General features: G+C 38.5%; 3 protein-coding genes across 3 annotated transcripts; 2 read left to right on the forward strand and 1 right to left on the reverse strand.

The window, feature by feature from the left end:
- Positions 1 to 33,330: 33,330 nt before the first annotated feature.
- Atg4b (Autophagy-related 4b) lies at positions 33,331 to 72,504 on the forward strand. Its single transcript, XM_083117721.1, has 7 exons — positions 33,331 to 33,847; positions 45,135 to 45,467; positions 48,908 to 49,112; positions 49,821 to 49,897; positions 63,280 to 63,630; positions 69,477 to 69,673; positions 72,173 to 72,504. Exons 1-7 carry the CDS (start codon positions 33,691 to 33,693, stop codon positions 72,365 to 72,367), a joined length of 1,515 nt encoding a protein of 504 aa, XP_082973847.1. The 5' UTR covers positions 33,331 to 33,690; the 3' UTR covers positions 72,368 to 72,504.
- Positions 72,505 to 81,598: 9,094 nt separating this feature from the next.
- Positions 81,599 to 112,199, reverse strand: Ak3 (Adenylate kinase 3). Its single transcript, XM_083117722.1, has 4 exons — positions 111,850 to 112,199; positions 97,924 to 98,043; positions 93,766 to 93,938; positions 81,599 to 88,288 (listed from the first exon to the last, which is right to left on the reverse strand). Exons 1-4 carry the CDS (start codon positions 111,989 to 111,991, stop codon positions 88,064 to 88,066), a joined length of 660 nt encoding a protein of 219 aa, XP_082973848.1. The 5' UTR covers positions 111,992 to 112,199; the 3' UTR covers positions 81,599 to 88,063.
- Positions 112,200 to 112,941: 742 nt separating this feature from the next.
- On the forward strand, positions 112,942 to 211,686 carry Rpn1 (regulatory particle non-ATPase 1). The gene is made up of 17 exons (XM_083117723.1): positions 112,942 to 113,107; positions 150,682 to 150,738; positions 155,073 to 155,359; positions 160,650 to 160,874; positions 161,522 to 161,680; positions 163,654 to 163,798; positions 167,666 to 167,873; positions 177,479 to 177,585; positions 179,687 to 179,813; positions 185,722 to 185,973; positions 187,266 to 187,438; positions 189,433 to 189,594; positions 197,256 to 197,440; positions 202,205 to 202,410; positions 205,573 to 205,691; positions 208,372 to 208,579; positions 210,863 to 211,686. Exons 1-16 carry the CDS (start codon positions 113,027 to 113,029, stop codon positions 208,549 to 208,551), a joined length of 2,673 nt encoding a protein of 890 aa, XP_082973849.1. The 5' UTR covers positions 112,942 to 113,026; the 3' UTR covers positions 208,552 to 208,579; positions 210,863 to 211,686.
- The last annotated feature ends 76,672 nt before the right edge of the window (positions 211,687 to 288,358 follow it).

Raw genomic sequence — 288,358 nt, forward strand, 5'->3', positions numbered from 1 at the left:
TTATTAACAGTAATTGATTTAACTAGAGACTAGTTATCACATCTGACTCAGCATGTTTAAAAGACACTTCCACTGAAATACTTACATTACACAAGCCTTAAAGAAGTCAAACTTTCAATTAAATTCCAGCTCTGCTATTTTCAACAGATTAGAAACAGGAAATAGTCACAATATTACTCGCAAAAAAACTTGACATAACACAACTTAGACTTAACATTAATATCATCATTCATTTTTTTGATAATCCAACCAAAATAACCTCTATCTTTTCACATCGTTACCAACCTGCTTATTTTTGCGGAGTTGCCAACCTCGCACAGAAAATTATCATACCTAAATGAGTGATAACACTAGAAATCTTCTATGACCATACAGGCCCGAGTTCATTGCCGTATCAATGTTTTGTGGCATCCACCCATTTTTTTATTATTTTTTACTATTAGCTTTATTAGCTCAATATGTTAGCCATCAGTTTTCAGCAGTTGAAATGGTAGACCTGATTTTTGAATCAGTGGTCAATTCACAATCGAACATATCGCAGATAGGTTTGCAGGGACAATAGCGCAGTAAAATAAAGTTACAGGACGAAAATTGTAGCACTATAGCAGCAGTAAAATTCTGCGTCTAAATGTCTACAGTATATTATGAAGAGTGAACACCGTAACTACAATATATAGTAAATACTAAGGGGGTTCAGACGGAAACAGAGAACTGAGCAGTAGACTGTACTTATGTACATAATTTATTATAAATGTTATTATTTACAATTAAGAGTAAATATGTCACTACATATGCATGGTCCATCTACTGGACAATTACAGACAGATTCATTGTGGAAATTATAGTAACTACACTTTCTTCAAGAAAATCCCCAAAGGCTTAACACTTATAGTAGACACACTTTTCTTGCCTTTTTCACTGAAAATTCATCTACTATATCATTGAAGTCCAATTCACGAAGAAGTTCATGTTCAATGCTTAATAAACAAAGATTGGATAAGCGATCCTGTTCCATGCCAGCACGAAGCCTGTTTTTCACTAATTTCATTTTTGAGAAAGATCTTTCTCCGCTGCAGTTTGTTACCATTAAGACCAAATATATTCTAAAGAGAGTTTTGACATTGGGAACTGCAGAATGGGTCCTTACATACAATTTTATACATAGCCAGTTCCATTGGGATGTCTTCCTGATGATTGACATTGCTACTGCTTACTAGGTGTGCAAACTGTATCAGCTCATTCTCTAGGGAGGGTTCCAGATCCTCCTCGTAGATACTCACAAGCTTGCGAACTGCAGATGTAATGTGTGATGGAGTTGCCACTGCAAGTTCATTTAGAATACTGAACCTCTTTGCGACAGTTTCATAGGGAAAAATCCTGTCTGCGAGTGATGAGGTGATTTGATCAATCACTGGTAGAAAACTTTCCACTCTGAAATGTTCACTAGGCGAGAGGTGGATTTGAGGTTCATTTTCATAGTCAAGAGGATTCAGTCGGACGTTTCTCACCCTCTGACACGAGTGTTCCTTATTGTACTCTTCTGTGCCACTTCTTCTTCTGGCTATCTCCTCATATTAGGAAAACGAGTTCCTTTTTTATTCTACGAACTTCTTTAAAGATCTCAAAATGATATTGGCAGACTGAAGAACTAACCTTGGATCCTGGAGTGTTTTGCTCGTAACATCAAATCTCTCTAAAATGTCATTCCAGAAGATGGCTAACAATGCGATTTCCAGGGACGACATCTGCCGTGAGAGCCCATTTGCTTCACTTCTTACAATACCCTTCTCTTCTTTGTCATTGCTTATTTCGACAAGATCTTCCTTAAATTTTTCGTAACCTTGGACTATGGCTTTTGTGGCATCTGCTCTACATGCCCACCTAGTCTCACTTAAACTCTTGGGAACATCTTCCTCTTGGTGGGGGCCCTGGGGCAATTGCCCCAGTTGCCCACAGGTTAATTCTGCCCTGCCCAAGTTATATAATGAATGAATAACATTGGCTCAAACAAAGATGAACATAAATTAAGCAAAGAAATAATAAATCTTTTGCTATGACATAATTTGGGGTCGTTGCAAATTAAGATTTTTTTTAAAACACAGAATTGTGTCATAAAATTTACGAGGGTTTTGTGGTTGTTTCTCACAAAAGGTTTTTTATTCTAGGGTTAATGAGCTCTGGCACCATAATATTATTGTTTTAACATAAATAAGAGTGCATATACAAATATAACTCCAGATCATTATGAAATTAGAAATTACTATATAATCAATAATTTTGTGGCCTTCTTCAAGTCACCCCTTGCCTCAATTCGAAATTCACAGTCTCCATGATGGTGCAGTGATAGCGTCATCGCCTTGTAATCAAGGGGTCCCTGGTTCAATACCTGGTGGAGGCACATAGTGGTTCAGATCCTACTTTAAACTGTAGGTCCAGTCCTGATTAGCCTTTCTGTGCATAAAGTGGACTTAAAGACAACAATTTAATCGCTCAATTGAAATTAACACAGTAGCCTGCTATGCTGATGATACTGGGGTTGTATACATACCTCTTTTGGTTCAGATGCCCAAAATATAACTATATATATATATATATATATATATATATATATAAGGCTGAGTCAGCTGAAAGTGAGCCAACCTTCCCTTATGTCTAGTCACGTGGCATTAGGTGGGGAGGTTGCAGCAGCCCCTGTGTTTTCATCCTGTGCATGGTCGCATGGCAAGGCTGGAGATGGTGCATGTTAAACACCAGTCCATTGCGCAATGGATGCGTCAAAAGTGGAACTGCATGATGTGGTGAGATTTTTAGGTGTGTCACAACACTAGATTTATCACTGCATGCATTATATGGTGATCATTACATGTCATTGGCCACTGTGAAATAATGATTACCAGTAAGGACATTCTCACCCAGCTACCAAGGGACTTTTATGAGTCTGGCATTACCTGGCTCATTCAACAATGGAACAAGTGTCTCAATGCTGGAGGTGTATTTGTCTTAACTACCGTATGTATGTTTCTGTGTGTGTATCATTCTCTTTCTCTACTGTAAGAATAAATATATTTGTTTTCCCATACAAAACATCAGCTTGGCTCACTTTCATTTGACTTGCCCTTATACAGGAGTTGGACAAAATAATATGAACACCCACCTAATATGGTGTGGGACCACTTTTGGCTTTGTGAACAGCCTCAATCCTCCTGGGAATGGATGCAAACACATCCTGGATGGTAGTCAGTGGGATGCTATACCATTCCTCAACAAGAAACTGGTCCAATTCCTTGAGATTGGCTATCGGAGGGAAACGGGGCCCGTACCCTGGTTTCCAATACTGACCACAATGGCTTGATAATATTCAAATCAGGCAATTGTGCAGGGCAGGGAAGAAGTGTAAGTGTATCTTTGTGCTCATCAAACCAATCTTGGACAGTGCCAGCGGTATGAATGGTGGCATTATCATCCTGGAAGATGGAATGCCCTGCTCGGAACAATGCCTGCGCCATTGGATGGACATGGTCACCTAAAATACCTTCATACACCTTGGCAGTTACCCTTCTTTCAGTGTGACAATAGGACTCAGTGAATGCCATGAAATGACCACCCACACCATTACATACACTATTGGCACCAGACAGTCTGGATTGTATGCTTCGGCCGGTGTTAGCCATACGTAAGCATGTCCACTGGTGGGGAATAGTGTGAAGGTTGATTTGTCGGACCACATGACATGTTTCTATTGGTCGGTAGCCGAGGCGAGGCATTCGGTCATCGGGAGATGCAGCGAGGACAAAGGAAAATTAACAAAATATTGCTTTTTAAATATTTTAAAGAAGATGTAAAAAATAAGCCAGAATAGCTAGAAATACGCAAGAGATTCACTAAGTTTAGCCCATTGAAAGTAGAGCCCAGTCCTACCCCCCCCCCCCCCCCCAGGCCCAACTGTCCTGCTACATTTCCTGTTGAGTGCAATGGTGTCAGGCAGGCCAAGTCATTGCAGCAGGTCTGCGAATCCAAGGTTCTTCGACCGCTTTTCCCCCGCTTTTTAAGCTTTGGTCATAAGATACCTTTTTCCAGCCCCCTTGTTTACAAACACGGCAGGGTCTATGTGACATCATCAAGATGAATCTTCTCAGAATGTCCAGCACTGTAAAGAATGCAATGCTCTTGTTTTTTTTTTTTTGTTTTCTTTTTTAGAGAAAAAAACCATATTGAAGAGCATTGCAACACAACTTATGCAGAATACATGAAAGTAATGGTGCACATTAAAATATAAGTAAGCAAAAGCATAAATTTCCACAATGTTAGTGCTAGAAAGAACTGAAAAAAAAGTAGTTCTGGATCCATCCATTGTATTTCCTTCAAAGTATTTCTCCTTTTAATTTTTTTTGGATCCTGTGGTTCAAATATTGATTTTGGAAAAAAAAATGTTCTTGCTTTACAAAACACGAAGTACCTACTTCCTGTTGTTTTGTGTTTACTATGCTTACAAATGACTGATCAAGATTTTTGTTCTCGAGGTGATAGACATACTCAGACAGAACTTTTTTCCTAGCAGATCTTACCTTCATACTAGGGATGGCAAAATATATCAGGATTTCCGAAAATTTAAAAATCTCGATTTGCAAATTTTACTATCCGGATTTCGGAGGCGATCCAAATTTCGAGAGAGAGGTTTAACAATTTTTCAATTTTTTCGGGTAGAATTTATTAAAGTTTCATCTTCCCTTATTTTACGATCATACACTCTGTAGAAAAAAAAATGATTTGGCCATCTCTACTTCACACGTCATGCACGAACACTGTTATCATTACCAATGTAGGAATGCAACTCCCCCCCCCCCTTCTCGGTTGAATGATTGACCCTGACGTTTGGCAAGTCTTGGGATGACTACATAAAAATGTCACACTTTACCACTGGTCGGTAGTCCAGGTTTTGTGCTCCTGACACCACTACTGTCTCCGTTTGGCATTGTCCTGCGTTACAAGAGATTTGGCAATAGAGGCTCTACCATGGATATTCTGTTTATGCAGTTCTCGGTGCACTGTTTTTGTTGACACTGCATTCTCAACACGCATATTCAGCTCAGCAGTCACTTTGGTTGCAGTGGTCTTCCTCTGAGAGCCAACAATCCTCCTTAATGCCCTCCTGTCTCTCTCTTGTCAGTTTCATCTTTCTGCCACTATTCTGTTTCACAGATGTCATTTTACCTTGCACTTTGTAGGCTGTCATGACAGTAGATACAGTAGCCTCGCGATACCTCTACTACCTTTTCAACCGTTGTTACAGATGCACCAACAATTTGCCCTCATTGGAAATCTGTAAGATCAGACATAATGGTAGCGCAACACAACACGAAGCCATTCATAGGCTTAATGGTGGATCATACCTCTAGCAGAGGGATCATAGGACACGGAGAAAACAAAAGATGTGTTCCGTGTGTACCAGTGCAGTCAGCACACAACTCCGAAAATGGGGCTCATGTAATCGGGTGTTCATATTATTTTGTCCATGTATATATAACACTTAACACTAGCAAAGAATATAAAGTTAAGTAATGTTTATGGCACTAGTAAGATAAATTGAGATAACTTAATGTTGCACAGATCTAATATTAGGTACTTTAACATGAAACATCTCTTAAACATATTTTCATAGATATTAATAGGTCCCACATTATTGATTATGGGTTCATGGCGATAGGCTGATTGCACAATCTGGATAGGTTGTACTAAACCCATGGCCATGCAATTAGGTGTGTGGCAGAAGTTCATGCTGGTGTTGCCATGTTGGAGCACAACCTCGTGTGCTCGGAGGTTTAAGAGAATGAGAGATCTCATTGTGGAGTTGGTCTTTGTAATCCATGTGATACAAACTGACAGTATTTGCTCGAAAAGTGAGGGGTGACACAAAAGTGTTCCAGAGAGAGGTTGGTCTGATGCTCAAACTAGGCAATGCATCCTGGTTGACGTTGCCACACAGTGTGTGGGAACCAGCAACTTTTGTCTCGCTCTTGCACTGCTTGTCCCACATATGGCACCAGCACAATTCTGCCCAGCCCCGTATTTTCACAGCCTTGTGTTTAGATTAAGCTATATTTAGAGAGTTGCTAATAATTTTAATTGTTAGACAATCTACTCCTGACTAGATCCCTGCTGGCAACTACATTCTTGATGTTGATCCTGTGTGTCCACAGCACAGTCTAGGAGGTACCTGAAAAGAAGTAGAAGAATAGTCTCTAAAGCCGTACTCAAAATGTAGGAGCTGGCCCCTGTGGTGGAGTGGTTAGCACATCGCGCTGCAATGCCAGGGGTCCTCGGTTCGAATGCTGGTCTGGGCATGGATGTTTGTGAGTGTCCATTCATCCATATCATCATTCATCCCCATCTTCGCAAATTAGCCAAAAGTGGCACAAAAGGCAAAGTAAAATAAAGCAAATCAATCAATCAATCAAAATGTAGGAGAAACAACACTCCCAGCAATACAACTGTGAAGGTAATATTCCTTCTTGAAAGTACAAAGAGGGAGGGGGAGTAAACTGTCTCCTGATCCCAGTGTCCCTAGCTCAGGAGTAGACTTCATCTAAATACAAAGAAAACCAAGCTTCATTGTTTGAGTTTGGCCATTTTTATGTGATACTTGGTTATATATTATATTCTTGTATTATGGTTCAAGTCCAAATGATACACAGATGCACACATGCTTAAATTTGAAATGTAATGAAATAATATTAAAACTTCAAAAATACAGAGTTTCCTTTCCTTCGTTTCAGTATCTTCTTCTTATGGTTCAAGGAATTCTGTCATTATCACCAGAATCAGTCGTTACCAAAAAAATGTCAAGGCCAGCCAAGATTGATTTTCATTGGATTTTGCAGGTGACATCACTGCTGTTAATTATGTGTGGAGGTGGAGCAATATATGTCAACAAAATTAACCTTAACAAAGAACATTTTACATCATGGCATGGAATTTTAGGACTGTCTTCAAATTGCTTAGTCATTTGTGTAAGTCTTGGTGGTGCATGTGCCAAATACTCACAAAGCTTTAAGAAACTTATAAAACCATTTCAGCTAAAGACGATGCATGCACTTTTTGCTGTACTTACATTCCTGTTAGCATACGTTACTTTTGTTTTAGGTATGTGTAGTAAGTGGGCTCAAGGAAATTTTCCTGAAGCAATAAGAGTGTTTTATATCATCGGTATTGTAGCTGTGGGCTTGTACACAATACAACATCCTATTAGATCTTTATTGTCTAGATTTAAAAAAACATGAAAAGTTGTCTCTATCAGAATCCCTTCTGTCATGTGCACTAGGTACCAGATAGTATGGTTCAGGTGTCCACTTTTTAAATACTTAAGGAGAAATGGTTGTGGTTGTAAATGATTTCTAGCATATGTGCAATTTGCACTAAATCACTTCGGAGTGCAAGACAATGGACGATAGGGTTTTATGCAATTTTATAATATTGAGTTGGTGATAATTTTTTCTATTTTTGTATATTTGATTCGAGAAATACGTGCAGTAACTTATACAACACTAACACTCCATAAAAGAATTAGATATGCACATAATAGAAGTTCTGTGTAGTGCAAAATTAAGTTCTGGCTCAGTGGTAGCATGTTGTAGTTACCACAGTATGTATGTCTATACTACTAGAAAGTAGTAGAAATTCATTATTTGTTGCGCTGATGGGTAAATATTTGTTTTGAATCTTATAAAGGAAAGTACCCTCAAGAGTTGTACAGTTAGCTTAAAAACGTGCACCAGTTCGGCAATATAAAAATTAAACCCTCAATTACTCTTTCTATCACTATTTTCACTGCTATAAATTATATCATTGGATGATATGGTATATTTGCATTAAAATTTTCGTTGCCTGTTAGGGTACAAGCCTCCCTGGTGACATCATCACCTTGTACAACCTTAGTGACAATGAAGTTCGACCAGTCACAAATATAGGAGTGTGTTGTGAAAGAAGGAGAACACATGCATATGCTGAACATATTTTATTCAGCAGGCTACATGGAACAAAGGAAAACATAAATTTCCGCTGCAACGCAGCAATGTATGGTGTCCACACAAAATAAAACATTTTCGTCCATCTACACATGACATTGAAGTTCGACCACTGTTAGAGGGGATCCTGTTTACCATGGTGTGACGCCGCCCCGTCGGCGAATAACTGTGGCAATGTGTCGGGGCATGCTGCGGACGAGTCGTTCAAGGTATTCCACATCGATGTGGTGCCATTCCTCCTGCAGGCAGGCGATAAGAGCAGCCACTGTCGTGGGTCCCCTCTGTTGCACACGTCGCTTAAGAACACGCCACACATTCTCAATGGGCGAGAGGTCGGGACGGGATGGTGGCCATGGCAGAGTTCGCAAGTCGCAAGTCAACCATTCTCTTGTCAGCCGTGCTGTATGAGGCCTGGCATTGTCGTGTTGAAAGATGAGACGCCGCCTGTGGAACAGGTGCCTTCGCACTGTGGGAAGATGCCGCTCCAGTATGCGTGTATAGGCGTGTACATTCACAATGCCATGTAGTGGGCCAACCCCAGATGCCGTCATGTATCCCCATACCATCACTACCCGACGTGCATAACATTTTGCTTCATTCTGTTCCTCCTTCCGACAAATGACTGTTTTCCATATTTTCCCGTACACAACATTGAAAATGGATTCGTCCGTCCACAAAACCCTGTTCCACTGCCGAAATGTCGATCCCCGGTACATTCGTGCCCACCGTAGTCGATTGCCTTTGTTCAACATGGAAAGGAAGGGTTTACGTTTCGCCTTGTACACTCGGTAACCGCATCGCTGTAGCTAACGGCGAATGGTTCTTGTTGACACTTCAATGCGAAAGCGTTCTCGAGTCCACAGTCGTAATTCAGCCACAGAAACATGATTGTTGGTCTGGATATAGCGCCTAAATATCCGTAGGTCACGCACGCTCAGCAGGCGTTTTCGACCGGGGGCCTTACCTGGCTCTGTAGTACCCGTATTTTGGTGGTGTTTGATGATGCAGTGGACGGTTGACTTGGGTAAGTTCAGTTGGTGCCCTATTTCCCGTTCACTGAGTCCATCCCGTTGCAACTCCACCACTCTTCTCCTCACGGTGTTGTCAATAGGTTTGCCCTTGGCCATGGTGATGATGCACTGCGGTTCCTCGGTGCACAGCACGTGCTTATATACGGCAGACTCCCTTATCGTGTCCCTGACGTCATGCTTCCGTCGAATGCGCCACTATCTGGAATTTTCCGTATGGGTCTGGTGCCTGGTCGAAGTTCAATGTCACGCGTATTGTTCCCCGTTTTCGTTCTTTACGTGGCCTTGGGTGCAACATGCTGGGATCACGATTCTTGCCTGCTCACACACCTCCTCTTACACACATGCGTCACTTCTGTGGGTCACCCATTCCACCGCCTATGCCTCTGTGCATTTAATCACGTATTCCTTTCTGGTCGAACTTCATTGTCACCAAGGTTGTAATTGAGGGGTCCTGGGCTCGATACCCAGTGGAGGTGCATTAGTGGTTCAGATCCCACTTTAAACTGTAGGTCCAGTCCAGGTTAACCTTTCTGTGCATAAAGGAGACTTAAAATAAGAACTCATCTCAATATCTACGAAGGTACAAATTCAGGGTGTACTTTTTCTTCCTTCTGTTGAACTCACTTTTAAAGTAAAGTATCTTCTTTCTTTTTTCTGCCTGCTGAAGCTTGATATCTTTATTTACTGCCCTTTTTTTTCATGTGGAAGTTACTCATCTTGATGATACAGAGCTAGAGTGAAGCACTAAAGGGACATAACCTTTGGTAAAAGTCTTTTCACAACTATAGCATTATCAGTTTCAATTTTATAAGTAGGAGCACACAGAAAATCTAAAGGTGGTTCTTCATTCTTCCAAATTAGAGAAACAAAATAAACTTAAATAGTACCTTTTGTATATAATTCTTTACAGTACAAATGTGATTAAATTACATTTAAATTGAGAAGTATTTTGAATGAAATAATAGTTCTCTGTACAGTATAGAGCTTTGGAGTATTCTTATAAGCAGTGCCTTTACCCCTAGGAAAAAGTGTTCTGCTACTGTTCATAAGTTGTTCTTTGCAATTAGCCAAAAGTGGTAGAAAAGCAAAGTGAAATAAAGCAAATCATTCATTCATTGTTCTTGAGTTGGCTTGCTATGGTTACAGCACCTTGAATAACGTAGTGTGGAAAACGACCCAAGAAACTGGTTCCCCAAGACGATGACAAGTAGATGGCAGTGCGATCAACCCAGGTGCTAATTTTGTTTTGAAAGTAATGCGGCTTAGTTAGTTTTTGGAATATATTGTGTAGATTTATTTCTCTAGAAAGGCGGTAAGTGAATTGATGGAAACAGTTATATTTGTGGAGTGATTTGCAGTCACGAAATGGCATTAATTTACACAGAAAACTAACATAAATACGTTTTATGTGCAACGCAACACGAGCATCAACATATCGCATGTGAGGCTGGACATCAAACGTTGGATTGTGTACACAAGTTTATTTTTGTATACTAATAAAATTGAAATAGTGTCATGAAGGAGAAAAAATGTTTCGTGGCATACATATTATGAAGTCATTTTCCCGAAATGCAGATATTCGAAAGAATTTAATTTCATATTCCATGGAGTTCAAATAACACGCGAGTGGATGTAAAACAATCTTTGAAAAACGAGTATTGTCTGTGTGAATTTCCATAAAAATAATATTTGTGACAATGACAATATTAATGAACCTTTCAGGATAATGCGTACACAATACTAATTCTTGCAGCAATTGTCATCTTACGTGTTACAATCCATACCTATGTTTTCTTCCGTATTGTTAATAAAAAACTCAAGGACAGGTCATGATCGACGGTTCATAATATTCTTTAATATTTTCGCAACTACTGTACCAAATATCATAACAATTTTCTGATACAAAGAAATGTTACAAGGAAAAGAATCAGACGTTGCAGCAAAAACCCCATTTACTTCCATTATAAGCAATCGAACACCAAGCACCGGGGTCTACACCAGCGTATCTAGCGGATCATTTTCGAGTGGAACCAGCCAGAGAGCGCAGAACCATGCCGTTTTCCACACTACGTTATTCTAGGCGCTGTACTATGGTGATACAAGTTGTAATCATGAAAAGTTGATCAATTGTTGCTAAAAATAATGTGGTATATTTATTTACGATTGTACATTTATCTAATATTCCTTTCATTACAAATGATTATTATGTTTCATTCTCCTCACATATAAAAAAAAGTGCCAGTGTGCCAGGAAAAGAGCAGTATTTACAAGTGTATCTTATAATATGCATAAGAAAACTTATTTCTGTAAACAGTACCCAGTGTCTATTGACTACAATAGTGTACATTTGAAATTGTCTGGCACAAAATTAAATGTAGATGTCATATTTGCATGAGGCATAGAAAGTGTCCCTCAAAGGAATGAAAATTTAACTTGATTTTGAGTGTAACTTGGTCTAGTAGTAACACCTCCCTACAATATATATCATGCCTAGGCTGTTTGTAATAACATTCCAATTTAAAGAATTTAAAGAATTTACACAAATGTTAACAGTGCAACATGTACGTAACTATCAAGTTTATCAAGTACCACACATCCTTCAAGAAAAAAGGAGATATTATTTTATGAGGTGGTATATTAATTCATGTTAAATAGCATGACATTTTAAATGTTCTTTTGTCATAGAATATAGCTCTGGAACAACACACTTGCCTAACTACACTCATGATAACTTGTAGGTTTTCAAAGGCAAAGGCAAGTTGTTAGTTTTAAAACAAGGATACAACAAACCCTTCATTTACCAAGATCTTACAGACCTCTTGATAAGATTAAGTGGATTTTTCATATGATAATGCAAATAAGATAATGTTATGCTAAGATAAAAGCTGAAAGGTTCTCACACTTTTCCGTGGCCATAGTCTTCCACATTTTTCTGACAGGAGGTAACATTTTACCCATACCAAATACTTCATTTAACACAATTTTAGAAAATGTCAGTAACACCTTAACTTGCTGAAGTAGTGACCATAGTGCCTCCAAGGTGGCAGTTGCCACTTCTTGCCCTATTTCTAACATTGGACTTGTGACAAAGTAATCACACTTCTACATGCTATTGTATCACTATAGTAACAATGAGATAACTTCTGGTTACTAGTCATTATTTTTTTTTCCAATTATATGACCTCTAGACATGATGGAATTGTTGTCTGTACCCAGTGTGTGAAATCCTTAGAAAATGATGGGAGAAGAAAATATCTCTCATATATATTATCTCACATACAGTGGCGGCAATTTGGGGGGGGGGGCAGTTGCCCGCCACTTTTGCCCCCACACTATACTAAACCTTAACTAAAAAGGGAAGTATACTGTCTTTGCCCCCCATTTTTGGAACTCAATCGCCACCACTGCTCACATATTGTTCAGAGTCTGTGGCAGAGCTCTTATAAATGGTCAATTTTTTATCTCTCATCCAAAATTCTGGGGTTGAAGGCTAACTTTCTGGTGCATGGGCATTTCTATGTTAGTGTCCCTTCCATCTAGTCATCATTTATGCCCATTATTGCAATTAGCCAAAGATGACTGAAAAAAGCAATGCAAAATAAGCAAAATCCAAGCATATATGTGTTCAAATGTGGGGGATTTGTGGCCATACACATAGAATGACCTTCCTCCACCAGAGAGATATATCAACAATATCCTTTGTGAAGTATATTGAAGGTTACAACTAGTCACTTGTCTATATTGTGTTGTAACAAAGAAACCCCCTCCCAAGAAAATGTCTTTTTAGTTTTCCAACCCGATTTAGCAGTGGGTACAGGATCATCTCCAAAAGAGATGAATACAAGTATTATGAAAAGTGATGTTCATAATGTAAAATGAAGCACTGTTCAAGCAACAGAAAATAGAATCCTTCAATAATATCCTTTTCCAGATTGCCAAAGAATAAAAGAAACGTTAAGCACAAATAGGCCAATCTCTTCTTCATTACTTGACGTTGAAACTTACCACCACTGAAATCAAGATGGGGATGTCTTGATTACAGATTCATAATGTAAACATACACCAGCAGGCACTGATGGTGAAACCAGTTTTGGGGTTCCTGCAAAACTGAATAAGGGGTTGAATAAGTTGATTTTCATAACTTTTCCCTGTAGTTTCCATTATATAAGCATTTTACATGTGAAAAATCTAATGAGAAATCAACAATCAGAAGGGCACTTTTAATATGCAAAAAAAGTGAATAAATATAAATACATATATGGTTGAATCTTGCCTACACTCTGCAATGAATAGTATAGAAATTTTTATTTTTTTTCTCAATTTGTGGTAAAATTTTCATGTGGAACTCTAATTTGAACCCAAATTGGTGTGAAAGGGAGAACCTTGCACGACTGTAGACATATTGTGTATATTATTAGAATTGTATTAACTTTTTTATTGTTCAAAAACATTTGTTTCATGCTCATCAACAAATAGGAACCCTTTCATTAATGAATGATTTCTTTTCATTAGAGTGCCCTTAATGTTTCAGATTAATATTAAGTTCATAGGGGAATTGTGGAACAAAGGTTATATAATGAATGTGGTATGAAACCAACCCTTTACTTCGCCACCCTCCCTCTCATCCTGTGGCCCTTATCCCTGCCACAGAGCAGGAAAACATATATTTACCAAACATTAGAGGTCGTCTGTTGACTCTACCAGTCACAGAATGGCTCAGGGTTAATGAATATAAATAGAAGTATCAATGTCACATGAAAAAGAGTTGCTAGAATTTTTTTGTCAAACATTTTAAAGGAGATATGATTTCAGTTGTTATATTTTACTTAGCTGTTCTGACACTTTGGCCAATTGTAAAGATGATTATACCTGAAGTACCTTCAACGTAGAACTTTCTCATTTTTCAAACTACACAGCGTAATATGAACATAAGAAAATAAGTAGTGCATAATTTAAAGTATTCTGTGGTTTTAGGCTGCAACTTCTTATGCATTTATTGGTATTAAACATAAATATATAGACACTGGGTATGGCTGTATGTTGTTTCTTATTGTATTTTATGCATTTTTGTCAGTGATGGCTCATGACTTTTCAAAGATGCATGCTACAGTTGATGTTATTCATACAATTTACCCCTCCCCCCACACACAAATTCACTGGGAACCGTTAGCATATGCAGGATTTTTTTTTTGGAGGGTGTTGGAATTGTAGAAGTGGGTATCACACAGCTTCTTTCTAGATAGGGGCAGGATAAATGACAAGATATTTTGCAATCACTGCTTTTAATCTTCATTTTATAAGCCATTCAAAGACAAAAATGGTAAAATCTGAGATCATTTTAAGGGGAGTTTGCATTTACCACTGTGTTTTTTTTCATATGTCTTTACTGGCTTTATTTGAAATTTTTGATTTTCTCAAAATTTCAAAAGGGGATGTAGACCCCCCCAATTCCCAGGTATGTCAGTGCTTAGAAGAACAAATTGCAGCTGATCCTTCATTATTGCTGCTTCACATGCCATGCGGCTGACACAGTGAACCATGCCAAATAAATTTGAGTCTGAATCTGAAGCCAGTTGGAACAACGCAGTTTGCAAAGCTCTCTGTGCTTATGCCAGAAACCAAGAAACATGTTTGAGAATTGTGTGGTAAGTGAGAAGTAAAACTCCACATTTTGTTTTGTCCTAACCACTGAAGTTCTGCAAAAACCCTTAAGGAATAGATTTCTAGCATTTAAAAAGGATGATTTCAATCAAATATCAAAATCTTCAAACACACATTTTTTTTCATGACAGAAAGCACTTTTGGAAGCCAGAAATGCATAGATTATACTTTAATAGTTACAATCTATACAACTTACCACCAAAATAGATTAAAGGCTAAGCGGTATTGTCAATTTGTGTTCCAACTCTTTATAGCTGGTGCTAATATATATTACACATTACAGACATTACACAAATGTACACTAATAACATATGGAAAGCATAGGAACGACATTATAAAATGTTATTCTGACAGAGACAAGACATATCCTGAGATGACAACACTTCCCATACTATGCATGGTTGCAGCATGCTAGCAGATTATTTTCTTAAGCTGAGACCCTATATCTCCCATACGGACTGAGAGTCATGGTGGGGTTGTATTCATGTATGAGGTGTCACAAATGTGCTGTAAAGCAAATAACATGGTATTCGTTAGCTTAAAAGCATGCAGAAAATACATAGCATGCTGCACGTTTTTGAGCATCTTAACATTAGAAGTTTCCTTTTACTTCAGGGTTTTATTGAACTTCTTAAATATATTAAATTTGTCCTTTTCTTTCTTTTTCATTTTAGAAAATTGTGTAACATTCACGATAGTGCATATTAAACAGCTGCCACTGGTTTTTGTTAAAGAAGGAATTTGTAAGAAATATTCACACTCCAGAGGATGGGATTTGCCCAGTGTCTCTGTATCATGCTACAAATTTTGTCACTTTCTGACAAGTAACAAATGTCAGTGGCAGCCGTGAATTTATATCACATGGTTGCATAAATGCAGCAGACAAAATGCCTTTTTTAGAGGATTCGTAGCATCAAACTGACCAAATTGTCACTCAGAAAATATCTTCCAACATGGCTGCACCTGCCTATAACAGGTTACAGTATTGAGCTGTTTTCCCATTTTTCAAATTGGGACAAAGCTCATGCATATGTGAAATATATGTATCAGAGAATCATTCCAGCTGTTAGAAGATATGAATGAAGAAAAATAATTGTAGTGAGAAATCTTTGATGTAATATTTTTTTAATAATTAGATTTTGGATCATGAGGTCTAATTGGTATTGGCATGGACAACATTCCAAACATATGTGTATGTGATAAGTTTCATGTGTGACCCATTCTATACATTTGTAAGTGTTCAAGATCAGACTAGAACCAGGGCATTTACATTTTGTATCACATTTATGGTATTTGTGAATGTTATCATGAGGTGCTTTGTTAGCATTATTTTGTAATCAGATAATATTACAGAATCAGAAATGAAACTAAATATTTTTATAGTATATACATTTTCTGATAAAATATTTAAATGTTGTGCTTCCAATTTCACATTGACAGACTATTTTATTATCATCAGTGAATGTAGAAAAATAAAAAGTTTGATACAATCAATTTTTTTTTTTTGTTCTTTGCCTTAGTTTTTGGCACACATAAAAGATGTACTACATAGACATTTAATAAAAGAAAAATAGAGGATCGGGCCTGTCTCAAGTTTGGTTTCTGGTGAAGGCTGCATTTTCCACTAAAATTTCAACATTGACATTTTTGTTGTACGATGCATCAACATTTGTTTGTCAAATGTTACTATTTTTTTCTACATACAAAGCATGCTTTTTGCACCTATGATGGTGTAGTGATAATGTTGTCACCTTGTAATCAATTAATTAATTTCATCCCTGGTGGAGACATAGTGCACTGTGGTTCAGATCTCACTTTAAGCTGAAGGCCCAGTCCTCATAAGCACAAGTAAACTTTAAAAAATGAGGAATTTATGATTTCAACAATTAGTAGTTTTAAATGTAGTATATATATATATATGTTGCATGTACAGGTGGTGGACATTGAAACTGAAACACCTGGAATGCAGACACTAATCTTTATTAGTATGAGGCAGCCAGTATAGCAGCAACATGTCTGGGGAAGGACCAATAGAGGTCCCAGGGGCGATTCCTCCATGTAGGAAGTGAGGAACTTCCTACAGTTCATTTTTACTTATTTCCAGTTCTCTACTTTTTAGGAGTTTAATGTGTGTTATAAAATTATGAGCACAATGTACGTACGTACAATTGCCTACATTAGCTACTGTCAAGAGTTGACTGCTCTCGGTCACTCCAGTCCAAAGACGATGGACACTGGCTTTTCTGACGCTCGCTGAGGAATCTCGGCGGTCATCCTACAAACAGATGGGTGGGGTGTGGAAGGGACAGTGCAAGGGATTGGGGAAAGGTTACGAAGATCGGCGAGGATCGAGGAACCAGCAAGACTTTCCTCAATCAGTGATGCCAACCACAACAAAATGTTACTAAACCAAGCACAATTTGATCTTCGTTGGCATTTAGCACCGTTTCTAGAATAATCTTCAAACGCCAATCCCTGGGAGAGGGAAATTGAATTCAAAGGAATATGTTTTCAGGAAATAAAAAATAAAATGATATCCAAATCTTATTTCTACTTCAGCAGCGGACATGTTTCAAATGAAAGGGAGTATGCCGATCCAGCGGAAAGCTTTTATACAACCATGTCACAATCCATCCTCTATCTTTTCTTCATCCTGTCCGATTTAGTTTGTCAGGAGATTTTATGGTAGGAAATTGGTAGAAAGTTGGGGGTAAACAATTTTCTCAAACCTTTTTATGTTCAATGTTGAACCCATGTCGTTTGTTGCACCATTTTAAACAATTTTGGGGGGAAATTTACACTATTACATAACTGTTAAAAATAAGTAACGCAAGTTCAAAACTCTAGAAAAGCAGATGCAGAATTACAATTATCCGAAAATAATAATAATAATAAATCCTACCACAATTTAGAAGCATTTAGCGTAATTTCGAAGTTTAAGCAACACTTTTTATAATCTTCAATCCACACAACAGGGAGGGGAAAGAAAATATAAAATCTTGCAAAATCATAAATATCGTCAATGTTATTTTTGTCGATTTTTATAGGTTCACATTTAAATATTTCATAGTTCAAAGTGAGGAGCAAGGCCCCCTTGCCACACCTTGAGCATGGGCCTGCAGCTAACATTCTAAATGCAATGGGTAGTACAAGCAAGATGTGTGAATGTAATTGAACCCATTTTTCAAACCTTCCTCGGTTTACTATAACTTCTTCCTAAACTCCGAAAAAGCCACGAGTCGCCACTGAGAGGTCCTGCATAGTGGTGAGAGGGATTTGCAGCCATTCCTCCTGAAGCACACTGATAAGTTCACAACATGTTTGTGATTGGAAATGTCACCACACGCGATCCTCCAAAAGACCCCATAAGGGCCCAATAATGTTCATGTCCAGTGACTGGGTGGGCCATGGTAGATGTTCAACCTCACTTTCTTGCTCATTGATGTGTGTCGATGCGTGATCTTCGTGGAATACTGCACCACCATCCAGGAACAATATTTGCACCATAGGGTGCAGATGTTCCTCCAGAATGGCCCTATAGTCCTTGGCAGTGACATGCCCCTATAGAACGATCAGTGGTCCCAAAGACAACCACAATATTGCACCCCACACCATCACAGATCCACCACCATGTTTCACTCTGGGCACTAAGCCGTCTGGCTGTTATGCTTTGGATGGACTTGTCCACACGTAAACTCTTTCAGATGTTGGAAAAACAGTGAAGGTGGACTCATCCGAAACGATGACATGTTTCAGGTCCTCTAACGTCCATGATTTGTGCTGTTGGCACCAGTCAACCTGCTTTTTGGAATCTCTGCTAGTGACCAAGGGTTTCGGTACAGCAACCCTGCCATGGATGTTGGTCCTATGAAGTTCCCGACGGATGGTTTTGTTAGAAACAGGTTCAATCAAGTGTGTGTTCAATTTGTGGTGACTTTTGCAGCAGTGGTTTTACGCTTTTTGGACGCAATCCTCTTCAATACCCTGACATCCCTGTCGGACAGCTTTATAAACGAGTATGTGGGTTCGTATCCAGTTTGGAATGGATGTTCGTTAATCTATAGTACTGCAAGACACTACACAATACAAATCCATGACATGTGTACAATGCCAAATACGTGTAGGGTATGTTTTGTTAACAGCCAGTAATTCGGCCAGCGGAGAAAGCCATTCAAGTCCTTATTTGCTGGTCTTTATTCACGAGCCAAGTTCATTAATCATAATTGTTGTTATTTACAAGAAATTAGGACACTTGAGACATGTTAAATGAAGTTATTTAATGGGCTGTCCAAATACTTACATCGTCTCACAGACTTCCCTTACTTGCCTTGTCGACAAGTGACAATCACTTACTCATAATGCACTTGGTCGAAACAGACAAATGACGCGGGCGGCTGATGGCCTGCGTTGTGCACGAAACACGATTTATAAATTATGTAAATATGATTCTTGTTTAGGCACCTTTCCTCTTCATGTTTTAACACTAACTATAGAGCACAGTACACAAAGTGAAATTTGAAGCACAAGGACCAAACTTTATCAAGTGAGAAGAAAAATGTTTTCTTCCTTGCGAGACCAAGCGCTGCACAGGAACTGTGTTAAAAGAACACTATTTACCACTAGTAGGTATGGATGTCACACGAGAACTGTCGCCGTAAAGTTTTTCCATTACCGGTGCATTGAAGAGTCATACGGGAACTGTTTCTGATGTATCTTGTAACTCTGAGCGATGTACACGAACTGTTGGAGCAAAGTTTTTCTCTCCCGGAGGGTTGGAGCGATGTATCGGAACTTTTTTTTTTTTTTTTTTTTTATGTAGCTTCGTTTCACCCTTCATTCTCCGGCTACGCTGCCACCGGGATGGAATTCCTTCTTCGTTATTGGTCAGTCTACTATAGCTGCACCCCCACGTGACTTAAAGTTTGCACTGAGGAGTGATAATTGCGTAGCATGGAAACACAATAACACCTTGTTTGCAGGGTTGATTTGGAGGGCGAAAAGTATCTTGCTCTAATTAATTTTAGCTGCTCATAACTTTGGTGCAAGTAACTCACTTCGGACATTTCATTAAAGTTATGCATTCTGTGACTGTCTAAACTTCACTGAGGCGAAGAGATATTTTCGGGCAGGGTTGTAGTTCAAATTTTCATATCCGTCACATTGACAGGGAAATATTCTAACCATAGACTGGCTGGCGTGCTCGCGGGAGTTATATGACAACTGCTCCATCTTTTATGTGCCGAGCCGTTGTTTTGGTTACGTCTGGGGCAACCACATACCCTCATGAAGGCAGAGGGAGTCATTGTTTTTACCAGTCTGTAAGGAGGGCTTTCAATGCCTGGGAGATGTTAGGCCTACAGGAAACAGAGGATTCGTTGTCCGCAAAGTCGTGTCCTAGCAGGGATTGTTTGGATAACTTTAAATTAAACTTCTGGAACTTGGTGGTTAATGGTCCTTCTTTGCTCTCCATCTGAATTCTTAACCTTCCACCCACTGCAGAGTATGAAGTTTTATGTTGACGGGTCCAAATAAATAATGAAGGGAGATTGGAGTTTATATTGGTAACACACTGGCATCCTTCTCTCAACGTAGTTTTCGTTGATTAAATGGATTGTTGGGTCTGTGGGGAGAATGGTGGCTTGTTAGAGACATTTGTGTCGTTCTTCAGGGAGCAGAAAAAAATCTCTGGGAAGACCGAGCTGGAAATGTAAGTCGGTCATAGCTTCTGCTTCCCCCGACAGACTCCTCCTGGATGTGGTTCATCCTTCATTCTGGTATGCTGCCATTACCCTTGATACTGTGGCTCTTGATACCCTACAAATATTTGCAGTCTCGGTTACTGATGCACCGGCAAGCCGAGCACCAACAATTTTCCCTCTTTGGAACTGATATGTCCCCCACTCTACTGCACAAAACCGATGTGCAGTCCAGCATCTTCTGTGCCAATGTGACTGGCATTTTTTTAGGAACCTGGCCTCCCCGATGGCACAGTGGTATCGCCGTCGCCTTGTAATCAAGGTGTCCCGGATTCGATACCTGGTGGAGCCACATAGTGGTTCAGATCCCAATCCTGATTAGCCTTTCTGTGCATAAAGTGGACTTAAAACAACAATTCATTCAATGAATTGAATCTTTAATAACCTGTTCCAAATAAGGCTCATACCTGCAACCTAACAAGTCCCACCTTTAGAATTAGATGAAAAAGGACAGTTTGTAAAGGATACGATGTATTAACACCTCTAAACAAAAAGTTTGCAGGGTGGTGCCAAAGTTTGCTAGAATCGTTATTTTACAAGTGAAAATAAATAAATATCATAAATGTTTATAAACTCAAAGATACATATATACTATGCAAGAACCACAACTTTTCATTGCAAGAGTGAAAATAAATAAATAAAAGTAAACATTTGTACATTCAAAGACACACATAAAGAATGTAAGAACATGTCTAAATGAAGGTATTTAATTATACAGTAGTTGCATTAATTCTGGACACTTTTAGTAAAACATTAATTTTTAAAAAATCTCGAATGTAAAAACTACATTCTGTCTAGAAATATTAAACAAGTTTAAATGACATCGTTCAGTAATTGCATCTGAGTGCAGCATTGTAGTCTGATTATTAGTGTTATTTTCAACAAACAGAACGCTTGTGTGCGATTGTTGTATAGGAGGTGAACTGTGAGCATCATTGTTGTACATCGTTCAGTAAATTCAAGAATTGCATCTTACTGCAGTATTGTTGTCTGATTATTGGTATTTTCTTTACTGTACTGTGGGTGAAGTGTGAGCTTCATTGTTTACAGTAGTTGGCAGCTGACTTTGTGAAGTGAACATCTTTGGGTGCTGTACGTACATACAGTATGTAGAGCGAGTTGAAAAGTGATACTGAAATTGCAAATAATGGCTCCTAACACAATAATAACACTCCTTTTTGATGATTTTTAAATGTTATTTTAGAAAATGATTTTTCAGAATACGTTTTTGAATTTCTCATCATTTACAAACATTTATATACAAATTATCCATGCGTTATATTTGACAAAATGTCAAATTGGCCCCCAAGGCCAATGATGCTTCCACCCAAATTCATGTCATGTGTCCCCCCAAAAAATCATATCATTCGTGCCATCAAACCACATTGTAATCCCCACAGAATATATAAATACAACAGCGTGTCTACCAAAAGTAACTATTCTCTCAGTTTTACTGAACACACTTGATTTTCCCCTCCTCCATAAACAGGAGTGCCCATCACTCATGACCGCCCCTAAAATCGTTCATCATAATCTCCACAAAATATTTTTGATGAATACATAATAAATTATGTTTATTTGAATGAAATACCATGTTAAATTGTCCATATTATTTTATTGTTCGATTTTCGAAAAGAATTTAAAGCTAGCACATTGATGGGTCAAATGTAGTAAATTAAATTATGTAAATATGCATATATATATATATAGTGTTAGTGAGTGGTTTTATAAAACTCACAATTTGAGTATTTAACACAAGTTGTTTCACAACTTAAGATAAAAATTGGAAATTCAACCTAGCCAAACAAAATAACGTGCTCCAGTCTAAAGACCTGGAGCAGACCCGTTCGCGAGACATCGCTCCTGAAATGCCATGCAACCTGCGCAACACCCTCGCTTGAGCAGCTTGTATGCCCACCTGCACAGATCGTTCCTGGCAGGCATTGTAGACCCGCCGGGTACCCGCAGTCTTACGATACCTAGTAGGTCTCAGTTCGTTCTTTCCATCAACTGCAGACCCCTCCCTCTGCATGACGTAGTTGCTTCGAGTAGAAACTGCACCTGGCCCACACCGTTCTGCAGTGTTGCCAACTGCAATAGATTTTTAATACTTAAAAAAGGGAACTCGAAGCTTCGTAAGCCACATCACCAATGAAATGAGATTTACGAATGTTGCTACCCCCCCCCCCCCCACACACACACATTGAAATAGGTTTTCCGTGGCACAGGATCCATAAGTATATGTCGTAAACAACCAATATACGTATATATAGTGATATAGGACAGGACTGAAACATGTCACGTTCGACGCTGAGGTCGCGAGTCGAACAACACACTGTTCTACTGCGAACACCAGGGCCGTAGCCAGCCAGGGCCATTGCCGTTACCTTCGTTTGGGGGGTAGGGCCAAGTACTTGGATAAACGTGCCAACAAGAACAATCACAATAATAGTAATAAAGTAGCATGAAAGGCATTATAATCCTCATAAATCACGCAAAAAGGGGGTAGAAGTCGGTTCTCACGCGCATTTGTGTTGAAACAGAGGATTAGAAATATTTTTTTTCAACACGTCAATTTCACATTAGCTAATAATGGAAAACAAGCACACAAACTGTTTTTGAAAGAAAGAAAGTGCATGATAAATGCATTCCGAATGTACAGACATATGGCATGTAAAATTTCCATCTACAATATTTTCTTTTCACATGGAGCGACGTATTACATAATCAATTCATCCAACTCGTAACAAACCAACATTAATAGCAAATAATATCACGGGCCGCCATAGCATTCTCTGTTTTAAAACTTTTCTCACTTAGATCGTTCGGCGCTCAGGGCCGACTCCCGCTACCCCTTTGCTACGGCATTGAACTTGATGAGACTGGATAATATTTTATAATATATTTCTACTTTCATAAAATTTGAAATCAAGGGGTTGCAATTACCCCTCCATTCCCCCTCTGCAGGTGCCCTTGGCCGTCTGGAAGGAAAATGCAAGAAAAATATGAAAATTAATTCCATCTTGAGTACCCTTTAGCCCTGCTACTCTTAAATTCTGCTAGTCTGTTTTTTCTTGTACTTTAATGTTTGACCCCCACCCTGACCCTTCCGCTAGACTTAATTTCCGTCCAAGCTTGTGAGCAATGCACCCTACCCCCTCTGGTTGCGCCACTGCGTGCCTGGTTAAGGCACCATGCAATGAAAAGCAATTAGTTTTCAGTGAGGAGATTTTTGTTTGCTCGATCATTCATTTAAATAAATGAAGCTGTAATACTGCGTGCATTTCCTGGCAATAAGATAAAAACTGCTTACGCTGAACTGAAATCGCTAAGTATATAAATTCTCCTTGGAGGAGAGAGCTCCTCCTAGGACCTCGTAGGATTTACGAGCTACGTAAGTAGGCAACACTGGCTGAAGCTGTCCACGTGGTGATGAAACACCTGGAGCGACACGCTGCCGGAGGGCTGTTTCCTTCCAGCAGGTTTTGCAGGCGCCCGGGTCTTGTTGAATGCCCAGTTACCTTGTAAGCGCAGAGCGCCTGGAAGACGAAGAACCCGGGTAAAGACGCAAGTCGACTCGTTGTCGTGGGCAGGCGAGCAGGTATACCTGTCCTCGCGGCAAGCGGGCAGTGGGTAGGTAAAATACAGACTATGCTGGCCTCTACTCCAGTCGCATGACCGATTCAGTTTCGCTAAACATTACAGAACCCTAGCTAGAAATTCCTAAGCTCAGGGAAAAAACGTAATACGGTTTTTCTTTCAAAGAACCCACGTTTTCTTGCTGTAAATATATTTTTGTAACTCATAACAATAATTAAGTGGATTTTATCATCAGTGCAAATGTAACTTGTTAAAGTAAAATTTTCCTATGACTGAAGTTAGAAATGTGGATTCAATATATTTTTCTTCCAAATGATGCACCTGCTTTAAATTAAGCAGTATACTATTTTAATGTAGGTTACATATAATACACATATATTTAAAAAATACTGTTTGGGGAAATTGTTTAAAGGATGGTAAACACTCCTTTTTGGACTTGGAGGTGGATGCACCTTCAGCCCAAAAATCCATCCTCTGGCTATGCCAGGGCAAGATTCAACGTCAGAGACGCTCACATTATGCTTCTAATACTAATAGTGAGTTATATACTCAACCAAACTTATCATTTCAGTTACGGGGGTTGAACTGGATCTCTACATTGTGAATGGTGATCTAATCTCAAAGGGTAAATTGCAATCTGCTGCTAAGAAATAGAGGCGGACTCAAGTCTTGAGAGATAGAAAATTAAGCAGCGACTGGACTTTATTCACTGAAAATTTGTCACTCAATGAAATGCCGATTGGAGCACTTTGACCACTGCATACGTTGTATACCCTGCATGGCGTAATTGGGGCTACTGTACCTAAGGGCAAAGGGAAAATTGCCCCTGGGCTCAACATCATGAGTTTTTGTGTCCCTTTGAAGTAAAACGTAATAGATGTGGATGGACAATGTGGGAAATTTTTCTCGGATCTTATTTCAATCTCATACTGAGGCTTGGGCCCCCCCCATAAAAATATTTGGTGGGAAGTAACATTTTAAATATCACGTAAAATTAATGGTAATAAAAAGGTCATAAATTATGTAGTTTGTTTGTGTAGGTATTGCGTAACAATAAGGCATCGACCGGTTGAACAACTGAATCTTTCTACTCGATTCACAACTGTACTACACTACACTACACTATACTACGTTTACGAAAACCACGTATGAGAGAACGATTGCCATCTATGAGCAAGTAACTTAATTCTGAATTTCGGAGGAGACCCATAATGTCAAGTTGCCCGGGCCCCTCTGGCTGAGACAACACACTCGTGCTCATTATCGCAGACGTCGTCATACGATATGTTACTGGGATCCAAATATCTGTTTCGTAAATCATTTTTTTTATATCAGCAGCAGTAACTACTGAATTTCTGGGAGTATATAAAATTTCAGGATCACAGAGAGAGAACATAGCGGGGCCCCTGTAGCTCGGGGCATTCCCGCATTGCGGGGGCGGCTGCTACGCCACTGTGTGTGACATGTGAAAAAATTCTAGTGATCACCACAATATGATTCAGTACGTGTGACCAAAGTTGGCATAAGTCGACAGGGTCAAGAAGAGAAGAAGAAGAAGTGATACCCATATCCAGTGTTGCCAAACGAAGGGAAATTTGGAGCTAATTTTAAGGGAAAGGGAAATTCGATGAAATATAGCAATTTTCAGGGAAATTTTAAGACAATTATTTATATATATCATATTAAACATTATAAGAGATCCCAGTTTTGAAAATGAGAATTGTTTTTTAAAAAAATTTCGTATACTTTGTTCTGAGACGAAGGGTGGAATTTGGCAGGCGCGGAGCGTCCATGTAAGCCGTGTAAGCCGGGCTTACACTTTATTAATTCTAGTAAAATGTATGTAATTATATGGCAAAATTCGTAAAAACTTCAAAGTTCATCTCGGCCTGATACCAGTCTTCGAGATCCTGTTTGTTAGATTGCAACACTTCACACCAGATGGCACATGAGAACTCCCGCCTTTTGCTTGGGGAAAGTTGTAAGCCGTCTGAATGTTGCCTTACAAATTTCTGACCGCGAAGGAGCAGTGCCTACCCTCGCCCACCGTATCTGGAAGGAGAAGAACAGGGAATATAGGGAGAAGAGCGCGTCGAAACCCTATGGTCCATTTTTTTCCACTACGAAGTGGATGTAAACAAAAGCACGTGTTCTGGAGAAAGCCAGTACAGCCCTATTGGTGGATTCTGGCAATAGTCCCTCCGCAGACCTTTTGCACCCTGATAGATAGTCCATTCAATGCCGTCTTGAAACTAGAGTAATACAGCATTGTATGCTGTTCAAAGCATTTACTAGCCTTATCCTTGTTTATGAATTCATAACCATTCTTTAGTAAAGCACCTATGGTGACATTCACTCATTTAAATTAACGAAATTCCCGCTACTTGTCCGTCTCTCCGTGTTGTGCAGTGTTGCAAATTCGCAATATTAAGTACAGTCTATAATCTTGAAACACAGGACTAGACAGAATCAGAAAACATGATTTACACTGACAGTAACTGACATGGGAATCTCTAGATTACACATGTGTTGATGTATATACCACAAACACGCACACACTACTTTCAACTTCATGCGTTTTATCTAGAATGGTAAAATCAACACACTGCAAAAGATTGTAGCGAAACCTTTGAGAAAGCCAAATTGCTTGGTGCAAATACAACCAGTGATGCTTAAAATCGTACGGAATATTAGTTTAGCATTTATTAAATGATCCACCTATGCTTCCTTTCCTTACTTCCCACATAAAACATGCTCAGATTTCAGGAACCTGAATTCCCCCAGCTTGTCAAAGAAAAATGCCAGATGCATACACTGGCAACTGCTTCCAGGAAGGAATTTGTAGAGGGCGGGGACACAAGCTTTTGGCGTTACAGATGGGCAAACTGTGCCATTCAGTGTTGCTACCCGACCTTTATAGAAACATCGTTACAATTCGGTAATATTCCAAAGCTGTTATCGTATCTAATTGCTACATAGCCAACTTCGCAACTACAAAGTTTTATTAATGTTCCAACACGCGTGTACGTAATAAGACATTCACATTTCTTGTATCTAATTCATAAGGGAAAAACTAACATAGTTGGAGACACTACTTCTGGTGGTCAAGAATCTTCCGAAACACTATTACCCTCAAGCACACGGCTATTTATAGCTTTCCTCCCCTCGACCCTGCAAAACCTGCCCTCCTCTCCCTTGCTGTGTGGTGGTTCTCGAGATTTTGCGTAGTGTTTATAGGTTGTAAGTATCATTGAATGTTGATGTGGCTTCAATAGCAAGTGTTACAAAACATCTACATTTGAAACCTTGAGCAAGTGGCGATACCAAAATTGCGGGGAATCCAGAATATTGTGTTCAATCGTTAACTTCTGAACAGGTGTCTTAAAAACAAGGATTTATGCGGTCCGCAAGGAAATTCAGCCGAACAAAAACGCGGATGGCACATTTTAGCCGATTTTGTACTTGCTGCCGTCAGCAGGAAAGTGGATGTTTGTTTTTCATGGATATGAGTTTGTCTACGCTGGTTAAATTATTGCATGATTCATTTGGTTTATTTTACTTCGCATTTCTGCCACACTTGATTAATCGCGAGGATGAGGATGAGTGATGATATGTTGAAATTGATGAAATAACACTCACAAAGAACATCCATGCCCAGGCCAAGATTCAAACTCGGGACTCCTGGCGTCGTAGCGCACAGTGATAACCACTCCGCCAGCTGTGTGAATTCTTCTTACATGGTATATTACCATTGACGAGAACTGACATCGTAAGTGTTTACCTCTATTTTATTATATTTTCTTCATCTCTCGTATTTACAACAGTGTTCATTTTAAAAACTAATATTTGCACATTTTTAAAAGCCACTTTAGTTTCGAAACGTTGTGAAAAATACTGACACTGAAGCTAACACGTGCGCTAGGAGGGAGGGGCAAGTGCTGGCGAATAGAAAGTGGGCACCGCGCGCATTAATACAAATTTCGGTAACTTATTGGCCACACCTACTTCGTTTTAAAGCTGGAAACAGTTTTTTTTTTTATGTTTGTAAACCTACGGGCAGAGGCTTACAGCAGCGTTGCAAACCTCATGTTTAGAAAAAGTGTTGTTCATGGACGTCCGCAGTATTTCTTTCCACCAGGGAGGATTAAGCAAAGTATTTTTTCAGGGGTTGGGGTAAACTAGGTATATTTCCCTTCTCAAAATATACTAATTCAATTTGAAGTTAACATTTTTCTGCAACGCCCTTACAATAATTAACAATTTGATGTGACTGAAATGAAATTATATGTGTGAAAATGGTTGACATTCATTTTTCAGGAAGTGCCTCCTCCCCTTTCCCCTTCTGGACATCCATGGTGTCGTTTAAACTCCGAAATTATGCTACATACTACTAAATTGTTCTGGGATTTTCATATTATAAATATTAATTTATAACAAAAACAAATATAAATTTGAATGGTTCAACCAACGACATGGGTTCCACGTTATGTGAAAAGTTTGAGAAAATTCAACCACAACGAAAAGCGGCCCTGTTGTTTTATTTATATCTCCAACTTACAAACGACTTTTTAAACTTGTGCGAGATTTAGCACCATTATGCTTGGGTTGGCTTCACTGAATACGCGGCAGCGAGACACAGGTCCTGCAAGAGGAGGGGCTCCAGCGTTGTCGGGTATGAATGGTTGACTGCAAAGGAAATTTGAGCCGGTGGTGCTTCAAGGAGGGTTTTTTTTTTTCCAGGAACAGGGAATTCTGAAGCAAAAAACTAACAGGAAGGGGAAAAAGGAGAAACCTAGAAATGAGCGGGATACGTAAAAACTAGATACACATTGATGTGCTAAATTCTTGTTGTTTCTGTTTTTCGCTTGTAGGAGAGCATAAACATTAGACATATTAAGACTCTGTTTTCCGTTTATGTATGAACTCAGCTGGTAATAATTGAGCTAAAAAGTGAAATAAATAAGTAAATAAATAAATAATTAAATGTTAATGAAAACTTAAGATTGAACCAATTTTACAAATTTCATGTCAAATGTGAACCAAATATTATTAATTACATAGTCCGTGATTCAAACACTTTTCGAACAACGTACGAAAAACCTGTTTCTGATCTTTTAGGTGCTAGATTTGCTTTTACACTATCCTAAGAAAACACTTACATGTCCTTTGATAGAAATTTCTGGATATATCCCTACAATTTGTGAGCATTTCTTTTATATTTTATATTGTATTTTTTTTTTTTAGTAAATATAGGAAATTTTAAGGCAAGAGAGGGAATTTATTTATATCCGAAAGGGATATTCCCCTCACAGTCCGAAAGATCACTGCTTTGAGCAGTGACCGATTTTGGATCTGGTTTCTTTTTGTTTTCCCCTTCTTGCTGTGTGTTTGTTAAAGTCTCGAGATATTGCTTTTGCGAATTCCATCTATTGAAAAGCGGACTGTCGTCCCTGTGCTGTGGTGTAATACAGTAGTGAAGTGCATTATGGAATAAAATGAGTGTGATTGTGCGGTGGGGTGGAGAACTTGTTGAAGACGCCGTTGTCCAGCAAGGATTTTGCTGCCAAGAAGAAACTTGTGGATATAGGTAGGCTCACCCCTTCCTTCTCTAGCAGGCATAGTAACAGAAACGAAAAATAAAGTCCGCCGATTTTGCGATTAATGATACGGAGCTGATACTTGGTTATGCGGTTGTAAAAAGTATTCAGCACTTTTCTGTTTCCTTCTGTTTTCGTTTGTTTATTATTATTATTATTAATTTTATCTAACTTTGCATATTTTTTATCGTTACGTTACTCATTGTGATAGGAATAACACTGACTTAATTATCAGATATCCAGAATTTTTAATTTGGTGAAAAATTCCAGGGAAGTGTTCTGAAAAATTTGGGGGGGGGCGGGGGTCGATGTGTGTGGATAAATCACTAACCATGTCAGCCTAAAAATAAGCACAACGGGAAATAGCCTTCGTCATGCTAGGCTTACACTGTTGGAAAGGTCACGCTCCGCCACTGGAATTTGGGTTGGTCCACATCTGGCTATCGTTTGGGACTGGAGGTTGATGAAATTTATGAATGGACACTCACAAACAGCCATCCCAGGCCGGTAGCGGCTGCGCCAGGATTAATCATCTAGGGGTGGTGCGGAAAGAAATTTAGGGGTGCGATGCTGAAAATAAAGAAAACATGAAACACACATGCAACCTTTCAAAACTGGGGAAGGGAGGCAAGGATATTTTACTTTCCCTTGGTAGATAAGGTTAAGCATAGTGCGGGGGCAAAAATAGCGAAAGGCGGGGAGCAACTACACACCTAATCGCCGCCTCTGATTAACATAAATTACTGACTGAAATGAAATAATATATAGATTGACATCCATTTTCCAGGGAGACTGTGCCCCCTTGCCCTCCCCCTGGATGTCCATGATAATATGTATTAAGTCTTATACTCCAAGATAGTGGTCATGCAGTGCAAACATTCAGATACAGGTTACAGTCAGGCGCGTATCCAGGAACTCCATTCGGGGGGGGGGGGGGAGTTTCCTTCGGAAACCTACGAAGTGATACTTGACTCAATAAATTTGTTCCCGATCGAACTGTGCAACCATATGCTACACAGCTGACACCCTATTTCCTTGTAAAAGAATCTCCACTTTGCCCTTTCATATTAACGTCCATAGCATCGTAAGCGTAACCGGATGTTCGAGGGGGACCAGACGAGTGCGCATGCTCCGCAGTAGCTCCGCTTTAACACCGTCTGTAGAACATTCTCCGTCTTGTCTCGATAATTATTTCTCCCAAATTATCATCACATTATTCAAGAAGCCAAAATCTTAATTTTATCTAGCGTAAACAGAAAAAAATTCCTGAAGGGGGCTCGAGCCTCCTGATTCCCACCTTGGATACGTGCTATTGACAATAATAGGGTTATAGAACACTCTCCGTCTTGTCTCGACAATTATTTCTCTCAGATTTATAAATTTATTATCTTCACATTATTCAAGACGCGAAAAAGAACGTGCACACTAGTGACCTCTTTACACGCCATTTGAAACCAGCCACATTTCACATTTACCACATTATAAACATGGCACATTTCACAGTTTAACGTGGAAAACGGTGTTTGAATTATTGTGGCACTTACAGCGTTTACCAATTTTAGTCTTCAACTCACATTAAGCTATAGGCAATTATCGAAAACCAAACAGACCACTTGAAGAAACAAACGAAGAAATATTCATAACAACAATGCTGACGAAATTAAGAACGGCCGTTGCTCTTTATAGAGGCTGCTGCCAGGACAGGAAAGTATGTGTATCGGCATCTCTTTCAGTGCTTGCCTGTTGCAAAAATAACGGTCTTACTTCAGTACTTAACATTCGGCGCTCAATATAACGACGTCGACACCATATAATATGACACTCTGGGTTAGTGTTTCTAAGGTGCGTTGCAAAATGATAAGAACGGTACCGCAGATAGCGAAATGGGGAAAACAAAAAGGAAACGGAAAAAAAAAACGATGGCCACGGACACAGATAGACGTGTGTATTATACGAAAGCAGTTACTGTTCGCGCAGACGGGTATATGTACGAGCAAGTACGAAAACATGGCACATGAGGTCGGCCGAGTGTTGCAAAATGATAAGAACGGAGCCAGGTAACGTCTTTCCCGTGACACCAGAGGCAGCGAATGAACACGTCTCAGCACGCACCAACGGCAGACAGTTGTTAACAGTGATTTGCCCAGGAAAGGTGGCGAGGAAGTCTTGCGGACAAGTGGAGTAGAATGGGCCGTGGAAAAGCGTTGTCGGAACGTGAAAAAGGCCAGATATTGGCTTATAAAGAAGAGGGAGTGGCTGCGAATGTGATCGCACGTCGGCTTGGGCGGAGTGCGTGTGTGGTGAACAATTATCTGCGATTAAGGGAACAATATGGTATAAAGAAAGCGCCGGGAAGGCCGCGAAAATTAACGCCGCGGCAGGAACGTTCTGTTGTGAGGAAGTTGGCAGCTGGGAACACGTCACTTGGACAGTTGTCTCGCGATCCGAATATGCGTGTACATAAATCCACGCTCTGCAGGACTGTCGAACGGTGCAATCGTCTTCTCTATCGCAAAGCCAAGGTACAGCCGCGACTCACTGCACAACATAAAGATCGGCGAGTCGACTGGGCCAGGACTTACGTGACGTGGAAGGAGGAATGGCGGCGTGTCATCTTTAGGACGAGAAAAAATTCAATTTAGACGGTCCAGATGGCTGGCGGTATTATTGGCACGATCTACGCAAAGAGGAACGGATCTTCTCCAAGCGACAGCAAGGAGGGCAGTCTCTAATGGTGTGGGGTGGCTTCGGATATCATGGCACCACCAACCTAGCATTTCCTACGGGTAGTCTGAATGCACCAGCATACCAAACCATACTGGAGGACAACCTATTGCCTTTTGCTGCACACATGGCTGACACCCCATGGGTGTTCCAACAAGACAGCGCCACAATACACACGGCCGAATCCACTGTAATGTGGTTTCTGGAGAAGAACGTCTTTGCAATGGCTTGGCCTGCTAATTCTCCAGACGTTAATCCTATGGAGAACCTTTGGGGTATTCTTTGCCGAGCTGTATACGCCAATGGCACCCAGTATGACAACATCCACGATCTACGACATGCTATTTTTGCTGCATGGAACGATCTCGATGTTACTCTGTTGCAAACACTCGTGGATAACATGTGTGATAGAGTTTTCTTTATTGTGCACCGACAAGGTTCCTTTATTGGCTAATAAGTGATAGTGTTCGTATCATTTTGCAACGGTCGGAGTGGCCTGTTTTGTCTTTTTTTCTAAACTGTACATATTGCCCTTGTTGTCACATGCCTGTTACTTTTCAGAACGATTTGTGTGCTCTTTCTGTAATAATATAACCATTGAGTATATGTTCGTACTCTTATTTTCGTTACTTTGTACACTTTCCCACAGCGTTCTTATCATTTTGCAACGCACCTTAGTTGAAGGGGGTGCTGAAGGGGTGCGCAAGGTACCCTCGCGCCGCCCCTGCAGGCCGGGATTCTAACCCGGGACGACTGGCGTCGTAGCATTTCAAAGTTAAATTGTTTAACATTCTATACATACATACGAACATGGATAAACGATGATATTTATTATTATTAATTCTTTAGATAAAGGTAAAAGATGGGCGAAAAAGGGAATTTTTTCCCCCTTGCAAAGAGAGAAATTGTGCTTACAGATTGTGGCAACACTGCCCATATCTGTGCCATAATCTGTGATTTGTGCACTTCTCGCTTAGATAAAATGTTTACAATTTTTTCTAAGTTTTAAAAGTGTTGGAATTCATTATGATAAAGAATAACATACAACATATATCGCTTATTCGTTTCAATGGTTGAATGTAGTTGTAATGGAGATATTTAGAAGCAACAACATTTAATTGCACAAACCTTTTTTTTTTTTTACTTAGTGTAACGTATTAATCTGCCCTGTAGGTAGATCCCATCGAAAATCATGGCTATGTGGCTTTACAATACCCTACGATACATTTGCAACATGGATTGTTCAAAAGCGAATTATAACTAATTCGGAAGCATGATGTAAGAGTATAAACCGAGAACCATGGAGTATAAACATATTCAAAAAGCAAGATTGGACCTGAATGGGAAGAGATTTTTCTCTGGAAAAAGTAATACAGCAACAGATGACAGTGAAACTCAAGATGGAGAAGGGAAGGTGAAGAATAAATTAATGTCGATGTGGAATAATATGAAATATGGTAAGAAATCAATTGTCTAGCGCGCCTAGATAAACCTCTTGTCATGCATGTTATTTTTCTACTGTTTCTATGTTTGTTTGCGAAATTGGCGAGAGCTAACATTTTACAATTCTGAGCGTTGTAAATTAGGGGCATGCATGTCATTCCCCTCCTAAAATTATTGAGGTACTTGTGTATGGAAGGATTGTTATTCTTCCTAGAATGCTTGTAACAATGGTGTACATAATGCAAATCTGTAAAAATCTACTTTACAATATTGAAGTGCAAGGAAGAAACGGTAAGAATTGACAATATAGAGAAAGTCTGTAATTTTGTTAATTTTCGGTATACTAACTAATTTCGGCCTCCTAATCACGAATCTGTTGTAAAAAACCGGGGGTCACGTCTGGAAATTGTACATTTTGATGAAACATTGTTCGTTAGCCCCAAAAACCATCCACGGGTAGCCCCACAAATGATTGACGTTAGCCGCAAAAACCATCCACAGGTAGCCCCAAAAACCATCTGCGGGTAGCCCCATGAATCATTCACATGAGGTTAGGTTAGGCCTGTTAGGTTAGGTCCCATTAGCATTCATTTCGAAAAAGTAGGGTTCGTACTAAAATTGAACATCATAAATAATTTTCTTGTATAACAAAGGCGTGGTTAGAAACCATAACAGGAGATTACATTTTCGTTCGTAAAACTAAGCATATACACCTATATATATAAAAAATTCAATTGGCTTTTTCTCAAATTTCCAGACGTGACCCCCGGTTTTTTACAACAGATTCAGGATCAGGAGGCCAAAATTAGTTAGTATATCGAAAATTAACAAAATTGGAGACTTTCTCAATATTGTCAATTTGCTCCGGAAGAAACAATAAGAACTCCACAAGGTGATCTTTTCTTCCATTTTTTTTTTTTTTTTTGAAGGGGTAGGGATTGAAGTTGAGATTAGCAACAGATTGACAGTTAATGACATGCTTTATGAATGTTACAATGTAATGCAAACATTCCCACACTAGTTTTAGAAAGATAATTATGGCTTGCATAAGGTTGATCATGTATCAAGATGTACATATTTTGAGAAGGGTCCTTCGTACAAACCATCTTTTTATGGAGTAAATCACTCCCATAATGTGTAACAATAAAAAAGATCCTGGTTTGATATCTGATAGAGGCATATATCACTTTAAACTGTAGATCCAGTCCCCATTAGCCTATCTGTGCAGAAAGTGGACTTTTAAAACAAAAACTCAAAAAATGAAGAAGGAAATTAGTGTGTAATGTTAAGAAAAAAACTTGTTTGTGCTTACTGATAAAGTGCAGTCCATCAATTTGAAATAGTTCTTCCTATTGTAATTGCCCCGTCTAGTTCGCTGCTGCACTTTTTGACTGTCTCTGCACTTGCGCATCTACAGAGCATTCATTCACTACGAGACTCAGCGGCAAGCGGCCCAACGTCAGCGCTTGTTTTTCCCGGTGAATGGGGTCCACGACAGTCGCTCGAGTCTGTTGTTAAAATTACAGTTTTCATATTGTGTACTAACCTTGACTACAGAAGGTGTTGAAAATGATGTCCCTCTGCTGCAACACATTCCTGGCATCTCCAAAGGAAATTGACATTTACACGTGCAAGTTCGTCTACTGTAATTCACCCGATTTCTCGCACAATACTCTCTTTTAACTCACGGATGGTGTGCGGATTGTCTTTGTATACTTTATTTTTTAGATTTCCCCATTTTTCTTTCCACTTTTATTCAGAACTGACCTTGTTACTCTAAACGCTTTTACGAGATTTAATATAGTGGTCCTATGTGGAACGGGGACACCAGGAAATTTAATTGCAAAACGTCGTCACACTTCTCCACAATTCCTCTTTCCGAAGTAACACTCGACAAGATAAATTCTTTGTTGTAATGTAAACTTTTGTGGTGCCATATTAAGCCACAATCTTCAACACACGGACATGACACAACACAACTTCTGAGTGAGGATTATACTGGCGTCAGTCTGCAACATCAACAGAAAGGGAAAGAAAGGGAAGGCAGAGCGAATAAAACAGACTGTCGCAGACCCTGTTCACTGTGAAAGACAAGCGCTGACGACGGGCCGCTTGCTGCCTTAGTCTCGTTGCGAATGTCAGGGAATGCTGTGTAGTTGGTTACATGGTGCAACACCAGCTTGTCTACTTCGTTGGTTTGGAGTCAAGTAGTGTATTTGGTGTCTGCACCATTTGTACTACGTTCTGGAGAAGTGTAGTGCATGGTCACGTGATGCGTGCTAATTAATCAAATGAATGTTTAGAGCAGGCTTTAGTTGAATGTCATTTCCTTGCACCAGCCTAACACCGGGATACACCTGCAATACACGAAGTGTCCTAAGAGTGCAGCAAACTAGACAGGGCTAATATTTTAAAAACAATGCAGAATACAGTGTGCACATCATGCTGCAATGCCAGAGGTCCTAAGTTCAAATTCTGGCCTAGGCATGTGTGTGTTTGTGAGTGTCCCACCATCAATTTTATCATATCATCACTCATCCTCATCACAACAATTAGACAAAGTGGCAAAAAAGCAATACATAACAAGAATAAAAATAAATCAAATGTTGTGCACTTAAGTTCACTAGGACATCCTGGAACCTAAAGCTTTATTACTCTAAATGCAAATATCCATTGGCAAACCCTTCTCTTTAGGTAATTCAAATCAACTTCCAGTTGCTGAATGCTAATATCTTCATTAAACATGTACCTGTTATACATTGGCCAGATACTTTTTTTGCAAAATGATTTTTTTTGTTTGTTTGTTCCATACACCTATACACATGGTTACACAGTTAGCAGCCATTTGTTGAGTGTTGCCTAGAATATAGACTAGTGCTAGCATCTGCTAAAAATTTTAGCATAGTTTTACTTGTACAATGTAGGCGTCCAATTGGCAGAATTTTGTTTTACATATTGCATTTTTTGTGTGAATAAATCCTTAACTTACCAACAAGCTTATGTGATAAAGTTAGATTGCCGTAGTATCTAGAATTAGCATCTAAAATTTTTGAGAGCAACAACTTTTGCAGTTGATTTTCAGTATTAAATTTTGCCATGTTCTTATTGTAACTTAAAAACTTGAGACTTGAATTAGTCATTCATTCTTAGTTTTGGACTTTTAACCACTGTTGGATTTTTAAAAAATACCAATGTTTCGGAGGCTGATTCTGCCTCCGTCTTCAGGGTAGCATGTAATATACTAAATGATGTGTTTGGACGGTGTCTATTATGGAGAGTGAGAGTAAATGGTTTCCCTGGAGGATTATTCTCGGTGGCCAAGGCTCCAGCTCATCTGTCTGTCACAAGGACCTCTTATACATCAAGGTGCCAGGGAGGATTTTCAGTGGCTCAGGCTCCACTTCGTCTGGTGGTCACGTCAAGACCTGTTTTTCTATGTAAGCTGCATTGGTATTTTTTAAATTCACACAGTGGTTAAAAGTCAAAAACTAAGAATGAATGAATTACCACTGATCAGCTACAAAGAAGAATTTAATTAGTCATGGTTACACCATTGTGTAATGATTTTTACAAGTTGTACAGAAGTGTGAGGAATGTGTTTAGAATACTGAAAATGATTGTGGAAGTAAGTTTAAAGTAACGAGAAACTAATTTGTGCATTTTAAAAATGCAGAAAGTATTAAGTTGTCCACGCGGTCTAAGGCATCATGCTTTGGGCTGCGGCTATGGGACATGCACAGGTTTGAGTCTCCTGAGGGAAGCTTAACAACATTTCTCCTGAGATTTTGGCATGTGTATGGGACCTGTGGCCATCCACCATCGTGAGGAAATTGGGGAGCTATGAATGAGTAGCTTAACCCGGTTATGAAAACCTACAAGGATGACTGGGGTTCATTCTGCTTACCACATGCCACCCCATAACTGGTTGGATGATCTACCCTCTCGGACGAGTGAATGAGTAGAATCAGGTGGGACTGAGTTCAGTAGATAGTGGATCAGATGTAATTAGTGCTAGAGAAGATGGAGAAAGTGACTTGTGTTGACGATGTGTTAGTGAGTGGTACATATTCGTGTTCAGAATGTGAAAGTGATTCTGTAAAACTTCAAAACTACCTGTCAGTGCTAGACTGTAACATAAGCATAATTTTTTCATTAATATCTACCTTAAAGTGTACTTATATAGAAAACTGATTTACTTTTGTAGAAGCAGTATACGTAGTAGGGTTCTAGAATAATTATTTTCAATTTTTTAAAATTCTGAAAAATCCTCAGAAAAAACTTCGCAGCGAAGGCCACATTCGTTTGAAAAAGTCTGCAGCGAAAGAGTTAAGAGATTTAGGGAGACCTGGTCGACCATAGACAACAAACAGTATGGTAGTGGGATAGAGCATGTCAGTATGCTGGAATGTCAACAATAACAGATATGTCAGAAACAGCATAGAAATGATTACCACAAATTATTAGAATTGATTATGATATTCTTCGGTGGTTGTCCCCCAAAAGGAGTCTCATTTTGCTTTTTTGGAGCTCTGAGCTATGCTTGCTGTATGGCAAAGACTATTTACGACTAAAAAAATATATTTATTCCAAGATCAATTGAGTATGCATTTTTCTTATCAGATTGTATTTACAATTTTAGTTCCTAGCACCGTTGACTGTGAACCCTTTGCATCTGGATTACATTTTTTTATTCAAATTAATCGAGTATTAAGGCAGTAGGTCCAGAAATTAGTAATGCTGCCATGAAACAAATTTGCAAACCATTTATGGCATCCTCGCCAGAAACTGTGGCATTCGCATTCTTTGATGACTAAGTTCTACTAGGCAATAAGCAACAAATGGCTACTGCTAAGATGACTACAGAAGACAGCAATGCAGAAAATCAAATTAAACGATACATTGTTGGTAGTGGAACCTCAACCAATTGAAAGATAAACACTCCTATGGTTTTATTTCTGCTGATTGAAGATGATGATCTCAAGATTTTCAATCTACACAAATTTTCTACGGAACTGTCCATCTACACTTGGAAAGATGAAGTCAAATTCTGACATGAGTTGGAAAACATTGAAGTAGTTTATGACATGGCAGAGAGAGGAGTGAGGCTAATTCAAGAATATCAGAACATTCTGGCCAAGAATGAAAAACAAAAGCTATGGCCAATTGAAGCAGTAAAATGTAGTATATTTTAATTGTTATTATTTCCATTTTATATTTTATTTTGTGAAGTACTTATTTCTCTTTTGGTTTCAATCTTTGCTCAATATATTGGATAAATTTTCTTGTACATGCAGAAAACAGTTGTATTCAAAATTGTCTTTCAATTACGCTTGACTATTATTTTGGAAAAATATTAAAACTTGAATGCCTTTAGGGGTCACATTTAAAAAGTGCAATTGAGCTGAAATTTTGCATGGCACACTTTTTTATATTTTGCAACAAGATTAGGGGTTGGGAGCAGAGAATTTCAAAAATTGAAATATAAGAGCTACCTTAGTGGGGCCATATTCCCACATCCCCTAAATGAGCCTTCATGGCATTGTGCTTTATACATGCGAAACTTTACCTTTCACCTAACCTTTACATTACTATGCAACCTTAAAAATTAATAAATATTATGGCATAATATTAAAAATTATGTTAAACGTTTTTTTGACTTACATAAAATTAGGTTTAAATTAGTTACCAAGCACTAGATCCAATGAACCTTTTGTGACCTGGTATAATTGATGCCACGGCTTGGTACTGGGCCATGGCCTTGCAGTTGACAAACACTCACCAAGTGCATAGTGGCCTTACAACTGAGGCAGAAACTTAAAAGGATTGACCCAAAATGGCAAAAGAGCCATTTATTTTTTAACAAATCTGGCTCTTATTCAGAAAAAAGAATATTGAATTCCACATTTTTGCTGAGGTAAAAAAAGTAAAGTGCTCCTCTGTGCTTATCACCACGCCATGAAGGCGTATGCTGAGATAGACTAATTGGGACTGGAAATATACTTTAACATGGGATCTGAATCACCATGCTGCCATTGGGGATTGAACCTGGGACCCCTTGATCACAAGGTGACAGCAGTACTTAACATTCGGCGCTCAATTCATTCAAGGCTCATTCTTACCATACATTTATATACATTATTCTTATTTATTTCTTGTAGCTGGGATACATTCAAAGTCATAATTTTGACATTTACATGTGTTCATAGTCTTATTGTCATGGGCTTGACACTTCACATTAAACATAAAAAAGTGGCAAATGAATTTTAATGGATTGCAAACCATTACTCAATAATGTAGGTTAAAATATGAAAATGCAGTTAACAAATAATATTTGTATGAAAATGCTTTGCACAAATAATCAAAATATAAATATCAAATAGGCAAACAATACAAAGGAAAGGGGGGGGGGGTTGAGGAAAAATAAGCAAAAAATAAATCCAATGGGAAAATGCAAGGAACAGGTTAACTGAACAACAGGATATGAACATGCATAAGGCAATAAAATTGGGACTTATTGGTGCATGTTTTAATATTGTCAGGAAGAACATTCCATGTCTTAGCCACCACATAACCAAGTGATCTTTGGCTGTACCAGTTGTAATTAGGCTTGGAAACTTCCAGATCATTAGATGTGCATGATCTTGTTGTTTGGATGTTTACGTTCTTTCTAAGTTTTAATTTACCATGAAGAGGTGAGGATTTATTGTGCCTCGTAATTAATTCTTGAATATATACGAGGTGCATCCACAAAGCATTGCGCCAATTGACATTCATCGTCAGCTCTGTGAGGTCTATGGGCCGAACATTATGAGTAAGCAGATGGTGCGTCGCTGGTGTCGGCAGTTTTCGGAAGGTCGTCAAAGTGTCCATGATGAAGAGCGCAGTGGGCGTCCGTCCCTCATCACTGATGATCTGGTTGAGCTGGTGCGGCAACGCATCGTAGAGAACCGTCGCTTCACGATTACGGAGTTGAGTAGCCTTTTTCCGCAGATATTGCGATCCGTGTTGCATGAGATTGTCACGCAGCGCCTGCTGTTCAAAAAATTGTGTGCCAGGTGGGTGCCGAAAAACCTGACACCCGAACACAAAATGAAACGTTCAGGAGCAGCACTGACATTCCTGCAACGGTACCATGATGACGGCGATGATTTCCTCGACAGGATCATCACGGGCGATGAGACGTGGATTTCGCACTTCACCCCGGAAACCAAGCAGCAGTCAATGCATTGGTGGCATAGTGGATCTCCGGTCAAGAAGAAATTCAAACAGACACTGACGGTACAGAAAGTGATGTGCACCGTGTTTTGGGACAGGAAGGGCATTTTGCTCATTGACTTCCTCCCCAGAGGTGAAACGGTGAACGCTGACCATTACTGTGAAACACTAAGGAAATTGCGATGTGCCATTCATAACAAGAGGCGTGGCATACTTACTGCAGGTGTTGTGCTCCTCCATGACAATGCTCGTCCACATATGGCTCTGTGTACAGCAGCTGTTTTGACGGAATTTGGCTGCGAGTTGTTTGATCATCCACCTTACAATCCTGATCTGGCTCCCAGCGATTTTCACGTTTTCTTGCACCTCAAGAAATTCCTGTCCTCCGGTGAGCGTTTTGGCAACGACGAAGAGCTGAAGACGTCTGTCACACGCTGGTTCCATTCACAGGCGGCAGAGTTCTACAACAGTGGGATCCAAAAGTTGATACCACGATACGACAAGTGTCTCAATTCTGGTGGTTGCTATGTTGAAAAATAGCTGAACCTTTGCTGTACCTGTTGCCAATAAATTGTTTCCTGAAACTGTGTTGGTTTTTTTTAAAGAAATAGGGAAACTTACTTTCTGGATGTGCCTCGTATTATGGTAATTTGTATATTTTATGGAGACTCTGAGAACTTGCATTATGTGAACATTTATGAATAATTCTTAAGGAAATGCTCTGAGTAGTTTCCAGCTTTTTTAAGTGTGTGATGTTTACACCCATGAGTAAACTACAGTGCATTCCCTGACATTCGATACGAGATTTGGCGGCAAGTGGCCAGGCGTCAGCACTTGTCTTTCCCGGTAAACGGGTCTGCGACAGTCACATGCTACAGTCTGTTTTTTTCTCTCTCCCTGCCTTCGCTCTCTTTCCCTTTCTGTTGACGTTGCAGGCTGACGCCAGTATAATCCTCCCTGGGAAGTTGTGTTGTGTCGTGTCCGTGTGTTGAAGATTGTGGCTTAATATGGCACCACAAAAGTTTACATTACAACAAAGGATTTATCTTGTCGAGTGTTACTTCGGAAAGGGGAATTGTGAAGAAGTGCGATGACGTTTTGCAATGAAATTTCCTGGTGTTCCCGTTCCACATAGGACCACTACATTAAACCTCGTAAAAACGTTTAGAGTAACAGGGTCAGTTCTGAATAAAAGTGGAAAGAAAAATGGGGAAATCTAAAAATAAAGTATACAAAGACAAGCCACACACCATCCGTGAGTTAAAAGAGAGTATTGTGCAAGAAATCGGGTGAATTACAGTAGACGAACTTGCATGTGCAAATGCCAATTTCCTTTGGAGATGCCAGGAATGTGTTGCAGGAGAGGGACATCATTTTCAACACCTTCTGTAGTCAATGTTAGTACACAATATGAAAACTGTAATTTTAATAGCTAACTCTAGTGATTGTCGTGGACCCGTTCACTGGGAAAGACAAGCACTGGTGCTGGGCAGCTTGCCGCTGAGTCTCGTAGCGAATGTCAGGGAATGCTCTGTAGAAGTGTATTTGAAATGGGGTAGTATGCAAATCCGAGAATAGAACCAACTAAATTCTTCATGAATAAATTTACATAATGAGCAAGATAAGTGTAGGGTAGGCTTAATTTTGTAAATGTATTCACCAATGTGCGCATTAAAATTCAGGTTTCAATCTATTACTACTAGGCATTTCAGCTCATGAACTAATGGAATGATTTTACTATTAAGATTAAGTTCGGGAATGTCAGTTTCAAGTTGATGTTTAATGTGTAGAACAATTGCCTTTGTTTTTGAAACATTGGGTTGAAGCTTATTGTTACAGTACCATGAATAGTTGGTGAGCAGTGTCGTTTCTTTTATTCAAGTTTTTTTTAAGTTAATTCCATGGTAAACAAGGATGCAGTCATCTACAAATAAATTAACTGGAACATCTTCATCATTTTCACCGATGATAGAACCTTGTGGAATTCCACTCATAGTTGGGAGAAGAGAGGAGAAGGTGCTTACCCACCTTTGAAGATGGTGAATTTTCTCCATGTAAAATTGCAGCAGATCTTCCAAGTGTTTCACCACTGCATTTATTATTGACTCTATTAGTGACAAATTAGTGTTAAAACTACTATCACCTCGTTTGAGCCTGTTGAAAGACTGCTTGCTGGAGAGGACTTCTTTCCTGGTGCCTTTGTTTACTTACAAGTTTTACCAGAATAAAAATAATTATTGTGCGCAGAATCCTTCTTCACACATATTGCACTTAGAACACACCTAACATAATCACTTCGTAATCACTGCTTTTCTACTCTTCCTCAAAGCTTGCTTCACCTGATTTTGTGCTTTCCACAGTATTATCTGTGGGGAATTGTCTCTTATTGGGATACTGCAATGTGATCTGTTGTCTTTGAAAAGCTGATGATTATAATATCTGTCGTAGGTTCCATCCACACCAACTGCCTGCCAAAATATATTATTCACCTGAAGACGAGAGAAGAGGTGTTCTCTTGAAACATAGTGTTGGAGTAGATATAAGAAGTAGAAACAATAGACATGGATAATGTTCAATTAACATTACATGGTAACCGATGTCTTTGGTGTTTTTTTTTAAATCACTCATCTTTGACATGTATAAGTACCATGTGGATTATGCGCAGGCATTTTTTTTTGTTTCGAATACTTGAACAATGGATGGTGATTATACATGATCTTTTCATTCTTTACCAACTGTAGCCCCTCAAGAATTACATTATTATTTTTAATCGACAGATTTTGATGTTTTATGTAACATAAAATTGGTTCCAGCATGCAGAAAAAACAAATAACGGAGATATTTGATCCCAAAATATAGCCTGCATAAGTAAAAACTTCCACCTCAGAGTACTTTCACTGCATTTTATTAGTAAAAACGGTTTGTCTGCACACTAAAATAGTGAAAGAACATGTTGGTAATTGCTATCAGCTCCAAACCTAACACTTCTAACCTAACGATGTAAAATCATTGCTACTGTTGTGGAATGCCATGTTTGGTGGTATATTCACTTGAGTGAAGTTTTCAGGCTGTTCTGCTTCATGCTGAGGTAACATACATACTTTACTTCACAATCACACATTTCTGTGAGCTAAAAAAAACTGAAAGTGTTTGTAAACAACATAATATGCATAAACCATGAAAAATAAACCATTAATTCTAATGGGTTCTATTGGGTTCCGCTGCAGGACTGGAACCTTTTTTCTCGCACAATTTAAATTCGGTCCAAGTCACATATTGTTTCATTGAAAAAAGGTTCCTGGACAATATTTAAATTCATCTGGGAAAAAGGGTTCCTGGACCATATTTAAATTGAGCTGGAAAAAAGGTTCCTGGATCGAATTGGAATACTTTATACATAAAATGGTTCTTTACGGCCTAGAACCCATTTACACTTGCTGATTTCCTCTTCTGGATGGAAATTGAATTTATTTACAATTCCTGGAAATAAACAACCCTAGGGTTATAAAGGATCCAGAAATTCATACATTCTAATGGGTTCTATTTGGTTCCATAACAGGACCAGAACATTTTTTCTCTCGCCCAATTTAAATTCAATCCAAGTTGCATTTTGTTTAATTGAAAAAAAAAACATTCCTGGATCGTATTTAAATTGATCTGGAAAAAATGTTCCTGGACCATATTTAAATTTAGCCAGAGAAAAGGTCCCTGGACCAAATTTAAATTCAGTCTATAAAATGGTTCCTGGATTGTATATAAAATTCAGTCTGAAAAATGGTTCCTGGACCGTATTTAAATTGATCTGGTAAAAAGGTTCCTGGACCGAATTGAAATACTTTACGGATAAAAAGGTTTTTATGGTCCAGAACCCATTTACGCTTCCTGATATTCTCTCCTGGACCGGAATTGAATTTATTTAAAATTCCTGGACCTTGAACAACCCTGGTTTTTACAGAAACCAGAAATTTGAATTTATTTACCATTAGAGTAGTTGGCATCTAGGTAGCCTGAATTAGTCACATATTTTATAACATGTTTTCAGAATTATAATATTGATCTTGACTTTATTTTTATTTATTTTTTTAGGATGGTCGGTGAAAATGAAAACAAATTTCTCCAAAGATTCTCCAGTGTGTTTATTGGGGCAGCTTTATCATCGTAGGTCGAATGTTTCTTTTGATAGTGGAGTTCCTGAAGCTCTGCCACTTGATAGTGGAGTTCGTGAAGCTCTGCCAGAAGATAATGTGGGATTTGAAGATTTTAAGTTGGACTTTTACAGCAGATTGTGGTTGACGTACAGAAGGGAGTTCCCAATTTTAAATGGCTCCAACTTCACTACAGATTGTGGCTGGGGCTGTATGCTGCGTAGTGGACAGATGCTTTTGGCACAGGCACTTGTTTGTCATTTTTTAGGGCGAGGTAAGTGTAGTTCTACAGTTCATATTTTCTTACTTCTCTTTGCTCAGCCAACCCCAAGTTTGTCTTGCCACAGAAAAGTTAATTCTGATACTTATATGAGAGTTTGGTAGTTAGTTACAGTTAAGAGGAATTGTATTTAAAGATTATCTAATATGTTTTCAATGATTTCAATATTGTTGCAGTAGGATTGGCTGAAATTTTGCATCTCTTTTCTAGAATTTGTTCTAAATGTGTTCTTTTACAGCTGACAGAGTTGTGCAATAATGTTGTTGTGCAAGTCAAAATGTTCTGCTGTGTGTGGGGGAGGGGGTCAAGGTGACTCACAATAGGCTGATTTTACACCATAAATCCACTATTTTCAATACATCAGACAAGAAGAGAGTCTGACAAGAGGGGGGGGGGGAGGAGTGTTACTGAATACTCAACTTCATATGCTTCCTTTTCCTCCCCTCTTCAACAAATTCATATAATTTTAGTTGTTATAAGTAGAATGCTCCTGGAGTTGTTTACATTGAATGTTATGTTAGTAGAAAAATGTGTTATTTTCAAACATCTATTTGCCATAGAATTTATACTATACTCAAATTCAATGCCAATATTAGAACGCTTTACTACCAAGTTTGGAAACTAATTATTAACATCATAAAAATGTTACAAACCAAAGTGAAAATTGGTTTTTACTTTTCCAAACAAAATATAGTCTTTACACACAGGTTATGCAAACCTTTCTGCTGCATTCCAAGCATATGGGCAGAGAATACTTTATACATTTGTAGGCAGTCTTTCTTTCTTTGGCATAGTGACACTTGCTGCACGATTTTCTTTTAATCAACTTATCTGAAGGAACGAGATAAGATAAAGACAGTGATTTTCTAGCTGACCCAAGTGATATTCTAAATAGATGGAAGAACTACTTTAATGACCTTTTAAATGTCCATTTAGGAGATAAATCAGAAGTGAATGAAGTACACACAGCAGAACCTTTAGTTCCAGAACCTAACTTGACTGAAGTTAAAGATGCTATTAAAAGGCTAAAGAATAACAAAGCACCTGGCATTGATTTAATACCAGCTGAGTTAATTAAATATGGTGGAAATTCATTAATATGTCAAATTCATAAATTAATTTGTTTAATATGGAATAAAGAAGAAATCCCTCAACAGTGGAAAGAATCCATAATTGTTCCTGTGTTTAAGAAAGGTGATAAAATGAACTGCAATAATTACCGTGGAATTTCTCTACTCTCAACAACATATAAAATATTATCTAACATTCTTTTAACAAGACTAACCCCATATGCTAATGAAATTATAGGTGATTATCAATGTGGATTTAAACGTAACAGATCAACTACTGATCAAATTTTTCACATCAGACAGACACTTGAAAAAAAGTGGGAATATAATCAAAATGTCCATCAGCTATTCATTGATTTTAAAAAAGCATATGATTCAGTCAAAAGAGATAAACTATATAATATATTAGTAGAGTTTGGAATACCTAAGAAGCTTGTTAGTATGATAAAAGTATGCACCAGTGAAACAGAAAGTAAAATTCGTGTGGGTATTAATATGTCTGACAAATTTACAATTCATGATGGGTTAAAACAAGGAGATGCATTATCTCCATTGCTCTTTAATTTTGCCTTAGAATATGCTGTTAGGAAGGTAAAAGAAACTAAAGAAGGACTAAAATTAAATGGTGTGACTCAGTTGTTAGCATATGCAGATGATGTAGACTTACTGGGGGATGATGTGAATACAATTAAGAATAATGCTAAAATATTTTTCAAAACTGCTAAAGAGATAGGTTTGGAAGTTAACAAAGAGAAAACTAAATATATGCTTACAGGCCGAAAGCAAGTGTTAGGTAATAATCAAAATCTAATTATTGATAACAACTCGTTTGAACCAGTTTCCAAATTCAAATACTTAGGAGTAATATTAACAAATGAAAATTATATTAAAGAGGAAATAAAAAGTAGGCTTAATTCAGGAAATGCATGTTACTTCTCTCTTCATAAAATTTTGTCTTCTCGTTTAATATCTAAGAAACTAAAAGTTAAAATATACAAAACAGTAATTTTGCCTGTAGTATTATATGGATGTGAAACTTGGTCCCTTACATTGAAAGAGGAACATAAATTGAGAGTATTTGAAAATAAGATCCTTAGGAAAATATTTGGACCTAAAAGGGATGAGGAGACAGGTGAGTGGAGAAGGTTACATAATTTAGAACTACATAATTTGTATTCATGTCCAGATATTATTAGAATAATTAAATCAAGAAGACTTAGGTGGGCAGGCCATGTGGCACGAATGGGAGAGGAAAGAGGAGTTTACAGGATTCTTGTTGGGAAACCTGATGGTAAAAGACCTGTAGGAAGGCCAAGACGAAGATGGAGGGACAACGTTGAGATGAACCTAAGGGAAATAGGTAGGGATGGAAAAGAGTATATACATCTTGCTCAAGATAGGGAAAGATGGAAGGCCTGTGTTGCTGCAGCCATGAACCTTCGGGTTTAAGAAGGCTAGAGAGTTAGTTAGTTATCTGAAGGAACTCCTTCGGGGCAAGCTTGTCGATTGTCTTCATTGAGAGTCTTCTTTATGACTTCTTTGACATCACGAGGTAAGTTCGGGATAGAAAGTTGGTTGTTTACAGGGGCTCAATCAGTTCTAAGGCAAGTCTCTTTAGAAATTCAAATCTTGTTATCATAAGTGAATCCCTGTAGCTGAGGTACAAGATAAATGCATTCATGCTGCATACATTTATCAATCTGTAGAAGACCGCTAACGACCATCGCCTTGTCCTTCTACCAAAGATATACTCTGGTAATCTAGGGGTATCTAAGTTTTCTTCAGAATGATTTGGCTCACCATCTAACAGGGAATCCTCATCTTCTGAAGACGACTGCTCACTAGCATCTTCTTCCTTGCTTATAACAAAGTCCTGGTCTGCATCTGAATCGTCAATCACATCGAAATCGCTGACACTATCACTGCTGTCACTGTCTTCCAGAATCACCGTTGAACACACCCAATAAAGTTTTTGTCTGTTGAACAAACTCTGTCGCTATTACCTCTTGAAGTAAAGGGTCGATCCATTGCACTTTACAAAGACGGCAATTGCAATATAAAACAATATTTAGAGTGATATTTACAGCAGTTACGCTGATATTTACTTATTTACACTAAACACGGTTATGTTTACAAAACTTGAATTTAAAAAAAAATTACAGAAATGTAATGCAAAAGACCTGGTATAAGAGACCAGGAAATTAATGTAAATCCTGCAGTAAAGCATGCATTGGTAATAAATGAATGAGTATCATTTGGTAATCTATTTTCCATTTATAATTATGACAGGAAAATTCATGCAATTATTGATTTATATGATTGATTCCGTAATTTCGAGCTTAATGGTATTTTGTATTATTTCAGACTGGAGGTGGTGTCCAGATCAACTGGCAGCTAGTAAGAAACTTCAGGAAGAAGATAGACGTCATAGAAATATAATAAAATGGTTTGGAGATAAGCCATCCCAGATCAGTCCGTTGTCTATTCATACGCTAGTTACTTTAGGAGAAAAGTGTGGCAAAAAACCTGGTGATTGGTACGGCCCAGCATCTGTGGCACATTTGTTAAGGTTTGTTTTTACTACTTCTAATTATACTTTTATTAGGGATGGGACAGATTAATCAGTACTCTATCGGTATCGGCCGATATAGGCATATCGGTATATCAGTAAAATTACTGATTATTTTACTGATCTGATATATCTATGAATATCTTATAATTTAGTGCAAAATTCTGTAATTTTGTTGTAATTTTTATGGATAATCTGCATGCCCTACTCTTTAAAAAAGTAAATGTCTAAAAATGCAACTTCTTTTGCACTGCAGTCACCTCAAAACACACATCTATTAAGGAGGTCAATGAACCATTAAAGTTCTTCAGGGCCTATTTGGAATTTTATATCAGATCAGTATTGGTAAATTTTATATCAAAAATTTCATATCGAGCCATCCCTAACTTTCATAGTGTATTTGCTTGCTTTATATAAGAATAAGAATGATATGTGAAGTATAAATATATCCAAGATTGAGAAAATTTTTGTATTAATGTAATTAGTGGCTCAGAAGTATTAGGATATACCACCTATAACTTCTTCACCAGATGACATAGTGATTAATGCTCCAAAACAGAATGAGTTGCATTGGAATTGAAGGGACATTGTTGCAATTTATGTATCACTCTTTCCTCTTGATATTTTCTCATTTATTTATATTCATATTTGCTATGTATACAGTTTTCTTTGTTGTTGAAAACTTATTTAACAATTTGTCTCTTCTAGACAAGCTGTTGAGCAAGCAGCAGTAGTGAATGAAGAGTTTAGAGATTTGACTGTGTATGTATCCCAGGACTGTGCAGGTATGTGTAATTCGCTGTTTTCCTGTAAATTCTGCTAAATCTCTTTATGTAAAATATTTTCAACTCTACAGAAGGTTGTTTCACGTTGATGGTAACGATTTCGATCACCAGGGAGGAGCACGTAGGCACAGCGCAGAGCAGCCAGAGCCAGTAGGATGAAAGTACTGTGTGTTAACTTTCAAAGACGATGGTTGGCGTGTGAGTGGGTGTTTATATGGAACCAAAAATTCCAGTCTTTTGGGAGGGGTACATCTGTGCCCTTTCCGACGTTGGTTATAGTTATAGCCAGATAATTAAACAGTGCCACATGAAAGCATTCCATGTGTCAAAGAAGGGCATCAATGCAGTGTTGAATTGCCATAAAGCTTGCACCGTACCTGTTGCTGGAACCAGTCAAAGTGGGCCTCGGACATATCGGAAGCCCAAGCGTTCCTCCGATGTTGTGCGGAAAGTGAGATCCTTGGTGCGATGTGAAAACCCTGCAACGCAAAGAGTGATTGCACAGGCAGTGCAATGTTTCCCTGCAACTGTGAATCGCATCATAGACCAAGATTTACAACTTGTGCGGAAGCACAAGACTCAAGTTCATAAGTTGCATGCCTCACATGTCCAGGAGAGGAAGACCAACAGTCGTAAGCTCTACCAACGCCATCTGGCAGGGGACCGCTGGAAGTATGTGGTGTCCCTGGATAAAGCATGGGTGTATCTGTCGGGATGTGGTAAAAAAAAGGGCCATCTACTATCGTCCACGTGATGCAAGAGGTCGATCTGAGTGGGTACGTGAATGTGCTGAAAGTTTTCCATGCTGGTTCATGGTTGTTGGTGGTTACTGCCATAACGGCAAACTTCCACTGCGCAGAGTGGAAAAAAGGCTAAAATAAATGCAGCCTATTACCAGACAAATATTTTGGAGCCACTTTACAGACATGATATTCCTTCTCTCTATGGCAGCGACACATCTCATGTTGTTATCCACCACGACAAGGCTTCCAGTCATACGGCAAAGTCCACGCAGGAATACATGGATCAGATGGTACGTGAAACGAGCATTCATGCAATCCCCTTTACAGACATCCCTGTGAAATCCCCTGATGCCTCTTCCATGGATTTTTGTGGGTTTCCGTTGTTGAAACGAGCCTTGGGAAGCAGACGGCCCCGCACAATTGAGGGTCTTTGGAAAGCTTGTCAGGAGGAATATGATTGTTTGGACCAATGTGTTCTTCAACGTAGTCTCCTCCAATGGAAACTCCGCTGCAGGGCCATTGCTGCAAGACAGGAGTATCACGTGGAGCACCACCGCTCGTGATGTCACGGTTTTTCTTAAGGTTAGGTGGGTTCTAACTTTGTTACCATGGACGTGAAACGACCTTCTGTATGTTGTAGTTGATTTTGATTATAGATTCATCAATTAGTTCCATCCAATATTAATGTGAATCAATGAAACATTAACCTTATGAAAGTCAATTTCATTCAATAGCTAGTGCATTTTTCTTTCTCAAGGTATAATTTGAGTTCATTTTGAGTTCATTTAGATGCAGGTGTCAGCTCCCATGGCAGAGTGGTTAGCACATTGAGCTACAACGCCAGGGGTCCTGGGTTCGAATCCCAGCCTGGGCATGGATGTTTGTGAGTGTCTATTCATCAATTTCATCATGTCATCACTTATCCCCATCTTTGCAAATTAGTCAAAAGTGGCACAAAAGACAAAGTAAAAGAAAGCAAATTAATCAATCAATCAATAGATGCAGGCTTTGAGTACTGACAGGTATTCACCAATGTCAAAAGTGCTATGTTGAAACTTTACACACAAAAAACTCAGCTGTTCACATATGCATGAATATTTGCCCTACTAATAGTTTGAATTTATTTTTAAAGAATTTAATTTTTGTAGATGCAAATTTCTTAATTCCTTTGTTACATACAATGAACATCTTCTATAAAGCAAATATTTATAATACAAGGGTCACTCTGAAATTAATGTCTCATATTTATTTCTACGGAAACTACAAGTGATAGAGGGAGCACAATAACACAGTTAGATAGGACAGGTCTTCAACTACAGAACATTGTTTTTTTGCATAGTCATCTCCATTGACTATGAATTTTCACCAGCAATGAACAGGAGCCTCGTCAAACTCCATACCATCAGAGACAGTCTACTTTTTCACAGTTGCAATGTTGGTGTTGTCAGAAAAATGTTGCCTGTATAGTGCAGGTGAAACAGGTTGAAGTCCAAATGTGCCATATCCAGACTATATATTTGGCATTGTCTGACAGTTCAGCTAAATCTTATAATGTGCTTTGTGGTCTTAAGAAGCAGAGATTGATAAAGAAAGTCGTTTGTTATGCCTGTAATAGTATGGGATAGATTTATAAAAGTGACTATAACTTCTAAACTACTGAATCTTTGTGAAAAATTTAAATTCTGCAAGCAAGAATCAGTAAAAAGCAACATTTTAAGCAAGGTCCGACAAGGAACTAGAGGGGGCCGATGATACAAAGGCCCGATTGTTAAAATTTGCCCAGAGCACGTGGTAGAACACGGCAGCAATTGCCATGCCATTTTTTGAAAACTGTACACTATATTTCAGATCTGTCTCTTTTGTTCATTAGTATACATCCAAAGGTATTATATACTAGAATTAAAAAACAATGTATGCATTGTTACTATTTTTAACAAGCCCCGTTTGAAAACACCCTTTATTACTATTATTATTTATTATTATTATTATTGAAGATAAAAGATTCTAACTGCTCAACCACTGCATATTTTTGAAAAAATTCTAAATGTAAGAATAAGTAAAGAGCAACATTTTAAACATCATCTAACAATTTAGGGTCCAGGAAGGAAGTGGGTGCAAAGGCCCCAATTTAGAAATTTTCCTAAATTATGCAAATTTTCCGAATGACATAATTTCAGTTTTTTTCTTCAAGTTGTAGCACGAGCATTACATATTCTTATAGAGTGGTCTTTCTTCGTGCTTCCCTCCAAATTTGGTACATCTAGCTTCCATAGGGTCAATGCTACGTAGAAGCGAAATTCTGGAAATTGTAAGCTGTCAACACTGCTGCTTCATAGAAAGTTATTATTTTTTTAGCCAAGAAGTATCAGTCTGATTTCAACGAGACTTCCCATTGTTGTAGGAATGTACCACCGCTACATACATTTTTTCTTTCACTTCAGTCTACTGGGGGGGGGGGGGGGCACAGGGGCTTGCCGTATGCCAATTTTCTTTTTAAATCTCAATTTTCATCTTTTTCTTCTTCCTTTAACAGTAATTGTTAAAAGACACAATGTATAAATTTTACCACCTCTAAAAGCCCTGTCATTAGGGATGTTTGAAAAGTGCATGCTTGAAACATTCCCCCCTGGAGAGGCTTACACGCGGGAGAGGCTCCTGTCTGCTAAAGGTTAAACTAGTCAGCATCACAATATAGTTATTGGTAGAGTCAGCGGTTTGTCTGGTTTTTCACAGCTGTGAGAAAAACATTCTTCTCTGGCTAACATTATACTCGCTAGACAGCTCCCGGACCTCTCCTATGATGAAGTTTATGTTGCCTGTTAATTAAGGTATCCCATATTCAATAATTGGTGGAGACACTTAGTGATTCAGATACCATTTTAAACTTTAAGTCCAGTCCCAATTAGTCTGTGCATAAAGTGGGCTGGAAATATATTATGAAGAGAAGTTCATGTTTCCTGGTCTTAATATGCCTTTTCATACAGATGAGGTGATCATGACCTTCTTCATTGCATGGGGTGACAACTATGCAAGGCCATAAGGTTTGTTTCAAAGATTGTCGTTCCCACTGTGGCAACAAACCCATTTGATCGCTAAAAAGGTTTTGCCAAGTCTCAGTGCCAATGGGTGCATTTTTTGTGCATTGAGAAATACAGTGATGCACCTTTACTTCCTACATGTCCATGTCAGATGCCATCTTGCCTGCCTGCTGCCTTCTGTTGCCCTGCACCGAAACTTGCTGGATATTGATTGGAAGGTTCAATCTGTACTACCATGCCATGTCTGAATATGATGTCACAGGTCAACATAATAAAATAGGAGACATTAATATTGGAACACTCCCTGTATATATAATAGGGATAATTCTTAAAAATTTTACAAGTACTGATACAGTACAGATAGAATAGCTGATGCTAATATTGGACCAATTCAATAGAAAAAGTCAAAAATTTTGTTCATAACCAGAATGATATATGCACCATTTAATAGTGACTGTGATGGGTTTTGGCATAAAAACTGTACTTAAATACTGAATGTAAGCTGAGGAAGTTAGTCTGACAATATTAATATTATTTTTGAACCTTGCGAATTCAAAGAATCTCCCTTAACCTGCTGACGCAGCATCTTTTGCATTCTCTGCCATGCCAGAACACTTTTATGGTATTTGATGAACCACAAAAGATTAAGGCCATATGCCAGGATGATAACAGTGAGGAGTTTTGAAATAATAAAATTAATATTAGACTCCGAGGCTAATTTTCCAGGTATTTGCAATAACGCCGAGCGTGTTTTCAGTGAGAAATTTGAAATTCTGCATGCTTCTAAATGAAATTTTATATTTCCGAAACTAAGAATGTTAGAGGTACAAATGATACCTCGTTTTGTTCAGTATACTTTGGGCTATAATCTTGATGGAAAAAAAAATCCATAATCAGTTAGAGGAAGAAGACGAAAAAGTGAAAGTAAAAATTTTTTACTGACAAACGTGGAAGTCGCGAAGAGGCTGTGGGTAAACCCCTCGACCAAGTAACGCATAATTATTGGAAACCTTGAACGCTGGGTAGAACGTTCGTTTCAACCCTATCATGAGGTCACGTTGTGTATTAAAGCAACACCACAAAATAAGCTATTATCTCGACTTTTAAGTACACAAAAAATTGCAAGCACACATATGTCGACTCAACAACCTGCAGTAAAGATCACAATAAATGCACGTCACTATGCTACCTTAATTCTACGTCGTGCAACACATGTTAGTGTCAAATTAGGTACTAACAAGTAAGTTACTTTCAAGAAAAAGAAGTACGTTAGAATTTTAAGTTTCAACAATGCAATTTATTTAGCTAAAGGTCTTCTTCGAGCACTCCGTACAGTAATGTACAATATGTGTATATTTGTACTCAAAAATATTATCTGAAGTAACAGTTATCAATTTTCAAAGTTCCATTCATCCATATCTACATTAGCATTCATGAACAAATTCTCAATTTGTTTAACGATCATTAACAACCACATATTTAAAGCATATTCATTAATGTGCAAATCTAGCCATAAAATGTGCGCCTGCGCACTTTGATACAAATATCTTTGGCAATAATTACAATAATAATATTAATAATACTTTCAACTACATTTATGATTTTTGGGTTGGATTGTACACTTTCAAGCTAATAACAATTCTTCTTACATTTGTCACAAAAATACACCTTTCGCCTAATGACACTCAAAAATAGGGCATGTAAATCTAAGTGGACTAAAGGTCAAGAAAATGAAGGGTTATAGTGCTCTTTTCGCAATCAAATAATTTTTGGTTTGTCCTCTTGGTCAAATGCACACAAAATTCTTATCCATGAGACAAAATATTCATTTTTGTAACTATATAATCATCCATCATAAGCTGGAGCGTAAGATAGGGCAACCTAACAGTTCAAAATTGGTAACTGTATTCAACAGGAATCATGCTCGCCAATTTGACTTCAACCACTTCATTGCATTTATGTATTTCAAATAAACTGATGAGCATACCTGATTACTAGTCCAGCATGCTTGTTCCTACTTCAGTTTGATGATAATCATGCTTTCGTTTCCATTGAACAATTAATCACAACTAGCAGTCAAAACCCAGATTTCTGTAGATCACCTAGCCTAGTGCAAGTAAATAATATTCTTGGCCTTAGTGACAGTTCAAAATTGGCAAACTTGCACTTTGCCTCGTTACACATAAGCAAGAAGTATGACGTAACATACCATCTTATTTGTAAATTTTATGCACCATATTCTCCCACTTGTTTGCCTGTAATTTCGGAGCACATAATTCTCTGGTTACTCATTTATCTTTCATGTGGACGTAACCGTCAAAAACATAAAGGCAACCAAAATACGAGCGCACTTGCTAAACTAATACGTGCATTCGAGTGAGTTTAATATGTCAGCAATTAACTGTCAAACACTGTTCAAGCACAACGTTGCCTCCGTTACATGAGACAAATATATTAAGCAAACCTGTTAATAATGTTCGCAGCACTAAACAGATAGTCGCACATGGGAGAAAACTATAACTTCAAGTCAAACTTTTACATGCTGCATTGCATCACAAGGAATGAGCCGCGGCCACTGCCGACTCAAGCGATTGCAAAAGACGTCTGGTCTGTACTCACTGCAATGCTTCCGCTCGAACGACTGCCAAAGCTAGGAGATAAGCTGAATCACGTAAAGGTATCGGTGGCACCATCTCTTGAGTAAATGCAAAAGCACATCAAAAGAATGCAAGATTACGCGATGTTTTCTCCGAGCACGGCGACGGAGTGTTGTGACGTAATTATCAAAACACGTAAGTTAGGAGAATTCGTCACACTTGACACCACCTGGCTGCTATGTACCTCCTACTGGGCATGATACTTTCAGAAGCATAAGGTGCAGAGGGGAACATTGCATTCCGGGCACTGGAAATTTGTTTTCTTCTCTTTACTCCGCTCTGCACAAAACCTGCACCTTTGCCTCCACAGGCATGTGGAAGGTCCATCTGGGTATTGTTGACAGACCTGGGCTACCTTGCGAGGGCCTGGCAGAGGTGTCCTTCTTCCCCTCCTCCAAGAGGAGGCTTAAAAGCTGCAGTCTGAAGTTCAGGTGTGTCACGTTCGTGTGGTAGAGTCGATACATTAGTTACGCATTCAGAACTGTCTTGTCAAGTAAATGCATAAAAAGTTTGGTCGTCCATTTCCGAGTTCGTCTACGCTGGGAGTATGCACACGTCATTTGGTCTGATTTGTCGACATACCCCATGGACTTGTTATAGTTGAAAACAATGGCAGCATTGCTATTGCCATCTTTGAAATTTCCATGTACTGGTGGTGCATGCATGTTTGCCGGAATGCAAACTTCTCGTTTGTCCTTCCAACAGGTCGCTTTGAGAGACATAAGTCCTTTTCTTTGAAGAGGGGGGCATACCTTGTTGACTTGGATTCACAGTACCACAGCACTGGATTCCAAGAGTCGCTTGTTCATCGTACAACGCAGGTGATGAGAAATCCATAAACAATTTATGGCTAACATTTGTCACTGATTTGGAATATCTTTATTCCAAACCGCTTGTTCTTCTTCGGGATATACTGTTTGAAGATCACCCCTCCTTTGAATAGAACCACGACCAGCAACAGATATACGTTCGGTAAGAGCATAATGTCTGCTGTATTGGTCATTGATTCCATCAAATATACATCTGATCTTCCACAACCTATTGTAGTCTCATGCATTTGGGTCTCGGTGCTGGGAATTGTCCTCGAAGTGAAGAAACCTGAGGATATGTAAAAAGCTGTCTCTGCAGATAGCCTATCTGAACCAGGGGCTTGAAAACAGTCCATCATGTGCCCAATAGTCTTTGATTCTGGCTACTCCATGATGTCCCATTGCCAGAAGAAGGGAAAAGAAGGTGAAGAAGTCGTGGATCGTAAACGGAGTTGCTTGTCTTGTTGTCCCATGTTTTGCAACATGCTGGTCATAGTATCTCTTGGATTCCACAACCAGTAGATGGAAAAGTGTGTCTGTGAACAGTAATCGGAAGAAGTCAAGGGGAGATGAATTTGCATCCATGAGGCAGTCACACCATGGTTACCTGCAAATGGTAGGGGAGTAAACAGTTGGTGCTGTCCAGTTGGTTTTTGCTAGGTCGAGTCATCAGGAGCAGAGTTACTTTCGTCATCTGAAGATCCACTCTGAGTCCCCTTGTTCTCACTGGAGTCACTCCCCAAACTCATCAGGTTGGTGATGTCTTCATCTTCACTCAGTGACAAACCAGGTCTTCTTGCCATCTTATATGCCCTTTACTCTTGTTGGAGGAGAAAAAAGCCTCAATGCCACAGCTTGCTGCTGGTCACACAACACAAGCTGGGGAACACACACACTGAACGAAAGTTCAAACTCAAATAATTTCAATTCATCCAACTTGCTTTGTTAGTCTGTCATACCCTCCATGGCAACTTACCTAAGTAAACACGTGATGCAAGGGACTTAAAATAGAATGACCGACAGAAACAAGGCAAATCATTCAACAATACTTCCTTTGTATTGTTTTGTGAAACAGCAAAGAGCAGTTGGCTGTTTTCCAACCCCTTGTTGGCACCTGGAGGCTTTTGACTTTCTTTCCCTGCAGTCTCCCCCTTCCCCCTTCCACCACCCACACCCTTGCTTTTGGCACCAGGAATGTCGGAAGGTCGTACTTCTATTGCCAAAAGTGTGTTTTGAAACACCAACATTGATAAAGAAGCAATGTTTTCGAAACCAATGAAAATAAATCTAAAAAAAAAAAATCACAATAGTAACAATGAAATTAAACTTTACTACAAATTGTTAATTACATACATCTAGACTCACGTACATTCCCACTTGTTGATTTGGTGACACGGTAGAAACCCCTTTGTTCAGCAGCCACTCCCTTTGTCCAGTGGTGCAGAACTGTTTTTTGTGCTGCCTGCACGTAAAATATGTAGGGCTCTTAGTGAAGGTATCAAGAATGCTATAATGTGTATATTATAGCATTTATGATATAGTGGAATCACAACGAAAGGAGCTTGCACAGAACCACATTGCACTCGCGAGCGTGGGGGAGGAGCCTTCAGCACGGTCCGAGCCAGTGTTGCCAGGCCTATTGATTTCTCAGGAGATTTCCTGAATAAACTGTTGCTATGGAACCACCAAGCGACTGCTCAAAAATGCATTTCCTGTTCATCTTACTTGCACATGGAGGGGAGAGGTAGAATGGAGCACGTGGAACTCCACTCAGCCATGAAAAGTGCTGCATGAACTGTGAAATTATGCCAAATGCTACTCAATTGTGCTGGATTAATATATTTTATTACTATCATTACATTACTATTTTTAGATGGTTGTATTTTATCCCACCCCAATATCTATTTCTATTTTGGTTATTTTACATCACTTTTGTGCCTCTACAGGTAAGTACGACTATGAGGATGAATGAGGAACTGATGAAATGGCATACGAAATGGCACAAACACAATGACACATCCATGCCTTACTAGGTAGAACATCTGACTTCGTAGCGTGGCCAATATATTTTTTCTAGCAGTTGGGGAGGGAAGGTGACACCCCAGCATAAGGGTTGTTACCTTCAATTATTGAGGAAGGCATGTTGTATAATTCACTAATATGTTTCATGTACATAATTCATTTTTTCAGTATGGTGCAGAATGCCCATCCCTAATGATACCTGTACATCAAACACAAGCAGAAAGCAAATTGGTTTGAAAGATTGTCAAAAATTTGCCAACAACGAAAGGCAGCACATTATCTTCATTTGTGAATGCAGCTTTCTACGATTTCCTGTCATAAATATTGTTCGCAAAAATACAGGCATATCAAATGACTGACCCCCTTGTGTTGGTGCTGAGAAAGGGCAAACTTGAGGGTGTTTCACCCCCACCCTCTTAGATTTTACAACAGGAAAATGCGGAAGAGATGAAAGATGTTGGTCGTGTTCTTCAGATGGTTTACTTTTTTTTTTGTTTCAAACATGTCCACTCCTGAAATAGATATGTTCGGTTTCCTTTCACCAAACATAACTGAAGAATAACACATAGTAGAGTGTTAATAACAAGAAATTGGCTGAGAACGAAGTGGGACAGTTCAATTACAAAGGAAATAATACACCCCTTTTCCCCATAGTTGCTTGGATCTTTCATCAGCTTGAAAATACTCCAATTTCTATAAAATTATATTGGGGCATCGATGCCCGTAAGGGGGTGCAAGGATAGCCATCACCCCCCTCGAAAATGAATGTCAACCTAAAAGAACATATTATTTCAGACATGAGTTGATTTGGCAGTACTATAATGAGGGCAATATGGCTCATTTACCACCCTGGAAAAAAAAATACCTTGCTTGCCCCTTCCTGGAAAAAATCTGTGGATGTCCAAGATTTCATGGAAATTGCCTCCTCCCCCCTTGCTCCCCAGTGGGCATGCTTATGTCTCCCCCCGAGAACATCATTCATCCGCTACTATTAGATCATCAGATTTTTAGCAGATCTTTTTGTCTCCCAAGGAACAATCTCCTGATTTTCCAAGTTTGACCTGGCAACATTGCCTCGAGCCCCGTAAATGATAGGGAAGATGCGCAAACGCTTTTTGCTGAAGGTTCTTTTCCTTGTGGTCGATCTATACAAGAGGATTGAAGGGCATCCAATAGTTATAGTCTCCTCTCTCCCCCTGACGCTATGGAAATGAGATTAACTTTTGCCTCCCAATTTACACATGTACAAGCAGTGGAACCATGATTTTACTTTACCAGAGTTTACATTTCCTATCATTTAATTTTTTTTACTCATTGTTCCCTTAAAAATGTGTTGAGGTATACATCAATAAAATTACTGACAATTTTACCACTCTGGTATATCTAGAAATAACTTGTAATTTAGTGCAAAAAAAACCCTGCCATTTTGTTGTTATTTTTATGGCTGTAAAGTGATGCTGGTTTTGTAAATTATTTCTAAAACAACATACATTGATTTAGGAGATGAACTTATCATTCAGGTTCTTCATGAAACATGTGTAATTTTATATCTGATTGGTAAATGTTGGTTTTCAGTGCTGGTAAATTTTATGTCTGTACTTTATTCGTATCCACAAAATTTCATGTTCGTCCATCTGCATTATCAATTACTATTCTACCAATCCAAGCATTGGTAGAATCGTTATGGAATTTTCTCTGAGTAATTATAAGTTGATTCATTTGTAATAATTTGAATTCCTGTACAAATAAGATAAAGTGATGTTCTGAATTTTTGAACATGTGTCTGTACTGAATATTTTAACATTTTCTTCCTTCCTCTCACTGTAGCTCCTGCCTTTCACCTGTATCCATTAGACCCTGCTTTAACCTGATGTTGCACAAATGTTATGTGAAACTTCATTTTAACATATGATGTGTTTGTGCAGTGTTCGTTTTTATCTTGTCAACTTTTAGACGTTTTGTAAGGTAAGAAATATTTTAACATTCAAACAGTTTTTCTTGTAGAGAATGGGAACCTTTCTCTCTAATGCTTGAAATAGAGCTGCTTTTATTGGGTGTGCAACATATGCCACCACAAAGGGCCTCATGCTTCCAATATATGCTATATTGCCAACAATGACCGGACACCCATAGAAATGTGCTTACCTCGATCTGGTCTGGTGTCAGCATGGGGTAGGTCTGATGTTTGCCACTATCACAGCCCCTAACCTTTGAGGAACACTTCTCATGAGGTTCGGAGTCAGCCGGTAGTCTCTTCCATCCCTCCTGCAAAATAGCAAACAACTCAGCAGTGGTGTTTGGGCAGTTTGGCCTGGATCACAACTGGTGCTCTAACTCATCCCACAGATATTCCTTGGGGTTGAGATCAAGGCTCTGAGGTGGCCATTCAAGTTCATTCACTCCCATGTTGTCAGATCCAATAATGGCCCTTGCTTTAATATGGGCATGTTGCCGTGCTGGAAATTAGAAGTGCCACTTCTGAATTGTTGATACAAAGTGAGGAGCACAGAGTTGTCTAATATTGCATGATAGACATCGGCATTCAGGGTTCCAAGCACCAGAACCAGGGCACCAACACCATACCATGATTCCACCCCTGCCGAATTTCACAGTCGGGACAATACACTCTGGTAAGAACTGCTCCCCAGACATTCGCCATGCCCACACATACATCCATCAGATTGCCACAACATGTAGCACGATTCGTCACTCCACATGATGTTTTCCATTGTTCTAGGGACCCTGGCAACATTCTTTGCACTACTGTAATCGATGTGCCATGTTTCAGATTTTATTGGTTTGTGTGTGGCAGCTCTCCCATGGGATCCCAGTGCCACCACCTCTCACTGGATGGAACAAGTACTGGCATCACTTCCCGATGCCATTCAACCGTCCGTGGCCAAAGTGTCCAATGAAGCCATCCAGTCTGACTTCACTACTTGTTGGAGTACCTGCAGATCACTATTGGTCAATTTTTTGGTGTTCGGTCTATATTGACAATATAGTGTGTCTAGGAACATAAATTTGAATCAGGATTCTAAAAGACAAAAAAAAAGGGGACAAAAAATTATGCATTTTTAAGAAGTCTGAAAGGTGCTATCGAATTATTTTTATTACATAAAAGAAGTAAAGGTAAAGTTTTCCCCTGTGCATAGCACCACGCCATGAAGGTGTATAGGGGGTGTGGGGGTAACGCCCCACACTTTCTTGATCCGGTCGTGAGTGGGGGTGATGTGATCAGCATCATGCCCCTGACCGCCTTTACCCCCCAGGGTTTCCCCCAGGTACCCATTTTATTCGACGCTGGGTAGGCGCCGGGGCCGCTTCCACCGTTAGAAAAGTTCCCGGATTTGAACCGGCCGGGGATCGAACCCGGGACATACCATTCAAAAATGCATAAATGGAGTGAGTTTTAATATCTGGGTCTCATTCTGTCAGCTTCTGTGCTATCATGATTCCATTTCCTTAGAGTACTAACATAATGTTATCTGACAGCAAAAATTAATGTCAGTGACAACAATCTGACATCTGTAACGCATTACTGCATACAAACGTCACACTATGTTGTTCTAGCCCTTGTAGAGCCAAACTCGGAAATAGAGTTATCAAGAAAAGTTGTTTATGTTGAATCTCTCTACACAGGGCTAAATTTTGTTGGTGGTTAACGGCAAAAGCCTGTGTTATGTATAATTACACAATAGTAATAACTACGTTGTTTAGTATAGATTTTTAACCAGAGATGGAAGTTATCTATAAGGACCTTATGGATAGTGTTAGCACAGGGTTCACATTTTCTACCTGAAACCCTGGTTGTACAAATGTTAAGCTCTTGCACTTGGTGTCAGTGGTTCGGGGTGTGATGTGCTACCCAGATTTCTAGTGCTGACAAGGCATTTTGTATGTAAGTAACTGAGTGTGGTGTAAGAAGCCAATATAAAGAAAGGATCAGAGTTAATTTGGCAATGACATGCCCCAGTCAATAAAAACCTACTTGACAGACACTTCGTATAAATATCTCTTGGCTTTTACACCACAGTGCAGGTGGTGACTGAAGGGTGAAAACATTAGATATGCTTTCTCCTTGTACTAATTTTACTTTGCATTTTCTTGCAGTGTACCTTCAAGACATACGTGATCAGTGCAGTGCTGATCAATCTAGTATTATGTACTCGACCAGTGATAGAAATTTACATGGAAATGGATTTCAGAATGTAACTAGAAATACATTTGGGGTATCCACATCAAGATCGGAGAACGTTCAGTGTTTCAGCTCAGAGGAAAACATGGGAAAAAGTGTCAAACGCATTTGGAAATCAGTAATTGTGCTAATCCCTGTAAGACTTGGTGTAGAAAAGTTTAATTCGATTTATGGGCAGTGTCTACAAGCAATGCTTAGCTTGGATTCCTGCATTGGGATAATCGGTGGACGACCAAAGCATTCGTTGTATTTTGTTGGATTCCAAGGTTGGTTCTGTTGCTAGCATATCAGATTAATGTTATATGTTTGCTTTAATTATATGATAGGTCAGACACACATTGGTAATGAGAGTACTGAAGTGAGCATTGTTGGTAACAATACCGATAGTGTTAATGATTCCCACCAGCACTGATATTTCAGGGTTTTCACAATAGTTACGAATGTTACTGTAGACATATTCCATTGCAACTGCATCATATTAAAATTAATCATAAATTCACTTGCAAGTAGGGTTGAGCAGATGATGATGCTAATGTATCAGTATTGTAAATTATGAGTTGAAATTTATTGACCAATACCTGCAGATGCTTTTCCCATATTTTGGTCTTTCATGGGGCCCGCAAAAGATCTGCTCAACAGTTTCACAGTCCAATTATCTTGGAAATTTTGCAAAATTCAAAGTTTCCACTTATTTTGCACCAGTATTTTGTGATTGATTGATTTGGTTTATTTTACTTCACTTTTCTGCCACTTTTGACTCATCATGAAAATGAGGATGAGTGATGATATGATGAAACTGATGAAAGGACACTTCCAAAAGTCGTATGAGGACCAGAGGAATGTAACTTCAAAAAATGAGGTTTTGGCTTCTATTTGGAGTCAGATTGATGTATCTTCACTTACAATCCTTAGAGGTAATGTGGAGTCACATATCTCCAATTTACTGACTCTTTTTAAGAGTCAGACATATTCCTAAGGCTAAATTATTTCCTCTCTCAGGAAATTTGATAAGTTGGAGATACAGTCAACTCTCGATACAATGACCTTTCACAGTTCCCGGGAAAAGGGTCGTTATTTCGAAGGGGTCATTATTGGAATTTGCACCAATTTTCAGCTTAAACAGAGCTTAAATGGAAGCAAAGATGCCTAGGAGACAGTAACACCATTTATCCTGATAGTTATACAACCTGTTATGCACATGATGCGTGTTGTGAGAAAAAAATAGAACATGAAAATGTCTTCACAAAAAAGGATTTAAAATAATGTTACTTTCTTTCAGTTGTCACAGTTGTTGCTCTTCCAGGAAATTCTTACAATTCTAGTTCATGAGAAACTCGTTTGCACTGACACCTATGGAAAGGAAAACAATCTCTCTCTTATTGCAAGCGAAACTCGAAGAACCTTGACACCAGTCACACTGGCTCCAGCAAAAGTCTGTAGATAATCGGGCAAAATGAATGTTGGATTTTATACGGGTCTACTGGAGCATTGTCTGTTACAAGATTAACTGGTAAGATAAGATCTCTTGGGAGAAACAACACAACCTTTCTAGGCACCAGACAAAAAAAAAGGCAGGGCTGTAAATTTCGTTCTGGTTCGGCTGTGTAAAATACATGGAAAAAAAAAGAAGTCATGTTTTCTTTGCTTCAACCAACTTCATAGTCACCCCCCTCCCCCATTCAAGGGAACAGTCCCAACTCCTTCCTCGACTTGCATTGTAATCCAGCGTGAAAAAGGAAACACACAACTTGCGATCTGTTTTCACCCAATGCATATTCTAGGACACGTCATTAAACAATGTCGCAGTCGATAATCATTCGGGTTTGGAATTGTATTTAACTTTAAACTGTATATTTAGTCCCGATTAGCCCATCAGCATAAAATAAACTCAAATCAAGCTTAATGAAACCTGTGCATTCTTAGATATCAAAATGGGAGATCTTTATTTACTCTCACATTAATCGATGATTTAATGTTGGATTTAGGAGTATTCTCGATGTCAAACATCTGCTCCTCCAAACGTTTTCCCCTTGAAACATGTTCCTTTAAATCAGTCCCAGCGTCAGTTCCTACATTGAGCACTTTTTTTTCTCCAAGATGAATGGTTCTGAAGAGAAGCGGCGATTATATTGTGTGCATTTCCTTCCAACATGCTCCGAGTGTTGAGGAAGTTTATTCTTGTCAGATGCAAAATAAAATTTACAGTTTTGCTTATCAGAAGGTGCAGAACATGAAGTTGTTTTAACTCTTGTTTTTCTTTCTGGAGATCGAATTTCGTTATCTTCAAATCAAAACAGCTTTGTGAGATTCAAAACAATGACATTTTGCTTCACGCTGGATGAGTCATTGCTGTTATCGGGAAGCGACAGCTTTGCAGACACTAGATATACACTGGCGCCAGCTGCAGCATAAAAACAAAGAGACTAGCTGGAAGTTTGAGCAACAGGTGGTCGAAGAGAAAATCCTCAGCATTTTAAGATAACGCAACTGTCGAAGACGAAACTTTTATCAGCAGTGTGAAGAAGAAAGAAATGACCCTTGCTTTACGTTTTACTATGCAACAGACAATAATACGGGCAATAATTCCTATGCAGTAAATAGCATTAAAAGAAAAAAATAGGACCTGAATTCTGCAATTATCACATTGCCCCTCTGACATTGCCAGCACACCAGTGGCGGAGATTGAGGTTTTGTAATTGTAATTTCCGTTTTTTTTTTGTTTTTTTTTTTACAAAGTTGTGGCACGTGCATCACATATCCTCATAGAGTGGTTGTTTGTCTTTGCTTCCCTCCAAATTTGGTCCATCCAGCATCCATAGAGCCGACACTAGAAGCAAAATTCCAGACGTTGTCCCGAAGCTGGTAACACTGCCGCTTTTTTATAATCTTATAATTTTTACTCAAGAAGTATCAGTGTGATTTCAACGAAATTTTGCGTGGTTATAGGAGTGTATCGCCCCTACATACTACTTTTTCATTTATGTCGGTCTATTGAGGGGGGGCACAAAAGAATTCAACTTTCTTCTTCTTTTAACACTAATTATTGGAAGGCACAATGTATAAATTTTACTTCCGTTACAAGCCGTATCTTGAAGAAAGAAAACCAAACCAATTTCATCTGTCTACGACAATTAGTTCCTGAGTTACGAATTTTCTTTGGTATTTTGTGGCAAGTTTGAAAAGTGCGTGAGTGAAGTGACGTCAGCTCTGTTCAAAAGTCAGGCACATGAGAGGTCTGATTGCCAAAGGTTAATGAATATTTTGAACAACTTATTATTATTCCAAATGTCAAGCATTGGTAGTTCATCAGGGGTGCACACAATGGGAGATTGGTGGCATAGACTACACCTTAAAAATTTTGCAGGTGGGATTTTCCCTTAAATAAAAATTCAACGTGTAGATATTTTTCTAAAATATATGTAATAGGTTACACCGTGGCACCATGATGCAATATGTGTAATGGGGAAGGGGGAATCAGATTATATGTGCTTAGTAATTCATTTTCTTTACCTGATTCCAAGTCACTTTTGCTACTATTTGCACTATATTTAATCCATTAGATGATGAAAAGGAAGGATTTAGGAAAGGGGGGGGGCAGATCATGTAAAGTGTTCAGTAAAGCTAAAAAAGTGACCTTCAGTAATAGGATAAAACTAAACACATTGTTGTAATTAAATACCTTGTGGAGATTATGACATTATGTGAAGAGATGGGCACCCCCTGCAGTAGAGTGGTATCTGCTGCCGTACTTATGAGATAATCAGGATGTCATATAATCACAAAATTGGTGCAGAATTAAAGCACATCATGCATTTTTGTTTAATTTCCAGGATAATTTTTATTTTACAAAAAGTGCCAGGTGGCATTTTTGTATACTGTGAGTCTGGAAAAGTATCAGCTGATGTCATTGACTAAATTTGAACAGATGCTTTCCAATACTGATTCTACGGATATTGCCTAATAGAAGTACATTGCATTGACCCGGTCTTTGGCCCATGTCCTTTTAAGATTGCATCATAAGGAAGAACTAACATTTGACATTTGAAATAGAAACATTCAAAATTCATTGTGGATGCATAATAGTGTGTAGTAAATTGATTTTATTTCCAGGTTGCGTCTACCATACAATAACAATGATGAAGTGCATGTTACTCCCTATCAAATATAAAAGAGTAAATACCTAAAAAGTATAAAAAATTCACAACTTACATCATGAGTGAGTATAAATTTATCCAAACTACGTTTCGGAGGTCAATACTTCCTCCTTCTTCAGGTCCACATGAATATCTAGACACCAGTCATGGTGTCACGTAAAAAGTGTTATATATGGATATAGGTTGAAGGCTAGGGTAAAAAACACTTATAAAAACCTTTGATTCTGACAAAGTAAAAGTTCCTGTCTTCCTAAAAAGTCTATATTAAAATACAAAAAGGTTTAAAAGCAGGTCCACTGTAGTGGCTCAGGAATCCCAACCAGCTGTAGGGCAAAGCGTGTGGGAAACGGTCTCCGTACACAGAGTTGAAGGTTACCTCCCCTCCATGGGACTGATTCCCGTCAACTCTGACTTCACCAATCCAAACCGGTGCATATATGTGCAGCCTCATTTTCTTAAAAAGTGGAATAAAGCTGGTAATGATTACGCTGAGTTGGGTTTTCATGTCACCGTCGAAGTTTCGAGAGCTGCGGAGGAGGAACGTGAAGTTTCATTGGATTGGTGACGTGAGAGTTGAGGGGAATCAGTCCCATGGAGGGAGGGGAGACAACCTTCAACTCTGTGTACCAAGACCGTTTCCCACATGCTTTGCCCTACAGCTGGTTGGGATTCCTGGGCCATTACAGTGGACCTGCTTTTAAACCTTTTTGTATTTTAATATGGGCTTTTTAGGAACACAGGAACTTTTAGTTTGTCAAAATCAAAGGTTTTTATAAGTGTTTTTTACCCTAACCTTCAAATATAAAACTTTTTATGTGACACCATGACTGGTGTCTAGATATTCATGTGGACCTGAAGAAGGAGGAAGTATTGACCTCCGAAACGTAGTTTGGATAAATTTATACTCACTCATGTAAGTTGTGAATTTTTGATACTTTTTAGGTATTTACTCTTTTATGTCTACCGTACACTGTTTTGATCTGTAACATGTAATCACATTTCATAATTGTTGCTCTCACTTCCATGCAGTACAGTCTAGGCCAACCACACTCGGACATCCCTGCCCACAGCTAGCATAATCCTCTGTGGGGCCGCTAGTTTTGTTATATCCTTATGTGTACTGAGAGCTCCTTTACAAGCTCAGCTTTTAGCATGGTTGTGGTATACAATACTTCTCAGATACTGTATTCTTTCAGTCTTGGTAAGGAGTCTGTCTCCACATAATGTGTTTTAATTGAGAAGGCTTGTTTTATTTAAGACCTGCCCTTCACATCATTATTGATAAGGGGCTTGTTCCCATATATCATGGCAGGTACCGAGTCATCCTGTATTTTAATTGCAATTAATTATCATTTCATAATCGCTAGGGAAGGAGTTTTGCATAAGTGTACATTTTTTAAATTCAATTTAAACATACATTCAATTTTGTGTATGTGCACCACTTTCGAAACAGACAGAAGAGGCTCATGTTCACTAAAGGTTAAAAAATGGAATTGTACTGATGCTGAAGCAAATGTCCTGAACTTATTGGCAATTTTATTTCAAGTCATTACTCTCCCACGGTGAATGAACATGGTGATGGACAATTAATTTAATATTACTTTTGCCGTCAGCTGTACGTATGCATTATAGTTTCTCCAATTACAATTTCCTACTCTAGATTCCATCAGGCAAAAGTGGAACTTTGTTCAGTCATGGTTACTTCTGGGTTGTAACAACCTCATTGGCTTTCAATGAGATCATTAAAATCCACAAGTGTCCGTGACTGTACAAGAATCAAAGAAGAAGAGAAAGCTGAAGTTTTATGCTGGTAAACATTTTGTGACTTTTGATAACATTAAGGTTTTGGACAAATTGATCCTTTGTCAGTTTAATATTCAAATGAAAGGAACTTGTGCTTCCACTTAGTAGCTCTGCGGGTGAATGGAGTTTTTATTTGAGTTTTCCTGTTATTTCAGAAGACAAATTGATCCATCTTGATCCACATTATTGTCAAGAGATGGTTGATGTTTGGCAGCCAAACTTCTCATTATCGAGCTTCCATTGTAGATCTCCACGAAAGATGAACATTCAGAAAATTGATCCATCATGTTGCATTGGTTTCTATTGCAAAACAAGGGAAGATTTTGATCATTTTGTAAAAAGTGTTAAGAAGGTGAGATTCTTGTGTATATTTATGAAAACAAAGTAATTGTAAAAATGAAATATAAGCAACATTCCTTGTAGTGGTGTGTCTTGTATGTACTCAATGTTTCAACATTGGTCTCTTTCAGGAAGTGGTAAAAACTACATTACATTAGTTATAAAAGGAAAAAAGTATGGCTGAGCCGATGTATTAGTTTCAACCGATACCAGTAGCATTAGTATCCAGGGGTGCCCATCCCCCCAAGGCCCATGACGCACTCCTCCCAAAAGGTAGAACATCCCCCCCCCATTTATGCCGAATTAATTACTCAAATTATTTTTCAGACCAAATTTGCAGAAAAATATAATACCAGAGGTGCAACCACAATTTTTTGTCTGGGGGGTCAAGTACCAAGATAAACGTACCAATAATAATAATAATAATAATAATAATAATAATAATAACACGATGACGTCAATTTCACATTAGCTGATAATGGAAATCAAGCACACAAACTGTATTTTTTCAATGGCAGAAAATGAATGATAAATGCATTCCAAAGATCAAAGATACATGTGTAACTTTCATGTACAACATATGTTTTACACATATGCGACATAATATAGAAAATAGATATGCAACAAGCTAAATTGTTGTACGTATTCAAAGCTTATTCAATACAAATGTACAACACATTATTTAAATACATTACATTACACAAAACATGTAGAATGCAAGCGAAGCAAGCAAAAAAATTTTTAGATCCATTTTTTGCAATTGAAAACAATGTTGATTTAATAGGGTGCAAATAATTTCACTGGAAGCCATGGCATTCCCTCTTTTACAACCTTTTTTTTTTAGATCATTCTGCGCCCATAGCAGACTCCCGGTGCCCCTAGCTACAGCTCTGAACTTGATGAAAATGAGAAAAGCAGATAATGCGAGCGAAGCAAGCAAGAAAATTTTACAAAATTGATTTTTATTTGCATAAAATTTGAAATCGAAGGGGTAATTGCTCCTGTTTCTCTCCCCCCCCTTGCAGGTGCCCTTGGTCGTCAATGTTTGCCCCCCCCACCATGATCCCCATAGAATTGACTTCCATCGAAGTTTGGGGGGGCAATGACCCCCTGCCCCCCCATGCGGTTGGATCATACAGACATATTTAAGCAATATATGTTTACTTTAGATACTTTAGGCTCACTGCCATTGTTAGTGTCAACCTTATTCTGCACAGTTGGTCTGCTCGACTAACCTTGTATTAATGTGAACAGCATGCCCCCCCCCCCTCATCCAAACCAATTCTAAAGGCATAAGAGGTGGTGTTTCCAACCCTATTGCCATGATCACCCATAGGTAGGTAGAAAAACTAAACATAATAACCAAAACTAAAAATCAATAACAATCAATCAAACAATACGATTTCCGCCATTTTTGTATGAAGGTATATAGAATTGGTATAAAATTTTGTCCCCCAAAAAAATTCCCATGATGCAGGCATGTCATGAAACCCCCCTGTGGGCACCCCTGTTAGTATCAGAAAGTATCAGTTGGATTTTATTTATCGATATTGGTCGATACTTTCCTGGCATTTTGATCTTTCACAGTGTGAAAAAAATGCCACATGACACTTTTGTGGAATCGAATTATCCTGGAAGTTGTGCAAAATTTGAAGTTTCCATTTATTTTGCACCAATGTTGTGTGAAAAACTGTATTTTGTGATTCGTAACAGGTATTTTACTAATGTAATTCTTGAATATTTTGAAGTAAAACTCTGGTAAATTGATGCTTAGAATTGTAGTGAATCTCACCCACTAATATTGTAAACAACATTTAATTCTTACAGTTTTCAAGCATCTGTATAAGTATCAGTGGGAATGAGTAATTGGTTCAGCCCTAGTAAAAAGGATGACAGTTGAATATGGTGTGTCAGCATCTTTTGGACTGACTATGAGACCGACACACCATGTTTCAAGTTTTATGTACTGTGAATACATTCAAGAATCTGCTTTATGCATTACTATGGCTGTGATTTAGATTTTACTGCACTGCCATTTGCTTATTGGCCGATTGGTATCAATATCAGAAAGTATCAGTTGAAATTCATCTAACAATACCAGCAAATACTTTTCAGGTATTTTGGTCTTTCATGGGGTTCTGCGACATTTTTGCAGTCAAATTATCCTTGAAATTATGCAAAATTCAAACTTTATTTTTATTTTGCACCAATTTTGCGAAAAACTATATTTTGTGATTACATAATATTTATTTTAATATTCTGATGAAATTGTTGAATATTCTAAAGCAAATTTCTTGGTAAATGAATGCATGTAATTGGCGGAGAATATTTACACACCAATATTGATTAATATTTTGAACAAATTGTTGCAATTTTCAAGTATCTGTATCGTTATCGGTGGGAGTCAATAAGAGTATCAGCATCGGTATCAGTTCAAAGTGGTATTGGCTCAGCCCTAGAAAAGGCTATTTTTATTTGAGAATAAACTGTATATTTTCCTCTGTAATTTCAGCTCCTGTGTCCACAAATGCAGAAGGCTGAGTATCCCATGTTTGTTTTTGTTGAAGGACGAAGTTCAGATGCTGTAACTGTGCAGAAATATATCATTCCAGATGAACCTTGTAGGGGTGGCCGTAATACTCGTGAGGAAAATAGTGATGATGATTTAGAGTCGGAAGAATTTGAAGTCCTTGGAGTATATGAATAATATGTAGAGTTGCGATGATTTTGTTAGTGCAGCTGTTACAGTGATATATATTTTAAAGATAGTGTTTGAAAGAATCGACATAAGTGCATGTAAGATCTGGAAAGATGAATCTTCAGAACTTTGTAATGTAAAAATAATTTTAAAAGAAAGAAAATTTCATAAGGTAAACTGTGGGTGATGTTTGACTGTGTTATAATGTGCAGTGTATTTAATTCACACATTTTTCTTCTTATAATAATTTGGCAGGCTAACAACATGTATAAATTTGTTAATAAAAGGACAATGCTACAAATAATATTGTTGTTATAGTCTCAAGAGTGTAACATGGCAAATTAGGTTATATTTACAGCTTAAATGAGAGTCCTACTGGAAAACTTGACAGTGTTATGTCATTGAGACTAATCAGCATCATCAGATGTCTTAAGTACTATGCTGATGACTTCTTCACTGCCGAGCTTCAATCGTTGATGTGCAAATGTGGACATCAGAGTACTGCATGGGACCACTTTTGCTTGCTCATACTTATTCGAGTCTCCCACCTTCGAGCAATAGAATATTTTAATGTGACAATAATCATCTACGCAGAAATGTAGCATATCCACCTTGGTAGTTTCAGCCCACATTCACCTATTTCATTTTCATATGTCCCTGTGTATTAGTAATATAGACTAACTACATTTTAACATGGAGATGATGACTGTTCACTTAAGTTTCAATTTCACTGCATTTATTACTTCATATCCATATTTGAGGGTCCACCACCACAGACAAGTAACGGTTATACATGTACTGCTGGGCTTCGAGTGTATACTGCTTATTTTACCTGCTTGAGCATTATTTGCTCAACAAATCCATATGTCAGTGGTTCCCAAACTTTTTTGTTTCACGGCACCCTTAGCATTTCAAGATTTTTTCCCATGGTGCCCAAGTCAGAATGTAGGCCTATATAACACTTGCAATGCTCAGTTAGTGTGGTTAAGTTGCTTGTCTTAAGTTAAACATTTTATATGTAAAAGGTATGAAGTAAGCACATATTTGGAACAATCATATCATACAGAACATTAGAACAGATGTAGTTGACTTTTTTGGCAGTTTCAATGTGATGCCGCTCTTAACAAAAGTGCTGCTTCAAGATTCAATGCAGTCACTAGAACACCACTACAGCCAGAGCATCATTCAAATATTCAAACATGAACATTGACCTTTGACTAAAGGGACAATTCTGTGAACAAACTGATTACCGACAAAGGGTTCCATTTTTCTCACTTGCCATAGCCAACTTATTTGTAGAAAACTGTGATCCATCATTGTTAGACTCGCTACTCCTCTGTGCATGGCACTGTATTGGTCATTTCATGTGAAACTGGGGAAAATGGGCAAATTTGCCACCACTCCCTCAGATTTTGATCAAATTTGCAGCATACGGTCCCTCAGATTCCCTGAGAATGAATGCATGTAATTTTTCACCGAAAACAAAAAAAAATAAAAAATAAAATGGCTTTCACATTTCATTGATTATCTCTGCTGCTAAATGACTTACAGAGGTTGGAAAACACTCATTTTGTAGGTATTAGACTTTTGCATATTTTCCCACATGACAGTAATAAGTGAGTAGTATACAGGAAGCATGCAAGTGAATAAGTGGCTTGGCAGGAGGTAGAAGTTGTTTCCACTTCTCATTTCTTCCTTCCTCTTCTTTCTCTTTCCTGCATGTCTCCTCATTCTTTTCCTCTCCATTTGCTTCCACTCTTTCTCTGCTTGAAAAGTCAACCACTATACGATTGATTGGCTTATTCTACTTCAATTTTCTGCCACTTTTGGCTAATCGCAAAGATGATGATGACTGATGATGTGATGAAGGGACACTCACAAAGAACACCCATGCCCAGGTGGGAATTTGAACCCAGAACTTCAGGCATTGTAGTGTGCTGTGCTAACCACTCTGCCACAGAGGCCAGCTCCATTCTACGAGTTGGTATATGTCCAATATGGCTGATTTTTCAATATGATTTTTGACCCTGGCATAATATGAGTGGATCAAAAGGCTAATACAAGAGTGTTTTTTGATGTTTTCATAAAACTTCAAATTTTCGAAATGTTCCAACTAATGTTAATTGAACTTGTCAATGTAATGAATACATACATTTGTTAACTATATCTTGAAATACACAAAAAATAATTTGTGAACTAAATGTGAGTAATAACTGCAAATGTCTGAGGTCAATAACACACTGACAAGATGGCAAACCACTTTCCATGTGTTGAAATATTGAATTCAAGAACATTGAAACTAAATGCGAGTAATACTGCAATCCAAGGTCCGTGGAATTGTGTTTGCTGCCTGCTTCGGAAGGTCGGTTCGTAACACCCCTTTTTGGCAAGCCGTGGTGGTTGTAAAACTGTAACATCATAGAGATGAAAGGTCACTGGGGAAAGCTGGGTATTCACTAGTTTTAGCAAGGGAAACTTATTTCTGTGTTCTTTCCTTGCTCTTGTATTCGTGCATTTCCAGTTATTTTTGTATGTGATTCATATTCTAGTGTCTCAGTGGTAATAATATCTCATGGTGCTGTAAGCACATCTCCACACTGTCTCAAGAAAACAAAAAAAAGGGTCAGGGTCAATCTTTCAACCGGAGGGGGCAATATTTCTCCACAGTAAATGCCAAGGTCATGAGTTATGTTATGTGAATCATATTCTAGTATCCGAGTGATAATATCTCACGGTGCTGCAAGTGCATGTCCACATTATCTCAAGAATATTCTGATTTTGTTTACCATACATTTCCATCTGATGAGAAGTTCCGGAAAATTGGGAGAGCAAATGCTTTCGAAAAGACAAAATTTCAGGTTGCTATCATTTTTTACAATAATGTTACGAACATGATTTAAAATTTAAAATCCAAAATACTAGGAATTACACCAAAGAAAAGGCTGAAGAAAAGTGCCATTCCTACATTGATAATTCGTTACACGTGAGCAGGTCATGATGATAACAGCATTCGTGCAAGATGTGTGAACTAGGGACGGCCAAATCTGGATTTTTTTTTTACTACGGAGTGTACATGATTCTGAAATGAGGAAGACGAAACTTAAAATACACCTTAAAAGCTTTGCTAAATCAGGGTAGCTACGAATTTTTGATTATGAAATTCCCTGACTTTTCCAGGTTTTCCAGACCAGAAATTAAATTTTTCCAGACATGTTTGTCGTCATGACTTTTGCTTTTGAACCTCATGTTTTTCAATTAAATATGCAGGCACGTTATTTATTATGAATATGAATATACACAGTTATTAGCTGAAAATTTACTAAGTGATTAATACAATGCTATTCAATGAAAAAATAAATAACTATTTTACTTCCCCACTTTCACTAAGTCATTACAATTAAGGTGGTGTAAACAAAATCAACAAAAAATGTGGCATATATCAAAGCTTTACAATATAACCTGTATACAACCTCAATTATATCAATACAAATGAGAAACAACATAAAATTAGGTCATGTACCTTTAGAAAATATGCAATAAGTTTAATGATTATATTTTTAATTTATTGAAAATAGTACATATTTCGGAAATTCAGAAAGTGAATGGGGCCGGTGACCAACCATACACCTAAAAAAATATATACGCTACGCAGACCATATTTGGAATCAAATATCTCCATTATTTGAGTTTTCCACGTGCTGGAACCAATTTTATATTATGGAAAACATCGAAATCTGTCTACTACAACCTTTGTCAGAGAAGTTCCAGGACTGAGCTCTTAAAAAATAATGTATTCAACTTAGGAACTAATGGTCCTAGGTTTTGTCAAAATAGTCCCCTTGGCTATCTATACACAGATGCCACCGTTTCTGGAGGTCATGGAAGCAAGCAGGGAAAGCTTCATCTAGGATACTTCTCAGCACATCTGTCACAAAACCGTTTGGATTGCTACCAATATCTTAATGACGTTTCCCTTTCAGCGGTGTTTGCACATTGGGAGACAACAAACAATCAAACGGTAACTGGTCGGGTAAATATGGGGGATGTGGTAGAGCAGAGATACGATGCTTGGCCAGATATTTCTCCTCTGATACAGGAGTATGTGGCCTTGCATTGTCGTGCAATAAGAACCACTGCCCAGATGCCCACAAATCTGGACGGCGCCGCAGAATTGCTTGACGCAAATGTTTCAGGACGTCAATATAAAGGTTTTTGTTTATCGTTTATCCTTCAGGCAGATATTAATGGTGCACCAAACCTTTAGCTCGAAAAAATGGGATTAACATTGTCTTTGAATCATCTTGCACTGAATCTCTGCCCTTCCGAAACCTTTTGTGACATTCAAAGATACGGCTTTTCGATCATGCCTTGTCACCAAATGCTGTATCATATTCCATGTTTCACTAGGGGTTTCCAAGCTTATCAAAAACTTAATGTTAACTCTCTGCTCGGAATGCACGTCCATCACGGCACTTGTGTAACTTCCAACTAAATGCGCCAACAAGGCAAACAGTGGACTACTAAGCACAGCCCTGCCACCTAGTGTGTTTACATGGAAACACTTTTAAGGCCATTTCTATTCAGAACACATATCAGGTGCATTTCTTGTGTTTGAATATTACATGCAAAGAATAAAAAAATCAGTCCTGGAACTTTTCTGACAAAGGATGTAAAAAGGTAATAGTTCCAAATGTTTTATGATTTTTTTCAAATTTTCCTAGCAGGAAGACTATCATAGAATTTTGGCAATCATTGTGACACGAAATTTGAACCTTGCTTAAAATAATGGGCACTGTTTGGATTTGAAAAAAGTTATGTTGAAAAAAAAACCTTCAAAATGACCTTACGCAAGCATACACGCTTCCCACGGACAAGGTATTCTCCGGTTGACAAGCTACAGTCGACAGTTTTTAAAAAATAAATTCGTTCTACATGCACAAAACACGTGCATATTCGAATAATGACATCACAGATATTGCATAAAATCACTAATTTCTCGGGTGTAACACATCTCTGCAATGTAAAAACTACGACAACGAGCAAATGAACTATACCCCGCGACAGGTTAAGTTTGCAGCAACTTTTCGCATATATGGACCAAAACGTGCGCGCAGAATATAGTTCCGCTGCAATACTGCTGATTTTCTCACTGTATGAGATATGAACAGCTCGACGGTTGAGGCAAGACTGGCACGGAAGATTCTCAGCGCCGTTCTCGCGCGGATTAATACATAAAACCTGCTGTAAACTTAACCTGTCGTGGAGCTTAGTTGATCAGGTTGCTTCTGAACGGGTCGCAAACGAAGGACTCAAATTCAAAGAACGGGTTCACGGGGGGAACGAAGTAGTTAATCCCTTTGTGTTTACTCCGCATCCGCACCCGTCCAGTGTGACGTCAACCACAGCCAGTTACGTGAAATTCGGCTCTTCAAGGCAGAAAGTATTACATTGTCTTTGGTTCAAGGAGTATACAGTTATTGCAGATCCAAAACTTATGAACTGTTCGAAAACCAACTTACTCCGCTTCACGTATCAAAAGAGAACGAGTTCCGAACGGGTGTGTTCTTGAAGAAAGGAAATTTCCTCACCTCACACAAAGCTAAAGCAACATTTTTTTCAGCAAGAAATTGTGAGGATGGCTGGTGCGCAGGTTTCGTCTTGAGTCGCTGGTTTTCTAAGGAAAAAATCTTACTCCTCTCCAAATTCCGGTCTTGAACAGGTTCACAAGAACAAGTCGCAAAATGAACGGACGGTCGTAACGAATCCAAGAACCTAGATCCGAGAATGAATAAACATAGAATCGAAATGCAAAGGAACCATAATTTTGTACGTAACAGACTAGAAGTCATAATGACAAGAAGAGCAAGTTTCTGAACTGAATCTGACTGGAATCACAAGAACCGTATTCGAAAGTGGAAATGAACCGTTCGTTCATTTTGTAACTGGTTCTCCTGCAACTCCAAAATGTGCGTAAATTCCAGAAAATATGCAAATTTCCCTGACTATTCCCTGACCAACCAAATTCCCTGACTTTTCCCTGTTTTCCAGGTTTTCCAGTCGCGTAGCAACCCTGTAAATTCTACCTGAAAAATTGTTGTGAACTGTCTCTCTGAAATTCGGATTACCTCCGAAATCCAGATAGTAAAATTTAGATATTTTAAATTTTCTGGAAACTGAATGATTTTGGCCATCCCTAGTGTGAAGATAATATGTGCAAGGAAAAAGTTTGAGTATGTATGTCTTGGTCACCTCGAGAACAAAAAAATGTTGATCAGTCTTTGTTTTTCATTAGCAAACTAAAAAATCATAAACACACAACAGGAAGTACTTCATGTTTTGTAAAGCAGGAACATTTTTTTTCCGAAATAGATATTAGAACTGCAGTAGGCCCATAGCGAGAATTGATCTCCATGGGGGACTCGTGGGTTATCAGGAGAGGCTTTGTAAACTAAGTCCATTTTCAAAAGTTTAACAGTATTACATGAAGGTAAATTATGTGTGTGTTAATATAATAGAGGACACAGAAAATCTAGAAATATCCTTCAAATAAATACAGTTTATTTTCAATATCTTGCACACATTCCTTCTTCCCACTCATAGCTGAAGCTGAGAGAAAATATTCTAATTACTTCCTGCTACTGAGACTTCAGCTCATGAATCAGATGAACGAATGTTATATATCTGTTCTTTGTATTCTGTGAATTTAACCTTTATCAAGTTTTGAGGAAAATAATATCTGCTGTATACATTATCACTGATAACAAATTTTAGAAATCAGTTTTACCAAACTTTACAGGGGAGCTGATGGCAATGCCAGAGGGCTCAGTCTCCCTGGGCCCCTGACTGGCTATGACCCTAAACAGCAGGATCCAAAAAAAATAAAAGGAGAAAAACTATGAAGCAAATACAGTGGATCGAGAACTGCTCTTTTTCCAGTTCTTTCCACCTAGGGGGAAAACTAGCGGTCAACAGACTTTGACTGCAATCTCAGAGGTCAATAACACACTGACATGATCGCAAACCACTTTTCATGCATTGTTTTTGCAGAGTTCCAGTTCACAGTAGATGCTGAAAATAGCTGCCATTTTCTTGTAAACACAAGTCCACATGCTTACACATGTTCCGCGCCACTTTTCTCAAGGTTTCTGCTGTGATGTATGCAATACAGTTAGACATTTCTTGTCGGAATCCATCCAATGAGTGAGGGTTGTGTTTATACACTATTTCTTTTAAATAACCCAACAGAAAGAAATCTGGAGAAGTTAGATGGGGGGGGGGGGTCATAACTTTTTATTCCCTCAACATCTCCATGCACTTGTTTGTAGTGTGGCATGTGGCTCCATCTTGTTGAAACCAACACTGATGCTCATCCACTTCCAACAGAGCCACAAATTGTTGCACAATATGTCTGTACACGTCACCATTGACTGTTGTCTCAAAGAACAGGGGTCCAACAATCTTTCTTCTCGAGATGGCACACCAGATGCTGATTTTTTTGGAATGTAGCAGTACTTCATGTAAGGTATGTGGGTTTTCAGTTGCCTGAATTCTAGTGTTCTGGGAGTTTATGTAGCCACTTAAGTGGAACCATGCTTCATCTGTGAAGAAAGTCTTATCCAGAATGGCTACATTGTTGTGTGTGAAAGCATGGAACCACAAACAGTATTTACAATGTTTCTCTGTATCTGGTGGTTTCAGCTCCTGGACGACTTTCATGCGATATGTGTGAAGCTTGCATAGCTTAAAGCTTTACGTGTGGATGCAACTGATGCTCCAACTTCTTGTGACAAACGTCCGATAGAATTTCGTGGAGGTGTAACCATTTTTTGCTGAATGTCACGAAGGATTCAGTGTGTGACTACCTTGGGTCTTCCACTTCATTGTCTATCATGCACAAAGCCTGAATCACAAAATCGGCATATAAGATCATACATCACACACTTTTACCTGGTGCCAGATCATCAGTAAATAAACTCCCCCATTTCTCCACACATCTTTAATATGATACTCAAAATATGCTTTCAACAAAGTGATTTGGTGTGTGTGCATAAAAGGCATTGTTCACAAACTCCTTCAAGGTCATACCAATCCCTACTAACTGACTTGCCAACTCATTTAGAACTGTGAGTGCAGAGACTTTTCGAATGCTCTGTAGTTTAGAGAAAGCACCCATGATAGGATTCCAGAAAAAATGCTTATGAGTAGGAATTATACAGCAAAAGACTTTAAAGTAATTCAAACACATTTATTAATACCATGCAATTTCAGCAAAACAAAATAATACTAACAAAACAGTTTCACCTGTTGTACACAGGATACAAAGGAACTATGTAACATGCTAAAAACAATTAGTTTGAATAGTTTATATAAAACTATGCAGTGCGCTATAAAAATGTCTTATTCTCCATAAGACAAGTTTTCTAAAGGTCTTTCATAAATGCCACTGAAATGATTTACAAGGTAATGTTCCAACTTTAAACAACACAAATAAAAACACAATACAAAATACACAAATATGATAATCATTACTACTTTAGTTTTAAAAGTATCTTGGTAACTGAAAAATGAGATTTTTGTTGATAACTCAATTTTATGCTTTTTATACCAAGAGTACTGCAAAATGAACAACAATCAAAGGTAATAAAACATTTCAAACTTATTTCTTTATTGTCTTCTAGCAATATATAGGAACGGAGAAACATGTAAGTCTCCAGGTTAAGATTGCCACAATGACTAAAAAATTACATAAACAAGGACAGAGCAATTAACTTTGCCCTGGAATTGTTTTTTTCCCTCTAAATCAATGTTGAGGTTGGATTGCTGCTGTAATATTATTGAGAAATACAGCATGGTCAGTACGGTAAATCAAGGCCATATGATGTAGGCCATGCAACAAATCAACAGGATGTTAAAAAAGTTTATGCATGCAATTCCTTAAAATGCCTGCTAGCAAAAACTCAATAGACACAAATTTGTTCAATCTACATGAAAATAAACAAATGGGTTTTGTATAGGGCTGAGCTGATACCGATACCCTGACTGATTCATTGGTATCGGTGAAGAAAATTCAACTGATACCGATGCATAGGTATCAGTATAGGGTCAGCCCTAGTCGTGCATGATCATTTTGTTCTTTAGTGAAAACTCATGTAAACGCCCTTTCACTTACAATCATGAACAAAGATTGGTGAATACAAATTGCCCAACACTTTTTTTCATTCTCTTTTCTTTTGTATCTTGCTGCCTCAGTAGCCAGGAATCATCTCAGTTCCAAAGGTTCTGGGTTTCATTCCTGACTTAGGCATGGGACTTTTGTTCTTTATTCTATTTCATCTACAGAGTGGTAAAGTTGGGATACCCTCCTTTATTTTCGACACTACAATCGTAACGGTTGAATGCTTGTTATGCACTTATACCTGATAGTTTAAGAGAACAGAACATCAGTACGGAGATCACCATTTTTGTAGCACAGCCAAATTCTGCACCATGTGCAACCATACTGAACCTTAAGCATAGCTACTTCACACAAACCAGCTTCAATCTGTTTGTCACCATGTAGAGATGACCAAAATTAAATTGTACCAGATAATATACAATACCATTAATCCAGAACTGGCGCATGAATTCACAACCCACTAATAAAAAATTTGCCCAACTATTGGCTTTCCAGAGACTGACGATAGTAAACAAGAATATGTAATCATGAAACTTGTAAAGTACGAATTCTGTCTTCCCATCTCTTCATCACCATAAGCTTATTTGCTCTATAAAGGCTAATTTAAAGCACTATTCACCATGGTAACATAATTTTTTCTGGTAATATGACACAAGATGTTTACTGACTTTTGTATCTACTAACATCTTTACTATGAACACCAAGAAAGATATCTGAAAGTACTAAATATGGAAACAGAATCACTACATAATACATTTGTTTAATTATATATTGTGTTATCTACTTCTAATATTATATGTATATAATCCTATAACTTCCTGAGCAAAATAAGTGAACCTTAACAATATTCAAATGCACAACAGTGATGATTAACAACAAATGTATTTGTATACCACCACAATCTCCTATCAATTACTTGCTTAAACTATCTAAATACTGCATTTATTTTGCATATTCTTCTATAATACTTGATCCGCTAACCATTGGTTCAGAAAGCAAGCAACCCTTATGCCATTCAGAGGTATATGTGCATTAACATTATAAATTGTTACTAGACAACAGTTTAATTTTTTCTCTTTCAAATTTTGTACTATAATAGCAGCAGTAAATACTTATTTAACAATTCATAATACTCTAGAATGTAAACATCTTGAGAATATTTGTATAACTAAATGACTCACATTAAAATGTGACAGATGGAATTTTCACATTATATACCACAATTAGTAGAAAGAATCGATGTGAACTGACATGCCCACCTCCGACAAAATCTACCTAGCATAGTTTAGCTCTCAAAGAGATGATCAACATATATTCCCACTCAGTGGAACACAATTCTACATTTTTCTGTCTAATACACTTTGTCTTCCAAATCCCACACAACAAAATGTTAGAATCCTTTCCCAGATTTTATATTTTGCATTTTAAGTGTTTTATCCACTTCACAACATATATGTGTGTATATACATACAGTGGAAACTTGATTATACATTTTTGAGGAGCCTCAGGATAAACTTAAAATGCAGGAAACTGTACAATATGGAAAATAATTTTAATATTTTGTTGTATTGGAACCAGAAAAGTTAATTGTACAATGAGGAGAAAATGTAAACTGAGGATATGTGTATACTACCACAAAGTACTATCACCCTGGAATCTTAAAAAATTTACAAAAATACAAGTAAAACATAACATGCTACTATTTGTAAAAAAAACAATAGAAATTATGTAACTTGGCAAGATTTGCAAGAACAAATGCTACTATTTGTAAAAAAATAATACAAATTAAGTAACTTGGCAAGATTTGCAAAAACAATCTTTAACTTCACATTTGGTTCATATATTTAAGTATATTAAAACTTATTTCTGACTAGTATATTGTTTCAAATTTTAAGTGCAATATTTGCACATTGATGGTATCACTAAAGCTGAAAATAATGTCAGTAAATGTCCCTTGCAGTAATGAAATTCCTTACTTGAGTGTTAACTTGACAATGAACTCTAATTGACAGTAACAGTTTTAGAGTACAAGATAATTCAGATCCTAGTAATATATGATTGGAAAAACTGTAGCATTGCTTAAGTAAACTCTGAAGATACTGCAGTATAATAGGAAGGAATGTGATATAGCTGAAAACAATAATGGTGAGCACTGGCCATGCAAGAAGAAATTGCATCTGCTCAACATACACTTATACTTAGCTTTCCTCAAGTGCTGATATATCAAAATATATTTAAAATTTCCTTTATTTTGGGATGTCACATTCATAGAACTTTTGGAATCAGAATAGAGACTGGCAATAGCATCTTTTCAAAACTAAGTAAATTATCAAAATGTGCTCACATGTGATGTGAGTTCATGCATGATTGTCTATTACCTTTGGGAGTCCATTTTTCAATGCAGAACATATTTTTATGAGACTGAATATTTAGAAATTTTATGTAAATCATTGACATTGTAAAAAAACAACTCACATTACATTCAAAATTAACACCATGAAAATAATTAAAATGTAAGCTAAGGAAAAGTTGCATAAATTTTGTTACATACAGTGGTATTATCATCTTCAGCATTATTAGTCATAATTTTGTCTTGTCTTAAACAGAAGCTAACCAATCCAATCATATATTTTTGATCACTCTCTATTGAAATTTATCTACGCACATACAATGGGACATACATCACATACTCTATTAAAGCTATAATTTTCACAGACACATCTTTCAATCTCCCCAAATAAAGGAGTATCCATACATAATACATTCCTAATATATTATAAATATATTTATCAAGAATCTTAGACTCTTCATTCATTTATATCATGTGCTGTTATTTCACAAAATTGGGATTTTACATGTTAGATCTAACAGGATGACCAAACTACTCTCCAATTACATATGAATAATGAACATACATCATGTAAGCAACTAGATTTAAAGTACATCAAACATACTTTTCAGTTTCTCTCATTGAACATTTAGTTCTCTGTTAACTACATTTTTATTTTGTGTACATAATACTGATATACAGTAACTACTACCCACTTCTTACAGTTGCAGCATTTTATAAAATACAACATAGGTTTACACATGAAGGTATATTGCAGAGAGACATGTCATTATGCTAACTGCACATGCAGTGAAACAAGGTGGTTAAATTGACTGTACCTTCCAACATAGACATCATTATGTTTCAATTATTATTCGAGGGTGAGAGAAGATATAGCGTATACAAACACCAATATCAAATCATCCCCATACATATACATATAACATATGTTGTGGATCATTGTGGATGACACATCGATCTTATTCCCTCAGTTTCAATACTCACAATGTAATTATGATACCAAAAGAGAAAATCAAATTTTGCCAAGTGCCAGTAACAAATTTGTTCATTACAGATATCTATAAAAGTGCATCTTGAGAGTGAAATAAAAAATGGAGTGGTCATTCCTGTTCATCTATGTTTGGTTTCTGTTTAATTTAATCAGACACATGATATTGCAATATTGAAGCAATTGTAATGTTTATTTGTGAACACAATATGACCAAAATTTAAATGGCAACAGCTTTTCCTCTTCTTTAATAACAATTCCAATTCTTTCCCTTCCATGCTTTGTCTTGTGATTCAAGCAAGTCACATGTAAGAATCTATTATGGGATGATAATCATAATAATCACCCTCAAAATATGTACCAGTACCTTTAAATACTTGCACTATTGTCTTCAAAACAACTTAGTAAATTGTATAATTTGTAAGATAGCAATATTGGACGGACCTTGTGCTGCAACAATGAATAATGTTTCCTTGGAAGCACATTGATATCACATCTAAGAGAATAATTCAGTGAAACCTCTATTTTACATTTTTCAGGAAACCAACGTCAAAAAATTTAAAATGTGGGAAAATGTAAAATCCGAAAAAAAATTATAACATTTTACTATGTTGGGTCTCCCAAGATTGAATGTGTAATCCAGGAACGTAAAATCGGGGTTCCGCTGTAATTCTATAGTGTATTCATATATGTGGCACTGCTACGTTAAAAAATATATGCATTGCAAGAGGCACTAATTTATTAAAAATTATCAACACACTCACGCACATACACACAAGAAAACCGGATAGATAGATAAATATTAACAATATCTAATTTTAAAAAAATGGTACATACACTTGACTTGTTGTGCTCTAACTGAGATATTTGTATATGATACAAAGAGGTATCATTCATTTGAAACTATGTTATACTATCTTATCTGTCTCATATTTTGACACTGTTCATATATGGAAAACACACTAATGTGTAAAACATAAGTGCATTCTTTGTGCATCACATAAGGCCAGTAACATAAAATAAACTAAACATTCATTTACTCACTGTATTATGTTCACTCCTTTGTGCATCCTGTCTATTGGTTTTTTGTTGGAAGGAGACTAAATGATAAAATGAGTAGACATCTTGCATGCAAAACATGTGTAACACACAAAAAGAGGTTTGCCAATGAAATACACATTCAAAGCTTTGTAAGAAAAATCTTGCAAAGTAATTTGGAACTTTGCATTCATTCACAAATTCTCACATCCAAAGCATGGTACTTTATTTTGGATTTTTAAATGGGAGCATGATGGAGGGAGTAAGAAGACAAACATTTAGAACTGCAATTTCCAAAAGTTAAAAACGTAAGCAAAAATGGGTCATCATAATAAGTATGTCCAAAGCACTAATTAAAATATAATACTCTTCTGGAAATAAATTATCAATACAATAAAGAAGCAATGCTTATATCCATTGTGCAAGACAATCATTTTCAGGTAGTAGGTTTCAATAGGAAATCTTGTGAATACCAATAACGAATACTGTATTAATTCAACAAAAAATGACAAACATTTTATGAAGAACCTGATTTAATGTACAACTGGTAGATTTTGTATTAGAAAAAGGAAATTTCATTTAAAATTATCAGCAATATTACTGATCACCTCATATCCTTTATCAGGTGATACCAATACTGTCCCATCCATATTAGGAATCAACTAAAATACTTGAGCAAGGAAATACTATTAAAAATACTGTGCTTTCTCTTCTTGTGGTATAATCGTTGTAATGAGAAAATTAAGTTACAACTTTGTTTTTGTTGTACGACTTGCTGTGAAAACTCTGTGGCACCACAGACCTATGAGAGCCAAGGCCTGATAAGTGACTTTCGTGGGGTAATGTGTGGTTTGTGCATCGAGTCCCATGGTCACTGTCTTCTAACTTTTGTGACCAGGCTCTGCATCCAAGTAGAGTGCAGATTGGCTCTTAGGAGGACCTTGAGTGTGGTCCAAATTCTTGATTTTCATGATGTGTGGGGTAGGGTTGTAGATGGAGAAGTATGTCAGTTGGCAGGAGGCCCAAAAATATTTCTACACACACACACAAATAAATACTGTGCTACAAAATGATAAATGCAGTTTTGTTACCACGTTAGAGCATAACAAGTCAGTAATGTAATGTATACTATGCAATCACATGTTATAACAATTTATTATAATTTACTATAGAAGTAAACAAAGGCAAACAAATTAAATTTAAGCAAAAAAAAAACAAAAAAAAACAGCAATACTATGCAGAAAACAAATTCAATGATACTTTATCAAGGTGGCTACAGCGAAGTTAGATCCTGGACCCTGGAGGTGGGGTAAAAAACAACGATTCAGAACACACTTTAAACCAGATCCAGTACCAATTAGCCTGCTCAACTCGGGCACACAATTTCTTCATTGTCTTCCTGTGCAAGTAAGATAAGCTGCAAAATAATTAAATCTGCATTTTCTTTAAAACTTGTTTTCAAATAGAAGAAAATAATTTACTAGTGTGAATTTACCAGGATTATGAAGAAAGATTGAGAATTCACTGAGCTGATACAAATTTCCTTGATATTTAACCAGTCCCAGAAATTCTCCAACTTTTCCAGGATTTCAGGTCTGTTGCCACCCCAACTTGCCTACCTTAAAATTTGTTTCCAAAAATCACATCATTTAACACACAAAATGCCAGTCTCACACAGTCCTTATGTATGTCTAACTTCCAGATTGACTTTTAGCTTCAAATGACCATATGCTTAATAGACACCCCCCCAGTCACTTTTAACGGAATGCAGGAATGTAGGGAAATCCACCAATCTGGTGAAGTTTCGACGAGTCAAAAATGCAGGTAGGCATCAAGGGATACTGCAGGCGGGACCCGCGAGTTTGACATGGCTGCATAAAGAAAATAAATTTCTATATTTTTTTCATGTTTTCAGTTGGCCACTTCACCCCTCAATTCTGATTAGAAGTTGAGTGGACATCGGGAAATTTTTAAAGATAGTTTCTAATTTTGTTGGGAACTGGGGACAAGGAAGTTCTCTCACATGATCCCATTGTAAGGAAATTGGAGGTTTATCTGTAAGTGAACACTGACATAAGCACTGTGTGAGACTTGCTTAACATGTAACTACAACATTTTCTCTCTCATCAAGCACAATAATTATACTGTTAGCACTTAAAGCTCATACTTTGGTTTTAAATGGCGTGAAAGACATTTGTAAACAAGTGGCCATATTTCATTTGATTCTCTTCCTTGAAAATTCTTCAAGATACCGGCTTTATTATAAAATTCCATTACTGGTCCAATCGTTTCAGAATATATCTCTAAACGATTACGAATGGCATCTGGTGTATCATCCTCTCTCTGTACTAAGTCTTCTCCAGTTTTATCATCTTTACCCTAGAAGGAGAAGGAATACATGTGCACCTTAGTCTTATTTAATTTAAATACAAGTACAATTCACTCCGATAAGTTTACTTTTCATTTTTTCATGCAGACTTTCTTCGCAATCAATTTTGCCACCCATCTTGTGGCTTCATCAGGCATGTAATGTCTTGGTTCCTTCTTCTTCCGCTTGTGTTCATGCTGATGCTAGTTGACATGGGATTTTCACTGTCTGCCATTCCGGTGTGGACATAGTGCTTCTTTCTTTTGACATGCATCGGGGTTTTGGCACTGTCGATGTCGGTTCTCGGTCTTGTCATCTGCATCCATGTAGAATTGTATTTTTGCACCCAACGTACTGCCCCTGCACAACAAGAAGCCAAGCACAGACCTTAAGCACTTGCAAAAAAAAAGCCCGCCTGTGCATGCAAATGAAAACAAACTCCTTTCCATGGATGCAGATGACGAGACTGAGAACCGACACCGACAGTGCCAAAACCCTGATGCATGTAAAAAGAAGAGAAGGAAGCACTATGCCCACGTAGGAATGGCAGAAAGTGAAAGGCCCACGCTAAACTAGCGCCACCACGAACAAAAGCGGAAGAAGGAACCACGCCACCTGCAGCAAGACAGTACATATCTGACAAAGCCACCAGATGGGTGGCGAAATCGATCATAAAGAAAATTTGCATGGAAAAATGGAAAAGTGAACTTATCAGAGTCAATTACCTATCTCTGGGTAACCGCCAAACAGATATCTTTAGATACAAGTACAATGTCAAATAATACAAATGCAATATGACATGGCTAATACAGACCGAACCTACAATTTAAAATGGGATTTGAACCACTGTGCAATGTGCCTCGTTAGATATGCCAGAATACCAGAATTCACTTGCAACAATGTCATACCAATATACTAGTTTTTTTGCTTCATATTATTTTTAGATTCACTTTTCCCAGCAATTGTATTTTTGCATTTTGTATGATTCTCAGGACACCTGGACTTTGTAAAGGTAATGATTTTTTAATTGAAATCCATGTTGATACTACTGATTGAAGAGAATGTTGGGTAGATGGTGTTACGAAAAAAAACATCTCACGGATATCTATTTTATGTACACTTTTATTTACACCCCTCCCATGTACATCTTTATTCATAATTGGGAAAAGAGACATGGTAGTATATAAATATGGAGAAACTAGTACTCACTTTATCCGCGAAACTGTTTTTTCTTCTTTGTTCTATTAATTTCAGTGGCCATTGACACCATCCTCGTTGGAACTTGCTGCAGGATGGTGGCAATGGCCACTGAAATTAATAGAACAAAGAAGAAAAAACAGTTTCACAGATGAAGTGAGTACTAGTTTCTCCATATTTATACATCTTTATGTTACAAATCCATTAACAACTGCTCCAGGTTGCCTTTTGCTCCATTACAAAGAAATGTACTTTACCAGACTTCACTCTACGAGTGCACTATTTAACATAGCGCTAACCTGCTCTTGCAGTTTATCATGCAGAGGTGATATATATACATATGGTGCTCGGGTCATTCTATGTCAGTTCAACCAGACCATGCTACCCATGATCTCAGATTTTGATGAAACTTGGCACATTTAATCCTTCCATGGAGGTGAGAAACCACATTTTTTTTGTCTCAAACTTGACTGGTTTCATTTTTATAGCCCCTCAAACTTTGAGTGATCACTTATTTCTTCCATTCCCAGAGCCTCCAAGTGGGAGCTGCACTGCCTTGGAAAAATAATTTTATCTCCTTTATAAATTATTCAATCTCTTTGAAACTTCACAACAATATTAACCAAACAATAAGGATACCAGAAAAAAATATGTCAACACATCACATTTATATTTTAGTACACTAATAAATTAATAACATAATATAATCTGATTTTTTTGGACCGAAAACATGGTTTACTAAAATTTGAATTATTGTTGAAAGGGAAAGGTGCAACAACAAAAAAGTATTTTCAAAATGAGCTTAGATATATGATCTAACTTACCCATAAATAAAATTGATGGCTTTTTCATTCCTTCTGAAAATATGACAACTTATTTCTGAAAATTTTCAAAAATGGCTACCGGATTTTAAAATTTTCAAATTAACTCAAAATCTAAGAATCTAACTTCAAAATATAATTGAAGCAAATTTTTAGAGCATAAAATTTTAAATAATGGTTACATAGATGTGTGGAAAGCAGGATAAGAGGGGCCGTGTCCCCTTCCCTGAAAAATGAATGTCAACCTGAAAATATAAATTTCACGCACACAATTTTCCTTCAGTCACAGTAGTTTGTGTTTATTATTAAAAGGATATTGCAGGAATGTGATAACTTCATATTGATGGCATGTTTCTTTCAGGAGGCAACACTATTATGGGGGAAATATGCCTATTTTAAACCCTGCCCCCACCAAAAAAAAATCTGCAAATGCCCGTGAATATTTTGTTCTTAATTATTTGATTGAAAACACACCCTTGTAACTTGTTATTTTAGTTTATTTACATTTATTAGGAAAGAGGCACATTTTAAAAAGTAGATGATACACTTTTTAGTACATGGAATGAAATTAAGGAGGAATATGCTTTGTATTATAAGTTGTAGATTTATTCACTTTGGTGACTTTGATGCCAAAAATACTTAGTTCCCTTTGCCATCCACATTCATTTGATTGCATAAGAATATTCCAAAAATCTATCCCGTGACAGTTTGTGAATATTGTTTGCTGCTGTATTCTCAGATGGGATAATAGGAATAATGTTAATACTAAGCCAATGGTGGAGGTTCGTGTGATTCTTTTTATTTTCTTGTGTTTGTATTCATATATTTGTTTAAATTGCAGCACATGTTGCTTATTATATGAATTATGCATATTGTTAATGTAATTTGTTCAATGGCACCAATCTTTAACTCATGCTAGTTGACAGCTGAGGGGGAAGAAGTATGTAGCTCCCCTACCACCCACCTGCTCACACAGATATAAAGAGAGAGGAGGCTGGTTAACAACATTGTGAGGGTTCCCTTATATACAATTTGAGTTACAACTCTTGAACCAGGTTGTTTCAGATAGTCATATGTTTTGAACACATTAAATTGTTTTTTCATTTTGTGACCAATTCCTTGCAGATGATATTCTGGCCTGTACAGCAAAAGTGCTCTGAGATAGGTTCTCTTTTAACTTACATGCACCATATTTTTGGGGTCAAATGTCACCGTTATTTGTGATTTCCACACATGGAAACACATTTTATATTACATCAAAGTCTAAATGTATCAATATAACAATTGACACAATTCTCAAGGAGTACTGTCGGCCAAGGGACGTAGATATGCGACTACAAAACCACCCACTCACATACTAATATAAAAATAATTTTTGATGATTTTTTTTATTTAAATTGTTTTTTGTAACGTACTTAAAATTGCTTGTATGGGTTTGATACCACACACATATATATGTATATATTTTTATAGTAAAAGTGCTTTTTTTGATAAATGGCCCTGAAATATATTTGAACAGTTTAATTAAAGCAAATAAAAAAATATAAGTAAATATAATTTTTTCTGTTTCTGATACTGTATATATGAACCTACTATGGAAATGTCCATTGAGTGCGTTAGTGAAACTATAAAAATTTCAGTAACTTTCATTGCAGTGAAAATAAAGCATTGTGGATGTACTATGTAATTGAAACTTAAATAATTTTTCATAGTCTTTGTAACCTTCCCCATCCTCATCTTACCACCATTTTGCACCCCCCACAACATCATACCCAGACTTTGACAAGACTTGTTAGAGAACAGTGTTTTTCAGCACTGTCTACAACTTCGTTTCTGGACTTGGCAACCCTGCAGGTTACACTATCGCTTCGTTCTTCTCACTTCATTTCTACACCTGAAAATTCAGCTCACGGCCACGAAAATCTGAATTTTTCCTGTGTCTAGTGAGTGTATCCTATTCCTGCCTTTACTTGGTACATCTACACTCTGTAAAGAACAAATAGCATCACGGTATTCTTATTATCAATGTTAAAATGTTATGGATGCACGTCTATTTATCTTTCCTGCACAACTTGAAATCGATTGATTGAAGCATTTGTCTGGTATTCGAGTGTCATGTAGTGTTATTCTTTTGTTTGTCTAGGTGATTTGAATTTCTGCTAGAGGGCCTTGTAATCAATCGATGCAGTGCTTTTGGCGGGAGTTTGAAATGCGGTTGTTACTTTTGGAGCTTGCGATGTTGGTTGGTTGATTTGTTGTTTTAAGTCCACTTTATGCACAGTAAGGCTAATTGGGACTGGACCTACAGTTTAAAGTGGGATCCAAACCACTTGTGCCTCCACTGGGTATCAAACCCGGGACCCCTTGATTACAAGGCGACGACGCTACCACTGCGCCATCGGGGAGGCCCGGAGCTTGTGATGTGTTGCATTTTGTAAACTGTGATTATTATTGACAGTTTGGTTACGTTTTCATTACTTGGGAGTCTTCTGGTGGTTAGAAGTGCAGTTAGCACAGATTTTCTAGAAAAATGTGGGAGGCAAGTGTGTCATTTCTTCACTTAAGGAATGTTCCTTGCTTTACATAGGGATGGTCATTCTCGGAGATAGGCTTTAAATTGGGAGACAACTTCATGTTCATAAATTTACAGTTAGACGATGCATGAAAAGCAAGAAGAACATGGAAAAATCATAACTGAGAAATCACTGTGACAGAAAGAATAAGAAATCTCCTCAAAGGTTGGAAGCACTTAGAAAAACCAGGAGGTGGCCACACTTGGTACTAGTCTGTGTATTTACATACTATAATTACAAATTGACAAATCGTGACACATGTAAGACCTTTGATTAGTCTATATACTGGCAAAATTGTTTTTTATGCGAATACATTCCATAAGAATTGTTTACTTTAATTGTTATTAGATCTGCAAAGTGCTCCACTTACTTTACCGTGGCTTAAATTATAAACATATATTGAAGGGATAAATCATTTTATTTAACAGTTTGGAAAATAAATCGTCAAGCTGAATGTAATCAATAAAACAACTGAAAACGCAAGAGTGAAATGCCGGAAACTAAAAATAATAAAGTGATGCTATCTTTTTTTTACAAAGTGTACATATATCTGAGATCACTCAGCTCGGGACAGGAATTGAACCCATTCTCTCACAATGAGGTACACAACACTCTGCCAACTAGACCACCCACCAATACATACACACTTTTTACTTTACTGTAATCAATTAAAATATACATTAAACCACAAAACATAGTACTCAAATAACCTTTAAAAATAGCATCTTTAATGATTATCAACTGGATATCAGAACTTAGGAAAATATTAACTTTCTTAAGTGTAATAAAGTTTTTACAGATGCACTGAAATTAAGAAATCTTCAAATTTATGTTTGCGTTGAAACTGTATTTCTTTTTCCAATGAATTTTTTCAGAAGAAGCAAAATCAAAACTTACAGGCACTTTGGGTGGATTAAATTCTGTATGATAAATTCGTCCACTTGGAACATGGGTCCATCTTCCCTTTATCCTGTCTATGATCACTTCAAAAGGCACTTGTAAGTTGATAGCCATATTAACTGGGTGTATTTTGTACAGTGCGTCAGCCTGGTTTTGAGTTCTTGGGTAGCCTATGAGCAAAATTAAAACATTACATTTCAAATTATTTATCTACTGTTATTTCAGTAACATGATTTTACTTCCATATTATAAAGGATCACCAAAATGACTGATACCCCCCAAAAATAACTCTAAACAGCCGCATAACAATGTTTACTAAATGCACAATTAGGCAGATGGCAGAAGTTCGCGCTGTTGCCACGTCGGAGCACAACCCCATGTGTTCGGAGGTTTAAGAGAATGAAGGATCTCGTTGTAGAGTTGGTCTTTGTAATCCATGTGATACAAACTAACAGTATTTGCTCGAAATGTCAGGGATGACAACTCTATATTGAATGGGACTTTAAAGTGCCCCAGATAGAGGTTTGTCTGATGCTCGAACTACGCAATGCAGCCCAGCTGACGTTGCTACACAGTGCACAGGAACCAGCAACTTTTGTCCTGATCTTGCTTTGCTTTTATCATATTTGGCACCAGCACAATTCAGCCCAGCTGCCTATTTTCATTGCCATGCATTTAACTTTTCATTAATTGGTACTAAATGATTTTTCAGCTACCACAAGCATATCAGTGTATCTGCACATTTAATGATTATTTTATCAATCTTATATTTCTATGTGTAACTTGAAAGTGAGGGCATCATAAACTTCAGTCACTGAACTCCAATGTGAACACTGTCAACAACTGGTATGTATATAATGGTCTTAAAAATAAATCCAGAAAAAATCACTTTCATTATCATTGGTTCTAATTATTCAAGGCTGTTAATTAAAAATGTTAAGATTGAGCTCAAAATAAACAATTTGTCTATTATTAGGAATAACACTGCTAAAAATCTTGGACTGATTTTTGACGAAATATTGGATTGGACAGAACATATAAAAATACAATGTAAGAAAGCTAAGACTCATCCAAGCATTAATCTACCCATTGTTCGACTACTGTGATAGTGTTTATGGCTCTCAATAGCTCAGTAACAAAATACAAAAGTTGCAAAATGATGTATTTTTCAACTAAAACGCTCTTATCATCTTCCATTTTTAAATGATAATCAAATTCTTTCTATGGCAAACAGAAGAAAGTTGCACTATCTCTGTTTCATCCACAGTATACTGGCAGAAGGTAAACTGCAGTACCTGTTCAAGGAAATGTATTCTTGTATGGATATCCATGACTATGTTACTCATAAGCGGAATAATTTTGAATTACCCCAACATTCAACCACTGTCTTTCTCCTTTTTGGCTCCCAAAGCATGGAATGCATTGCCTGCGAACATTGCATGCATAAACAATCTGTTATGTTTCAGAGGTAAAGTAAAAGATTTGTGTTAATGAAACAATGGCAAAGTCACGGCACACACTGAAGGTATGAAATCACTCACTATGTGGAATTGTATTATTATATGAGGGTCAGTCAGTGAAAAACAGGCCACCTCATTTATTTCGACATGCAGATGCAGTGGCTCCATGTAACTCCTGCCACTGGAAGGGGGTTCCGTTGTCGCCAAGTAGATAGCAGAGTCGTGTTACAGGTTTATGTGAAGCAGTGTGAGTGTGAGCTGTGTGAAGTGCAGGGACTTATCTGGCATATCATGGAGACCAGTAAGGAAGAGCAGCGAGCAGTCGTGTGTTTCCTGGTGGCAGAAGGTGCTAGTGTGCGAGACATTCACCGTCAAATGATGGCAGTGTATGTTTATCTCTGTAGCAGGTGAAGGAGTGAAGTCAGGTTTTGTGAAGGTAAAACGTCACTTCAGGATGATCCATGACCTGGAGCAACAATGTTCCCCATATACTGGCGTCATTCAACGGTGAATGTCTCGCATACTAGCACCTTCCGTCACCATGAAACGCACAACTGCTCGCAGTTCTTCCTTACTTGCCTCCATGATATGCCGGACGGCAAGTCTCTGCACTTCACATGGGCCACACTCGCACTGCTTCACACAAGCCTGTGACGTGACTGCCATCTACAAAGCAACAATGGAACCCCCTTGCAGTGGCAGGAGTTTCAGTCGTGGCATCTGTACGTCGATATATGCAAGGTGGATCCACTGACTGACCCTTATATTATTTTTACTATTGTCTTTTGTATTTGTAGTTACACATTTGTGTATCAATTTAATTTTTTGTGTATTTCTTACAGGTGTATATGTATTATTTTACATGTAGCTTACTGCTCCATGCACAGTATATCATATATATAGCATTATATTGACAAGGGTTAGGTGGCAGAGCAGCCCTTGTCTGAACCTTGCATGCTTAATAATAATAATAATATATTGTTTCTATGAATACGAGGTGACCATAATTAAATTTGCCCTATTCAGAGTACTCTGGAACCCTTTCGCAGCATCAGATTGGGGTGAAGCTTTGTATAGAGGTTATGGAGACCATGGGGAAGTGAATGTCGAAAAAAAAAAAAAAAAAAGGTTCAACTTTTCAAAACCAGGCAATTAAAATTCTCCTACTCAGAGCCTTCTGGAGCCCGTTTGAAGCAACAGATTACAGTGAAACTTGGTAGAGAGACTATGGAGACCATGGGGAAGCAAATGCTGATGAAAAAAAAAATCATTCAAATTTCCACCACCAGGTGCAAGTGTGGCACTGGAATAACAACCAGAAATCAGACATGCAGAACTTTATTTTTAGTTTACGACAGTTTAGTACAGAAGTGTTCAATATGCACGCCATCAATGTGAACGACCCTTTGGAAGTGTGAGAGAGTGCAATCCATGATTCATCAGCAGGATGTTGTTCGCTATGCACAAATTTGAATGCCACATTTGCACCTGGTGGTGAAAATATGAATTGTTTTTTTTTCATAAGCATTCTCTCTCCATCGTCTACATAGCCTCTATACCAAGTTTCACCACAATCCACTGCTTTGAATGGGCTCCTGAGGGCTCTAAATAGGACATCTTTAATCATGGCTACCTGGTACAAAGGTATAATTCAAGTACACTTTTTTGCAATGCAAATTTCTGAATGCATTAGATACAGTAATGAAAAAAGTGAATGAATTATTCAGGATCTTCACAGAATATTTACAATTTAATATTGGATCCATAGAATATTACTTATTGGTATTGATAATCTTTATTGGTATGAGTTAAAATTTAATATCTGTCCATCCCAATTTTTCATATTTAATGCTAAATGAATTCAATAAGTTTCCTAGACAAATATTTGAAAGGGGTTAATGAAAAATAATTTAATATTATTTAGGGTACATTTTTGAAGAACTTGCATAAGTTACGAGGGCCATTCTTTTTTCAACTTCCGATGGACCATAAAAAAAAAGACAAGTGTAAGTAACAAAATGAATTTATTACCAAAAGTTATGTACATACCTGTTTTTTTTTTTTTTCGAAATAATCGCCGTGAAGTTTCAGGCATTTGTCATATCGTGGGATGAGCTTTCCGATACTCTATGCGAAGAACGTTGCCGCCAGTGATGTGAGATGGGCCTGAACGGTGTTTTGAAGCTCCTCTGAGAATAAAAAGCTGCATTGATCGTAGTCCCCGGTTCCATAAACTCAACTCACCTTTGTGGTCCCAAAAAAACAGTAGCCATAACCTTCCAGTTGTTGAAGGTTTGTTTGGTGAGTTTGAGTGCATTGTTTTGACTGTTGTTTTGTTTCTGGGGTGACGTACTGACTCCAGATCTCATCTCCAGTAACATTTGTTTTCAAGAAACCTTCACCTTCAGCCTCATAACGGGTGAGGAGGCCAAAGCTTCCAGACCAATGAGGATATTCAAAACACCGTTCAGGCCCATCTCACATCACTGGCGGCAACGTTCTTCACAGAGGGTATCGGAAAGCTCGTCCCACGATATGACACATGCCTGAATCTTCACGGCGATTATTTCAAAAAGTAACCAGGTATGTACATAACTTTTGGTAATAAATTCATTTTGTTACTTACACTTGTCTTTTGTTTACGGTACATCGGAGGTTGAAAAAAAATGGCCCTCGTACAAGCAGAAATACATACCATCCAATAACCAATTTTCTTTCCCAAGATTTGTGAGTTCAGTTTCTATAAGTTTTTCCATAACTTCATCTGGTACAAGATTTCCATGATCCATAAATGTTTTTGCTTCCAAGCCAAGTCCTGGAAGAGGATAATAATATGATAATATAATGATGATAATAATGTCAGAATAAAATACACTGCTTACAATAATATTTACATTTTTCAATATAAAAATCCTTCTGAATATTTTGGTTAAATACACTGTGTGATGTCAGCATTTTTACTTAATCTGTAAAGTTGAGTTGAGTTGGTTGGTGTTGTAAGTCCACTTTATGCAGAGTAAGGCTAATCGGGACTGGACCTACAGTTTAAAGTGGGATCCGAACCACTTGTGCCTCCACCGGGTATTGAACCCGGGACACCTTGATTACAAGGCGGCGATGCTACCACTGCCCCAAACTTAATCTGTAAAGACTCACATCTTAAGTTCTAATACTTTACTACATTGTCACTAAATCTAAGATACAAGAAATGCTTATGAGTGATCTAATTTTGTGATGCTTTTGCTTTTAGAGTTGTTTTTTGCAACCAAGGCCTGCCTGACTGAAAAAGTGATTATACAAGAGTACAAGGTAGTTCGGGATTCCTTCAGCTGAAAGGTTACAGCTCACACCTTTGGTACAAAACATTTTGGGTTTGATTCCTGGCGTGAACCACCCCAAAATTTTGGCGTTCCAGAAATACTTGAACAAAAAGTGCAAACTCGGGTCCAGAAAGGCATATGGTCTGGGTTTGATTTTAATTCCACTTCATGCACAGAATGACTAATTGGGGCTGGACCCAGTGGCATAGCAAGGGGTGGGCAAAGTGGGCGACTGCCCTGGGCCTCATGCTTGAAGGAGCCTCGCATCCATCGGGTTGATACGAAAAGTGTAATAAAAAGTGAGGAAAACAGTTAGAAAAGGCTGATTTTACTTAAAATATTCTGTTTTTATCTGGCCTTAATTTCTAGCATTTTATAGGTTTGTCGCGTGTTACTCACAAATCCAGAATATAAAAAAGGAAAGTTAAAAATGTCTATTCCTTTTTCTAACAGCCACCTTAGTAAACAATCTCCCGCCCGCCCCCTCGGTACACTTGGGTATAAGTTAACAACACCAAAACTACTTATTGTATCCTCGTCATCAATTTCCAGATATTCTATACATTCTTTAACTTCTATGGCATTCCTAACGCTATATTGGGTGTTCTCATTTACCTTCCTTATTCTTTTTACCAGCATTTTTGCTAGCCCATATCCCGGATGTTCGTATGTTGGTATAATAGGCCTAAGTGGTATGCCTTGTTTGTGTGTCTTAGGTATTCCAAAAGCAATTGGTATGTTGCCAACTTTAATTTCCTTAATAAGGATTTTCTTTTCGCTTGTGCCCAATGTAATGCTTGTCTCTACCCCTTTTTTGATCTCTCTTCTAATCTTATTAATAGGGTCTTTCTCTATTTTCTCAAAATCGTTACCTTTAAAGCTATCTTCTAATTTTTGGTGATATTCCTCTCTGTCCATGATAACCATCTTGTTTTCTTTATCAGACCTAATTAGAAATACGTTATTCGCCTTCACCCATTTTCTTACATTTTTTAAATCGCGTCTTAGGTTTTCGTTTACTTTCTCTTTCCGTGTTCTATCTCCCCCTTTCATTTTCGTTTCCTTTTTAATTTCTTTTTGCAAGTGTTGTTCTACAATATTACGTATCCTTTGTCTAACCTCAGTTTACCTGTGAATAGGTCTACTGTACAAGTTTTATTAGGGAACGGCTTGGTTTTTACGTACTTCTAATAGCAAAAACTTAATATTTTAAATGTACCCTAACCAACCCTTAACCACAATCCTCATTTTACATTTTTGACGCAGTACTATGCCAAGTACTTAGTTTTTATACGAACCTGAGGAAAGAGATAGTCAATCTCTGAAACGTCGTTCTACAATAAGAGCACTATACTCACATACGTAAGTACAAATTTTTAACTTTCCTTTTTTATATCCTTAATTTCTAATTTAACATTACAATTTGAATGAATACACAACACACAGGTGGGTGGACCCTAAGCCTAAGGGGGCAAGAAAAGTAGTACAAATTATTGTAGTCTTTCTCATGTGACGATCACTTGCTTGGACATTTTTATCCATTTATCCTTTTCTTGAATGATAAGCACTTTGTCTGGTTTCTTCTTCTTTTGACATCTTTAAATACATAACATACTATTACTACTACTTTCGGAAACAGAAAATTCCATAAGTGTATTACCTGAATATACTTCTGCCAAGTGTAAATTTCTCGTTGCATATTATTAAATATAATTTTCGTCAGTAATTTATTATTATTTTTTAAATATGATAATCTGCTGATGTATCCCTGAAGATTTTGTATCGATTCACATTATGTGCCTCCAGTGGGACCCCTTGATTACAAGGTGACGGCCCTCGTAAAGGCAGATGACATTGGTGATGGGATTTGATATGGTGGCTATGAGCACTCAATGAGAATTTGCTGGGAAGAAAAGGGTCTTCAAGGAGTTTAGTTCACTGGCAAGTTCTAATCATGTACACAGGTAACACATCTAAATCTACAGTGTAAATACTTCTCTGGGTGTCACCATATGAAACAACGGGCATAGGACTTGGTGCAGTCATAGTGGAGTGCTTCCTCTTCCCCCTCATACTCGGGTAACATAAAGTTACTTGGTTTGATTTCTGTAATCTGTGTTTCAAGATTTTGTAGACAACCCTAACCTAACAATAGTGGATTAATTTATTTTAAAAACCTCATAAAGAAATGTGACTACATACTTTAAAAACCACTGTTTGGTTGCAGGGACAGACATATACTGAGTATGTTTCAACAAATATTCACTGATGGAATAAAAATGTCTTCTGGCACAGTCACATAGCAGGAAAGCAAGATAAATGCACCACCTTCTCTTCATGCTCACCATATGACTTGCATTTAGAACAACAGATTTTATGTTATATTAAAAATAACAGTGCTTATGAAAGAAAATTTTATGTGTATCATACCTGTAAAGATTAGATTCAGAAGGATGTGCAGACACATTACGAAATCCTTGCAAGTTTACAGAAGAAATAGACTTAATGTATTACAAGTGTCTGATGTGCAATTTAATGTACTACCATTTATTTTTGGACTTTTCTCATGTTTTTTTTTGTAGAAACTGGTGATGACATGTGCATACTTTCTTTACTTCCTTACTAGATTTAGTGAATCAATCTGTAGCCTGATCACTTAGGGTAAGAGGAGTGTGGTATATCTCTCCATTAACTCAGATGTCTTTTCAAAATAAAAAAAATGTGTACTACCCCGCACTACATTGGCTAACTGGCTGAACTCCACCCTGGTCCGAATTATCCTAAATTCGCCGGTTCATGCAGGGTGTCTGGTTTAGAAACAGATGCACAAAGACGTTATACATATACTATATACAAATACACAAAGGACTACACGATATACACGAAGGACTGTCAATTTGACTGTAGAATCTGCATCTACAGCCCACACGCGCATATCACGGTTACTCTCATGAAGACTTTCTTACGATAACCCTTGGTGACAACTGTTTCTTGACGACTCGTTGCAACGCCCAAGCAAAGAGCCTGGCTCAGCTCTCGGGACATTCCCGAATTCACTTGTGGGTGTAAGTTCCCGTTCTCAAAGTCTGTGGGAGGTTCCGCAATGTTTTAGTCCTACACACATCACACAAGTCTAACTTACACGTAATATAAAATATTCACACTTGATTTATACATAAAAAAGAAAATGAGATAAAAACACTAATTATGTACATTGTTCACTGGACACACTCCCCCTGTTGAAATATTAATCTCAATCACAATCAATAATTTCAATGTAGTATACTTATGTCTCCTTACAATAGGGGAGAGGCGCAAGTTTCACAATTGGACGTCTGTATTGTCCATCAGCTGTTCGCACTGTCACAGATCGTACTAACTTGTCTTGTCCTGGATGAACTTTCACTACTCTTTCTAGCTTCCATTGTTGTGGAGGGGTAGGTTCCTTCAACAATACCAGATCTCCTATCTGTAGATTTTCCTACTTCTCCATCCATTTGGGTCGCTGCTGGAGTCTGGACAAGTACTCTGTCGCCCACCGTTTCGAAAAATGTTGAGTCATTTTTTGGATCAACTGCCACTTAAACAAACAATTCGACATGGATGACGTAAAGTCTGCTTGTGGTACAGCCAGTAACGAATCACCGGTTAAGAAGTGTCCTGGCGTGAGTGCCGTTAGGTCATTTGGATCAGTACTTAACGCCATTAATGGCCTCGAGTTAAGACACGCCTCTGTTTGTGTCAATAACATGATGAACTGCTCATAAGTGAGTAATGTTGAGCCCATAAATCTTTTCAAGTGATATTTCACTGCCTTCACTGAAATTTCCCATACTCCACCCCAGTGTGCTGCTCCCGGTGGATTGAAATTCCATTGTATTCTTTGTGAAGCCGTAACGTCTGACACCGATTGGTAGGGGTGTGTGGGATCCTGAAAAGTCAGGACCGGGATCGGAAAAAAAAATTCCCATGCTGATCCCGAGCAGTTGGGAAATACCAAATGGTCATTTTAAAAAGTCGTTAATTCTCGACATTTTCTGAAATGTAAGTTTCTGGAACTTATCGGAAATTGTTAGTTTTTATCCCAGAAATGCAAAAACAATCACTTAAAGTGAAAATGACGTGTAGATTTCAAGATTTCCAGAGCTTCAAGAAATTTCGAACATTTCCGGTCCCGAAAATTTCCCGAATTGATAATTCTTCCCATACCGAATGTCGGGTTTTAAAAAAATTTCCGTCCCGACCCAAAAAAATCTGTCCCGCACACCCCTACCGATTGGACGTGCTCTTTTTGTTGCATGAATTGAAGTAGCCTTTTCAATTATCTGTTTGCCCCTACAAAGTTCGTTCTGCAATCGCTGAAGATCTTGTTAGGTTTGCCACATCTGGATACAAACCTATGTAAAGCAGCAATCAATGTAGGCGTTAATGCATCATTTACCACTTCCAAGTGATTTGCTTTTGTTGCAAGACACACGAAAAGAGCGACGTATCCCTTGGTGATTTTTGAAGACCTGAGTTGGCAACTCTTAATTGAAAATGGGCCGCAGTAATCTATGCCTGTATTTGCAGATACTCAGTCTGGGTTGACGCGAGGGTCTGGCAAAGTACCCATGAGTTGAGTTGCTGCCAACTGTTTTTCCTTAAACATTCTTTGCACTTAAATAGAATTTTTCTGATAAATACAATTTTTCTGATTAAGTCCCGCCCTCGTACAATCCAGAAACATTGCTGTAGGACAGCAAGAAGCAATTGTGGTCCCACATGTAAATGTTTCACAATGAGCTCTGTAAGTTTATGTTCATGAGATAACATAATGGGATGTTTTTTGTCAATTGTCATTTGTGCATTGTGTAAATGTCCACCTACTCTCAGAATTCCCTCCTGGTCCAGTAATGGAGTCAAACTAAGTAATGGGTTGTTCCAAGGCAAAGGATTCCCTTCTTTCAAATTCTTCATTTCTGTAGGAAATGCTGTAATTTGTGCTTGTTTCACTAACACAAGCAACAATTGATTAAGTTCTCGTGCGGAGAGGGGTCCAAATTGACATTCATTAACACTGTGCTTGGTATTGTGCATAAATCTGAAGCACCAAGCCACTACTCGTTGGAGCTTTGATAAGGTTGAAGACTTGTTTACTAATAACTCCTCCACCGAAGACTGTAATACTAGAAGACCCTTTTTTCTCTCTCTCTCCACCTCAGCTGTTTCTGCTGCGTCGACCGTGGGGGTAGGACGGAAAGACTAAAGAACCAAATATCACGTTCGAGAAGGGTTGAGGGAGAAATTCCTCTTGTCGCCAAATCAGCTGGATTCTCTTCGCTGCACACGTGGAACCAATTCTCTGCAGGGAGAATGTATTGTATCTTAGCGACCTGTTCACTATAAATGTACGCCAGTTAGAAGGAGAAGAGTTTATCCAACACAACACTATTGTAGAGTCAATGAATGCAAACATGTTCGTAATGTTCAACTGAAGAGCTTCCTTTATTGTCTGCAGCAAACGTGTGAGTAACACTGCAGCACAGAGTTCGAGTCTCGGTAGCGTCACTTTTTTCAGTGACGTGACTCTCGTTTTGTTTGCTACGAGGTGCACTTCAACATTGCCGTCGCTGTATGTAGAACGTAAATAGGCTGTGGCCTCATTGGCCCGCTCGGAACTGTCACAATAGCCTATGAGTTTGCACGTTAGGGGTTTGGTTTGGAGACACGATGTGCCTAGGCACCATAATATCCTGCAACTTATGCAACTTCGTCCGAAAACTTCGCCATGCATTTTCTAGTTCTGGTGGTGGCCGGACCCTGTGGCCGAGTGGTTAGCACATCGTGCTGTGATGCCAAGGGTGCCAGGTTCGAATCCCGCTCGGGCTTGGTTGTTTGTGAATGTCCATTCATCAATTTCATCATTTCATCACTCATCCCCATCTTCGCAAATTAGCCAAGAGGCACAAAACGCGAAGTAAAATAAACTAAATCAATCAATCTAGTTCTGGTGGAAGTTCATCGTCCCAGTCAAGTTTAGCTTGCCAAAGTGTTTGCATGAAGATCTTTGCTTTGACAATTACTGGAGATATCCATCCGAGGGGGTGAAATATTTTCGCGATGTCTGATAACAATATGTGCTTGGTCAATTGTGCATGAGTTGCAGGTTGCGTCACTGATACTGTGAATTCATCACTCGCTGGATGCCATTCGATCCCGAGTGCTTTTATATGTTCATGTATGCTCACATCCAATGGAAAGTTGGTTTCTCGCAAATGTACAGGGATTTCATTCAATATTTCTGAATGGTTTGAGCACCATTTCTGCAATTCAAAACCACCTCTTTGTAGAAGTTGACTTATTTGCTTTTCTAACGTGATAGCTTGTGTTACTGTATCACTACCAGTCACTAGATTGTCCACAAAAAAGTCTCTCAATGTAATCGCCGCTGCTTTAGGGAAGTCTGCCTCTTCATCGCGGGCCAGCTGTTGTAAACACCTGGTGACTAAGAAAGGAGCACTAGCCGTACCAAACGTCAAGTCTCTCTAATCTGAAGTCTTTTATCTCTTCACTCGGCGACTTTCTCCACACAATGCGATGATATTGTGCATCATCTGGGTGTATTTTCACCTGTCGGAATATTTTAGCCACGTCTGAGGAAAGAGCAATTTGATACATATGAAAATGTAGCAAGAAAGGCATTATGTCGTCTTGTATCTTGGGACCTACAAGCAAGTTATCATTGAGGGACACTCCTGTCATCATCTTGGCACTGGCGTCATACACGATCCATAAATCCGTTGTGGAACTGTCCCCTTTTGACGACACTATGGTGTGGGAGGTAGCAACTGCTTTTGTGGGAAATAGGTAATTCTGAATTCGGAATCACACTCATGTGACCCAAGTCTAAGTATTCCTGCATACACTCTGCGTACTTTTGTTGACGTTGAGGATTCTTGATGAGTTGTTTCTCCACTTGTTTGAGACGCTGCACCAGTAGGGGGCGTGAGGCTCCAAGAACACCGCTGTGTTCTCAGAAGGTCAATCTCACAACATAACGACCATTGATGTCACATACGTGCGTGTTTCGAAAATGCTGTTCACAAAAGTTTTCTTCTTCATTGTACAGTTTTACCGATGTCATAGTTTCTATGTCCCCGAAGCGCTGTAGGATAGCATCCAGTTCACTACATGACACGTGATGTGATGACACTGCACGTTTGGGTCTCCCCCATGGCACAGTGGTAGCGTCATTGCCTTGTAATCAAGGGGTCCCGGGTTCGATACCCGGTGGAGGCACAAGTGGTTCATATCCCACTTTAAACTGTAGGGCCAGTCCCGATTAGCCTTACTGTGCATCGTATCATATTGTAGATTGGTGCGTATTACTCACTATTAAATGAAATAAAACAACATTAAATTGTAAGATCGGGTCGGCAAGATCAAGGTTATGTAGGTGTGTCTATTGGTAGTGTTCGAAAGTGAATTGCTGTTTGGGCAAATAATTTGTGATCTTCTTCACAACTATGGCTTTGGTGGTGTATGTTTCTTCTCCCGTTTTTGACCTAAACTGTAGGTCCACCTTGGAACGAGAAGTACTGATACCGGATATGGCAACACTGATGTGTTTCTTTCGAAGGCCTAATTGTTGCCAAATGTACACTTCGAGCCCGTATCTAGGAGGACACAAAAATGCTGTATGTTGTTGTGTCTATCCCTGATGCTCACGATGGCTGTACACAAGAGAACTTCCTGCAATGGAATGGCTTTCCTCTTGTTAGCAATGTGGGATGCCACTTGCTGCGTAAAACTGGGATTTTCACTAGGAGAGAAGTGAAGGGATGTCTGGTGTTTTCTAAAGCACACCATACACGTGCGGGAAGTACACTTTCCGATGTTACAATTAGATTTCAAACAGTTGTAGCACAGACCATTGTTTATCACGAAATAGTACCGATCTTTCACAGCCATTTGTTGATACTCCTGACATGTATGCAAACTGTGGTGTCCACTGCACTTAACACACACAGTTTCAGCACCTGTGTGATACTAATTTACATTCTTCTTCACTGGATGATCACTGTCCTTGGGAGGGGGTTTGCTGGACCTTGGGAGGCTAGAGGTCACCGTAGATGCTGCGAGAGCTCTGGCACGCACATCCAGGAATGAAGTCAGGTCCTCAAACTTAGTCACTTCTGAATCCTTCAGTGAAAGTTCCCACTGTTGCCGAGATTCTGCATCCAACTTGTCGGTGGTGTGAAAGACCAATATTGCATCCCATGCCTCTACAGGAATGTCTAGAACTTTCAAAACATGTACACACTCAGAAGTGATGTCAATGAGCTTGCGTAAACCTGTGGCCGAGACTGATGGCACACAAGGTTGATTCACCAAGCGTTTAATAGTGCTGTTCACAATCTCTTGTTTTGGTACCGCGACTCTAGTAGATTCCACGCCTCCTCGTAGTTTGCATCAGTTATTGAGATGGACTGGATTAATAATGCCGATTTCAGGTACTGCAGCTTCTGTGTGCTACTGAGCTGTTTGTTGTTTTGCACCAACACCACGAATAAGTCCAGAAATGATAACCATTGATGTATGTCTCCACTGAATTCTGGCAATGTTAATTTCGGTAACCGAACGTCACTTTTTGCATCACTGTTCACCGTGACCCTGACAACGGGAGAAACTGCTTCCTTCTGCTTTTGGTACAGACAGCCTAACAAGAACTCTAGTCTGTCCTGCACTGCACTTAGTTCATCATATTACTAGGAGAACAATGTTTCCTAGCACTGTTTAGCGAGATTCACAAGTAATGCACTGCAGTCTGCACTTAGTTGAAGGACCTTGTCTATGTAGACTTGAAGTGTCGCACTATTCAGTGTGGGTGAAGCTGACTTGTTTTCTATGCGTGTCACTTTCCGCTTAAGAACTGTCTTTGACACCTGTAACTGCTCCATGTTGACTCGCCATACAAGAGACGCAGAACGAATATGGCGGACCGAGGGTATGGCATATTGACTCTTCTTCTTGCTCGTTGGTTTCCTGACGACGAACTACCAGAATATGGCACGAAAACTACAATTTCTATGCATCCGGCCCAGAGGACCATTTGTTGAGTGTCAGTTTCCAGAAAGCCCCACACTACATTGGCTAACTGGCTGAACTCCACCATGGTCCGAATTATCTGAAATTCGCCGGTTCATGCAGGGTGTCTGGTTTAGAAACAGGCGCACAAAGACGTTATACACACAAGTATATTTAAATACTATATACAAATACATGAAGGACTGTCAATTCGGCTGTAGAATCTGCATCTACAGTGCACTTGTAACCGTGCGCGTGAGTCACGGTTACTCTCACAAAGACTTCATACCGTGGTTTGTAAAAGTCGACTCGTCAGAGAACAAAACTCGAGTAAAGAAATTGGGGTCTCCTTGTATTTGCTGAAGCACCCATTGACAGAATGTGACTCGGTTCTGAAAAACATCGCCATGAAGTTCTTGATGCAACGAAACATGAAACGGATGATATTTTCTACGCTTCAGTATTTGGCACTCAGTAGTCTGCAAAATTCCAGATTCACGACGTATATGTCGAGTACTAACATGGGGGTTATGAGCCACTGCAGCTAATACCGCAATTTCATTATTTTCTCCAGCAATTGTTCTTCGGTGATTCCTTTTTTTTTTTTTTGGTTGTACAGTTCCCTCGGTGGAGAACTGTTGAACAACTCCGCGAAAAGAAGCATGCGATCGCACCCAGTCTGGAAAACGTTGAGCATAAAGAATCACAGCATCATTGATATTCCTGCCACTTTCTCCATAAATGTACACCATTTCAATTTTCTCTTGCACTGTTATAGCCTGCATCATAACCACTAATGGAGTCAAGGAAGAAAAACACTACTTCCGTCCTCTTCTTCAGACTTCGTGGCAGTGCGATCTCCACCAAACACCTGTCACTCGTTTATTTCGTCGTTTCTAACATTTGTACTTACCTATTCTGCATTGGGAAAGATTCTTTAAGGTGGCATTTTGCTTTTTCACAAAAATAATTTCAATTTTCCACATTAACCGTAATTATTGTTCCCAGTTTTTTTTCGCTTCCGTAACACACAATATGGTCGCGTCGTGCATCATGTGGGTATGCAGTGTTTCCAACCTTTGTAACTGAAATATACCTGAATAACCCCACAAACCATTGATACATACCCCGAAAACCATTCACGGATAACACCAAAAACCATTTAAGGATAGCCCCACGAACCATTTCCGCAAGGTTAGGTTAGGCAAGCATAGTTAAAATTTTGTTCGTAAAACAATTCTATTACAGTTTTAAAAAAATCACCTTCACTTCTTGCAAAACAACGGCGTGGTTGGAAACACTGACAGGTGGTTACATCATGAAACGTAAGGAACATCCAGCTTACGTAGAGAAAGCAACGGTCATTTTGCATTGGAGAGATATTTTTCTTCAAAAATACATGAATTCCCGGTCAAATAGATTTTACGATGGAAGAAAATACCTCCACGAACTTTCAGAATGCTACAGAAACTCATTTCCGTAGTTCTTCTGTAAAAATGAAGAAATCCGTTCGGCGGAGATTGCACTCTTACCCGATTTGGTAACAGTTCGTTATATCGGAGACACAATTACAATCGTATATTTTGTGTTTCTCATGGTTCGTACTTACTAATTGTGTATTGCGGAACATAATTGAAGGTGCCATTATGCTTCTTACACAAAAATAACATCGATTTTTCACATTACGAGTAATTATTTTGATTCCTTTCTTCTGTTGCGGAACATACAATATGGCGCGCACAGTTGTGGATCATCACGCGTCGTGTTTGTGTTTTGTCGATTTGGAGTGGGTATGCAGTGTTTCAACCTTCTTAACCAAAAAATACCTACTTTCGTGTTCATTATGTCATCGCAAACCATTGACGGATAGCCCCAAAAAACCATTCACGATAGCCCCACAGACCATTTCCAGCAAGGTTAGGTAAGCATAGTTAAAAAAAAGGTAACAGTTTCATACATCGGAGACACATTTATTCAATTTTACACAAGAAGCTACTTACGGAAATGAGTTTCTCCAAGGTTTACAACCTTCGTCGATGTATATTCTTCCTAAAACTTCATCGTACAATGCAGCAGAACAATAAATAATCACTTTTCATGTAATAATATTGCGCATTTTGTGAAATTCGACAACATCATGCCGTTGTTTCCAAGATGTACCTGCAGATGGCTCTAGCGTCGGAAGTCACGCGATCTCGCTAGTGGAATCAGGGTTTCCAAACGCGTGATTTTTTTTCGAGAAACGCACGTTTTTTTTCTTTGAGAAACGCGCGGTTTTTTGTCGAGAAAGGAAAATGGTTTTTCGATGAATTTAGGGGTGCTAATGGAACCTAACCTAACCTCATGTGAATAGTTTGTGGGGCTACCCGTGGATGGTTTTTGGGGCTAACGTCAATGGTTTGTGGGGCTACCCGTAGATGGTTTTTGGGGCTAACGTCAATGGTTTGTGGGGCTACCCGTGGATGGTTTTTGGGGCTAACGTCAATGGTTTGTGGGGCTACCCGTGGATGGTTTTTGGGGCTAACGAACAATGTGTCATCAAAATGTACAATTTCCAGACGTGATCCCCGGTTTTTTACAACTTTCATGCACAATAGAGTTGGAAACATTGATATTCGAAAACAAAAGAAGCGTTACCATTCGCAAAGCAAGCGATATCGCACTGTGACGTGCTTTCCCTAGCATTAAGGAAAATGGTTTATTTTAGCAGAAAAAGTGTTTGTTTTCATGCAAAAGGCATAATGGCACCTTCCACTATGTTCCGCAATACATAATTGGTAAGTACTAACCACGGTAAATGTTTACTATCCTTCGGACACCTATAACTTCTGAGTTTTGTCAATTTTTGACATTTCTACTTACCTATCTGCTTCACGGATAATTTTTTAACGTGTATTCATGTTTTTTTTTATCATTTTCTTTTTAAAAAAGTGTTTTTGTAACTGAAGAACGTACGCTTCCCCAAATAGTTTGTGGGGCTATGTGTCAATGGTTCATGGGGCTATGCGAGAATGGTGTGTGGGGCTATGCATATTTTTTCAAAACCAATTTTTAACTATTGTAACCTATTGTGACCCTACCTAACCTAACCTTACTGGAAATGGTTTGTGGGGCTATGAGTCAATGGTTGAATTTCCGCTATGAAACATTCCCACATCACACAAAACACCTTCCAGATGTTAGACAATACTACAGGAATTTATTACGGTAAGTAGTTTCTTCTGTAGAAATGAAGAAATCTGTCCGAAGGATAGTAAACTAGTACCCTAACCACGAGAAAGACAAAATATCCGTCTTAAATGTGTCTCCGATGTATGAAACTGTTAATAAAAAAATTCTCATAAAAAAAGGCACATTTGGAAACACTGGTGAGACTGCGTGACTTTCGACACTCATGCCATCTGCAGGTACATAATGGAAACAATGGCATAATGTTGTCGCTTTGCACAAAATGCAAGTTTATTATATCAAAAGTGCTTATTTCTTGTTGTGCAGCATTGTACGGTGAGAAAATACCCCCACGATCTTTCAAAATGCTACAGAAACTCATTTCCGTAAGTAGTTTTTTTCTGTAAAAATGAAGAAATGTTTCTCCGATATAACAACCTGTTACCCCCGATTTACTTCTGTTAAAACATATTGCGGAGTCTTACCGATTACTGAAGATTTTGTTCAATATAATATATTTTGAAGTTAGGTTAGGTGGGTCACAGTTGTTTCTCTTAGCATTAAAATAAAATCCCTAAATGCATTCTACTAATGCCGATTTAATTCACACTAGTCTACGATACTTACAGTCGCTTGTCAAATGAAAATACATTATCTACGGGATGCATGTTTGCGGAAGGTAATTTTTAAGTTGTCTTCTTTTAACATAAATAACTTATTTCGAAATCCGAATAGTGCTCATTACGTTAAGGAAGGTTGAAATTTCGTGTGACAATGATTGCCAAAATTCTACGATAATTAGTTTTCCTGGTAGGAGAATTTTAAACAATCATAAAACATTCGGAACAGTTACCCAGACAAACATCGATTTTAAAAAAAAGAAGTAATTTTCAAAAGAGTACACTCGGTCACCGTACCTTTATCACAATCTATGCTAGACACCCCTGTTGTAAATAAAGTTAAAAAAGAAAAATATACTACTTTCCCTTGAAGAGACATTTTTAGAGCAACTCTTCTACCGTTTATAATATTATGCAATGTTTACACCTGGCGAATATACTTACCCGTTTTTTGTAATATGCTGGTTCGCAAAATGTCACCGCTCGATACGTGCTTCATTTCAAAATATTTGATGATCCTTGAGGATATCGTGCCTTTTCCGGATGCAGGTGGACCCAGTATCACAGCTCGAAACAAACCAGACATACTTGCAGAGAGAGAGATTCGTTATTAAGCTGAAACGGATTTTATCTCATATACAATCATGGACAATGACTAGCATTTTTCTTGAAAACAAGTAACACCTTACAGCACGAACGTCCTTCATTTTGTTGGATGATAAAGCATTTTTTTTTGGTTCTGTAATCCTATTGTTTATTACTTTAATCTCCGAGATAAAGCCGCCATTACTTGTTTATTTTTTCCGCTGTCTTCTGTTTACAACTTTTGCCAGGCAAGGCTCCACAATAGCTCTAGTCGCTGTAGCGATGTCACTATCCTATCCTTTGAGGAAACTTAAACTACCGGGAAAGAGTCCCGTTCCGACACCGAGTTTGGGAAATGACATTCCGGGTTTTCTGGATCAAGAAATATCAGAATATCCCGACATTTATGGAAAATTCTGACTTTTTTGGAAATTTAAATTTCAGACATTTCGCTCGAACCTCCGGGAAGACTTATTTTAAGGAAAAACTGTGTTTATCAAACTAGTTGTGCGCGGGACGATAATTTTTTAAAATTCTGACTTTCTGGATTATTGAATTGGATTGATATTTTTCAAATAAACTGTATAAAGAAAATATTTGCAATTACCATACACATGTAACTCAGGTCACATTGTATAAAAGATATACATATTTTTGATGATTGGAGAAGGATCTCACTTATTGCACAAACTGCTGAGCTCTACCGTCTACTGACGTCGAAAGATATATGTCATCCTTGTTAGGTTAGGCATGTTATGTTTAGGACTGCTAGCATAAATAATACCTTTTTAGCCAAGTTCCGAAAAATCTAAGTGCATATTTATCATGTATATATGCTGAGAGCCCTAAACCTAACATAACAACGAGAGCGATAAGCTATGACGTCAGTGGACGAATATGCTCAATACGGTGTGCGATACGTGAGACCCTTTGGAGAAGAAGAAAAAGAAATAAAGAGGACACTGTGCTAGCGTACAGTGAATCGTTGTTTTCGTATGAAAGTTACAGGATTGTCATAAATTAAACAAATTACACGATGAAGGATGTTAAAGAAGGGAATTCAAAAGCGAGTTCCACAGCTGAGAAGAATGGAACTGATCATACTACCGAAGACACAGTAAGTTTGTTTCTATGAATGTTATATCGGTGTCAATTATTCATGTCGCCGAATAACGTGATCATTTGGTTAGGATAACGAATTTATTCTTAAGTTGTATATGTACGGCATAGATGCATGTGTTAAGATTGTAATGGAAATGCTTATGTTATATTCAGAGTTCGAACTGCTTTACTAATTGTTTTGTGATTGCACGAAGTGCATTTTTAATTGGTATTGCTGTGACTACGGTCACCATATCTGATCCGAACTATGGTTTCTGTCAATTTTCCGACACAGCACGGTAGTTCTAGTAACATAGTGATAAAAACACATGCAACATTTAGATTAACTTATGCGCTGTGGCTAAGGTCACGGTGCATTAGCCCTTGAAGTCCTGTAATGATGGCACTTCCTGGAAGGCTAATGTGTCAAAATATCAGCTACCCTGTATCATAGCGGGGCCCAACTTCAAATTGTGTAATATTGATTTCTTGATGTCACAGAAGCTCTTTTTTTCATGGTTCAATTTCAATGTATATATGTGGTACCGGTTCCGATTGTTTTATAATTTTCGAGCGAATGTACAATATACAGAAAGTCTCAAATTTCGATTAATATTTGGTATACTAACTAAATGTAGCCTTCTAATCACGAATCTGTTGTTAAAATGCGGGGGTCAGGTCTGGAAATCGTGAAAGAAGCTGATGTAAGTTGAGATTTTTTTTTTAAAGCTGTATCACATTGTTTTACGAACAAAATTTTAACCAAGCTTGCCAAACCTAACTTAACCGGAAATGGTTCATGGGGCTATCCGTTCATAATGTACTAATCAGAAGGCCAAAATTAGTTAATGTGGTAAATGTCTGTTATATTGGAGACGCATTAAAATCAGATATTTTGTGTTTCGGATGGTTCGTACTTACTAATTGTGTATTGCAGAACATAGTTGAAGGTGCCATTATGCTTTTTACATGAAAATCACTTTGATTTTTCACATTACGGGTAATTCTTTTGGTTCCTTTCTTCCGTTACGGAACATACAATATGGCGTGCACAGCTGTGGATGATCGCACGTCGTGCTTGTGTTTTGTCGATTTGGAGTGGGTATGCAGTGTTTCAACCTTCTTAACCAAAAAATACCTACTTTCGTGTTCATTATGTCATCACAAACCATTGACGGATAGCCCCGAGAAACCATTCACGATAGCCACACAAACCATTGACGGATAGCCCCAAAAACAATTCACGATAGCCCCACAAACCATTGACGGATAGCCCCAAAAACTATTCACGACAGCCCCAAAAACCATTCATGATATTCCCATGAACCATTGACGGATAGCCCCAAAAACCATTCACGATAGCCCCACGGACCATTTCCGGCAAGGTTAGGTTGGGTAAGCATAGTTAAAAAAAAATTCTCTTAAAAAAGAGGAACGTTTGGAAACACTGGCGAGACCACGTGACTTTCGACGCTCGCACCATCTGCAGGTACATAATTGAAACAATGGCATAATGTTGTCGCTTTGCACAAAATGCAAGTTTATTATATCCACAGTGCTTATTTCTTGTTGTGCAGCATTCTACGGTGAGAAAATACCTCCACAAACTTTCAAAATGCTACAGAAACTCATTTCCGAAAGTAGTTTCTTCTGGAAAAATGAAGAAATGTGTCTCCGATATAACAGACATTTACTGTTAATGTACCAAATATTAACGAAATTCAAGATACTTTCTTACCCATACCTTACCGGAAGTTTTGTTGGGATATCAGTTAAATCGTTGGTAGTAATTTACTATACATCGGACAGATTTCTTCATTTTTACACAAGAAACTACTTACGGTAATAACTTCCTGTAGCATTGTCTAACATCTGGAATGTGTTTTGTGTGATGTGGGAATGTTTCATAGCCGAAATTCATGTTCTTTGTTGAAAATTAATTCTCCGATGGACAATAGCATTTGGCGCGTACACCTTTGTACATCATTACGCGTCGTTATTGTGTTTTGTTCATGTTCATTGGGTATCCAGTGTTTCGAACTGTCTGTGTTTGCAACGAAAGTTAGAAACATGACGTGTCGTGGATGCGTAGTGAAATTCGTACCGGGTGTGGAAGATCCAATGGATTTTTTAATTTAGTTGAACACAGGATCGTGAAGAAAGGAAAGGAATGTCGAAAATGTGGCAGTGTATGTAAGCTACTCGTTAAAAGGAATGGGCTGTGGGTATATGCCTAATATGATGTGGTGAAATTCAGGTAAGTTTTCCGTATCCTGGAAATGGATTTCTTCAAATTTAAAAGTTTGGGGCTCATTTGGGGGCAGGTGACTCTGGCCCATTTCTAACATGTCTTTAACAGGGACTCTATAGAGAAAGCCAGAGTGGAGTGGAGGCAGGGCCGCAGTAGTGGTAGGTCACTTACCCCAGGGGCGAAGCCTGGAATCTGTGGGAAATTTGGACTAAAAAATTTCAAACGATAGCGCCACGAAACATTACAATTTTCTTCGTAAAACAATGTGAAAAACTTTTTTTAAAAAATAGATCAGATGAGCTTTGTTCATGGGTATTTCTTGGGTTCCGAAGATTGAAACACTGCATAATGAATGAAAATCGACAAAACACAAGCACGACGCGCGATTATGTAGGAAGGTGTACGCGCCATATTGTGTCACAGACAAGCGAAAAGACTACGAGAAAGAAGTACTCGTAATGTGAAAAATTGCAATTACTTTGATCAGATAAACCTCAATACACCTTAAGGAATGTTCCGTGAAGCAGATAGGTAAGTACGAATGTCAAAAATTGACGAAACGAAGAAGTTATAGGTGTCCGAAGGATAGTAAATTTTTACCAAAATGGCATTATACAAAAGGAACTTGGGGCCCCCCACACTCTTACATGTTTCTTCTCTTCCAACTAGCCATTCGTGTACTGTCGCCTTGGTTATGGACTGCTGCTGTCATCTTGATCACATGTGTGGTGCAAAGGGGTTTTGTAGTTATGATTGGCAAGTCAGGTTTAGGGCTCTTATTATTCAAATAACATTCAGTAATATCTCCTTTTGTGTATGATAATTTTATGTGACTTTTTAGGAGATATCATATTCTTACCAATCATGTATTTTGAATTATTTGTAGACTAAACTCTCAATAGTACACATGTTATCCTTGACATTTTCCATGCCTATGTATCGCAGGTTTATGGAAATATGTATTATTATAGTGCAGGAGGCCTTAGAAAGAGCGTTTCGCGGGCTAACAACAGACGTCATTCGCACACTATATCGTCTGCTCCTCAGCCGGACAAACATGCCGAGGTTTCAAGATGCAGAGGTCACTCACCCTTTCAGAAGGGTGCAGCGAGCTAGCTGTGGCAACCGGGTTCGCTCATTCGCGGACCTGATTGCTTCTTGCAGACACACTCCCATATTGTCGTCTGCTGTAAGCCCGCGAAGCGATCTTTCTAAGGCCTCCTGCACTATATCTCTAAATAGTTTTGTGGTTAGGTTAGGCAGGCAACGTTTAGGGTCTTTAGCATTTGTGAAAGTACTTACTGTAGAGTGGACTAAGGGGAATCTCCGCAACACTACATAAATATAATTTTATAAATGCATGTCAGAGGCAGTTTCATAGTTTAAAAATATGTTCCGGTCTTAGCAGAGAAATCCAACTTACATTTGGAATCTCCAGCTCCCAGCTGAAAAATGCAAATCGGAACACTGCCCAATATCATTGTGGTTCACAAGTACTTACCACATTCCAGATGCACGCCCACCTTCCTAACAAGAACCAAGTACCATGTGACAATCTGGTCTCTCGTATCACACCGAACTCAAGTACCTTATTGGTGAAGCTCAGTATTCTTTCCTCTTCTGATGCCTGGTTAAATGCCTTCATTGTTTAGTGACCTAATCATGAAAGCATTCCGCAATTGTGTCACAAGATGAAATTTGATAGGAAGGTGTTTGTGTTTGATGCAATGAGTCATATTCGTGGCATGCACTGAATACCCCCTGGCATCATACCAGAATTGCCAACCTTCAATTTACGATATTTCCAGGATCTTCAATCTCCAATACTTCCAGTACCACTCGATGTTACAAACCACAAACATAATGTAACAACATGTCAAATTTAGTTCACATCCATTTGCCATGCTTCCATCAAGTCATGACATTCAAAACCGATACCTTTCTATAAAAACACTACAAAAGCAGAAAATGACATAATAAATAGTAACACCAAAAAACTCTCATTACTCCACTATAATGCGTCTCCATGAGCTAAAAACAACATAAATTATTTGTATAGAACATAATCTTCATATATCACGCAAACATTTTTACTTTCTCATGGGGGTACAAAGGGCTAAGGGTACCCTTTTTGTAACTGCAAACAGTGCTTATTACTTTCAGAAAGATTCAAATTTGCTTTCACAAACATTTCCACTATTCTGCAATACTTTCTCTTTCTTCTATGAATGAAAAATGTCTTGTTGATTGGAAGCACGGATGCTTGCATAAGGTACATTTTACACCTTTTTTCACCAATAAATTGCACTTTTTGGAACTCCAAACAGTTGTAATTACTGCCACAAAGCTTTAAATTTACTGTAACAACCATTTCCACAATTCTGTGATACTTCATCTTTCTTCTTTGAAACTTTGAAAAATCATAAAACATTCGGAACTATTACCCCAGTAGTTCCCATTGTCCTGAATATTGACTTGAACTGTCTTTATATTTTTAATTCAGCTGTGGCTAAATATTGCCTCTTTTTACAATTGTGATGCACAGAATTTGCTACAGTTTTTGAAAGCCAATGTGAGGAGTGGGAATGAGTTCTGGGTCCAAGTTCTGATTGTGTAATTCCAAACTAATCCTGGTGGTACATATGCATTTTTTTTTACATGGTTCAATTTCTATATATGTCTATCAACACGTACTTCAGAGTCGTAATGATGACTTAATGTTTGTTTTCTGGAAAACATTTTTTTTCCAAAAGTGTAGTCCTGTGTGATTCTTTATTTGTGAGCAGTCATTCTTTGACTGTCGTCTTGCATGTGGACTACTGCTACCATCTAATTTATATGTGTAGGGTATTATGTTAGGTTAGGCCAAAAAGTTTAAGGGTTCACATAGAGTTGCAAAAAAGCAGGCTTTTTTAATGGACTGTTTTTTTGTTGTTTTTTTTTCGATAAAAAGCCGGCGTTTTTAGAAAGACCCTGGAAATTTTGGCTTTTTACCAATTACGGCTAACCTATTTCACTTGGAGTTACTGTTATGAGTTTACAGGTTTGTAGTGACATATTTTACAACTAGCTAAAAAAATGTACATCATGTAACAGCCTAGAGACAGATATTGGCCAATCTCAGTGGACACATATTGCATAGTGGTCCAGATACAATTTTAATCCTAGCTAACAAGCGATTTGGAGGGGGGGGTGCTTTGCAGACCCAACACCTCTATTTTTTAGATTTTTCAACTGGTGTTTCATTCGAGAAACTCATGCCAGTGACATTGTATAATTGGTTGTTAATGATAGTAATTATTATATTTAATAAACAAATACACTTCTGCAAACTAAAAAGCATTAATAAAAATTATTATGGATTTTGTGAGTTTTAGTGAATGATAAAATATAGCCTATGTGAGACACATGCAATAATTGGTTATTATTTTTTATTAATGATAATAGTTACAAAAATTACTAACTAACTGCTTACATAATCAGCAAAGGAAGCAGTGATTCAATAATAACATGGTTTTTGAAGAATTTTAGTGATAAAGAAAAGTGTGGTGGGCCTGAGAGTCGCTCCCAGTATGTAAGTTTCTTGTACGGCATAGGTAAGCTAGGGTTAAAACTGAACTTGTAGTCCTGATGAGCACATCTGACCATGAAATGGACTTAAAACAAGCTTTTACATGTTTGTGTCTCAATTTAAATGTTGTCATAAAATATGAAACAAATGTTAATATCAAAATATTTGATGTTTCGGGACAATTAAAAATCTTTACTGTTTGCAACACATAGATGCAGAAGTATACCTATTACGTGAATGTGTGTATATATCCTGTTTAATGGAACTTTCAGATATAAACGACACGTGGCTCTTGGAAACCAACCGTTAGAAGTAAATGCATTCTTTCGAACTGAAGCAACATGAGTTGCAAGTGACCCATGTCACTTGGAAGCAGACCCTCAGTAATCTATTCAACCCTTTGAACCGAAGTGTGATGACGAGCTGAACATGTCACTTGCATGTTGCTTGAACTATACTGTCTTCTCACCGGTGTGCATCGTGCCGCTTCAGTCTGTTGTTCTTGCATACATGGTGAATGTTTTGCTTTATACTGAAGGAGACTGTGTATCTTGTCATCTGTGACAGGTCAGTCTGAAAGCTCCTTCAGTGACACGCTAAACTGTTACAAAGTTCTCTCTAAATTAATATTGGTAACTGTCCTGAATGTTTAATGATTTTTCACAAGTTTTAAAGGAGTAGAATATAGGGAACAATCGTGGAAGGGACTTCAAAGCTTGGAGAAATTAACCAGCACAGTTAAGAGCTCCACTAAGTGTTGTTAACTGGAGGAATTATGATTCGAAAAGTAGCTTACATGGGGAACCATGCTGCAGGGAGCAGCCATTTTTGGTTTCCAGTCATCTCAGACATGCAGTTCTGGCAGATTTTCGTGTGATGCTCTGAGGAGGTTTTATGCTTGAGACGAGATCAAGAGTTACACACTTTTGAATTATTTTATTTTTACACTTATTTTTTAATGCTGCAAGCCCTAATCCCAACCCACTTAACCTATCAATGAAAACATGCATGTCATGTAGACAGGAACAACAGTCCATATCCAAGACGATAGTAAACAAATGGCTGCTCACAAACAAAGGAGGATTTTATCAACAGCCCCCTGTTTGCGGGGACAAAGCTAATACCACCGCACAAAATGACAGGAAGTGCCAATTATGCAATAGCAAATTATCCAGGTTGAGTTCGGGTTCTGAACGGTAACGCTACTTTTTCAATGTGGGAATGGGGATAAAATACCTAGAAATATATCACCATGCATTTACGTGGCATCAATCAGCACTAAGATAAAACAGCAAATAGCATTGTACCTGATAAACCTGGTACCTGTAAACATCAATGATAACTCGTACGAACAGTAAAATATGTATGTATATATTGAAATGAAAATATTTACATAACAAACACCTTACAGGCCCCCCTGACTCATTCTCTCACTCATTCATTCACAGTAAAATATGTATGTATATATTGAAATGAAAATATTTACATAAGAAACACCTTACAGGCCCCCCTGACTCATTCTCTCACTCATTCATTCATGTGGGGAATTTCAACATGAAAGTACACATACAAAGCTCGTATTTAATCAACATACTCTTCCTTTTTGTTTAACATGAACTTGAATTAGGTCGTTAATCTTTCTGCTCCCATGCTCACTACTATCAATATGCGCCAGCCCTCGGAAAAACAATTATCAGAAAAATATGTCGGCTTGTTTGAATCTTTTGTTCAAATGAACATATGCATTTATACCGCAAGCATGACATTTACCAAATTTCTCGAATGGGGGTATTACAACAAGCCTCTCTCGTCCTTCGAAAACAATTACACCTCTACAGAGTGATGCAAAACTTAATTAGGCTCCAGCTGCCGGAATACTTCAATTAACCATCGGCGCGAGCAAAAATTACAATATCACTATACAGTAGAGAATACCTCACTTGCACAACCTGAGCAATTTAACATAAGTATTCACAGGGTGGCGACAGACCTGGAAAACCGGGAAAAGTCAGGGAATTTGAGGTGTCAAAAATAGTCAGGGAAATGTCAGGGAATTTCGTCTTCATTGACTTTTTTTTTATTTAATTTAAAGATATCGTTATGGAACTCTGCACGGGAACAGAAAATTGTTATACCTCGGGCACTATGGGAGCAATCTACTTCGGATAAGTTTTGTTTTGCAGATAAAACATCAGCGCATGCAACCGTGTACAATTCAGAACGCCGGACCGAGGAAGGGGGTTTGGGAGGCGCGACTCCCGAATTTTAATAGAAAAAACAAAAATCTGCCCCCTCTTCTCCCACTATTTTGTGGAGAAGGCGCGAAATTTAGTATTCTTTTCAAAGAATGGACATTTCTCAAGAGAATGAAACATGTTTCATGTTCTTGGGTGGCATACAAGTAGAATAATAAGTCAAAATGTGATTTTTTATTTTTACGAAAAATATGTAACTTGCATTTTTGGAGGAAAATTGTTATAACTCGGGGCACTACGGGAGCAATCTACTTCAGATAAGTTTTGTTTTTCAGATAAAACATCATAGCATGCAACCGTGTACAATTCAGAACGCCGGACCGAGGAAGGCCGTTTGGGGGGCGCAACCCCCAAATTTCAATAGAAAAAAACAAAAATCTGAAGTTTGCCCCTTCTTCTCCCACTATTTTTGGAAGAAGGCACGAACTTTAGTATTCTTTTCAAAGAATGGACATTTCTCAAGAGAATGAAACATGTTTCATGTTCTTGGGTGCCATACAAGTAGGATAATAAGTCAAAATCTGATTTTTTATTTTTACGAAAAATATGTAACTTGCATTTTTGGAGGAAAATTGTTATAACTCGGGCACTATGGGATCAATCTACTTCAGATAAGTTTTGTTTTTCAGATAAAACATCATAGCATGCAACCGTGTACAATTCAGAATGCCGGACCGAGGAAGGGGGGCTGGGGCACGACCCCCGAATTTCAATGGAAAAAACAAAAATTTAGAGTTTGCCCCTACTTCCCCTGCTATTTTGGGGAGATGGCGCGAAATTTAGTATTCTTTTCAAAGAATGGACATTTCTCGAGAGCACGTAACATGTTTCATGTTCTTGGGTGCCATACAAGTAGGATAATAAGTCAAAATCTGATTTTTTATTTTTACGAAAAATATGTAATTTGAATTTTTAGAGGTAAATTGTTATAACTCGGGCACTATGGGAGCAATCTACTTCAGATAAGTTTTGTTTTTCAGATAGAACATCACAGCATACAACCGTGTACAATTCAGAACGCCTGACCGAGGAAGGGGGTTTGCGGGAGCACGACCCCCGAATTTCAATGAAAAAAAACAACATAAAAATCTGAAGTTTGCCCCCTCTTCTCCCACTATTTTGGGGATAAGGCCCGAAACCTTAGTATTCTTTTCAAAGAATGGACATTTCTCGAGAGCACGTAACATGTTTCATGTTCTTGGGTGCCATACAAGTAGGATAATAAGTCAAAATCTGATTTTTTATTTTTACGAAAAATATGTAATTTGAATTTTTAGAGGTAAATTGTTATAACTCGGGCACTATGGGAGCAATCTACTTCAGATAAGTTTTGTTTTTCAGATAGAACATCACAGCATACAACCGTGTACAATTCAGAATGCCTGACCGAGGAAGGGGGTTTGCAGGAGCACGACCCCCGAATTTCAATGAAAAAAAACAACATAAAAATCTGAAGTTTGCCCCCTCTTCTCCCACTATTTTGGGGATAAGGCCCGAAACCTTAGTATTCTCTTCAAAGAATGGACGTTTCCAAAGAGAATGAAACATGTTTCATGTTCTTGGGTGCTTTAAGCCAAAATGTGAAACACTGTTTTTTACTAAAAATAGGTAATTTGTCTATTGCTCAGAAAATTGTTATAACTCGGGCACTATGCGAGTAATCTACTTAAGATAAGTTTTAATTTGCAGCTAAAACATCAGAGCATGCAACCGTGTACAATTTAGAACGCTGAACCGAGGAAAGGTGGTTTGGAAGCGCAGCCCCCGAATTTCAATGAAGAAACCATAAGAATTTGGAGTTTGCCCCTCTTCCCCGCTATTTGGGAAGTAGGCGCGAACTTTAGTGTTCTTTTCAAAGAATGGACATTTCTGAAGAGAACGTAACATGTTTCATGTTCTTGGGTGCCATACAAGTTGAATAATAAGCCAAAATGTGATTTTTATTATTATTTTTTTTACAAAAATAGGTAATTTGCATTTTTGGAGGAAAATTGTTATAACTCGGGCACTATAGGAGCAATCTACTTCGGATAGGTTTTGTTTTGCAGCTAAATCATCATAGCATCCAACCATGTATAATTCAGAATGCCGAACCGAGGAAGGGGGATTTGGGGGCGCGACCACCGAATTTCCATGATAAAAACAAAAATCTCGAGTTTGCCCCCTCTTCTGCCGCTATTTTGGGGAGAATGCGCAAACCTTAGTATTCTCTTCAAAGAATTGACGTTTCCAAAGAGATTGAAACATATTTCATGTTCCTGGGTGCCATACAAGTTTAATAATGAGCCAAAATGTGAAACTCTGTTCGGAAATGTGGCATGGATATGTTGCGGAGAGGGGGGAGGTTGGTCTTCAATATGAATTTCCCAGGCTTGCTCCAGACCTGTGTCAGAGTTCCACCCAAACATAAGTGTATGAAGGTCCAAAAAGCACATTCATTTCGTAATCAGCACCTTGATACCATATGGTATCATCGGGGGAGTAAATGTTAAGCCTCTAAATATTACGTGGAAAATGCATTGAATTATCATTTTTTTTTCTTGTCCGTATGGGAGTAGTAAGGGGACTTGTCAACAGATGGAGGGGATAAGAGCGGGTGGCGCCGTCCGATAGTTGTCGGACGTCGTAGTAAGGCATTTTGTTGGGCAAACTGAAGGAACATGGAAACAAATAGGTTCCATTGATACATACGATTTTTGTTGCGACAGAAATTGCATGGACTGCAACATCCAACAAAAATCGAATGCATAAACAAGAAGAGCTTTAGACTGCAAATATGCTGCTGGAATTTCATTACTCTTCTGGCTCACTTCACCTTATTTAATGTAGCAGTGCTTACGAAGGTTTTCTTTCATCATCCTGACGTATTACTGGTTTTGCACAAGTCAACATACGTTTACAATGACATTGCACTATTCTTAGATATCAAGAAGAATCCAACCAAATGGAATATATATTGAGTACTATCACGAAAAAGTGAAACATAAATCTGCATTAGTGAACGTTATAAAAATTGGCAAGTGCATGCTCCCACCTCAAATTTACTGCAACACTGTAAATTCCTGTCTGTTTAAACTCATGAGAGATGGTCATTAATCTCTCACTGAGTAAGGTTAATGTCCAATATTATGAAGTAAAATACTAATAATAGATACGTAAATATTTGAATATCATATTTACTTGAATCATTCAATCATAAAAGCAAATCACTTTCTTCAAGAATTGACTTTTCTTCCAGCCCTGCTAAATTTCCACTTTCCATCTACTGATTTATACGAGGGGTGGCCAGAAAGTAATTTCCAATTAGTAGGGACATTGATTTTTCGCAAACGCGAAAACTGTGAAAAATGGTAATTGCTGCGAAGTTATGTTTAGGAATGTGCAGTGATGATGTCTGGACACATTTTTCGCCCGTTCGAAATAATGTGAATTTGGCATAAAATGCGAATTGTTGGCGTTTTTAGCGATTTTTTTAAAAGAAATGTCCTAAAACAACGAAAAATTCCATGAAATCCAACATTCTTGTCTTTTGTAGGCCATGTTTGTGTACATAGAACATGCAAGGTTTCCAACATTTTACTCAAGAGTAAACTATAGAGTTATACGTACATGGAATAATTCCGACAGCCACATTAAATCATGTATTTCCCACGATTTTTTCAACTTAACAAGTGAAAAAAAGATAATGCCAATTTTTGGTGCCATAATATATCGGTATCTGTCACGTGAGATTGATTGATTTTAATTTTTTGGTTGCGTCGCCACTTATGGTCATTATGCACCCTTCAGTATATACGGGAAAAATTTCATTATTATCTAAAATCCTTACCTTAGAACTAAAAAAGGGGTATGGAAAATAACTTTCCCGAAATAACTTTCAATATATCAAACTCTCACGAAGAGGCGTAAGCCATTTGACTTACTTTGAAACAGTAGTTTAAAAACACCATGACTGTATAATTTCAGATATTTGCCAGAAAATGCGCTAAAATGAAAAGGTGAATTTTGGGGAAAATAACACCGTGTAGTAAAAAATAAAAATAAGAAAATACACCAAATTTAAAAAAAATAACAAAATATCAAGGTCCCTACCGATTAGGCATAAATAAAACAAGAATATCAGTTGTACTTTATTACATTAGTAACAGTGAGTCCTAACCTAATTTTCGGCATAATCACCACCATTGTTCTGGCATTTGTCGTAGCATGGCACTAAATTTTGTATGCCCATGTTATATGTGTCTGACACCAAAGACTGGAACTATCTCTACCGCAGTGTAGCTGTCAAATCCTTACCCTGCCAGAAACCTCTTCAGTTAAACAAAGAGATGAAAGTCGGTGCATTCAAGGCCAGGGCTGTACAGGGAGTTGCCCAAGATCTCTCGCCCGAAGTGATGCAAAGTACCCGTGTGTACTCAGCTGTATGGGGTTGTGCACATTCGACTGGCCTTCCGTGAATTGTCTGCACCATCGTCTGACCTTACTATCACTCACGACGTCCGGTTTGCACACCTGACACGAATGCTGGTGGCTCTGTGCCAGATTCTGAGCGTGCAATGTAGGCTACATCGCAGTCGGTGGGAAACTGTATGAGAGCTGCAATCTTTAACCTAGAACTGTCCTAAAACGGCTGCATTGCAACTGTACCAGATTACAGCTACATGCCACTTCTTCCTGCCTGCATGTGGGTGTGTAGCTCTCCGACCACTAGTGCTGCGTATAGGCACCTTTGGAGAAGCTTTTTTCAGGATACCCCTCGTATATGAACTTTCAGAAGCTTTTATTATTAGAGTGTTCCTGTTTTAATGTGTGGTTAGCTAAATCAGGTATCTATACAATGCAATTCTATAAATTCCTTGTGTTAAATTTCTAATACCTACATACCCTTTTCGTCAGTATTAATGGTATAACTGCATATTGTCAGTTTCACAGTACTTCACTTGGATATATTGTACTGAAGCAGAAATCCCATTGATAATGTAAGGAAATATGACACTTTATTTTGTTCGATTCAATTGTTTCACTTATATGCAAGAGTTAAGTTGTTTGCTTTACAGAGAAGAGAGAAGTAGCTTTATGCATTGAAAAATGAGTCCGCACTCAGAGGGTTCCAAACCTCAGTGGAAATATCAACATATAATATGGAGAATGTATAGCTAAGGAGACTGATAAATTACAAATTGTATTTCTTAATCAATCACTCTTCTCTCTTATCTCATTTAGTCGTAACTTTAAAAATAATCAAGTATTTTATTTTAAACTTACTGCGTATGAAAAATTCCGTAATCGTTCCGTAGCTTGTGAATTGTAATAATTTTCCAAATTCACTATTTTGCAGTTTGAATTCAAATCATAGAGAATAGAGAAATTAAGTCAATTTCATAGAAGATAATATTGGTACTTAACAAAACCATACGTGGATCTGTGTGAGTTTATTATTTCTATTTGCAAAAAAGATCGATTTAGTTTAGTTTGTAATTGTCAGGGAAAAATGTAACTTTTGTCCTGGAAAACCTGGAAAAGTCATGGAATTTCATTTCTGCTTGTTTGTAGCCACCCTGATTCAACAAATAAAAACTAAACAGTCGACTTTCGACAAGTTAGGACTGGGCAGCTGATTACATTACAATGAAGCACACAATCACAAGTTACAATGGAATTTAACGCAATAAAGGAGCTTTATCATAGAATACTGACATTTACAAGATTAAAAAAATATAAACATGAAATGACCTATTATATAACAATTACTCAAAATACAAGACGCAAAAGTTAGGTTTGGAATTCCTGAGTCACGTTGAGAATCGCGAATCAATATGATTTCGGCCTTTGTGGTAGGGCGTTGACAGAAAACTATACATTCGTACATGGATGTGAATCGACAGAAGGATACTCTACCAGACTCTGCTACATCGTCGGGTGGTCCATCTTTCCTAGGCATGGGAATTCACACTAGGTTCCATTGTGACAAAAAATGTTCCTTCGGATGTCAACCGTGACGAAGGGCAGTGGTGATGATAGTTGGCTCTTTCACTTCTCGACGTCTCGTATCTCTTCTTCTCTCAAATGTCAGCTGGGCATTCTCATCTCAGCGTTGACTTCACATTCTCATCTTGTGCGTCAACCGGACATTCTCATCTCGCGCATGAGCTGGACGTTCTCATCTTGGGTGTCGACTGCTCATTCGCTTCTCGGGCATCGGCTGGACATTTGCTGGTTAAGCGATTGCAACGGATGGTGTTGGCGGCATCGCTGGCCAGTCAACAGCATGGTACGTCGATGATGATTATGTCGGCTGGCTCGGCTGTAGCTTTGCGCCAGATGGTAGTGGCTGCGTCGTTGGGAACTCGGGAACCCAACGCCCCTCTCTCCTCTTATCCTTTCAGCCTGCCATAGCTCTTGAGAGCTTGCTAAGATGTTTCATTTTATATTTAAATTGTGTTTCAGTTCTTGTAAGCCGCGCGTCAGGCTAAGTTTGCAGCAGGTTTTATGTATCAATCCATGCGGGAACTGAGCACAGAATCTTCCGTGCCAGTCTTGCCTCAACCGCCGAGCTGCTTATATCGCAGACACTGAGAAAATCCACAGTATTGCCAACCGCACAACACATCAAAACCCGCATGCATGTCAAGCGGAATATATTTGTGTTTCTTTTCGTCTCCTGAAACATAACATTTTAGAAGTACTTTCGGTGCATAAATTATTTTAAAAAATGTGTCATTACTTAATATAAATGCGAAATATCTTTGAAACATGAGAGTATTTTTTCCAGGGGGGCAAGTCACATTTCCCCCAAAAGAGTGTAGTTCCCTAATAACATTGCTTAAATTTGAATTTATTGTGTTAATGCAATAATTAACACATATTATTGTGGCTAAAATGAAATTATATGTGTGAAATACATAATTTTTGGTTGACTTTCACGCCCCCCTTGCCCCCCCTTCCGGACGCCCATGAGCATGTGTGTATATTTCGAGCACGCAAAAATAAAAATAAACAAAGCGATAAGTAAACAACGACAGGCCCTCTTGAATTTAATGACAAATTATTGTTTTTGGTTTATAAAAAAATACGTTTATGAAAACCTTTGTTACTGTAAGACACACACACTTCAAGTTATACCAGCAAAAAAAAAAAAAAAAAGCATGATTTGTTATTGTGGATATATACAATCAGGTGCATTGTCTGCTGCTATTACTCTGGTTTCAATTTATGAATCACTTCACTAAACCAGGATTCAAATTTTGGTCTGTCCATTTCTTGCTAATCATCCATCCCTTTCCTTGCACGGAACAGTAAATATATGCACCTTCAACAAAGACGTCATTGCCGTCAGTGGGTGAAACAATAAGCCTCCCCCTTCCCCTCTCCCTTTCTCGTCAGTTTCTTCAGCCCTGGCGGTGGTTTTGCATGGTGATATATATATAAAAAATCAATATAACGCCCACGCCCCTCCCAGAGTTAAAGCAGTCTGATCCAAATAATAAACATGTTTCCTCTCACGGGGATATCTTTTAATACCGGGGACATTCTTTTGTCGTCAAACAACAAACAATCTTTTCCTCTTCCTAAACTCAAACCGCAAATCATTCAACACCCGGGATACAGTTCGTGCATCCATTGACGGCAAATCACCTCAAGCCCTGTTTTACTTTGATCTTGTTTCCGTAAGGAGGATTATGCATTTTAAACAACTTGCTTGATTTGAAGAGCTTTTCCCTTCGGATGAAGCCCACAATAACACTCGCTGAACAGGAAACCTTGCTTGATTCAGCCATTCTCGCCGCTGTATAGCACGATTATTAATCACAATAAACATAGGGTTAAAATAGTGGGATGTGCAACACTGGTATCACGGATTCCACGCGCTCTGCAACGTATTCAGTCTTGCTCGACTCGCACTTGGGCTTCAGGGATTCCTCAGTGCAATACAAACTCCAGTTGGCGAATCTGCGGATCCAAGTTCGTCTGCACAGTGATTGCAACCGATCAAGTCCACACCTGCTAATGGATGTATTATTTTGTCTGTATTTTACAAATTAAATAACTGTTTTCTTGCAAGTATGCAGTTGTGTCTGAATAGAACCCGTCTCAGTGGAACTATATTCTGCGCGCACCTTTGGATCTACATATGCGAAAACCTGCTGCAAGGTTAACCTGACGCCTGGCTTAGTGTTAAACATATGGAAATAAAATGTTTTTTTTTTTTTTTAAATCCTAGAATCTAGTCATTAGTGAGCTCTACATCACAGGTGTAGATGCAATGGTGGTTGGGTGCGATGTAAACAATTCATGATTTTTCAAAGCCAATAACTACTCAACCGAGAGGAAAAAGCTCCTACAAAATGGTTTTAAGTAGAAATCAATTGCTTAATGACAGCGCTTAAATACATACTTTGCACAGACAGTATGTGCATGGAAGAAACTGTTTTAACTTATTGTGACTTTTGTGCTGTACATATTATTAGAGGCAAATATTTTTGGCAAAAAAAAAAAAAAATTCGGTACAAAACTGAGTCAATTTCGGGTTCAAAAGCGGTAAATAAAATAAAATTTCGGTGTTATAGCGGTAAAAAAAAAAACAGATCAAAAGCAGTGTATCAAATGACATTTTGGTTTTAAAATTGTGAACATAATCCAACCTTCTTAAACCCGAAGGTTCATGGCTGCAGCAACACAGGCCTTCCATCTGTCCCTATCTTGAGCAAGATCTATCTATATACTCTTTTCCATCCCTACCGATTTCCCTTAGGTCCATCTCGACGTTGTCCCTCCATCTTCGTCTTGGCCTTCCGACAGGTCTTCTACCATCAAGTTTTCCAACAAGAATCCTGTAAACTCTTCTTTCCTCTCCCATTCGTGATGCATGGCCTACCCACCTAAGTCTTCTTGATTTAATCATTCTAATATCTGGACATGAATACAAATGATGTAGTTCTAAACTATGTAACCTTCTCCACTCACCTGTCTCCTCATCCCTTTTAGGTCCAAATATTTTCCTAAGGATCTTATTTTCGAATACTCTCAATTTATGTTCCTCTTTCAATGTATGGGACCAAGTTTTGGATCCATATAATACTACAGGCAAAATTACTGTTTTGTATATTTTAACATTTAGTTTCTTAGATATTAAACAAGAAGACAAAAGTTTATGAAGAGAAAAGTAACATGCATTTCCTGAATCAAGCCTACTTTTTATTTCCTCTTTAATATAATTTTCACTTGTTAATATTACTCCTATGTACTTGAATTTGGAAACTGGTTCAAACGAGTTGTTATCAATAATTAGATTTTTATTATTACCTAACACTTGGTTTTGGCCTGTAAGCATATATTTATTTTTTTCTTTGCTAACTTCCAAACCTATCTCTTTAGCTGCTTTGAAAAATATTTTAGCATTATTTTTAATTGTATTTATATCATCCCCTAATAAGTCTACATCATCTGCATATGCTAACAACTGGGTCACACCGTTTAATTTTAGTCCTTCGTTAGTTTCTTTTACCTTCCTAACAGCATATTCTAAGGCAAAATTAAAGAGCAATGGAGATAATGCATCGCCTTGTTTTAATCCATCATGAATTGTAAATTTGTCAGACACATTAATACCCACATAAATTTTACTTTGTTTCACTGGTGCATACCTTTATCATATTAACAAGCTTCTTAGGTATTCCAAACTCGACTAATATATTATATAATTTATCTCTTTTGACACCTTTCAGAAACATTAAAAATTAACATTAGAATGTGTTATTTCACATTTCGTGTTTTCATCAAAAATTAAATATGCATGCCCTTACATATTATCTAATATTTTCTGCAAGCTTCGCATCGTAATTGCAAATGCTAACTGGAGTGTTATATGAAATCCTTCTATGTAAAGTACTGTCTGCTACAAAAAATGCTATATGATTTTTATAAGCATTTACATAGTATTTATGCTAGCTAATATGTTCAAGAAATGCTTCCATCTAAGGCGAACCAAAGTTTTGTTTGCAAATATTGTTGCTGCAGCACTATGGTCATGATGTTGTGCATGTATTCCAAGCTTTTTGATGGTTTGGCAAGGCATGGAAGCCAGTTGCTAACATTGAAAAAGAGTTTACACATCCTGCTGTGCGTTTATAATATTTAGGAAAATTAGGAAGTCTGTTGCATGCAATATGCAATCTGTAATCCCATCACTTGAATGTAAGAAACATGAAACCAACAGAAATTTATCAACACTTTGTAGGGTGTATGCAGAACATGCCATGACAGGGATGTGGGTGTGACTCTTCAATGATTCACCATTATGCCACTTCCCCTACATTTCTGCAAATTTCAGCCATTTCATGAATATTTGCCTTAATAAACCTCACTTTTAAAGATTTTGTACATGCTGGTTGTGGAAGATGTTTGCTGAAGAACACAAAGTGAAATGGCAGGCCAGTACGTTGTCCTGTATGTTATCATAAAGTGAGCAAGGCAATGACTTATTTGAACTGCCTAATCAGAGGGAAAGAGACATGAGCAATGAAGATGTGTGAATATATGGCTGTGTCTGAGAGGTACACAGTGCATAAACTTGTCGTCTGACACCATTTACTTTCTGAAAGATATTCTGCTTACAACCATCCTCTGTGATAAAGAATCAAACTTACAAGTAGCTCACATTAGCATAAACAACCATAGGTACACGCTATGTCATGCCAAAAATTTCCAGAAAAGTAGTCCGTAAAAAGCTAACAATGTTGAAATAGTTTGTAGAATTCAAAATTCTCATAGTGACAGAATATCCTGAACATTACCCAACTCGAACATCAGGATTTTCTGCATTTTCCCAACCAAAATTTTTCCATCCTCCCCATGATACATATAATGGTTTCAACAGATGTTAAAAACGTTTTTTTCCATCCTGCCAACCATCCTAATGGTTTACAATTTTGAGAGGTGGTAAAATCTGTGATAAGAATTCATGTTTTTAGTATGTAAAAAGAGGAGTTCCGGCATATATAACTAGTTACAGTGTGTCACGAATGATGAACATTTTTGGACTTTGCTGTCAAATTTGTGATATATTTTCATGTACTGTAGGTGGTAAACAAACTCCTGCTATATTATTCCTTGCTCCAGAAAAATTCAACTTGTGTTAAATTTGATGTCTTAGTTAGTTTCATTTCCACTTTTGTGCACTGCAAAATTTACATGAGGAAAATAATGTATCCCATATAATCATACAACAAAATGGGCAAGTTAATTTTTTTGTGTGAATAATTGGATACACCATTATATTCGATTGTTTTTAATGGCAGTTAGAGAAAGTTTAAGGATAACCTCATTCATATTCAATGTATCCCACTTCATACTACAAACAGTGATATCAAATTTTAAAATATGAACTTTGCCAAAAATGAATGACAGTAATTTGTATTTTGTTTAGTTTTTTGTGAACATGGGAGTTGTCATTGACTGCTCAAAATCGAGTAAGCAGGTGCTGTTGGTTGCTTCTCAATTTTGAAATTAGAGTTGTCTTTAATTTTAAATTTTCAAATATACATTAATTTTTCTTGTCTTTAATGTGGTGGAAATTAGTGCAGTAAGTATTATACTCGAGCACTGCACTTAGCCTCTAAACATGTTGTACAAGTTTTCAGAAGTAAGATATGAGACTGAGAACTTGTCTTAATCAGAACTTGTTTTGCAGGAAAATAATATGTGATTTCATTCTTGTGCATTGTAACATTAGGATATATACATATACATGTTTCATTTAAGATCCCGCACTGTGGCAGTGCCTGGTCTAAGGGGCTCTGGCTATGGGACGTGTGCGGTTTAGAGTCTCCTGGGGGAAGCGCAACAACTTTTCTCCTGAAATTTTGCTTGTGTATGGGACCAGCGGCAACTCACCATCGTGGGGAAATTGGGAAGCTATGAATAATGAGTACTGTACTCTGGTCATGAAAACCTACAACAATGACGGGTTTCATTGTGCTGACAACACATCACCCTGTAACTGGTTCAATGATCTCCCACCTCAGGTGAGTGAGTACAGGGTGGCTACTCACCGGGAATTCTGCGTGAATTATTGACTCCAGGAATTCTGCGTGAATTTTTCTCCATAGACCTGACAAATTTCAACTTTTATTAATCCAAATCCCATTGAATTTATATACATATTTATAAATGCCCTGAGTTAAGTTTTTTTCACTATTTAGCTTTAATTTTTATCGAGGAGGAAAAGAAAGATGCAATTTTTCAGAGATTAGTAGCTTATATCTCGTAACACTTGTGGCTTGTGTTTGTAGATGTATTTTGAGTCTGAGTATATGTGAAATGCCAAATGTAAATTAAATATTTTAAATATATATATCATTTAATTGAATTTTTGGATATGTTGGCATCACACAAACCCTTTATAGTGTTAATATATTTTGTGTGTATGTGGTGAGAGGTGGTAATACATTAAGTTGATGTAGAGAAAACATCTGGTTGTATCCTTGAATTTTGGAAAGTTTGCCTTGAAAATCGGGAATTATACTTGAATTTTGTCATAATCATAGATTAGAATCAGGTGGGAGTAAGGCCGGCAGTCAGTAGGTAGACCTGGGCCCTCAATGGGCTGTTGCACAACAGGTTATTATTTATATTATTAGTTATCTTTCATTTAAGAATTCGAAGGAAGTTTTTAAACATCTGTTGAAACTAATTTTATGCATCATACACATATGTTTATACTTACAGTATGGCCAGGAATAAAGTGTACCGAAATGCAGAACATGTACTGTTTAATACATATATAATCAAGTATAATGAAAAATGTTACCAGTATCAACACATGAAAACCAGACTTTGGCAAGGAAGTGTTCATCTTCATACGCATTGGTCAATATGTGAGCATGGAGCCAACACCTTTTGTTCTTATCCATTTCTGATAAGTGATGAGATACCTGCATACTACATGAAAAATTCCCAATTTGTGGACAACTGTCTGCACAGACATTCTCTTCATACCAAGTTCTTTATCAACACCCCATGGACTTTTCCTCAGTGTTTACAAAATCATCTTCAGTATTATCATTGTTCATGGCTGACCATTTTCTTTCAGAGCGAGTTTGGCATTGATGGAATTTTGCCACCTGCGACATCACAGTGCACCATTGGAGAGATTTTCTGGAAGTCTTGCTTGTACCAGTTTTGTACATGTTTCACACTAGTTCTGCCTTAACGGCCACTTTCATATGAGCAAAAATAATGCTCCAATGTCACAATGCAACTGCGCTTTCTTGCTTCCCACACAATACCAATGCAGTATGGTGTTGCCAACTTTTGGTGTATTTTATTCCCGACTGACTTTGCTTGCAAAATTTGAAAGCTGGTCTCAATGTGGCTGAGTTGGCTGACTGGTGTGACTGCAGACGAAAACTGGCAGAAAACTCGATCCAGCAGCAATAATTTATTTTATGCCTTCGTAAGTCAGAAGAAGAAAAAGATGTAGTTAAGATTATTTTATAATTCTTTTGTGGGATTTATGGTTTTAAAAATATGTGTAAAAACTGGTATCCAAAGATTGGAAGAAAGCATAAAACAATGGGAAAAAGTAGTTTTGATCTCAACTGCAATGGTGGGGTCACTGAATTTTTTTAAAGCTACTTCATTTACCTTAATTCAATGTTATTATACGATGCACGGTTTTAGAAGCGATATCGGGCAGAGCTGTGGAGAGCGACCAGCCAATGGCAGGAGTGCAACATTGTACAGTTAAGGAAATGCAGTGTTCTGTATTTTTCTTGCACGCAAGAAGTTTTAATTAAACTCGCCACTTTAAGGTTCATCATAAGATGGGGCACGGCATTTTGAACCTGACTAAGTCCCATGAATTTCCGTCGCCTACAGCCAGAGTTATCATTTCTTCAAGAAACATGGGAAACAACACACGTCTACACATACAGACACACAATGATCCTTTCGTTTTCCTTCGGTGTTTCGTCTGTTTTTTGTTGCCACCATGTTGACCATGCTAAGTTGTTGTGTCTTGGTAAAGCTATGGGTGTTAAATTTTACTGAATATGCACAATAACCCTTCATTGTCGTGGGTGTCCACGAACATTGTGAGTCAGTTAAGTCAGTTTGAGTTCAACGTTTTCATAACAAGGGCGGTGTAAGATAATTTTACTCGTACGCTACGAAGAACAGTTGTGAGGGAATTCAATACAGCCCTTATTGATTGATTGATTTGATTTATTTTAATTCACTTTTCTGCAACTTATGGCTAATCGAGAAGATGAGGATGGGTGATATGATGATATTGATGAAGGGACACTTACAAACATCTATGGCCGGGCTTGGATTCCAACCCACGACCCTTGGCGTTGTAGCGTGCTGTGCAATACAGCCCTTATGTTTGATAGTTGTGCAATAGTGTGTGCTTCATTGTTATTTATCAATGTTCCGCCGGCCCCCATGGTGGAGTGGTTAGCATATCATGCTACGATGCCAGGTTTCCCGGGTTCGAATCCCGGCCTGCACATGGATGCTTATGAATGTCCATTCATCAATTTAATTATATCGTCACTCATTTTTATCTTCACAATTAGCCAAAAGTGACAGAAAAGCGAAGTAAAATAAAGCAAATCAAATCAAATTAATAATGTCGCTCTCGAAACCTAGTACCAGTAGTTCAGGCACCAAGGGTAAAATATTACGTTCACAAGACAAATCTTATTTTTAAAGTGTATTCTTAGTTCAAGGAATTGGCATCGTTAGAAGTGCATGCTGAAACAGTGTTTTCTCATAGTCGAGAACTTATGGGAAAAGCATGTGGTGTATGTGTGCATACTGTGTTGCCTATTATAAAACAGGGTAAAGTATCTACCACAGAAATCGGTGAACTGAACTCCTATTCAAATGTCCTGAGAAACATGCCAGAAAACAGAAACGAGGGAGATGATGTTGGCCTTGCAGTTCCTCTATAATAAATACCTTGAAACTTCTCTCAGGTACTAGTTTCTCTTATATGCTGCAGTGATATGATATAATCCTGTGGAGAATTCTTCACTATATATTTCATTGTACTCAAATATCACGTGCATGCAATATATATAAAAAGTTGAATATTGGATACAACGAATTCTCTGTTCTTTCCTTCTTCTAGCACTGGCTGCATATTGGCTGAACTCGTGTTCCTTCTAAAAGCATATAGTTGGTGTTAATACACAGTACTAAACTAATTTCACCAAACAATAAAATACTACAAGAATATTTAGTTTCAATATGTATTATTGCATAAAGTTATTTGGTGATTGTTTTGGTTATTTTCTGTGCTAATTTCTAAAAGTTATCAACATTTTCTATTAATTTATACTTTGTGACTGTTTTCAAATTGTAAAATGTATAATCACATCTTGTGTAAAAGAAAAAGCAAGAAATGTTATAGCATACTGTTTTGTTGCGTAGCAACCAGTTGTAAGAAACAAGTGAAAAAAAGAACGTTTTGCATAGGGTGGGTGCAGGTAAATATAAGACACATTTTAAATCTTTTATTGGAACTTTGTCTAGAACTGGTTTATTGTGATGAAACCAAAGCTATACCAAGACAATTCAGGTTATACTTCCATTTTTGTTGGCTTGTTATGATTATGTTCACCCAAAAGTCCAAAAAAAGATTAAAAACACTGTCTGATTTGTAACCTCAAAAAAGGTAAAATATGAGACAGCATGAAGGTAAGAATGAGACATGCTTATATCTCAATGGCCATGCACTGTGGAACAGTAGGAATGAAATAATGAGACAGAGCATGAAAATATGAGTCACTTGGTATATATATATTTTTTTTGTAACGTGAAAACTAACAGAGTTATGGCTTCTAGAGTTAAAGCTCCAACAAATCCTTAGAAAGCCTTAGAAAAGAGAAGGCCTGTAGGAACATAAGGAGACACAATGAATACTGTATAGGCCTATATGCTACACATTAAATAGAAAATGAATGAAATAGGCAAAGTAACATAGCCTAGCCTACATTTTACAGTGTACAGCAGTTATGTTTCGCCATAAACATAGAAATAAAGCAAACTTAAATTGTGTAGCTACTACTGATAGGCCTAGTTCAGTACATAAACATATTAGGCTATGGCCAATGCTACTATTATTAAGAAAACATGAAATGTTAGGCCTCCTCAGTAAGCGATCTTATTCATTAACACAAAAGTTGAAAAAATGAAAACATCAATTGTACAAAAATTTAGGCCTACAGGTCTCTGCCATAAACTCAAAAACGAACATTCTATACTAGTATTAACGTTTCAATACAACTCATGAATACCTAAATAAAAAAGGAAAATAGGTAATTGAAACAGGGTACTACTAAGAAACAATATGGTAACTCAAGAAACTGAAATACACGCTGCAAATTAACAAACACATAATTGGCTGTGAGAATCGATATTTCACTCTGTCCCCAAAAAGCACAGTTTTTGGAACCTCCAAGTTGCGAATGATATTGGAAAGGCTTGCAACTGATATGTCATTCTCGTCTACAAGAAACGTGTCTGTTGTTCCTGAATGTCTCATTCCCATTATCTGGATATCGTTTTTATCAAGAACTTCTTGCACGATACACACGTACCGAAATTCAGTACATTTTCTTTTACCACCTCTGAAGCGAACGAATATGTAGTCACCACGTTCAACGGTTTTCTGTGCTTTCCACTGGACTTGATTCTAAAAATTCCAAATCTTCAAAGCCAAGATCAACATCATCTGCACTATCACTCTCTGCCTGTTTCCAATTATCAGGGTTGTCTACTTCACTATCCGAGCTTTCCAACACTACAGGTCTCTTCAGTTGTTTCGTTTGCTTGTCTTTTGTTTTGGTAGTTTTTACAGTCTTAGTTTTTTCTGCAATCTGTTCCAAATACTCTTCTGATGCGATTACACGTGCTCGTTGATCAATTTTTCTTCTAGCTTTTGGAGGTGCATTTGTCCTCTGTATTTTATTCAGGAGTAATGTTTCAAAGGTAGCAGTTCCGCCGGGAAACACATTTTGAATAATTAGAGATCGTCCTGGTTCACTAGCTTCTGTTGAGATGCCTGATGGTCCTGGTTCAGGAGCTTCTTTTGAGATGCCTGAGGGTCCTGGTTCAGCAGCTTCTCTTGGAATAGCTGTTGCTGGTTCCTGCACATAATTTGTTCCATGTTCTTTGTTGTATCTTTCTAGAGCTGTGGGATCAAGTCGAGCAATAGGGTACTTGTTTGAGTGAACAGGATAAATCCCAATTGTGCGGAATCCAGCTTGTACATTTTCTTGGCTGAGACCATCATTTCACAAGGAGCATAATAAATTGGCAAAATCACTTTTTGTTAGTCTTCTTAAATTCTCCCTTTGCCAAGAAAGCAGTGGCTCATTCCAAATGTCCTTCAAAGGTTTGAAACAACACTTGTCTAAGGGCTGTAGTTGATCTGTTGTATGAGGTGGGAATTTGATTATTGTTACATGATTTCGTTTTGCTAACTGTAGTGTGTCACAGTCAACATGTGACATGTGGCCATCAAACACCATCAAAAGTGGTCGCTCTGTAACAACTTCAAGAAAACGATGCATGTACGAGTTGAAAACATCTGATGTCATGTATCCTTTTTCCGTGTTTGAGTAAAATGTACCGGGAAGGTCATTTTGTCCTTTCCAGGTTGTCCAAAGTTTCGCAGCTTCATAAATAATTAAAGGTGGTAAAACTCGGTCAGCTGCTGAGCAACACACAAGTACTGAAATATTTTCGCATCCTGTACCCTGAATAATGTGTTGAGTTTTTTTGTCAGATTCGTGATACACATGGAATTTGATGTGAGTCGGTACAAAGTGATGTGTCGTCTAGATTCCAAATCTGCTCGGGTTTATCTTCCAAATGAAGGCCCTTTACAGTTGAATCTAGAATATCATAAAACTGATAAACGATAAATGGGCCGCTTGTTGCTTTTCTTCGATTTGCATCAAGGGCTTCTAATTTTTTCAGATTTAATCTTTGACACCTGCAAAAACCCGAAAACCAATATCGCCCAGGTATTCCGTTGTGGAAAGGTGTTTGGATGCTATTTGATTCTACAAAATCATTCACAACACATAACACCTCCTTTTTGGTCAAGGCAAATCCCCATTTTGCCATCTGGCGAAGGTTGGAACCAAGTGCTTCTTCTTGATCTTTAGAAAGAACTGTTTGTCTTCTTTGCACAGTTGTATGTTTACCACGCAGCTTTCTAGAGAGCAATGATTTGTCTATGTTTTATTGCCTAGTGGCAGCACGGAGTGTTAGTTTTTTCCCGTAATAGCACTTAAGGCAGTTGCCAAATCTTCCTCACTATCGGCAAAATCACTTTTGGTTAGTCTTCTTAAATTCTCCCTTTGCCAAGAAAGCAGAAAGGAAAATAGGTAATTGAAACATAGTACTACTAAGAAACAATATGGTAACTCAAGAAACTGAAATACACGCTGGAAATTAACAAAACTAGGCTATGTTCCAAACACATAATTGGCTGTGAGAATCGATATTTCATTGTCCCCAAAAAGCAAAGTTTTTGGAAACTCCTCAAGTTTCCAATGATATTGGAAAGGCTTGCAACTGATATGTCATTCTCGTCTACAAGAAACGTGTCTGTTGTTCCTGAATGTCTCATTCCCATTATCTGGATATCGTTTTTATCAAGAACTTCTTGCACGATACACACGTACCGAAATTCAGTACATTTTCTTTTACCACCTCTGAAGCGAACAAATATGTAGCCACTACGTTCAACGGTTTTCTGTGCTTTCCACTGGACTTGATTCTAAAAATTCCAAATCTTCAAAGCCAAGATCAACATCATCTGCACTATCACTCTCTGCCTGTTTCCAATTATCAGGGTTGTCTACTTCACTATCCGAGCTTTCCAACACTACAGGTCTCTTCAGTTGTTTCGTTTGCTTGTATTTTGTTTTGGTAGTTTTTACAGTCTTAGTTTTTTCTGCAATCTGTTCCAAATACTCTTCTGATGCGATTACACGTGCTCGTTGATCAATTTTTCTTCTAGCTTTTGGAGGTGCATTTGTCCTCTGTATTTTATTCAGGAGTAATGTTTCAAAGGTAGCAGTTCCGCCGGGAAACACATTTTGAATAATTAGAGATCGTCCTGGTTCACTAGCTTCTGTTGAGATGCGTGATGGTCCTGGTTCAGGAGCTTCTCTTGAGATGCCTGAGGGTCCTGGTTCAGCAGCTTCTCTTGGAATAGCTGTTGCTGGTTCCTGCACATAATTTGTTCCATGTTCTTTGTTGTATCTTTCTAGAGCTGTGGGATCAAGTCGAGCAATAGGGTACTTGTTTGAGTGAACAGGATAAATCCCAATTGTGCGGAATCCAGCTTGTACATTTTCTTGGCTGAGACCATCATTCCACAAGGAGCATAATAAATTGGCAAAATCACTTTTTGTTAGTCTTCTTAAATTCTCCCTTTGCCAAGAAAGCAGTGTCTCATTCCAAATGTCCTTCAAAGGTTTGAAACAACACTTGTCTAAGGGCTGTAGTTGATCTGTTGTATGAGGTGGGAATTTGATTATTGTTACATGATTTCGTTTTGCTAACTGTAGTGTGTCACAGTCAACATGTGACATGTGGCCATCAAACACCATCAAAAGTGGTCGCTCTGTAACAACTTCAAGAAAACGATGCATGTACGAGTTGAAAACATCTGATGTCATGTATCCTTTTTCCGTGTTTGAGTAAAATGTACCGGGAAGGTCATTTTGTCCTTTCCAGGTTGTCCAAAGTTTCGCAGCTTCATAAATAATTAAAGGTGGTAAAACTCGGTCAGCTGCTGAGCAACACACAAGTACTGAAATATTTTCGCATCCTGTACCCTGAATAATGTGGTGAGTTTTTTGTCAGATTCGTGATACACATGGAATTTGATGTGAGTCGGTACAAAGTGATGTGTCGTCTAGATTCCAAATCTGCTCGGGTTTATCTTCCAAATGAAGGCCCTTTACAGTTGAATCTAGAATATCATAAAACTGATAAACGATAAATGGGCCGCTTGTTGCTTTTCTTCGATTTGCATCAAGGGCTTCTAATTTTTTCAGATTTAGTCTTTGACACCTGTAAAAACCCGAAAACCAATATCGCGCCGGTATTCCATTGTGGAAAGGTGTTTGGATGCTATTTGATTCTACAAAATCACTCACAACACATAACACCTCCTTTTTGGTCAAGGCAAATCCCCATTTTGCCATCTGGCGAAGGTTGGAACCAAGTGCTTCTTCTTGATCTTTAGAAAGAACTGTTTGTCTTCTTTGCACAGTTGTATGTTTACCACGCAGCTTTCTAGAGAGCAATGATTTGTCTATGTTTTATTGCCTAGTGGCAGCACGGAGTGTTAGTTTTTTCCCGTAATAGCACTTAAGGCAGTTGCCAAATCTTCCTCACTATCGGCAAAATCACTTTTGGTTAGTCTTCTTAAATTCTCCCTTTGCCAAGAAAGCAGAAAGGAAAATAGGTAATTGAAACATAGTACTACTAAGAAACAATATGGTAACTCAAGAAACTGAAATACACGCTGGAAATTAACAAAACTAGGCTATGTTCCAAACACGTAATTGGCTGTGAGAATCGATATTTCATTGTCCCCAAAAAGCAAAGTTTTTGGAAACTCCTCAAGTTTCCAATGATATTGGAAAGGCTTGCAACTGATATGTCATTCTCGTCTACAAGAAACGTGTCTGTTGTTCCTGAATGTCTCATTCCCATTATCTGGATATCGTTTTTATCAAGAACTTCTTGCACGATACACACGTACCGAAATTCAGTACATTTTCTTTTACCACCTCTGAAGCGAACAAATATGTAGCCACTACGTTCAACGGTTTTCTGTGCTTTCCACTGGACTTGATTCTAAAAATTCCAAATCTTCAAAGCCAAGATCAACATCATCTGCACTATCACTCTCTGCCTGTTTCCAATTATCAGGGTTGTCTACTTCACTATCCGAGCTTTCCAACACTACAGGTCTCTTCAGTTGTTTCGTTTGCTTGTCTTTTGTTTTGGTAGTTTTTACAGTCTTAGTTTTTTCTGCAATCTGTTCCAAATACTCTTCTGATGCGATTACACGTGCTCGTTGATCAATTTTTCTTCTAGCTTTTGGAGGTGCATTTGTCCTCTGTATTTTATTCAGGAGTAATGTTTCAAAGGTAGCAGTTCCGCCGGGAAACACATTTTGAATAATTAGAGATCGTCCTGGTTCACTAGCTTCTGTTGAGATGCGTGATGGTCCTGGTTCAGGAGCTTCTCTTGAGATGCCTGAGGGTCCTGGTTCAGCAGCTTCTCTTGGAATAGCTGTTGCTGGTTCCTGCACATAATTTGTTCCATGTTCTTTGTTGTATCTTTCTAGAGCTGTGGGATCAAGTCGAGCAATAGGGTACTTGTTTGAGTGAACAGGATAAATCCCAATTGTGCGGAATCCAGCTTGTACATTTTCTTGGCTGAGACCATCATTCCACAAGGAGCATAATAAATTGGCAAAATCACTTTTTGTTAGTCTTCTTAAATTCTCCCTTTGCCAAGAAAGCAGTGTCTCATTCCAAATGTCCTTCAAAGGTTTGAAACAACACTTGTCTAAGGGCTGTAGTTGATCTGTTGTATGAGGTGGGAATTTGATTATTGTTACATGATTTCGTTTTGCTAACTGTAGTGTGTCACAGTCAACATGTGACATGTGGCCATCAAACACCATCAAAAGTGGTCGCTCTGTAACAACTTCAAGAAAACGATGCATGTACGAGTTGAAAACATCTGATGTCATGTATCCTTTTTCCGTGTTTGAGTAAAATGTACCGGGAAGGTCATTTTGTCCTTTCCAGGTTGTCCAAAGTTTCGCAGCTTCATAAATAATTAAAGGTGGTAAAACTCGGTCAGCTGCTGAGCAACACACAAGTACTGAAATATTTTCGCATCCTGTACCCTGAATAATGTGTTGAGTTTTTTTGTCAGATTCGTGATACACATGGAATTTGATGTGAGTCGGTACAAAGTGATGTGTCGTCTAGATTCCAAATCTGCTCGGGTTTATCTTCCAAATGAAGGCCCTTTACAGTTGAATCTAGAATATCATAAAACTGATAAACGATAAATGGGCCGCTTGTTGCTTTTCTTCGATTTGCATCAAGGGCTTCTAATTTTTTCAGATTTAATCTTTGACACCTGCAAAAACCCGAAAACCAATATCGCCCAGGTATTCCGTTGTGGAAAGGTGTTTGGATGCTATTTGATTCTACAAAATCACTCACAACACATAACACCTCCTTTTTGGTCAAGGCAAATCCCCATTTTGCCATCTGGCGAAGGTTGGAACCAAGTGCTTCTTCTTGATCTTTAGAAAGAACTGTTTGTCTTCTTTGCACAGTTGTATGTTTACCACGCAGCTTTCTAGAGAGCAATGATTTGTCTATGTTTTATTGCCTAGTGGCAGCACGGAGTGTTAGTTTTTTCCCGTAATAGCACTTAAGGCAGTTGCCAAATCTTCCTCACTATCGGCAAAATCACTTTTGGTTAGTCTTCTTAAATTCTCCCTTTGCCAAGAAAGCAGAAAGGAAAATAGGTAATTGAAACATAGTACTACTAAGAAACAATATGGTAACTCAAGAAACTGAAATACACGCTGGAAATTAACAAAACTAGGCTATGTTCCAAACACATAATTGGCTGTGAGAATCGATATTTCATTGTCCCCAAAAAGCAAAGTTTTTGGAAACTCCTCAAGTTTCCAATGATATTGGAAAGGCTTGCAACTGATATGTCATTCTCGTCTACAAGAAACGTGTCTGTTGTTCCTGAATGTCTCATTCCCATTATCTGGATATCGTTTTTATCAAGAACTTCTTGCACGATACACACGTACCGAAATTCAGTACATTTTCTTTTACCACCTCTGAAGCGAACAAATATGTAGCCACTACGTTCAACGGTTTTCTGTGCTTTCCACTGGACTTGATTCTAAAAATTCCAAATCTTCAAAGCCAAGATCAACATCATCTGCACTATCACTCTCTGCCTGTTTCCAATTATCAGGGTTGTCTACTTCACTATCCGAGCTTTCCAACACTACAGGTCTCTTCAGTTGTTTCGTTTGCTTGTATTTTGTTTTGGTAGTTTTTACAGTCTTAGTTTTTTCTGCAATCTGTTCCAAATACTCTTCTGATGCGATTACACGTGCTCGTTGATCAATTTTTCTTCTAGCTTTTGGAGGTGCATTTGTCCTCTGTATTTTATTCAGGAGTAATGTTTCAAAGGTAGCAGTTCCGCCGGGAAACACATTTTGAATAATTAGAGATCGTCCTGGTTCACTAGCTTCTGTTGAGATGCGTGATGGTCCTGGTTCAGGAGCTTCTCTTGAGATGCCTGAGGGTCCTGGTTCAGCAGCTTCTCTTGGAATAGCTGTTGCTGGTTCCTGCACATAATTTGTTCCATGTTCTTTGTTGTATCTTTCTAGAGCTGTGGGATCAAGTCGAGCAATAGGGTACTTGTTTGAGTGAACAGGATAAATCCCAATTGTGCGGAATCCAGCTTGTACATTTTCTTGGCTGAGACCATCATTCCACAAGGAGCATAATAAATTGGCAAAATCACTTTTTGTTAGTCTTCTTAAATTCTCCCTTTGCCAAGAAAGCAGTGTCTCATTCCAAATGTCCTTCAAAGGTTTGAAACAACACTTGTCTAAGGGCTGTAGTTGATCTGTTGTATGAGGTGGGAATTTGATTATTGTTACATGATTTCGTTTTGCTAACTGTAGTGTGTCACAGTCAACATGTGACATGTGGCCATCAAACACCATCAAAAGTGGTCGCTCTGTAACAACTTCAAGAAAACGATGCATGTACGAGTTGAAAACATCTGATGTCATGTATCCTTTTTCCGTGTTTGAGTAAAATGTCCTTTCCAGGTTGTCCAAAGTTTCGAAGCTTCATAAATAATTAAAGGTGGTAAAACTCGGTCAGCTGCTGAGCAACACACAAGTACTGAAATATTTTCGCATCCTGTACCCTGAATAATGTGGTGAGTTTTTTTGTCAGATTCGTGATACACATGGAATTTGATGTGAGTCGGTACAAAGTGATGTGTCGTCTAGATTCCAAATCTGCTCGGGTTTATCTTCCAAATGAAAGCCCTTTACAGTTGAATCTAGAATATCATAAAACTCATAAACGATAAATGGGCCGCTTGTTGCTTTTCTTCGATTTGCATCAAGGGCTTCTAATTTTTTCAGATTTAGTCTTTGACACCTGCAAAAACCCGAAAACCAATATCGCCCAGGTATTCCGTTGTGGAAAGGTGTTTGGATGCTATTTGATTCTACAAAATCACTCACAACACATAACACCTCCTTTTTGGTCAAGGCAAATCCCCATTTTGCCATCTGGCGAAGGTTGGAACCAAGTGCTTCTTCTTGATCTTTAGAAAGAACTGTTTTTCTTCTTTGCACAGTTGTATATTTACCACGCAGCTTTCTAGAGAGCAATGATTTGTCTATGTTATATTGCCTAGTGGCAGCACGGAGTGTTAGTTTTTTCCCGTAATAGCACTTAAGGCAGTTGCCAAATCTTCCTCACTATCAGCAAAATCACTTTTGGTTAGTCTTCTTAAATTCTCCCTTTGCCAAGAAAGCAGAAAGGAAAATAGGTAATTGAAACATAGTACTACTAAGAAACAATATGGTAACTCAAGAAACTGAAATACACGCTGGAAATTAACAAAACTAGGCTATGTTCCAAACACATAATTGGCTGTGAGAATCGATATTTCATTGTCCCCAAAAAGCAAAGTTTTTGGAAACTCCTCAAGTTTCCAATGATATTGGAAAGGCTTGCAACTGATATGTCATTCTCGTCTACAAGAAACGTGTCTGTTGTTCCTGAATGTCTCATTCCCATTATCTGGATATCGTTTTTATCAAGAACTTCTTGCACGATACACACGTACCGAAATTCAGTACATTTTCTTTTACCATCTCTGAAGCGAACGGATATGTAGTCACCACGTTCAACGGTTTTCTGTGCTTTCCACTGGACTTGATTCTAAAAATTCCAAATCTTCAAAGCCAAGATCAACATCATCTGCACTATCACTCTCTGCCTGTTTCCAATTATCAGGGTTGTCTACTTCACTATCCGAGCTTTCCAACACTACAGGTCTCTTCAGTTGTTTCGTTTGCTTGTCTTTTGTTTTGGTAGTTTTTACAGTCTTAGTTTTTTCTGCAATCTGTTCCAAATACTCTTCTGATGCGATTACACGTGCTCGTTGATCAATTTTTCTTCTAGCTTTTGGAGGTGCATTTGTCCTCTGTATTTTATTCAGGAGTAATGTTTCAAAGGTAGCAGTTCCGCCGGGAAACACATTTTGAATAATTAGAGATCGTCCTGGTTCACTAGCTTCTGTTGAGATGCCTGATGGTCCTTGTTGAGGAGCTTCTCTTGGAATAGCTGTTGCTGGTTCCTGCACATAATTTGTTCCATGTTCTTTGTTGTATCTTTCCAGAGCTGTGGGATCAAGTCGAGCAATAGGGTACTTGTTTGAGTGAACAGGATAAATCCCAATTGTGCGGAATCCAGCTTGTACATTTTCTTGGCTGAGACCATCATTCCACACGGAGCATAATAAATTGGCAAAATCACTTTTTGTCCAACGTTTTGCAGCTTCATAAATAATTAAGGGTGGTAAAACTCTTTCAGCTGCTGAGCAACATGCAAGTACTGAAATATTTTCACGTCCTGTACCCTGGCTAGGTATCAATTTGCAATCGGGAAGGAAGCCGGTGTTTGCAGAGCCAACGTGGCAAGCAATGAGACCCCCCCCTTTCCTACAGGAACTTTTAGGCCACCCGTACCATCGTTCATTTGCCAACATGTTTTAGGTGTGTGGTTCTGGTTAACCCACATTTCATCGAGGTAGAAAACAGGTGATTTTCCTTCTTGTTTGATGCAATGCATCTTTCGCAACAATGCATCTCTCGCAGCTACAATGTCCATCCTTTCCATATCTTCCGTCCATCATTGCATTTTCTATATTTAAACCCCATGCTCTTTAGAATACGCAGCATTGACCATCGGCTTCCAACAAATTTACATTGCTTGTTCATTTTCTTTGCAAGTTTCAATGATGTAGGAAATTCACCATTTCGGTACATGTTCAAAACTTCCCTGCATAATACGCTCTTATCGAAATCATCAATATCAGTAACAGGCTTTTCGCGGCAAGAATTTTTGCTTGGTGATCGAAATACAGCACTCCCACTTGCACGAACAAATTTTTTCCCCTCACTCACAATTCTCTGCACTGAACGCAAACATACCTTACACGCACCAAAACAGTAAATCACAGCATTCAAAATTCCGTACGTGGAAAGACAGTTGCAGATTCGACCATACTGGCTCCACGGCAGTGTTGCCAACCTCGCACGGGAAACAAACTCTGCTCACTGAATTTATTCTGTAGGCTACTGGAAAGGGTAGTAGAATTTCATGCTTATCAGACATTTTATTATTTGCGTTTGGAATAATAATAATAATAATAATAAGGAATAATAACACCAAACACTTATTTCGCTGTTATGGTTCTGTTTACCAGAAAATATTTAGATCGAAATGAATTCTTGGACTGTTACATGTATATTATTTTCTAATAAGTGCTGTAACTTTCCAGTTCTTCATTGTACTTTCCATTTTTAATTCAATTCATTACAGAATTACTGGGAATGATTTGTTTGGTTAGCGTTCTTATTACGCGTATGGATGACTATGGCAATAGGTATGGCAGTAACGCTAATATAATACTGATACATTGTTATTGTTACCCGTATTGATATAGTAATTTTACATATATAATAATACGTACAACAAGAACTCTAACATAACTGTATGAGATGATGGTTGCCATTTTAAAACATTGCATAAGATCATGGTGGCTTGAACCCAATCTATTCAGTATCAACTTTAAATATTTTGTTTTTTGATTTTATGTTTTCAGTCCACTTTATGCACAGTAATGCTAATTAGGACTGGACCTACAGTTTAAAGTGAGTTCTGAACCACTGTGTCATGTACCTCCACCGGGTATCGAACCCAGGACCACTTGATTGCAAGGCAACGATGCTACCACTCCACCACGGGGGAGGCCCTTTAGATATCGTGTTTGCCTCACGGACCAGATAAATGGCAAAACGTTCTCTGTAATTATCTCTGCAGGTTTTCACGCGTTTTACTTTCCGTCCCAATTACCCACACCTTTTCCTATTTCGATACAAACAGCTGTCCCTTGCCTCACAGAGAATGTAGATTTTGAATTTGCACTAATTATTTGTTTGGAATGAATTGCAAAGGAATATGTACTTAATGCTTGGAATGCTGTCCCTAGTTGTGGTGGTTACATTGTACGGATGGTTTCAGTACTTATAGCTAGGGTTGGCAATGCTGCCTTTCCTTGCTACTGCACACCCACTTTCCACCCGCCTTCCCAGATGCTCTCAAGTCTAGCAACTTGTAATAATGTAACCGAGCTTTATAAAGAGGCGATATTTAGTGCCATTTACACCTAATACTACTTCAAAAAGCAAGTCAACTGCTGTTAAACATGGACCAGCTCAAGAGTCAAGCAGACGATTCCACCATGCTGTTCACAAACTGCAGCTTGGGACAGCTTCGATTGTGACATCAACATGTTTTCTGTGACTCGTGTGTATGCCACTTGTAAGGCCTGGGCTGACTTGGCTGCATTTAAGAACACATCTTTTGCTAGGAGTAGCTTCAATACAAATGGTGCAGTCATGTGACTCTCCATTGTGTATTGCACACACAAGTTCATTGGCCATTTTATGTGGCAAACTGTAGAGTAGAAGTCAAAGATCACTGACAAAACCATGAAACTAACAGAAAATTATGCCAACCTCATTGTTTAAATTATTCCTCATGAGAGAGTCAAGAATTTTTTTTGGAGATAGACAAAAATACAACAGAGAAAATGCTCCTGTTCATTTTCTAGCACTACCTGAATACCCAATGCTTCCATAACAATGTGACATATTAGTAAAAGTAATATTTTCAGTTGAGCAACAAGTAGGATTTTTGTGCTGCTTGCCGATCTCAGCAGGTAGTGTCATTGCTTTCTTCATCTGCAACTTATATCTAAAAATCTGTTCATTAAATTTGTATGACAACTCATGTCAAATGTCTTACATATGTCTAATGATGTAACTTGAGATGGAAGAGGCAGACTCCAAACATCCTGCTTTTCTGAAAATTCCAGTCAATACCCATGAAATAATCATTGAGGACAATGACACACTTTACAAATAGTAGAACTTAGAATTTTTTTAAAGTATGTAATAATAAGGGCCCAGATTTTGATGACCTAGAAAGGACTTTAAAAAATTTTGTCTTCATTTCAGTGTATGACAGTCAGTATGGCATAGTTCTTATTTCTGTAATGTTAGAACTAAAATTTGAATGTGTGTGTGAATATGTGAATGTTAAGTATAAAGATCTGTAAAAATTATTGCAGTAGGTAATGTCGAACGATATGTTGCTTTGTTCCTACCATCACATGGTGATAGAATTTTTTTCATTGTTACAGACATCCTGGCTAAAAATGAGTGAGTGAAACATAATGCAATTACATTCCTTTTTTCTTTTTTGCAATTATGCCAAAAAGGACCAGAAAAAGAAGTAAAATGTGAAAAAAATGACCTAAAACTTAAAAAATAGAAAATATGATGAAAAATGCACAATGAAATTCACATTTTTATAATCAGAGGTTCATATTCAGGATTTTTATACTTAAGAGCATTAAATACTACATAAGGAAAAAATAAAGATGACATGTCATCAAAATGTGGGCCCTGGTAGTAATGAACAATTATGATAATTTTTTTTTCAATAAAAATATGTTAATGATAAGCATTTACCATCTCTGAGATGGTGTTTACAAGTATATGTAGACAAATAGTGCTCTCTGCTAGCAGTACCATCATCTGTGTTTGGTTGAGCTCTGCTGTTGTTGGACATGTGAAGGCTGTAGGGAGTTCATCTTTTAGGTCATGTTTGCACACAGATTTCAACCTTTACTAGCATAGGTTTCCCCTATAGCAGCTGAGGTGCTGAAGGAGTTGGCAACTCTAATTTTTTCCAAGATCAGAGCAATGGAAATTTTAAAAGGCAAAAGCAGCATTTCTTGTATTAGATCTTCGCCACTGTGTTTGATATCTTCTTGTGTACATCTATAGTGTTAATATTTCTAATATTCGAAGCTTATGAAGTTATATAATTTTTCAATGTATGAATGCTAGATTGGTCCTTCAGACATTGTGGATAAATTTGTGGTGGTTCTATTTTTATGTAATGCCAGAAATAAACTGGTTCTGGCAGTTGTAAACATACTTTTCAAAATTTTATTGCAGTGCATACATTTATATGAAACCAATACAAATGGTGTAGAAAATTTTGATTTGTTTCTTGTAATATTTTCAGACTGAAGAAGACAAGGCACTCCAAGATGAACTTAACCTTCTTGTTAAGAGATTGACTGTAAGTTGGAACACTTTATTTGCCATTTATTTGTTAAAGTAATCATTGTATGTGGTTAAATGTGATAATAGTGATGCTTAGTATTATCTCATTTTTGGGACCAATATGGTAAAAAAAATACTTTCATTCTTATTCCTATTATTTACTTTTATCAGTAACGGAGTATTGTACCATTAAATTTGGAAGTATAACCTCACCTCTTTTTTATGAAATAAGACATTGAATTAGAAACACTGCACTGTTAATGCTGAAACTTCATGCAAGATTGTGGAGAGAGCTGCACTGCTGTCGAGGTCATCGACACTCACGGGAGAACAATATTAACCTCGAGTCTTCAAAGAACTAACATAGTGTTTCATTCTGCTGCCATTTGGCCTCATAAAAATAATTTGTTGTCATTTTGAGCTTGCATGGAACCAGTTTCTAAATGTACGATTTCTTCCAAAAATATATATTTCCTGCATTAGTGCATATTGGTTGTTTGTTTATTCGATTTTTGTTGTTTTTGTAAGCTCCAAAACAAATATAAAAAGCAAATGAGCAAAGAAGATCATTGTTTTCAGCAAGTGATAGCGATGCAGTATCTTTGTTACTTTTACAACCATTTTCTACCTCTCTAGGTTAACTTCAACAATGAGGATGAATGATGGAGTGACGAAATAATCAAATGATCAAACACAATAAGCACTTCAAATATTACCCAAGGTTCAAACATAGGGTCCCTGGATTCATAGTCATATGCAAACCACTCCATCATGGAGGTTGGCAATAGTGAAATAATGTTTGCAAGAGAAAACTTGAGATTAGAACATTTTAAGTGCTGAGGGATACTAACAATCCACATCAACCAACAACAATTCTCTCTGTATTGTATGAATGTGAAATATGGTTCTACCCTAACAATTGAATGTGCATAATATCTCTTTGTTATAAGAGTTATACATGTCTGTATTGCAACACACAACCCCGACTCAGCATGATATGCCTGTGTCCCTTCTTTCTTTCAATTTCACTTATATTACATTGCCTTTTTGCCTCTTGGGTTAATTGCGGTAATGAGGATGAATGAGCATCTGGTGACATGGATGGGATGGACCAAACACAGAGATACATCCAAGCTTTAATCATGGTTCGAACTTACAAAATCTGGCTTTGTAGCACATTATGCTCTGCCATATGTGTCTTTTCATCTGCACAGTCAGTTTCACAGTTACGTTTAAGTTGTATGAAAAAGAGGAAAAGTCAGTTTCTTTTGTTCATTGAAACTTTCACAGAAAGATATTACTCTGCATGTGTGCATCACATAGAAATGCTTTGTGTGAACAAAGCAATGTTGTGATCATGGATAACAATAAAAAAATAGAAGGCATTCTAAAAGAAAATAGGTTAGCATAGAATAGAGAATAGAATAGGAAAAGCTAAATTTTGATGTAACTCGTATCGGTCTGCTGGTTAATTTTTAATTGTAGTCCAAACTCGAGGATCTATAATTTTTAATCCAACAGTAGTATCGGCGTATGCACTTGCTTCCACATGCACACACACGAAGAAAGGTAGACATAAATTCTTCCATAAACTACCTAGCAGAGGCGTGGCGTGCATGTAGCCGCTGTTACCGCAGGTAACACTAAAATATAAAGAATTGAAGAACCTGTCTTAAAATATTATTACGTACATAAACTGGTAATATTGTCGTAAAGTAAACATTGCAGACTGACATTTTTTCTGACACCGGCAAAAGCGAAGAGGAGGACTGATCCGGTACGCTCCACAGGCAACATGAGGGAAGGGCCCTGAGCCCACCAAAGGAAGACTTGGCGTAGCGGTAAAGACTGTTATGGCGGGAGGAGGAGGTGGGCTGTTTAACCGGCGCAGTTGCCGGTGATCCTTACAGGAAACATACCAGTGTTGCCATATTCAATTGACAGAAAAGAGCTAAGTCGCCTAATCGGGTCTATCTTACTCTGAAGGTGTCCAGTCACACTGGGGAACGATGGCACAGTGTTAGTAGCGTCGCCGCCTTATAATCAAGGGATTCCGGGTTCGATACCCGGTGGAGGCACAAGTGGTTCGGATCCAACTTTAAACTGTCCCGATTAGCATTACTGTTCATGAAGTGGACTTAAATCGCCAAATCAAAATTTTAAAAAATCAAATCACACTGGGGCAAAAGCAAACTACCAAGTGATATTTTGTATTTACACTAAATATCAGCGATTATGAAAGTCCTCTTTGTCCTTCTTCGACATCATGGGCGAGAAGGAGAGGAGAGGGATGGGTATGGTCAAGGTGTCCGCTGTCCTTCTAAAAATGTCAACCTAAAATTCTATATTTCACACATATAATATTATTTCGGTTACAGGAATTTGTGATAATTGTTGATAATACAGATTGACATTGACATACGTTGTCGCAGGAATGCAATAATTTCGGATTGAAGCAATGTTTTTGAGGTGGTAGAACTGTTTTTGGGTGAAAACAATACTTACAAGCATAATTTCCCGATTGTTATCTTAGCACGCTCTGAAGTGTCAGGTGTCGCAGGTTCGAATCCTCAGCAAGAAATGGTTATTTCAATGTTCGTTGTTATTATTTTACTTACATAATTATAAAAATTAATAATTACATACACAAAGAAATAATAATTTTATTTCAATAATTCACCACGCATCGTCATCGTCACGATTATCCTATAAAGCGAAAGCCTTAAAGGTAGCAAAGGACGTAAAATATACGAAATAGTAGTGGTGTCAGAAATGAGATTTCAGTGGATTTAGCGAAACATGGGAGTGGGAGTAGTTAGGACACAGATGAAGACTACATCTACTCTACATACGTCTTATTTGAAACGAAAATGTTTCGCGATTTGGGCAAATCTGGTTTCAAAAGAACTAAGATGGCAACATTAGTAGAACTGGACTTCTTGCAGGTTCCGAAGGAAATATTGGGGAAGGGCCGATGCTGAGAGGGGAGGGGGCAAGGAGGGTGCTTCACGTGTTACAAAAGTAAACAACGGTTTGTGGGAGGGACTGTGCAGTGGGAATTTTGTGACTGGTGTCTTTCGTCTTTATGTTGTTTTCGGGCATTGTCAATTAATTTATGAAGCTTGCTCCGAGTTCCGAGGTGGCGGGTTCATCCTATCTGGACAGTGTGTGTAATCGTGCGATAGAAGATATTTTGAAGCAATCTTTCGGTTTGTTATTTTGCAGAAAACATCGAAATTGTAGCGAAAGTGAGGCGAAAGCCTATTTTGAACGATTTAAAAACCAAGTCATCTGCTGGATATGACCGACATTTCAATGTTTCGTGGTATAACGACTATCCGTGGTTATGTGGATGTGTGCAGTTTTCTAAACTCTTTTGTTGGCCATGTACTCTATTTTCGGGTGAAAAAAAAAGTGTCGAATTCAGATGTGGATAACATGGACCATGACCATGACGCACCCAAAAATTCAAATTCAAATGAAAAACTTCTCTTTATGACAGCATCATAGAAGTTTTTTGATTTGATTGATTTTGCTTCACTTGTTCCACTTTTGGTTAATTTGCGAAGATGGGGATGAGTGATGAAATTGATGAATAGACATCACAAACGCCCATGCCCAAGCTAGGTTTCGAACCCGGGATCCCAGTATCATATAACTATTTTCAAAGTCGGATTGATCTGCTCTATAAGTAGCCTTCAATGTTTCTGTAAGTATCAAATTACGTATTATTGTGTCAACAACCAATGTTTGCGATTTCACTTTAGTCCTTATGTCAACATTTTTTTTTTTCTGATTAATAACTTTACCAAAATCTAGTATTGAATTGCATACGTACCAGATTAATATTATATGAACTACTTGGAAGACATTGGGGGAGGGGGCATTAGGTGGGGAGGCGCCCAAGTCTCCCTTAAATGTCCTACTGATAACCGGTAACACTTTTAAAAATCCACGCCACGCCACTGCTACCTAGTTAATGTTTGACAGACTGAAACAAAAACTGGCAGGAAACAAGTTTGTGTGCATAGCTCAGGCTCTGTGCCTCAGTGTACTGATGGTCTTTTCTGCAATGACTCTTCACTCTCTGATCAAAATACATGAGTATTTAAGTATTTTCAACTCCCTTCTGTAAGAGGAGGGAAATGTCTTTTGTTTTAGTGTATGCATAGTTTTCATTATGGTATTTTATTGTATTTTATTTGCCACCACATGAATCTTAATGAAGTATGTGTGCATTAATATTTGTCCTGTATAAAAGCAGTTTCATGTAATTACAATGCAATGTTTTAGATTTAATAGTTGTTGCATACACTTTTTATAAATTATGTTTATTTTTTGTTTTGACAGGAGGCAGATGGTAATGTTTATATGTCAGCCCTGGACAGCCTAAGGAATCACATCAAAGCTTCAACTTCATCTATGACAAGCGTGCCTAAACCGTTGAAGTTTATGCGCTGTCATTATGACACATTGAAGGATGTCTACAAGAAACTCGTTGATGACAAAGAGAAGAAGTACTGTGGTGACATTTTATCTGTATTGGCTATGACAACTGGCACAAACAGAGACTGCCTGAGATACAGACTTCGTGGAACACAGACAAAAGTAGGAGAATGGGGCCATGAATATGTTCGGTAATTGTTATTGTTTTATAAGTTTTTATTGATTGGTGATTTTAATTGTGTTTCATAGTGTACTTACTATCTGGGATATGCACAGTTACTTATTTTAATAACATTTTTTTTATTAGTAAGCACAGTAAGTGTCTGTATATAGTAAATTTTCCCATTTAGCCTGTCAGAGAATCAAATGGACTTGATTGATTGGGTTCATTTTACTTTACTTTTGTCACTTTAGCTAATCAGGAAGATAAGGATGAGTGATGATATGATGAAATTGATGAAGGGACACTCAACAAAGAACATCGGCCATCTTTGAAGTGCTTTCACCATTCAAATGTGTTACTGTGGCAGAGTGTTTTATTACCATACTGTGCTTGCAGTCTTCTGTAAATTTCAGCTGGTTTTATACCCTCCTTCACTAAAAACTTTATCACCACATGCTGTTCCGTGTACACGTTCACACTGTTGTCCACCATCTGGAATACTGGTCTCTGGACTGGCATGTGCAATGAGCACCGCCAACCAGTAACAGGACACAGTTGCCAGTTCCTACTGCATGCACTACCTCCACCCTGGGATTTGTTTTTACACCTGTAAAAAAAGTCCCGGATTGACTTGAATGCCCCTCGTAGTTTGTACAGTCATGGACACTGCTGGGTTTAACAAACCCATTGACTTTCAATGGAATCATTACAACCCAGAAGCGTCCATGACTGTACCATCACTTCTGAATCACTCTGTGTATTCTGAAAGGCTGTTAACTAATTACAAACAAAATTAGATGTGAAGTTGAAGAATAACTAGAAACTTACGAAGCAAACTAAACATGCAACAAGGTGAATAGAATATTATGTATATGTAATTTTGTAAATTCTAAATCTTTTCCATTATCTGCTAGTTTGTTCTCTTTGATTGATTTTCTTTAAATATCTTAAATTGGGGATGATAATTTTGTGGACATTTAGAAGAAAACATCATAGACGCAAATGATTCAAATGAGATAATGGCTTGTATTGTATGGGATGCAAGCATTATCAACATGAATAATAAAATACACAAATGATGAATGTTACAATGTGAATGAGGTGGGAAAAAAATGATATTTTAAACTTTAGTGGTGCTTCATTGAAAGATGTAAATGGAAAAGGGGGTTGACTGACACCTCATAGGATATATCTCTTAATTTTGTACATAACATTTTTGATAAGATCTGCTATTTTGAACAAAATTCCCCATTTTTTTGATCCAGAATCGAAGTTAACTATGAATTTATGTATGGAAACAAATTTGAAGTAACTTTTTCTTGTTCTTCTCAAAGGTTTGCATAACCATAACTTTTTGCATGGACATTTGGAAACTGTTGTCCATATCAAAAAATAATAATACTAACGACAACCGGTGCCACAACAGCCCTTGAGTGTCAGGGCCTACCTACTGACTGCCTGCCTCACTCCTGCATGCTCCACCAGAGGTGGGTGATCATCAAAACAGTTACGGGGTGAAGTGTGGTCAGAAGAACCAACCCCAAGTTGTTGATGTTTTTCCATGACCTGGTTACGATACTCATAATTTCAATTTTCAGGTTACAATACTCATTCTCAGCTCCCCAATTTGGTGGCCACCACCAATCCCTTACACTGCACAGTGATTCAGAATTCCAAAAAAATTGGCAAAAATCAGGAGCTTGCTATTATTTGACCCCTAAATCAATACAAATATGAAAGATTTGCATTTTTAAGGAATAATTGACACTTTGAGTCAAACAGAATTGACATGAGATTGATTATTTAGATTTTATACAAATAGTATAATTTTGACTTATTTCAATACACACTTATGACCACTGTAATACTAAACAATACACTTGGAAGATTGAAATACATTCCCAGAAATAAATTAAATAATATTAAAAATAATGATTATGATGATAATATTATTATTAATACTAATAATAATAATCATAATAATAATTGTGAACAGCATCATTAAAATGAATTTATAAACAATAAATGTTTAACGTGTAGAAAACAGACATCCTGTTAAATCACTTTTTTCAAAAAGTAATGTATTTTAAGCCATTAAATAATATTTATTCACTAGTTCTGATTCTTTACCTTCTCCTTTCTCCTTTAAATGTACTTTTGTTGCAAATGTTAGTTTCTTGGATGTATATTCCCTGTGAAGTTCAGTTTATCATTTTTTATTTCTGTCGCTACTTCAAAACTGAGAATGTTTTTTTGAGAGTGCATAGAGTAGAAAAAGCAACTACAAACACAAACAAAACATTTTTAAAAGCCAACTGAAATTATTTTTAAGAAATATATCTTCTATTCGACGACAATTTTCACATCCTTAAAATACTTTGTTGCAGAACCATGACACATCAACACTAATCTAATGAACACAATCTTCAGCGGTATTGTCAAAATTTATAGAATCTAACAGGGATTAAACAAATGCTTAATTTGATTATTCCTATTTTCATCAAATTTTTCATGAATAATGTTTTCAGGGATATCTCGTCATTTTCGTACAGAAATTGATTAAACATGACTGTCAGTGTTCCGAGCTATTTGAAACTATAACCTTTAGTGTAGGCTGCCACGGTGCAAGAAGACAAAATCTATTCTACACACAGAGATCAAGAGTCAATGTGCTTAGGTTTTCACCTGCAGTGTGAATGCAAGACACAGTGAACGAACTATTAAAAACTGTAGAATTTGATATATTCACTGATTCATATAGTGCACTGAAGAATAAAAATATTCACATCAACAAGTGCATAAATTAGTGTAAATATTGTGTATATAGATTGTAATTTTCATTGTTTTTTTTCTATGCATAGTATATTATGTTCAACATAATTGGAAGCTGTGAGTCTTCGTTAGTTCCCCCTAACAGGGCAGTAGAAACATTGCCTGTGTAAATTTCACCCAAACGTGCGCTCCTGCATTTCAGTTTGGTATTTGAATATGTTCATTTTTTCTCTCATTTTTTATAAATTGTGAAATACAATAAAGATGTTCAAAATTAATACAATTAGTTTAACCAATGTAGGTATTGTTAATCAAATGCTTTAATGTAATTATAATTTGAACTTGCGAAGTAATTTTGCTTCTGGGTAATATTTACATCATCATGACCCTTTAGCAAAATTTTAGGGAGAATGTTGATGAAAGTTTTGGGGGTGGGGTGTTGGGGGCATTTGAGGGTGTTTGAATAAATCACTGTTACACTGCACTGCTACTATGTGTATTAAGCATCAGCTGATAGCGAAATCGTATACCTCCCATTCCACAGCATGCACACATTTGATCACCTTTGATTCAGGGTTGCCAGCTGACCCATTAACAGGAGCACACATTCATACACATACAAGCTGATTTTTTAAAAAGTAGCAAATCTTTTCTACTGCACCATTTTCACAACACTTTAAAGTGTCTTTTGCTTTAGAAATCGTCGCGGGAAATATGTTAGCTCAAGATAACTTGTATTTTCAAGTCAAAAATAAAACACTATATTTTACTTTAATTCAAATATGTGTAATTTTTATGTGTATTATTGAGAAGTTGTGAATCTATACCCTGTCCCAGCTAACTGTAGAGCAGGGCTGCGCATATCAGCAGAGGAGGAGGAAAATTGAGTGGTGAAAGTGCAGCGTTGCCAACCGCATGGTCCTGACCGTACTTGTACGGACGTACGGTCCAGATCTTAGTCCGTATGCTAAATGCACGACTTGTCAAAATTTGCTCTTGCAGTTTTATCATATTTCCCTAAGAAATTCTTAAACCAATCGTACGGACCTGGAGACAAAAATACGGTCCGTTTGCCATGTGTGTTTGGTATTATCCTTTTCAAAAGTTTGCAATGCTGCATAGCGAAGGAGGAAATCGGGCAACTCCCGTCGCCCATTACACAATCCAGTTTCTCTCACTGTTCATTGGTGGAGCCGTCTCTCGTCACTACTTGTGCAGAAACTTGTTTGCCTGGTCTACAGTTAGCTGGTATGGAGTTTACCTAGCACAATGTTATTGTCCAGTGAATAAAATATTGCTACAACAAGTCTAATATGTACAAAATATAGTCCAAAAATTCCATTTTCACGAACCGCCATTTTGAGGCCCAAAAACAAGAACAAATAATCAATTTAGAGAAAAATATCTCTTGCAGTTTAATGCCCAATTTAGTTTTTTTAGAAAAATGTTCATGTTTTGTCCCCTTACCAAAAAGTCAAAATTTCTATTTTTGCCAAACTTTTTGGCATTCTGATCACTGTGCAATGGTTGAAATCTCAAGAGAAAGTTGTTATGCTTCCCCCCAGGAGACTCAAACCAGCGTGCTTCTCATAACCCAAGCCCAAAGCCTTGGACCACACAGCCACCGTGCGGTTTGGAGACATAGGCATTGAGGTGACTTTTGACTCTCATTTAAAATTTTTAAGTCACACCTTGGAAACCCCTCTCAGGGAATATCTTGGTTTCACATGGCTATGTTACTAGTTTGAGAAATTTATTATCCATTTTGAAAAAGAATAGTCTATGACAAATTTAGTAAAAAAAAAGTAAAGTGCTCCCCTGTGCATAGCACCACGCCATGAAGGCGTATAGGGGGTGTGGGGGTAACGCCCCACACTTTGTTGATCCGGTCGTAGTTGGGGGTGATGTGATCAGCATCACGCCCCTGACCACCTTTACCCCCCAGGATTTCTCCCAGGTACCCATGTTATTCGACGCTGGGTGGGCACCGGGGCCACTTTCAACATTAGAAAAGTTCCCGGATTTGAACCGGCCGGGGATCGAACCCAGGATCTTTAGCATGGTAGTCAGACGCGTTACCGACTGAGCCACCACGGCCACTTATTTAGACTTATTGAAACCCTATAATAAATTTTGGGTACCCATTCACGAATTGTGTGTCCATCAAGAAGATAAAAAGTTTGTGGTTAATCAAAGTATGCATGACTAGATGTCCTAAAGTTCAAAATACATTTTTTTCATGAAGTTGTAATTTATGAAGCATCATGTGGGGTTTCTGCATCTGATATATAGTAGAACTCTTACATTTTCCCTCATTTTACATTCAACCTTCATGGTCCCAATAAAGAGACATGCTATCAAATTTGTGCAGACTTCAAATATTATTCATCTTGGTCCCATGAAAAATATGAAATTGTCATTTCATTGTGTGTTTTGAAAATATTAGCCTGTTATGAAGTACCATCATAACGTGCAGTGTGATGGTGACATGTATATTGTCTCAGTGCACCCTTCTTTTTCTTGCCTTATTGAAATTTGTATTTCAGGCATTTGTCAGGTGAAATTGCTGGAGAATGGTCAGAGCTCAGGGACGAGGATGATCATCTAAAGGAGAAATTAGTTGAGTTAGCTAAGGAGATTATTCCATATAATATGGCTCACAATGCAGAAGCAGAGGCATGTGACTTGCTAATGGAAATAGAAAGGTTGGATTTGCTTGAAGATTTTGTTGATGAGAGTGCTTATCCAAGAGTCTGTTTGTATCTCACCAGGTAAGAAGAATGTGTTGAACTACAGTACTTTGATCATATTTTGGGATACATCAATAATGTATTTTGTATTTTTCTAATTTTAAGCTAATCACAAAGATGACGAATAGGTGGAATTGATGAAAGAGGCTGTCAGTAATGTTTTTATTAAACTTTGAGATTGGTTCCTCTAAATGTGACATGTGAAAATAATTTTCAGTCATTCTTTTCTTGCTTACAGCTGCACAAATTTCACTCATTATTGTTATTGTGTTTTATCATTTCCTTCATGATTCTCCATGAGGTCCACATTACCATAATTTGGTATTATAGAAATATTAATAACTTTGAGAAGGTCCACATTACCATTGTTAAATAATATAAAAATGTTAGTAAAATTCAAAGTACAGTGGAACCGCATTTTCATGTTCCTTGATACTACATTTTCCTGCATTATACCTTCAATCTTGATGGTCTGAATGTCGCAAAATGTTATATAATTTTCCTTGATATTTCATTTTCACGCATTTTAAGTTTTTTCAGCTTGTTCCCCTGAAAAACATAGAATCGAGGTTCCACTGTACTTAGAGTATTTTCTTCTCCATGTTTGACGTTTCAGTCATCAGCACAATTACCTTCTTCAAAAACTTAATTAATCATTATATTTTCAGCTGTGTGCCCTATGTGCCTGATCCAGAGAACACAAACTTGTTGAAGCATTCTCTTCGTCTGTTCCAAAAATTCAACCAATATCCTCAAGCATTACGTCTTGCTATGCAGCTGAATGAGAGGCCTCTTATTGAAGAAATCTTCATGTCATGTAAAGATGTGTAAGTTGAATGTATGGCATTTTCATGTGTTTGTACTTGTGATTGTAACATTTTAACAGTAAATGCTCATTGAACCCAACAGGTGGCAACTTAGTGCAGTCGTCTATTGATCCTATCCACAATGTCGTTAATCTGCTGCTGATTTTCACTGGATGTCTTTCTTTTTTTCTTTAGGAATTAATATATTATATGCTCAAAAATGTCTAGTGTCTCGTTGTTTTTTTACTTGCATTTGTGTTTGATTCCTTCCTTTGTTTTCCTGTTTTTTTTTGTGTTTTTGCATTTTATTATTTTTATATATACGGGGTCTAAAAATGTAAAATCAACATTCCAGTGTATTTCCAGACCTATGTTAACAAGACTCTTACCTTGTCTCTGGTTATAAAACATTTCTAAAATTTTGACCTAACCTTTTTGTGTGTGTCACGAGCCGGCATTAAATGTTAAATCAGCAACCACCAGCCAACTCCCCATCGCCTCCACCATGTTATGTTTATGCCGTTTGCTGGCTTAAACTGCTTGGCTGCGAGAGGTTGTATTTATATGTGAGGTGCAATAATTAATGCTCTTGCCTCTTACAAATATTTAATTAGGATTCACATAACGAGGGAGTTCACGCCAGAGCCAGATCAAAAGGTAATTAAACAGTGATGATAATAAAAGGACCAGTCGTCATCACTGTACCTGCTAACGGTCCCATGGTACTGGCCTGTGGAGGGCATCTACGTTGGGCATTGCCCAAACCTCCGTACAGGCTTACTCTAAGGTGTACACACTGAGGCTCCTAGCTTCCTACTCTCTTGACCACAAACTTCTCACTGTCCCGGCGACCTCTCATCACAGGGGAGTTGGGTGGTGGTTGTTGATTTAGCATTTAATGCTGGCTCATGACATATGCATTTGTACATCCTCCCCCCATATCTCTTTTTCAGTAGCAAATCCAAATATTTTTCTTCTTTTTTGCATTACAAGATAAGTCAAATCATATTATATGGTGTGATCTCAATTCTATTAAGCTAAACTAGAAAATATATGTCTACAACAGTATTCAACTTTGTCTGAGATATAAATGTACATGTTCACATAGATATATGGTGTACCAGTGACTATCCACACATTATCCATGTCTTCCCTTTCCATCTCCTTCAGCATTGATTGATGAAGCCAATGAACTGCCATGCTTTTTTAAATCTTTACCTCATGCTGTAGGGCATTATGTATTTGGTTTTGCAATGGATTTAAAGTAAGAATGTATGTGTAGATAATACAGATAGAGTGGAATATCTGATTTTACATTCCTGTATTTTGCATTTTCTCACATTATGCATTCAATCTTCATGATCCTAATAAAGTCTTAATTTGAAATTTTACTTTATAAGGATCATGTACCGTAAAATATTACTGGATTTTAAATTTTCTTGTCTTTTCATCTTGGGACCCCTGACAAATGTAAAATTGAGGTTCCACTGTAATTAAATATGTAACTCAACTATGGTGGTGCATGCTGCATTACAACAAATTTTGTAGTGTGTGTGTGTGTGTTTTGTGTATGCCCTGTGCAGGTCCTTGTACAACCTTTCACTTTTAACTATTCCCAAGTAGCTTTGATGATATTGTAACTATTAGGTAAGGAATTTAGATGAGGGAATTTTTCCTTGTATAGTTTGAAGGGTGTAAAATGGCCATATATGCCAATACACCTAAAAGTGTTGTCCCATTCATTCATGCAGATTTTTTTGGTGAGCAATGATATTGTTTGTGCTTTCTCTTTTATTTTCTAATGCTAATTAAAGTAACAATTAGGACAATATTAGGGACATGTGATTCCTTAGGAGATTCAGTGACATTGTTTTGACTATAGATTTGTTCTCAGTACACTTTCATGTTTATGCAGAAACTTAGTCACTTAGTTTGATTGTAGATTAATGTTCCATATTCTGTATTAACTTGGATGTATATTTATATTGATCCAGGGCGACACAGAAACAGTTGGCATTTATGTTGGGACGCCAACAAATATTTTTGGAGCTACCTGAGGAAATGGAAGAATATGATGATTTGGTGGAGATAATGTCAAATGCACATCTGAACAATCATTTCTTGAATCTTGCACGTGAGGTATGTGAATAATTTTTGTTCTGTTGTATATATTTATGGAATAGTAAGTTGCTCTGTTCTATGTATTTTTATTATTTTTCAATAAAATAAGTGCACTGGAAAAATATGAGGAAAGATTTGATTTTGATTTGATTTATTTTACTTTGCCTTTTGGGCCACTTTATGCTAATTTGCGAAGATAGGGATGAGTGATGATATCATGAAATTGATGAATGGACACTCGCAAACATCCATGCCCAGGCCAGGATTCAAACTCTGGATCCCTGGCATCATAGCACGATGTGCTAACCACTCCGCCACAGGGGCTGGCTTATGTATGGGGAAAGATACAGATAATCCATCATTTTTTATGATGATAGTCTTGGAGTTATAAATATTATTTTTTAAGGTACAATTTCAAGGCTGCTTGTAATTTTGTCTCATAATGGGATGTACTTCGTTTTGTTCAATAAAGATCCAGCTATAAAGTCATGGCCATAAAGAATCCATATGTATCAGTAAGTAGAAGAGAAAGTACAAAAAGTTTGTGATCATGAGAAAAATAATCCCCCCTCCCATTCCCCTTGTTGAGAATGCTGGGACTTGAGGGTCGCAAATAGTATCTAAATATTGGCTGCTATATGCTTCAGAGAATTTGTACACTTAACATGATGTCTTTCCACTTGCAAAACTTCTGATATAGGTAAGAACTTGGGCTGAGCCAATGCCGATGTATCGGTATCGGCCGATACCAGTGGTATATGTATTGGAAGTATTGGTTGGAAGTGATCTAACAATACCAGCCAATACTTTTCGGGCATATTGGTCTTTCACGGGGTCCACAAAAATGCCAAGTGACACTTTTGCCGAGTTTAATTATTAGAGGCAAGCATATTTCGTTTTTGATGAAAATATGAAATGTGAAATAACTCATTGTAATGTTAATTTTTCATGTTTGTGAAAGGTGTGAGGTGCATTTTCCTACCCTGTTTTATCATGAAATAATTCGGAATGAACTGCAAAATATGAAATACACTCTTCAACACGAAATTTAGAGTTTATTTACCAACAACACTTTCTGAAATCACAATTATCCTGTGAGCTATGCAATTCACGGAAAATTGATTAATTCTGTTGTAAATATTTGAGAAGCAAAAATGGACCCCTTTATACAGGAGTAAACTTAATATTCTGGTAATGACATAAATGTGCTATTAGAAGGAATATGTTTATTTTGTGTAGTAAGTGCAGTTTTTAAATCAAATTGTTATTCACATTTTTTTAAACCAAAATGGAATTTTATATACGGATTTTTCACCACTATAACAGTGAAATTTTAATTTATTTAAGGCTTTGAACCTGAACTTGACTTGGTTTTAGTACCGAAATTTTGCTTTTTTATTTACCAAAAATATGTGTGTCTACTAAATCCTGCAAATTATGCAAAATTCAAATTTCTTTTTATTTTGCACCAATTTTGCATGAAAAACTGTATTTTGATTACATTACATATATTATAATATTCTAATGTATTTCTTGAATATTTTAAGCAAATTTCTTGGTAACTTGATGCAAATAATTGTTTGGAGAAGAATATTTACACACCAATATTGAGCAATAATTGAAGAAATTTTAATTATTGCTATTTTCAAATATTCGATATCAGTGGGAATTGGTAAGCGTATTGGCATTGTTATGAGTTCAGCTCTAGTAAGAACAGTTGCATAGTTAAAAGCCATGTAGAGAACTGCACATTTAATAGTTGGGGCTTCCCTCCTATTGCATAAGGTAGCCATGACAGCATTCCGTTAATAACGACGCAATGTAACATACGATAATATAATGTAATAACTAGGGAACAGATTTTTAGGTGCTAAAAATGAGATTTAGGACTTTATAAACTCCATTTTAGGTCTTTCAGGTGCTTATAATAAATTAATAGGCATAATTATTAATTAATAATAATTTTATGAAATAACTGGTTTTAGAAGCAATTTATATTCAAAAGTTACTACTTTCAGTGTAATGAATACTATTATTTGATGATAAAAATATACAGTTTTTCCAATGTAAAAACTTTATTATATTTTGAAGTACTGCACCACCATATGATTTTCAATGTTCTCGGGGGTGAAATTCTTCCAGTCGTCCATGAGTGAATGCTTGTACAGTCACGGACACTTCTGGGTTGTAACAATCCCATTAACTTTCAATGTGATCGTTACAACCCAGGTGTGTTCATGGAGAACCTTCTCTCTACACGGCAAGAAGTTATTGGTGCAAACTTCATAAATCCAACTGCTGCCGATTCCCAAGGCAGGTCTGGTTCTCTCAGAGGCATAGTAGTCACGTCGTTGACTTTTAATGAAGAAGAAGTCGTGGGTTCGATATCCGTTGTAGGCACATAGTGGTTCGGATCCTACTTTAAACTGTAGGTCAAGTCCAGATTAGTCTTGTGTGCTTAATGTGTGCTCAAGAGACTAAAACTCAAAAGTCAGGTAGGTTCGCCTTGTTCTCCTTGATGAACAGCCTCTATACTAGGACAGTTTAGTTTCTGTGCAAAACCTCCCCTTTCACTTAACTGTCGTGTCAGTAGGGGAAATAGGCAACATGATTGGTCACTTGCAGGTCTTCCTTTCCTACTCCTTACAGCAAGCACATCAAACAGCCAATCAGATGGAGGTATTCTTGGAATCTTCCCACTCTCTTACACTGTTTGAGGCCAGGAATAATGCTGATCCTGATTTAACAACCGATTGATTTTGTAGCTAGAATTCCGTTCCAAAAGAGCGCGCATTTTTGTTTGGTATGCTACACCTCCGGTCCCTTTAATTGCCTCGGAAGTACAGTGTTTAACAATGGAGACTGCTTCATCCAGTCAGTTCTCTCCACATTATTCCAATTTCCTGATGCATGCTGGAATATGGTGGAAATTTGCACAAATGTTGACACCCCTTGCTGTTGCATTGCTTCTTTTGCCACTCTGATTTGTTCAAGGTCTCAAATCTTTGTGGTGGAAATTAAGGGTCGTTCTTATTAAAAGTTATTTTTAAAGTTAAGCAAACGATGTAAAAGGTGTTTTTCAAGTCAAAATAGGCATTTTTAGGTTCTACCGAATTTCAGTAGAGGGGTACTGTGTACATGAAATGCAAGGATCTCAAAATAGCATACGTCTAGGACGTTGCAAAAAAAAAAAAATGGTATGGACCTAGAAATACATTCCCTAGTAATAACGATGTAATGATCCAGGCATGAAACTCCAGATCATTAATTGAGGTACTGAGGTACAGAATGTTCCCAAAGTCACCTCCCAGGATAGTATGTCTCTGCTTGGAGTTAATGCATATATCTCATTGTTACAGGTGTTCTCCTGGTTCATCATATATTTGTTGAATCACAGAATGGACCAAAATTTTGACTTACTGTACAAATCATAAGATATCCTTTTTAAATTGTATACCTGTAAACTTTAAGAGGAGCATGGAAAAAGAACTCGTGTAAAAAATATGTTAGCCTTAAAGTGCAATTTTAAGTGTTTTTAAATTTATTTCCCCATGATGTTTTGCCATGGTTTCCCAGAACTTTCTCAACCTTACTCCAAGATAACACACACAGTAATTGTAAAGTGAATAACCATTAAGGTTGTGTGTGGAAAAATTTTAAAAAAAACTTAAAATAACAGTATTATATTACATATTTTGCATCTACAATAAGTGGTTATGCTGTGTGAGAGTTGTATTTAGCATTAATTTAGTAAACACTTGTCTTGCATTTGCGTTAATTGATTTGAAATATGTTTGTTCGACAAATTGGTGATTTAATGATTGTCATGCTGCACTGCTTCCCTTAGTATTGTTTTGTTACTAATATTTACTGCTTGTATTTCAGTTGGATATCATGGAACCAAAAGTCCCAGAAGATGTATACAAGTCACACCTTGAAAATATTAGACCATCATTTGGGGCAGGACAGGTTGACTCAGCACGCCAGAATCTTGCAGCAAGTTTTGTAAATGGATTTGTGAATGCTGCTTTTGGCCATGATAAATTGTTAATGGAAGATGGTAATAAGTGGCTGTACAAGAACAAAGAACATGGTAAGCTGTGATGTTAATTAGTTTTTGCATTAACATAGTGCGACACATCTCTCAGGTGTTTGTGTGTTTGATTTTTCTTTATTTTTTTCTTGGCAATACTGATCTGACGAAGTAGAAAATTTCCAGAAACTTACTCGCTGATTATTTTCTGAACTGATTTCACTGTCAATATTTAACTGATTCCGATATGTGTAATTGTTTATTAGTAATTAGGGATGGGACAGATGAATTGGTATCAGCGGATACAGGTATATCGTTCTAAAATTGGTAAAATTGCCTGATACACAGTGCGGTCCATAAGTTCCCGGATTGATTTTTTTTGCAGACTTCCCATTAACCCCATCTAGCGGTCAACTTTTGAAGTATGTAGTTTGAACCCTTTCGAACAGACATGCTGAGAGGCATCAGTCTAGCCATTGTTGTTGAAGGGTGCAGACATCCGATATAACCTGGTGTTGTGTGTCAGACTCGGGAGATGGATGAGAAGGAGGTAGCAATTAAATTTTGATGCAAAGCTGATATTTCAGCGACAAAAATATTTGAACTGATTCAGAAGACGTATGGTGAGTCAGTACTGAGTCGGACAACCATTTTTGAGTGGCACAAACGTTTTCGTGAGGGCCGGGAGACAGTGAAGGACGACGAACACAGTGGTCTGCCGACAACAACTTGGACCAACGAGAACATCACAGCTGTCACTAAATTGATGAAAGAGGATTGGAAAGTGACGTCTCGGATGATAGAAGAAACACTAAATATCCCCAAAACAATGGTTTTTAGGATCTTGCCCGGACATCTTCACCTCTCGTGATTTTTTCCTGCTGCACGACAATGCCCCGGCTGATTCGGCAGCAATAAATCGCCAGTTCCTTGCTGAAAAGCAAGTCTCAATGTTGCACCATCCACCTTATTCACAAGATTTGTCACCTCCGGACTATTTCCTCTTCCCAAAACTGAAAATGCACCTGAAGGGTTCAAGATTAGACTCGATTGAGGAGATCCAGAAGGCTGTGACCGACAAACTCAAGACAATTCCGAAATAAGACTTTTCTGAAGCCACGAAGACATTGAAAAATTGTGCTGAGCAATGTATCGTATCGAATGGATCTTGTTTTGAGTAAATAAACAGTCAAAACTCATTCGCCTTTGTGTTTGAATTTGTTATTGCCTTAGTCCGGGAACTTACGGATCGCACTGTGTATTAGTAGCTTGTAATTTAACACCAAATTCTGCCATTTTGTTATTATTTTCATGAATATATCATTCATATGCCTTAGTTTTGTAAAGTAAGTGTCTAAATGTGGAGGTTCTCTTCCAAAGGTAACACTAACTTCAGTCACCTGTTACATACAGTTATTAAGGAGGCTAATGTACCATTAATTTTCTCAAAGAACATCTGCAATTTTGTATCGAATCAGTAGAATATTGGTTTTCACAATTGGTAAATTTTATATCCATACTTTTTTCTGTATTGGAAAAAAAATCATATCAATTCCTTTTTTTGCATTATACATATATGGGTCATTCCATGTGAAATCAACAAGGACCACCCGAGTAAGGAAAATATACAAAGTTGCAGATCCATATCTTTTATTTCCAAAATAACATTGTATTTTGCGATTTTGACCATTTTTTCTTCCAACGTCTTGTTAACTTTAAATTGCAATATTTTGGCAATCAGGGCACCTATAGAAGTGATTCAGACTGCACTAGAAAGGTCTTGAAGGGCTCTTTCACTGAAGATGTAGCATTCCTATGTCAGAGTAAAAATCAATTGAAGGATGTGTAAAGGAAGGTTGGGTAGCCATTTTATCAAAAATGTTTTTTTTAAATTTTTGTCAAAAATTGTCATACAGACACTATTACTCAATAACTGCACAACATTTAAAAATGGGATGCCAATGGAATCCAGAGTTATGTTAGATTTAAGTTAGGTTAGGGTAGGATGGAGTAGGTTGGGTAATGCATGATAACATATTTTGATAGACAAATTCCTAATATTGAAAAGTAAAAGTCTTACAGAAATGAAATACAGTATTGTTTGAATTAACGTACATGAGCCTGATGTTTAAATTCCCAGTTATTAGAAATACAGGGTGATTCAAAAGTCTGGTCTCATAGGCAACTCCTTTATTAGTGCACATAGCAAAAAATGGAAAGAGGGGAAACTTGTTGGAAAGGGGCAAGTTTTAATCTAAAGTGCTTGAATTTTCAACGTATCATACACCGTTCAGTCTATGCACTGGTACGAGCCTCATTGGTAGCTGAAAATGCCATATGCTTGCCTTGAAAATGTATGTCTGACATGTGCAGTGGCACAGTGTGAAGTACTCATGTATTGCAGCCTGATTCTCATTTGTTCATTTCTAGCCTTTTCTAGTGGTCTGGGGAAAGGACATGTTCACATTTTTAATACTTGTTTATTTTGCCTGTAATTATCATCCTCAATTCTTAATTTACCCTGTACTGTATGGTATTGCGATGCCATGCAGTATTTAGGACCAAGCATGTGGCATTTTTGGCTACCAATGAGGCTCATACCAGTGTACAGCCTGAACAGTGTATAATACGTTCAAAATTCAAGCACATTAGATTGAAACTCACCTTTTCCAACAAGTTTCCATTTTTACCTATTTCCAACAAATTTCCATTTTTTGCTATGTGCACTAATAATGGAGTTGCCTATGAGACTGGACTTTTGATTCACCCTGTATTTCTAATAACTGGGAATTTAAACATCACTCGTGTACGTTAATTCAAACAATATTTTATTTCATTTCTGTTTGACTTTTACTTTTCAATACAGTATTAGGAATTTGTCTATCAAAATATGTTATCATGCATTACCTAACGTAGTCTACCCTACCCTAACCGAACCTAAATGTAACATAACTCTGGAAGCCATTGGCATCCCATTTTAAAATTTGGTGCAGTTATTGAGTAATAGTGTATGTATGACATTCAATTTTTTAACAAAAATTAAGAGACCCATTTTTGAGAGAATGGCTACCAAATTTCTCTTTACACTACCTTCAATTTTTTTTTTTCGCCCTGACATAGACATGTTATATCTTGTGTGAAAGAACCCTTTAATATCTTGTATCTAAAGATATATGTTTGGCGCTTATGCAGATATAGGTAATTTACTCTGATAAGCTTACTTTTCATTTTTCTGCGCAAATTTTCTTTGTGATCGATTTCGCCTGAAATATATATTCCTGATAGCGGGAAGCCAGGTCTTATTGAGGGCCCGGGGTTAGTGTTGAGGTCGGCAGGAGTTGTCACTATTGACTATTGCATAGGTTTCTTTTGAGAACCTTTTCAAGGTGGATTTCGCTTGCATGACTATTTTGGCAGAGTCTGTGTTACGGATTTTGTCTATAAGATGGCTGGAAAGGCCTGCTATTCTCCTCCCAAGTCAGTGGTCAGCATCATGTTCCTTAAGCCTTATCATCAAGTTGGCACTTTGTCATACCCACATACTTGCTTCCACAGGTGCAAGTGATCATGTAGATGCCACTTCTTGCATTGGGGTTGGTGTAATATCATTTGAAATGGGTTAGGTGGGAAGCTATGGAAGGAGGGGGTTGGTCTGCTATCTTGAAACCGTGCCTGGTTAAAACTTTTTGAATTTTCTTGGTTAGGTCAGGATGTCGGGGGAGGCTGATCCATTTTTCTTTTATCCTTTCTTTCTGGGGGCATGGCTGGTTAATTTTTCTTTTGGTAGTGTCCAGGAGGTGGAGGAGTTTCTGTCGGCTGTACCCATTGTTGATGCCAAGGGAGATGATATAAATGTTGTTTTTTGCTGTGCAGAGTGACCAACTAGAAAGTTTGTGGATGTATTGCGTTCCAGAGTTGGGTTTCCTGTATACATTGGTCTTGAATTTGTCATTCTTCCTGCTTATGGCAAGATCCAGTTAGTTTAGTATGTTGTCCTTTTCTTCTTCTGGTATGAAATAAATGCTCGGGTAGGCCGAGTTAAACAATCGTACAGCTTCTTGTGGCTTCCCATGGCCAGGCCTTTCTCTTGATAGAAGTATTGGCCTTCAGACTGTAGGGCAGAGGTTTCTAGGCAAACTTTCAGGAGGGATGTGACTAGTTCAGTCTCATGTGGGCTTTTTGTGTTGGTTAGTACTCCTGAAAGTTTGCCCCAACAAATGTTGGGCTCTGTGGTGTAGTGGTCACCGTAATGTGCTATGAAGCCAGATTCCAGGTTTTGACCCTGGGCAAGGCATCGGTGTATAATTTTGTTTGTCCCATCATTCATTTCATTAGTTCATCATTCATCCTCATTTATATGATTAGTCCAAGAGGTTGACAAGTGTCATAAAGTAACCAAAATAGAAAGAAAGAATGAAGGAGTGTCACAAATGCTAGAGAGCTATTCTGCTCTGCTTGAAATCTCTTGAGTGGTAATCACTTAAATTGCTGCTAATTTTAAGGGTCTTGTATACTATAAATAGTTTGCTTTTTGTTCTTGTTTTTCTAAACCAAAAAGTTTAATTTATGCACTCTCACTTGGTAATATGTGTTTTTAATATACACATTCTTTTTCTGTGAGCAAAACTGATCAGTGCCACATTGATTAAGGAGGTGATTGAATCAGTGAAGTTCTTAACATAGCAATACCCCTCCCCCATTCTGATTTTGTTAGTTGGGAATTAAAGAAAGAATTAAAGTAATCATGATTATGCACAGTAAATGCAGTTAAAGTATTGTTGTTTTTTGACTAATTTGGAAGGACTACTGCCTTCATTAACATGGGTTGTGCATCTACGATGGAGATGGTAGCACACTGGTGCTTTTGTTTACTCCTGGTTGTTGGCAGTAGTACTGATTTCCACCATTGAAGCACTGGTGGGTGCAGGTGACTCAACTTAGTAGTCAGCACTCCAGAAAAGTGTCACATGACATTGTTGCACACTCCATGAGACACCTGGACTCAAGAGAGCTCTCAGCTAGTATCAGTTATAAGATTCCAATGAATCCTTCGGTACCCATGCCACTGGTACCTGCTGGTACATTGGTACCCACTCTGCCTAGTTCTTAATGACATTTGCTGTTTTAAGTCCACTTTATGCACAGTAAGGCTAATCGGAACTGGACCTACAGTTTAAAGTGGGATCCGAACCACTTGTGCCTCCACCGGGTATCGAACCTGGGACGTCTTGAATACAAGGCAATGACGCTACCACTGCGCCATGGGGGAGGCCCCTTAATGACATTTGCCATTTCGTATCACCTCAGTACAACAGTATTTGTTCTCTGTTGGCATATATTTCATTTATGACAATTTTTGATATCATTACATTTTTACACCACAAAGTGTATTTTCATGTTTGAGGAATAAAAGATGCGGTTGATAATAATTAGACGTGAGTGAGTTACTAACTTTTTCCACGAAATTTACTTGTAGAGAGTCTATTAATTTAGATGGCCTCTGCCACTATCCCCTTGGGAACTTGTTGCTTTTGCAGTGTAGCAACTAGCTTCAAAGCGGATGGTTGCAGAGCCCACAGAAATAAATAGAACCTTTACAAGTAAGTGTCATGGAAAAAGTTAGTAACCCGCTTACATCTAATTAAAGTGTATCTTTTTGTTACTTTAATCTTTCCATCACTTTTGGCTAATCATGACAATGAGGATGAATGATGATTACATTTAATTGATGAAGGAACACTTAGAGTCGACGAGCGATATGAAAGTGGCTGACCTTAACAAGTCCATGCAGAGAGAGAGGGAGATACATTTCCGCTGTTGCCACCTACTCACCGTTCAGGGTTCTCACCGTAACATTCTTTCGCTGATTACGATGTTTGCCAGGCGAGCGAAAAAGAACCGACCCTGTATCACCGATCGAGGACCTGGCTTCCTTCGCAATCGTCTCAACTGTTCGCAGACCTATCCCACATGCAGCCGTACCCCTGGCATTTGGCAACACTGCTCCCTGGCGAACACGAGGCACTGTCTGCATTGTGAGATTCACTTTGGAAGAACTGATCCACTTTGCACACCATATCTCGCGCTTGTTTGTGTAGCACATGACACTTAGGTGTTTCTGTAGCCATCTTGCACAACCCTCCCGTTGCCAAGCTTTTCGACACCTTTATTTTACCAAGCGGGGTATTTTGACTACTCCAATACAATTTTGTGATTTAGTGTAATATTTGTTTTTAGATTGTTATTTTCAATGAATAGCTTCATTTAGTATTGAAATACAGTTTTTCAAATTATTAAAAGTATTTAAACTGAACATAAACATCGTATGGTGACACTAGTGCAGCATTGCCATGTATGCATGCTCTAATTCAACTCAACAATAGTAACCTGAAACAATAGAGAACAATATATGTTATTTGAGCTAAACAATGGAAAAATTAAATAACGAAGATGGATGAGAAACATATTTCGTAAAACCTTCATTTTTGACAAATAAGAAGATAAGACATTTCATACTGAGCGGGGTAGTCTCACGTCAATAATAACTATAAAAACAAAAAAAATTGAGTCAGTCACGAGTGTGAATACAATTTCAATCATTTTAGGACAAAGTCATGAAACCACAAGTATGCAGCTCTTCAGATAAAATTATTATAGGGAAAAATCAACCTGGGGTAGTCAGAATACCCCGCTTGGTAATGCGAGGGTTTTAACAAATTTTTGTGATATCACCGAAGAAACATGATCAGTCACAACGAAAACCGAACCGATTCTTACCACTCGAAAAACAAAAGAACGACATCGCGCATTTTCTACGGCAGTCTGTGCCTCCTCCTTTTGCTACTGTGCATCGAGGCTTGTTCAAGGTCAGCCGCTTTCATATAGCTCTTCGACTCTAACAAAGAACACCCATGCTTGGGCCTGGAGTTGAAACCCAGGATCTTCAGAGATAGGATCGAAATTTGACCACTTAATATCCTCAGTCATCTCACAAGTTTGCGTGTTTGTTTGTACGCACAGTATTGAGTGATGGCGGTTCTGTGAAGTGATATTTTTGTTGCATGAAAATGGCAAGACAGTAATATCATAGTCTTGCAAAAGAAATGATAATCAGTGATGAGAGATTTCGATCAGGAGAAATGAATGGGTTCAACTCACGACATAAACCAAAGTGTCAAGTGCACGGTGGAGTGTTTTGGGGTTACGTCAGCATAGTGAAAAAGGCATGTAAAGAAAAAGGGAACAACATAAAGTTGTTTCAACTAGAAAGGAAGAAAACTGACGACCCAATATTTTATTGGGCATGTTTTGGCAAGGTGTGGTGGGAAGAAAGATACATGGCTTTTATTTTAATTATCCAGTTCAACAAAATCCATTATGAACAGCATTTCATACTTTTACCTTTCACTCATTATATTCATTGAAAATTGATTAATGTTTTCAGTCCTTCTATCTCTCTTAATGAACCCACAATGCCTTGCTTATTACAAGAGTTTCAGCTGTGAACCGATCAAAATATAAAAGCAATATTTCAGGTGGGGTGTATAGCAACACATTAAATGTTGAAGCCACCACCACTACTCGACATGATGATTAAGTGAATTTGACGAGATATACACAATTTACATCCGACTTTGCTCGAAACATATTTTAAAATGTTAGTTGGCATGAAGGTTTCAAATGCGCAATTTTTTAAATATAATTTTTATGCTTTGCTATCGCTGGTATGCACCTCTCTCTGTTTCTATTTGTTATGAAATCCCTGTACACAGCAGGTGCGTTATTATTGTATACAGGGAAGACTGGATCTCTCATCCACTTCATTCAAAGCATCCTCATTGGACATCGTTGCATTCAATATATCTGTTTAAATGTGCAACATAAAATAATACTGGAAAACAACATTCATATAAAGCTGAGTTGAGTTGTTTTCTCTCTCTATAAGTCCACTTTATGCACAAGTAGGCTAATCTGGACTGGACTTGCAGTTTAAAGTGGGATCCGAACCACTATGTACCTCCAACCGGGTATCGAAGGAGACTACATTCATATGAAGATAAAAGCTAGAAAAAATTTAAAAAGAAACTCAATACAGCAGTACTCCATTTGCAATATGAAAAATATTTTATTCATTATTTTATGCTGCGATGATACTTTGGATCGGCTCAACGGAATGCACTTCCGCGATTCTCGTAGTGAAGCGGCAGCGCTGTGCAAGTCGCCTGCAGCCCGTGGAGTCTGAGGTTTGCCGCACTCCGCCATACGTCATACACCCATTTACCATATTAGGAGTGCAAAAGTATAATTAATATCTTGGACTATATTTGTGGTGCACATGCCAAACTTCTGGAATTCGATTAAATGCATTATATCAACAGTTTCTTGCAATTTAATTGAATTTGCAATTATGCATTCCAAGTTTGCACGTTTCCCTAAAATGTCAATTTTTGAAGTACTATCTAGTAAAGATATGCATTTGATTTTTTCCACAGAGGTTCAAAAATAATCAAACTTCAACTACAAAAAATCTCAATATTATATGTACAGTTGATTATGAACTGTATGGTGTTAAGTTTCCTATCATGAAAATTGGAAGAAAAAACTACACTTTTCAGTGAATTTTTCATTGTAATGAGAAAATAAAGTTAAGATTAATTTTCATATAATGCTTATTAAATAGTAGATACTTGAAGCTTTCCAATGAGGTGTATTTGACTTTTTTTCTCCCATGGAGTACAATTTTACAAGCACGTAAACAAGATGGCTCAATATTTTTTCACTGATAGTAATCACCTTGCCACTGATATGAAACATAACTTCATTGCTGAAGATGAGTCATTCTCCAAAACCATCTTTCTCTATCTTTAACTGCATTTCAATGCAAAAGTCACTTCTTTTCACCTTGTCTGCTGGCATAAGGGCCTGCATGAACTGAAACTTGTACACATAGTTGCTTATGCTATAGCTTCTACACTATTGTTTGCAGCATGTCAGAGACTTCACTGAAATGCATCACACACTCTATTAATTGTGTCATTGGACACATTTGCCTGATCAGGGCTCTTGCCTTTACACAGGCATCTGGTTCTCAAAAAACTTCCTGTACCACCTGCAAATGTTATTCTTATGTGGTACTTCTTTTTGATACTGGTTACAAAACTCCTTCTTCAGTGTGAAAATAGATTTGGACACCTTGAATTTGAGCACACAGAATGTCTTTCATGATGAAAGTTGTGCGAATTATTGACAAGTTTAATATAATATATATATATATATATATATTAAACAGAATGCCTTCTTCTGCTGAGTTGCCATTTTGATAATTTACCCACCATGGCCCTGCAGTGAGTATAAATGCATCTTAACTTGGACAGCTGCTCTTCCTAATGATGCAGGTTACACCCATGTAAGGTATCAGCTGTTCTTTTCACTTACGAAACCCCACCCTTTATTTCATATTTTAGGCAAATCACATACTTCGTAATGTAATTTAATGTAATGCAATTTCTATCACTAGAACAGAGATGTTAGAAAGTTAGTTGTATTTGTTGTAATAAAAAGGTAAAGGACTTTTTTTTTGCCATTACACCTTCGCACATTTAAAACTGGAAATTTTGTGAGCTAGAACCACTTTTCTCTTATACCAATGTTTTGTTTCTTCCCAGGGATGTTAAGTGCAACAGCTTCACTTGGTTTAGTGTTGCTCTGGGATGTAGATGGTGGTCTGACACCTATAGATAAGTATTTATATTCTGCTGAAGATTATATAAAGGTAAGTTTTAATTATGATTGTGTGTTTTGTAACTAACACCACAGATACTACTTAACACTTAACCACACAGTACATATTTAATGCAATTAGTATCTCTCAGAATTAAATGTATTGTAATACATATAAATAAAGGTAAATAAAGTAATTCATTCTCTCTCTCTCTCTCTCTCTCTGATGGTGCAGTGTTAGCATTGTAACCTTGTAATCAAGGGGTCTCGAGTTCGACACCTGCCAGAGGTACATAGTGGTTCGGATCCCACTTTAAACTGTAGGTCCAGTCCCGATTAGCCTTACTGTGCATGAAGTGGACTTAAAACACCAAATCAGTCACAATCATTCTTCATTGTCATTGTCATAATTATGCAAGCAATGTGAAGTAAGATATTCAAATAGTAATTGTTGATTTAATTTCTTGCACCTATAGTCGCTCATTCTGTTCATATGCCTTGGTCAGGGAATTGTGCCTAAGAAACTAATATGTGGGAATATATTGTAATGTGTTGTTAGAAACAGAGAAAATTAAATATATTATGCAGGAATGTGTACAATTAGGATTCATCTGTATTACTTTCAGAAAGCTATTTATATTATTAGGGACATACTGATTCTAATAACATGATAGTGCATGGATCCAATGTAAAAATGACAAATGTTTAATGAAGAACCTGGAAGACCCACTTACCTCGCTAATTAATAAATGCAACCATGCCTCTCTTGGATTTTGCCACAGTAAAGGAATCTACATGTTTGGATATGTATCTTTATTAGTAAAGAGTAGATGTGCTTTTAAAATTATTTTTGTAAAAACTATAACAACATGGCAGAATTGTATATTTAATCTACAAAATACAGGGTGATTCAAAAGTCCCTTAACACTCCCCATAAAATGTAATGGAGTTAGGCTGGGTGCAAATGGTCATTCCAAGCTGCTGTCTGCCATATTGGTGGCTACCATATTGAATTCAACTCAAAATTTTTAAATGGAAAGGGTGTGATGTGATATATGAAATTAGGCTAGAATTTCATGAGAAATGGAATGGTGACTTGAATTCAATATGGTGCATGTCTCCTTGGAACACACAAATATGATTCCTCCTAGGCCTAACCTGTTTCTATCATGACCATTTGTACTCAGCCTAACTCCTTTACATTTTGTAGCGGGTGTTAAGGGACTTTTGAATCACCCTGTACATAAAAAGATATCAAAATTTTACCCTTAATGTGATGGGCAAATTTGCTCATAAACCACAATATATTGACATGCCATTATTATGAGTCCATTAGAATAATGATTAATTACCGTATTTACTCATGTATAATGCACACTTTTTTCCAAAATTTTTGCCCCCAAAAATTGTGGTGCGTATTATGCACGGAATAATTAGGACAGCCAACATGAAACCGTAGTGTGTCATTCCATGATTTTTGTGATACTTGCTTTGATTTTTCATGTTTATGGAACCCTATCATGTTATACATCGTTGTAAAGCTTAAATTCTGTAGTTTCTGAATATGGCAACAGTATTCCATTCAAAATGGCAACACTAATGAGCAATGCAGTTGAAATAAGCTCATCACAAAATGAAGAACGCTGTGATTTTTGTAGCACTTTGGATGAAAGAAAAGATAAGGAAAAAGAAAATAATAATTAAAATGTATTACTGGTCAAATAATATTACATATATGGAGTGTGTAAATTCCTTAATGAAAGAAATCTTGTGCTGCTAACTGCTAGTTTGAGAGTCCTGAATGTGCCTATTATAAATGTTACGTTAGTCATGGAAACCTTATATATTTTCAAGTTTTTCTTTCAGAAAAAGTAAAGAGAAAATTAGCAGAACCATGTATAAAAGTTGAACTCCTCTTGGTCCACATAGCAACAGCTTTACAACCTACAACTAAGAAAGCCATTTCTTTAACCTGGATTATACTGCACATTATACACGAGATATATTTTTTTGTAACTTTTCCCCCTCAAAATCCAGGGTGCGCATTATACACGCATAAATATGGTACTTCTCTGCATTATGGTATGTGATTTTGCATATGCTATCTGGTTTTCTTTAAGCAATTGATTATTGATTTTTCTTTGTTATTATAGTCTGGTGCTCTCCTTGCTTGTGGCATTGTCAACTGTGGTGTGAGAAATGAATGTGATCCAGCACTAGCATTGCTATCTGATTATGTGCTTCACAACACAAATATAATGAGGATTGGTGCCATTGTAGGTAAGTTTTGACCTGTGATACTATGAAACTTTGAAAATGGTAAGTTATTCATATATTTGAACCAAGAGCTGAATCTATATCAGTTATATTTGTATCTGAAAGTAGTATTGGTTTGATCACTGTTATTGGCCAGTACTTGACTGAGGTCTAGGTATCCTGCTAGGAATGCCAAATTCTTTCCATCATTATCATGTAATCCTGGGAATTAGGTAACACCTTACCTGATGATGTCCTGGATAAAAACTAAATATAACAGAAAATAACACACTAAAAGTCTCATGTTTCAGATTGGTCACCTGCATTGTCAATGTAGAAATGGAGGAAGAGTACAAACAAGGTAATGTTAAAATATTGTGTGCTTCTTTTGCAGGTGAGAAACCCTTGAAACATCAGACTTTTAGTGTACAGGTTGAATCGGACAGAAGCCTCTTAACGTCCCCCATAAAATGTAAAGGGAGTTATGATGAGTATTGGTCATGATAAAAACAGGTTAGGTCCAGGAGGAGCCACATTTGTGTGGGTCAAGTGGATGCCTGCCATATTGATTTCAACTCAAAAGTTTTAAATGAGAAGGTGATGTGATGGATCAGGTCAGAATTTCATGAGAAATATAGTGGTGGAGGTTGTTTCAATGCATTTGTCATTCTAGCTTGATTTCATGTATCACATCATCCCTTTCCCATTCAGAATTTTTGAGATGAATCAGAAGTGACGTAAGAAACATATTATGAAAACTTTTATTGTATCTGTAACTTTAATGTGTGTAGTGATAAATACAGTCAACTCTCGATACAACGACCTTTCACAATTCCTGGGAAAAGGGTCGTTGTTTCGAAGGGGTCGTTATTGGAATTTGCACCAATTTTCAGCTTAAACGGAGCTCAAACGAACATAAAGATGCCTAGGAGATGGTAACACCATGTATCCTGGTAGTTATACAACCTGTTATGCACATGACGCATGTTATGAAAAGGAAAATAGAACATGAAAACGTTTTCATAAAAAAGGATTTAAAATAATGTTACTTTCTTTCAATTGCGTACAGTCGTTGCTCTTCCAGGAAATTCTTACCATTCTAGTTCATGAGAAACCCGTTTGCAGTGAGACCTATGGAAAGGAAAACAATCTCTCGCTTATTGCAAGCGAAACTCAAAGAATCTTGACACCAGTCAGACTGGCGCCAGCAAAAGTCGGAAGATATCTGGCAGAATGAAGGTTGGATTTTATACGGGTCTACTGGAGTATTGTCTGTTACAAGATTAACTGGTAAGATTAGATCTCTCGGGAGAAACAACACAACCTTTCTAGGCGGAAAAAAAAAGGCGGGGCTGAAAATTTCGTTCTGGTTCTGCAGTGTAAAATACATCGTAAAAAAAGGTCACGTTTTCTTTGCTTCAACCAACTTCATTCACCCCCCCCCCCCCCATTCAAGGGAGCAGTCCAAACTCCTTCCTTGACTTGCATTGTAATCCAGTGTGAAAAAGGAAATGCGCAACTTGCGATCTGTTTTCACTCAGTGCGTATTCTAGGACACGTCATTAAACAGCGGCGCAGTTGATAATCATTCGGGTTTGGAATTGGATTTCACTTTAAACTGTATATTTAAGCCCGATTAGCCCATCAGCATAAAATGAACATAAAACAAGCTTTATGAAACTGCGCATTTTCATGTATCAAAATGGTAGATCGTTATTTACTCTCACGTTAATCGACGATTTAATGTTGGATTTTGGAATATTCTCGATGTCAAACACCCACTCCTTCAAAAGTTTTCCCCTTGAATAATGTCTTTTTAATCTGTCTCAGCGAACATTCCTACATTTAACATTTTTTTTTCCTGAATGGTTCTGAAGAAAAGGCTGATGCGAATTAAATTTACAGTTTGCTTATCAGAACAGAAGGCACAGAACATTAAGTTGTTTTAACTCTTGTTATCCTTTCTGGAGATCGAATTTCGTTATCGTCAAATCAAAACAGCTTTGCAAGATTCAAAACAATAACCTTTTCCTCTGCGCTGCATGAGTCATTGCTGTTATCAGCAAGCAAGAGCTTTGCAGACGCTAGACAAAACACTGGCGCCAGGTGCAGCGTAAAAACAAGGAGACTGGCTGGACGTTCGAGCAACAGGTGGCGGAAGAGAAAAATAAGACGGAACTTTTAACAGCAGTGTAAAGAAAAAAGAAAAGACCCTTGCTTTACGTTTTACCATGCAACAGACAATAATACAGGCAATATTTCCTATGCAGACAACAGCATTAAAAAAATAGGACCTGAATTCTGCAATTATCAACATTGCCGTGCACACCAGTGGCGGAGAATGAGCTGGGGAAAGGGGGGCACTTTTTTTTTTTTTTACTTGTTCTATGGTTTTTGTCCGTTTTCAAGAATATATCCAGAACTGGTTGCCCCATTTCAGACGTCAAAGGAAAGGAATAGGGGTGGGTCCTCTTTCACCCTCGCCTGTAATCCACCCGTGTGCTCACACGAGCAAGAAAATCGTGGCTGAAACAATCGGCATCGCCCCCCCCCCTCCCCCCCCCACGTTTGCTGACAGGAAAAGAGGGAGAAATCAGTCAGCCAACGGAACATTTTTTTGGCAGATATTACGACATCGACACAATTAGGAAAACGTATGAAGTGGGATTATGATGCACGTAAGAACGAAGTAAACTTTTATGGAAACCTGGATGACAACGCATTAAGCGGGTTGACGATCTTTAGTTGGCCTATGTGGTTTTGATTATCTCTAACGGTTTCGCTTTTTTATGACGTGTTACAGGGAAAAAAGAACACGTTCTGAATGAAAGCAGTTACCGGAAGTTGTCGGAACCTTCTGAACTCTAGGTCAGAGCTGGACAGACTTCCAGGTGCCACGCGTCTGTATTTTGGAACCTTCCTGCGACCTTATCTCTCAAGCTGGTGTATTTATCGATGAGATCTGCCATACACATGGCAAAGACTGCAAATCCAGCGGTCATTTCGGTCTGCTCACCCCCCCCCCTCCCCCAAGTTTTCAGCAGCTCTTAGGACTAGGAAACAAGTCAAGGTCGATTTAAAATAACATCGAAGCACATTCGATCTTCTCTTCTCGCGTATCCAAGAGCAAGAGTGGCAAAACAAGCCTGGCTTGGGTAGCGGCCGTCGGGTGCAGAGTAAAATTGGTGCACTTGAGGGAGGGAAGGGCAGAAGTCAAGTGCTATTGGATATCACTCAAAATGGTGTAGTGGTGTCTATTTTTAGTTCAGACCCAATTGTGAGCGGTAGACCGCTCGTGAAGGGAATGAGTGAAAAAAACAATGCATCTTTCGACCGATTTCCTTCAATTTTTTAAAACTTTTTTCCCAAATTTTTCAACTTTTTTTCTAAATTTTTCACGGTTCCCGGGAAAAGGGTCGTTACTTCGAGAGGGTCGTTATACCCGGGGTCGTAGAATCGAGAGTTGACTGTATAGTGAATTTGCAACCTTTATCTGCTCAGCAACACTCAACATCTATTTTTGCCTTTATGTTACTAATAGAAACTATTTCCCCTCCCCTGAAGTGAACTCGTCTGCTCTAGGGCATCTCCCCTGCCACCCTCTCCATGATGACAACATAAAGGGTTGCTACCTGGGTCTCAGAATAGCAAACATTAATGTCAGGTCACTTTTCCGCAAACATCAGGATATATGTATTAAGAGATTGACATTCTTGTGATAATAGAAACATGGCTAACTAGCAACGTAACAGCATTGAAACTTCCAGGCTATGATTTCATATGTTCCGATTGCCATTACAGCATGGGTGGGTGTGTCTGCATATATGTATGGAAGCGACTAAAACTGCATTTGTTATATTTTGAAAGAAAGAAATATTTGATATTGAGTACCTTGCAGCTACGGTCGAAATAAAAATAAAAGTGTCTCAGAATTTGTGCTGTGTACAGGCCTAACCATATCCCACACAAACAGTTGTCAATTTTAGAAGATATATTGGCCAAAATGTATCCTTCAGTGAATGAACTTGTAACAGCTGGAGACCAATATTTATTTCTCACATCCAGACTGGGCTGACGTGATTTACATTCAAAACTTGTTAGACCAATTTCAGTTGAGGCAAATAATCAACAAACCGACCAGAATAACCACCACTACTAAGTCATTATTTGTTCTGATTTTTGTCAGCAAAATGCAGAAAGTAATCTAGCATCATGATGATGAACCAGTCACCAACAGCGATCATAGAATGACACATGTTGTACTTGCATATAGCAAACCAGAGAGCATTAACACAATCATGCACCACAAGAAATACTGTGATATTGATTATGATAAATTTGTAAACGATGCAGAAAAAATTACGTGGGAAACAATATACAGTGCACTGCATGGTCGAGTTGTCTGCAGAGCGGCAGCCAGCCTACCGGGCAGTGGGATCATGTCTGCTGGCATTTAGATCCAAAGCTTTATGCTGACTTTAGCACTGGATGCGTCAGTGCCTCAGTATCCAGATAGCTGGTTTCCAGTTTGCACGTCTTTGTGAAGTGTTAAGGTGTTAACAAGTGTTTTAGATTGTTTTTTTTTTAGTTTACATATTCCTAGTGCTTTTCTGCAGTCTAATAATGCCACACTATACGTACAATTTAAAACAATGAATTTGTGGGGAAAAATGTCCTGACTTTCTATGTTCATTCTCGAGCAAGTTATTCAAAATGTTTACTTCATGCCCAGTGGCATTTCAGTCTTTTTCGTTAATTTTGCCCGAAAAAACTTAGCTCTCCTGCAATGTTTCTCTCTCATTTTGGTCACACCATGTGTCTTTATCTTTCCTTTTTCACCAAGAATGGGACCTTTTCTGCCATTCTTGAACTCGCTTTCATTAGGATTTAGATCCTTTTTTAAATTTAATTTTCATTAAAAATCCCACCCTTTCTGGAATGCTTTTCTCACATTTTGATCACACTGCCATTCTTGAACTCACTTTCATTAGGATTGAGAGCCTTTTTCATATTTTAATTTTCATTAAAAAATCTCACCCTTTGCATTTTCTTTGCACCAATGTAATGGATGTGCTGCATTCCGGGTAGTAATCATTGGCTTCTGTGCTGCATCTCTCCCATGGAATTCCAGTGCCACCACTTCTCACCAGATGGTATGAGTACTGGCATCACTTCCCAATGCCATTTGAAAGTCTGTGCCCACAGTGTTCAATGATGCTTGCTGGTTTGACTTCACCACACGTCAGAGCACTCAACGATCCCTATCAGTCAATTTTTTGGCTTCCCATGTGGTTGTGTCACACCCTCAAGTTTCCATTTCACCACTGCATCACTGAGTGTTGAGCGTGGTACCTGGAACCTGTCTGATATCTCGTGGACGGAAGCTCAAATTGGTGGGTGCCAATATATAATAACCATACCCCATTCAGCCTCACTCAGCTTGTGTCGTCCACTCATCTTGACTGCTGGCAGCGGTATACACTTCTACTTGTCCTTCATGAGTCATTCTAGTGGCTCACGATGTGTATTGATCATGTATAGTAGGCAATCCTCCTTACAGTTCAGAGGGTGTCCAGTCATTGTTGGCAATATGGTGTATCTTGACCTAGGCATTTCCACTTAATGAGTTTGTGGTTTTGTTAGGAGTAAAATAGTTCATAAATGAAGATAAAAATGTTCAAATATTAAGGTAAAAAAGCTACATCATGTGATCATTCCCACATTCTTGATCCTTGTTTATACCGGTATTTGTTTTATAACTGTATCACTTCTATGATTTTGAACTATCAAGGTGGGAGAAAAAGAAAGAAAACATAGAAGAACCATGTTCACTATAATTTATTATTTTATTTGACTCCGCATTAAGGATTACAATTTATTTCTTATCAGAGAGCATCTTTCCTAAGGATTGTGTTTTTTGTTTTATTTTTAGGTCTTGGACTTGCATATGCTGGCTCAAATAGAGAGGATGTTTTGCAGCTCTTAATTCCAGTACTCAGTGATTCCAAGTCCAACATGGAAGTGGTAGGGATGGCTGGATTAGCTTGCGGTATGGTAGCTGTTGGCACATGCAATCATGAAGTAACCGAAAGCATAATACAGACCCTAATGGAAAAATCTGAATCAGATCTCAAAGACACATATGCACGATTTTTGGCTTTGGGCTTGGGTCTTTGTTTGTTAGGTAAGTATTTTACTTCACCGCATTTTACAATTCATATGGTAGAACTGTTCATTTCTGCTGCAATGTTTTATGTCATTGTTCACTACAGCCTCCAGGTTTTCCGATCTTACACCTTATACTTCATAGCAACGTAGGATCCTCCAAATTTAGTGTCATCGATTGGCTAAGCCTAGTTTGGTCTAACGTGTAGCATTTTCTATGCTAGCAAATGCTCAACAGTTTCTGTGTCAATTGGACATGAGGAAAACGTCAGCTAGGCAGCGAGGATTGCATGGTTGGTGTTTTAAGTCCACTTCGTGCAGTGCTTATGCATGTAGTGTTGCCACTTCCTAGTTTATTCCTCACCTTTTTATCACTCAAGAATTTCATTTTGCACAATTTTCTTGGTAGTGGTTAGTGTGTTGTACGTACATTTGTGCATTCTCATGTAGCTTATTTCAGCCTGGCTTCTCCCAACAGAGGAAGTTGCCAGTAGACAACAACAATGCCATGTGATTTGTACTAGAAAGGTCAATGTTCGGCGAGCAACAGCTTAGGCCAAACATGGTTTAATATCTTCTTTTTCCAAAGTCTCTTTCCCTGTTAACCATTCTTCTAGTTTGTGTAGTTCCTTCTTAGCCAGTGTACCAGCCAATTACTTCTTTTCTCGATCACTTTCAGTATTCATCTTATGTCACCAACTCTTTCCAGATCTGTTTCATTTCTTCCTGTGCAAGTCCGTTTCACACACTGTTCTTTAATTCATATTGTGATGGGACTCCCAGCACACTTTACATTAATTTGTCCGAAAAGAAGAATGGAAAAATAACTCTCAAAACTAATTTTTAGGACTGAGTCAATGACACTTTGAACTGGTAACAATACCAGTGCTCTTACTAATTCCCATTCTTAACAACTCAGAAGTAGTTGTGAAAGTTTTTCATTTAGCAGAATTTCAGTTTAAAATAATCTTAATTTCACATGAGGTAATAATTTAATCACTAAATCCTTGTCTACACACAATGTTGTTTCAAAAGTACAGAAAATTATGCATTTTTCATAATTTTTAGAATATTTAACTCCTCAAAAATGTGGCATGACATTTTTGCAGATATCTGGACTCTGGAAAATTATTGGCAGGTATCAGTGATTATATTTCAATCCATTCCACTGGTATCAGTAATGGTTGTCTTACTAATTTTACTTGCCTCTTGTTTTATGCATACTTTAGAATTTTCTAGTGAAAATATTCTTGGAAATATTGATTTTTTTTATTATGTATGTAGTTCCTTCATTATTATACTTCCTTGTAGGCCGACAAGATGCAACGGATGCAATAGTTGCAGCCTTAGAAGTCATACATGAGCCATTTAGATCAATGGCAACTACCATGGTGGAGGTGTGTGCCTATGCTGGAACAGGAAATGTACTAAAAATTCAGCACCTTTTGCATATTTGTAGTGAACACTATGAACCTTCTGAAAAGGTTAGTTCTGTTATCTTTGACATATTAGAAGTTATGTAGTACTGTACTGGCTTAATGCAAATTTAATTAACCCACGATCGGTCGCTTTAAAATTTAATGAAGTGCCATTTTAACAGTTTTTAAAATATTGGCCTGTGGTGCTCTCTAGCTGACTTTTAGAGTTTGACGAGCGACCTGTTCACATTTTTATGAGATGACGTAAACTGCATTATTAGAGAGACCATTGTTGTGGAAATAGTGTTGTCAGAGTGAGCGCAGACTTCGCACACAACCGTAAGTTATATACAGGGTGTCCACAAAGTCCTGCTGCCATTACGATGAAACTTAACTCCTAAACTATATGAGATAAATACATGCAGTTTTTTGCAACATGTTTTACAGCTCTCAAAGTTTTATTTACATTTACAAAAATTCCACATGCACCCCGTTAGTTGTCCTCAGGACGTCGAGACGGCATTCGATCTCCATCCATACATGCTGCAGCATAGCAGCATCAACCTGTTCGAGAACTTCTGCAATCCGTGTACAAAGTGTGACAATATCTGGAACAGGGGTTTCGTAGACATGATCCTTGACATACCCCAAAAGGAAAAAAAAATCCAAGGGGGTGATATCAGGGGAGCGCGGTTGCCAGGAAATGTTTATCCAAAAGGTCCCTCACAACACAATCTGCAAAATCAAAAATAATAAAATAATAACCAAAAAATACCACTACTTGTTAAAACTTTGAGAGCTGTAGAACACGTTGCAAAAAACCGCTTGTCTTTATCTCATATAGTTTAGGAGCTACAGTATATTTCATTGTAATGGTATCAGGACTTTTGTGGACACCTTGTATATTATTTACATTTCTACATTATTTAGTCAATAGGTCTATCCTGTTTCTAGTGAGTTTTCGTATCTATATGTTCTTGTCATGTTAATAGAAAATTCGAAAAGTGTTGCAGCGATTTCTGGAGATCAGATGGAACTACCTCAGAGGAACATACGCTTTTTGTTAATGCTGAGACTTGTTGGCTACGGCGATGTATACTATGCTGTTTGAAAACAAACATTTTGAAACAAAAATGTAATGAATAAGAAGGATTATAATAAACAGATCATTACAAGTACAAAACATAAATTTAAAAAAATTAAAATATGGTGAAATATGCCTGAAAAGCAAGGGTGAGCACCGTGCTCACCCACGGCCGGCGACGTGACTACAGCGAGCGCGACCGATCCCGGGTTAAGGAATCTTACAATGTAGTGATTGTATTGGTTTCACAAGGTGAACTTTTCGTAGTATGTCTGTGCACATTTTAGAACTGTATTGGTGCATTTTTTGGCTAATGCTGAATTTACAATTTTGTGCTAATGTGGTTTAAAATTAAAATGAATGTGGATGTAAACTATAAATGTAAAATGTAATGTTAAGTACAAGACTAATGCAGTGGAACCAAGAGTTTACATTTTTTAGGGGACCAAGCAGAAAAACTTAACATGTGGGGAAAATCTAAAATCGAGGAAAATTTTACAACCAATTGCTATACAGGGGCCATTAAGGCTGAATGTATAATGCAGGAAAATGTAAAATCCAGGCATGAAATCATGCTTCCACTGCATTTAGATCAAACGTAGGTGACACTGACAGTACTTCGATAATCATCACATGTCCTTACAGTAGCATTCTAAATCACTGTTGTTTATGCTTTATTGTATTGAACACAGCAATTCTCTCATAAGCTTTGAGAGGAAACCCATGACAGCAACCATGTATTGAAAATTGTGGTTTTTTTTTTTTTGGGAAGCCAGTTTATGAATAATATTTAAAGTACTGCCACTTTTCTGCATCTGATGGAAGAGTATTTGCAATATCTTTTTTGTCATCCACATGTACTTGATGTGTAAGATAAATATTTTCTTCTGTCAGACTAGAAATATGCAATTAATAAACTGTTTTATTGAACTTTGTGATCATTGTTTGAGTTTCAACTTGTTTTTTTTGATTGCAGGAAGATAAGAAGGATGACAGAAAGGACAAAAAAGATGACAAGAAAGACGATAAAGAAAAGGATCTCTCATCTCGCCAAGCAGTAGCTGTCATAGGAATTGCTCTTATTGCAATGGGAGAAGAAATTGGATCAGAAATGGCATACAGAACCTTTGGTCATTTGGTAAATATTAATTTAAATTGCTATTGTAGAAGATAATGAATGATGAATTGCATTAATTGTTTATCATCATCCTTCACAGTTTCCATCCTTCAGCTGGATCAGTAAAGTCAAGTCTCTGTAGCTTCCACCACTCCTTGTGCAGTGTATCAGGGTGGCGACAGACCTGGAAAGCCGGGAAAAGTCAGGGAATTTGAGGTGTCAAAAAAAGTCAGGGAATTTTGTCTTGATTGACCTTTTTTTTTTTAAAAAAAAAAAAAGATATATCGTTATGGAACTCTTCACAGGAACAGGAAATCATGTTGCTAAGTTTCGGCCTCAACTTTTAGGCCCCTTTTATGCACAACACAACCATGGCGCCAGAAACCAGTGATGGCAGGAGAGAGAGAGAGGGAGAGAAATTTCTGGAGGGGCAGAAAAATGTATGAAGCCTCTAAATATTACATGGAAAATGCATGGAATTATCATTTTTTCTTGTCCGTATGGTAGTAGTAACAACAGATGGAAGGGTGGGTGCGGGTGGCATGGTCCGATAGTTGTCGGACGTCGTAATAAGGCATTTTGTTGAACAAACTGAAGGAACATGGAAACTATTTTTGTTGAATATCGCCACCCGACAACTTATCTCACTACAACATGCAACAGAAATTGCATGCATGGCACTCATATGGAATTGATTTTTGTTGGATGTCTTCGGACTGCTACACTTAACAAAAAACGCATGCATAAACAAGAAGAGCTTTAGGCTGCAAATATGCTGCTGGAATTTTATTACTCTTCTGGTTCACTTCACGTTATTTAATGTAGCAGTGCTTACGAAGGTTTTCTTTCATCATCCTGACTTATTTCTGGTTTCGCGCAAGTTAACATACGTTTACAATGCCATTGCACTATTCTTAGATATCAAGAAGAATCCAACAAAACGGGATGTATATTGAATACTATCATGAACAAGTGAAACATAAATCTACATTGGTAAACATTATAAAAATTGGCAAGTGAATGCTCCCAACCTCAAATTTTCTGCAATACTAGTATTGCAATGAAATTAATGCCATTTTCTGTCCTGTCTGTTTAAACTCATGAGAGATGGTCATTAATGTCTCACTGAGTGAAGTTAATGTCCTATATTATGAAATAAAATACTAATAATAAATACATACGTAAATATTTTAATATCATATTTACTTGAATCATTCACTCATAAAAGCAGATCACTTTCTTCGAGAATTGACTTTTCTCTGCTAGACCTGCTAAATTTTCACTTTCCATCTACTGATTTATACGAGGGGTGGCCAGAAAGTAATTTCCAATTAGTATGGACATTGATTTTTCGCAAACTCGGAAACCGTGAAAAATTATAATTGCTGCGAAGTTGTGTTTATGAATGTGCAGTGATGTCTGGACACATTTTTCACCCATTCGAAATATCGAAATAATGCGAATTGTTGGCGTTTTTAGCAATTTTATTTAAAAATGTCCTAAAAGAATGAAAAATTCCATGAAATCCAACATTCTTGTCTTTTCTAGGCCATGTTTGTGTACTTAGAATGTGCAAGTTTTCCAACATTTTATTCAAGAGTAAACTATAATGCTTGTTATACATGGAATAATTCCAACAGCCACATTAAATTATGTATTTCCAACGATTTTTTCAACTTCTATCAAAACCATTTTGCATCACAGAGCAAAGTGTTAGGGTTCTAACAGGAGATCGAGTGCATATCTACCGTCACACGGGAGCCACATCTTCAGTATTTGTTGCGCAAGATGTGTTTTTAATTACCAAGCTAAGTGCGCACCATCGGCATTTGTCGAGTGAGAAATAATGGAGCTCAGTTGTTAGGGCATCTGACTATCATGCGAGAGACCCAGGGTCGATTCCCTCCGGGGGAAAACTGGGATCTTTTCCACCTATTCAAACTGCTCCGGTGCCCACCCAGCATCATATCAAACTGGTACCTGGAGGAAACTTTGAGGGATAAAGGTAGCCAGGAGCATGGTGCTGATCACATCACCCCCACCTTCAGCCATGATTAAGAAAGTCTGGAGCCCTAACTCCACACCCCTATACACCTTCATGGCAAAGTGCAGGGTAGCACTTTACTTTTACTTCCTCAAAAATCTGTTCCAACTGTCAAACTGTCACGAAAATACATAGACCATGTGACCTACAATTTAAAATAATAGTTTAAAAGCACAATGGAGTATTAAGTTTCAGTATATTAGGCAGAAAAATGTTCTAAAACAAAAACGTGAATTTTGGAAAACATAACATTAACAAGTAAAAAAAAAAAACATAATCCCAATTTCTGGTGCCATAATATATCTATATCTGTCACATGAGATTGATTGATTTAAACTTTTTTGGTGCGTCGCCACTTACGGTCATTATGCACCCTTCAGTATTTACGGGGAAAATTCCATTATCTAAAACCCTTACCTTAAAATTAAAAAGGGGGGTATGGAAAATAACTTTCCCAAAATAACTTTCAAAATATCAAACTCTCACGAAGAGGCATAAGCCATGTGACTTACAATTTGAAACAGTAGTTTAAAAACACCATGAAAGTATAATTTCAGATATTTGCCAGAAAATGCGCTAAAATGAAAATGTGAATTTTGGGAAAAATAACACCGAATAGTAAAAAATAAAATATAAAAAAATACACCAGTTTGAAAAAAATAACAATATATCAAGGTCCCTACCGAATAGGCATACATAAAACAAGAATATCAGTTGTAATTTATTGCATTAGTAACAGTGAGTCCTAATCTAATTTTCAGCATAATGACCACCGTTGTTCTGGCATTTGTCATAGCATGGCACTAAATTTTGTATGCCCATGGCATATGTGTCTGACAGCAAAGACTGGAACTATCTTTACAGCAGTGTAGCTGTCAAATCCTTGTCCTGCCAAAAACCTCTTCAGTTAAACAAGGAGACATGCAAGGCCAGGGTTGTACAGGGAGTGGTGATCCCAAGATCTCTCACCTGAAGTGATGCAAAGGGCCCGCGTGTACTCAGCTGTATGGGGTTGTGCACATTCGATTGGCTTTCCATGGATTGTCTGCACCATTGTCTGACTATACTATCACTCACGATGTCTGGTCTGCACACCTCACATGATTGCCGGTGGCTCTGTGCCAAATTCTGAGCGTCCAAAAATGTGATTACTACACGTAGGCTACATCGCAGTCGGGAGACTGTATGAGAGCTGCAATCTTTAACCTAGAACTGTCTTAAAATGGCTGCATTGCAACTGTACCAGATTACAGCTACATGCCACTTCTTCCTGCCTCCGACCACTAGTGCTGCGTATAGGCACCATTGGAGCTTTCTTCAGGATGCCCCTCGTATATGAACTTTCAGAAGCTTATATTATTAGTGTTCCTGTTTTAATGTGTGGTTAGCTAAATCAGGTACCTATACAATGCTATTCTATAAATTCCCTGTGCTAAATTTCTAATAGCTAGTTACATACCCTTTTCGTCAGCAATAATGGTATAACTGCATGTTGTCAGTTTCACAGTACTTCACTTGGATATACTGTACTGAAGCAGAAATCGCATCGATAATGTAAGGAAATATGACACTTTCTTTTGTACAATTCAATTGTTTCACTTATATGCAAGAGGTAAGTTGTTTGATTTACAGAGAAAAGAGAAGTAGCTTTATGCATCGAAAAATGAGTCCGAACTCGTGGTTTTTGCAAGTAGAGGGTTCCAAACCTCAGTGGAAATATCAACATATTATACCGAGAATGTATAAGGAGACTGATAAATTACAAATTGTATTTCTTAATCAATCACTCTTCACTCTTTACTTCATTTAGTCGTAACTTTAAAAATAATCAAGTATTTTATTTTAAACTTACTGCGTATGATAAAATTCCATAATAATTCCCTAGCTTGTGAATTGTAATAATTTTCCAAATTCACTATTTTGCTGTTTGAATTCAAATCATAGAGAATAGAGAAATTAAGTTAATTTCATAGAAGATAATATTGGTACTTAACAAATCCATACCTGGAACTGTATGAGTTTATTATTTCCATTTATTTATTTATTTATTTGAGAAAATTTCAGATACAGCACAGGTGGCCCATAAAAATAAAATAAAATAAATAAATAAAAATAAATAAGAAATAATTAAGAGTAACAAAACAACATAAAAGTCAATAGCAAATGAACAAAAAAATAAGTAAGAGATGGTACTATGTGATATTAATTACAAGTATTTCTTCTGATAGAAGACCGAAAGGCAAACTCGGAGGAAAATATATCAATACTTGAGGGGAGATCATTGTATTGTGCTGCAAGTCTATAAAAGAGAGATCTTTTTTGAATTTCTAGTCTAGGTTTTTTAGTATAAAATAACCTTGTATTGCGAGTTGTGCGCATAGGTACTCTAAAGTGGAATTCCTCAAGGAGTGTGTTGCAGCGGATTTTGCCATTCACAATTTTGTATAAGTAACTGAAATCATTCTGCAAACGTCGCTGATAAGCAGTTTGTAAGTTCAGAAAAGACAAGAGATGCGGAGATGAAAAATTGCGTAATGAGGGAACCCTGTGACGGACTATAGCTAGGAAGAAGTGAAAGACTGAATCGAATCTGGAGAGGTGAGTGGGACATGCCATGGACCAGACGGGAGAGCAGTATTCTATTATTGGGGAGATGAATGATTTGAAGTACAAAGTGAGGGCTGAGATGTCACTAATTTCAGTGAAACGGTAGAGTAAACCTAAGAGACGCATGGCCTTTTTTGTGGTGCATAAAATATGTTCCTCAAATGTGAGCTTTTGGTCGAAAACAATGCCTAGGTCCTTGTGAGAGGATACTGGTTTGATGTTATTGCCAGAGATGGAGTAAGATGACTTTAACAGATTCTTCTTGAGAGAGATAGTGAGAGTAGTACACTTGTCAGGATGTAATGTAAGGCCCCATGTCAGGCACCAGGAAGTAAATGTTGCTATGTCATTCTGAAGAAGATGAGTATCGTCGGAAGTGGAGATTTCCCTGAAAATTTTACAGTCATCTGCGAAAAGAAGGTAATTGCTAGAGGGAGCTGTGAGATGGTCGGCAAGGTCATCGACGAATAATATAAACAAGAGAGGTCCTAGAACACTACCCTGTGGAACTCCAGAGAGGACAGGAAGAAAGTTAGAAACAGTTCCAGGAAGAACAACACGTTGTTGGCGATCGCTAAGGTAGTCTGTGAGAAGGGTGAGAAATTTGCCATGAATGTTGAATCTATTGCATAATTTGTGAATCAGAAGACGATGACTAACAGTATCAAAGGCTTTGGCCAGATCAAAGTATATTACATCTAATTGTGAATTATTTGAAATGCATTCCATAGCATGTGAGAGTAAAACAGACAGGTTTGTAAGACAGGAGCTACCAGGAAGAAAACCATGTTGCTTAGAGCTTAAGTACGGAGAAACAAATTTGTACAGTCTGTCTTTGATTACTTTTTCACAGATGATGGACAGAGGAGAGAGTAAGGAGATTGGTCTGTAAGATGAAACAAAATTTTTGTTACCACTTTTGTGAATCGGTGTGATGTTAGCTTGTTTCCAAGCGTGAGGAAAGATGCCTTCCGAAAAACATCTGTTCAAGAGAATGGATAGGGGATAGCACAGGGATTGCACAGTTTTCCTGAGGAACATGGTGTTGATATCGTCCGGTCCTAGGGCACGGTGAACTGAAAGAGACGACAATAGATCCTTCACCTCATCGGGTGTAGTGACAAGCGTTGTTAGGGAGGAGGAACAGACTGATCTTATGTTTGGCAACGCTGCAAGGGAAGATGGGGGGCAGAAGTTACCATGAAAATAAGCGTTGAAGAGTTCTGCCCTTCGGTCCCCTATCGCACTTTCACTATCATGTGTAATTTTGTTTTGTTTTGCAAAAACATCGATTAATTTAGTTTGTAATTGTCAGGGAAAAATGTAACTTTTGTCCTGGAAAACCTGGAAAAGTCAGGGAATTTCATTTCTGCTTGTTTGTAGCCACCCTGTGTATGCTTTCACTGGCAGGCAGTCTTTGAAAAAGAAAGGAGTTGAGGAAGAATAGTGGAATTGCAAGTGATGTTTATTGTTTTCTGTCCTCCCTGATGGTGTAGTGGTAATGTTGCATTGTAATCAAGGGGTCCTGGTCGGTGTAGGTATATAGTGATTCAGATCCCACTTTAAACTAGGTCCAGTCCCGATTAGCCTTTCTGTGCAAAACTGGACCTAAAAACAAACTTAATCAATCATAGTTTTCTGTGTTAAAACATGTTACACATTTATAAATAAGCACACCTGTATTTGGAACTGCAGTGGTTTATTTGGTAGGGCATTGAACTGCCATGGGAAACCTGGGTATGATTCCTGGATGGGTGTTCTGAGGTCAGAACTTTCCCAGCCGTTTCCCGGCATAAATCAGCTCTGGGGTTCACCCAGAATCAGGTAAATAAGTACCTTGGGCAACCCTAAAAAGGATGGGACAGGATGAAGGTTGCTAGAGTGTGATAGTGATCACCTCCAAAAATAGCCGAGATCAAGAATGTGTGGGGTCATACCTCTACATCCCCCAATGTTGCTTCATGGCACAGGGAACTTTACCTCTTTACAACATTATTTCTGTATTTGGTTCTCTGATACATGTGTTTGTGTCTATTGTGTGACTGGTTAGGCATTTGATTGAATTCTAATGTTTATAGGGCAAAACTCTACAAGTTTCCCTCCAAAAAAGCAGGCAACAATAGGGGTCTGTCAGAGAAAGCCAACCACATTGACAAACCAGCCACTGCTGTTGCCAAAGCTTCCTGCAGTCCTGTTAAAAGGGTCAATAGTATCTGCATGTTATTGCTTTCTTCCCTCATTGGCATTGTGTGGCTCAAAATAGCATGGAAGGTTTACTTGAGCTGGGTTTGTTGTGTTAGTGTTTTTAGGAACTCGACATGGAGTGGCGGGAAGCTTGTAGAGTTACCTTCTGTCCTTAATATTAAACTTTCATGATTTTTTATTTATATTTACATAAGCAAGTTTTTTCCATTTTTTCTTTTCACTACACACTGGTTATTCTAACAGGAAAATGTTAAAATGCCCATTGATCTTTTTAGTTATGTATCATTTTCAGTGATTCGCAATCCCATGTGTCTTGTACTTAGAGTATTACAAATCAAAATCAAATTTCTGATGTAATAATATTCTGGAAGTAACTTTTGTTTTGTTAGCCATGTCAGTCGCTAGTAAAAATTATATTAAGACATCTTATTAAGTAAACCATGGTAGTCTAGTCGGTTGGGCATCTGACTGTCATGTGGGAGACTCAGGTTCGATCCCCAGGGTGGGTGATCTATGGTTGGAATTTTTCTGCCATGTCCCCACATGAAGTGGCTCTGGGGCCAACCCTGGGGGTTAAAGGCCGCTAGTGTGTGGTGCTGATCAAATCTCCTCCAAAATGGCTGAGATCGAGAATGTGTGGGGCCCTACCCCCCATCCCCTAAATGTGCATTCATGGCACAGTGCTAAATGCATGGGGAATTTTACCTTACCATCTTATTAAAAGAAAATAATGATAATTTTGATATATGAAATATTGTATGGTATATTCTTTGAAGACATAACCTGTAACTAAGTCCCTCATTTACATTGCCTTCTCTTTTTATAGTTGCGATACTGTGAACCTGTGATAAGGAGAGCTGTTCCTCTTGCCTTAGGATTGATATCAGTTTCCAATCCAAAATTGCAGATATTAGACACATTGAGTAAATTTTCACATGACAATGATCCTGAAGTAGCTCATAATGCAATATTTGCAATGGGTTTAGTTGGAGCTGGAACAAACAATGCCAGGTAATTTGCATATCTATTTAAATTTAGAAAGTGAAATATTGATGGCTGCAAAATATTAATATTGCTCAGAATATTAGTATTGAATATGGGTGGAACAGGTTAGTTGGTAATCTGTAGGTATCCGCCATGGGAGTATCATTTCATTGGTAAACTTGTTGATTATTTTACAGATTTTATGTTTGTTCTCCTTTTCTGATGTGAAGCCCATTGAACCACCTGCTTACACATAAAATGCATGAAGTAAGGAAGTGAGTGAAGCATTGAGGTCTTTGCAGAACATTTATCATTATGATTTAGATCATAGGTGGTCAGTTCAGTATTCTTAAATTTTATGTTGCTGCTTGTAAGTCAAAATCAATATCTGTTAAATTTTGTATTGATGTGTCCCTACTATTTAGAAAGTTTGTGTGTGGGGATTGGGGATTACAATACAATGGAATTCGCTGATGCACTTCATGATATGTGGGGCGAAAATGCCACTCTTGTTGACAAAACACTCCTCTTTCATCTTTTGGTAATAAGATACATGGTAATATAATCAATACACATAATCGAATTACTAACTTTATCTGCAGCACTTGGCTTTTAATTGTTCTATAAATTTAAATTATTTACAAGTTTCCAAGTGGATGGTGGCAGGACCGACTGAAATTAATAGAATCATTAAAAGTCTCTTGTGTAAAGTTAGTAATTTGTAGGGACATAAATTTATGGTAAATAAAAACTGAGGAGAGCGGTAAAAAAATGTTAGATCGGCGGTATATACCAGCGGTGAAAATAATTTTCAGTACTCTTTTGAATGGTGAGAGAATACAAAAAAAAATGAAAATTAAGTTTTGTGATCAGCATCTACTTGTGCCTTATTGAATTTTTGAAGACAATATTATTGCAAATATGTTATATATTCTCAAGTCTAACAATGAATCTATTCAGAAAATGGTGAACACTCATATAGTTGCATTTGAGACTCAAGCGACAGGTGACACATGTCTCTTAGAAACAAACCTTCATAAATAAATGCAACATTTCAAACCGAAGTGACATGACAAGTTGCATTTCTCGGACTGAACAATTTTCTCAATACAGTGCATGGTGTCTCCTTGGTCTGTTTTACTTTAGACTGAAGGGACCCTCGTCACATAAGGATATGGCCTGTGCAGGTTATCATTCTACTATAGTGTGAAACATTGTTGTTGATTGGATCAATCTCAAGTGGCATGTGTCTCATGTCACTTGCCACCTAAGTCTGTTGTTCGTGCATACTTATGGATAGGGACCTTGAATTTTTGCAAATGCGACAACACTAAAAAATGTTAATTGCTGCAAAAAATAAAAGAAAGTGTTGATGGATGTGCAGTTGCATGTTGTGAATGCATTTTCATCCATTTCAAATCACGAAATACACATTTATTTGGCATAAAATGCAAATTTTATCTTTTGTGATTATCAACACATTTTGTGCTTCAAAACCTAAAAATATCATGAAAATACACCACATGTGTTTTATGTGCATGCCTACCACATTTACAGATGTGTAATTTTCATGCCATCCAAAATTTTGTGCAAAAGTAAAGTATGGTGCATGTGATATGAAATAATACAAAAAGCTACATGAAACCACATGTAAATACGTCTCACATGACTTTTCACCTTATTTGGGAACATTTTGCACCATCGAGGAAAATTGCGAAGACCTGAGGGGAAATCGAATGTGCACTTACAGCCATAACATCGGTAGTTACTAGGGGTGAATGATATCGGAAATTTGATATCGCTACATATCAATAAAATATCGCCACAAACGAAATTATATTTTTCCGTATCGTGATATCACCGATATATCGTCTCCACAATATATATCGCCAAAATATTGTGATGATATATTGTCTAGTTGATATCGCCTGGTCGATATTTTTTTCAATATCGCTATATATCACCCAACACTAGTAGTTCAGTTACCCATGCAAGAAACATTTTACGCCACCGAGTAAAGTGAGGCAGTTCTGACGGACATCGAGTGTGCATCTGCTGTCACTTGGAAGCTATAACCAGCATTTGTTGCGCGGGAAATGTTTTGTTACCAAACGAAGTGGCGCGATTTTGGCAAGGATCAACATGCACCTACTGTCACTGAAGTTCCCTTTTTAGGAATACGGAGCCAAAGGTGGGTGTTAAGAAATCCTTCCCTTGCTCGTGCAACTGTTTGTTGTGCGTGAAACATTTTGCACCTACTGTCACTGAAGTTCCCTTTTTAGGAATACGGAGCCAAAGGTGGGTGTTAAGAAATCCTACCCTTGCTCGTGCAACTGTTTGTTGTGCATGAAACATTTTGCAAGTGGCGCAATTATGTGAGGAACGACACTCACCTACAGTCGCACGGAAGTCGTAAGATAGGTATATGTCACGCCGAAGATTTTCGAAAGCAGGGGTTCCGTATACTTTTTTTTTTTAGTAATTCGCCCTCATTTTGCCATCTTATCCTGCTTTCGACATTCTTTTTGTTTTCTTTAATATTGGGCCAAACTGGGGGTTACAAAATCCTTCCTTTGACATGCCAATGTTTGTCGTGCGGGAAGTGTTTTGCTTTACCCAATGGACTGACGCGAAGTGCATGTACGGGAGTCTAAGATCGGCATTTGTCATGCAAGAAACTTATTTTTTCTTTGTTACTGAGTAATGTGGCACAGTTCTAGCGTAGATAAAGTGTGCACCTATTGTCACACGGGAGCAGCAACGTCAGTATTGCTTGCATGAAAATACCAATCGAATATATCCGGAGGTAGCCGACATCCATGACTGAGTTGTTAGCACAGTGAACTACGTCACTAGGGGTCCCGGGTTTGAATCCCGGTGTTGGCATGGTTGTTTTTTCTGAGTGTGTCTTCATTAATTTCACCATACCATTACTCATTCTTGTCGTCATGGTTAGCCAAAAATGACAAATGCAACACTAAAATAATTTTAAAAAATTCAAGTTACGTGTAGGTAAGAGTGGCCACCCACTGTCATGAGAGCGATAACATCGGTATTTGTTGTGTGAAAAATGTTTAACTGAAAGTAGCGCGATTTTGCCAGAAATCCAGTATGTGCCTAGTCACACGGGAGTAGTAACATCGTTACTTGTTGCATGAGAAATGATTTGCATTACCGAGCAAGGTGGCGCGATTTTTTCAGAGTTTGAGTGGTCCTGGTACCAGGTTTGATTCCCAGTTGGATATCTAAAATCTCAACGATTTTATCTGACTCCTATCGCAAAAACCATAAACTGAGACGATGGGACTTGGTCTGACTATGCATCAGACAACGAAAAAGTCGAAAAGTGTCTGTACTCCATGGGCTATTTTTGATGGGGTAAGGGTGTATTCAGATTACAACTGCAATTATCCTTTTCTTAATCAATTAATTTTACTTCCTGCACAGCGAGACTTAAAACTGTGGTTTATATTTGTTTTCGCCCCTTTTACACATTCACCTGAAAGTCGCAACAATTGTGATTCCTAAGAAAGTTGTTCGCATTGACTTCCAATGGATTTGCATGTACTTGTCAGTTGTCACACCGGCGCCATGTTGCCAGTTGTTTACATCTGTTCAGTTGCTATGCAGCTGGCTGAAAAGGCGTGGAACTGAGAGGGTACGTTTGTTTACGTTTTGGCTTTGTGGGAGGGTGATTCATTCTCCATGCCTTTCTTATCTTATCTTACTCGTAGCAGACAGACTAATCCTGAAATCATTGCTACAACTAGAAAGCTGAATGTAACTGGCAGCTGTGAAGAGGTTAAGAGAAAGAAAGAAATGCAGCTTGCCAAGCATGCCAATTAGCAAAGTTTTTCGAGCGAAGACTATGTGCATGAGAAATCACTATGTGCATCTTTTTCCGATGTGATCGAAGATATTTTTTTTTACAACTGCTAGTAGTAGGTTATTTTAAACACCTGTTTCATCTCAAATCAGCAGTGTAAACACACGGCCTTGATTGCCGGTTTTTGCATGTTTCCTACTTAATTCAATGATATTTTGCAGCTATTTCGCGAAAAGGCATTCATTTTGTGGAAAGCACACATTTCGTGTTACTTCACGAATAAAACTCGCACATATTTCATCATTGGTGATGTAGTTATTTGCAGCATGTTAGAAATTGCAATGTTTCTTCACATTTCGCATTTTCGCGCATCATGAGAATTCAATGCCTCTAATAATTCGATTATGTGTATTGACAACATTCTTCATTCATGAAAACTCACAGGTTGATGAATAATTACATTTACAGTAAAGTAAAGTAGGGATGGACTTATATTATTTTTTTCCAGAAGCATCTAAACATTCACAGAATGTACATGTTTAGATGATTTCAAATCAGTATTTTGAATAGATAATTTATTTGTGATGTGTGGAAAAAAACAGTTGAAAATCACACGGAAATCTCTGTACCCATATTGCTTAGTCTGTCTTAATTTGAAAGGCCTCCTGCGTCATTGTTCAAGATGTGTAGGATCAGGTTGTGATTTTGATGATCGTAAATCATTGACAAGATACAACTTGCATCACAGACATACCTCAGAAATGAAGGCAGTGAACCTTCAGAATTCAGATGTTCCAAGTAAGTCAAACTAATCAACATGGGTACACATGTTTTTGTGTGAATTATTTATAGTTTTAAGACTGATATATTAAGAAGTAATTTTGGCTTATATGGATGAAAGTGTTACCATTTGTGTAGCATTGAGTTAATTTTTGAGTTACTGAGTGTGGCATAATTATTTTTAGGTTAGCAGCCATGTTACGTCAGCTGGCACAATACCATGCAAAAGATCCAAATAACCTGTTTATGGTCCGTATTGCTCAAGGATTAACTCATCTTGGGAAAGGAACTCTTACCCTCTCACCTTACCACAGTGATCGGCAACTGTTGAGTCCTGTTGCATTGTCAGGTTTGCTTGCTGTTTTGGTGGGATTCCTGGATGTCAAAAATAGTAAGTTGACATACATATTCACATCTAAAGTACTCATTTGAAGTAATAGTAATTCATTTTGCTTTATATAACTTGTTCTTAGAGTAATCTTCTGCAGTAAAAATAACATTCAGCTAGAAAACTGATATGATCATATATTTTACCATGACAATATATTTAAATTGCTTCTAAATAAAATTGTGTTTGATATTCTGGTCATAGGTGGAGAATTTTCCAATATGTTGAAGTTGCTTTCTTACATTATCTGCAGAGCAAGTTGTACAACAAAAGTTGTATTTCAATTATGAATGAACCTAGGTCATTTTTTGCTTTTTACTAATGTGTTACATTGCAAAAATATCAGACATTCATATAATTTAGGAAGAAAACCGAACCTCTTCACATGTTCCACATGTGGAGAGAATTAGTTTTTAAGAGCCCAGGAAAATCCACATTTACCTCCAAAAGTAAACTAATCACAGAGTTGAAGCTACACATTTTCTGTTTCTTTGTCTTTTTGGTTTGTATCTTTGTTCATCAGAAATAATATTTGCATATCTGATCTTAGTCAAAAGTTAAAATGTTAAAAAATCTATGTAATTATTGGGGATTCTGTAATAAATGGTATCCCAGTGATGAAATGTACATTAATTTTATTCATGAAGTTTCCCCACAAATTGAATGTTACTGAATTTGATGAAAACATGGCAGTAGAGGCTGCATCTGTGCATTGCAGATATGAGATGGAAAATATGAATATCAAGTTACATTTCTCCCCCTCCCCGTTCAATATCTGTCTCTGTTGTCAGTTACATCAAACTTTCAAGAGCTGCTGCATGATTTCACTCCTGCTTTGTATGTGCACGTATGCACAAATGTAACCAAACCTTTTCACTCTTCCTTCCACACTTTCAGGACAGTGGAACCTTGATATTATGTTTTTCAGGGGACCAAGCTGAAAAAAACTTAAAATGCAGGAAAATAGGAAACTTTTACAACATTTTGCTCTTTTGGGATCATCAAGACTGAATGTGTAATGTGAATAAAATGTAAAATCAGGGAATAGAAAATTGGGGTTCCACTGTATTGCTACTTTTAGGTGAAGTTGGGAGAAGGGAGAGAGGGTTAAAAAATTAAGAGAGAGAGGCTTACAACTGGGACCTAAATGAACTGAAATCCAACTGAAAGTAAACCAACTACAGTTGAGAGCTAACTTCAGACTCCTGCACTTCAATCCCTGAAGATGAAACTGAAGTGAGCTCTCAAGAACTCTGAAACCTATCCAAAACTGACCCTGCTAATATCCCAAGGGAATCTTTTCATCATTTGCCACCAGGAGTCAAGAATTATTTAATACAGTTGAAGTTAGGTTCCCCATCCTTTTTTAAATCAGGTGTAAAGGACTGTTGCTGGATGCAAGATGAAAGAGAATGAGGGACTTACCTCAAATATGTGTAGATAAACTTTGCACCACATTTATTGACTTACCACAGATGTAAACATTCTGTTTTATCTCATCATATGTTTGTTGGCCCGAGCATGACTGATACCAAGATGCAATGAGTATCCCTTGTAAAAATCTAGGGAGATCATTTTTCTTTCTGTAGGTGTCGAATACAAAGAGGTTCTCAGGAATTAGATTTGTCATAATTCCTTGAAGACAGGGGAGAATGAAGAAATAATCATCATGCATAGAGACAACTGTGGTGTTATTAAATTTGCACATTTCGCTTGCAGATTTGTAATAATTCATCGCACCACAGCTCATGAGGGCCAGTGCCTACCTACCGACTGCTGGCCTCACTCCCACCAGAAGGGGTGACACGTGTTCAACACGACAGACCCCCAGTCGTCGTTTGTTTTCTATGACCTGGTTACACTACTCATTTGTAGCTCCCCAATTACCTCACAATGGTGGGTGGCCACCAGTCCCATATCAGAAGAAAAGTTGTTACTCTCCCCCAGGAGACACTAACCTACGTGCATTCTGTATCCCAAGCCCAAAGCTTACACCTTCGACTGTGGCACCCTTGTAGATTATAGTATAGGTAAAAACTTCATTCTGCTTTATTTTCTTTTCAACAACATGCTCTATGCTCCCTCCCCTGCTCTCATGAAAGTTTGAATGAGCAAAACGGGTTTCATACCTATACAGGATCAATGACGTTTCTGTCTGGTTGTATAAATTGCATATCCTCATTTACAAACATATTTTTAGTGGAAAAAATGTGTGCTGTGTATTCCATTAAATTCAGTATACAATGAATCTTACTGCAATAACAGTCTGACAACTTTCCAAACTGACAAAAATGTCGCAAACTATCAATATTACTTCACAGAAACTCACGGCATGAGTTGAGGATGATGTCATTTGATAGGTCTCTAAATTCCAAACAGCTGTGTAGGAAATATTTGGTTTTCGAATGAGCACCCAACAACTGTTCATTGATTTAATTGAGTCTTCATATCGGCCTATTTTGAAAGTGAAGATTAAATGGTACAAAAACTTATAAGTAATCCCATGAAATGTGTAGTGCAAGTTGAATTGTGCATTTGGAAATTTATTCCTCCCCCTCTTCACCTGCCTGGAGGGAACTGAAGGGTACCTCGAAAATTTAAATGAGAAAAGTAGTTATTGCTGACTAGGTTCTCTTAATTTCAAGCACATTTTATACAAAATATTTTTGATGCAGGACACTACTTGTGAATGGGCACCCAAGACAGATTCTTTTAATTTCATCCAAACTATCCACACACATGCACACAAAACTGAAGTAGCTTATCAAATTACATGCAGAGAATTAAATCAAAAAAATAATGCCATCACCAATATATACCATTGATCCCATCATTTTTTCCCCATTTTGGTCAATTTTTATTTATCATGAATTTGTTTGTTTGAATTTTGATTGATGTCCACTTTTATGTGCAGACAGGCTAATTGGGACTGGACCTACAGTTTAAAGTGGGATCTGAACCACTATGTGCCTCCACCAGGTATCAATCCCAGGACCCCTTGATTACAAGGCAACAATTTTATCAATATGCCATTGTGAGGCCTTATAAATGTGTCTCATTCAATGGTAATTTTATCACTGGGTATATTTCTATTTTAGCTTTTAAAGATGAACATTTATTTTTTATTCCATTGCATTTCTGTATACAAATTTTATTTTCTTGCAGTTATACTTGGAAAATCTCATTACTTGCTGTATGCCCTTGCAGCAGCCATGCAACCCAGAATGCTGGTTACGTTTGATGAAGAACTGAATCCAGTTTCAGTACCTGTTCGAGTAGGCTTGGTAAGTAGCATGGTGTAGCATGCCCCCACATAAAACTGGTACTGTTTTATGTACTATTTTAATCACTGGATATTAAAAAAAAAACATGAAAAAACAATAAATGAAGCTTGCATACTCGAATGTAAACATGTAAACTTTATTATTGTTGTAGTGAAAACAGTGGTAGCACAGATTATTGTGAAGAACTTTAAGGAACTTGTAACATGGAAAATGTAATATCTGGAAAAATGTTGTAACACTTTACTTTAATGGGTCTGTTATGCTGTAATAATATAGGAAAATGTAAGATTTGGCATTGACTCAGTCCTACAATAGTAGCAAAATGTAGATTCTTATAATAATTTAGTTGAAATTATTTTATTAAAATATGAAGAAATTCAGAATTGAACTGTGGCACCACATTTTTCGTGACAAGGCAATATTCTTATGGCTGAGCAACTTAGCAACATTTGTTGCTAAACACAACATAGCATTAACATGTGTCTAGCTGCACTGATGCCCAGGGTCATCTTCTTGGATCATGCGATGCAGCACTTGTATCAATTGTGGGGAACCCAATATTATTGCTAAATCTTAACTACATATGCATAAAACTGATTTCTACCTGTTATTCATTAATAAATTAAATACATTAAAATTAGTGTTCAACTTTATAAGTACCAGGATATGCAGAAAATCAAACTGTCCTCACTACCCTTTCCAATATTAAACACATGGACTGCTAACAGTCATACTGCAGATATGGTGATTATATGCAAATGCCATGTGCCTGGCAGTAATAGAAAGACACAAAAGATCATGTACATTTGTCAAAGTTGTGAAAGTTTGTTTTAAGCACACTTTATGCTTAATGGGTATCCACCACCATAACTAAGAGATCCATCTACAGACAAGCACAGCTAAAAGGACTGACTCAAAAGGCACAGTATGCATACCATACTTCCCTGCGTTATCGGAAAAGATAAGTACAATTGGTTCAAAATTCCAACTTACGACACCATTCAGCAATATGAAGACACTAATAAATTCATGTTTTATGCATGTGCGAATTACTCATTATGTAAAACAATAAGTATTTAATAAAATACCAAATGCAGTTTACTTACGTTACGTGAGTATGTTCCATTTACAAAATGACGTTTTGGGAGTCGACTGCTCCCTTCTTCAGGTTACTTCCTTGGCTTGAGTTATCGCTTCTTGCCACGTCAAATTAGTGTAGAACAAGGAATAAGTTCATAGGTTTCACTTTGATAAAAAAGGTGATACCCATGTCTTGATAAAACTTCCCTGCCCCTTTCATTCTTCGTAAAAACCACCAAAAGTATATAAAAGTCAAAACATAAAAATTTTTAAAACTTAAAACACACACTCCTCATTTGCCCATGTAGTTTCCGGTTACTAATTTGCGCCCTTTTATTCTTAAGTTGTTTGTCTACTGTAAGAGAGTACCAATTTAAATTATTATTCTACAAGGGCAAGAAGAAAAACAATGCAGCTCATGAACTTAAAGAAATTAAATCTCATCTTGCAAAGATGAACTCTCTATCAAAGCTAAAACCCAAGAAAATCTCCAGACCAGTGATAAAAGCCAGTAGTGTATGTTGACATTGGATCAGCACCCACACAATGAAAATAGAGGCATGGAAACATTCTAAGGGAATTGGAATCATGGTAACAGACTTTCAGAACACTTTATCCTTTCATAGTGTGCACAGAACAAATAGGTAAAAATATTGTATGAGAACTTTGGAAATCCCTTCTTTAGTGATAAAAATAAATTGTCCCTGATAAACGAGAGAGTGTACAAGGTGGCACAAAAGTCATCACCTCACTTTTTAGTCTATAGCTTGGGTTTTAAATTAAACAAAGTAGTTTTTTTGTATTAAACTTTTATTGATACTTGTAAGTTTTATATCCTCAATTTTTAAAGATAACATCCAATAAATGACCACCATTCGAATTGATGCAAATTTGGGCTCTTTTTATTGCATTTGCCATGGTGTTGGAAATCTGCAGGGAAATGTTTTAAATTTCAAGCTGAATATTGTCCTTTAGTTGCTGTAACGTCTCTGGCTTATTCACATAAACCAATGACTTCAAATATCTCCAAAGGAAAAAAATCTGTAGCTGTCAAATCGGGGGACCTGGCCGGCCATGGCAATTTACCAAAACGTGGATATTACTCTACCCGGAAAAGTGTCATGGAAAATAGTCAACTTATTCATTTTTGCACACAATAAATTTCATGAGTATCTTCTATTTAACTGACAAAACACTACTGATATAAACAACAAGATGTCAAAATAAAGGTCAGTTCAAATAGGATGATGACTTTTGCGCCACCCTTTATCTAAATATATCTGTTTGGCGGTTACGAGGGGATAAGTAATTCACTCTAAGTTCACTTTTCATTTTTCTGTGCAGTTTTTTTCCTCGATCGATTTCACCACCTATCTCGTGGCTTCATCAGGCACGTACTGTCTTGCTGTGGGTGGCGTGGCTCCTTTTTCTGCCACTCGCATTCGTGAAGGCACTAGTGAAAGGCCCGGATCAGCTAGAGTGATTTAAATGAGAGATGATTTATAAAATTAGGCTTGATCTTACATTAATTTTTTCTACTTGTTTGTTGTTAAGCATTTTGATAATACATTTTAAAATCATTGTTTCTTTTTCTCTATAGGCTGTTGATGTTGTAGGCCAAGCTGGTAAGCCAAAGACTATAACTGGGTTCCAGACCCATACAACTCCAGTTTTGTTGGCCTTCGGAGAGAGAGCAGAACTTGCTACCGAGGAGTATTTACCTCTTACTCCTATTATGGAGGGCTTCGTTATACTCCGAAAAAATCCAGACTACCACTGATTGTGATGAGTTCAGACAAGTTGGAATGGTAAGTTAGTGTTATACCCTTCTTCCTCTTCAGTGCAAAGCTTCCTTTTAAGATACTTTCAGACTGAAGTGCCAAGTGACAGGCACCATGACTGCAAACTGGAATAGACACTTCCCCCTTTAGTCTGTAGAAAAAACATTCACTGTGCATGTGGGGTCGACTGACTGAAAAAATTTGAGAAAATGAACCAGCCAGAGTGACATGCAAGCAATAAGCAACGTGTGTAGCCTGTTGTGTCTCACTGGTAGGAAAGGTTACATTTTTTTCTGAAGGTTTGTTTCCAAGTTACATGTGCCACTTGTCACCTCGGTCTGAAAACTCCCTTGGGGCCAAGTTATGACAAGTGACTATTTTCCTGGGTTGTGCAAAGTTAATGTATACAGTACCATCACCAGATTTATTGACCTTTCTAGACCAGGTTGCAGTGCAATGCAGGTTTCAATTTCCACCTAAATAACAATGACAAAAAATTAACTTTTAGAGTAAAATATGCTACTTATGCAGCTTGTTTTCAACATGGCCTTTCTTCTTGTCTGTTTGCTGTAGCTATCATTTTGTGCTAATTTTTAACTTGGTATAAGAAATATATAAGAAACTTTCAATTAATAATATCAAGATGCCACTAGGCTTGCTCCAAACATTCTGGTTTGAATCATGGCCTGTGCATGTGTGTTCCTTTGGGTTTGTATTTTATCAGCTTCATCTAATTTTCATTCATCCGTATTGTTGCAGTTATCCTAAAGAGGCTGAAAAGCAATGTGAATTGATTGATTGATTGAGTTGTTGTTTTGAGTCCACTTTGGGACTGGACCTGCAGTTTAAAGTGGAATACAAACCACTGTGCAATGTGCTTCCACCAGGTATCAAACCCGAGACCCCTTGATTACAAGGTGACAATGTTACCACTACATCAGGGATGCCCCAAAAGCAGTGTGAAATACATGCGAAAGTACTAACATTAGTATTATTAGTATTGAGATAGTTATAAAAGCAATATTTGAATTAAAATAGATTATTCAAGTACTAGGTACAAAAAGAATGCCTGCACATGAACAAAATTGGAGAACAAAATTTATATTGACAATTTCCAAAGTGGACTAAGTTTTTATTTTATTTATTTTTTCAATCTTTTTCATGGAATCAACTCAGTAGCGTGCGGTGACCATTTAGATAGCCGAAGCACCAAATATATAATTTTTAAATAAACAATAGTACAAGGGGCAGGCTTGCCTTGATAAAAACACCGCACGCCACTGCTTTGCGGCATTTTAGTCTTTCACGAGCTCCACAATAATGCCTCGACACTTTTGGGGAGTCAAAGTATCCTAGGAATTATGCAAAATTCGAATTACATACGAAAGCAGTGCTTCGGTACCTTACCTATAATGCACGCCACTGAAGGAACTTCATTGTAGTGTAAGATTTCAGTGTCAATTGGTTATCTCATTCACCGGTACTGGCAGATAATTTTTCCAGTGTTTTGATTATTCGTGGGGACCACTAAAATGCCATGGGACACTTTCACAGGGTTTAAATTTCCTGGAAGTTATGCAAATTTTGAAGTTTCCTTTGATTTTCCAATATCATGTGGAAAAACTGTATTTTGTGTTTATGTAATAGATATTTTTATGAATTGTAGCTTTCCGGGCTACATGATTCTTGGGTTACCAGCCAGGTTAATTTGATGATAGTGTTCAATATTTTGAGTGCATACATTGCTCTCATCATGCTAACATTAATTTTGTGGCAAGTCTTTTTTCGATGACATGAATTTGCAGTTGCCTCTATATATAGATGATTTTTTTTCATACTTCCCTTCAACTTCACCGCAGGAAGGGATTAATATTAGTGTCCCAATATTATATATCAATATATGAAGAGTTTTGAGTTAAAATATTCAAGAAGTACACCAGACGTAATCATAAAGTCAGTTTTTCCCACACAACTTTGAATTTTGCACACTTTCCAGGATAATTTCACACTATTTTTGCAGACCTGTGATACACCTAAATACTAGACAAATAGTGGCCAGTATTGGTAAATAATTTCCAAGTGATAGTTTCAAATACTGATACCATGTGTATCGGCTGATACATTGGCATTGGCTCAGCCCTAATTTTAAAATTAATTTTACCATTTGCTTGTTCCCCAAATATTACATACCACTTTTTGTTTAATAATTATTTTTTTTTGAAGAACTTAAGTATTTAAAAATAGTTACCTGCACTTTTCCATGAAAGTGTGTATGTTTATATATGTAATGTGTGTGTTCTTTCTTTTCAGGTGATGGATGTAATGTGAAAGATGATTTCGACTCTTCTTTTCTTCATTAGGTATTATGTGAAGTGAACCAAACAAATTTTTTGAAATTTTGTGAGATTGTTTTTTACAATATTTTTTCAAGCGATGTAAGAATATTTTATATAGTGTTCACAGTAACATTGAGAGGTATATGTCGTGTCTAATTTGATCATGATAATATTTATTCAGTTTGTTGAAAGAGCAGATTTTCAGAGTAAATATGTAACCCAAGTGTTGTCAGTAATGCACAATCTGTTTCATTTTTATTGATAGGAAATGTTTACATATAAACTAAGTTTTAGCATAATGTGGCATCCTTGGAACTGCTTGTTGCAGAAATAAATGAATTACAATAATAATTAAATATAACAAAAATACAAGAAATATCGCAAATTGTGAATTGTAACAAGCAAACAGGCTTTTTGGTAGCATTCGTTGAACTTAATGAACTATTTACAATTATCACACTATCCCTGTCATCAAAAAAGAGGAAATTATTTATTTAATGACCATTTATTACATGTGGTTGAAAGCAGAACAACATCTATCAAATACTAATTACTTTGCCAGAAATACATGTCCTCAGAGTTGTCTGATTTTTGGACAGTATTACAGTATATGTGTGATTTGCATTTCAATTCAGTTGTTTTGTTAGAGTAAAGTAATTATTTCCAAAGTTCTTCATTTTGTTTGCTATAACAAATTTGTTTCCATGAGAGAATTGACAAATCTGTCTTTTGCTAATATTGTTGGAACTTGCTTTAATGTATGTTGTACAAAATAAAAGTTTACTTCCAAATCACAAACCTGATTTTTTATTAATTAATGTTTCAGAATTTGCACCCAGTATCTTGAGTATTGGCTAAAATTCTCACTTTCAACGAGACATTAAAAATACGTGTACAAATCAAATGGAGATTGATTTTAATCATTTGATTTCATGGTTCATTTCTGAGATATAACAACATTAACCTTTAGTCCCCCGCCGTTCCATATGTGGAACAAAAATAGTATGTCCCTGTCAGCTGCGGTTGCATATATGGAACAAACAGCTTTAGATACAATTATCGAGGGTTTGCCACACTTATATTTGTATATTGAGGTTGAAACACTGACAGTTCGGTTCGGGAACATGTGTTTACAAAAATTCCAAATCCCCCCTCCCCTCCTTTCTCGGAATATGTCACGTGTTTGGGCTCACACTTGACAGACACAATGAATGCTTGGTATTTACGATGTTGTTTTCCTCCAAGCTTCCAATGCTGTGATTTAGTACTGATAAGGCACACATTCTTCTTTGTGTTTAGACCTGGTGATCCAGCCGAAAGTAGTAGCAGGGAGGGGGGGGGGGTCAAGGAGAGGCTGGATTGGAAGAGGTTTAGCGGTGTCAGCTTTCTTTCGCCTCTATGTTAGAAATGCAATGAAGCCTGACGACAGTCCAAGACCAGAAGCCAGAATCATGAGTCTATCCAGAAGTATAGACAAAACAAAGGATTGCAAAGGCTCCCTCCCCTCCTCTGTTTAGGAAAGGCCTCGCCATAGACATTCAGAGCAGTGGCTGTGAAAGACAGTGTTTTGTGCTTTCCGATTGTATGCCCCCTGAGCTGTGTTGAACTTGTGTTGGGTAATTTTTTTGTGATATGTGCTTCTGATTTTTTCGTTCGCACTTGCATCTTGTGTAGCTACTGTGAATTCATTTGTTCCCTGTTGACTCTGCTCTTTGTGGAAATATGTCCAGACGGAAACGATTATGCGTTAGGGAGATCGATGAGCTTTTATATGATACGGACAATGAATGTGAGAGCATGGGATCAGATGTTGATCAAGATGATGACTTTGATGATGATGTTGATGTGGGGGGGATATCTGATTCTTCTTCGGATGAAAATGACTCTCCTCTGCCAACAGCATCATCATCGACGTCATCAAGTTAGTCAACCTGGGGCCCACGCACCTCTCATGTTCAGGGTCCAACTCCTTTACCTTTTACTGGCCGGCCCGGACCCAAGACCTCAGATTTGACTCCTGATTCTTTCCGTCTATTCTGGACGGATACTCTTCTCGACATTATTCTGGTAGAATCTAACAGATACTACCAGCAATTTGTCGATTAGAATAATCCGTCCAGGGTAGAACCCCCCATCACCCTTGGAGAATTATTCCTTTTCTTTGCCCTCTGGATCTATTTTGGACATAACAAGCACGACTACATGGACTCTTACTGGCAGACAAATTCCTTCCACACACATTGGGTCCAGCATGTTATGTCACGCAACCGTTTCCGACACATCCTAGCTTTCCTGCACTTTGCCGACAACTCTTCCCCTCCTCAAGACAACACCGATCGACTTTGGAAACTATGACAGGTTCTAGAACATCTGAGACAACGTTAGTTCGACTTGTATCACCCGACGGAACACGTAGCCATTGACGAGGCTATTGTTCTTTACAAGGGAAAGGTGCTTTTCAAGTAATATATCCCAAAGAAGCACAAGCGATTTGGCATAAAGCTGTACTTGCTTTGTGATGCTTTGGGATATGCTGTTGATATGTTAGTTTACCTTGGAAAGGACAGTGCCAGACAGACTCCAACTGTGACAGCCACCCATGCCCTGGTCATTGAACTAAGTAAGAGAGTACAAGGAATTGGTCATACACTTTTTATGGACAATTTCTTTACCTCTCCCGAACTTTTTGATGATCTCGCAACAAAGGGCACCCAATGTTGCGGAGCTGTCAATAAGAATCTGAGTTCCATGACCACTGACTTGAAAACGGGAAGACCAAACATGGTGACCTGGATGTGTATACAAAGGGGGACCTGACAGCTATACGTTGGAAGGACAAACGTGACGTCCGTGTGTTGACAAATTTTCACAAACCCCCCCGCACAAGGAAACTTCACTGACGACCACGGCAACCCTTTGAAGCCCCAGATCATACTAGACTACAATAGGAATATGGGTTACGTGGATAAGGCAGACAGAATGACATGTACATACCTGACTGACAGAAGGACGATAAAGTGGACCAATAAACTGTTTTTCTACCTTCTAAACCATAGCATCCTCAATGCATACATCCTCCTCAGCCAGGTCTCCCGGACTCGCAGACATCGAGACTTCCGGATAGCTTGTATGAAGAGTTGGTTCGGCGGGGATCTATGGAGCAGGCTGGTCCTTCTAGACCTTTGATTGTTGATCATCCACCTCCCCCTGAGATGGTTAGATTGGAAGTTTCTGCTAGCAAGCATTGGCTTAGAAAGACCAGCAAGCTCATGAGATGCAAAGTGTGCAACAAGAAAAAAAGTTTTCCACCGCACGTTTATTCAGTGCAAGAAGTGTCTTGTTTTTCTGTGCCTTGATCCCTGTTTTGAGAAGTATCACACAGTACAATAGATGGTGAGTACCTATTTATATAACCCTAATTATTTTGCTGTGTTATATATAACTAACTAGCCCTCAATCATGTCTCTTTTTCGAACGGTTTGCCAAATATTGTAACCCAACATAATATTTTAGTCATTGCATTGTTCCACATAATGAGACTTATTTCACTTTGTATGGCAGCTAGGAACATGAAACAAGTTTCATTATGTTGCGAAAGGTCCATTCTTTGAAAAAAGCAAAAGTTCGGGTTTTCTCCCCAAAATAGCTGGAGAAGAGGGTGCAAACTCCACATTTTATGTTTTTTCATTGAAATTCTGGCGATGCAGCCCCCGCCTGTAACCCCCCCGCAGGTGGGGCATCCAAATTTTACATGGTTGCATGCACTGATGTTCTACCTGCAAAACAAAAGTTATCCGAAGTAGATTGGTCCCATAGTGTCAGAGTTATAACAATTTTATGAATAATATGCAAATTGGCTAAAATTCGCTGTTTTGAGGAAAAAAACAGAGTTTTACGTTTTGCCTTATTATTCAAATTGTATTGCACCCACGAACATGAATCAAGTTTCATTCTGTTGCGGAAGGTCCATTCTTTGAAAAAAAAAGCAAAAGTTCCGGTTTTCTCCCCGAAGTAGTTGGAGAAGAGGGGGCAAACTCCTAATTTTTATGTTTTTTTCATTGAAATTCGGGGGATGCAGCCCCCGCCCGTAAACCCCCCCCCCGTGGTTGGGGCATCCAAATTTTACATGGTTGCATGCACCGATGTATTACCTGCAAAACAAAAGTTATCCGAAGTAGATTGGTCCCATAGTGCCAGAGTTATTACGATTTTTCTCCATTATGTATACGAATTCAAATTTCGCGCTCAAAGCCTCGGCGACACTGGGCTTACTTTCGTCAGACCGTGCGGTGTACTAAAGGTTAAGGCTGACCTAATACCAATACTAAAGTATCAGTGTTGGAAAGTATTGGTTGGTATTTAATCACTGATGCTGGCCGATACTTTTCTAAAATCTGCAGGAACACTTTTGCAGCATCGAAATATTCTCAAAATTAGGAAAAATGAATAGTTTTCATTATTTTTGCAACAATATTGTAGTGAGATATGAATCTGGTGATAAAATATCTCGTATGGAATTATGAATATTTTAAATAGGAAGGTAAAGTAAGTAAAAGGTAAAGTTTTCCCCTGTGCTTAGCACCATGCCATGAAGGCGTATAGGAGGTGTGGGGGTAATGCCCCACACTTTCTTGATCCGGTCATGAGTGGGGGTGATGTGATCATCATCACGCCCCTGACAGCCTTTACCCCCCAGGGTTTCCCCCAGGTACCCATGTCATTCGACGCTGGGTGGGTGCCGGGGCCGCTTCCAACATTAGAAAAGTTCCCGGATTTGAACCGGCCGGGGATCGAACCCGGGACCTTTAGCATGGTAGTCAGACGCGTTACCGACTGAGCCAATACCACTTTGAACTGATACCTAGAGCCACATATTTATGGTGAATAAGAAATCAAGAATTCGGTACAAAAAAATGACATATTTCATGATCAAAAACAGTATGTGAAATGACAGTTCAGTGTTAAAATCGTGAATAGAAACCTAAGTTTGATTTAAAAACTATACTTATTGCACAAAATTAACATTTCGCTTCTAATAACTCATTTATTGATTTATTGATTTAGTTTATTTTACTTCGCGTTTTGTGCCTCTAGGCTAATTTGCGAAGATGGGGATGAGTGATGAAATGATGAAATTGATGAATGGACATTCACAAACAACCAAGCCCGACCGGGATTCGAACCCGGGACCCTTGGCATCGCAGCGCGATGTGCTTACCACTCGGCCACAGGGTCGGGCAATAACTCATTTATATACGTAGTTATCATAGCATGAAGTTTATTCCTGTGTAAAGGAGTCCATTTTTCTTCTCATATTTACGTCAGAATTAACAATTTTTCTCAATTTGCATAACTCCCAGGATAATTCAGATCTCTGCAAGGTGTTGCATGTGTACATAAACCCTAAATTTCATGTTTTGAGAGTTTATTTCTCATTTTGCAGTTCATTTCATGACAAAACATTGGAGCAAAATGCACCTCATCTCTTTCAAATCATCTTTCAAATAACACTACAATGTGTTATTTCATATTTCATGTTTACCTACTGATACCCAATCTGATACCAATTCTCACCGACATCATTCCAAATGGCTGAAATTAAAAGTTAAACAATTAAGTTCAAAGCATAGATTAATATTCGTGGGCGAATGTTCCATTCCAATTATAAGCATCAATTTACCAGAGTTTTGCTTTAAAATATTCAAGAATTACATATGGACATAAAAAATACCTTACGTGAAATTTTGTTTTTCTGCATTGCACAATTTAATGGCTATTTCTGATTAATTTTGAAGGCTCACTGCCTTCCTTCACTAAGGGTACGGCATCTGGAGCAGTATGCGATACAGTCTCCTCTCCAGATGCCGTACCCTTAGTAAATGAAGGCAGTGAGCCTTTGAAATTAATCAGAAATTTATTTATTTTCACCTATAACAGAGCTTTGGCTCCAATTATAATAGGCTTACATATATTATAAACAATTAAAAAATTAGTTTCAACAATACAAAACAAAAGAAGAAGAAAGAGAGCAAAACTTCACTAATCATTGCATAAAGAATACTAGCACATATTTTATAGAAAACATAAATCTAAAAGTGATATTTACAGAAGTATAAGAAGATACATATCTATATGCAGACATTCATAACTATACACATGTATATGCATATAACCATTAAATTGTGCAACGCAGAAATACGAAATTTCACATAATTCTTAAACCGCGTTTACTGCATCCATTATGAATAAATATACCTGTTATGTAATCACAAAATACAGTTTGTTCATATAATGTTCGTACAAAATAAATGTAAACTTCAAATTTTGCATAACTTCCAGGATAATCAAGAAGTGTCATGTGGTATTTCTGTGGCTCAAAATGCAGAAAATTTTCAGTTGATATTGGTAAATATAATCCACCTGATACCAATACATTGCCATGTGTATCAGCTCAGCCCTAATTTGAAAGCAATACCATTGTTCCATTGGAATACTTGTGTATTAATAAATTAAAAATTAATAAATATTCCAAACTACTTTGAACTGTTTCAATTTTCATGTATAGCCATCGGTATCAGTGAGAATCGGTAAGAGTATCAACATTGATATCTGTTCAAAGTGGTGTATGCTCAGCTCTAAACAACATCCATACATGCACAAAATGTTCATATGTATTTTTTTTACTAAACTGTATGAAAATGATGTAGTAGTTTATACTTGCATGTACTTTGTCATGATGTTTATTAAATTATGATTTCACCCTATTGAATTTGCAATAACTGTCTGTATACAGAGGAATTGACTACCATTTGACAAGTTTATTGACTCAAGCATTCTTAATCAAGTCAGATACAAAGTTGACCTCTGGCTACATAACCATGATTCCTCTTGGTTCACCTGCAGAGTGTAATTATTGGTCCCTGGTGAGTGCATGAATGTTTGGGTTTTAACCTGTAGTTTCAGCCCATGTTAGCCATATGCACATTAAGTGGGATTTAAACTTTTCCAATCAAATCACTGTTGATTCTCTTAGATTCTCTGTGTTTGTTGTGTGTACCTCGGGTCAGGGCTAGATTAAGATGAAATTGGGCCTGATGCACTTACATACTATGATTAACATTAAAATAGAAGAGCAAAATATATATGTTTTTTTTTTATTATTATTTTTGTGATTATGATAATGTACCATGAAATGATTATGAGAGGTGCGCTAGTGCTGCTTACTTATATTGCTGTTTTTCGAGCCTTAGCAAGTGCAAATTCTTTGATCGTGTCAGTGAAGTCAAGGTTGCGCAACAGCTCATGCTCAATGCTCATAATCACCAGCATGCTTAGCCTTTCCTGCCCCATTGAAGACCGCAGCTCTCCTTTGACTATTCCCAACTTTGAGAAGCTCCGTTCGCTGGAGGAATTGGACACCATCATGCACAGATAGATGCACAATGCAATCTTGACGTTTGGAAATGTCTGAGAAAGATTCAAAGATGACAGAAGCCTGTACATGGTAAGCTCTGCTGATTCGTTCAGTCGCCAGTTTCTGAGTGCGCACAAATGCAGCAAACTGTAACAGCTCAGCCGCCAGTGTGTCTTCCAAGTCATCTGGATACGAGGAAACGAGATTCTTTGCTTTGTCCTCTATCTGCTCAATGCTCAATGACGTTAGCTCTGAGAGAAATCCGAATGTTTTACAAATATCGGCATATGCCTTCATCCGCTTTTCCAGTTCAGCTAACAGACTGTTGATCATGACAGATACGTCTGAGTTTTGAAGGTTTCCCTTTGACTGAGATCTGCTACGTTTGCAGCTCCTTCATCAGGCATTCGCTTTCGCTTATGGCCTTGATGCTGCTCATCTTTGTATTCGCTGTGTTGAACCTTTTCGGTCGCCATCTGCTCATACACGTCAAATATATCCCATGCAAACTGAACCGTGTCGACCAGTGATGCCATCAAGCCAGTTGCCGTATTCAGGCTGACTGTAGGATATTGGAGGCTAATGCTCATACTGTTGAGACAGCCAAGGATATCGTTGCAGGCAGTCGCCATAACTGCTGTCTCAAGTTCGTTCATCCTGCATAAAAATCCCACGCTCTGGTTTCTCTTATCTGCCTTCTGCTCCTTATCTGCCGAAAGCTCATCCAGGACTTTCTGAATGCTCTTCCACCCTTCTATCAGCACTTTGACAGCATCTGCACGTTCACACCATCGTATTCCAGGCAAACCCTTGAGCGCAGTAGCGTGCCCAGGATTTGTGAAAGGGAGGGGTTATGTGTAGTTTTTTTTATGTAGTCAGTCCTCATTCTGCCATATTTTCCTGCCTTTGAAGTTCTTTTTTTTTTTTAGAAATGCTGGTCCAAAGGGGGGGGCTATAACTCCCACCAACCCCCCCTTGGGTACGCCACTGCTTGAGCGTCAGCCTGCAGCAATTCTTTACTTGCTGCCAGCGATATGTTGAGTCAGACAGGAAAACATACAGTCCATTGACAAAATAAAAAAAACTGGGTAGAGCCACTGCAGCTTTCAACAGCCTGATGTCCTACCAGGTTTAGGCTGTGGTTGAAGCATGGAATAAAAGCAGCGTATTTACATTCTCGCTTCACAATTGACTGTACACCATTGTACCATCCTGACGTGTTTGACGCATTGTCATACGACTGGCCTCTGCAGTTAGTAATATCAAAGCCTTTTTCTTCAGAAAATTCAGAAGTATGCTAGCCATCTGCTCCGTCATGTGTCTTCATCATAGGCATGAATGCCAGGAACCATTCAACTGGACCATGGGACAGAACGTACCGGATAACAATCGTTAGCTGATCGAGGTGTGATAAGTCAGGTGTAGAGTCAATGGAGACAGAAATACTTTGCCTCCTTGGATTCTTTCAGGATGGTGTCCTGCACCTTTCGTCCCATGAGCTTCACCAGTTCATCACATATTGTGGATGAGAAATAGGAAACGTGACCTTTCCCGTGGTTGGCATAGTCTTTGTGCATCGACGTTGGAACGGCTCGCCTGGGTATCGTCTGACACTTTCTTCAAACTTCGATTCAGTGTGTTGGCAGTCTTTTGGACCTTTCTTGGCCCAATATTCGAGTGTCATCATTCATTTCACCCCACTGTCCCAAACCATTTGTGAAATCCTTCAGCGTCGGTGCTAGTGCTTCAGCGATAGCGTCTCCTTTCACCTTTTCTCTCTCCCATGAACTTTACCAAACTTTATTCTCTCTTGTCTCGACAGGTCCATCTTGCTTCGCCTGGCCTTCAGGAACACTCGAACTCGCAATCGCATCTGACGCAGAAGATTGAGACGAAGATGTTCGTACTCCGAAGTATAAACTCAATTTTGGAATTTTCGCCAAAAGCTGTTCTTGTTCTGCTGCTTGTTTCCTTTTATTTTTCACTTTATCCACCCACTGAGTTGAGATGCCATAGTGAGTGTGCACGAAACAGTACGAACAATATCACAATGTGAGGTCACGTCAAAACCTAACAATGAAATACCGTCGATTTTTTCTGTACAACTAACTTTCAAGGTGAAAAATGTACTACGTCGCACTTACCAAACAATAATAAAGTGGCAACAATCTACAAGATATTGCAAAAAATGCAGCTAAATTACTAAGTAAACTGTTTAACGTAAAATTGGTAGCATTAACTTGGAATCTTCGGTGAACAATAAACACAATGACGTTATAGTTACGTCACAGTGCAAAGAATAATAGTAACTGTATAATAAGTAATGCTGTGTGTAGGCATTCGAAATTGGGGCTCCAAATTTCATTCTAAGATTTATTTTCAGGTTAATGTAGCAAAAGAAAACTGTTCAGTTTTCGGAAAATTCTTGTCTGTTTTCAACTGGGCCTATTTCAGGAATGGGCCTAATGCTGCACCATCAATAGCACCCACCTTAATGCGGCCCTGCCTCGGGTATATCATATCTACTTCACTAACTACTAGTTGGGATGGTCATACAACCTTAGTGACAATGAAGTTCGACCAGTCACAAATATAGGAGTGCGTTGTGAAAGAAGGAGAACACATGCATATGCTGAACATATTTTATTCAGCAGGCTACATGGAACAAAGGAAAACATAAATTTCCGCTGCAATGCAGCAATGTATGGTGTCCACACAAAATAAAACATTTTCGTCCATCTACACGTGACATTGAAGTTCGACCACTGTTAGAGGGGATCCTGTTTACCATGGTGTGACGCCGCCCCGTCGGCGAATAACTGTGGCAATGCGTCGGGGCATGCTGCGGACGAGTCGTTCAAGGTATTCCACATCGATGCGGTGCCATTCCTCCTGCAGGCAGGCGATAAGAGCAGCCACTGTCGTGGGTCCCCTCTGTTGCACACGTCGCTTAAGAACACGCCACACATTCTCAATGGGCGAGAGGTCGGGACTCGATGGTGGCCATGGCAGAGTTCGCACGTGACGGCGAGTCAACCATTCTCTTGTCAGCCACGCTGTATGAGGCCTGGCATTGTCGTGTTGAAAGATGAGACGCCGCCTGTGGATCAGGTGCCTTCGCACTGTGGGAAGATGCCGCTCCAGTATGCGTGTATAGGTGTGTGCATTCACAATGCCCTCACAGACGTGTAGTGGGCCAACCCCAGATGCCGTCATGCATCCCCATACCATCACTGACGCAGGTTTCTGTACCCGACGTGCATAACATTTTGCTTCATTCTGTTCCTCCTTCCGACAAATGACTGTTTTCTGTATTTTCCCGTACACAACATTGAAAATGGATTCGTCCGTCCACAAAACCCAGTTCCACTGCCGAAATGTCCATCCCCGGTACATTCGTGCCCACCGTAGTCGATTGCCTTTGTTCAACATGGAAAGGAAGGGTTTACGTTTTGCCTTGTACACTCGGTAACCGCATCGCTGTAGGTAACGGCGAATGGTTCTGGTTGACACTTCAATGTGAAAGCGTTCTCGAGTCCACAGTCGTAATTCGGCCACAGAAACATGATTGTTGGTCTAGATATAGCGCCTAAATATCCATAGGTCACGCACGCTCAACAGGCGTTTTCGACCAGGGGCCTTACCTGGCTCTGTAGTACCCGTATTTTGGTGGTGTTTGATGATGCAGTGGACGGTTGACTTGGGTAAGTTCAGTTGGCGCCCTATTTCCCGTTCACTGAGTCCATCCCGTTGCAACTCCACCACTCTTATCCTCACTGTGTTGTCAATAGGTTTTCCCCTGGCCATGGTGATGATGCACTGCGGTTCCTCGGTGCACAACATGCGCTTATATACGGCGGACTCCCTTATCGTGTCTGTGACGTCATGCTTCCGTCGAATGCGCCACTATCTGGAATTTTCCGTATGGATCTGGTGCCTGGTCGAAGTTCAATGTCACGCGTATAGTTCCCCGTTTTCGTTCTTTACGTGACCTTGGGTGCAACATGCTGGGATCACGATTCTTGCCTGCTCACACGCCTCCTCTTACACACATGCGTCACTTCTGCAGGTCATCCATTCCACCGCCTATGCCTCTGTGCATTTCATCACGTATTCCTTTCTGGTCGAACTTCATTGTCACCAAGGTTGTATATAGGGTGACCAGACACACACATTTAGAAAAGAGGACAGAGCATGGCGAAAAAGGAGGACAAAGTCATAAAAAAGAGGACATCACAAAAAATGGCTATACACTTTCCAATACTCATAATTTAATCAATATACAAAAAATCTTACCAACATTTTGCTCACAGATACTTTTCAGAAGATTTCTTTCAATAACTTCTTCTTACCTTTAAGCAAAGAAAGCCATCTCCTAATCTGTTATTTAACAAATGACAAAGAATATCTATAATTTGAAGCACAGAATTTTACTCCTTTTCTAATTCTTTGATATTAGACTGAAATATCCCCACAAGTAAATGCAAATGTAACAATTTGCTTAACTTATTAAGAAAAGCCAAATTAAAATTTCAGGTAGTTTAGATTGGGTAGAGAAGTATGATTTTAATGCCACGAACATTTCTAGCACTCTTTCAACAGCAGGGGAAAGTGGCAGCCACCTTACACTTTAGCCCATATTCGTTTCTTCCATCCTTTAAAGCTGGATATTTTCTTGCAGGATCATTGTTGAATTTACGCTTTCGCTTCGTTATTTCATGGAAGTAAATATTACTTAATGATCATAATTCTCACTATGCATTTCTGTATCGCGTATGTATAACTCGAAAAGGAACTGGCCGACCTCTGTGGTGGAGTAGTTAGCAAACCTCGCCACAACACCAGAGGCCTTGGTTTCGAATCCCGGCCTGGGCATGGGTGTTCTTTGTGAGTGTCCTTCATCAAAATCTCATATCATCGCTCATACCCATCTTCGCAATTAGCCAAAAGTGGCAGAAAAGCGAAGTAAAATAAACCAAATCAATCAAACGAAAAGGAATTGCACAGACTACGTGCGTTCCAGTAGTCTCAGCGCTTAATACTAATGACTGGGGTGTGGAAATTTGCCTATGTGCCTTTTATTCATTTGTAGTAAAACATAGGCTTTCATGTTTAAACTTTAAAGTTCGTTTCATGAAGTTTCTATTCTGAAAACACGTTTTTATAGTGCCTATAAATTCCTATTTTGATGGTTAGTGCCTATTTTGCTTAATCGTGGCAAAAAATGGATATTTGCAATTTTTGAATACTTCAGCTTTTTACGTGTCTTTGACTTTCCCTATATTGAAGGATGTAGGGCTTTGTTGATGTTGTACTGACAGAAATCTCGAATTCGCCAGATTTGATGGACTGAATTGGAACATTGTTTTAAATATTTTATTTGTTACAATGGTGCAAATTGTTTTAAATATCTTTTTTTGTTACAATGGTGCAAATTGTTTTTTCATAATTTGTTCAAATTCGCACAGTCGTTAGCAGCACAAGCTCTTTTTGTGAAAATTACTTTAACTGACGATTCCCCGCAAATGTGAATTTCAATCAAAAGGGTACTATAGTATGTTAATCGTTAGCGCACTTTTATGTATAAACTGAAGTGTTAATACAGAATAACCGTGCATTGTAAGAAGAAAATGTAAATATGTTCACATCCACTGTCTATTTTAATGTCTTTCTTTAATTTTGGGGTGTGTTTCTTAGTTTATGGTGCCTTTTTAAGTGCCTATTTTCATCATTTTGATGCCTATTTCAGAGGTTTTTAGTGACTTAAATACATGCCCTACTATGGAAAGGCGATCGTGTTGAGCTCCCAGATGCTAGGTGAGCATTGCTCGAATATTTAACGTGCCCCAAGTGAAGCATTCTGTATGCAGTGCATTTGCTATGGTCATTGCTATACTCTTTCCAAAAGAGGAGGACATTTACCGATTTCTAAAAAATCTGCCCGGACGCCGGACAGACACCTAAAAAGGAGGACATGTCCAGATAGAAGAGGATGTCGGGTCACCCTAGTCATATATAAACTTTGAACATGTTCTGTAATGCCAGTTGGTCAGCATGGGTTTCATTTTTCATACACAATTGCATCACAATCCATTCCCTCCAATTTTATGACATCCAAAAACAAAACAAGAAATGTGTGGATACTAAGGAACCAAACCTAATTAGCAGAACCTATTCAGAATGTAGATGATAGGTATGATAACTGGGCAGATTTACATACCTTTATGTGGTGTCCAAGTAAGTTTGGTATCCTTAGTATTTCTGTATTTTCATTAATTCACTTTTTATGGTGATATTAGGGTCACATAGTTATGATTATGGTGAATGAAATATCAAGATTTCTGTACAAGAAATATTTAGATCAAAAGCAGTATCTTAAATGGCATTTCAGTTTTACAATGGTGAATATAATCTTAAATTTGATTTAAAAACGTATCACATTTATGCATGTATGATGTGCACTTTTTCAAAATGTTTTCCCCACAAAAAAACTGTGATGCGTATTATGCATGGAATAATTTGGACAGCCAACATGAAACCATGCTTATTTTTACTATGTCACTGCATACAGCATGTATATATCAATAGGTGCAAATACAAATTACCAGGTTGGCTTTCTTTAGCAATAACAAGTAAAAAAAAACAAAAAAAAAACAAAAACATGAAAGTACAATGGCCATTTACTTCAAAATGGAAAATTTTCTTCACGATCGATTTTGCCACCCATCTGGTGACTTCGTCAGGCAGGTGGTGAAATGATCGCGAAGAAAATTTTAATGGAAAAATTAAAAGTAAGCTTATTGGAGTAAATTACCTTATCTGCGCATAACTGCCAAACAGATATCTCTAGCAGCTGTGGCTATTGGGGGGGGGGGGGGTGGATGGCAGTTGCCCTCCACTTTTTGCAGTTTCTGCATATTGCCTAATATGTATTTCATTCTCGTAGCAAGAATTGTGCACTTACTCATGACACTTTCGTAGAAAAATATTTTCTAATATAAAAGCCATGCTTTTTAACGGGAAATTCAAAATTCCAAAAATTGGTGTCTCAGAAACAATGAATCCTAGAGTTAAAACTTATATCTCGTTTTCTTTTGTACACACTAGACAATATGCCCATGGCCGTATAAACTTAATTTTCATTTATGAAGTAGAAGAAGAAGACAAAAGTTAAATGAAACTATATTTTTACGAAATTTAAATTTCATGAGGCCCCCCACATAGGCAACGCCGGAGCGAGATGGTTTAAAATGGAACCTCCATATTGCTGGATATGTGTTCCATTCTCGTGACAAGAATTGCGGACTTGCTTCTGATACTTTCGGAGATAAAAAATAATTTTTAATGTAAAAGCAGTAAATTCCACTCCCCTCCCAAATATATTCAGAATCAAATTGAACTTTGGGTGGGTGGATGGATGGGTGGATGGATGGATGAGGTGGATGCCCCCCACTTTTTGCCGCTGCACTATGGACCATGGGATAGTAAACTGTTCTTGCCCCCCCCCCCCCCCCACTTTTTGCAATTGGCCCCCCTGTTTTTGGAACCCGCCACTGATCTTTAGATACAATGTGAGTAAAATAGCCATGAGTTTTCACTTGTTTTCAATTTTTTTTTGCATGACATAGCATGTGAAGAACCCTACAAGTCCTTTCCAACTCCATCTGAATTACTTCTATAGGTGCCCTGATTGCAATTTAAAGTTAAGAAGATGGTGAAAATCACAGTTTGCAACACTGTAATGTCAGAAATGCAAGAAATGTGGATTTGAAACTTTGCATAGTTTCCTACCTCAGATGACCTTTCTTCTTCTTCTTATGGTGCTACAGTCCACTGATGAACCTTGGCGTCCTCTGTGATTTGTCTCCAACTGTCTCTACCTTTTGCCACAACTTTCCAATTTCTATACTGGAGCTTCCGAACATCCTCATCCACTCCATCCACCCATCTTAGTTTAGGCCTTCCTCGCTTCCTTTGTCCACCTGGGCTATCCAACATCACTCTCTTTGCAGGGTCACTATCACTCATGCGCATCACATGACCTGCCCATCTTAATCTTGCCACCTTTACTACACCAATAACTGTTGGTTCTTGATATAAGTCGTAGAGCTCCTTATTAAATCCCTTTCTCCATTTTCCATTCTCACATACTGGTCCCAATATTCTTTGTAATATCTTTCTTTCAAAGGTCTCTACCAGCTGTTCATCTTTCCTTGAACTGGTCCAAGTTTCAGCAGCATAGGTCAATACAGGTCTTATCAGTGTCTTGTAAAGTATTAACTTAGTTGTTCTGGACAATATGGTGCTCTTAAAATGTCTCTGTAGTCCATAATAGGCCCTATTCGCTGCTATAAGTCGTGCCTTTACTTCCTCCTGTGAATCATTTTCATGTGTCACAACAGAACCCAGGTAGATAAAGGCATCCACTCTATCAAAGGTATAATTAGCCATTGTTATGGTCGGTGATGGATTATATCCGTGTGCTTTGCCTGCTGCCATGTACTTAGTCTTCCCTTCATTCACCACCAATCCCATCTTCTTTCTTCAATCCCTTCTATGGCCAGAAATGCTTCTTCTACTGCATGTAGAGATCTTCCTACTATGTCCACATCATCTGCATATGCAAGTATCTGGATTGACTTATAATATATGGTACCCCTAATTTGCACTCGAGCTTCCCGTATAACCTTCTCTAAGGCAATGTTAAACAACAAACAGGACAGCACATCGCCTTGTCTTAATCCATTTTCTATTTCAACAGGTTCTGAGAGTTGTCCTCCTACCCTTATCTTACTATTAGAGCTCTCCATAGTTATCCTCACCATTCTTAGTAATCCTATTGGAACTCCAAGATCTTCCATTGCCAGATATGGTTGGTCCCTGTTATACTATCGTTTGCAGATTTAAAATCAATAAATAGATGGTGCATTCCTATCCCAAACTTTCGAGTTTTCTCTAGTATTTGCCTTAAGGTGAATATCTGGTCAATTGTAGATTTTCCTGGCCTGAACCAACATTGATATGGTCCAAATGCATTTTCTACATATGGTAGTAGTCTTTTATATATAATTCTTGCAAATACTTTATAGGCAACGTTCAACAATATAATTCCACGATAGTTTGCACACTCCATCATGTCCCCTTTCTTGTGGATAGGTACTATGATACCCGTCCTCCATTCACTTGGCATCTGTCCCTTTTTCCAGATTATGTTTATTATATCCTTCAAGCCTCTAATGACACTCTCGCCTCCATGCTTAAGCAGCTCTGCTTGCAAGTTATCTATACCAGGTGCTTTACTATTTTTCAATATCTTGACTGCCTCCCATACTTCATCTAACTTTGGACTTTCTATGCCCTCTTCTCCTTCCTCTTCTTCATTTAATCCTTCTTCCAGCATACCTGCTACATCTGCACTGCCATTCAATACATCATTAAAATGCCTTCTCCACCTTTCTAAAATTTCATTACTATCACTAATTATATCGCCTGTTTCATTTCTACAGACTGTTGTCCTTGGTTTAAAAACATCTTTTGTATTATTTACCAACTTATACATCTGTCTTGCATTCTTCTGCTCATGCAGGCTTTACAACTGCTTCATCTCTTGCTTCATCCATTCCCTTTTTCTTTTCCTATGGACTCTCTTCTCAATCCTTCTTTTCTCTTGATATTCATCCCTAGCTCTCCTTGTTGCACTTCTTTGCTGCATCATCTTATATACATCATTTTTTTCTTTGGTTACATTTTGACATTCCTCATCGAACCACGTTTCATTCTTTACTGGCTTTTGTGTTTCAAGTAATTCCTTTGCTACATTACTGATCCTCAGCTTATATCTATCCCACCTCTCATCTACATTTTCCACTTCTGCCGGTTCCCCGACGAATCCCTCTTGTAGTTTACTTCTGTACCTCTCAACCACCATTGGATTTCTTAACTGCGTGACATTAAATTTAATCAGGCTAGTCGCCTTCATTTTTTGACTATTAGATATTCTTGCTCTAATCCTTCCCATAATCAAATAATGGTCGGAATCGATATTAGCCCCTCTAAAAGATCTAACATCAATGATATCTGATCTATGTCTACAATCTATCAGCATGTGGTCAATTTCATTGTAAGTTTTTCCATCTGGGGCTCTCCATGTTATTTTATGAATATCCTTGTGCTGGAACAGAGTTGTTGTTATTACTTGATTCCGAGATGCTGCAAACATTATTAGCCTCATACCATTGTTATTTGTTACTTTATGCATACTTTGTTTACCAATTGTTGGTTGATACACGTCTTCAATGCCTATCTGGGCATTAAAATCTCCAATTACTATTTTTATGTCATTTTTTTGGCAATCATCAAATGCTTTCTCTAACGCATCATAGAAATCTTCTTTTACATCATCTGTTGATACTTCCGTGGGTGCATGTGCATTGATTATACTGTAATTAAAGAACTCTCCTTTAACTCTTAATGTCGATAATCTTGAACTTATAGCTTTAAATCCTATCACTAGATGTTTTAGTTGTTTATGTATTATAAACCCAGTTCCTAGCATATGCAGCCTTTCATCACAGCTATAGAAAACAGTTGCTTCTCTCTTTTCCAAAACTCCTTTTCCGATCCAACGTACTTCTTGCAATGCCACTATTGCAGGCTTATAATTATTTAGTTGATCCAGCTACATCCTCAATGCACGTGCCCTATACAAAGATAGCACATTCCAGCTCCCTACATATAGATCCCTTCCCTTTCCATAATTCGCTTGTCCATTGTTCACGCCAGTCCGTCGTCGGTAGATCTGTCAGGCTACATTTCTTTGAGGTCTCGTAACGTGGTTCCTTTTGTGGGATGGGGTTGTCGGCCCCACGCCCAACCCCCATTCTTGGAGGACCAGGATTTGTTTAGGGTTTACTCCCGTAGGGCAGCTGGCTTCACTATGCCTTACAAGTCGGCCTCACCCTTGGTTTTCTGTCAGGGTATCCTTCCCTTAGCCTTTGGGGATCTCTCCCCTCCCTGCAATGCACCAGGGGCTGAGCTTAGTTAGTGGCGGCTCTCCTCGCCACATCGCAGGATTTTCATCGGAGTCTTGCAGTATTTACCGAGATGAAGTTGCCACTCCTCATCTCACTGCCTCCTCCAATCCTGCTGCTGCTTGTCCGCGACTGTTTCCAGCTAGCCAACATATCTGCTGGCCATTCCCCTATCCGCAACCTGGGGACGCGCCTGGTGGCATACAGCTCTGCCTCTGGGAAGATAACCCAGCCCAGGCAGATGACCTTTCAGTATGCCAAATTTCAAATGAATCAAATTATGTGAGGTTGAAAAGTGCCTCTTCATTGGTTGATTTCACATGCATTGGCCCATGTGTTTTTTCAATTTCACAGGAAATCACCGTAAACAGTTTCGTGAAACCATTTGTTGAACCAACACTGTTTTTGTTCTCGCAATGATAAAAGATGAAAGATATACATGAAAAAAAAATGGTTACTACAGATTAATGGAGAATTGAATAAGCTAAATTTTGATGGAACTCGTTCTGATGTAGGTCCACTGGTTAATTTTAAATTTGAGTCCAAACTCTGGTATTCATAATTTTTAGTCCGATATTTGCTGTCCTCCACTACAATGTTGCCAAATGTAAAGCTGGTCTGTTCATCCTCTCTAACAATGCTTTCCACTACATCCAATGAAGTGATCAATCTATTGTCATTTTTCCAGCTCACTCTGCTCTAGGAGCAGACAATATCAATACCATATTCCTCACGGAAACAGTGGAATCTCTGTCTTATCCCCTCTGCTGGCCCCCATGGCAGAGTGGTTAGCACATCGCGCCAGGGGTCCTGGATTGGAATCCTGGCCTGGGCATGGATGTTTGAGAGTGTCCATTCATCAATTTCATCACATCATGACTCATCCCCATCATCGCAAATTAGTCAAAAGTGGCATAAAAAGCGAAGTAAAATAAAACAAATCAAATAATAAAAAAAAAATATTCTCTCTGTGTTCTCCTGAACAGATGCTGATGAAATGAGTCGTCACTAACTTTTGCTTGAGATTTTATACATTTTAAATTTTCAACTACTATTAAAGCTTCAGAAAAGGCTCATGTGGGCTGTTTTTTTACTTCATCCCTGATCTTGTCTTCACTTTCTCCATCATCACCATACTTCAACATTGTGATTGACTGATTGAATTAGGTTATTTTACGGTGCTCTTCTGCCTCTTTGTCTGATTGTGATGATGATGATGAGTGATATGCTGAAATTGATGAAAGGACACTCAGAAAGAACACCCATGCCCAGGAGGGGATTCAAAATTGGGACCCCTGGCATCAAAGTGCACTGTGCTAACCACTCCACCATGAAGGTCAGCTCAACATTGCAAACAGCATACCCTGACATACCACAAGGAAGATAAGATGACTTTCACAAATCACTGGCTAGTGGAGGTTCAAGGATGAATATCTGCACACAAAAGGGGTGGACAATCCCATATTATTGAGGACTGCATACAAACAAACAAACATTCTCTTCCCTAGGGCTGTCTGTAGATATTTGCCTTCAAATTATTACATGCACAGTACCATGACCTGTTTTCCAAGCTCTGTATATCATTTAGAAGGAGACATAATTGATGAAATATATAATAGCTCATGACACAACAGCCCTTTATGGCCAGTGCCTACCTACTGACTAGCAGCCTCTCTCCCACATGCCTCAGCAGAGGTGAGTGATCATCCAACCTGTTACGGGGTTACATGTGGTTAGCATGACGAACCCCCAGTATCTTGTTGAAGGTTTCAATAACCATGTTACACTACTCATTCATAACTCCCCAATTTCCCCATGATAGTTGGAAATCTCAGGAAAAGAGTTGTTAGCTTCCCCCCAGGAAACTGAAACCATTGCACATCCTGTGGCCCAAGCCCAAATCCTGATGCCTTGGACCACATGGCCACAGTGTAACTTTTTTCAAAATCCTAAAATTTTTAATGTACTGCAGTTTGGAAATAGTTGTATTTTCCTCACATATAATGTAGAGTCATGAACACTTCTGGCTTGTAACTACGCTATTGATTTTCAATGGTAGGATCATTACAGCACAGAAGTGTCCATGACTGTACATGGCAGGGGAAGGGCTGTTCTTCATTGACATTTTGGGATTGTTGCCCATTTTTATTAACCAGTTTTTCTCTTTGTATTGAAAATGGAAACCAGCAATCATGTTATTATTATTATTATTATTTATTTAAGTATTTAACATCATTATCACCCTTTGGCATTTCCTGCCTCTGGCTGGGTCGGCATAGAAGTCAAGCCTCTCCATTTTTTCGTGGTCTTCTACCACTCCTCTCTCTCCACGGTGTTCCAATCTTGTCCTCTTCTCCTAACACTCTCCTCCACTATCTGCTCTTTCCACCGACATCTTGGTCTCCCCCTTGGCCTTATTCCCACTCATTGTGCATGGTAAGCTCTTACTGGTAGTCTGGTAGTCTTTCTGCATCCATCCTCTTCACGTGTCCGAACCACCTCATCTGTGCCTGATCTATCCTGTCCTGAAGCTTCACCACACCCACTGTGTGTCGGATCTCCTCATTCCTTATTCTATCCCTTCTAGTCTTCCCCAATATACTCCTTAAAAATTTCATCTCCACTGCCTCCGTCTTTCTTTTGTCTCTCTCTGTCATTGTCCAAGTCTCTGCTCCATACATAATTATTGACACATAGTATGTGTTGTATATTACTTTCTTGCGTCATTCCATGCCAAATCGACAAATTTCAGAAAAGTTTCCAGGTCATGGTTTATTGATTTGCATGAAATTTGGTATGAAGGTTCAATCATGTCTGCATGGCTTGTATTCCAAATATTAGGTTCCAGCAAGGAATAGTTCTGGAGTTATAGTCTGTGGAAAAAGGTGGTGTGCAACAGAAAATGTGATCCAAATATGAGAAATTAGCCTCAGAGCTAACGTCAGGACTCAATAATTTTGGAACTATTGATCACAGCCTAGTGATATTTACACACCAAACAAACATCTCACCAAGAAACACTGGTATTGCATCAAAATACCCTTAGCTTGTTTACGTTAGCAAATAATATACCCCAAAATATGCCTTAAAAATCTTACGTGTCAAAATTCATATTTTGTGTGCCTGCTGTTGCAACTGTAATCCAACCAGGAAGGTGGCATTAATTTTTCTAGTAACCCTGATGTGAGCTCAGTATGCACACATTATGTCGTCTCCATATATATCACCCAATCCATATTATATAAGGTTGAATATGCAAGAAATGGAAAAATCACCGGAAAATGGTGGATATTTGAAATGGGTAGCACAAAAGGGACAAGAGATATTCAAGACAAGTTGCATACACTACATAATTAGACCTTCCATTGATGTGTGCCAAAATTTCAACTTGTTATTGCAAGTCCCTAGTGCACAGTAAGGGTTGCACTAGTGCGGACTTGCTTCTGATACTTTCGGAGAAAAAAAATATTTTTTAATGTAAAAGCAGTAAATTCCACTCCCCCAAATATATTCAGAATCAAATTGAACTTTACTAAATACTAATAGGATGTTTAAGGCTCTTTGTGTAGCACTCAAGACATGTATCTCTTAACATTGCCTGAATCGCAGTATCTCCAAAAGTCGAAAAAAAAAAATTACTTATTTCACGTCTTAGTGTTTATTGTTTAAAAACATTTATTGGAACAGATTACCAATTTTCTGTAACAACCACAAAATTGGGCTTTAACCTGGAAAAAAATCACTAGAAGGGAAGTAGACGATTATTTACAGTTCTTTAGACATACATTAACAGGGTGAATTGAAAATCATGATTGAACCTTCATACCAAATTTCATCCAAATCAAATAGGTAACCTCGGCGACATAGTTATTATCTCAGCCAGGGTTGGCAAAATTTGTGTTTTTTTTTAGAAAAGAACAAAACAAACTGTTTTTTTTTGTGTTTAAAACATGTTTTTTGTTTTAAACACAATTTTAAACATGTTAAAAACATATTTTAAACATGTTTTAAACAAAAGAAAGTCAACCTTTTCCCAGTAAATTATAGTTAAAGTCGTTAAAGAAAAAATACTCATTGTTATGAGTACAGTGGTGGCAATGACAGTTTATTTCCCTTTGGAGATAAGGTTTACCATACTGCAGGGTAGGGGTATGCGGGACAGAATTTTTTGGGTAGGGACAGGAAATTCTCTTGAAATTTTCGGGACGGGATATGTTCGTAATTTCTCTAATCTCTTGAAATCTCGAATTCTACACGTAATTTCCATCTTAAGTGCTTGTTTTTGCACTTCTGGTATAAATACTAACAATTTCCGATAAGTTCCAGACATTTACAATGCAGAGAACATCGAGAATTGACAACTTCTAAAAAAACATGTTCAAAACACATTGCTTTAAACGTTTAAAACATTTGTAAAAACAAAGCCGTGTGTTTTAAACGTTTAAAACAAAGCACACTACTACGCCAGGGGTTCTGATTTTGAATCCCGGCACGAGCATTCTTTTTTCCTGTCCTTTCAGCAATTTCATCATATCATCCCCTCCTCACCTTCGATCCACCATCCAGCCACCCACCCATCCACCCATCCATTCATCCACCCTTCCACCCACACATCCACCCATCTAACCTCCCTTCCAGCCACCCATCCTTACATCCATCCACCTACCCATTTTCCCAACCACCCATCTACCCACTCTTCCACCCACCCATCCTTACATCCTTCAACCCATTCACCGACCCATCTATCCATTCATCCAGCCACCCAAGCACCCATCTACTATCTACCCATCCTTCCACCCACCCATCGTTATATCCATTCACCCATCAACTGACCGATCCAACTATCCACCCACCCATCCATCCACCCACCCATCCATAAATCCATCCACCCATCCTCAGACCAATTCACCCACACATGCATCCACCCATCCATCCACCCATCCACCCACCCATCCACCCACCCGCCCAAACAAACATTCAACCATCCATCCCCATCAATCCATCCACTTATCCAATCACCAATCCAAACATTCATCCACCCATTCACCCACCCATCCACCTACACATCCTTCCATCCATCCACCCACACATCCATCCACCCACACATCCATCCACCCACCCACCCACCCAATCATTTACCCACCCATTTTCCATCCATCCATCCATCCACCCACCCACCCACCCATTCATTTACCCTCCCATCCATACACGCACCCACCCATCTATCCAAACATCCACCAACCCATCCATCCAATCACCACCCATCCATCCATCTATCCATCAATTCACCCATCCACCCATCCACCCACACACTCAAACATCCATCCACCCACCCACCCATCCATCTATCTATCTACCCACCTTCCTATCCATCCATCCATCCATCCATCCTTCCATCCAGCCACCCATCCATTTACCCACCCATCCTTCCATCCATCCAACCCCCTCTCACCCACCCACCCACGCACCCATCCATTCATCCATTCATCCACCCATCCAACCATACACCCATCAATCCATCCATCCATCCATCCACTCATCCATCCATACACCCACCCACCCACCCGACCATCAATCCATCCATATACCCGTCCATCCATCCACATTTCCATCCACCCACCGACCACCCTTCCATCCACCCACCCATCCATCCAACTGCTCACTACCCACCCATCCACCCACCCATCCATCCAACTGCTCACAACCGACCCATCCATATACCCATCCACCCATCCATCCAACTGCTCACTACCCACCCATCCACCCACCCATCCATCCAACTACCCATGTACCCATCCATCCACCCATCCACCCATTCACCCATCCACTGACCCACCCATCCATCCACCCACTTACCAACTCATCCATCCATCCATCCACCCAGCCTTTTACCCATCCATTCTTCCATCCATCCATCCATTCACCCAATCTTTTATCAATCTACCCACCCATCCATCCACCCACCCCTCCATCCACCCATTTAACCAAATTTTCACCCACCCATCCTTACATCCATCCACCGACCCATCCACCATCCATCCACCCATCCATCCACCCATCCATCCATCCTCCCTTCCAGCCACCCATCCTTACATCCATCCACCTACCCATTCTACCAACCACCCATCTACCCACCCTTCCGCCCACCCATCCTTACATCCTTCAACCCATTCACCAGCCCATCTATCCATTCAACCAGCCACCAATCCACCCATCTACTATCTTCCCATCCTTACACCCACCCATCGTTATATCTATTCACCCATCAACCGACCCATCCAACTATCCACCCACCCATCCATCCACCCACCCATCCATCCACCCACTTACCCACTCACCCATCCATCCATCCACCCAGCCTTTTACCCATCCGTTCTTCCATCCATCCATCCATTCACCCAATCTTCCATCAATCTACCCACCCATCCATCCACCCACCCCTCCATCCACCCATTTAACCAAATTTTCACCCACCCATTCTTACATCCATCCACCGACCCATCCACCATCCATCCACCCATCCATCCACCCATCCATCCATCCTCCCTTCCAGCCACCCATCCTTACATCCATCCACCTACCCATTCTACCAACCACCCATCTACCCACCCTTCCGCCCACCCATCCTTACATCCTTCAACCCATTCACCAGCCCATCTATCCATTCAACCAGCCACCAATCCACCCATCTACTATCTTCCCATCCTTCCACCCACCCATCGTTATATCTATTCACCCATCAACCGACCCATCCAACTATCCACCCACCCATCCATCCACCCACCCATCCATAAATAAATCCACCCATCCTCAGACTAATTCACCCACACACGCATCCACCCATCCATCCACCCATCCATCCACCCATCCATCCATCCACCCATGTACCCATCCATCTACCCATCCACCCATTCACCCATCCACTGACCCACCCATCCATCCACCCACTTACCCACTCACCCATCCATCCATCCACCCAGCCTTTTACCCATCCGTTCTTCCATCCATCCATCCATTCACCCAATTTTCCATCAATCTACCCACCCATCCATCCACCCACCCCTCCATCCACCCATTTAACCAAATTTTCACCCGCAAATCCTTACATCCATCCACCGACCCATCCACCATCCATCCACCCATCCATCCACCCATCCATCCATCCTCCCTTCCAGCCACCCATCCTTACATCCATCCACCTACCCATTCTACCAACCACCCATCTACCCACCCTTCCGCCCACCCATCCTTACATCCTTCAACCCATTCACCAGCCCATCTATCCATTCAACCAGCCACCAATCCACCCATCTACTATCTTCCCATCCTTCCACCCACCCATCGTTATATCTATTCACCCATCAACCGACCCATCCAACTATCCACCCACCCATCCATCCACCCACCCATCCATCCACCCACTTACCCACTCACCTATCCATCCATCCACCCAGCCTTTACCCATCCGTTCTTCCATCCATCCATCCATTCACCCAATCTTCCATCAATCTACCCACCCATCCATCCACCCACCCCTCCATCCACCCATTTAACCAAATTTTCACCCACCCATCCTTACATCCATCCACCGACCCATCCACCATCCATCCACCCATCCATCCACCCATCCATCCATCCTCCCTTCCAGCCACCCATCCTTACATCCATCCACCTACCCATTCTACCAACCACCCATCTACCCACCCTTCCGCCCACCCATCCTTACATCCTTCAACCCATTCACCAGCCCATCTATCCATTCAACCAGCCACCAATCCACCCATCTACTATCTTCCCAACCTTCCACCCACCCATCGTTATATCTATTCACCCATCAACCGACCCATCCAACTATCCACCCACCCATCCATCCACCCACCCATCCATCCACCCACTTACCCACTCACCTATCCATCCATCCACCCAGCCTTTTACCCATCCGTTCTTCCATCCATCCATCCATTCACCCAATCTTCCATCAATCTACCCACCCACCCATCCATCCACCCACCCCTCCATCCACCCATTTAACCAAATTTTCACCCACCCATCCTTACATCCATCCACCGACCCATCCACCATCCATCCACCCATCCATCCACCCATCCATCCATCCTCCCTTCCAGCCACCCATCCTTACATCCATCCACCTACCCATTCTACCAACCACCCATCTACCCACCCTTCCGCCCACCCATCCTTACATCCTTCAACCCATTCACCAGCCCATCTATCCATTCAACCAGCCACCAATCCACCCATCTACTATCTTCCCATCCTTCCACCCACCCATCGTTATATCTATTCACCCATCAACCGACCCATCCAACTATCCACCCACCCATCCATCCACCCACCCATCCATAAATAAATCCACCCATCCTCAGACTAATTCACCCACACACGCATCCACCCATCCATCCACCCATCCATCCACCCATCCATCCATCCACCCATGTACCCATCCATCCACCCATCCACCCATTCACCCATCCACTGACCCACCCATCCATCCACCCACTTACCCACTCACCCATCCATCCATCCACCCAGCCTTTTACCCATCCGTTCTTCCATCCATCCATCCATTCACCCAATCTTCCATCAATCTACCCACCCATCCATCCACCCACCCCTCCATCCACCCATTTAACCAAATTTTCACCCACCCATTCTTACATCCATCCACCGACCCATCCACCATCCATCCACCCATCCATCCACCCATCCATCCATCCTCCCTTCCAGCCACCCATCCTTACATCCATCCACCTACCCATTCTACCAACCACCCATCTACCCACCCTTCCGCCCACCCATCCTTACATCCTTCAACCCATTCACCAGCCCATCTATCCATTCAACCAGCCACCAATCCACCCATCTACTATCTTCCCATCCTTCCACCCACCCATCGTTATATCTATTCACCCATCAACCGACCCATCCAACTATCCACCCACCCATCCATCCACCCACCCATCCATAAATAAATCCACCCATCCTCAGACTAATTCACCCACACACGCATCCACCCATCCATCCACCCATCCATCCACCCATCCATCCATCCACCCATGTACCCATCCATCTACCCATCCACCCATTCACCCATCCACTGACCCACCCATCCATCCACCCACTTACCCACTCACCCATCCATCCATCCACCCAGCCTTTTACCCATCCGTTCTTCCATCCATCCATCCATTCACCCAATTTTCCATCAATCTACCCACCCATCCATCCACCCACCCCTCCATCCACCCATTTAACCAAATTTTCACCCGCAAATCCTTACATCCATCCACCGACCCATCCACCATCCATCCACCCATCCATCCACCCATCCATCCATCCTCCCTTCCAGCCACCCATCCTTACATCCATCCACCTACCCATTCTACCAACCACCCATCTACCCACCCTTCCGCCCACCCATCCTTACATCCTTCAACCCATTCACCAGCCCATCTATCCATTCAACCAGCCACCAATCCACCCATCTACTATCTTCCCATCCTTCCACCCACCCATCGTTATATCTATTCACCCATCAACCGACCCATCCAACTATCCACCCACCCATCCATCCACCCACCCATCCATCCACCCACTTACCCACTCACCTATCCATCCATCCACCCAGCCTTTACCCATCCGTTCTTCCATCCATCCATCCATTCACCCAATCTTCCATCAATCTACCCACCCATCCATCCACCCACCCCTCCATCCACCCATTTAACCAAATTTTCACCCACCCATCCTTACATCCATCCACCGACCCATCCACCATCCATCCACCCATCCATCCACCCATCCATCCATCCTCCCTTCCAGCCACCCATCCTTACATCCATCCACCTACCCATTCTACCAACCACCCATCTACCCACCCTTCCGCCCACCCATCCTTACATCCTTCAACCCATTCACCAGCCCATCTATCCATTCAACCAGCCACCAATCCACCCATCTACTATCTTCCCATCCTTACACCCACCCATCGTTATATCTATTCACCCATCAACCGACCCATCCAACTATCCACCCACCCATCCATCCACCCACCCATCCATCCACCCACTTACCCACTCACCTATCCATCCATCCACCCAGCCTTTTACCCATCCGTTCTTCCATCCATCCATCCATTCACCCAATCTTCCATCAATCTACCCACCCATCCATCCACCCACCCCTCCATCCACCCATTTAACCAAATTTTCACCCAACCATCCTTACATCCATCCACCGACCCATCCACCATCCATCCACCCATCCATCCACCCATCCATCCATCCTCCCTTCCAGCCACCCATCCTTACATCCATCCACCTACCCATTCTACCAACCACCCATCTACCCACCCTTCCGCCCACCCATCCTTACATCCTTCAACCCATTCACCAGCCCATCTATCCATTCAACCAGCCACCAATCCACCCATCTACTATCTTCCCATCCTTCCACCCACCCATCGTTATATCTATTCACCCATCAACCGACCCATCCAACTATCCACCCACCCATCCATCCACCCTCCCATCCATAAATAAATCCACCCATCCTCAGACTAATTCACCCACACACGCATCCACCCATCCATCCACCCATCCATCCACCCATCCATCCATACACCCATGTACCCATCCATCCACCCATCCACCCATTCACCCATCCACTGACCCACCCATCCATCCACCCACTTACCCACTCACCCATCCATCCCTCCACCCAGCCTTTTACCCATCCGTTCTTCCATCCATCCATCCATTCACCCAATCTTCCATCAATCTACCCACCCATCCATCCACCCACCCCTCCATCCACCCATTTAACCAAATTTTCACCCGCAAATCCTTACATCCATCCACCGACCCATCCACCATCCATCCACCCATCCATCCACCCATCCATCCATCCTCCCTTCCAGCCACCCATCCTTACATCCATCCACCTACCCATTCTACCAACCACCCATCTACCCACCCTTCCGCCCACCCATCCTTACATCCTTCAACCCATTCACCAGCCCATCTATCCATTCAACCAGCCACCAATCCACCCATCTACTATCTTCCCATCCTTCCACCCACCCATCGTTATATCTATTCACCAATCAACCGACCCATCCAACTATCCACCCACCCATCCATCCACCCACTTACCCACTCACCCATCCATCCATCCACCCAGCCTATTACCCATCCATTCTTCCATCCATCCATCCATTCACCCAATCTTCCATCAATCTACCCACCCATCCATCCACCCACCCACCCACCCAATCATTTACCCACCCATTTTCCATCCATCCATCCATCCACCCACCCACCCACCCATTCATTTACCCTCCCATCCATACACGCACCCACCCATCTATCCAAACGTCCACCAACCCATCCATCCAATCACCACCCATCCATCCATCTATCCATCATTTCACCCATCCACCCATCCACCCACACACTCAAACATCCATCCACCCACCCACCCACCCACCCACCCATCCATCTATCTATCTACCCACCTTCCTATCCATCCATCCATCCATCCATCCTTCCATCCAGCCACCCATCCATTTACCCACCCATCCTTCCATCCATCCAACCCCCTCTCACCCACCCACCCACGCACCCATCCATTCATCCATTCATCCACCCATCCAACCATACACCCATCAATCCATCCATCCATCCATCCACTCATCCATCCATACACCCACCCACCCACCCGACCATCAATCCATCCATATACCCGTCCATCCATCCACATTTCCATCCACTCACCGACCACCCTTCCATCCACCCACCCATCCATCCAACTGCTCACTACCCACCCATCCACCCACCCATCCATCCAACTGCTCACAACCGACCCATCCATATACCCATCCACCCATCCATCCAACTGCTCACTACCCACCCATCCACCCACCCATCCATCCAACTACCCATGTACCCATCCATCCACCCATCCACCCATTCACCCATCCACTGACCCACCCATCCATCCACCCACTTACCAACTCATCCATCCATCCATCCACCCAGCCTTTTACCCATCCATTCTTCCATCCATCCATCCATTCACCCAATCTTCCATCAATCTACCCACCCATCCATCCTCCCTTCCAGCCACCCATCCTTACATCCATCCACCTACCCATTCTACCAACCACCCATCTACCCACCCTTCCGCCCACCCATCCTTACATCCTTCAACCCATTCACCAGCCCCTCTATCCATTCAACCAGCCACCAATCCACCCATCTACTATCTTCCCTTCCTTCCACCCACCCATCGTTATATCTATTCACCCATCAACCGACCCATCCAACTATCCACCCACCCATCCATCCACCCACCCATCCATCCACCCACTTACCCACTCACCCATCCATCCATCCACCCAGCCTTTTACCCATCCGTTCTTCCATCCATCCATCCATTCACCCAATCTTCCATCAATCTACCCACCCATCCATCCACCCACCCCTCCATCCACCCATTTAACCAAATTTTCACCCACCCATCCTTACATCCATCCACCATCCATCCACCCATCCATCCACCCATCCATCCATCCTCCCTTCCAGCCACCCATCCTTACATCCATCCACCTACCCATTCTACCAACCACCCATCTACCCACCCTTCCGCCCACCCATCCTTACATCCTTCAACCCATTCACCAGCCCATCTATCCATTCAACCAGCCACCAATCCACCCATCTACTATCTTCCCATCCTTCCACCCACCCATCGTTATATCTATTCACCCATCAACCGACCCATCCAACTATCCACCCACCCATCCATCCACCCACCCATCCATAAATAAATCCACCCATCCTCAGACTAATTCACCCACACACGCATCCACCCATCCATCCACCCATCCATCCATCCACCCATGTACCCATCCATCCACCCATCCACCCATTCACTGACCCACCCATCCATCCACCCACTTACCCACTCACCCATCCATCCATCCACCCAGCCTTTTACCCATCCGTTATTCCATCCATCCATCCATTCACCCAATCTTCCATCAATCTACCCACCCATCCATCCACCCACCCCTCCATCCACCCATTTAACCAAATTTTCACCCGCAAATCCTTACATCCATCCACCGACCCATCCACCATCCATCCACCCATCCATCCACCCATCCATCCATCCTCCCTTCCAGCCACCCATCCTTACATCCATCCACCTACCCATTCTACCAACCACCCATCTACCCACCCTTCCGCCCACCCATCCTTACATCCTTCAACCCATTCACCAGCCCATCTATCCATTCAACCAGCCACCAATCCACCCATCTACTATCTTCCCATCCTTCCACCCACCCATCGTTATATCTATTCACCCATCAACCGACCCATCCAACTATCCACCCACCCATCCATCCACCCACCCATCCATCCACCCACTTACCCACTCACCCATCCATCCATCCACCCAGCCTTTTACCCATCCGTTCTTCCATCCATCCATCCATTCACCCAATCTTCCATCAATCTACCCACCCATCCATCCACCCACCCCTCCATCCACCCATTTAACCAAATTTTCACCCACCCATCCTTACATCCATCCACCGACCCATCCACCATCCATCCACCCATCCATCCACCCATCCATCCATCCTCCCTTCCAGCCACCCATCCTTACATCCATCCACCTACCCATTCTACCAACCACCCATCTACCCACCCTTCCGCCCACCCATCCTTACATCCTTCAACCCATTCACCAGCCCATCTATCCATTCAACCAGCCACCAATCCACCCATCTACTATCTTCCCATCCTTCCACCCACCCATCGTTATATCTATTCACCCATCAACCGACCCATCCAACTATCCACCCACCCATCCATCCACCCTCCCATCCATAAATAAATCCACCCATCCTCAGACTAATTCACCCACACACGCATCCACCCATCCATCCACCCATCCATCCACCCATCCATCCATCCACCCATGTACCCATCCATCCACCCATCCACCCATTCACCCATCCACTGACCCACCCATCCATCCACCCACTTACCCACTCACCCATCCATCCATCCACCCAGCCTTTTACCCATCCGTTCTTCCATCCATCCATCCATTCACCCAATCTTCCATCAATCTACCCACCCATCCATCCACCCACCCCTCCATCCACCCATTTAACCAAATTTTCACCCGCAAATCCTTACATCCATCCACCGACCCATCCACCATCCATCCACCCATCCATCCACCCATCCATCCATCCTCCCTTCCAGCCACCCATCCTTACATCCATCCACCTACCCATTCTACCAACCACCCATCTACCCACCCTTCCGCCCACCCATCCTTACATCCTTCAACCCATTCACCAGCCCATCTATCCATTCAACCAGCCACCAATCCACCCATCTACTATCTTCCCATCCTTCCACCCACCCATCGTTATATCTATTCACCCATCAACCGACCCATCCAACTATCCACCCACCCATCCATCCACCCACTTACCCACTCACCCATCCATCCATCCACCCAGCCTTTTACCCATCCATTCTTCCATCCATCCATCCATTCACCCAATCTTCCATCAATCTACCCACCCATCCATCCACCCACCCCTTCATCCACCCATTTAACCAAATTTTCACCCACCCATCCTTACATCCATCCACCGACCCATCCACCATCCATCCACCCATCCATCCTCCCTTCCAGCTACCCATCCTTACATCCATCCACCTACCCATTCTACCAACCACCCATCTACCCACCTTTCCGCCCACCCATCCTTACATCCTTCAACCCATTCACCAGCCCATCTATCCATTCAACCAGCCACCAATCCACCCATCTACTATCTTCCCATCCTTCCACCCACCCATCGTTATATCCATTCACCCATCAACCGACCCATCCAACTATCCACCCACCCATCCATCCACCCACCCATCCATAAATCCATCCACCCATCCTCAGACTAATTCACCCACACACGCATCCACCCATCCATCCACCCATCCATCCATCCACCCACCCAACCAAACATTCACCCATCCATCCCCATCAATCCATCCACTTATCCAATCACCAATCCAAACATTCATCCACCCATTCACCCACCCATCCACCTACACATCCTTCCATCTATCCACCCACACATCCATCCACCCACACATCCATCCACCCACCCACCCAATAATTTACCCACCCATTTTCCATCCATCCATCCATCCATCCACCCACCCACCCACCCATTCATTTACCCTCCCATCCATACACGCACCCACCCATCTATTCAGACATCCACCCACCCATCCATCCATTCACCACCCATCCATCCATCTATCCATCAAATCACCCATCCACCCACACACTCAAACATCCATCCACCCACCCATCCATCCATCCACCTACCTATCCATCCATCCATCCATCCATTCATTTACCCATCCATCCATCCTTCCATCCAGCCAACCCTTCTCACCCACCCACCCACACACCCATCCATTCATCCACCATCCATCCACAAATCCATCCTCCCACCCACACACACATCCACCCAAATATCCATCCATCCACCAATCCGTCGATCCGTCCATCCAACCAATCAACTACCCATCCACCCACACATCCATTCACCCACCCATTCATCTATCCACCCACCCATCCACCCACCCACCCATCTATTTACCCACCCATTTTCCACCCATCCATATATCCATCCATGCACCCACCCATCCCTTCATTAACTCACCCAACCATCCACCCACCCACCTGCCGAGCCACCCATCTACCCTACCATCCACAAACCTATCCATCCACCCACCCAACCATACATCCATCCACTCATCCATTTACACACCCATCCTTGCACCTATCCACCCACCCATCCATCCATTCATACACTCATCCATCCATTCATACACTCATCCATCCATCCATACACTCATCCATCCATACACCAATCAATCCACCCTTCCATCCACCCACCGATCCACCCTTCCATCCACCCACCCATCCACCTATTCACCCATCCATCCACCCATGCAGCCATCCACCCATCCACCCTCCCATCCATTCATCCACCCACCCATCCATCCACCTGCCCATCCACCCACTCTTCCACCCATCCATCAATCCATCCATCCATCCATCGACTCATTCACCCACCCACCCCCACCCGCCCGCCCATCCATCCATCCACCCACCCATGCACCTACCCACACATCCATCCACCCATCCATCCATCCATCCATCCACCCATCTACCCATCCACCCACCCATCCATCCATCCCTCCACCCATCTATCCACCCACCCATCCATCCACCCATCCACCCATTCACCCACCTACCCACACATACATCCACCAACCCACCCATCTATCCTTCCACCCACCCATCCATTTACCCATTCTTCTACTCATCCACCCATCCATTCATTTACCCACCCACTCATTCATTTGCCAACCCACCCACCCATCGACCCACCCATTCTTACACCCATCCACCCATCAACCGACCGATCCATCCACCCATCAATGGACCCATACATCAACCTATGCACCCATCCATCCACCCATCCATCCACCCGTTCACCCATCCACTGACCCACTCATCCATCCACCCACCTAACCAACTATCCATCCATCCACCCATCTTTTTACCCAGCTATCCTTCCACCCTCCCAACTATCCATTAATCCACCCATCCATCCACCCATCCCCCACCCACCCACCCATCCATCCACCCTTCTATCCATCCATCCACCCATCCATCCACCCTTCTATCCATCCATCCACCCATTCATCTACCCACCCATCCCTGCACCCACACATTCATCGACCCATCCACGCATTCATCCATCCATCCATCCACCAACCCATCCACCCACCCATTCACCCACCCACCCGTCCAATAACCCACCCACCCATCCATCCATCCATCCATCCATCACCCACCCATCCATCCATCCATCCACTCAACCACCCACCCACCCATCCATCCGGCCACCCATCTACCCACCCATCCTTACATCCATTCACTCATCCACCGATGCATCCATCCACTCACCCATCCATCCACCCACCCACACACTCACCCATCCATCCACCCACCCTCCCACCCATTAGTCCATCCATCCATTCTTCCATCCATCCATCCACCCATCCATCCACCCATCCATCCACCCATCTGGAGTCGTAGGGCCAGAGAGAGTAACCTTGTTTATTTCTTTAAGAATTTTTTTTAGTCTCGTAATGCTGGATAGATGAATGCCTCCTGAAATACCTCTAAGCGTACTATGAGAAATCAACGTCCGTGCAATCCAAGTGAACCTCTAACACTAAAAGAATTGGTTTTGGACATTTAGAGAACATTTCATAAAATATACTTGAAGCTATACACTTGTCTGTATTCTAATTACATTTCCTTATGGGCTGTTAGTCGATTGGATCAAAAGTCAAATTTATGCCAACATGCAACACAGAATTCGTAATTTGTGTGTTAGTAGTATAGCTAAACAGGAATACCAGCACTGATTTTTATAAAATTAATATTTTCCATAAAAAATATCACAAAATAGAGTCAAAATATCAAAATTTTAAAATATCAATTTTATTTAAAAAATGAACATAATCTATAAAATAAAAAAAAGTTAATAAAACCATCCAAAATCGCATTAAAAAACCGAAAAACTAAAAATATATTAAAATATGCAATGACACAAAACTACATACTTCATTATTGAGCAAAATAGACTCAAACCTGCTTAAATTTGCAAAAATTATAATTTTGTAAGAAAATAGACTCGAAATTGCTGAAAATGTCAAAATTGTGAAAACTACCCATTTTATGGGAAAGTCATTAAAAATAATTACATAGAATTCAACTCTAATACTTTTTTAAATCCAAGTACATCTCCTATTGAATTATCTTGTTTTAGAAATAGTCTAAATGGCGATCTAATTACAAATATATCATCTCTCTCATGTTTTTTTAATTTTAATATTATTTGAGCTAAACGGAGATTGCGAATTGATATATTTTTCAAGAGTTTTCACATTGTAATCACCTGGTGGAACTATTAACTTTTTTATTTCCCCATCTTCTTCATATTGTAATATACTTTCAGGTATAATAGCTGATGGCATAATTTATTTATGTAAAATTATCTAATTAGAATCACTATTGATTAAAAAATACAGTTTACTGGATTAATATATGGATTTTTGTAATTCGGTCTTTTCACTTCATAGTTTGTTGTTCCTATAGAATAGTAATGAGTATCATTAGCGATTACCATCGATTCTTTACTTGCTGCCAGTCATATGTTACAGCCACTGCAGCTTTATTTACATTCTCGCTTCACAATTGACTGTACACCATTGTACCGTCCTAACATGTTTGATGCATTGTCATACGACTGGCCTCTCCAAGTATTTTTCTTCAGAAAGTTCAGAAGTATGCTAGCCATCTGCTCCGTCATGTGTCTTATTCAACCATTCAACTGAACCATGGGACAGAACATACTGGATAACAGTCGTTAGCTGATTGAGGTGTAGAGTCAATGTAGACAGAAATACTTTGCCTCCTTGGCTTCTTTCAGGATGGTGTACTGCCCCTTTCGTCCCATGAGCTTCACCAGTTCATCGCATATTGTGGATGAGAAATAGGAAACGTGACCTTTCCCGTGGTTGGCATAGTCTTTGTGCATCGACGTTGGAAGGGATCGCCTGGGTATCGTCTGACACTTTCTTCAAACTTCGATTCAGTGTGTTGGCAGTCTTTTGGACCTTTCTTGTCCCAATATTCGAGTGTCATCGTTCATTTCACCCCACTGTCCCAAATCATTCGTGAAATCCTCCAGCGTCGGTGCTAGTGCTTCAGTGATAGCGTCTCCTTTCACCTTTTCTCTCTCCCCTCCTCATTTCTAGCACCAACTTTTTTGCACTCAATTTCAACTCCAAGTTTCTGCACTCATTTCTAGCACCAACTTTTTGCACTCAATTTCAACACAAACTTTTTTGCACTCCATTTCAACACCAACTTTCCCCACTCAATTTCAACACCAACTTTTTTGCACTCAATTTCAACACCAACTTTTTGCACTCCATTTTAACTCCAACTTTCTGCACTCAATCCTAACACCAACTTTTTTGCGGTTTAACGGTTTTTCAAGTTTGAATTGAAAAGTCAGTTTTGGCGGGAATGTTTCAAAATTCGATAGGATGCAAGATGCAACATTACACTACAATAATTAAAGCAAGGAAAGCTAAGCGCAACGGTTAGAGTCCGTTTTTGGAAGCAAAAATCCAAAGCATGCCCGTTCCGTTGCTATTTCGGTGGTTCCGTTGCTGTTTTGTGCACACATAAAAAGGCCAATTTGTAAGGTTCAAATGGAAGATATCGCTAAGCCCTAAGAATTGGTGAAAGGGGAAGGTCATTGCAAGACAGCGTGACGGTATTGTAACAAGCAAGTTTAGGGTTCGAGTCACGGGAAATGTTTGATTCTCCATTTGAAATTCAGTGCAAATGCTAAATTTTAACGGTTTTTCAAGTTTGAACAGAAAATCCAGTTTTGGCGCGAAACTCGCAACATCTGGTGGGAAGGAAGCTGCATCATTCCCATACACGAGAACATGCAGGGCTAGCCTAAAGCAAAGTCGGAAGGGTGACTTTTCTAATTAAATCCGTGAGCCTGCGTCCTTCTCGTCCCCTAAGATTAGCTTCTCGTCCCCTAAACCGTCATTTCGGGAAAAGGCCGTTAAAGTGTACTTCGGGCTAACCGGGTAACACCAAGCTCGGGATTCTGTTAATTCGGGACGTTTCCTTTCAGATTGTCAAATTTGGTAATGATCGAACCACGCAAAGTATGAAAAAGTCAAGAAAGGAAAAGACAATGTCCTTCTCGTCCCCTAAGAAGAGCTTCTCGCCCCCTAACCCATTTTTTCGATTTCGAGCAATCGAGTTGAAATTTTACACAGACGTAGATCAAGTCAAGAGAACAAAAAAAGGTAAATGCGATTTTGAGATATCTCCAAAAACGCGACCTCCATCTTGGAAAATGACGGATTTTGTCCCCAGCGACCTGCACCTCCGCCCCTAAACATCGGTTGAAACTGGCTCCAGCCGCTGAATCGCGCTAACCCCTAACTCAGGGTGGTTGGGGAAGATAACGTGACTGTAAAGTAAGCAGTGGGTGGAGTGTTCGAGTCACGGGAAAGGTTTGATTCTCCATTTGAAATTCAGTGCAAATGCTAAATTTTAACGGTTTTTCAAGTTTGAACAGAAAATCCCGTTTTGGCGCGAAACTCACAATATCTGGTGGGAGGGAAGCTGCATCGTTCCCATACACGAAAACATGCAGGGCTAGCCTAAATCAAAGTCGAAAGGGTGACTTTTCTAATTAAATCCGCGAGCCTGCGTCCTTCTCGCCCCCCAAACCGCCATTTCTGGAAAAGGCCGTTAAAGTGTACTTGTGGTTAACCGAGGAAGACAAAACTTGGGATTCGGGTAATTCAGTACCTCTCCTCACAGATTGTAAAATTTGATGAGGTTCGAACCACGCAAAGTGTGAAAAAGTGAATAAAGAAAAAGACAATGTCCTTCTCGTCCCCCAAGAAGTGCTTCTCGCCCCCTAAGCCATTTTTTCGATTTCGAGCAATCGAGTTGAAATTTTACACAGACCTAGATCCAGTCAAGAGAACAAAAAAACGTAAATGCCATTTCGAGATATTTCCAAAAACGCGGCCTCCATCTTGGAAAATGGCGGATTTCGTCCCCAGCGACCAGCACGTTCGCCCCTAAACAACCGTTGAAACTGGCTCCAGCCGGTGAATCGCGCTAACACCTAACGCAGGGTGGTAGGGGAAGATAATGTGACGGTAAAGTAAGCAGTGGGTGGAGTGTTCGAGTCACGGGAAAGGTTTGATCCTCCGTTTGAAATTCAGCGCAAATGCTAAATCTTAACGGTTTTTCAAGTTTGAACGGAAAATCCAGTTTTGGCGCGAAACTCACAATATCGGGTGGGAGGGAAGCTGCATCCTTCCCATACACGAAAACATGCAGGGCTAGCCTAAATCAAAGTCGGAAGGGTGACTTTTCTAATTAAATCCGCGAGCCTGCGTCCTTCTCGCCCCCCCCCCCAAACCGCCATTTCTGGAAAAGGCCGTTAAAGTGTACTTGTGGTTAACCGAGGAAGACAAAACTTGGGATTCGGGTAATTCAGTACCTCTCCTCACAGATTGTAAAATTTGATGAGGTTCGAACCACGCAAAGTGTGAAAAAGTGAATAAAGAAAAAGACAATGTCCTTCTCGTCCCCCCAAGAAGTGCTTCTCGCCCCCTTAAGCCATTTTTTCGATTTCGAGCAATCGAGTTGAAATTTTACACAGACCTAGATCCAGTCAAGAGAACAAAAAAAGGTAAATGCGATTTTCAGATATCTCCAAAATCGCGGCCTCCATCTTGGAAAATGGCGGATTTCGTCCCCAGCGACCTGCACCTCCGCCCCTAAACACCCTTTTAAACTGGTTCCAGCAGACGCATCGCGCTAACGCCTAACTCAGGGTGGTAGGTGAAGGAGGCTGGAAGACAACGTGACGGTAAAGTAAGCAGTGGGTGGAGTGTTCGAGTCACGGGAAACGTTTGATTCTCCATTTGAAATGCATGAAAAATGCTAAATTTTAACGGTTTTTCAAGTTTGAAAAGAAAATTGAGTTTTGGCGCGAAACTCAAATAATTTCTTAGGATGGAAGCTACATCTTTCCTCTACACGAAAACGTTCAAGGAAAGCTGAAAGTGACTTTGAGAGTACCAACTGGGAAGCAAAATTCCCAAGTCTGCAGGATCGTGTGCTGTTTTGGCTGCATAAGGTGGACCTTATTCAAAATTGAACGGAAAATTCAATTTCTGGGCAAAAGTGACGAAAGTCGGGTGGAAGGAGGCTATGTCCTTGCCCTAACAGAATTTGCACGAGGGAGGTTGATCGCGAAGGGATGAGTACGTTTTAGGAAGCAATGATCCCAAGCCTGCAGGATCGTGTGCTGTTTTGACTTTGAAATATTTTGACCGTTATTTTCCAACTTCGAGCTAGCGACTTCAAATTTTACACACAGGTAGATCAAGTAAAGAGAACAAAAAAAACCACTCTGTTGTGTGTTTGTCGGCCTACACAAGCATCTACTCTACAGCAAGAGATCTCTGCCGGCACATGTGCAAGTTGCAAGGCGATGCATACTTTTTCTGCCGGCCAAACTTTTCATTCTAAACGACAGAAACAAACATCTTTCCTTCGCAAGAAATTACAGTGAGAAAGTTCCCCTTCAGCTTAAATATGCTACCTATGCACCTTGGGAAAACGACTGACAGATGTAGTCTAAAACTTACAACATATGAAATAAAAAAAAAATGTGGCAATGACACACACAAATATAAATCCTCCTCCGTTTTCTTCCCAGCTTGACTTTCTATTCGGGTTTCGCTCCACAGATTACCGTCAAAGGTAAAAGTTCTGGGCGAATGAAGCTTCTCGACAAACTTCTAAAAGCACGGTAATGTGGCAAAGGCACACACACACAAAAAATTCTCCTCCTCGGTTTTCTTCCCAGCCTGACTTTCTATTCGGCTTTTGCTCCAGAAATTACCGTCAAAGGTAAAAGTTCTGGGAGAATAAAGCTTCCCAGCTTTACTTTCTATTCGGCTTTTGCTCCAGAGATTACCGTTAAAGGTAAAAGTTCTGGGTGAATGAAGCTTCCCAGCTTGACTTTCTATTCGGCTTTTGCTCCAGAGATTACCGTTAAAGGCAAAAATTCTGGGAGAATAAATCTTCCCAACAAACTTGTACAAGCAACGCAATGTGGCAGTGACACAATAATATCCTCCTCTGTTTTCTTCCCAGCTTGACTTTCTATTCGGCTTTTGCTCCAGAGATTGCCGTTAAAGGCAAAAAAAATTCTGGGACAATTCTGGGTGAATGAAGCTTCTCCACAAACTTCTAAAAGGACGGTAATGTTGCAAAGGCACACACAAAGGCAAAAATTCTGGGAGAATAAAGCTTTTCCCACTCAATTTCAACACCAACTTTTTTGCACTCAATTTTAACACCAACTTTTTGCACTCCATTTTAACTCCAACTTTCTGCACTCATTTCTAACACCACCTTTTTGCACATCATTCTAGCACAAATTCTGCACTCATTTCTAGCACCAACTTTCTGCACTCAATTCTAACACCAACTTTCTGCACTCCAATCAAACACCAACTTTTTGCACTTCATTCTAGCACAAATTTCTGCACTCATTTCTAGCACCAACTTTTTTGCACTCAATTTCAACTCCGACTTTCTGGACTCATTTCTAACAACTTTTTTTTCCTCCATTTCACACCGACTTTTTTTGCACTCCATTTCAACTGCAACTTTTTGCACTCCAATCAAACACCAAGTTTACTCATTTCTAACCAACTTTTTGCACTCAATTTCAACACAAACTTTTTGCACTCCATTTCAACTCCAACTTTCTGCACTCAATTTCAACTCCAACTTTCTGCACTCATTTCTAACACCAACTTTTCTGCTCTCAATTTCAACACCAACTTTCTGCACTTCATTCTAGCACTTGCACCTTTAACCAACTTTTTCAACTCCAACTTTCTGCACTCATTTCTAGCACCAGCTTTTTTTTTGCACTCAATTTCAACTCCGACTTTCTGCACTCATGTCTAACACCAACTTTCTGCACTCATGTCTAACACCAACTTTCTGCACTCAATTTCAACTCGAACTTTCTGCACTTCATTCTAGCACAAATTTCTGCACTCATTTGTAGCACCCACTTTTTTGCACTCAATTTCAACACCAACTTTCTGCACTCAATTTCAACACCAACTTTCTGCACTCAATTTCAACACCAACTTTCTGCACTCAAGTCTAACACCAACTTTTTGCACAAATTTCTGCACATTTGCTCCGACTTTCTGCACTCATATCTAACCAACTTTTTGCACTCAATTTCAACACCAACTTTCTGCACTCAATTTCTGCATTCAATTTCAACACCAACTTTTCTACTCTATTTCAACACCAACTTTCTGCACTCATGTCTAACACCAACTTTTTGCACTCAATTTCAACTCCAACTTTCTGCACTTCATTCTAGCACAAATTTCTGCACTCATTTGTAGCACCCACTTTTTTGCACTCAATTTCAACTCCGACTTTCTGCACTCAATTTCAACACCAACTTTCTGCACTTCATTCTAGCACTAGCACCACTTTCTGCACTCATTTCTAACCAACTTTTTTCAACTCCAACTTTCTGCACTCATTTCTAGCACCAGCTTTTTTGCACTCAATTTCAACTCCAACTTTCTGCACTCATATCTTACACCAACTTTTTGCACTCAATTTCAACACCAACTTTCGGCACTCAATTTCAGCACCAACTTTTTGCACTCAATTCAAACACCAATTTTTTTGCACTCAATTTTTGCACTTCATTCTAGTTTTGTATTCAATTCTAACACAAACTTTTTGGACTCCATTTCAACACCAACTTTTTGCACTCAATTTCAACTCCAACTTTCTGCACTTCATTCTAGCACAAATTTCTGCAAACTTTTGTAGCACCCACTTTTTTGCACTCAATTTCAACACCGACTTTCTGCACTCATATCTAACACCAACTTTTTGCACTCAATTTCAGCACCAACTTTTCTACTCTATTTCAACTCCAACTTTCTGCACTTCATTCTAGCACAAATTTCTGCACTCATTACTAGCACCAGCTTTTTTGCACTCCATTTCAACTGCAACTTTCTGCACTCCAATCAAACACCAAATCATTCTAGCACAACTTTCTGCACTCATTTCTAGCACCAACTTTTTTGCACTCAATTTGAACTCCAATTTCTTTTTAGGTTCGCCTCCATCTTCGTTTTGGTCTCTTACCATCAGGTTATCCCAACAAGACCCCTGTAAAATCTCCTTTATTCCTTTCTCATTCGTGCCCACCTAAGTATTCGTGATTTGGAATGGCTCAGAAAATTCCCCTTAGCCAAGCAAATCACCAGTTACATAACCTACTCTCTCTCTCTCTTTTTATAGAGAAAAAAAGGTCATGACATATCCAAGCTAGTATTATTAACGTGATATTCTTAACAGGTCGACGTCACATATACACACACGCTCACGAAGGGCTCATACTTTTCTGTTTAGAAACGCTCCAATTACCCTTCTACTCTAAAGTAGGTCAAAGCACGTAGAGGCTCTCGTGTAATTTAGCACGTAATAAAAAAATGCAAAATACCCCGACAACGTTTCATTACCATGAGCCTAATCCTAGTAAGCCACATACACACCTGTTCTTCGTATCGCATATGCTAGTAAGTCAGATGACATCTGGGGAGAATCACATTTCCCCCAATGATCCCACCACAACAAACGTCGCACATGCTAGAAGAAACAGGATCAGGATATTTTATGCTAAATTTACGGCTGCCTGTATGTAATTATAGGCAAATCATTAAAAGAGCGCTCTAATATACAATGATTTCTCCTACCATGTACCCTAACATACAATTTAACATAACAAGTAAAATTTCGATTCGTCTATATATACCCAACAAAACTCAGAAACTGTCATACGAGAGAGCTAAATATTTTGCAACAACTATAATTACCCAACACTAGCAACAAGAACAAAAAAATTATATCAATTACTTGTATACTATTAATTAGTAACTTTAGATAATATTAATTATTAGTTTTCAGTTGTAATTAATTTTAAAAAACAATTAATAACATGTTAGGTGATGATAACCAAGTGCAAAAAGCATTGAATTTTTTTTACACACAAAGCACCACTTAGTTCACAAAACATCTATAACAGATGGTAGATAGTTACATGGTTCTAGTTAGGATGATGATTTTTTGGTTTGTTGGATAGGGGTTGAAGAAGACTATTTGTTGTAGTGACCACAGTATTGTTTTTTTTTTTTTGTGTTTTCTGTTCTCTTACGAGAATTAATATAGGTTGTCATAGAACCCTCCAATTCATGACTTAGCAAAAATTCTGTTTGCTGATTCATCACGTACGCCTATACGTGAGTAAAAGTATGAATAGAACCTATGTTCGGAAATCCAAAATGGCGACCGGAAGTGGGGTTATCTTGGAAACGGTAAGACTTAGGAAAAATCTGTTTGCTGATTCATCACGTACGCCTATACATGAGTAAAAGTATGAATAGAACCTGTTCGGAAATCGAAAATGGCGACCGGAAGTGGGGATATCTTGGAAACGGTAAGACTTGGGAAAAATCTGTTTGCGGATTCACCATGTACACCTATACGTGAGAAAAAGTATGAATAGAACCTATGCTCGGAAATCCAAAATAGCGACCGGAAATGGGGTTATCTTGGAAACAGTAAGACTTGGGAAAAATCTGTTTGCGGATTCATCATGTACACCTATACGTGAGAAAAAGTATGAATAGAACCTATGCTCGGAAATCGAAAATGGCGACCGAAAGTGGGGTTATCTTGGAAACGGTAAGACTTGGGAAAAATCTGTTTGCTGATTCATCATGTACACCTATACGTGAGAAAAAGTATGAATAGAACCTATGTTCGGAAATCGAAAATGGCGACCGGAAGTGGGGTTATCTTGGAAACGGTAAGACTTGGGATCGCCGATTTATTTTCCAGTATGTCGCAACCGCATAGACAACATAGAGTTGGTGGTCACGAACGAGAAAAGAGACGTGGTGGATTTTGCAGGTGCCACGACGACGGCCATCCTGGAGATCAACGTATAATAAATAACCATACATATCATGGAACAAATCGAAAGTTACGAATTGCAATCTTTTCTTCCGAACCGTCGCACGTTCGCAAATTTGAACGAAGCGAACAGGGAAATCGAATACGACGTGGACGTAGGCGATGGGTTCGTTCATCCTCACAGAGCGGACCTTTACCTTCAATTCGACGTGGTGAAGAAAGAAAGCGGAGACGCGTTCCCCGCAGCAGCAAATTTGATACTCGTGGACAACTTCGTGCCTCACCTGTTCTCGCAGGTGGAGGTGAGGAAACACAACACCGTCATCGACAGAATCGATTATCCAGGCATCACGTCGACGGCAGTGGGAACATTGAAATTATCCAAAACGGACGCAGCATACTATCAAGCGGGGGGGTTCGAAGCGAGGACGAAAATATCGACGAGAAGTCACTTCCGGGATTCTTCTCGGACTACAAGGAGATCATGTGGAAGGGAGGACTGAGAATCACATTTCCAAGAGCGGCCAACGACAACGACGCACTGATGCGATACAGCAACTTGAACGCAGACGGTATCACGCCGCTGCCCAACACTTTACCCGAAGCAGCCAAATGCGTCATCCGGAGCATGGAATTGAGAATGCCGATCGTGGAATACGAAACGAATTACGCCCTCAAGTACAAAGCGGAGATCTTGAAAAGTCCACAGGTGCCCATTCACTTTCACGGTTACCAGTGCGTGCAGAAGATAGCGTCAGGAAGTCATCTGGAATTCGACGTGACGACGCAGTTCAACAACATACAGTTCGACATGCCAGATTTCGTCATTGTACTCTTTCAGACCGGGAGGGACAAGAATCAGGAAAAAGATTCCAGCAAATTCGACAACTCCAAGATCAAGAACATTTATCTCAAGAATGGCAGGAACGAAGTGTTCCCGCGCGAAAATTACAACCTCGACATGACCAAAGATGATTATCTAAAACTTTACGAAGCGTACTCTGCTTACAAGCGCGTGACCGAGGGAAGCGTGGACATGTACTACACACCCAGCGAATTCAAAACCCACAGACCCATGTTCGTCATCAACACGACGAAGCGGAAGCAGGTGGTGGTCAACGATCGCACCAACATCAAGATCGTCTGCGAGTTCCACAGTCCATTGCCCGAGGACACCGTGTGCAGCGTCATCCTGGTCGCCGAGAAGTCCTTCGCGTACGACGTGAAGAACGAGAGGGTGACGGAGCAGTTTTAAATATCGCCTTCAGAACAGTCGCTCTAGATGATATGGAAGTTTCCACGGCAGAGCTTTTCGGATTATAAGGGATTTGCGAGGTGGCGTAATCCGCATCAGAAAAATAGTCCCCCAATTCCAATTGTCTGAACTGAACATCATCGCCACCGTTTTTTCGATGAAAAGCCAGGAAGTACTCTCTTCCGCTCTCCTAATTTTTGTTCAGTGAACATGAAGATTTTTTTTCCCCTTCACGCAGCACAGTCGATTTTCAAATACCGCTACAATACCATTTTTTTTGCATCATGAGGAGAAAAACATCGTAGCAGGGGCGCGCCCAAACCCATCGTAGGAGAGAGAGGTCCCGTTAGGTCGTAGCAGGGGGGGCACATTGTAGAAGATCGCACATGAGAGGTTTTTTTTTAAAAAAAACATCGTATATTAGGTCGTGGCAGATTACGCTGAGAGCAGAAGCCTAAATATTAGCAGGTCGTAGTAGATTACACTGAGGGACCTTACAGTAAGAGGAGACAGACTTATAGGTAAGTCATTTCAAAAGTAGGTCAAAGGACGAGGTAGCATAAGAGCTAAATTGGAGGAGGTAAAAAATAGCTTTAAAAATTAATAACTAACTAACTAACTCCCTAGCCTTCTTAAACCCGAAGGCTGCAGCAACACAGGCCTTCCATCTTTCCCTATCTTGAGCAAGTTCTATATACTCTTTTCCAGATGATGATGCCAGAGCTTTTTTTTTCTGTCCACTTCTCTCATTGTAGGTTAGTTTAGTCCGTCAAACGTCGTAAAATAAAAAAAGTAGGTCAAAGGACTGCGCCAGAACGTTGGGTTCCACCTACTCGCTATTGCCAGCTGGCGTCTTCTTCATCTTACTGCATAGTTATCATCTTATAGAAGGCTACGCCGTCAACTTGTAACTTGTAGGTTAGCCTCGCCTGTGAAATATCATATGTTTAAAAAACAAGAGGTTTGTGAAGCAACTAATCAGTGTTGCCAACTCACTAGTTGCAGCTGTGAAATATCATATGGTGAAATTTTCGTGGGTTGGCAACACTGTGGCTCACTTGATGACGCAGAAACGGGCTGATTACACTACTAGTGGCTCACTTGATGACGCAGAAACGGTCTGATTACACTACTAGTTGCTCACTTGATGACGCAGAAACGGTCTGATTACACTACTCTCTAAAGTAGGTCAAAGCACGTAGAGGCTCTCGTGTAGTTTAGCACGAAAAAAATGAATAGGTTAAGTTATATCACGTAAGATCGTGGCATTCGTACCAAGTACGAGGTGGGAAAAAAATAAGATGCGGTGAAAATTGCACTGAAAAGTCGTCAAACGCTATAAAATCAACAAAAAAATCGTCAAAATATGCTACCACTGAGGTTAAATCCATAAAAAAAAAGGCTCGTACCAAGTACTACTTTGAAACAATAAGTTTACACTACTCATCTACTTACGCATTATTTAAAAACACACTACATATATGTAACAATTCACTTACCTTAATTATATCTTCTCTTCTCTTCTTTGTCTTCAACTTTCAGACAATGATAACAACTTGATGTCTTTTCTGACACAATGCTTTAGAATTACTTCTCAAACTAACCTCTCGCCGTTCATACGCGTTTTTTATACCTCATAAGCAAAACCGACGCTTTCTCTGATTGGTTGAAATATACTCGACGCGTTTTCTGATTGGTTAAAATAAAAACCAACGCTTTCTTTGTTCTAGCGTTCTCGGTAACCTTGGCCTACTTTGACGGAAACATGCTTTAACATGCAAACATTCTAAACCTAAACCCCATGCTATAGCATCCAGTGTCTAAGGGCAAGGCTGAGCGGAATATTAATTGGCTAAAACAGGTTCTACTAGCGACGCACAGCTTTCAAGGATTTGACCTTGACTGCACATTCCCAGACATCCTATGTTGTCTGGCTGAATTAACTCCCTTGTCGTGTCCTACACCTTTACATACTTCTTCCCTGTTCTTACGTTCTAGTTAACCTTCGAGAAAACCGGTTCTCAAAATCAACCGACGCGTTTCCTCATTGGTGAATCGGGATCTTCCTTTGTTCTGGCGTTCTTACGTAATTTAATCTTGACCCCACATTCCCCAAATTCCTTTGCCGTCTACCTGCGCGAAGTTCACAGTCTCCTATCTAACTTTTTTTATCACCGTCTTTCATACCGTATAACATTGTTACATAGTAGCTACACTATAATTATTACCATTACAGATCGTGGGTTCGAGTGCCGGGACCGTTCTAAATCGTGATTGTAACTTCAGCAACACCCATTACTGCCATTCGTAGCGTTTCATAAACCGTAAAAACTTATTTTCAATATTATAAACATTAATTATTATCGTTTGATACATTACATACTTTACAGTAATTACAGCAATTACCTTCTATTTACATAATTTTCATAAAATAAATAATTAAAATTCATAAAAATTATAAATATGCAAATACATAAATATATTTTTTCTAATAATATATTAATTTATTCTAAACACATGCAAATAAATTCTAAATACATGATAATGAACTATGAATATTATACACCTCCTACTCACATAGTATTCAATTTTAAAAATGTTTTAAACATTTGTAAAAAAAAACAGCCAGATTGGCCCAGGTGTGTTTCTGTGTCAATGTACATTTTCAGTAACTGAGCAGATTTCTATGCACAATAAACAAAATTACACGGATTGAATGAAAAGGCAAAGTTACAAAACATGTTAATAACCACAAACTATCAAATGGGGGTGTGCCGTGTGCGGGACAGAATTTTCAGGGTCAGGACGGGAAATATTTTATATCCCGACATTCGGGACGCAAAAAATTCTCAATTTCCCGAAGGTCTGAAAATCTCGAATTCCACACGTAATTTTCACCTAAAATAATAAAGTTTGCATTTCTAGTACAAAACTAATAATTTCCGGTAAGTTCCAGACATTTACAATACAGAAAATGTCGAGAATTAACGACGTTTTAAAAATGACCATTCGGGATTTCCCGACTGCTTGAGATCCCAAAAAGTCGGGAAAAAAGTGCGGGATCCCGAGTGTTCTAAACACTTTGTTTTAAACGTTTTAAACATTTGTGGAAAAAACAAAGCCATATCTTTAAACGTTAAAAACAAGTTGTTTAAAACACTTTTGTTTTTAACATGCCAACCCTGCATTTACGTAGCATTAATGCTAGCAAAATTGTTGAAATATACGCTTTCGTCTAAAGCCGGCTTAAGCCTTGTCTCCCAAGACAAAGCTTGTCCTAGCCCCGAAGTTTTGCCTCCCAATCGTCGTCACTGGCAAGGATGCGAATTAAGGGGGTGGTGTTTTCGTACCCCTTGACGTGCAAATTCATAATAAAATCATAGGCGTGCGCACGGCGGGGGTAAGGTGGCATATGAATAAAATTTGTATGAACATGAGAGTATTAAGTTTATCTTTTGACATCTACAATTAATAATTATTGTTGAATACCCCCTTCCTACCAGAACATAATCCGCTTGTGATTTTGTTAGCAGATCTGTTTTTTTAGGTAGTGATTGCTGCCACACCAGTTTTAAGCTATCTGATTGGTTGACGCGAGCTCGTTGTTCATTGGTGGACGCATGAATGACGTACTACCTTGAAATGAATCTTTGTGGAAGAGTAAATGAATCTTTGATCTTCACTTGCGTCTTTTTGGTAAGAACTAAGAAACAAGTAAATATCTTTCTCCACGTTGTGTGGTGTAGAGAATATCATTTTACACCAAAAATTCACGATCCTTCAGGAACAAATAGCATAAAATACTTGCTGGAATTACAATATAAGTGAGTAATACTATTATTTTTTGTATTATATATACTTTGGTATAATTTAACAATACAGGGAATTTCTCCAATTTGTTTGAATTTTCGGTTACTTACTAATTTGGGTCTCCTAATCACGAATCTGCACTTAAAATTTGGCGCTCACGTATAAATTTGGCGCTTATTTGGGGGCAGGTGAATCCGGCCACTTTCTAACATGCCCTTAACAGGGAGTCTATAGATATAGGCGGGGCCGCGATAGCGGTTGGGGGCGGTAGGTCGATTACCCCAGGGGCGGAGCCCGGAACCGGCGGGAAATTCGGAAATCGAGGGTGTGGAAATAAGAACTTAATTTCGATTATTTTGCTATTTCCACGTGTGAGCGCCAAATTTTGACTGCAGATTCGTGATTAGGGGGCCAAAATTAGTGAGTATGCCGAATTTCAAACAAAATGGAGAAATTCCCTGTATTGTAAAATCGCTCCTATACTTTTTTGTGTGTAAAGACCACGGGCTGCAGTTCATTTTCACTTTTTATGTGTGGGAATATTTGATTAATGTTATTAGACGTGATGTGTAATCATGGGGCGCATTGTAAGGATAAGCATGTGTGCAAGTTTTGAAATGATGGTTAATTATTGTTCATAATTTGTAGGAAGTGAATATGTAGTTTGCTGTTGCAGGCAGCTGGACGAGTGTTTCTGGGGAGGGGGAGAGGACTGATTTATTTGAGGGAAAACTATTTTTACTTGCCAATTTATGATGGGCTTTATTCCGCAAGATTTTTAAATCTTGAAAATACATTGGCAGCATTTTTATTGTTCCACAGCTTTTGTTTATCTCTAGTCCGCCCAAGTTCCTTTTATTTTTACATGGTTCGATTTCGATTTACGTCTTTCCCAAAAAAAAGGATTGTTTCTCTGAACCTCCTGTAATCCAAGTTAGTAATATTAATAATTTCCAATATGTTGCACTGATTTATATCAAAATACACTTCCACGAGCAGATTGTTTGGTAGGCATAGTTTGTTAGCACCTCTTTGCAAGGCATTCCTGCTCGTGCACAATACATTTCTCAAAACATAATTTATCTTTTAATTAATACGTTGTGCAACTCTTAACTGTGCTAATTAGTTTCTCCTAGCTTGGAACCTATTCCCACAATCATTATCAGTTTTGTGAACACTTCCTAATGCTCCTATAAAACTTGCAATGCAAAAATCATGAAACATTCGGAACTGTTACCTAGGACTTGCTGCGATTTGCAAACACCAATTTCATCTTTTACAAACCATAAATATTCTGTAATTGTTGACATTCGTACTTACCTACTCTGCATTGTGAAACATTGTTTAACAGGGATTTAGCTTTTTTTAACGAAAATAATTTCCTTTTTCAAAATATCGAGTAATTAATCTTCCTTGTTTTTCCCCTTCCATAGGTATTTTTTGGTGAAAATGAGTGCTAATGCAGCCTAACCTAACCTCATAGGCATACCCACGGGCTGTCGTGAATTTTTGGGGCTACCCGTGGATGGTTGATGTTAGCCCCACGAACCATCACGAGGATGAGGTATGCCTACGAGGTTAGGTTAGGTTCCATTAGCACTGACGTTAGCCCAAAAAATTCACGATAGCCCCACGAACCATCACGGGGACAAGGTATGCCTACGAGGTGTTAGGTTAGGTTCCATTAGCACTCACATGCAAACATGAATTAACAGTGAAATAACTTGACCGATTAGAGAGAACACTTGTAAGGCCTATCACAATTCTACAGAAACTCAATTACGTAAGTACTTTCTCATGTAAATTTGAAGAAATCCATTTCCCGGCTTCGAAAATTTTACCAGCTTTTGCTTAATTTATAAAGTAAATTCACAGCACAATAATTATGTATTTATTATGAAATAATTTTGATCTTGATCATGCATTAATTCAAATTGTTTAAACATATGTCATGTAAAATTTAGATGTGGATAAAAATTGTATCTTACAGCAGGTTTTATTTACACATTGTATACTTATGGCATAGTGTAGATAGAGCACGTATTATCTGCTATTACAAAACAGTACACTGTACTGACACGAACACATGTAAACATTTAGTTTGTTATGATTGTGTTCATTACCATGTGCAAGGTATATATTTTTATTTTTCTCAGGTTCCAAGTTCATTCAGGCTTCCCTAGGATTCAGGCTCAGGAGCATTAATGGATGCAAGGCATGGTATGGGATTTGTGCTTGGGAAGTGTGTTGTACATAAAACTTCTCAGTTCAAATCCTGTATCAGCCAGCACAAAACATCTTTCGATGCTCGTAAAATAGGGATATCAGCATATCATTATTATAAACAAGAAGAACTATATTTCCTCTATTGGCAACCCCTCAACCTATTCATGTTTACTTATGTAACACTACTTATTTTTTAATGGTTAAGAATGTGTGGTAGCAATTATTGTAAAACAACGTAACTTTCAAAATAGTTAATACATGAGAGGAAATTGCATTAGAACATGACTTCTTTAAAATTAATTTGTTGCACCAAAGTGTAAAGAGGTTAGCAAAGTATGCTATGATGCCAGGAGTTAAGGGTTCAAATCCTTGCCAGGACATGGATGTTATTGTGAGTGTCCTTTCGTCAATTTAAACATCTCATTCCTCATCCCAATAGTCTTGATTAGCCAAAAGTGTCAGAAGAGCAATGTAATCAATCAATCAATAAATAGGTAAAGAATATGTGAACGGAGCATTTTTATTTTAAATCTATAATTCCACATGGTTCTTTCATTATTGTGTGATTTCTAATCCAAATGGGTTAAAAATGTCAATATTTCTTTCTTTTTTATCTACAGGAATGCATGGTATATTCTGATGTGTGCAACTTCTAATCATTTCTTGACATTATCATTTGATGAAATTTCTGTTAATTGGAGGGGTGAGCAAATATGACGCAAGTGGTTGTTGTATACACAGATAATACCTGAGCAGCTTGGTGTTACGTGCTAAAAGCATCAAACCTACTTGCATATGCATCTGAAAATGTTAGACTGGTTAAGTTTGATTTATTTTTCCTCTCGGATGCAAGTGTGAGTAGGTTAGGTACGTCAGGGTTTATGCTTTTAGCATACTTCAATTTGCTGTCGCTAGCTGCTCATAGGTAATGCATTTTTTTTTATATTGCCAGGTGGTGGCAGTACTAGTCCATCTTCTTGGCAACAGACGTCTGCTGAGAAATCCATACATAACATGGGACATGAAAATCGTTTTGAAAGAAGTCGCAAATAGGCCTGTCTTTTTTTATGTTTCCATAGTATGTGCATTCAGTCAGAAATCAAATTCATATGTACAAATGTAGCATGTAAAATGAAAATATTTTATTTATGAATTAGAAGTTGGGCCAAGTTCAAGGCATGAACAATTTTTTAGCACAAAATCATTCAAAAGTGTATTCTAATAATTATTGACATTTGTAATCTGTGAACCTTTAATTTTCGTTAGTGATTCCAATGCTTCACATTCTACTTTGCTGGGTTCAATAACCAGTGAAGGTACATAGTGGTTCAGATCCTACTAAACTAGAGGATTAGCTGAAAATTTCTATTTAGAACTGCTATCAACTGTATTGTTTTCTTCGAAATCTACTGAAACTGAGTGGTTTCCTACCAAACACCTACAGTAGACCTAATGTACAGCCAAGAGCATAAATAATAGTAGGCGAATATGATCATTGCTATTTTCATTTTGGTAAAAGTTTGGTATATCGGAGAGACATTAAAATCGGATATTTTGTGTTTTGCATGGTTTGTACTTACCTATTGTGTATTGCGGAACATAGTTCAAGGTGCCATTATGCTTTTTACACGAAAACAACCAAAATTTTTCGCATTTACAGTGATTTTTTTATTCCTTTCTTAGCTTCCGTGAGGCACAATATGGCGGGCACATTTTGACTCGTGTTGTGGGAATGCAGTGTTTCGAACCTTCTTCACCAAAAAATACGTACTGTGGTGTTTGTCACGTGTGCAAATTGTACATTATGCACACGTAGCTGACGGATAGCCCCACGAACCATTTCCGATATGGTTAGGTTTGGTTTGGTTAGGCAAGTATAGTGAAAAAAGGGGGTTTGGATACACTGACAGTGGACAGTGAAAGCAATCGCAATTGTGCATCGGTGAGATATTTCTCTTGAAAAATACATGATTTCCTGGTCAAATATATTCCACGATGAAAGAAAACACATCAACGAATGTTGGAAACCTTGTAGAAACTCATTTCCGTAAGTAGTTTCTTCTGTAAAATTGAAGAAATGTGTGTGTGTGAAATACTGAACTTTTACCTTCATTTTTTATATTCCACATCATATGTTGCTTTAAAGAATGGAATTTTGTTGAAGTGAAGCACATATTCTAACATTTTCATTTAAATTTCACATTGTGTTTTTTACAGACCAAATGAAAACTGTGATGGATAACTCATCTACCATTTCTTTAACATATTGGCTGTAAATATAAATTGACATTCCCCCTGATAAACTATTTGTTTTCATATTTACTTTAAAAATCTAAACACAGATGAAGTTTTCAAACCACCCATCGACCTACTGGAAAAAGTAACAGAATTTTGAGCAGGGCTATTTGTGCATAAAATGTAGTAAGAAGAAACAGTTTGTATGAAACTTGCAACAACGTTATTCTTATCTTCAGGGGTTTGAACTCAATTTCCAGTTGGAAAGGGGGGGGGGGGGTTAAGAAAATTTAATGCCAAACAACTAAAAATGGGACATTTATAAAAAAAAAAAGTAGATTTTTCACGAGATATTCTATGGGTGGATAAATTAATGCTTTCTTACTCCCTGAAATATAGATAATAATGGCAAACCCGGATAAGGGTCTGTTGTTAGTGACCCTCGAGGTCTAAACACACCCGCTGTACCAGATATGATATTTTTTTAAATTTTAAATTATTGGGTGCGTCAGCACTAGGCTATTTTGCACCCGTAACAACACAATACGAGGTCCAGCCCTTTACCATAACTGTAATCCCATGTTGTAACTAAAATCTTGAAAATTTTCTGACCGGTTGAAAGCTGAGGCTGTAAAGGGGCACTCAGCACATAAGGGCAAAAAAACAGGACAACACACACAAAGTTGCCATAGCCTCGTTCGTCTGCAAAATGTCATCCAGGGTGTACTGCGTGGAAATGAGGTTGACTTTTGGGCACCTACATGGAAGGTACCTTACACCCCATATGATTTTTATTATTATTATTATTATTATACATATGTATATATTACCAAAAGTATTACTTTTATTTTATTGCATATCCAACCTCAGCTTTTCTTGCATTTTTGATTACAGCATAACTTCTGTATTTTTAATTTCAATCTGTGGTATATTTCATTCTCAAGCCAAGTACCTCAAATTCTGAATCAAAGGTTAACAAAATTATTTGTACACACTGATTCATGTAATAGATAATCTTCAAATATCTGTTTGTACGTGCCATAAGTTGATCTTTTCTTGAAAAGCTACGTGCAATGTATTTTTGTGGTTTGGATTTTAAGGTTTTTTTAACTTTTTATTTCAGTATTGGATTCAGAAAGAATTGCATTTGCACCACACCATACTCCAGGTACATCTAGTTGGGCTACAACTCTACAAAGAAGTCTTTGGAAGATAATTTTTTTATCATGTTTTATGATTGGTTGTAGGAATTTTTTTGAATTGTAATAAATGTTAATGTTTTTTGAATGATGGGATGCATTTCATTATTCTTCAGAGGAGAATGACATTTATGAGTGTAGACCTGGAATCCCTAAGGAAATATATGCATGAGTTAAGAGAGACCTTTCGTGTTCCATATAAAGTGGTCCTGGCAGCGGCGGCTCTAAGGGGAGAGCCGCCGTGCCATTGCTCTACCCTCAGAAAAAGAAATAGCACTTGCTTTGCCAAAATATAGTTAAATTAATACATTTACGAACAAGGAGATTCAAATCTCGAAAGCGTTCCAGCTTACAGCCGCGTCAATTCCTTTGCCGTATCCCCAGCTGTTCTCTCTGGCATAGTCTGCCCTGCACGCAGAGGCATGTGCGGAGGCATGGAAAAGTCTCCGTAGTCAATGAGCGAGGAGGTGGGGTGGTAGCCCAGTGGTAGCCATGAGACAATCAACCGAGCCAGGTCGCGTCGTGGCACGATGCGAGAGCTTTCGCATTGTGTTGACATAGTTGCAAACTTCACGGAGAAGTGACTAATCCTGACCGATTTGTAATACTCGTTGGAGAAGTAATTCGTGAGAAAGATACTTTCCTGCATACTTGGCAAGAACGACTGTAATATCTTCCCCAAATTTATATAACCATTTAGATAGATGCGTCTAAAGAGCCATCCAGACTTTTTTGTTATCGATTTCTTCCTTAAGAAAAGATATATCCCTTGCTCTCACGCACACAGACACTCATGTGTTGCAACTGACATTGACAACATTGAAGACATTTACTGTAAGTACAAAAGAATTGCCTAAATATCAAAGGGAATTCGCATCACCAGGGGATTTTTTACTTTAATATTTGTAAAAAATCACACGTAAAATCTATCAGTATAAGAATTTCACTTGGAGATATAATTCAATTTCTTGCATTGAATTCTAAAAATTGTAGATCTACAGTTCATTTAGCAGATAATCATATTTCAGTTGTTAGTAACACCGATCGTTGATGTACCGTCTGCCGTGCTGGGGTTGCAAATTATAAACAAAGCAAGGCGAGAATACCGTGATCGACTCGGTGTGTCTAATTGTCCAGTGTTTTTCTTTTTAGTGAAGTGAAAGTGTCCGATGGTGTGTGAAAGGAAGGGTAGTTAGTAAAGATGAGTCAGATTAGAGTACTATTACATACACCATTTTCCAAGGAACTATGCGATATTATATTAAAAGTTAAACAACTTGGCTGTCCCATGCCAGATTTAAACATCAATTCTATTTAAAAATATCAAAAAAATGGTAAAGGTGACAGGCATCGCAATTTTAATAGTCGCATTTATTGCTTAGAAACTCTGGCCGACCTCCGCACAGCATGCTTCGACGCCAGGGATTGCGGGTTCGAATCTCGGCCTGGGCATCGGTGTTCTTTGTGAGTGTTCACTCATCCTTACCTTCGCGATTAGCCAAAATTAGTACAAATGCGAAGTAAAATAAACCAATCTTAGGAACTCTGAATTTTTGTCTGCAATTTTAGTAAACAAAGTTCCATTAAAATTACCTCTTTCATTAGATTTCTATGACATATGCTAGCGAAAATTTTTCGATTTTCTTAATCACGTTGGCACTACCCATCATACTAGCTGCCAGCCGCCAATGGGTCCTGGTGTTAATATTACTATTTCATCTACAGGTGGCTGGCTATCAGAGCCCAAGGAAACATTTTCTGGATAAAAAATTATTGATTACAGTGTGTTGCAATGTACCTGTTTCTGGAATATTCAAATTTCTGAATACATTGTTACATACAAGGGCTACATATTACAAAATTCATGACTATTCCAGAATGAATTGGAGCAATTTCTCATGTGTATGGCATGAAACTGACCAGTGGCCTGCCAAGGATTTTCAAAAGGGAGGGGTTATGTATACTTTTTCTTGGTAGTTAGCCCTCATTTTGTCATATTTTCCTAACTTTAACGTTCTTCTTTTAGGAATACTGGGCCAAACGGGGGGGTTATAACCTCCACCAATCCCCCCTTGGGCACACCACTGAAACTGACATATCTTTTAAAGAGTTGCAAAATGTCCTAACTTTTTTTAACTTTATGTATTATTAATTATGCATAACAAAAATTAATAATAGTTTGATTATGGCTATGAAACATATGAAATAAATTTTAAATTAGTCACCAACTGCTGTATCGAATAAATGTCTTAGGGCAATGTCTAATGAATACTTAGTCACAGGAGCAGCTTGATACGAGGTACACTCAAGTCCTATATGTAAGAACTTAATTAATATGTTTTTTAATAATGACAAATGCACATAGTTTAAACTAACTTCACAATTACATACTGTTACATTCACAAGTTCACTACACATTATTAAGAATTAATGACATCACAGTAGGTTATAATTTATGCAAAAGGGAAAAGAATGATGTGCACTTATTTTTACAAAATTTCAATTATAAACAACATCATTAAATTTTCTCACATATAAGAATATAATTTCCAAGAATCCTTGGTGAGAGGGGATTCACTGTATAGTTTAAAGTAATTTACATTTCATGTGCTATATCCTCCATCAGATCTATGTTTGTGTTTGGCTGCCTTGGTGCCCTAATAGATTGGGTTGTCGACTGATCATCTTGTCACCAAACGTTTGCAACATGGCACCACAAACGTAACTCCAGAGAATTGAAGCCATGAATTAGTAACACACTGCTACTTCCACCAGCTAGAGGGTTGGAAGGACGAGTTCTCACCCAGGGATTGCGTTAAGACGAATCTCAATCCTCTAGAAGTAAAATAGGAGGCAGACACCTACTGACAGAATAGAAATTATAGATACTAGTGTTTGGACTCCAATTAGAAATTACCCAGTAGACATTTATGTTGCAGCAAAATTTAGCTTATTTGATTCTGCGTTATTCTATGGTAACTGTTTTTTTTTGTTTTTTTTTTTCAAATGATTGCTGTATTGTATGTAGGTCTACTGGATCATTTTTAAATGGATTCCAAACTGGAGTATCTATAATTTTTAGTCCGAGAGTAATTGTACACCAATTAAATTAATTTAAAATGTCCAAAAATTTAATATTGGTTCACACACATTACATACGAATTTGTACGAAATGAAAATCATATTGTTGGGTCTTGCTCGCTCCTGGCAGTGATAAGTAAAACATTTCATGACAATATGTGCACTGCCTTTACTTTAATGAGTCAGATTGGCTCATATGGCGGTTGTAACAGATTCTTGCTTCGAATCTTGGCCAAGGTTATTTACATGATTAGCCAACAGTGTTGAAAAGCAATACAAAATAAGCTACATTTAAGTTGTTTTTTTTAATTATTTGGAAGCTGCTCATTTTAATAAATATTATAATGGTTGTTACAAATATTTGAAGGAAGACTATCTTCAAAAATATTCATTACTCAATAAAAAAATGACTGTGTGTGTGTGTGTGTGTATGTGTGTGTGTGTGTGTGTGTGTGTGTTTGTTTGTTTGTTTGTTTTTTATATTGTGTAGTAGTTGTGGTGTGTGTGTGTTTATATTGTGTTATAGTTGTGATGTGTTTGTGTGTGTCTTGTGTAGTAGTTGTGATGTGTTTGTGTGTGTCTTGTGTAGTAGTTATGCTGTCTAATGTGTTTGTGTTCGTCTTGTGTAGTAATTGTGCTGTCTAATATGTTTGTGTTTGTCTTGTGTAGTAGTTCCTCCATTCATATCGGGGGTTAGGCGTAGAGCTGACAACTCTGCACTGTAAAAAGACATGTCAAGAAACAGAAATATAAGGCCATGGATGTTCCCAAGGTAAAATATTCCGGAGGTAAAATAGTCCCCCGTTCGGATCTCCGGGTGGGGACTACTTTGGGAGGTCCCTGGACTAAGGATAAGATCTACGTTAGGAATAAGGATATTAAATTAGGCACCTGGAATGTTCTGAGCCTTTACCGGCCTGGGGCATTTCAGTGTACAGTTAATGAGATAGTGAAGTATAAATTAGATGTAATAGCTGTCCAGGAAGTTAGGTGGCCAGGAGAAGGGAATTGTAAAACTAAAAATTATACTTTTTTCTATGGTGGTACTGAAAATCATAATTTTGGAACAGGCTTTTTCATAAATAATAGAATTATCTCGGCTCTTAAAACAATAGAATTTATTAATGATAGGATATCATATGCAGTTTTACAGGGTAGGTGGTGTAAAATTATTTTAATAAACATACATGCACCAACGGAAGATAAAGATGATAATACTAAAGATGATTTTTATACAGAGTTAGAACAGGTCTTTGATAAATTTTCTCAGTATGATATGAAAATTCTGTTAGGTGATTGTAATGCACAGATTGGCAAAGAAGAGACATTTAAACCCACGATTGGTAAAGAAAGTCTTCATGAATTAAGTAATGATAATGGTATAAGATTGATTACTTTTGCAACCTCAAAGAATTTAATTGTGAAAAGTACCACTTTTAAACATAAAGATATCCATAAATATACCTGGTCTTCTCCAGATGGTAAAACTCATAATCAGATAGATCATATTCTCATTGATAAGAGAAGGCATACTAGTATAATTGACGTTCGTACACATAGAGGTGCTGACTGTGCCAGTGACCATTATTTAGTAATTGCTAAATTAAGAGAAAGACTCTCAGTGATAAATCATAAGCAACAAAATCTAAAAGTTATAAAATTTGATACAGGAAAGTTTACTGATGAAAGAATTATGAAAGATTACCAAATTAAACTGTCAAATAGATTTGAGGTTTTGCAGGATTTAAATGATGATGAAAATATAAATGAAACAGACGTAAATAAGAATTGGGAGCACATACGTAATGCAATAGAATCAGCAGCTAAAGAAACTATAGGATACCATAAACCAAGAAAAAGTAAGCCATGGTTTGATAATGAATGTCATAATCTAATAGAAATAAGAAATCAGGCTAGACTTAGGTGGTTAAATAACTCGGATGATACAAATCTAAGCAATAATAATAGAATAAAGCGAGAAGTTAACCGCACGTTTAGAAGTAAAAAAAGAGATTACTTGAAAAGCAAAATTAACGAAATTGAAACAAACAGCAAAAATAAAAATATCAGAGATTTATATAAAGGTGTAAATGAATTTAGAAAGGGGTGGCAACCTAAAGTAAACTTGATAAAAGATAAAGATGGTGATTTTCTAGCTGACCCAAGCGATATTCTAAATAGATGGAAGAACTACTTTAATGACCTTTTAAATGTCCATGTAGGAGATAAATGAGAAGTAAATGAAGTCCACACAGCAGAACCTTTAGTTCCAGAACCTAACTTGACTGAAGTTAAAGATGCTATTAAAAGGCTTAAGAATAACAAAGCACCTGGCATTGATTTAATACCAGCTGAGTTAATTAAATATGGTGGAAATTCATTAATATGTCAAATTCATAAATTAATTTGTTTAATATGGAATAAAGAAGAAATCCCTCAACAGTGGAAAGAATCCATAATTGTTCCTGTGTTTAAAAAAGGTGATAAAATGAACTGCAATAATTACCGTGGAATTTCTCTACTCTCAACAACATACAAAATATTGTCTAACATTCTTTTAACAAGACTAACCCCATATGCTAATGAAATTATAGGTGATTATCAATGTGGATTTAAACGTAACAGATCAACTACAGATCAAATTTTTCACATCAGACAGACACTTGAAAAAAAGTGGGAATATAATCAAAATGTCCATCAGCTATTCATTGATTTCAAAAAAGCATATGATTCGGTCAAAAGAGATAAATTATATAATATATTAGTAGAGTTTGGAATACCTAAGAAGCTTGTTAGTATGATAAAAATATGCACCAGTGAAACAGAAAGTAAAATTCGTGTGGGTAATAATATGTCTGACAAATTTATAATTCATGATGGATTAAAACAAGGAGATGCATTATCTCCATTGCTCTTTAATTTTGCCTTAGAATATGCTGTTCGGAAGGTAAAAGAAACTAAAGAAGGACTAAAATTAAATGGTGTGACTCAGTTGTTAGCATATGCAGATGATGTAGACTTACTGGGGGATGATATAAATACAATTAAGAATAATGCTAAAATATTTTTCAAAACTGCTAAAGAGATAGGTTTGGAAGTTAACAAAGAGAAAACTAAATATATGCTTACAGGCCGAAACCAAGTGTTAGGTAATAATCAAAATCTAATTATTGATAGCAACTCGTTTGAACCAGTTTCCAAATTCAAATACTTAGGAGTAATATTAACAAATGAAAATTATATTAAAGAGGAAATTAAAAGTAGGCTTAATTCAGGAAATGCATGTTACTTCTCTCTTCATAAACTTTTGTCTTCTCGTTTAATATCTAAGAAACTAAAAGTTAAAATATACAAAACAGTAATTTTGCCTGTAGTATTATACGGGTGTGAAACTTGGTCCCTTACATTAAAAGAGGAACATAAATTGAGAGTATTTGAAAATAAGATTCTTAGGAAAATATTTGGACCTAAAAGAGATGAGGAGACAGGTGAGTGGAGAAGGTTACATAATTTAGAACTACATAATTTGTATTCATGTCCAGATATTATTAGAATAATTAAATCAAGAAGACTTAGGTGGGCAGGCCATGTGGCACGAATGGGAGAGGAAAGAGGAGTTTACAGGATTCTTGTTGGGAAACCAGATGGTAAGAGACCTGTAGGAAGGCCAAGACGAAGATGGAGGGACAACGTTGAGATGGACCTAAGGGAAATCGGTAGGGATGGAAAAGAGTATATAGATCTTGCTCAAGATAGGGACAGATGGAAGGCCTGTGTTGCTGCAGCCATGAACCTTCGGGTTTAAGAAGGCTAGAGAGTTAGTTAGTTAGTTAGTCAATAAAAAAATGACGGAATTTCTTGAAAAGATGGAAATGACATTTTAATGAGAAATCTATTTAATTGTGCCATACCAGCAACAGGAATGGTAGGAAAGGGTTATGAACTGAAATTATGTATTATTTTCCCATACAACAATCATGCAGTGCGAAATATAAGCAGCAAATATGTATTGCTGCCAGAACACATTGTTGTAGGAGTGATTTGAAGGAATGGCCATAAAGTGCTGCCACAACACTTTGTTGCAAGAATGGTTACAATGAATTGCTGCCACAACAGTTTGTTGCTGAAGTGGTCTGAAGGAAGTCGCTCTTTGTAAATATTCGTTATTCCACAAATTGATGGCATAATTCCTTGAGAAAATCCATTTAAAAGCAGAAATTATGTTTAAATAAAATATTTTCTTCATGTGGCATGCATTTAGTTTTGAAAGATACAAAACGGATAGGGTATTTATTGCTGCCACAACACTTCATTGTAGGAACGGGTTGAAGGAAGACGTTTTAAAAATTAAATTTTATCCGACAAAAAAAAATAATAGAAATGACGGAAATCATTGAAAAGTGTAGATATAAAATTTAAACCAGATATTTCAAAACATATGGCATGTATTTTGTGGAAAAGCTAAGAAACGAGTATGCTTTGCTGCCACAACACTCTGGGTTGAAGGGAGACTCTCTTTAAAAATTAACCATTATTTCACAAAATAATGGCAGAACTCCTTGAAAATATGTAGAAATAAAGTTTAAAATGAAATATTTCTCCACATGTGGCAAGCATTTAGTGGGAATGATACGAAACGGATATGTATTGCTGCCACAACACTTCGTTGCAGGAGAGGTTTGAATGTATTGCTGCCACAACACTTTGTTGCAGGAGAGGTTTGAATGTATTGCTGCCACAACACTTTGTTGCAGGAGAGGTTTGAATGTATTGCTGCCACAACAGTTTGTTGCTGAAGTGGTCTGAAGGAAGCCGCTCTTTGTAAATATTCGTTATTCCACAAATTGATGGCATAATTCCTTGAGAAAATCCATTTAGAAGCAGAAATTATGTTTAAAAAAATATTTTCTTCATGTGGCATGCATTTAGTTTTGAAAGATACAAAACGGATAGGGTATTTATTGCTGCCACAACACTTCATTGTAGGAGCGGGTTGAAGGAAGACGTTTTAAAAATTAAATTTTATCCGACAAAAAAAAATAATAGAAATGACGGAAATCATTGAAAAGTGTAGATATAAAATTTAAACCAGATATTTCAAAACATATGGCATGTATTTTGTGGAAAAGATAAGAAACGAGTATGCATTGCTGCCACAACACTCTGGGTTGATGGGAGACGCTCTTTAAAAATTAACCATTATTTCACAAAATAATGGCAGAACTCCTTGAAAATATGTAGAAATAAAGTTTAAAATGAAATATTTCTCCACATGTGGCAAGCATTTAGTGGGAATGATACGAAACGGACATGGACGTCCGCAGGATTTTTTCCAGGGAGGGGCAAGGGAGGTATTTTTTCCAGGGGGGGGCAAACAAAGGCAAATTTTCCCCCAAAATAGTGTAGTTCCCTAAAAAACATTGCTTAAATTTGAATTTATGGTGTACATGCAATAATTAACACATATTATTGTGGCTAAAATGAAATTATATGTGTGAAATACATATTTTTTGGTTGACTTTCATTTTCCAGGGGGGGCCACGGCCCCCCCTTGCCCCCCCTTCCGGACGCCCATGGAAACGGATATGTATTGCTGCCACAACACTTCGTTGCAGGAGAGGTTTGAATGTGTTGCTGCCACAACAGTTTGTTGCTCAAGTGTGTTGATTAATGTCACCTAAGAATTCTGATACAATTTTAAAATGTACCGAATGTGAGGCAATCTTTCGTTTTAAATTAATTATTTCCAATTTTATTGTGCCAATTTTTGAGGGAAGTCTTTCGCAATAAATGACTGCTTTCTTCGTTCAAGTTTTTAAGTAATGATGTTGATACGCCGCCATTTAAAACAAGAGCTCCTGAATCGTTTTGTTTGGCTCTGAAGATTCAAGATCCACATTTAAGTTCAAGTCTGACGTCATTGGTATGACGTTGCACTAGCACATGCGCATGCCTACGTTTTACGCTACGTATTAGAAGAAGACAAGGAAAAAGTGTTGTGGTACTAATTCCAACCGTTTTTTTAGGAGACAATCTCCCGATTTTCATAAATCCGACCTGGCAAAACTGCATCGTGTTGCCACCTACATTGGCATGTGTGTGTTGCGTTGACCAAACACATACACAAGTGAGATCGATCAAAATGAATGTTGTGAAGTCAATGTGGTTAAATTGTAAATTGTACATACCGCCACGACATTGTTATTTACTTGGAGCAACCGTGGCCTCAGCTTTTGTCATGGCAGGCATAGTCGTAATTTCCCATTTTAAGAAGAGGCAGTTGTCAAGGTGTGGAGGACTGCACATTCAGGATTTCATCATATGCCAGTGCGCGATTTTTGAGTGTAGAAACACCATGGACTCATACCCCAGCTTTGTCGCCCTTTTGTTACTTGGAGGGATACAAAGTCCCACAGTTTGCACTTTCGGAGGGTCATTATGGATCATTGGAAAGCTCTTAAGATTCCATGAAATCTGCTCCTATGGAGGAAAGAGTGAATGGAAGGAGAATTTGGTGTGCGGTGGAGAACTGATCGTGTGGGCAGCAACGGTTAAAACAGTGTTTTGCCTTGTGCTGGCTTATTGGCAATTGTCGTGGTAAAGTATTAAAGACAGAGATTGCATAATGTTTGATTGTTTAGAAGTTTCCTGTTTTTTGTTCAGAATTAAAATTTGCACGTGTTGCAATATTTTAATATGTATAAATAAATAAAAAAGACTACCTTGTTTATCCAGCTTGTTATTTCAATTTCTATGTTCTGATTTCTGTGCTCTGACCCCACCTAACATTGATTAGTTTATACTGTAAGTAAAATTTGATAATGTTATATCTTTTCAGTTGGATATTTTGGAAAGTGGGTTGCTATTGAGAGTGTATCTATCCTATTCCCATTAAGCTAAAGTTACCAAAGCAAGATGCAGACTCATGAAAATATGGCAAAATAAGAACTAACTACACATTTCTGAGTGCACAGATGTCAAGCTTGGAACTTACCTCACGACCTAACCTACCCTATTTCTTGTAAATTTCAGTGATAAACTTAGACAGAACCATTCAGAGTTAAATTTGTTCTCTCTTAAGTGTGGACGTCAGAAGGGGCAAAGGCACAGATTATGTATGTGTGGGTATATATTTATGTACCAAACATGTACCCTAGCAAAATAATGTATTCATCTGTACCAGTAATCTAATATAGCCTATGCTAGGCAAGATAGTAATATTTGCACTTTGGAGTCAGCTGTTTCAACTCTATTTTACACCACAACAAATTTTCTTTATAACAGATAATGCAAATTGACACTGTGTCTCTTACATGCCAGTTAGTCAAGCAAGCTAACATTAAAGTGGTTATCATGATTTCTTGTTTTTTAGGAATATTATATTCTCTGTATTATTTAAAAGCTATGATATGTCTTGTGAGTGTTACCAAAAGATGCTTACATTGCATGATATGCATTGAATTTTCTTGAGGCCGTAAAGATCCCTGAGATAACCTTCATTTCCCACCATATTTTTTGTGAGGTAAAATATAATTACATTGTAAGTTAGTACAATACTTCATATGGTACCAGTTTCATAGATCGGAGACACATTAAAATCGCATATTTTGTGTTTTGCATGGTTCGTACTTACCAATTGCGTGTTGCAGAACATAGTTCAAGGTGCCATTATGCTTTTTACACGAAAACAAACACAATTTTTCACACCCTGAGTGCTTTTTTTCTATTCCTGTGCTTCCGGAACACACAATATGGCGGGCACATCTTGACAAACGTTGTGGGTATGCCGTGTTTCAACCTTCTTTACCGAAAAATTTCTACTATTGTGTTCGTCACCAGTGGAAATTATACATTATGCATGGGTAGCTGAAGGATAGCCCCACGAACCATTCACGGATAGCCCCAACGAATCATTCACAGGTAGCCCTACGAACCATTTCCGATAAGGTTAGGTTAGGTTTGGTTACATTAGGGAAACATAGTAAAGAAAAAAAGGGGGGTTGAAACACTGACAGGGGCTTAAGGGGCATCCGGTTGTCGTAGAGCAACCAAATGAAAGCAATGGCAAATGTGCATCGGTGAGATAATTCTCTTGAAAAATACATGATTTCCCGGTCAAATATATTCCACGATGAAAGATACCACCTCGACAAACGTTGTAAACCTTGGAGAAACTCATTTCCGTAAGTAGTTTTTATTGTGTAAAATTGAAGAGATGTGTCTCCCATGTATGAAACTGTTACCCTTCATATACAATAATATTGCAAGTAAATAAAACAACATGAGCAGTTTACTTTTTGACTGGTGGGCCAAGTATAGTCATTTTTATTTATAACATCATCCAAAATAATGGATAATGTGTGCATGGACCACAGTGGCAAAGGAGGTGAGATAATGAATATGGGAGGTGGGGCTCATGGTTTTTGTTAAGTACCACTACCTCAACATCATGTCTAAATTGAATAAGGAGAATTGTGGGAAAACCTGTCAACATGGCCACTGCATGATACATAAATTTGTGAAATAATACAACAATAATTTATACATTCAGCATGAATGTGATAATGGAGAGAAATTTATTTAAAATGTGTGAATGAAGACATACTCATGTTAATGGAATTACAGCCTTTGGAACACCTCAAATATGCTTTTGTAGAATAAGGTCAATGATTGTGCATAACATGTCATGAAATTTTAAAATGGAAGCTGTACTATTGCAGTTTTTCATCCTCTCTTCATTTTAAATATTTTTTTTCATTTTTCTTCTACAACCCCATGATATGTTAAATATCATGTATTTTTTGAGTTTTCTTATTGTCATTACATCCCAAGTTCCATTTGTATAATTCCAAATTTATCATAGTGCACAGGATTTTTTATGTTGTCCAATTTCTGATTATCCTGTCAATGCATAGTGATTACTTACTGCATGTTTTCTGGAGAATGATTCTCTTTCATATATCCCATATCATTCTTTCTTTGCGATCAGCCATTAATTTAATGTCATCTTTGATTCAGCCTGCTATTGTCATCTACTTCACGTGCATGTGTTGTAAGAGGTATTACGTCGCCAAATGCTTTCATTGTTAGGTTAGGTGAGGCTGGTTTAAGGCTTTTAGCTTTTAGATTAAAGTCTCTTAATGCTTTCCAACACCTGATCACCTAACATCTGGTATTGGGCATGAAACCCTGTTTGATCCTTATGTGAAGATCTGTGTAAATTGGATGTCTGAGATGACCAGAAACCAAGATCAACTGCTTGAATAATTTTTCAGGTAAATAATACTTAGTGAAGCTTTCAATTGTATTAATTAGTTACTCCAAGCTGTGAACCTACTTCAGCAATCATTTTTCAGTGTTCCAAAGCACTTTGTAATACTCTCATAATAGATTACAAAACAGTCGTTAAACATTCAGAACTGATACCATCATTGGCAGATTTAGCAAGAAGGTAAGGAGGCCAAAAGAGATGATTAATTATAATCAAAAGTATTCTTAACAACAATGAATGAAAGATAAATTTGGGCAATCCTTTCCAGATGGTAAAAGAAGAAGAAAAGTATAGCACAAGTACATTAATGTGGACTAGATTTCCTACACATTTAAATAAGTCAACACTGAAAATCGAATCGTTAATTTCAAGGCAATAATGATACCTGGTTAACTGAAGACACAAAGCCAGAGTATTCTAGGTCTTCTGAGAGTTTCTTCTTTCTTTCTCAGAAAAACTTATAAGAAAATAAAATCTAGAACTATTTTTTTTTGTGAATTATTGTCAATATAAATAATATAGAACTACTTTTGTTTTGCAAAAATCTACTACTGCTATCATATTATAATCAAAGAGTCCTGGGCAGGTCCTAGCACTGCTATCAGCTTCCCCTGGAAGTGTAGTCAGCCCCTTGGCACTGCATGGGTAAAACTATTTTGCATAATTTGTTTGCAGTGAAGAAAGAAAATGTAGACAGCTCACAACTTTAAGGATAAATCCACAGAAAATGAACTGCAGCTATTAATTACATTCGTTAATCTTGTTTATGAGCTGAAGTCTAAGTAGCTACAAGTATTTAGAAGATTATCTAGACTTTGTAAGATCTTTCACTTTTATCTGTACCTTCACTGTCCCTGTTGCATCCGTCCATTTAGACAGAAATCAGTGACTTTGATGTCATCATGCAAATTCCCTTCGCATCTACATCAAAGGTCAACAGCTCCCAAGTTTTCCAAGAGGATGTTTCATTGCTTTGGCCGGGGGTGGAATGTACTGTAGGCACTGTGATTAAATATTGTGCATTTTTCTTTTGTGTGATATAAATATCTGTATCATCTAAAGCAGTATGGAGTGTGCATACGACACATGGTTTTAGAAGCGATATTGGGCGGAGCCACGCAGAGGGTGTGCGTGGCGACCAGCCAATGGCAGGAGTGCAACGTTGTACAGTTAGGAGACTGCGGCACATGAGTTAAACGCCGTGTTCTGTATTTTTCTTGCACGCAAGAAGTTTTCATAAAACTCAACACTTAAAGGTTCATCATAAGAATTGGCACGACATTTTGAACCTGACTATCCAAGTCCCATGCATTTCCATTACTTACAGCCGGAGTTATCATTTCTCGAAGAAACACTGGAAACAATACGTCTCTACAGACACATGCAATGACCCTTTCGTTTGCCTTATTTGTTCCGTTCTTTGTTTTTTCATTGCCACGTGCTGACCCAGATGAGTTGTTGCGTGTTGGTAAAGCTATGGGTGTCAAATTTGGCTGAATATGCACAATGACCTTTCATTGTCTTGTGTGTTCACAAACATTGCGAGTCTGGGTCAGTTTTGAGTTCAGCATTTTCATAAAAGGACGGTGTAAGATAATTTTACTCGTACGGCACGAAGAACAGTTGTGAGAGGATTCAATACAGCCCTTATTGATTGATTTATTTTACTTCGCTTTTTCTGCCACTTTTGGCTAATTTACGAAGATGGGGATGAATGATGATATGATGAAATTGATGAATGGACACTCACAAATATCCATGCCCAGGTCTGGATTCGAACCTGGATGTGCAATACAGCCCTTATGCTCAATAGCTGTGCAATATTGTGTGTGTTACATGAGTGTTATTTAATAATGTCGCGCCGGCACCATTGTGGAGTGGTTAGCATATCACTGTACGATGCCAGGAGTCCCGGGTTCGAATCCTGGTCTGGACATGGATGTTTATGAACTTTCATTATATCATCACTCATTCCCATCTTCGCAATTAGCCAGCCACAAGTGACAGGAAAGCAAAGTAAAATAAAGCAAATCAAATCAAATTAATAATGTCACTCTCGAAACCTAGTAGGTACCAGTAGTACAGGCACCAAGGGTAAATACTCGTATTACGTTCACAAGACAGAAATCTTAGTTTTAAAGCTTATTCTTACTTCAAGGAATTGGCGTTCGCAAGACGTGCATGCTGAAACAGTGTTTTCTCAGAGTCGAGAACTTACGGCTAAAGCGTATGGTGTATGTGTGCATACTGTTTTGCACATTATAAAACAGGGTAAAGTATCTACCACAGAAATCGGTGAACCCCTATTCAAATCTCCTGGGAAACATGCCAGAAAACAGAAACGACAGCGATGATGATGACCTTGCAGTTCCCCTACAATAAATACGTACCTTCAAACTTCGTTCAGGTACGTGTTTCTCTTATATGCTGCAGTGATATGATATAATCCTGTGGAGAATTCTTCACTACATATTTCATTGTACTCAAATATCACGTGCATGTGTTATACCCATAAAAAGCTGAATATTGGACAGAGCTAATTATCTGTTTCCCTTCCGTTAGCAGTTGGTTTAGCAACAGCGTGACAGCACTGGCTGCGTATTGGCTGAACTCGTGTTCCTTCTAAAAGCGTACGCTGTATAGTAAGATACGATGTCAGTAGGAGTCAATTAACACTTCAAGAGATGTTTTTAAAAATGTTGAAAATGTAGTATTTGTATGATATTTAAAAATGTATATAACTTAATGACCCTCCCCACACACACGCACATAATTTATCTTCATTTTTTACTGTTATTATTTTTAACATGGACTTGGTTTACAGAGAACCCCCTGATAACCCATGAACCCCCCCTTCCTGGATGTAAATTCTAGCTACGGGCCCGGTCCTGGGTTCTTTTCCTGGTACATTGCACAATGGTTCAGCTACATTGAAGGTCCAGTGCTGGTTAGTTTATCTAACCACAAATAGGGCTTAAAATGTTTTTTTAGTACAATATTTTTTGTGAAGCATGGAAGGAACTTTATTGTAGTGTGAGTTTTAGTGTCACGAAATGAAGAAAATAATGTTTTTAATGTTTGGGTAATTCTTGCTCTGCTGCTGAAAATTGTAAAATTTCCATCTTTGTAAGACTAACGGTCAAGCATTATATTTGCTCCTAGAAAGTCATTTTAGATTTAATAGATTTTATGTGTCCATTAATGTCATTAAGGTAGTACCATTAATTCTTGAAAACATGTTTCTACAGAACTCCATGTTGAGAAATTTACTTATGTCTTGTAAACTCTCCCTAAATGGTCACTGGGGCATTTTAGAAAATTGACTTTAGGATGACCACAGATTGTAAAATGACACTTGAGGTTTTTCACTTGTCATTGAGGTTCTCTGTCAGTACAGGGTAGCACAAATGTAGTTCAGCTAAACCCAAGGTTCAACGAAACATCCCCCCCCTGCTAAAATTTTCCACTTTAAGTGCTGATTATATACAGGGTGTTTCTGGGCTGATGATAGAAACTTTCAGGGATGATGGAGAAGGCCACATGTATCAATTTGAGATAAGGAACCCTGGTCGGGAAATGACAGTCGAAAGTTATACGCGAAAATCGGTGTGTGAAGATGTAATACTATAATTACCTGCACAAGTTGCACAAGCTGCTACAATCACAACAGTTGTTCAACAACTTGTTCAACAACTTGATTTCTTCTTGTGGGGTCATGTGAAAAGTCTTGTGTACGAGATACCTGTCGAGCCTGAAAAGGATCTCCTGCTCGCTGCCTGTGACATTGTTCGAACGACTCCAGGGTTGTTCCAACGGGTATGCCAGAACTTTGTGCGATGATGTCATGCCTGCATCGATGCTGGGGACGCCAGTTTGAACAACTGTTGTGAATGTTGCAGCTTGTGCAACTTGTGCAGGTAACAAAAGTATTACATCTTCATTCACTGATTTTCGCTTATACCTTTCAACTAAGTGGTTTCCGGACCAGTGTTCCTTATCTCAAATTGATATATGTGCCCTTCTCCATCATCCCTGAAAGTTTGTATCATCAGCTTGGAAACACCCTGTATATTTTGCTTGTTGCAAAGAATAAATCAATTTCAATAATAATTGAACATAATAAAAATAAATTACCTGTTCAATCTCCCGTCAACACCTCTCACTCGTTTATTTCTTCATTTTTAACATTTGTACTTACCTATTCTGCATTGCGAAAGATTGTTTAAGGTGGGATTTTGCTTTTTTCACGAAAATAATTTCAATTTTAAACATTAACAGTAATTATTGTTCTTGCTTTTTCGCTTTTGTAACACACAATATGGTGGGCACATCTGTGAATCATGAGTAGGTATGCAGTGTTTCCAACCTTCTTAACCGAAAAATGCCCCACGAACCATTCCTGCATAGCCCCCAATACCATTCATGCATAGCCCCACAAACCATTCACGGTAAGGTTAGGTTAGGGGGCCTCAAACCATTCCTGCTAGCCCCAAATACCATTCACGCATAGCCTCACAAACCATTCACGGTAAGGTTAGGTAAGCTTAGGTTAGGCAAATATAGTTAAAATTTGGGGTCGTAGTAATATCAGGAATGTATATTTCATTTTTTCATATTCTTGCAAAACAATGGCGTGGTTGGAAACACTGACAGGGAGTTACGTCGTCAAATGTATGCAACAAGTCGAGGAAGCAAGTAAAAGCAACGGCAATTGTGCGTCGGAGATATATTTCTCTTGAAAAATACATGAATTCCTGGTCCAATAGATTCAACGATGAAAGAAAATACGCCCATGAACTTTGACAATTCTACAGAAACTCATTTTCATAAGTAGTTTCTTCTGTAAGAATGAAGAAATCCGTTGACTGGAGATCAAACAATTACCAAAAATAAAATGGAGGGGTCAGTGAGAGATAGTCATAAGCCACAGGTTTGAGTTTTTTTGAGTTAAGCATACCATCATGTACAGTCACGGACACTTCTGGCTTGTAACGACCCTATTGAAGAAGCACTGAAACAAGCCATCCATGTCTGACCACCAAGCGCCTTGTGACTAGACAACCCAACCAGCATTGCAATTCTGCGACTTGTATACCAGTCACGGGTATACATCTCTGTAAATTGAGTAGTGATGCCAAAGAGAAATACGAGATGAAAATTGTCGATCGTAATGTCTCGTGTTCTCGACATGGAATAATACTCGGTCCACGTTACGTTCCATTATTTCATGTTGTTTGGGAACGAACCTGACGGACTGGGTTTATATTTTCACTCCTTGCATTACAGGAAATTACTGAAGCTTGTCTTCGGTGCTGACAGTTGGCCCCGGAGTCACGTGGTATCTCGTTATCAGTCGAAATGACCTTGAGCCTGCAGAACCAGCACACTGAAGTGAACGAAGGTATTTTACGTGATTTGTAAGCTGGAAGAAAACATGCCACGCATTACAACAGACAGACAGAGGTTTGTCTTCAGCTTTGGGACAGACAAACCACACTAGGCATACAGACAGAGTATAATGTAAGATAAAAGGAAATTATTTCTCCTTCTCCTCACACTGACAATTTTATTGCCTTTTTTTGGAGTTACTTGGCCACAGAAACGGAATTATATTATTGAAGTCGTATCTCGTGTGATGGCTTGGTTCAGAATGCTGATCAGGTTTTCTGACAAAAGCAGGACGAGCTACCCAAGAACAGTAATTGTCTATGTTTTATATCTGCTTCCTTCATCATCCGGTATAAGGCAGACAAGCACATACCACAAATATGTAAGAGAACTATTGCTAATTTGGTAACTTGTCTTGCAATTGAATTTCTGTCATGAACAGCTGCAAAGAAACAAAGGCTTTCCTTTTAAAGGATTACACTGAATAATTGTTATTTGATTAGGAAACTAAAATGACTTCAGTATTTACATGCAGTACACAAGAGATTCTAAACACACTCTGAAACATACTACTGTTCGTTTCAACGTATTATTTCAACAATCAAGACACAAAATAAAGGGCATGCTCAAGAAAAATTATGTTTCTTTGATTATCAAGTGCATTACGTGGTTAACATCAAGTTTGTATTTGCCGGTTATCCAAATATTATTAATTTTGAAAATACTCTTTCAGTTAGTGTAATGTGCCTGAAATTGAATGCCCTATTTTTAACCGCGAACGTGTTTTGTTTCTTCAATTAAAACTTTTAGATTACAATTTAGTTCATCATACCAAGCTGTGTCCTTCTCCCTTGTTTATTTATAGTTATAAATAAAATCCCATTGGAGCATGGAAAAACCTTTCACTGTTCATAAGTCAGTCATTGTTCTCTGCAGTTTTCAATGCAACATTCAGGCTCTCTGATCGTGCATCGTACGTTTCACATCAGGTATCCACATAATTTAATATATTTATAAGTAAGGAGCGGAAGTTGATGACCTAAAAAATATAGGTATATGACCTATAGAATATCCTAAAAAATGGGGAGAAAATGACGTAAAATGCAAAAAATGACCATTAAATTGGTTAGTTTCAGTTTACAAATTGAAATGAAAATCAAATTAAACAAAATGCAATCTTGCTTTAAAAAAAAGGGCACCAAATGATAGCACATGCACATTCAATTAAAATATGCAACAAGGATTTTCAGTGCAAACGGGGTCTAGCTATGGTATTTCAAGCCTCTCCTTATCTGATCTTAAATCTGAGTTTGCCCCAGACGGGCACCTGGTGGTTTCCCCCGACACAACAAAGACTGTCACCCACCAGTTCAGCATTTCTTTTGCTCGTAAATTGCAATCCTACGAGATATATATACCTTGGTGAAAAGATTCAAGAATATTACCAAAATTAAAGAAGTGACAAAATATGATGAAACAATATACCGAATATTGCAAAAAATGACGGGTAAATGCCGAAAATCCGGGAAAATGACCTAAAACCTGACAAATGGCAACAAATGCAAAATAATGCACTTTAAAATTAGCTTTTTTGGGTTCTAGATGAAGTGTAATATTGTGTATATTTAATGGGCATCGTGTCCGAGATGTCAGAAAAAAGATGACATTTCATCAACTTTCGCTCCCTATTTATAAGTTTTATTAAGCGAAATTCTCCATTTTTATTCTTTCCATATATGATATCAGTATCACATTGCAAACAGTTATTAATGGTTTCAATGTCATTTGTTGGAAAAAAAAAGTTTCGTATTACTTTAGATTCGAACATGCAAACGCAAGTATCAAAGTATTGCTTTAGACAGCACTCATGATTTTGAAACGTGGAAAGGTAATCATTTTACGGGAAACGTGAAAGTTGGTGTGTGTTGACAGACTGTAGCTACTGCCATATTAGCACTGACAACTAGGAAGCGTTCTCAATGATCACGTGGCTGCATGTTTTTCGCTAATAAATAACTGCGTTTTTTCAACACATACACAAATACATCGTCGCTTCGGAACATCAAATTTTCATCTTTGCTGCTTTCAGATTACCAACATACGAAGTGGCATGCAATTCAAAAGGTTTTTGCAGAAACCTCAGTTTTATAAATAAGATTGGATGAAATTAGACAAAAAAAAACTTTCCTTCCGCTGGGCTCGAACTCGGGTTGCCCGCATGGTAGTCCGACACGATAACCAACACTCCAAACGAGACAACACGAAACTCTTTCGCAAGTAGTCTACTGAAACGCAAGTTAATTTTCAGATTGCTAATTCCCAAGGTATAACATGCCTAGGCAGATGTGTCTTGCATTTTCTGTACTTTTGTTATTTCAGTCGCTTTGGTCTCTCCCTAGGTTAATCACGGCAATAATGAGGAATAGTTTTTTGACAAAGATGATAAACAGACACACAAGAATAATCACCCTCGCAAGAAAAAGCCAGAACTCGAGTCTGGAACCTTCGACGCGAGGTGTGTTTCTTGTTCTAACTATATCTGTGTGTTTTCGTTAGATATGAAATGAAGTAAATAAATAAGACAAGTGGGTGGAAGGGACCGGAGAATCGTAGCTACGTAACCATTGAGAAGATATCCATCGCCTAGATAGAGAATCTCTATATCCCATTGCGATAGAGAACTTATTAGAAGAATGAAAATACAGATTAAACGAACAAATTTGATGCGTATCCTTTCGTCAAAATGCCTAGAAAACAAGATTACATACTTCTTCACTAATAGAAAAGAATAAAGAAATTGTCCTTGGTGGGAATCGAACCTAGACCTCACTGAAAAAAGCTCTGTACGCTAACCAACACTCTACCAACAACACAATGTTTTCTTTTTTCCAGTCAGTCTGTTTCCTTCCTCAGCACCTGAAAACGAAAATGCATGTTAATTTCTCTCATAATTGTTTCATTGTCTATTAATAGAAACCACGTATGTCACAAATAGACGCATTCTTTCTGTGAAAAATCCCATGTTTCGCACATCGTGCTTCTCCATTTACTGTTATTTGGACATTTACTTGGAAGTTAAAACTTAGCTTTGTGTGTTTGTTTTCACGTGCATGTGTGTGAGAAGAATGGTGTGAACATGTGTTCGATGTTTTTCTGGGCATTATTTTCGTTCAAAGCATTAATATAATTGTAAAATATGGAATTTACTGTAATGCAAGGAGTGAAAATATAAACCCAGTCCTTCAGGTTCGTTCCCAAACAACATTAAATAATGGAACGTAACGTGGACCGAGTATTATTCCATGTCGAGAACAAGAGACATTACGATCGACAATTTTCATCTCGTATTTCTCTTTGGCATCACTACTCAATTTACAGAGATGTATACCCGTGACTGGTATACAAGCCGCAGAATTGCAATGCTGGTTGGGTTGTCTAGTCACAAGGCGCTTGGTGGTCAGACATGGATGGCTTGCTTCAGTGCTTCTTCAATAGGGTCGTTACAAGCCAGAAGTGTCCGTGACTGTACAATACAATAGGCCACCCTCTATCCAGACAGTGGGAGACAATGCAATATTTCACATCAGATTGCAGTATAATACATGACTAAAATTCTTGCCCTCCCACCAGGTGGTAATCTGTGTAGTGGTATAGTCATAAGTCACATGAAGATGGATTCACCCGCAACATCAGCTGCTGAAAAAAGTGGATTTTTGTGACAATAATGATGGAACTTACAAGTCAGATCTTTTTTAT

The sequence above is a fragment of the Lepisma saccharinum genome, chromosome 2 (genome assembly GCF_977018435.1).
Source record: "Lepisma saccharinum chromosome 2, izLepSacc3.1, whole genome shotgun sequence".
In the NCBI taxonomy this organism is placed as follows: Eukaryota; Metazoa; Arthropoda; class Insecta; order Zygentoma; family Lepismatidae; genus Lepisma; species Lepisma saccharinum.

Coding starts and splice junctions, on each gene's coding strand:
- Atg4b (XM_083117721.1), top strand. CDS start 33,691: ATGGAGTATAAACATATTCAAAAAGCAAGATTGGACCTGAATGGGAAG. Junction 45,468..48,907: donor TTGTCATTTTTTAGGGCGAG/GTAAGTGTAGTT, acceptor GTATTATTTCAG/ACTGGAGGTGGTGTCCAGAT. Junction 63,631..69,476: donor GTATTTTGTTGGATTCCAAG/GTTGGTTCTGTT, acceptor CTGTTATTTCAG/AAGACAAATTGATCCATCTT.
- Ak3 (XM_083117722.1), bottom strand. CDS start 111,991: ATGTCTGGTTTGTTTCGAGCTGTGATACTGGGTCCACCTGCATCCGGA. Junction 98,044..111,849: donor CAGCATATTACAAAAAACGG/GTAAGTATATTC, acceptor ATCCTCTTCCAG/GACTTGGCTTGGAAGCAAAA. Junction 93,939..97,923: donor AGAAAATTGGTTATTGGATG/GTATGTATTTCT, acceptor TTTTGCTCATAG/GCTACCCAAGAACTCAAAAC.
- Rpn1 (XM_083117723.1), top strand. CDS start 113,027: ATGAAGGATGTTAAAGAAGGGAATTCAAAAGCGAGTTCCACAGCTGAG. Junction 155,360..160,649: donor TGGGGCCATGAATATGTTCG/GTAATTGTTATT, acceptor TTTGTATTTCAG/GCATTTGTCAGGTGAAATTG. Junction 167,874..177,478: donor GTACAAGAACAAAGAACATG/GTAAGCTGTGAT, acceptor GTTTCTTCCCAG/GGATGTTAAGTGCAACAGCT.